The sequence below is a fragment of the Oncorhynchus gorbuscha genome, linkage group LG11, assembly GCF_021184085.1.
Source record: "Oncorhynchus gorbuscha isolate QuinsamMale2020 ecotype Even-year linkage group LG11, OgorEven_v1.0, whole genome shotgun sequence".
NCBI lineage: Eukaryota > Metazoa > Chordata > Actinopteri > Salmoniformes > Salmonidae > Oncorhynchus > Oncorhynchus gorbuscha.
The window spans coordinates 59,689,974-59,896,212 of NC_060183.1; the positions used below are offsets into that span (position 1 = coordinate 59,689,974).

Here is a 206,239-nt window from a genome sequence, read left to right on the forward strand (position 1 = left end):
GAGTCTGACACCGGGGGGCGCCACTGGGCGCAGGCCGAGGGGGGATACGAGGGACTCCTCCGTAGGGAGTGTGACATTAGTGGTACATTAACACACGGATTCCTTTCATTTATGCAAGAATGCAGATTCATTTCAAATGGACACATAGTCCCTCCCTCTGGGAGGTCTGGTTTGTAGGTCTGAAAAGTCTGGATAGGTAGCCACAATATGGTAATATGTCCACAATGCCCTCTGATAGGCTAGGTGGAATGGCTTATATCTACACAATTATTTTCAAGATCTACACAAGGTGCTTTAGGGATGGGAGCTAGAGCGTAGAATGTGAAATGGGCGTCCTTCACTAACTGACTGACTCTCGTACATTAGCTACTTCTGTTTTGTCCCCATTCATTGTGGTCAGCACAGCAGAACATGAATATACATGTGTCTGCCATCATCAGTGCCAATGGAACTGTATTCTGTTCCCACTGTGTTGACCACAAGTGGATAAAGAAGAACGAAGCAGAGAAGTCGTCCGGATAATCTTTCTCTCTTTTGAGCGTCTACCGCACTCGACCGTACTTCATGAACATTTTGACTCATCCACACACCGACATAGTTGACCTCAATTCGCTTTCTGACTCCCATACACCCACACCATGAATCCCAGTCAGTAAAGGTTAATTAAGCGTAAGCTTATGTCATGACCCTAGTTTGCCTATTGAAGCAATCAACACTTTTTTTAGTGCTAGACTTAGTGCTATATCTAGCAACTTAGATGGAGGAAAACGTTATGTTTCTGATGAACACTTACCTGAATGTCACCTGTGATATGTTTAAACCCCTTTTGGGTGACATGTGTTCCCTGTTCATTGAATGTTGTCTGTCGAGTCAGCCAGTCCTACGGGAGGGGGTGTCTCCTATGTTGTTTTTGCTGTGCTATGCTTTTGCTTTTGGATTCAGTCTTGTTTTGTCTAAAAACACTGTTGTCTTTGAATTGCAGCTACACCCTGTCTTTTTCTGTGCATCTGGGTTTTGTGTGTGTGTGTGCGTGTGTGTGTGTGTGTGTGTGTACAGTATGTGGGTGGTGCTGTGCAGTGGTGTGTTTAACCCTTCTTTTGGAGATGGCAAGGAAGGGGCAGAAGAGAGAAAGTGGCATGGGAGGCATGGCATGTGATGAGAAATGAGCGTGAAGCGCCCTCTGTTCCTCCACAGGTTCCACCCACACCATCACCCCCATCAAATTCTTAACGGACCTGCAGCACCCTGACTTCCGAGAGTCCACTAGGGTGTCCTTTGAGGAGCCAGACGCAGGCTCAGACGAGTGAGACAGACAGAGAGAGGGAGGGAGGGAGAGAGAAATCACACTCTGACAAAGTAAAGGCAGCCGCGCAAAGAAGCCCTTTCTGAACCCCCACAGCACAAGGGCTTTTTTCCCCTCCGTACTCCTCTTACTACACTCAGTACTGTTTAAACTCCGCCCCCCTATCCTCAGGGATGGCTGTCTGGTCCCTGGCTCACTGCATTTCCCAGTTACCTCAAGCTCCACCTCCTGCAGGCCAACACCCAATCACAGTGTGATACAGTGTGATACAGTGTGATTGGTGACCCCCACAGCCAATAGCGATTGGCCATGCCATGCTGCTGACCGATAGAATGGGCATGTGTTGCAGTATCTGTCTGTTGGGCCTTCAGGTAGTGAAGCCTGTGTGAGCTGGCCTTGCTACAGGCGTCCTGACCTCATCCCTGCTGCCCCTCTCCACCTCCACATCATCTCAGCTGGGTGGATTAAATCGCCCTCTCTGCCCTCAGGGCCCTCTCAGCCTGTTTCATACCCTACTTCCCAGATTTAATCTACCCCCCGAGATCCATCTTTTTCTACTTTATTATTACGATCTAATTCTTTTTTTTTATAATTAACACCTTCAAGACAATCAACTTGATTTAGTCGTTTCTTACAGGATAGGTCCTTGAGTTGATGTTGGATTTCAAGAAAGGATTCTCGTTCTTTTCGTTCTCTCTTTTTTTTCAACTTTCTCCCCCTCTCCTCCACTTCACGCTCTCTCAGTCCACCAGACATCACATGCATGCTTACATGGCCCACGAGTCATCTGCAGAGAACACCAATGTATGTCCCTACTGCTATCTCCACTCCCTCGGACACTGTGCTTCTCTGCAGACACTGACACTGGGAATGTAGCGATGTTCACTCGATATGCTTTAGCACCTAGAAAAGATGCGACACATCATAAAAAGACTTCACAATTGCCCCCCTCACTTTCTTTCGCATATAGCTCCATATTTCCCCCCTAGCAACACCATATGTTGCCCATACAGCATAGTCAACCAATAGTAGACCAATATGGGTTTTGGGACATAAAGACAGGAATATAAAAGCACATCATAGGTCTACTTTTCGAACACCAATATGATCAATTACCACATCACTGCCTAATTTTGGGATTTTGTTTAATTAAGTAAGTAAGATTTTCCCCACACTGTCAAAGATATTTTCCTGCACACTTTGTTAAAGGGATAGTGTGAGATTCTGACAATGAACTCATTTCTTTCTCCTTCCCCAGAGTCAAATGAACTAGTGGATAGAATTGTTATGTCTTTGTGTCCAGTATGAAGGAAGTTAGAGGTAGTTTCGCAAGCCAATGCTAACTAGTGTTAGCACAACGACTGGAAGTCAACAGGTACGCTAGCGGTATCCACAAGTTCATCTAACTCTGGGTAAGTAGAAAAACGGCTTAATTGCCAGTCTCGCACTGTCCCTTTAAAGTTGTCTCCTGAGTGAGTTTCCCTCAACACATTAGCAAAGGACATCCATTTCGTTCTTGCTTATCTGCTAAAGCTATATCCTTTTCAAACAACTTTTGGTTTCATGGTTTTGGTGTTTTCTTAATATCGATCACCGTGCAGTATGGACTCTTTACCACATACTGCCACATTCAACACTTCCAGAACAAAATGACCATTGTTTATTTACAAAAAAACAGTTTGTTTCTGTTATCTGGTATTTGGATATGTAGTGAGTGTTGGGGAGCAACATGTATCAAAGTGTTGTGTTTCTGGCCAGAGGCCTGCAAAGCTGTGTGTTTCAGACGCTGAGAAACAGGAGAGAACCAGGCAAGGCCAGTCCAAAGTTGATCTGTGACTAGTGCTCACCCCAACCCCACCCCACGCTCCCTTACACCCATGATGCCTGCATCCCCATGGTGACCCAACTTAAGATGGACTTGCCTCTTCCTCTCCTGTCTCTGTCTATGCCTATTGATGCTGGGATAAACTACTCCTGATTGGCTGTCATGCCACAGCTAGAAAGGCCTAACTGCCAGGGCCAATTAGATTTACTGAACTTTCATTGAATTCTACCTAGCAACAGGTAAACCTGTGCGTCTTCCTTGTTGAGCCAATATGACAGAAACATGCAGCTTTCCTTTAGAAACAAACCGATGAAGAATAACAATACTACTGATTAAACTGTTGAGTAGGTATGGGGAGTAAATCAAAACTTTGGTCCAGCGGTCTGCTTTATGAAGACCTTGGTTTGTCCAAGATGGAGGGTAAGCACACTCAACATCTTAGTGACAAAGTGATAAACTAGATGGACAAATGTTTGGTTGACTCCAATCCTATACCTCCTGAGTTATACTGTGTCCGAAATGTGTCTTCAGCTATGAAAAAGTCAGCTCATTCATATTTTGGTGGTGCTGTTGTGTTTAGCTTTCAATTTCACATTTTCATTCACAAGCATAAGCAAAATGACTTCCCTGATGTCATCCAATCAGAGAATGGTTGGACTGAAATCTGCTTTTCTTTTTTTTGCAGTGTTTTGACCAGGTTTTTCATATTGCTGATGTTTGCATGCACTGTGATAAAAGCTTCTTAGGTCACTTGCACAAGCTTACAGCTGGTTGGCTGCACTCTCCTATAGGTGTGGTCACAGGGTTCTACCACCAGTGCTTTCCAGCTCACAGAATCCTGCCTGCTCTGTGATGTCTGTGCATGTGCGTTTTTGGCAGGCAGTCCATTACCCCACCAATCTTCTTTCAATCTCTAAAATGTGTGAATAGCCCACACATCGTATGATAACCAATAATGATAACCAATACATTCTCCAAATGCTGACTATCGACTATGATTTCAAGTTTTTTGGTTGTACGTATATGTTTATCTTATTTCCAACATTTTTTTTTCTCAAGAATACAGTGGTTTCATCTAAGCATTCAGAGCAAGAGCTGAAAACACATTTTCCTAGCAGGCTTATGTTTGGGCAGCTCTAATATAATGCTCTGTCTGTGTGCTTCCTCTGCTGCGTATCTGTCCACCTCTCTAGGATCAACCCACGTCTTCACCCCCACCGCCCTCCTGGAACAGCTCAAGACCATGAACAAACCAGATGAGGAACCAGCAAGCTAAAACCACCCAGCCCCATCTATCTATCTCCTTTCCTCTACCCTACACATCCCCCAGTCATCCTCCCAGTCATCCTTCATGAATTGTGGAAACATCTCATCTTGCACGAGAAGAATAAGAGTATAAAACAATGATAGCATTGGTGAAAAAAATATATGTTGAAACAGAAATAAAATCATGTTGCAAGTATTCTCATGTTTTACAATGGATGCAAATAACAGAACTTATTTAAAAAATGTTTAAATATCAACTAAGGTCATTTGAAACTGAAAGTACCAAATGTAATATTGTATGCTATGAAACCTGCTAGAATGTGTAAAACGTAGAGGTTCTCTCTGTTTGTTCCCTCAGTTTATCTTATTGGTGTGATTTTTACTGGTAGTGGGTGGAGGAGGGATGCCTTACTGGAGTTGGTTGGCACGAGGAAAGTCAATGCAGTAAGATCATATCACTCAACATGCAATATAACTCATCCCAGTCCTATTAGGGGGAAGAGTCCTAGCTGGTCAAGACATTTGTATCAGTAGCATACAGGGATGGAACCTAAGGATTTTGGGCACTGACCAGCCAGGCTAGAAGACCGCAATTTTTACTAGTCCAAAATCTGTGCCATGCGATATTTGAAAATACAACATTTCACTAGCCGTTGGACTAGTTGGGCACATGTTCTACTAGCCCGGTCTGAAAAGTACTAGCCATAGGCTAGCAGGCTAACTTAATTTCCATCCCTGGTAGCATGCCTGAACATTGTGTGGACTGTTACTGTATATCCTTTAGTATGGCAATACTGAGAACAAGCAATCCAAGAGATCCTTCAGTGCTATATGTGAGGTAGACAGTAACAAACAGCCAAACTGACCCTAGGTCTGAGGATAGAGAAAAACAGGACTCTGTAAATAGCTACAGAATGGTAGAAGTATCCTTCCTCCAGCCATAAGACTGGAACTATTTACTCACCACATCCTTTTCCTTTTCTCTGGAGAGATTTCACGGTTGAGTGTCAAAAGGCCATTGCTTGCAGATGTTTAAAGAATAATCATAAAGGGCCGATTTGTATTTCAGTATTGTATCCTGTCACATTGTAAGTCTTATCATTGGTTAGTATCAAAATGTTTAACCGGGTCATGCACTGAGTAGTGTGTTGTGTATATGCCATATGTTGATGTTTTAGTGTCCCACTGTTGACTGGTGATGTTTCTGACTGTGAAGTAGTAAAAGATTTCCTTTAAAAAATGCCAATGTGAAGTCACGTGTTTGTGATGTTTTAGCTGTAGCTGTAGTGGTCAACAGGGAAAATAACTAATATCTATATTTTGTTTGTCCGTTTTATCTTCTGGTACATTTTAACTCTTCCAATGGTGAATGGCTTTGCAAAGAAAATGTAACCCCAATATTTCTATCATTTTATTTCTCCATTTTTCCTCTCTATTGCCTGGCAAAACAGATTGTATATTGATAGCACTATGCGTTTTCTGTTATGCCAACAATGAATTTAATTTTTTCTATTATCAGTTGCTGTTGTAAAGGTTTCACTGTCTATTCAATTAATTTATATCCAAGTTATTTGTCAGAGGGAAGAAATATTAATAAATGAAACATAAGTCTGTCCTAAACCGGTTTAACTTATTGGGATTCTATATTTGCAAGTGTTGAAGCACAAACAAAAGTATACTTCATGTGTACCAATGTACTAAGGCTGTCTAATAAATTGGCTTCCATTACAAGGACAAAAGACTCATCACATTCTTTAGTCCAGGTAGCCATTTGATTATCTGTTCAGGAGTCTTATGAATTGGGGGTAACAAACTGTTGAGAAGCCTTTTTGTCCTAGACTTGGCACTCCGGTACCGCTTGTCATGCGGTAGTAGGGAGAACAATCTATGACTGGAGTGGCTGGGGTCTTTATGTCCTAGACTTGGCACTCCGGTAACGCTTGTCATGCGGTAGTAGGGAGAACAATCTATGACTGGAGTGGCTGGGGTCTTTATGTCCTAGACTTGGCACTCCGGTAACGCTTGTCATGTGGTAGTAGGGAGAACAATCTATGACTGGGGTGGCTGGGGTCTTTTTGTCCTAGACTTGGCACTCCGGTACCGCTTGTCATGCGGTAGTAGGGAGAACAGTCTATGACTGGAGTGGCTGGGGTCTTTTTGTCCTAGACTTGGCACTCCGGTAACGCTTGTCATGCGGTAGTAGGGAGAACAATCTATGACTGGAGTGGCTGGGGTCTTTTTGTCCTAGACTTGGCACTCCGGTAACGCTTGTCATGCGGTAGTAGGGAGAACAATCTATGACTGGGGTGGCTGGGGTCTTTTTGTCCTAGACTTGGCACTCCGGTAACGCTTGTCATGCGGTAGTAGGGAGAACAATCTATGACTGGAGTGGCTGGGGTCTTTATGTCCTAGACTTGGCACTCCGGTAACGCTTGTCATGCAGTAGTAGGGAGAACAATCTATGACTGGAGTGGCTGGGGTCTTTATGTCCTAGACTTGGCACTCCGGTAACGCTTGTCATGCGGTAGTAGGGAGAACAATCTATGACTGGGGTGGCTGGGGTCTTTATGTCCTAGACTTGGCACTCCGGTAACGCTTGTCATGCGGTAGTAGGGAGAACAATCTATGACTGGGGTGGCTGGGGTCTTTTTGTCCTAGACTCTTTGACCATTTTTAGGGCCTTCCTCTAACACCGCCTGATGTAGAGGTCCTGGATGGCAGGAAGCTTAGCCCCAGTGATGTGCTGGGCCGTACGCACTACCCTCTGTAGTGCCTTGCGGTCGGAGGCCGAGCAGTTGCCGTACCAGGCAGTAATGCAACCCGTCTGGATGCTCTCGATGTTGCAGCTGTAGAACCTTTTGAGGATCTCAGGACCCATGCCAAATCTTTTTAGTTTCCTGAGGGGTAATAGGCTTTGTCGTGTCCTCTTCACGACTGTCTTGGTGTGTTTGGACCATTCTAGTTTGTTGTTGATGTGGATACCAAGGAACTTGAAGCTCTCAACCTGCTCCACTACAGACCTGTCGTGGAAAATGGGGGCGTGCTCGGTCCTCCTTTTCCTGTAGTCCGCAATAATCTCCTTAGTCTTGGTTACATTGAGGGATAGGTTGTTATTCTGGCACCACCTGGCCAGGTCTCTGACTTCCTCCCTATAGGCTGTCTCATCCTTGTCTGTGATTAGGCCTACCACTGTTGTGTCGTCTGCAAACTTAATGATGGTATTGAAGTCGTGCCTGGCCATGCATTCGTGGGTGAACAGGGAGTACAGGAGGGGACTGAGCATGCACACCTGGGGAGCTCCAGTGTTAATTTGCGACCTACCCTCACCATCTGGGGGCGGCCCGTCAGGAAGTCCAGGATCCAGTTGCAGAGGGTGTTCAGTCCCAGGATCCTTAGCTTAGTGATGAGCTTTGAGGGCACTATGGTGTAGAACGCTGAGCTGTAGTCAATTAATAGAATTCTCACGTAAGTGTTCCTTTTGTCCATGTGGGAAAGTGTGGAGTGTGGAGTGCAATAGAGATTGCATCATCTGTGGATCTGTTTGGGCGGTATGCAAATTGGAGTGGGTCTAGGGTTTCTGGGATAATGGTGTTAAAGGTATTTTTGTGGTACAACAGAGTTGTGTGGTGTCTCCACAACACGTGTGTAATTGTTTTTGAACAGAGAAACTCTGCATTGTATCAAAAGGGTTGTGTCAAATGCATAATATGTCAGGTGTACAACTTCAGTGTCTATGGGTCTCCGACAGTGTGACACCCAGGTGACTCATCCACACCTGCAGTTCATGGCCAAGAGTAACACGCTGGTTATAACCAACATCAGCCTTACTTAATAACAACTATTAGTACAACTTTGCAAACCATTAGAGACAGGTGCATACTGTAATGTACTCAGTATTACAAGAGAAATATAGAAAACGGTTTCAAGAATGTGACGCTATAAAGTGTTCTGTGTTCTGTCTTAACATCAACATTTATTTGGCTTCAAATCGGAACTACAACAAAAATCATTTGATAATCAATCACATTACAAAGGTACAACAGATACCAGAATCTAGATTTCCAAATCTCTATTTCTGAAATTCTAATAATGTGTATTTCAGATAAAATATTTTCCTGATGTGTACAAGTTTACACTACAGTAACACTGACACCAATTAGTAACCTTATTAACTAAATATTACACACAATACACAAATGATCAAGAACAAAATACAAAACAAATCATTTAGAATCAATAAATTAGGGTAAACAAATGGAAGAAATCAATGTGTGAATAGTTCATCTCCTCACCTGAAGATCCATACCAGTCATTGTTCAAATGTAACAAAAAAAATGTAAAAAGAATATTCCAGGTTTCAAAGCAAATTAAACAAACAATGAGCATATGTCCGTTATTTTGAAACGTTAATCATTCATATATAAATTATTCAGATTCTAGTGCATTTCATGAGTAAGAGATTAATTTGTGTTGTTTCTATATGATACTTGAGATTGCAATATTGGCACTCCACCTTTGATCTAAAGCTAAAAGGTACCCTGTAACCTGTATAAAGTAGAGTGTGTGTAGACCCTACCTTACTATCAGTGCCACTGGGTGACCATCAAATAGTTCCAAAGAAGCCAGAGGCTTAATGACTGGTTTGAGGTCCTAGTATCCGTATCCAGGCTTTATGTTACTCCACATAACACACTCTTACACCGAATATTAAGTGTACAGTACATAACGCCACATTTAGAGACATCTGTGTCCTCACAGTGGTTAGTCCAAAGACTTGCCTGGTTGTATTCATTAGTGCAAACCGTAACAAAATGTTTTGCAACGGAAAACGGAAACAAAGTGTTTCTTATTGGACAAATCCAGGAAGTTCCTCCCCGTTTCAGTCAGTTTTCTTCTGCTTGGTGCCTAATAAATACGACCCTGGTGTATTTCTGGTCTGATCCATCTGTGCATGCAGGACTTCTGGTGGAGAGCGCAGGTCAGCAGATGGAATGGCCAGATCCACCTCTGACCTGCTCACGACCCCTGAACCCAGAGGCCACACCCCCACTCAGAGACACATAGATGAACTGGGGGTGGGATTGAGCTGCCTTTATCACTGGGCTGGAGTAGTACCTGCAGGGAACAGGACAGATTCAGAACTACACTTACTTACTACTGCTCTTACTACATAGGGGGGAGAGAGTGGAATGTTAAACAATGATGTAATCACGACAGATACTTATGTGTGATTCAAATATTCACACTAATAAAACTATTAGAGGATTAATGCAAAACGTAAGCACCTCCAGGATTTTGCACCTGGAGGAGTTCCTCCACATAAGTGAGCTGATTACTCATGTTGTCACCACTTAAGTGGTGAGTTTGTGTGTGTGTGTCTCTGTCAAATCAAATCAAATGTATTTGTCACATACACATGGTTAGCAGATGTTAATGCGAGTGTAGCGAAATGCTTGTGCTTCTAGTTCCGACAATGCAGTAATAACCAAAAAGTAATCTAGCTAACAATTCCAAAATTGTGTGTGTGTGTGTGTGTGTGTGTGTGTGTGTGTGTGTGTGTGTGTGTGTGTGTGTGTGTGTGTGTGTGTGTGTGTGTGTGTGTGTGTGTGTGTGTGTGTGTGTGTGTGTGTGTGTGTGTGTGTGTGTGTGTGTGTGTGTGTGTGTGTGAGTGAGAGGCGTACTCACAGAACTGGTGGGCACACTGGTACACACTGGACCAGCGGCACACTGCCCAGCATGGAGGGGTTGGCACTACAAAGGACATGCCTCTCATATCTCTGTGGGGATGTGGCCGGGTGCCTCTGTCTCTCTCTCCGTCCTTCAGTCTGCAAGTCAGAAATCAACACAGGCTTGTTGTCAATTAAAATGACAAAGCGTTTACACACAACAGAAAACAGGAATTGAATCAAATCAAATACAATTGTATTTGTCACGCTTTGTAAACAACAGTTGCAGACTAACAGTGAAATGCTTACATACCGGCCATCCCTACAATGCAAAGAAAAGAGAAATAGTAGATTTTTTTTTTTTAACATATTTGCCACATTACAGCCTTATTCTAAAATGGATTAAACAAAATGTCTCTCAGCAATCTACACACAATACCAATAATGACAAAGGAAAAAAACATTTTTTATTTATTTTTGCTAATTTAATACTTTTTAAAACTGAAACATCACATTTACATAAGTACTCAGACCCTTTACTCAGTGCTTTGCTGAAGCACCTTTGGCAGTGATTACAGCCTCGAGGCTTATTGGGTATGACGCTACAAGTTTGGAACACCTGTATTTGGGGAGTTTCTCCCATTCTCCTCTGCAGATCCTCTCAGCTCTGTCAGGTTGGATGGGGAACATTGCTGCACAGCTATTTTCAGGTCTTTCCAGAGATGTTCGATCAGGTTCAAGTCCGGGCTCTAGCTGGGCCACTCAAGGACATCCTGCATTGTCTTAGCTGTGTGCTTAGGGGGTTGTCCTGTTGGAAGGTGACACTTCGCCCAAGTTCGAGGTCCTGAGCACTCTGGAGCAGATTTTCATCAAGGATCTCTCTGTACTTTGCACTGTTCATATTTCCCTATATCATCTTTCCATAGATCTTCCCCTAGATCCTGTTTCCCAGTCCCTGCCGCTGAAAAACATCCCCACAGCATGATGCTGCCACTCCATACCTCACCGTAGGGATGGTGCCAGGTTTCCTCCAGATGTGACACTTGGCATTCAGGCCAAAGATATCAATCTTAGTTTCATCAGACCAGAGAATCTTGTTACTCATGGTCTGAGAGATCTTTAGGTGCCTTTTGGCAATCTCCAAGCAGGCTGTCATGTGCCTTTTACTTCCGTCTGGCCTTGTGGGTGGAGTGCTGCAGAGATGTATGGGTTTCTGGAAGGTTCTCCCATCTCCAAAGATAAACTCTGGAGCTCTTTCAGAGTGACCATTGGTTTCTTGGTTACCTCCCTGACCATGGCTCTTCTCCCCCGATGGCTCAGTTTGGCCGGGAGGCCAGTTCTAGGAAAAGTCTTGATAGTTCCAAACTTGTTCCATTTAAGAATGATGGAGGCCACTGTGTTCCTGGTGACCTTCAATGCTGCAGACATTTTTTGGTACCCTTCCCTAGAGCTGTGCCTCGACACAATCCTGTTTCATAGCAAAGGGTCTGAATACTTATGTAAATAAGGTATTTCTGTTGTTTATTTTTTATACATTTGCAGAAGATTCTAAAAACCTGTTTTCACTTTGTCATTATGGGGTATTGTAGATTTATAAGGGAATAATTTATTTAGTCTATTTTAGAATAAGGCTAATTTAACAAAATATGGAAAAAGTCAAGGGGTCTGAATACTTTCCGAAAGCACTTGCTTGGGGGTAGAAGCTGTACAGGGCCTTGTTGGTTCCAGACTTGGTGCATTGATACCGCTTGCCGTGCAGTAGCAGAGAGAACAGTCGATGACTTGGGTGGCTGGAGTCTTTAAACATTTTTAGGGCCTTCTTCTGACACCGCCTGGTATAGAGGTCCTGGATGACTGGGAGCTCAGCCCCAGTAATGTACAGGGCCATACACTCTACCCTCTGTAGCGCCTTGTGGTCGGATGCCAAACAGTTGTCATACAAAGGGTTGATGCAGCCAGTCAAGATGCTCTCAATGGTGCCACTGTATAACGTTTTAAGGATCTTATGGCCCATGCCAAATCTTTTCAGCCTCCTGAGTTGGAAGAGGCATTGTCGTGCCCTCTTCACAACTGTGTTTATGTGTGTGGATCATGATAGTTCCTTAGTAATGTGAACCCTTAGGAACTTGAAGCTCTCAACCTGTTCCATAACAGCCCCGTTGATTTGGATGGAAGTGTACAAAGGCCCTCCATTTTGTTTAGTCCACGATCAGCTCCTTTGCCTTGCTGATGTTAAGGAAGAGGTTGTTATGCTGGCACCACACTGTCGGTGATCAGGCCTACCACCGTCGAGTCGTCTGCAAACCTAATGATGGTGTTGAAATCATGCGCAGTCACGCAGTCGTGGGTGAACAGGGAGTACAGCGTGGCGGTTGTGTTGTTGCCCTCCCTCACCACCTGGGGGCGACCCATCAGGAAGTCCAGGATCCAGTTGCAGAGAGAGGTGTTTAATCCTAGGATCCTTAGCTTAGTGATGAGCTTGGAGGGCACTATGGTGTTGAACGCTGAGCTGAAGTCAATGAACAGCATTCTCATGTAGGTGATCCTTTTGTGATGTTGGGAAAGGGAAGAGTGGAGAGCAATAGAGATTGCCTCATCTGTGGATTTGTTGGGGCGGTATGCGAATTGGAGTGGGTCCAGGGTGTCTGGGATGATGGTGTTGATGTGAGCCATGACCAGCCTTTCCAAGCATTTAATGGCTACAGATGTGGGTACTACAGTGTGTTCTTTAGCACAGTGACTATGGTGGTCTGCTTGAAACATGTAGGATTTACAGACTGGGTCAGGGAGAGGTTGAAAATGTCAGTGAAGACACTTTCCAGACGGTCAGCGCATGCTCTGAGTAGGATTTGATCTTAGTCCTGTATTGACACTTTGCCTGTTTGATGCTTTGTCAGAGGGCGTAGCAGGATTTAGTGTCCCGCTCATTGAAAGCTCTAGACTTTAGCTCAGTGTGGATGTTGCCTGTAATCCATAGCTTCTGGTTGGGATATGTAGAGTTGAAGTCAGAAGTTAACATTCACTTAGGTTGGAGTCATTTAAAACTTGTTTTTCAACCACTCCACAAATTTCTTGTTAACAAACTATAGTAAGTCGGTTAGGACATCTACTTTGTGCATGACACAAGTAATTTTTTCAACAATTGTTTACAGACCATTTCACTTTTAATTCACAGTACCACAATTCCAGTGGGTCAGAAGTTTACATACACTAAGTTGACTGTGCCTTTAAACAGCTTGGAAAATTCCAGAAAATGGTGTCATGGCTTTAGAAGCTTCTGATAGGCTAATTGACATAATTTGAGTCAATTGGAGGTGTACCTGTGGATGAATGTCAAGGTCTACCTTCAAACTCAGTGCCTCTTTGCTTGACATCATGGGAAAATCTAAAGAAATCAGCCAAGACCTCAGAAAAAAATGTGGACCTCCACTAGTCTGGTTCATCCTTGGGAGCAATTTCCAAACGCCTGAAGGAACCACGTTCATCTTTACAAGCAATAGTATACAAGTATAAACACCATGGGACCACGCAGCCATCATACCGCTCAGGAAGGAGACACGTTCTATCTCCTATAGGTGAATGTACTTTGGTGCGAAAAGTGCAAATCAATCCCAGAACAACAGCAAAGGACCTTGTGAAGATGCTGGAGGAAACAGGTACAAAAGTATCTATATCCACAGTAAAACGAGTCCTATATCGACATAACCTGAAATGCCTCTCAGCAAGGAAGAAGCCACTGCTCCAAAACCACCATAAAAAAACAGACTACGGTTTGCAACTGCACATGGGGACAACGATCGTACTTTTGTAGAAATGTCCTCTGGTCTGATGAAACTAAAATAGAACTGTTCGGCCATAATGACCATTGCTATGTTTGGAGGAAAAAGGGGGAGGCTTGCAAGCCAAAGAACACCATCCCAACAGTGAAGCACAGGGGTGGCAGCATCATGTTGTGGGGGGTTCTTTGCTGCAGGAGGGACTGGTGCACTTCACAAAATAGATGGCATCATGAGGAGGGAAAATTATGTGGATATATTGAAGCAACATCTCAAGACATCAGTTAAAGCTTGGTCGCAAATGGGTCTTTCAAATGGACAATGACCTCAAGCATATTTCCAAAGTTGTGGCAAAATGGCTCAAGGACAACAGGTATTGGAGTGGCCATCACAAAGCCCTTACCTCATTCCTATAGAACATTTGTGGGCAAAACTTTAAAAGCGTGTGCGAGAAAGGAGGCTTACAAACCTGACTCAGTTACACCAGCTCTGTCAGGAGGAATGCGTCAAAATTCACCCAACTTAGCCCCTCTTCCTCACACCATCGCTCCTTCGCTGAGCAGAACTGAGAGAGGAGAGGAATCCAAAGGAACTAGACAAAATCAATTAAAGAAGACAATGGGACCCTATTCCTTATATAGTATACTACTTTTGACCAGAGCCCTAAGGGACAGTAGAAATGGCAATTAACCTGTTTCAACAGTAACACGTGTATGATGAAATCTCATTAAAAACAAAAAACAAATGGCCAACCTAATGCAATGTGTTGAGCTGAGAGGGTGTGTGTGGTCATTCTGGGCTGAGGGGGAGCTCTGACAAGACTGGGAGGGTAGGTCTGTCTCAGACTGCCCCCTAGTCGCACTTTCAGTCTGCTCACTTCCACTTTTAGAGACTGGATGGCTTCACTGGGACACATGTGCACACACACACACACACACACACACACACACACACACACACACACACACACACACACACACACACACACACACACACACACACACACACACACACACACACACACACACACACACACACACACACACACACACACACACACACACACACACAGTAGAATGAGTACATATAAAGTGGGGATGCTCTGTCTACCTCACAACTCTGTTCAAACTCGATCAGTAATGGTACTTGTTCCAAATATTGTAGTTAGTAATATTGAAGTAATATCGACCACAAGTGTGTTATAGGTGTTAAAACGTATAATTGGCTCAGCTAACCAAACTGATTAGACATTCCAAGCCAAACCATATGTGAGTCAACAAGCAGGGTCCACTCATGCAGTGTCACACCATGCAAGAGTCAACATTGGGTATGTATTTACCCCCTGAGTCTCCACATTTACTAGCTTTCAAGTCTGAAAATAAATCAAATCACACATAATGTATAAATGACTTGATGTTGGCATTTCACTTGATGTATCAAATTCTACCTGCCCATGGAAGGCCACACATTAGAAACACCAGCCAACACTGAACGATCCAGATATTTAGAATAAATAGAAATATATAATATAATACGTAATAAATATATGGCTCTGGTAAGAACCAATGCAATAACCCCTTTTCCCAGATAGAAGCAAGACGCCAACCAGCCAACACTCTCAGCATAAAAGGAAATTAAAAATCAAACGTCTAATAATAATATATAATAATAATAATAATAATATAATTCCCCCTCCTAGATTCTGTTGGGAATTGGAAGAGCTGTCCCCATGACAGTTTAGATAGATAGATAGATAGATAGATAGATAGATAGATAGATAGATAGATAGATAGAGAGAGAGAGAGAGAGAGAGAGAGAGAGACTCCCTTGTGATTAGTCAACTGACCAGAGCTCAGGGCCCGAGGGGGATTGCCATGTTGATAGGGTGCAGTTGTGGAGTGGCTTGGCTGGTAGCAGTGCTGGGGATTGGGTGTTCAGGTGGAACGGTCACTCTGTCCCTTATCCTCCCCTGACACAGTGTGGACTGAGTAAAGATGGAGGAGAGAAGGAGGAGAGATGGTTTTAAAGGAGTGCAGGGGAGAGGTGGAGGATTAAATAAACGGACACTGATAAAGAAACAGCCAAACAGCTAGCGGCCTCCTTGCTTGATCTCAGGAGGGTACATGCTTCTGACACAGAGTAGACTGTGTAGTTACTAGACAGACAGATATTAGTGCTTCATTACACAATGTTTTCATGTGTTCTTAAGTAGGGTTAGAACCGGTTCAGGGAACAGAATCGAAAACCAGAAAATAACAAAATTATTTGAGGGATCTGAAGTGATCTATACTGTTCTAGAACAGAACCTTTCTTTAAAAAAAATGGGAATTGGTTTCAGGAATTTGTTTCCAGTCCCACAAACATCCTAACAAAGCGCCTATGCAAAGCCCTCACTCCGTCACTCAGAAACGTATTCCAGCTGGATATCTTTGCCACTGAGTGTGTGTGTGTGTGTGTGTGTGTGTGTGTGTGTGTGTGTGTGTGTGTGTGTGTGTGTGTGTGTGTGTGTGTGTGTGTGTGTGTGTGTGTGTGTGTGTGTGTGTGTGTGTGTGTAGGCTACCTGCCCCTCCACACTGAAGCATAGGTTACTGTAGCCTCTTGAGAATGTTACATAGATTACTGTAGCCTCCTGACAATGTTACGTAGATTACTGTAGCCTCTTGACAACGTTACATAGATTACTGTAGCCTCTTGACAACGTTACATAGATTACTGTAACCTCCTGACAACGTTACATAGATTACTGTAGCCTCTTGACAACGTTACGTAGGTTACTGTAGCCTCTTGACAACGTTTCATAGGTTACTGTAGCCTCTTGACAACGTTACATAGATTACTGTAGCCTCTTGACAACATTACATAGGTTACTGTAGCCTCCTGACAATGTTACATATGTTACTGTAGCCTCCTGACAATGTTACATATGTTACTGTAGCCTCCTGACAACATTACTTAGGTTACTGTAGCCTCCTGACAATGTTACATAGATTACTGTAGCCTCTTGACAATGTTACATAGATTACTGTAGCCTCCTGACAACGTTACATAGATTACTGTAGGCTCCTGACAATGTTACATAGATTACTGTAGCCTCTTGACAATGTTACATAGATTACTGTAGCCTCCTGACAACGTTACATAGATTACTGTAGGCTCCTGACAACGTTACATAGATTACTGTAGCCTCCTGACAACGTTACATAGATTACTGTAGCCTCTTGACAACGTTACATAGGTTACTGTAGCCTCTTGATAATGTTACATAGGTTACTGTAGCCTCTTGACAACGTTACATAGATTACAGTACCCTCCTGACAACGTTACATAGGTTACTGTAGCCTCTTGATAATGTTACATAGGTTACTGTAGCCTCTTGACAACGTTACATAGATTACTGTAGCCTCTTGACAACGTTACATAGGTTACTGTAGCCTCTTGATAATGTTACATAGGTTACTGTAGCCTCTTGACAACGTTACATAGATTACAGTACCCTCCTGACAACGTTACATAGGTTACTGTAGCCTCTTGAGAACGTTACATAGATTACTGTAACCTCCTGACAATGTTTATTTCTACTGCTCATCTGCACTACGGTCCAACGTTAAACCAACTCTGGAGTTCAAAGACATTCAAAGTTCCTTTATAGAAGCCCCTCCTCTGTAGGTATAATTCTGTGGGCCTAATTCAGATAATGCATGTCATAACAAGATGCCCAGCACTTCCTGGCAAACTTCCTCCATCCTCTCTCGCTCTCTCCTCACCCGCAAAATGTCAGTTGCATCTTGCTACCTACACTGTGACTTTCATTATGATTAAACTGCTGTTATGGCAAAATAAAATGTGCTCTTAATGGCTTTTCTACACAGATTCAATCGCTTACCTGCTCCATTGCAAGCTGCTCTATCCACACTGAGTGGTGAAGCAATTTTTAAAATATATATTTATACATTTTTTATCCCCTTTTCCCTCCAATTTCGATCTTGTCTCATCGCTGCAACTCCCCAACAGGCTCAGTAGAGGAGAAGGTCGAGTCATGAGTCCTCCAAAACATGACCGGCCAAACCGTGCTTCTTAACACCCACCCGCTTAGCCCAGAAGCCAGCTGCACCAACGTGTTGGAGGAAACACTGTTCAACTGATGACCGAAGTCAGCCTGCAGGCGCCCAGCCCACCACAAGGAGTGGCTAGAGCGTGATGAGCCAAGTAAAGCCCCCAAGGCCAAACCCTTCCCTAACCCGGATGACGCTGGGCCAATTGTGCGCCACTCTATGGGACTACCGGGCAATGCCTGGGAATGAATGAACCGGGGGCTGTAGTGACGCGTCAAGCACTGCGATGCAGTGCCTTAGACTGCTGCGCCACTCGGGAGCCCATGGTTAAGTAATTTAATGTTGAGCTAAATGTAAAATGTTGATTTCAGAGGTTTGAAAAGGAACACAAAGGCACAATATAAACCAGTACTTTTTCTTTGGTTTGAAACGGTTCAGAACTTTATTTTGTTGGTCGGAACAGTGAAACTGAACGAAAAAATTAATGGTTCAGTTCAGAACAACACCATTGGGAAACAATTTGGGTTTTAACCACTGGTTCTAAGTCACTTCCTGTAAGAACACATTTAGCAACATAACATAAATATGATGGTTATAGACAGAACAGCATGGACTCACTATGGTCATTGCCTTGTCCAAACTCACTGCTACCACTGCCACTGGTTCTCAGCCCAGGTCTGGGGGAAGCTGGATGCTGAGGCCCCCCCTCCCCTAGTTCTCCCTGAAGACTCTCGTACCCACCTTGTGGTGCTGAGAGGAGAGCCTCCACTGTGTTCCAGCGGAGGTCTTTGTGGGAGGGAGGAGGAGGGGAGAGGGGGTGTGTGTTGGGGCTTCCCTGAGTTCTGATCCTCTGGAACTGACAGGCTACACAGACTGGAGGGAGGAAGGGAACACAAAGACAGGAACACAAACTGATAAGACCCATAAGCTGTCTGTTTAAAAGTAATGGCACAGGAGTAGATGGCTTCCGTTTTACGGGTTCCTAACCAATTGTGCTATTGTGTGTGTTTTTCTGTGTTATTTGTAACTTATTTTGTACATAATGTTTCTGCCACCATCTCTTATGACCGAAAATAGCTTCTGAATATTAGGACAGTGATTACTCACCTCGTACTGGACAAAGATTTTTTCTTTACCGAGTGGGAAGCAAAGGATTTACTTCAGACACCGGACAAGGCCCAAATCCCCGTCATTCACTTGAAGAAGAGACAGAGATATCGGGAGCATAGGTTGGGTTGCCTTGTAAGGATTCGCCTTTACCATCAGTCCTATTAGCCAACGTACAATCATTGGATAATAAAATGGATGAGGTTCGATGAAGAATAATCTACCAACAGGACATTAAAAACTGTAATATCTTATGTTTCACAGAGTTGTGGCTGAACGACGACATGGATAACACACAGCTGGCTGGGTTTTCTGTGCATCGACAAGATAGAACAGCTGCCTCCGGTAAGACAAGGGGTGGCTGTCTGTGTCTATTTGTAAATAACAGCTGGTGCACGGAATCAAATGTTTAAGGTTTTGCTCGTCTGAGGTAGAGAATCTCATGATAAGCTGTAGACCACATTATTTACCAAGAGAGTTTTCTATATTTTTCGTAGCTGTCTATTTACCACCACAAACCGATGCTGGCACTAAGACCACAGTCAATGAGCTGTATACATTCTCAAGGCCAGACGGATTACCAGGACGTGTACTGACGTGTACGCACTGTGTCTTCACTGACATTTTCAACCTGCCCCTGACCGAGTCTGTAATGTTTCAAGCAGATCACTATAGCCCCTGCGCCCAAGAACACCAAAGCAACCTGCCTAAATGACTACCGATCCGTAGCACTCACGTCTGTAGCCATGAAGTGCTTTAAAAAGCTGGCCATGGCTCACATCAACACTCCAATTTGCATACCGCCCCAACATATCCACAGATGATGCAATCTCCATTGCACTCCAAACCGCCCTTTCCTACATGGATGAAAGGAACACCTACGTGAGAATTCTATTCATTGTCTACAGCTCAGCATTCTACACCATAGTGCCCTCAAAGAACCATGGGACTAAACACCTCCTTCTGCAACTGGATCCTGGACTACCTGACGGGCCACACCTAGACAAAACAATCCTCAACACAGGGGCCCCTCAGGGATGCGTGCCCAGTCCCCTCCTGTACTCCCTGTTCAACCATGACTGCATGGTCAAGCACTACTCCAACACCATTATTAAGTTTGCCGAAGACACAACAGTGGTAGGACAGCATTTAGGGAGGAGGTCAGAGACCTGGCAGTGCGGTGCCAGGATATCAATCTCTCCCTCAACCTGATCAAGACAAAGGAGATGATTGCGGACTACAGGAAAAGGATGGCTGAGCACGTGCCCATTCTCATCGACGGGGCTATACTGGAGCAGGTTGAGAGATTCAAGTTCCTTGGGGTCCACAACACCAATGAACTATCATGGTCCAAACGCATCAAGACAGTCGTGAAGAGGGCACGACAACGCCTATTCCCCCTCAGGAGAGTGAAAAGATTTGGCATGGGTCCTTAGATCTTCAAAATGTTCTACTGCTGCACCATCGAGAGCATCCTGGCTGGTTGCATCACCGCCTGGCATGGCAACTGCTCGGCCTCTGACCGCAAGGCACTACAAGGGGTTGTGCGTACAGCCCAGTACATCACTGGGGCCAAGCTTCCTTCCATCCAGGACCTCTATACCAGGCTGTGTTAGATGAATACCCTAAAAATTGCCAAAGACTCCAGCCACCCTATTCATAGACTGTTTTCTCTGTTACCACACGGAAAGTGGTACCGGAGCGCCATGTCTCGATCCAAAAGGTATCTTAATCAAATCAAATCAAATGTATTTATATAGCCCTTCCTACATCAGCTGATATCTCAAAGTGCTGTACAGAAACCCAGCCTAAAACCCCAAACAGCAAGCAATGCAGGTGTAGAAGCACCTTAAAAGGTTTTACACCCAAGACTCCTGAACAGCTAATTAAATGGCTACCTGGACTATTTGCATTGACCGCCCTTATGTACCCCCTCACATTGACTCTGTACTGGTACCCCCTGTATATAGCCTGGTTAATGTTATTTTATTGTTGCTCTTTAATTATTTCATATTTTTTTAACTTCATTTTATTTTTGTATGTACTTTCTTAACACTTATTTTTCTTAAAACTGCATTGTTGGTTAAGGGCCTGTAAATACGCATTTCACTGTAAGGTCTATTACACCTGTTGTATTCGGTGCACGTGACAAATACAATTTGATTTGATTTAGGCAACTATAATTAGGAATTAAACAGGGAAGGAGTTTAGATAGGCAACTAGCGATAATGTAAGGGCATGGTACAGAGCTGTGTGTGTGTGTGAGAGAGAGAGTGAGGAATGTGATGTGAGGTTCGGTGAGAATTACAGCCAAGTCACTGACTGGAGAGAGAGGGAAGGAGTAGGAGAGTAGCTCACCTCGCTGTGGCCATCTGGTGGAAGGGACTGGGTGCTGCAGGAGTCAGGTGACCGCTCTCAGAGCCCACATCTCGGATGAGATAATAATAATAATATCCTATCCTATCACACAGAGGGTTTGAGAGACAATTACTGCTGGTTTAGAAGATATTGCTGAATTGTCAAGATAAATGACCAACATTCTTATTATTCAACATTATTTTTCATATGCATAGACCTATACACTTTTTCCTCACTTACTAGCTCTGACTTTACTGATTGATAGCTACTTTGAGGAAAAATGTACTTACTATGCCTATGATATGTGGTTGTCCCACCTAGCTATGGATAAGAGTGTCACTTAAATTCAGATATTTGTTGGTTGAACATGCTTTGGAAACAAGTTAGATGCAATTACATTGTGTTTTTAGTCATGAACAGGAAATGAGTGGATAGTGTGCAAAAAGTAATGACATTTTTTATTTCACAACAGACACCAGGTAGGTGAATAAGCAGTCAAAAATGTAATGGAAGCTTGATCCAGTCTCTCAAGTAATTGACCTGAGATTACACTCTCCTGGTCCCAGGCTGCAGTTTGGAGCCCCTCCTCTCTGACGCAGTACTCTCCCCCAGACTGGTGAGCCTGCTGCCTCGAGACATCCTGACCTCTGACCTCTTGCTGTCACTGGCAGGCGAGCCATGAAATGCAGGGGATTGGCTGAGGTCTTTAGGGGAACAAAGAACTGATTTGCTGGTCCTTGGTCTTGCCAGTGGAATGAATGTAGCGTCCTTCTGACCTAGCATTGGCTATCTGAAAACACATAATAGTGAGTATTAAAAAAATAATACAATTTAGGAGCTGGTCAGAGTTTATGATCAGCATTTAGAGGCATTGATGTCCTGGGTCAAATTCATTAGTGCACAGTCTGCACACCGTAGCAAAAGGGTATGGAACGTAAAACGACAACAAGTTTAGATAGTCACTCTCTGTTTCAGCCAGTTTGCTTCCGTTTGGTTCAGTTTGGTTCCTAGTGAATACAACCCCGGTGCAGTGAGTTCAGACTCACCTCTGAGCTAGACATGTGTGGCCCTCCTCCCTCCTGGTCCCTGGGTGTGGTCCCTCTCTTGTCCCCTCACCGCCTGCATGTGTGGCTTCTTCTCCTGCATCAGGAAAGTCATGGTCTCCCTCTGTCAGATCCAGGTCTAGCAGTCTGGGCACCTCCCTGAAACTCTGGTAGCTGGAAGAGACAGAGGCTTTGGATGTGGGATTTACAAGAAAACTGATATTGACATTACTACTACATTGATCAATTGGCTGCTTTTGAATAGTTCTGTACTTCATATACAGACTAGACTTCTTACAAGGATTCACCCAAATTACAAAATGACATATTTCCTTACTCTGTAAGTGGTCTATGGACAAGGTAAGACAGCAATCCATGCTTTGGTTTTGTTTACCTCTGGCCACTGTCTCCAAATGGTAATTTTATCATTTTTTGTCCATAAACAAATGCAAGTCCATATCCCAAATGTTTTGTTTTTCCGAATCTCAAAGTGTCTAAAATTGATGGAGTCTTTTACTGGTACATCAGCAAGCTGAAGTCTCTCTCTACACGTTTGTGTTTGTGACCTAAAGGAAGGAGGAGAGGGACGGCAGTGCCTCCTCCTCTCCCATCCCTCCCTACACTCCCTCGCTCTCTCTGTTAGCCGAGCTAACCTCCACCCTCATCACCCCCCCAGACTCCCCAGGCAGAGGTAACACTGGACTCTGGAGAAAGAGAGAAAAACAGAGAGACAGCGAGAGAAAGAGAGAAAGAGAGAGTAAGCAAGACAGAGGTTAACACTCTTTGAAAGGCAGGCCTCCATTCTGTGAGATAGTATAGTATAGAATAGTGAATAATCTAATGTAGTTTATTCAGTAGCTGTGTTGTCATGGTACCTCAGGGCTCGCTGCCCCCTTCTGGCATGGAGTAGGGGGTGGGGTAAGGTGGTAGAGTGGGAGGGGCCTCTGAGTTGGGTCGGTTTCTGTTCAGTCTGCTCCACCTGCTCGTTGAGCTCCTCCAAGCGCATCCCACACTGGAATATACAGCCCTCGAACTCCCTATCTCACACACACACACACACACACACACACACACACACACACACACACACACACACACACACACACACACACACACACACACACACACACACACACACACACACACACACACACACACACACACACACACACACACACACACACACACACACAAAACACAACGCACACTTGAATGTTCTCATTCCTACCATATGGAACAGCATGTTCTAATAGACCCTTTCTATAACAGTTTAAACACAGTATTGTAGATATCCTGCAGTGTGGTCTTACCTACCTGGGTCAGAGGGGCTCAGCCACTCTCTGCAGTTGGACTCTGTGTTCATCTCATGCTGCTAGATAACCTCTTTCCAGAGAATCCTGCCCCTGGAGAAGCGAGGGGCAGAGAAGCTAAGGGATACATCACATCATTACTAATACAAAATGGTGGCTTTAGCACTGGGAGATGCTCCTCTATTTGCAAGACTCAAGGGAGATAAATATCAGAACAATACCTTGATCTGCTCAAACGGTTTGAGTTTCCCTCTCCTCAGGAGCTCTTCAAATGTCTGCACCTGGTGGAGGAATCTGTGAGTCTGCTTTGAGAGGGCCCTCTCCAACTCCAGGGCCCAGGCTTCTCGAGGAAGAGGATGCCGTTGAGGAGGGACGGACAGGGGAGATTCCGCCAGGTCCTTTAGTCTGGAGAGAAAATAGGTTTGCACTAAAGGACAATTGAAATGTGTGAATTGTTGAATTATGTATTTATTAGGATCCCCATTAGCTGTTGCTCATGCAGCAGCTACTCTTGCTTGGATCCACACATGAGAGGCAGAATCAGCTGTCAATGGAGTGTAAGAACATATTTCAACAAAGCAATATCTGTGTCCCAAATTTGATCTGTGTCCCCAATGTTAGCCTTTTACCCATAGGGCTCTTTTCAAAAGTGGTACACTATAAAGGGATTAGGGTGACATTTGGGATGCAGAGATCATTCAAAGATGACTGTTATTACCTTGGTGGGCAGCCTGTTCATTCAGGTGAATGGAGCCTGAGCTGAGCTCCGTCCTCTGAGCTTGGGGAAAGGTTAAGGTCATGCCTTTTTAACCTTCATGGAGCACACCTGATTAGACAACGTGACTGCAATTGGGAGGGTCAGAGTAGAAGCCCACCTGGAGAGAGAGACAAAACCATAGAGAGAAACAGGTGTCAAATCAATGAGATGTATGCCACCATAAACATAAATTAGGTAAACGATAGCCTAAATGTGTTTATAGTCATAAGCTGTTGGGACAGAGGCAGGGATATAAATAAAGACCTTGATAGTTATGCTATCTTGGAGGAGATATGCTTTTCAAAATAGAAAAGTCTGAAATCTATGTGGTGGCCCTAGCCTCTGTATATCTATGTGTATATATGTGTATCCATCACATCCTCCATTTTGTGGAGAGTTTTTATCACAACCCTTCTCAGTCTCAGGATGATAGAACTTTGATTAGAAAGAGTGGGTGTGTTAGTGATGGCTGTGGCTGAAGCTGACTGCCCCTCTCTGGTAAGCCCTTGAGACAGTAAATCACAGTGACCTCTGCTTGACCTCCCAAAGTGTCTGTGTAGCACCATCTCAACACAGCTGCCATGACTACCCAGTGCCCACCGAACAGAATGGGGAATAGGCTAACTGTCAGAAGCCATTTAATCATTTTCATACAAGCACATATTGGGCTGTGTTCGATAAAGGATTAGAATTGAATTGGCCTTCCCTGCATATCTACACTAGTATGTCTCCAGAAGGAGGAGGATAGAGATAGATGGCTGTCTGCTTGTGTGGGTAAGGAGAAGAGTATGAGGGGCTACGCTGATATGAAATAGTATTAAGAGTAGAGTGCTCTGCAGCTGGAGAAGGAATGTGGGACAGAGGACAGGAGGAAGGAATACTCCTCCTAGATCCACATTCGATACGATGTGTGTGAGCCTTAGTTTCCACTTCAAATCAATGACTAGGCTATAACCAACATTAAAGAGGCAAGATACTGTGAATGTCCAAGACTATGAAAACAAACTGTCACGACACTGTCCATCTGGAGAGGACTCCCCTACAGGGCTCTGAAATCAATTACGTCATTTCCTGTTTTCCTTGACTGTGTCATGAGGGCAAAATCAATGCATGTGATTGTTCTATTGTGAACCGCAGAGTCACTTGACTGTATCCCACATGACAGGATGGGTCAATTTAGTGTTGGTCTAGTATTGGGGTTAGAGAGAAATGAAGACCTACCAACCCAACTGCAAAAGCTAAGTGGTGTTGTTAACCGTCGAACCAAATAGTCAACTACACAAGCATCAGTTAAAGTTGTTCTAGTAATAATGCAGTGTGCTAGAATTTGTATCTTATTCTATAGCTTTTTGAGCTACATGAGAACCTAACATTCCTTGGGTTCTACCACCACAAACTCTGTTTGCTACTGTCTAATTATTTCATTTGACCTACAATACCAATGTGGCTCTTCAGAGGTGCTGAGAATAGTCCAACAACAACAGAGGCTGGTGTTTCTCTTCAGTAGGTAGTGTATTGTGCACGCAGGGTTCCCTCTGAAATAAACTGTGTACCAAATGGTATCCTATATCCTATAGTGCACTACTTTTGACCAGAGCCCTGAATGGGAATAGGGTGCATTTAGGATGTTTAAACAGGCTATAATCATACAGTCCACTGGAGTAATCATAATCATACAGTCCACTGGAGTAATCATAATCATACAGTCCACTGGAGTAATCATAATCATACAGTCCACTGGAGTAATCATAATCATACAGTCCACTGGAGTAATCATAATCGTACAGTCCACTGGAGTAATCATAATCATACAGTCCACTGGAGTAATCATAATCATACAGTCCACTGGAGTAATCATACGCATACAGTCCACTGGAGTAATCATAATCATACAGTCCACTGGAGTAATCATAATCATACAGTCCACTGGAGTAATCATAATCATACAGTCCACTGGAGTAATCATACTCATACAGTCTACTGGAGTAATCCTAATCGTACAGTCCACTGGAGTAATCATAATCGTACAGTCCACTGGAGTAATCATAATCATACAGCCCACTGGAGTAATCATAATCGTACAGGCCACTGGAGTAATCATAATCATACAGTACACTGGAGTAATCATAATCATACAGTCCACTGGAGTAATCATAATCATACGGTCCACTGGAGTAATCAGATTCGTACAGTCCACTGGAGTAATCATAATCGTACAGTCCACTGGAGTAATCATAATCGTACAGTCCACTGGAGTAATCATAATCGTACAGTCCACTGGAGTAATCATAATCATACAGTCCACTTGACTGGCTGCATCACTGTTTGGTATGGAAACTGCCTGGCATTCGACCGCAAGGCGCCGCAGCGGGTCATGCACACGGCCTAGTACATCACCCTTTTTGCACAATTTTTTTTGGGACTCTTTACTATCTGTTACTTTATTCACAGTTACAAGTGTATATCTACCTCAATTACCTCATACATCTGCACATCGACTCGGTACTCAGCATACTGCCTCAGCATACTTGGTCATCAGCCTGTTGTAGTCCTCCCAGAGAAAAGAGGGGGCAGGAAAGAGAGAGGAGGGAGGATAATAGTCAAGGCCGTGAGCTGGATAGAAAGTAGAGAAGCACTATTCTGAGCTAGACAATTGGAGCATCATTCAGTGAATTAGTGTCAGCGTGTGGAAGACATGGAAAGTTGTTTAGCCTTTGCGTCTGAGTATGTCAGAGTGCTTAGGAATCAGACTTAGTCTGAGTCTGTCAGAACGCTAAGGAATCAGAGTAAGTCTGAGTCGGTCAGAGTGCTTAGGAATCAGACTTAGTCTGAGTCTGTCAGAACGCTAAGGAATCAGAGTTAGTCTGAGTCTGTCAGAATGCTAAGGAATCAGAGTTAGTCTGAGCGTGTCAGAATGCTAAGGAATTAGAGTTAGTCTGAGCATATCAGAATGCTAAGGAATCAGAGTTAGTCTGAGCGTGTCAGAATGCTAAGGAATCAGAGTTAGTCTGAACGTGTGCCTGTGGTGTGGTCCTACTCTCTGTGTATGTACCTGCAGCTGCGGTACCAGAGTGCTGGCCTGTTGTGGGGATCTGAAGTCCTCTGGCACCATGGAGTTTAGGGGCCTGTGGGGTCCATTGGGGGGTGAGGGGGTCCGTCTGTACTGCTCAGCAGCAACTCTCTCACTATGTCAGCAGTGGACTTGAAAACCAGTGCGGGCTCCACTGACAGAGACCTCTTTCTGGGGGAGTTTTTGCTCTTGGGGGGTGGAGGGTGTAGCCGCTTATGGGGAAGCGGACCCTGGGCTCTACCTTGGAGAAGTCTGGGGTGGGTCCCTCTCCTGGGGTGGGGTGGGCTGTCTCATCTTCCTCGGAGAGTGAGAGGCGTGTTTCCAGTAGTTAGTGCCTGACTCATCCTATAGGCTCTCTTCAACCCCCTTGTTTCTCTATCTGAGTCGGTAAGATATCCCATGCTCAGGAAAGATGGCTGCTGGGTAAGGGGAGGTCCTAGGCTTGAGCTCCTCCCCCCCTGCCAATGAGGCCTGGGGGCATGGCTCATTTGGCTGCTGCGGGATTCCGGAAGGCTCTCTGTAAAGGTGGGTTCCTCCGGGAATGTCTCAGCTTCAATCCCGGGAGCATTAGCCAACTCCTCGGAGGAGAAGTGGAGGAGGTAAAGAAAGGTACAACCTCTGGGTGGGGAGGAGGGATACGTGGGGGATGGACTGAGCAGGTCAGGTGGGAAAAGGGAGGAGAAGTCTTCAGACACACTCTCTACCAATCGTGTCCTCCCTCTGTTGTCGCTCTCTACCAATCGTGTCCCCTCTCTGTTGTCACTCTCTACCAATCGTGTCCTCCCTCTGTTGTCACTCTCTACCAAACGTGTCCTCCCTCTGTTGTCACTCTCTACCAACCGTGTCCCCCCTCTGTTGTCACTCTCTACCAATTGTGTCCTCCCTCTTTTGTCACTCTCTACCAACCGTGTCCTCTCTCTGTTGTCACTCTCTACCAACCGTGTCCTCTCTCTGTTGTCACTCTCTACCAACCGTGTCCTCTCTCTGTTGTCACTCTCTACCAACCGTGTCCTCTCTCCGTTGTCACTCTCTACCAACCGTGTCCCCCCTCTGTTGTCACTCTCTACCAACCGTGTCCCCCCTCTGTTGTCACTCTCTACCAACCGTGTCCCCCCTCTGTTGTCACTCTCTACCAACCGTGTCCTCTCTCTGTTGTCACTCTCTACCAACCGTGTCCCCCCTCTGTTGTCACTCTCTACCAACCGTGTCCTCTCTCTGTTGTCACTCTCTACCAACCGTGTCCTCTCTCTGTTGTCACTCTCTACCAACCGTGTCCTCTCTCTGTTGTCACTCCCTACCAACCGTGTCCTCTCTCTGTTGTCACTCTCTACCAACCGTGTCCCCCCTCTGTTGTCACTCTCTACCAACCGTGTCCTCTCTCTGTTGTCACTCTCTACCAACCGTGTCCTCTCTCTGTTGTCACTCTCTACCAACCGTGTCCCCCCTCTGTTGTCACTCTCTACCAACCGTGTCCTCTCTCTGTTGTCACTCTCTACCAACCGTGTCCTCCCTCTGTTGTCACTCTCTACCAACCGTGTCCTCTCTCTGTTGTCACTCTCTACCAACCGTGTCCCCCCTCTGTTGTCACTCTCTACCAATCGTGTCCTCCCTCTGTTGTCACTCTCTACCAACCGTGTCCTCTCTTTGTTGTCACTCTCTACCAACCGTGTCCCCCTCTGTTGTCACTCTCTACCAACCGTGTCCTCTCTCTGTTGTCACTCTCTACCAACCGTGTCCCCCTCTGTTGTCACTCTCTACCAACCGTGTCCTCTCTCTGTTGTCACTCTCTACCAACCGTGTCCCCCCTCTGTTGTCACTCTCTACCAACCGTGTCCTCTCTCTGTTGTCACTCTCTACCAACCGTGTCCCCCCTCTGTTGTCACTCTCTACCAACCGTGTCCTCTCTCTGTTGTCACTCTCTACCAACCGTGTCCTCTCTCTGTTGTCACTCTCTACCAACCGTGTCCTCTCTCTGTTGTCACTCTCTACCAACCGTGTCCTCTCTCTGTTGTCACTCTCTACCAACCGTGTCCCCCCTCTGTTGTCACTCTCTACCAACCGTGTCCTCTCTCTGTTGTCACTCTCTACCAACCGTGTCCCCCCTCTGTTGTCACTCTCTACCAACCGTGTCCTCTCTCTGTTGTCACTCTACCAACCGTGTCCTCTCTCTGTTGTCACTCTCTACCAACCGTGTCCTCTCTCTGTTGTCACTCTCTAACAACCATGTCCTCTCTCTGTTGTCACTCTCTACCAACCGTGTCCTCTCTTTGTTGTCACTCTCTACCAACCGTGTCCCCCCTCTGTTGTCACTCTCTACCAACCGTGTCCTCTCTCTGTTGTCACTCTCTACCAACCGTGTCCCCCCTCTGTTGTCACTCTCTACCAACCATGTCCTCTCTCTGTTGTCACTCTCTACCAACCGTGTCCTCTCTCTGTTGTCACTCTCTACCAACCGTGTCCTCCCTCTGTTGTCACTCTCTACCAACCGTGTCCTCTCTCTGTTGTCACTCTCTACCAACCGTGTCCCCCCTCTGTTGTCACTCTCTACCAATCGTGTCCTCCCTCTGTTGTCACTCTCTACCAACCGTGTCCTCTCTTTGTTGTCACTCTCTACCAACCGTGTCCCCCCTCTGTTGTCACTCTCTACCAACCGTGTCCTCTCTCTGTTGTCACTCTCTACCAACCGTGTCCCCCCTCTGTTGTCACTCTCTACCAACCGTGTCCTCTCTCTGTTGTCACTCTCTACCAACCGTGTCCCCCCTCTGTTGTCACTCTCTACCAACCGTGTCCTCTCTCTGTTGTCACTCTCTACCAACCGTGTCCCCCCTCTGTTGTCACTCTCTACCAACCGTGTCCTCTCTCTGTTGTCACTCTCTACCAACCGTGTCCTCTCTCTGTTGTCACTCTCTACCAACCGTGTCCTCTCTCTGTTGTCACTCTCTACCAACCGTGTCCTCTCTCTGTTGTCACTCTCTACCAACCGTGTCCCCCCTCTGTTGTCACTCTCTACCAACCGTGTCCTCTCTCTGTTGTCACTCTCTACCAACCGTGTCCCCCCTCTGTTGTCACTCTCTACCAACCGTGTCCTCTCTCTGTTGTCACTCTCTACCAACCGTGTCCTCTCTCTGTTGTCACTCTCTACCAACCGTGTCCTCTCTCTGTTGTCACTCTCTACCAACCGTGTCCTCTCTCTGTTGTCACTCTCTACCAACCGTGTCCTCTCTCTGTTGTCACTCTCTACTAACCGTGTCCTCTCTCTGTTGTCGCTCTCTACCAACCGTGTCCTCTCTCTGTTGTCACTCTCTACCAACCGTGTCCTCTCTCTGTTGTCACTCTCTACTAACCGTGTCCTCTCTCTGTTGTCATCCTCTACCAATTGTGTCCTCTCTCTGTTGTCACTCTCTACTAACCGTGTCCTCTCTCTGTTGTCATCCTCTACCAATTGTGTCCTCCCTCTGTTGTCACTTTGTTGTCACTCCCTCTGGGTCCAAGGCTCCAGAGTACCAGGGCAGATCATCCTCTCCATTCTCCACTCCCTCTTCTTCTCCCTCCTCCTCTTCTTCCCCCAGACCCACATTATGCAAGGTGTTCTCCAGTCCTATAATCCCATTCTCATCCATCTGGCTGTGGAAGTCCTCTTCTTCCTCTTCTTTCCTGTCCCCACCTTCCTTCTCATCCCCATCCCACCAGTCCACGTCTGAGTCTATGGAGCTGTAGGGAGAGGGGTGTTGAGGAGCAGGGGTCCTCTCTCTCTCTGGTTCTCTCTCTCAAGTCTGACCTCTAGCCATAGGCTGCTCTGGTGCTCCTCTGAAGCCCACCTCCCACAGCCATAGCTCAGAATCTAGCCTTCTGGACCTGGCTGTAGGTCTGTTCTTATGGAAAGCTTTGTCATTGGGGCACTGGATACCCTGAAACCAAATGCAGTAATATTACAGGATTAGTGAGGGAAGCCTAACTCACTTTGCCCAGTCCAACAAATTTCAAATGCAAGCACACACATATTCACAGGTTGCATTATAAATGTCGCCCTTTCCCCTACATTGGGCACTACTTTTGACCAAGGACTTTAGGGAATAGGGTGCCATTTGGGATGCTCCCATAGACACACGGTAATGCTGCGTACGCACCAACATCTGGGGAAAGTCAAATGCAGCATTATACCACTGCATCCCTACTTCTCTGAAGACAGATGTGACTTCACTACACTGAAAACTGCAGGCCATCTTTGAGGCAGTAAGGCCGTCGTTCAATCATTTGATGCAGAACACAGAGCTAATGAACTGTGATTTAAAGAGCAAGGAAATGAACAGTCTGTCTTCATCCTCATACACAGCTGCTCTCTACTGTTAACATGGAAGCATCTTAATTAACAGACAATCACGTGTCACTCCTTCAGTATACCCAATATTTCATGCTTACGTAGGAGGGCTTTTTCTCTCTCTCTCTTTTAAACAATTTTTGGGGGTTAATGTTTGCTTTATTCAGAGACAGACTATAATATGGGGAGACAGATTAGAGAGAGACAAAGGGTGGGAACAGGGATTGAACCCCGGTCTCCCAAGTCTGTGTTTAGACCCCCAGACCATGTGGCCTGCACAAAAGAAGGGCTTTCATATAGGAGAGGGGAATGGGGATATTAATTCCTAAAGGTAATCTTAGAAGAAATAAAGATCCATGTTTCAGTTAAACTATGCAAATTATGAAGATCAATTGACTTATCAAATTTAATTGCTCAGTTTTGAGAGATATTGCATATAGCTATTTAGGCTAGCAATGGGAACACATCTGGGGTTTATATCAAGATAAAATATTTTTTGATGTCATGGAGTCTTTGACTGTCACCATAGCAACAGACAACACCAAACCCTGCCTTACTGAGCTCGGAGAACAACAGGCCTCAAAGCTGCACTTCTTACCTTCAGCCAATCAGCATTCACACAGCATTGACTCACGGACAACAAAAAAAGCATGGAGAGAAGACAAATGAGAAGTTTCTGGGGGTTTGAGTGGGAAGCAGCTATAGACTCATCTGTATGAGTGACACGTACCTCCTCACCATACTGGAGTGCACCTTCATGCACTTCAAAATACCTCACACAAGAATATAAACATTCTATACCTGTGAATGTGTTGTAGGACGAAGAATGGAACAGAATCTATTAGGATAACAAATCAGTTTTGCAAGACACAAAGACCCAGAAGTGTTTGAAGAATATATTGTTACAAACAATATGTCTAACAATAAGCAACATCCAAAAGTGTAGTTTTGAGATATGAATATTCAGATATTGTATGTTGAATAAATGTGAAAATGTGCATTTCAGAATCTTGACATACTCCATATTTGACATACACTATAATAGGGTCTTACAGGAGGCATGTATAGGTCTAAAAATAGCCTAAAATGGCCAATTTCATCAAGATTTTAAATAAAATGGTTTGTGATACCAATGTAAAAAGCATGTTAAAGCATCCTTCCTCTCAATGAAGTTGCTATGTGAGATTTGCCAGAACAATCTGAGACGCCAGCAGACTCATATAGCCCCTCTGGCCTCATTTCATACACACATGTATGGAGAATCTCTCTCCACAGAGGAGAAGAGGCAGCTGGGCTGACGCAGCATGAGACAACTGAGACAACTGGGAAAACACAAGCACTTCAGGCAGATAAACAACTTCGGGGCATTTTTCAATGCTAATTTCAGATCCGGGACATAGTTCATTAGTGAATATCAGACTTATTTTGATGTAGCCTAGATAGGATGCATACAAAATAAACAACTTATCTTAAGTAGGACTATAAATTGAAACTGTAGGATCATATCTTTGATACATAGATTAGGCTAGTCTGCACATCTTCACTCGTCAATAGAGCAATATAGCCATTCTGTTGATTGTAAAGCATAAAGAATGTGGACTCACCTGTTGCTTAAATCCAAGCGACGTGTCCATACAGCCCTGAAACCATACTCCAATATTTTATGTGGTCAGGCTGGGGTATTAAACCATGCGGGGTTTACCTACAGCTCACAGACAGACAGGGCTGATCTGTTGAGCACACCCACTAGTACCTCTCCACAAGAGCCCCACAGAGCCACACTGACATCTAGGCCACTCCTTGGAGTGCCAGGGGAGCTGTCTCTCTTTGAGACTGGGATGATGGGAGCTGCCAAGCTAGGCTAATTAACACCCCTGCCTGCTAGGCTCTCCGCGACGACAGACTCCCAGCCCTCCCTCCCAAAGCTGTCAGGACAGACATCAATGGAGCCAAAAGCAACACATTTCAGTTTTGTTAGGCTGAAGACGAGAATTCTGATGATTCTATGAATCTATTTGAAGCCTCAGGATATCACTCAAGCTGAGAGAGAGCCCAGTCCAGTGAATATTAGCTAAGATGACCTGCTAAATATCTAAGCAACATAGGCTAATCTTCTTACGAGGCAAGGGGGAGAGATAAGGATGTGCAGACAGTCACAGAGCAGAATTTGTTGGGTGCTCATGCTAGGAGAATGACAAACAGGCCTGGGCCTAGTGCTGTGAATAATGCTCAAAGTTTTAACTTAGCAAAACCAAAGTTAGGGGACCACAGTAGTTTAGGTGACTAATACCAGGTCAACTTATTACAAAATTCCCAAGTCTCCAAACTGCCTACCCACAAGATTTTCCATCCTGACAACATGCTATATCAGTTAGTCAAGGTTGATCAATGTTTAGTGAGCCGAGGACAACAGTCTCTCTGATGCAGTGAAATTAGGAGAAACATTACAGGGCGTCAGTGGTTCCTTGACTCCACTGGGGTAAAGCACACAGAGGCCGCCCAAGAGAGCCCATCAGACTTGTCAATTGTTCACACTTGTTTAGTAACATTGTAAAATGACTATGTAACAACAAAGTAATACATAGATACTACTAATGTACAGTATGACATTTTTACATAACATTTTAGGAATAGCTTTGCATAGCACAATGGAGTTGGGAGGTTTTATCACACACACACACACACACACACACACACACACACACACACACACACACACACACACACACACACACACACACACACACACACACACACACACACACACACACACACACACACACACACACACACACACACACACACACACACACACACACACACACACACACACACACACACACACACACACAAGAACGCTACAGATTCTAAACTTACCTTGTGCTTCTTAGGTTATATCATCCAAGGCAGTCGTAGCAGGAATTCAGAGAGACAGTGAAATTGCAGCATCGGCAGACTTAAGAGTAGCAGGCCCTAGTTGCCTTGAGAACTGCATACAAAAACAGACTCACGCCAATGTCACCAAGTGACCTTGCGGTGCATGGCAAAACATGACTTCACTCAATGCCACCTGAGTAAACAAAAAGACTTAGCTATAGCTAGGTTCAGTTTCAATTCAGTCACTGACCATAGCAAAGAGTATACATCTTTATTTTAAAACCTGTGCTATAATATCTACATCTATTCTGCCTATTTATCTATTCTTTCTCGGACATGAACACACTCTCCAAGTCGCTCCAAGTCCCGAAAAATCAGTATTTGAATTCCCATCACTCTCTATTTTAGATTTATAGTCATAACTTATTAAAAGTAGATTACCTGATCGTGGACAATAATGTAAATCTATCAGGAAAAAGGTGAAAGAGTATTGTTGGATAATTCTTCCGTTCTCGTGGCATGGCACCGATTTTCAAAGCTAAATGTTATCAAGAAACCAAACAACAGAGCGAAGTACCGATTGGTTCGCTAGGGGGCAGGACTTTCTGACTGATTTTTCCAGAAATAAAAATGTGCAGTAAATGCATATGAAAATGTAGACATAATAATATAAGTGCCCCTCCAGTGAGTCAGAGATCAAATGCTTCTCTCTATAGGCTCCCGGATAGATACAATCAGTATATTATAATAATTATCAGAATTATGTATCAACACCAATGATGTGTATGGGTTAATACATATCATTCATTGATTATGACTCAAATGATAAAGGGGGAAATAAAACTGTTCAGTAATCACTTCATCAACATGAGGTCGGCATTTTCTTATATTTTCAATGCAATGTATTATTGTTCCTCTAGATGGCACCCTTAGATGAATTACTGCAGAAACGTTCTGTGTCTGTTGTGTCTCTTATTCTACATATAAAACATTAGCAATTCTCCACATGAATGAAAACACCCATTATTCCCACACATTATGTGTATTAGTAAGGTTTGACTCGAAAAAGACTGCTGATCTAAGATCAGGACCCGTAATCATAAAGCATCTCAGAGTTGGAGAGCTGATCTAAGATCAGGACCCGTAATCATAAAGCATCTCAGAGTGGGACTGCTGATCTAAGATCAGGACCCGTAATCATAAAGCATCTCAGAGTGGGAGTGCTGATCTAAGATCAGGACCCGTAATCATAAAGCATCTCAGAGTAGGACTGCTGATCTAAGATCAGGACCCGTAATCATAAAGCATCTCAGAGTGGGACTGCTGATCTAAGATCAGGACCCATAATCATAAAGCATCTCAGAGTAGGATTGCTGATCTAAGATCAGGACCCATAATCATAAAGCATCTCAGAGTGGGACTGCTGATCTAAGATCTGGACCCATAATCATAAAGCATCTCAGAGTGGGACTGCTGATCTAAGATCAGGACCCGTAATCATAAAGCATCTCAGAGTGGGACTGCTGATCTAAGATCAGGACCCGTAATCATAAAGCATCTCAGAGTGGGACTGCTGATCTAAGATCAGGACCCATAATCATAAAGCATCTCAGAGTGGGAGTGCTGATCTAAGATCAGGACCCGTAATCATAAAGCATCTCAGAGTGGGGAGTGCTGATCTGGGATCAAGGCGTGGGACCGTATTCATAAAGCGTCTGTCTCAGAGTTGGAGAGCTGATCTAAGATCAGGACCCGTACTCATAAAGCGTCTGTCTCAGAGTTGGAGAGCTGATCTAAGATCAGGACCCGTACTCATAAAGCATAAAGCGTCTCAGAGTGGGGAGTGCTGATCTGGGATCAAGGCGTGGGACCGTATTCATAAAGCGTCTGTCTCAGAGTTGGAGAGCTGATCTAAGATCAGGACCCGTACTCATAAAGCGTCTGTCTCAGAGTTGGAGAGCTGATCTAAGATCAGGACCCGTACTCATAAAGCGTCTGTCTCAGAGTTGGGGAGCTGATCTAAGATCAGGACCCATACTCATAAAGCGTCTGTCTCAGAGTTGGAGAGCTGATCTAAGATCAGGACCCGTACTCATAAAGCTTTATCTTGGCCAGGTCGCAGTTTCAAATGAGAACTTGTTCTCAACTAGCCAACTTGGTTAAATAAAGGTGGAAAAAATAATAACAATTCAGAGTAGGAGTGCTGATCCTGGATCAGGTCATTCATGTCCATGCAATCTTAGTTACAGTTTTTCTCAGTCGCTTTGGTGCATTTTTCACATCATCCCTAACATGTGCAAAATAATAAGTGCATTTCTCAGAACAATTTGTACAAACTGCAATATACAATAGATATGTTTCCAAAGCTAGTCAGTCACTAAAATTCCTTAGTACATCTCTCAAAAGTAAATATTAATGCCAATGATCATGTCAGTGTCATCAGAATGATAAGTCATTGAGTCATTGTTCATGAACAAGGTCGTCAAAATGTTTAGGCATGTTGAGTCAATCACCACCTTCCGGAGACACCTGAAACCCCACCTCTTTAGGGAATACCTAGGATAGGATAAGTAATCCTTCTCACCCCCCCCCCCTTTGAGATTTGGATGCACTATTGTAAAGTGACTGTTCTACTGGATGTCATAAGGTGAATGCACCAATTTGTAAGTCGCTCTGGATAAGAGCGTCTGCTAAATGACTTAAATGTAATGTAAATGTAATGTAATGTAATGTTGTCAATGTAACTGTGTACTTTGACAGTATTACCTGATGTAAACTTAGGCTACAGTTTGGATGAGTTACTGTATTGAAAATGCACAAGGCTGCACTTCTATGGCATATATCAATTTCAACAGTACTATTTACATATTACTATATGTGGGTTATTGATTGAAAGAGACTGGACAACCCAAGGGGCACAATGGAAAAAAACCTAAATTATAAAGAAACACAGGAAACCACCCCTAAGGCACAACTTTACCCGCAGCACTGTTGTGCTGTCTCTACACATCCAGACGTTCCTGTCTGTCGGCCCACATATTCTCATCCACATCACACCGGATATTTTCCCTTCCAATGCAACGCCTTATCCATCCTCTGCAGGCGTCTACTGTGATGTCCTCACATGCTGCATCCATTGCAGCCAGCAGGGTCATCTGTGTGTGTGGCTGACGATCGTACACCTTCCACCTCCATGCTGAAAATAACTCCTCAATTGGGTTAAGGAATGTGAATAAGGTGGGAGGAATTCTATGAGCATCCTCGGGTGGGTCACAAACCATTGCCTTATGATGTTTGATCGATGGAAACTCACATTATCACAAATGACCACATACTTTGGCAAATCCTCTCTAAACATAACCCTCTCATCATCAGGGATGAGAGCCCTGTAGAGAGTCTCTAAAAAGTTGAGTAGATGCTGGGTGTTGTATGGCCCTATAAGGGGGATATGGGTTAGGACACCATGTTCCGAAATAGCAGCACACATGGTGATATTTCCTCTCCGTTGGCCTGGCAAATCCACAGTAGCTCTGTGACCGATGATATTCCGACCCCGCCTTCTGCATTTGGTCAGGTTGAAGCCAGCCTCATCCACGTATACAAAGTTGTGAGAGGGTTCACTTGATTCCAACTCCATTATACGCTATATCCCAGAACACACAGTTGAATTTGTTTTGGTAAGGAAGAGTGACATAAAATGTACATATATTACATGTTCCTTCTACAACAATGGAAATGTGTGCAGTTTATGCTTACTGTACTATGTATCACTATAAAATGTTGCTGTAAAGTAGTTACATAGATATATGTTTTACCTGTACATACTGGTACAGGTAGCTCCTTAACTCTGTCCTCATTCCTTTGGAATGGTACACGGTACAGCTGTTTCATACTCATCTGGTTTCTATGCAGCATCCTGTCGATGGTTGAGATGCTAACTGTATGGATGTTTTCAAAGACATCGTTGTCTTCTATAATGGTCCTTTGTATTTCCCTGAGTCTCATGGCATTGTTTACTCGGACCATGGTGCAAATAGCCTCCTCCTGTTGAGGTGTGAAAAGGCGTCCTCTGCCACCGGTTTGAGGTAATCTTGCAGTCCTATGTGGGGGAAAATGCAGTGATGCATCGCACACTTTCACATAGACAAAAACTATGCGAACACACATTTTACTGTAAAACATACAGGTGTGTGCATGTAAGGTGCTGTATGTATCTGTATAGAGTATATTTCTGTATGCTGTGAAATACAAGTGGGCTACTGTAATATGAAGCATTGTAGGAAGTATACAGTATACTGCTTATATACAGTAACAGTGCACTATACATTGGTGAACATACCTGTTCTCACGGTTGATCTCACAATATTCGGCTGCACCCTTCGACCCGCCTCAGTCATTGTAAGGCCATGATTGACAACATGGTCTACAATAGTGGCCCTTATGTCATCAGATATGCGCCTATGTCCTCTTCTGCCTCTTCCTCTGTTTTGCCTTCCACCACGCATCCTTGCTCCTCTTCTTCCTCCTCTTGGCTGTTGACCCTGTTAGTTTCCTGGTCCATCCATTATTGGAAAATTGCAAATCTGTGTTGTGGTCTGTCTATATATGCTTGACAATTGATTCTTCATGAGATGAACCTTTGAGCAATTTAGACAACTGGTTGATTGTTGGTTGAACTAACACTTTACATTCCTTCATGAGTAAGGGTCAATTTCACCTGTACGATTCATCAATTCACGTTTTTGTACAAAAGGTCTAATAGAAATGTGCAAAACTATGCTTGACAGTTTATGACAAACAGTTCAACAATTTTGCATGTAATGGCTTATGCAAGGAACTAATGCCTAGATGTTTTGAGGGGTAAGACTATTCAACAGAGAACCATCTACTGTATTTTGATCAACATGACATGAGCAATTGGTAATGTGGAAAAAAGCTGACACTTGTACATTATCAATTGCAATTTGTTTAAAGGAATAAAAAATTGCTTTTATGATTTGCACAAGTGACTAGATGATTTGGAATTTGTACAAGTAGTATCAAGAATTGCACATTTGATCTAAGAAATGCACCACAGCGACTGAGAAAAACTGTAATATAATATAGACACTGATCCTAAATAAGCACTAAAACTCTGAGACGTTTTATGAATATGTAATCTTGTTCATGGAGATCTAAAAGGCAAAACTGATCCTAGATTAGACCTCCTACTCCGAGACACTTGATACATACAGCCCCAGGAATATAAGAATAAAGCTGAGGCCCCAGACCGGCATCTTCCACTGGGTGTCAATGGTGCTGCTATGGTCCTCCCCAGGAAGGGCTGAGGTAGAGGAGCCGAATACTAATGCAGTCTACAGCCAGTGATGGGGTGTCTGTGGCTAGTGGGAAAGGTGTGCATGGTGCCAGTAACATCAAGCCCTGGTGTCTCCATCCTCCACACTTAAGAGGCAGAACGATGACAAACCCTTCCATGGCTGGTCGGCTGACACGAAAATTACTCAAAGAGCATGTATCTCCTCTGTGGGGATGTGTGTGTGTGTGCGTGTGTGCCTGTGTCAGAGAGAGAGTGGGGATGCCGTTTGTGTTGTTGTGAGTGTGTGTATTGAATGGGACGGACGGACGGACGGACGGACGGACGGACGGACGGACGGACGGACGGACGGACGGACGGACGGACGGACGGACAGACAAGAGGGAGAGGTAGGGAGAGAGAGAGAGTAAACAGACAAGAAAACAGATACAGAGATTTAATGACAGGGTAAATGTTGCAAAGTTCTTGTTACTTTCCAAAACATCTCAGATTTTCAAGACATCCTGTTTGAAAAAGTCACTGGAATTTTGCAACTAAAGGTATTGATGTTCATGTCATGTTTCTGTATCACTTGTTTGTGTATTGTTTGAGTATGGAACATTAGTAGCCTAGAATGTGTGTGTATGACTGCCTTTCTATTTTTTTGTTATTAGCCTACTGTGTTGTCATAAACTCTGCCTGAGCACAAAGGCTTAGCAGAAAAAGGCACAGACAGCCAGGCAGTTCTTGTGCAGTTACCTTTACTGTCAAATTAAACACACTTTCTGTATAAATAGCATGGCTGTGTTCAACACTTGTCATTAAACTGTACAAGATACAGGCAAATCAAGAACGTTGAAGGGAAGACACCAAAAACAACTTGTGCAGCTAATGGGGAGGCACACTCAGTGAGACAGAAATAAACAGTAGTGATTATCAGTAGACTCCAATAGGTTGTTATTAATATAACGTAAGATGCAGAGTGAACATTTTGCCTGCTGGGGGGCAAGGAGACCCGCAGCTCCGCTAAAAACATTGACAACTGTGTGCCGTTTTCAAGGGATTGTTAAATAAATGTATAAATACTTGGCTGTAATATTATATATTATATGCCAAGTGTCTGCTGGAGTGGTGTAAAGCTTACCGTTCTCGCCTGATAAATCACATTCCACCATCTGGCAGTCTGACGAACAAATCTAGGTTTTGTGGATGCTAGGAGAACGCTACCTGCCCGAATGCATAGTGCCAACTGTAAAGTTTGGTGGAGGAGGAATAATGGTCTGGGGCTTTTTTCATGGTTCAGGTTAGGCCCCTTAGTTCCAGTGAAGGAAAAACCTTAACACTGCAGCATACAATGACGTTCTAGATAATTCTGTGCTTCCAACTTTGTGACAACAGTTTGGGGAAGGCCCTTTCCTGTTTCAGCATGACATGACATGCCCTCGTGCACAAAGCAAGGTCCATACAGAAATGATTTGTTGAGATCAGTGTGGAAGAACTGACTGCTATACACAGAACCCTGACCTCAACCCCATCGAACACCTTCGGGATGAATTGGAACACTGACTGCAAGCCAGGCCTAATCGCCCAACATCAGGGCTTGACCTCAGTAATGCTCTTGTGGTTGAATGGAACCAAGTCCCCGCAGCAATGTTCCAACATGTACTGGAAAGCCTTCCCAGAACAGAGGAGGCTGTTATAGCAGCAAAGGGGGGACCAATTTCATAATAACCCCATGATTTTGGAATGAGATGTTGGTCTAGCAGGTGTCCACATAATTTTGGCCATGTAGTGAATGAGCAGAGGGGAGAGATACATTAGAATGACCAGTCTACGGCTGCATCCAAAATGACAACCTATTCCCTACACAGTGCATTTGGAAAGAATGTAGATCCCTCCCCCACATTTTGTTATGTTACATTCTTATTCTAAAATGGATTAAATACTGTTTTTTCCTCATCCATCTACACACAATACCCCATAATGACAAAGCGAAAACAGGTTTTAAGAAATGTGTGAAAATGTATAAAAAATAAATAACAGAAATACCTTATTTACATAAGTATTTAGACCCTTTGCTATGAGACCTGAAATTGAGCTCAGGTGCATCCGGTTTCCATTGATCATCCCTGAGATATTTCTACAACTTGATTGGAGTCCACCTGTGATAAATTAAATTGATTGGACATGATTTGGAAAGGCACACACCTGTCTATATAAAGGTCCCACAGTGGACAGTGAATGTCAGAGTTAAACCAAGTCATGAGATCGAAGGAATTGTCCGTAGAGCTCCGAGACAGGATTGTGTCGAGGAACAGATCTGGGGAAGGGTACCAAAAAATCTATTCAACATTGAAGGTCCCCAAGAACACAGTGGCCTCCATCATTCTTAAATGGAGGAAGTTTGGAACTGTCACGCCTTGGTCATTGTATTTTGTGTTTTCGTTATATATTTGGTCAGGCCAGGGTGTGACATGGGTTTATATATTGTATTTTCGTATTGGGGTTTGTAGTTATTGGGATTGCGGCTGAGTCGGGGTGTTGTATGGGCTTGGCTGCCTGAGGCGGTTCTCAATCAGAGTCAGGTGATTCTCGTTGTCTCTGATTGGGAACCGTATTTATGTAGCCTGGGTTTCGCTTTGTATTTCGTGGGTGATTATTCCTGACTCTGTGTAGTTTCACCAGATAGGCTGTAATTAGGTTTCACGTTCCGTTTGTTGTTTTGTATTTTGTATAGTTATTTCATGTGTCACTTTTTCCATTATAGTCATGAGTAACCACCACGCTGCATTTCGGTCCGACTCTCTTTCGACAAACGAAGAACGCCGTTACAGAATCACCCACCACACACGGACCGAGTGGCGTGGAAACAGGCAGCGACAGCTGGAGCAGCAAAAGGAGGATGAATTATTCGGTGAATGGACATGGGAAGACGTGTTGGATGGTAAAGGATGTTACACTTGGGAGGAGATACTGGCCGGAAGAGATCGCCTCCCATGGGAACAGGTGGAGGCACTAAGGAGAGCAGAGGCAGCCGGAGATAGGAGCCGACGATACGAGGGAACACTGTTGGCAAGGAAGCCCGAAAAGCAGCCCCCAAAAAATATTGGGGGGGGGGCTTAAATGGAGTATGGCTATGCCAGGTAGGAGACCTGCGCAAACTCCCTGTGCTTACCGGGGGGCTAGAGAGACCGGGCAGGCACCGTGTTATGCTATGGAGCGCACGGTGTTTCCAGTGTTGGTGCATAGCCCGGTGCGGCACATACCAGCCCTTCGTATTGGCCGGGCTAGAGTGGGCATCGAGCCAGGTAAGGTTGGGCAGGCTCAGTGCTCAAGAGCTCCAGTGCGCCTGCACGGTCCGGTCTATCCAGAGCCAACTCTCCTTGTTTATCGTGAGGAGCCAAGGAGGAGACCAGAACCAGAGCCGGTGTTCGAGCGAAGCAGAGACTGTGAAGGAGTTAATGGGGAAAGTGGAGGAGAGAGTAATGAGGGAGTTGCTAGCATGGTGCTATAGGTACGATATTCGTCCGACGGAGCGTGTCGGGGATTTAATGGCACCTGGGTCAGCGCTCCATGCTCATCCTGAGGTGCTTGTTAGTCGGCTGGTGAAAAATGTGCCAGCATCACGCACCAGGCCTCCTGTGTACCTACCTAGCCGTGCACGTCCTGCGCCAGTTCTGCTCTTAGGCTCTCCAGTACACCTTCGCGGTCCAGTCCATCCTGTGCCACCTTCACACATCAGTCCTCCGGTAGCAGCTCCCCGCACCAGGCTTCCTGTGCGTGTCCTCGATCCTGTAGCACCAGTTCCAGCACCACGCACCAGGCCGTCAGTGCGCCTCGCCTTTTCAGCACAGCCAGAGCCTTCCTTCCCTCCTGCACTACTGAAGTCTCCTGTCTGTTCAGCGCTATCAGAGCCTTCCTCCTCTACAGCGCTGTCGGAGCCTCCTGCCTGTTCGGAGCAGCCTGAGCTGCCAGTCTGCAGGGAGCTGTCAGTCTGCAAGGTGCTGTCAGTCTGCATGAAGCAACCAGAGCTGTCAGTCTGCATGAAGCAGCCAGAGCTGCCAGTCTGCAAAGAGCTGCCAGTCTGCAAGGAGCTGTCAGTCTGCAAGGAGCTGCCAGTCTGCAGGGTGCTGTCAGTCTGCAAGGAGCTGTCAGCCTGCATAGAGCAGCTAGATCCGCCAGTCAGCCATGATCTTCTAGATCTGCCAGTCAACCATATTCTTCCAGATCTGCCAGTCAACCAGATTCTTCCAGATCTGCCAGTCAACCAGTCTCTTCCAGATCTGCCAGTCAACCAGTCTCTTCCAGATCTGCCAGTCAACCAGTCTCTTCCAGATCTGCTAGTGAACCAGAATCTTCCAGATCCGCCAGCCAGCCAGGATCTACCGGAGCCTACTACCTACCTGAGCTTCATCTCAGTACTGGGCTTCCTCTCAGTACTGGGCTTCCTCTCAGTACTGGGCTTCCTCTCAGTACTGGGCTTCCCCTCAGTTCCGGGCTGCCCCTTAGTCCCGAGCTGCCCCTCAGTCCCGAGCTTCCCCTCAGTCCCGAGCTACCTCAGTCCCGAGCTGCCCCTCAGTCCCGAGCTGCCCCTCAGTCCCGAGCTTCCCCTCAGTCCCGAGCTACCTCAGTCCTGAGCTGCCCCTCAGTCCCGAGCTGCCCCTCAGTCCCGAGCTGCCCCTCAGTCCCGAGCTGTCCCTCAGTCCCGAGATGCCTCTCACCCCCCCCCTTAAGATTTAGATGCACTATTGTAAAGTGACTGTTCCACTGGATGTCATAAGGTGAATGCACCAATTTGTAAGTCGCTCTGGATAAGAGCGTCTGCTAAATGACTTAAATGTAATGTGAACTGCTCCTCAGTTCTGTAGGGTTCTGGGTGAGGACTATTAGGCCATGGTTGGCGGCGAGGGTGGATTATCCCAGGACGCGAAGGGGAGGAACTAGGACATTTATGGAGTGGGGTCCATGTCCCGAGCCGGAACCACCGCCATGGACAGACGCCCACCCGGACCCTCCCTATGGTTTTGAGGTGCGTCCGGGAGTCCGCACCTTAGGGGGGTTCTGTCACGCCTTGGTCATTGTATTTTGTGTTTTCGTTATATATTTAATATAATAATAATATAATATATGCCATTTAGCAGACGCTTTTATCCAAAGCGACTTACAGTCATGTGTGCATACATTCTAGGTATGGGTGGTCCCGGGGATTGAACCCACTACCTTGGCGTTACAAGCGCCATGCTCTACCAACTGAGCTACAGAAGGACCACATATATTTGGCCGGGCCAGGGTGTGACATGGGTTTATATATTGTATTTTCATATTGGGGTTTGTAGTTATTGGGATTGCGGTTGAGTAGGGGTGTTGTATGGGCTTGGCTGCCTGAGGCGGTTCTCAATCAGAGTCAGGTGATTCTCGTTGTCTCTGATTGGGAACCGTATTTAGGTAGCCTGGGTTTCGCTTTGTATTTCGTGGGTGATTGTTCCTGTCACTGTGTAGTTTCACCAGATAGGCTGTAATTAGGTTTCACGTTCCGTTTGTTGTTTTGTATTTTGTATAGTTATTTCATGTGTCACTTTTTCCATTATAGTCATGAGTAACCACCACGCTGCATTTCGGTCCGACTCTCTTTCGACAAACGAAGAACGCCGTTACAGGAACCACCAAGACTCTTCCTAGAGCTAGCCGCCCAGCCAAACTGAGCAATCGGGTGAAAAGGGCCTTGGTCAGGGAGGTGACCAAGAACCCGATGGTCACTCTGACAGAGCTCCAAAGTTCCTCTGTGGAGATGGGAGAACGTTCCAGAAGGACAACCATCTCTGCAGCACTCCAACAATCAGGATCAGGAGTGGCCAGATAATAGCTTTGCAGCGACGCTCCTCATCCAACCTGACAGAGCTTGAGAGGATCTGCAGAGAAGAATGGGAGAAACTTTCCAAATACAGGTGTGCCAAGCTTGTAGCATCATACCCAAGGAGACTCAAGGCTGTAATCGCTGCCAATGGTGCCTCAACAAAGTACTGAGTAAAGGGTCTGAATACTTATGTAAATGAGATATTTCCAAATTGCAAAAAATGTCTAAACCTGTATGTTTTGTCATTGTGTTATTGTGTGTAGATTGATGAGAGGAAAATACTATTTAATCAATTTTAGAATAAGGCTATAGCGTAACAAAATGTGGAAAAAGTCAAAGGGTCTGAATACTTTCTGAATGCACTGTATATAGTGCACTGATTTAGACCAGCACCTTACAGGCCCTGGTCGGAAGTAGTGCACTATATAGTGAGCAGGGTGCCATTTGGGACAGAGCCCACATCTGTGTTGTTTCCAAGTCCATGCCACAAGACAGGACACCTGCCTCTCCATCATATTCGCTGATTAATCACCCTGTCATTGGATTGGACTGATTCCTTTCATCATCTCTTCCCCTCTGAATTACTCTGTAATATGGGTTAAAGAGAAAGCCAGACTGTTATTAACATCAGATCCAGGGTCAGTAATAATAAGTAATCCCAATACATTTTTTAAAACTTTATTGAATTCCTCAAAGCCTGATATGACGTGGGGAGACAATTACGTTGGACGCTTGGGCATGGTTGAATGGCTTGGCATCAGAGTAGACAACTGACTGTAAGTCTATAATATAATCACATTTATGTGGTGTAGTTAATGTGTTACTAAGATTGTTTGGGACATTTCAAGACATGTTATCGGTGTTTGAAAGAGTCCCTGTGTGTGGAGTCATGCCTGAGTCAGTGTGTGTGGAGTCATGCCTGAGTCAGTGTGTGTGGAGTCATGCCTGAGTCAGTGTGTGTGGTGTAATGCCTGAGTCAGTGTGTGCAAAAAGAAAGTTCACTGTAGACATTACGCAATGTCTCAGAGCATGTTAGAAGCAGAAGGTGGATTGACCAGCAGTGTGTTAGTATTTGTTTGTGTGTGTGTGTGTGCCTTTCCCTCTCTCCTGCATCAGGTCAACCTGTGTAATGTGTGTGTGTATGTGTGTGTGCCTTTCCCTCCCCCTGCATCAGGTCAACCTCTTTTGCTCTCTGATCCTTGCTCTGCATTCTCTGCCCATCTCCAGTGCAACAACGTAGAAACAACGTTAGTCACAGTACACCTTCCTCTCATCCCTCTCTCCGAAGGGCTGTCTGTGTCATATGCACAGTGTAAAGACATGGCTCAGAGAACAAAGCCACCATTTCTGAAGCTATGCAATTCCTCCCAGATAGCAGTGTTTAATAGTGACTGCCTTGTGGATAGGAGTAGGAGACACTCACACACTCCCACACACACGCTGAATGTTAAGCATTTGAGGTGGCATTGGCAGGGAATAGGGCAGTCTTCTCATGATTGTGTCTCATACTCTAAGTATGCATACAGAATACTATTGCATCCCAAATGGCACACTATTCTCTATATAGGGGACTTAATTTTACCAGAGCCCTATCGGTCCTGGTCAAAAGTAGTGCACTATAGGAAAAGGGTGTCATTTGGGATGCTGCATAAATATACAATGACTGAAATGATGAAAAATCTCTATTATCTGAATGGGGTGAACAAAGCACTTGTATGTTAATGGACATCAAGAGAAACCTGACTTAAACTTGATGATTATTGTTGCTACATCAGTAACTTCTATCTGTCCCTTTCTCTGTCTGTCGTTCTCTCTATCTGTCCCTCTCTATCTGTCCCTTTCTGTCCCTCTATCTGTCCCTTTCTGTCTCTATCTGTCCCTTTCTCTGTCTGTCGTTCTCTCTATCTGTCCCTCTCTGTCTCTTTCTCTGTCTGTCATTCTCTCTATCTGTCCCTCTCTTGTCTCTCTCTGTCTGCCGTTCTCTCTGTCTCTCTCTCTCTCTCTCTGTCTGTCGTTCTCTCTGTCGTTCTCTCTATCTGTCTCTCTCTCTGTCTGTCGTTCTCTCTCTCTCTCTGTCTGTCGTTCTCTCCATCTGTCCCTCTCTATCTGTCTCTCTCTCTGTCTGTCGTTCTCTCCATCTGTCCCTCTCTATCTGTCCGCTATAATTCTAAAACTCCCCTGAATGGCACATGTACCGCTTCACTCTCTCTCCCCCCTCTCACCCCCTCTCCCTCCCAGAGAGGAAACAAATAATCCTCCACAACAACTACTGCACTTCTCAGTCTCTCTCTCTCGCTCGCTCTCTCTCTGTCTGTCGTTCTCTCTATCTGTCTCTCTCTCGCTCTCTCTCTGTCTGTCTCTCTGTGTCTCTCTGTCTCTCTCTCGCTCGCTCTCTCTCTGTCTGTCTCTCTGTGTCTCTCTGTCTCTCTCTCTGTGTCTCTCTCTGTGTCTCTCTGTTTCTCTCTGTGTCTCTCTGTCTCTCGCTCGCTCTCTCTCTTTCTGTCTGTCTCTGTGCCTCTCTGTCTCTCTCTGTGTCTCTCTGTCTCTCTCTGTGTCTCTCTGTCTCTCGCTCGCACTCTGTCTTTCTCTCTGTGTCTCTCTGTGTCTCTCCGTCTCTCTCTATTTCTCTTTTCCTCTTCCTGATTGCCATGACTTGCTCCTCATACCTGTTCAATTATTGGATAAAGTGCTTCTTCAAGTTCTTAGCATCAGCTCTCCATCAATCCACCGTGACTTCTGCCTGTTTGTGTGCTTGTGTGTTTGTGTGGTAAGATGGCATGCCTGTGTGTGTGTGTGTGCTGGGCCACATGTGTTCTGGGAGTGTGTATCGGAGAGAGCTTCTGCAGCAGTTTCCTTTCCCAAATGCCTCATTACTACCTCTTAGTAATTACTATGTGACGCAGGCCCCTGCAAGCCCCTTGTGTAAACACAAATAGTACGGCTGACTAGCACTGCTAGAGAGGGCAATTAAAACACAATCATCTCCATTACTCTTCACTTGGGGACACATTTGCAGAAAAGGGACTTAACAGTACACTTTGAAGAATTCTACTTTTTAAGCATGTAAGATAGGTTTCTATAATTCATAGATTATCTTTATGTATATATTGTATAGTATCTACATTTGTACATTTACAAAAACAAACTGTCATTGGAAAATGGTGTTTCCTCCTGCCTCTTCCATCTGCTGGATGGAAGGCTGGCTTGCGTCCCACCTTATTCCCTATTTAGTGCACTACTATTTACCAGGGCACATAGGGTTCTGGTCAAAGGTAGTGCGCTATATTGGAATAGGGTCCTATTTGCGACACAGCCTGTGTCTCTTGCGTGTGCTGGTAGTCTCTCAGACTGACGCAGGTTAGTAGACACTGACCGCTAACTGACCACTAACTGACCGCTTCAGGAGCATATCTTCTGCCAGAGCTCTAGTGCTGATGGCGTCATTGTCCAATTGTCCATTTGAGATCCACAGGATGAAGCCACTAGCCAACACATATAGAGTGACAGTACATGATTTTGCCATAAACACATACAATAAGGTGTCCAGAGAAATGACTGCTGCAGGGAGTATCCTAAAAACCAAGGTCACAAGGATGGTGAAAGTCCATGAAAATCAGAAATCATGGCAACTTCTCAACTTAGAGTGCAACTGTGTCCGTGTCTAGTTTTGGGGCTAAAGCTGGAGGATGTTGAGGATGGTGAGGCCAAGTGACCAGATAAAGGTTGGTAGATGAACCAATGTACAGAACAGTGTGTAGGACTATGCCGCTTTGCCCCCACAGCCACCCCCTATCCTCTCCAGCTCTGTAGCCCCTGTCCCTCCTCCCTCCATGATAAGAGTCTCTCTCTCCTTCTCTTCTTCCTTTACTTCCTCCTACAGTGCCACGTTGAACTCCGTGACCAGGAAGTCCACGTGTTCTGTCTCTTTGGTCTTGAAAGCCTCAGCAATGAGGCGCGCTGCGTCCCTGTGCTCCCGGCCCCTCAGGGAAACCCCGTTTACCTCCAGGATTACCTGACCCACCTGCAGCTGCCCGCAGTTGTGTGCCGAACCGCCCCTCTGAGAGAGAGAGAGAGAGAGAGAGAGAGAGAGAGAGAGAGAGAGAGAGAGAGAGAGAGAGAGAGAGAGAGAGAGAGAGAGAGAGACCTAGAAAATTTATTTGTGATAAAGAAAGCACAAACAGACGACAAACACTCGTTGGCACATCGTCACTGTTACAATTACTAATAAACCAGGAAGCAAAAGGACCTTTGCGTTACAGGTTGAGGATCATGTCAGAAATATTTATGCTATTTTCACAATCACAATTATCGGCAAAAAACTTGGTGGCATTGAGCGAAAGGTTCTGATGAATAAAAAAGTTGTGGGTGTGTAGAGGCTTGGCCCCTCACTGGCCAATCAAAACATGCTCAATGGCGAAATATGTGGTTGCTACAAGTTGTGTATTTATTGCCTTGGAATCAACTCCAATTCCGATGTTAGTCCGTTAGAGTTTGTTAAATGGCTTACTGAAACGTAATAACAAAATGTAGACCTGTTTTTGCTAAATTTGTTGACCCATTTGCAGTCCACATTGTTCTAACTAATTGTATGGCTTTAATAGCATTCACACTGATACAGGGGCTAGGCCTAATGTACATTGTATTATAGCTGAGCATGGACATGGCACTATATTGAAAATAAGCTTGATTAAATGAATTATTGATAAGGTGTAAAAATAGAACAAATAATTATAATCAAATACTAAACAAAACAACTTGTTTTAAATAGGCTATGTCACACTGCGGGCATATAGTATTAAAACAATGTAAACAGTGCAGCTGGATAAAGATCCACTATAAAGAGAAAGGGAGAATGTCCACTCACTGTCATACTGCTCCCGAATAGGCCTGTGTTTTCAGAACATAATCGGAACTATTTTACAGATCAGATCGTATTCACACATCTTCAGAAGTTGCATTCCAAGCGCACCACAGACGTTGTCACGATAAAACCAGGAAGGTGAATCATTCTATATTTGGTTATAATACAACTAAACGAAAAATAAGCAATCTATTCTTAAAAACCCCCAGCAATAAATAAATGTAAAATGTAATGAATGATATCATGACATCACCCATATTAAAAAGACACGCATTGCTGTTGAACCAACCTTCATTATAGTAGGCCTAAGGGAAGGCTTCGGTTTTCAACATATGAAATGGAAAACTAGCGATTTTTACAGGTTGCAGATAACTTCTAATTACGAGGTTCCCCGGTATCTTTCGTTTTATGATGGGCATGGACATGTAGCCTACATCATGGCAGGGGTTTAACGTACATCAACAAAGGGACCTGTATGGCTAAAATAATGTGGGCCTGCCTACAATGCATAGATAACAAGAGAACACAGCTTTGGTGATGATATTTTAATAAAGCTTTGGTGATATTTTAATACAGCTTTGGTGATGCTATTTTAATAAAGCTTTGGTGATGACATTTTAATAAAGCTTTGGTGATATTTTAATACAGCTTTGGTGATGATATTTTAATAAAGCTTTGGTGATATTTTAATACAGCTTTGGTGATGATATTTTAATAAAGCTTTGGTGATATTTTAATACAGCTTTGGTGATGATATTTTAATAAAGCTTTGGTGATATTTTAATACAGCTTTGGTGATGATATTTTAATAAAGCTTTGGTGATGACATTTTAAAAACGCTTTGGTGATGACATTTTAAAAACGCTTTGGTGATGATATTTTAATAAAGCTTTGGTGATGATATTTCAATAAAGCTTTGGTGATTATATTTTAATAAAGCTTTGGTGATGATATTTAAAATACGCTTTGGTGATGATATTTTATACAGCTTTCGTGGTGATATTTTAATAAAGCTTTGGTGAGGATATTTTAATAAAGTTTTGTTGATGATATTTAAAAAACGCTTTGGTGATGATATTTTAATAAAGCTTTGGTGATCATATTTTAATAAAGCTTTGGTGAGGATATTTTAATAAAGTTTTGTTGATGATATTTAAAAAAACGCTTTGGTGATGATATTTTAATAAAGCTTTGGTGATGATATTTTAATCAAGCTTTGGTGAGGATATTTTAATCAAGATTTGGTGATTAAGATTTACTTCCAAGCGGTCTCAGGAGGCAAACCCTTTATCAATAGTATTGACTACTCCGCGATTGCATTGGGCATCAAAAGCCTTCATTGAAATTGAAACCTCCCATGCCTGTCTGTCACTCGCTCGATTACCTGCCTCTCTCTCTCTCTCTCTCTCTCTCTCTCTCTCTCTCTCTCTCTCTCTCTCTCTCTCTCTCTCTCTCTCTCTCTCTCTCTCTCTCTCTCTCTCTCTCTCTTCCTCCCCTACCTCCCCTTCTCTGTCAACTTTCTCAGTCTAAATCCCCTTTATTATTATGTACCATCTTCTCTTCCATCTCTCTGTATATCTCTCTCCCCTTCCTAGCTCCCTATCTCCCTCCCTCCGTTGCTCTCTTTGATTTTGAATATGCTGATTTCACGGTCAGAGCCTTTGTCGCTCCCCTCGCAATCAGCGGCTCTTTTATTTTTCATTAGCATCTCACCAAAGCATATTTTGAGCGGGATGGCTTTCAGTGGTTCTCTGAACTCCACAGAACAGCACAGCTCCCTCCCCAGCCCTCCTCTCTCCTCACTCTTTAGGTTCATCAAAAGAGACACAAACAGACCTGAACAGAGCAGAGCTACAGCCAGGTCCGGTGGTATTACCTCAGTTCAGCCAACCCTTTATTTCACATAACAGTCACTGCTCTCAGTGGATGTACTCCTTCAGGTAAAGGGAGAGAATGGGATCAACTCTTATCGTCTTGATTAAACAAATGAAAGGGTGCTTGGAACCCAAAAAACACATTTAATGTACTCTTACAGTTAGACATTCATGTAAAGAACTTGCAAGGGTAAAGGGCAATATTTACCTGAGCTGGACTTGAACTAGCCACACCCACGGACGTCTAACCTTAGTCACGACATCACAGGGTTGATCTTTGACCCTATTGCTATGGATACTGTAATATTTAAATGTAAACCCCTAATTCTTTCCAGGGGTTTTTCGCAAGCATACCATTAAAACACGGAACATGCTGCATAAATAATGGTGCCGGGGGAGATGGCTGCCGTTTTACGGGCTCCTAACCAATTGTGCTATTGTGTGTGTTTTTTGTATTATTTGTAAATTATTTTGTACCTAATGTTGCTGCCACTGTCTCTTTTGACAGAAAAGAGGCTCTGAAAAGTCAGAAGAGCGATTGCTCACCTCATACTGGACAAAGATTTGTATTTAACAAGTCGGACGCAATGTCATTCGCATGAAGAAGAGACGCCGATATATAGGATCGGGGTGCCTTGTAAGAATCCAACAGCGAGTGGGTAATCCATCTCTACCATCAGTCCTATTAGCCAATGTGCAATCATTGGATAATAAAATGGATGAGCTCCGATCAAGACTAATCTACCAACAGGACATTAAAAACTGTAATATCTTATGTTTCACCGAGTCGTGGATGAACAACAACATGGATAACATACAGCTGGCTGGGTTTTCTGTGCATCGACAAGATAGAACAGCTGCCTCCGGTAAGTCGGTGTCTATTTGTTAATAACAGCTGATGCACAAACTCTAATATTAAGGAAGTCTCAAGGTTTTGCTCGACTGAGTATCTCATGATAAGCTGTGGACCACACTATTTACCAAGAGAGTTTTCATCTATATTTTTCGTAGCTGTCTAATACCACCACAACCCGATGCTGGCATTAAGACTGCACTCAACGAGCTGTATAAGGCCTTAAGCAAACAAAAAAATGCTCATCCAGAGGCGGTGCTCCTAGTGGCCGGGGACTTTAATGCAAGGAAACTTAAAATCTGTTTTACCTAGTTTCTACCAGCATGTGCAACCAGAGGGAAAAACTCTAGACCACCTTTACTCCATACACAGACACGAGTACAAAGCTCTCCCTCGCCCTCAATTTGGCAAATCTGACCATAACTATGTCCTCCTGATTCCTCTTACAAGCAAAAATTAAAGAAGGAAGTACCAGTGACTCGTTCATTACGGAAGTGGTCAGATGACGCAGATACTAAGCTACAGGACTGTTTTGCTAGCACAGACTGGAATATGTTCTGCCATTCTTCCGATGGCATTGAGGAGTACACCACATCAGTCACAGGTTTCATCAATAAGTGCATCGATGACCTCGTCCCCATAGTGACCGTACGTACATACATCAACCAGAAGCCATGGATTACAGGCAACATCCGCACAGAGCTAAATGATAGAGCTGCCGCATTCAAGGAGCGGGACTCTAATCAGGAAGCTTTTAAGAAATCCCGCTATGCAATCAGACGAACATCAGACAGGTAAAGCATCAATAATAAGATTGAATCCTACGTTCGCCGGAAGTGGCAGGGCTTGCAAACTATTACCGACTAAAAAGGGAAGCACAGCCGCGAGCTGCCCAGTGACACAAACCTACCAGATGAGCTAAATGACTTCTATGCACGCTTTGAGGAAAGCAACACTGAAGCATGCATGAGAGTACCAGCTGTACTTGATGACTGTGTGATCACGCTCTCCGTAGACAATGTGAGTAAGATGTTTAAACAGGTCAACATTCACAAAGCCGCAGGGCCAGACGGATTACCGGGACATGTACTCTGGGCATGCGCTGACCAACTGGCAAGTGTCTTCACTGATATTTTCAACCTGTCCCTGACCGAGTCTGTAATACCAACATGTTTCAAGCAGGCCACCATAGTCCCTGTGCCCATGAACACCAAGGTAACCTGTCTAAATGACTACCGACCCCTAGCATTCACATCTGTAGCCATGAAGTGGTTTGAAAGGCTGGTCATGGCTCAGTTGGTAGAGCATGGCGCTTGTAATGCCAGGGTAGTGGGTTCGATCCCCGGGACCACCCATACGTAGAATGTATGCACACATGACTGTAAGTCGCTTTGGATAAAAGCATCTGCTAAATGGCATATATTATTATTATTATATTATGGCTCACATCAACACCATTATCCCAGAAACCCTAGACCCACTCCAATTTGCTTACCGCCCCAACAGATCCACAGATGACGCAATCTCTATTGCACTCCACATTGCCCTTTTCCACATGGACAAAAGGAACACCTATATGAGAATGCTATTCATTGACTACAGCTCAGTGTTAAACACCATAGAGCCTTCAAAGCTCACCACTAAGGACCCTGGGACTAAATACCTCCCTCTGCAACTGGATCCTGGACTTCCTAGCGGGCCACCCCCGGTGGTAAGGGTAGGTAACAACACATCTGCCACACTGATGCTCAACATGGGGGCCCCCCAGGGGTTTATGCTCAGTCCCATCCTGTATTCCCTGTTCACCCATGACTGCATTGCCATGCATGACTCCAACACCTTCCTTAAGTTTGCTGATGACACAACAGTGGTAGGCCTGATCACTGGCAATGATGACACAGCCTATAGGGAGGAGGTCAGAGACCTGGCAGTGTGGTGCCAGGACAACAACCTTTCCCTCAACGTGATCAAGACAAAGGAGATGATCGTGGACTACATCGACGGGGCTGTAGTGGAGCAGGTTGAGAGCTTCAAGTTCCTTGGTGTCCACATCACGAATGAACTATCATGGTCCAAACACACCAAGACAGTCGTGAAGAGGGCATGACAACGCCTATTCCCCTCAGGAGAGTGAAAAGATTTGGCATGGGTCCTCAGACCCTCAAAAAGTTCCACAGCTGCATCATTGAGAGCATCTGGTTGCATCACCGCCTAGTATGGCGCATGTACGCGGCACATGTGACAAATAAAATGTATAATTGCTTAGCATTGTCTCATTGTCTCAGGCCCTCTGAGTGTCAGAGCCCTGCTATAGAGTCTATTCTGAAGGTTATAATCATCCCTGGTAAATCTGCCAGTCCTCTGGAGTGGAGGAACAATGGCATGGCAGCCAGGGATCTCAGTTTGAGTTCTCTTCCAGTGTGAAACCACAGACTGACAGAGGCTGTGTTGTGTAGCCATGTGTGGAAGAGGAGGCGGCACGGGCCAATGGCAGTGCAGAGTTGCAGAACACAGAGTACCATGGCTAGATCAATTCTGACAGGTGCAGGAGATTGTCTGGCAAGCTGTCATTTCGGAGATGACTTGAAAAGGGAGGGGTGAGAAGGGTGAGGGGCATGAGGGGTATTCTAGGCTGTTTGAGACCCACCTGTATGGTGACGATGCGTGGCAGGGGCTGGCGAGTGTTGGCACCTCCTTCGATGGCGATGCCCAGGGTGCTGGCACTTTTTGCCACCCTCACCAGTGTGGAGCTACGCTCCAAGAGACCCGGCTGCAGAGAGAGAGAGAGATAGAGAAGAGAGGGGGCATAATATAACTCACCTTTTTACTCAAATATTCACCCTGGAGACCCATTAACTCTTTTCTTTTGCACCTTTGTTACACATTGGTCCGCCCATAAAGGTAGGAACCAATCAACAATTTTCCCACCACCTAACCACTAATCAGCAATAAGCATAAAGGGACAGGCAGAGGAAACAAGAGACCTCTAGCGCAGTATGAGATGAGATGGAAGTGATTGAATAGATGAGAAATCAGTGAAAGGACAAAAATGTATCAATGAGCAAAGAAAGAAAAACTGTATGTGCATAAAGAAAGAATAAAACAGAAAGAAGTTAGGATTGAGAACAAGCTTCAGATAGAGTGAGCAGTGACAGAGGACAACCCAGCTCTGTTTGTCTGTTTCTCTTCTTGTAATCTCTCCCTTTCAGCTCCATCCATCCATTCATCCATCCATACATCTCCCTCTTTCTCTTTCTGTGTCGTCTTTATCCCCGCTGGTGTGTCCTCCTCACCGGTTTGGCGGTGCTGTCCCCACGTGCCCCCTTGGGGTCTCGTGGGGGGCGTGTGTGGGGACTGCTTTCCCTGCTGAGTCGCCCCGACTCGCTAATGTCCACCCCGCTGTCCTCACTCAGTGTCTGTCCACTGTCTGACAGATGGGACAGGGTGGCACCTTGAGGGGATGGGTGCAGAAGGTTAGAGACTGGCACAGGGACACACTCAGGCAGAAATACATACATCCATGATTACACATAAACATGCACTTCCTCTTATTTGTGTAACCAATCCTTCATGTCCAAATCTGGAGTCCAACTCTGGCTTTTCCTCCAACCTACTCCCTCCATGCCTCTTACCTCGTGACTGGGCAGGGACCGCACCTCGTTGACGTCAGACTCTGCATTGGGCCTGTGGACCACCACCATGACAAAGTGCTGTTTGTTGGAGCCAGAGGAGGCCTTGTCCGGGCTGTGTGGAAGGAGAGGGGGTGTGGATGGGGCAGGGAGTGGAGGGGGAGGGGGTAGATATGGGGAGGGAGCGGCAGGTTTGGTGGTCTTAATAGATGACTGGACTCTATGGAAGGGGCCTATGGCGTGCTTGTTGACCATGGAAAACTTGGAAGTTGCCATCTCCTTCTTATGGGGGACAGAGGGGTCCCTCTTATGGGGGACGGAGGGGTCCCTCTTATGGGGGACGGAGAAATCATTTTGTAGGGGGACCTTGGGTGAGGAGGGGGACCCTTGGTTCCCCCTCTGGTCCTTGGGTGGGTTATGGGCAGGGGCGGTGAAGTAGAGTCCAGAATAAGAGGATTCGGAGGAAGGGCGTTTTTTGACCTGGTCTCGTCTGCTGGGATGCCTCTGCAGCCCTGGGGGGGGTGGGGGGTTGAAGGTGGGGGGAGATTCGGATGTGGAATGCACCTCATCCTAAGATAAGAGGAGAACAAACAGATCACATTCCTTTCATCCCACAAAACACTCATATACTACAGCACATCTCTGGAATCTCCTCATTCCACACACACACACACACACACACACACTACCAATTATCACGCCTCAGAATTCAACACAACTCATTCAGTTAGGCTAGGATTCAGTTGAGACCCACAGCTAAACATGGTCTTTGTATAACCTCAGGTTACAGCTTCCCAGTCCGCTGTGTCCCCGGCAACAAGCTCTCCCCTCCAACCAAAACCAACTGAGAAATGAACAATGAAAACAGCAACAAGAGCGGGGAGAGAATGAATGAAGTGATTCATGGGTTTAAAAATAGCAAGAGAAAGCAATCAAAACCAACACAAATATGTTCTGGCTGAATGGAGTTGAGGTGTTTTTAAGACTCTTCAGGTCTTTGCTTTCTGTGTCCCACATTACATCGCCTTGGAACCAACACAGCCTCCTGTCGACATCGGTTACCGTTGCTCTGGTAACTGTGGTAGGTATTCTTGTTTGTGCTTGTGTGTTTCTGATTAGAGCTTTTACCTCAGGTGTCAGACAGAGAGCAAGTTCCTCCTTAGTAAGGAGGGAGGAGGAGGAGGAAGAGGAAGCGGAGGAAAAATATATGCCATAATATCCTCTAACTCTAAACAGACTCCTCCACAGGAAAGAAAGAAATAGGCTATAAGAGTTCAAACTGCATATCCGTTGCTTCCTCTTCTCGTCCCTCTTTCATTTCCAGCTTGTTGTTTTTCCCTCTCTCTCCCTCCATCCATCCCTCCAACCTCTGCTCTGTCCATCTTTATGAGGTTCTGGTTCTGGGCCTGACTGCGGGGCTCACCAGAGAGATGTCAGGCAGTACATTCAGACTCTCTTGAGACTCCTCCCCATTACTGTCCACCATACTGTCATTCTGAGAGAGAGAGAGAGAGAGAGAGAGAGAGAGAGAGAGAGAGAGAGAGAGAGAGAGAGAGAGAGAGAGAGAGAGGGAAAATAGGGGGGAGACGAGGGTAGAAAGAGAAGAGAGAGAGGAGGGAGAGAGCGAAAGACAGCGAGAGAGAGGGAGGTTACGTGAACAGCTGCTTATTTATCCTAAAGCAAATGTTGAGTCCAAATTGCATTTTGTAGGAGTTGTTTCATCTCTACGAGGGAGGAAAAATAACTCAATATCGTTCTAAATATACTAATCATTCTAAATAAATGTAAATCTACATTCTAATCTCAACGTTTGGAATGCAATACTACAGGTGGGTACTCGTCACACACACACAAACACAAATGCACACACAAACATTTCTCTATACACACTCACACACACTTTCAATCTCACTCTAACACACACACAAGCACTCACTCCATAATTTTCTAACCACTCACACATAATATGCACGTACATTTATATTGACTCTACACACCCACACACACCCACTCACATGCAAGCTACTGTTCTCTGTATTGGAATGGACTTTTTAAATATTTCCTGCATATAGTATGCTTACTTACTTACTTACTTACTTTATTGTCTATTTCATATTTCTTATTCTTATTTCTTGTGTGTTTTTTCTAGTAATACATTGTCATTTATGAATGCATTGTTGGGTTTTGAGTTTGCAAGAAAGGCATTTCACTGTACTTGTGCATTTGACATCAAAACTTAAAATCTGAAACTTGAACACACACCTCTAAATCTCTATATTACACCTTTCAATCTCAAAGTTAGGAATGCAATACTACAGTGGGTACTCAGCACTCACACAAGGTGCACAGAAACCCAAGATATCTGCATGGTGCAGGATGAACTGTTGTTCACTGTTGATTGTTTAGTGAGTTCAGACCCTTCATTAAACTCTGCCTGTGCCAAAACAAAAGCCCCATCATTTCAGTCTAATTAAACGCTCACTGACGGCACGGGGAGTACTTACGGGCAATTAATTTACTGCAATACAGGGGCACAACTTTCACTGGGGATGGCGGGGACATGACCAAATGACAAATTGCACTGTGATACCAAAATGCGGCATTGGTGTGCTTTAGGACCATGCGGACGCCTCAGAGTCCGCATGGCAATTTCAGCCAGCTGGATTTAGGACCGCGTGGACACCACAGAGCGTGCAGACAGGCTGTGTGAAGGCAAAGCTTCTGAAAGGCACAGTGCTGCTGTCTCGCTGTGTGTTACGCTTTTTCTCAGAGAAGTAAAAACAAGCAGAGCAGAAACTGGATACTCTTTATTTTTTATATATATTTTTTTTATTTATTTAACCTTTATTTAACCAGGCAAGTCAGTTAAAAACATATTCTTATTTTCAATGACGGCCTGGGAACAGTGGGTTAACTGTCTGTTCAGGGACAGAACGACTGATGTAGCTGGCAAGGTAACTGCTGTTTTAAATATTTATTCCCAGTGTTGAGCTAGTAGTGTAACGTTAGCTACAGTAATAATTCATCCCCCTCGAATGAAGTTCTGCCTGAAGAGAATGAACTAGCTAGCTAGTAGCAACAACAGCCAGTTCAGCTCTAGTCTCTAGCTATTTGTCAGGTAGCTGTATCTAACAGCTGTTGAGTGTATGAAATGTTTTATAGACTTTTTGTCCAGTTTAAACAGAAGTAAATTAACTTGGCTAGTTTTCATCAGTTGATGTACCATTGCCAAAAGTTGGTTAGCGTTAATAATGGGCTGACTACTGCCCCCTTTGGAGGAATTGCGTGCCCATAGTAAACAGAAAGAAAATCTGTCCAAAATTGTTAATATATGCATATAATAATTATAATTGAATAGAAAACACTCTAAAGCTTCTAAAACCGTTCAAATTATGTCTGTAATGTAAAGCAGAACTCTCAGGGCAGCCATTATCCCAAACTCTCTCTTGTCATCATGAAAGTTGGGCCAACTTTGACGTCATCGCCCCCACCCTTGCCAACCAGCTTCAGATCTGGGAACAGTTTCTATCTATTCAGTGCGATGTCTGCTTTCAGTGGGGCCTGTCATTGTGAGAATGCCTCCACTTTTGGCGGGCTGAAACCTTCAGGTCACGCGAAAATACATGCACTTTGATGCGCGAGTCGGGTCCAGAGCTCTCTTTCTTCCAGGGTTGACCAAACGATGTCTGTTTGTCTGTTCGAGCTAAGGATTGGTTTGCATGTTCAGAACATGCTAAAGCCTGATTCTGCACGTAGTTTGACCAGTTTCGTCGACATATAATATGTAATTTTGAAGTTTTGATGCGCATCCACTAGAATTTTGGCTGCATTTCAGACGGAATTTGTCGTGTTTGATAGCCCAAAGACACAGACTTGAAAACCAAACGCAGTTTTTGGTAAGTATGACTACTTCCACGGTTTATGATCGAAGAACATCAAAGGTAAGGGAATATTTATGTGGTTATTTTTGTGTTTCTGTGGAGTCCAACATAGAGGAGACATAATGCTAATGTGTGAGCGCCGTCTCATATTATAGCCTAGTGAACAAATTCTGTAACGTTAAAAATAAATGTAACACAGCGGTTGCATTAAGAAGAAGTGTATCTTTCTATCTATATGTAGAACATGTATATTTAGTCAAAGTTTATGATGTGTATTGCTTGTTATCTGATGTAATCTGCCGGAGCTATCATCATTTCTCCGGACATTTGAGTAGCATTTTTTGAACATTGCGTCATTGTAAACAGAGATTTATGGATATAAATAGCATATTATTGAAAAAAACATAAATGTACTGTGTAACATGTCCTATTACTGTCATCTGATGAAGATTTTCAAAAGGTTAGTGAATTATTTTTCTTTGAATCCTGCGTTTGTTGATTGCATATTTTGTTCAACTTGGCTATTCAAATTAGCTGTGTCTTTGGTGGTGGTTTGACATAAATATATGCTATGTTTTTGCCGTAACATTTTAGAAATCTGACTTGCTGGCTGGATGAACAAGGTGTTTATCTTTCATTTGAGCTATTGGACTTGTTAATGTGTGGAAGTTAAATATTTCTAAGAATATTTTTGCATTCCATGCGCCACCGTTCCAGCTGAACGTGGGAGGGGTCGTTTCCAAAAGGGAACCCTACCCCATCAACAGGTTTTAACTAACTAACTCAATAACTTTAGCTATTATTTTGCCTCAATCACACTAGACCTGAATCAAACAATGACACCAGTGGCCAATGATTAAAGTCTGATATTCTGAAGTTTTTTTCCAGCACAATGTGAGTTTTTATTCAGTTTAGCAATGTAAGGTTATTGATCTGCAAGTTTCCCTAGCTAATTCTCTACTTTTCACACTGACATGGTATAAGAAGTTGGTATAATACTATGCTCATCATGTCTTAGCAGGATCAGATGGTGACAGGTTCAGACAGCCAGGGAAGACCAGTCTGTGGCGGTGCTGAGGTGAGCTTTTGCAGATGCAACACTTTATTCTCTCTGTGCAGCAAACACTGGACAAGCCAGAAGCTTCAAAGATTGAAACAATTTTAAGACAGTCTGACAAACCTCAAATTTATTTCCAAATGGTATCAAAGGTTGATAAATTTAATCCCAGTAAAACTTCCCTGTTTTAGGTCAGTTAGGATCACCACTTTATTTTAAGAATGCGAAATGTCAGATTAATAGTAGGGAGAATTATTTATTTAAGTTTTTGTTTCTTTCATCACATTCCCAGTGGGTCACAAGTTTACATAGACTCAATCACTATTTGGTAGCATTGCTTTTAAATTGTTTGACTTGGGTCAAAAGTTTTGGGTAGCCTTCCACAAGCTTCCCACAATAAGGGGAATTTTGCCCATTCCTCCGGACAGAGCTGGTGTAACTGAGTCAGGTTTGTAGGCCTCCTTGCTCGCACATGCTTTTTCAGTTCTGCCCACAAATTTTCTATGGTATTGAGGTCAGGGCTTTGTGATGGCCACTCCAATACCTTGCCTTTGTTGTCCGTAAGCCATATTGACACAATTTTGGAAGTATGCTTGGGGTCATTGTCCATTTGGAAGACCCATTTGCGACCAAGGTTTAACTTCCTGACTGATGTCTTGAGATGTTGCTTCAATATATCCACATCGTTTTCCCCCTCATAATGCCATCTATTTGTGAAGTGCACCAGTCCCTCCTACAGAAAAGCACCCTCACAACATGATGCTGCCACTCCCGTGCTTCATGGTTGGGATGGTGTTCATCGGCTTCCAAGCCTCCCCCTTTTCCTCCAAACATAACAATTCATCATTATGGCAAAACAGCTCTATTTTTGTTTCATCAGACCAGAGGACATTTCTCCAAAATGTACGATATTTGTCCCCATGTGCAGTTGCAAGCCGCAGTCTGGCTTTTTTATGGTGGCTTTGGAGCAGTGGCTTCTTCCTTGCTTAGAGGCCTTTCAGGTTATGTCGATATAGGACTAATTTTACTGTGGATATAGATAATTTTGTACCTGTGTCCTCCAGCATCTTCACAAGGTCTTTTGCTGTTATTCTGGGATTGATTTGCAGTTTTTGCACACAAAGTACGTTCATCTCTAGGAGACAGAACGCGTCTCCTTCCTGAGCAGAATGACAGCTGCGTGGTCCTATGGTGGTTATACTTGCATACTATTGTTTGTACAGATGAACGTGGTACTTTCAGGCGTTTGGAAATTGCTCCCAAGGATGAACCAGACTTTTGGAGGTCTACTTTTTATTTTCAAAGTTCTTGCTGATATCTTTTGATCTCCCATGATTTCAAGCAGAGGCACTGAGTTTGAAGGTAGGCCTTGAAATACATCCACAGGTACACCTCCAATTGACTCAAATTCTGTCAATTAGCCTATCAGAAGCTTCTAAAGCCATGACATCATTTTCTGGAATTTTCCAAGCTGTTTAAAGGCACAGTCAACTTAGTGTATGTAAACTGACCCACTGGAAAAGTGATACAGTGAAATATAAGTGAAATAATCTGTCTGTAAACAATTGTTGGAAAACTTACTTGTGTCATGCAGAAAGTAGATGTCCTGACCGACTTGACAAAACTATAGTTTGTTCAGAAGAAATTTGTGGAGTGGTTGAAAAGCAAATTTTAATGACTCCAACCTAAGTGTATGTCATCTTCCGACTTCAACTGTATTTGCATGTTATGATTTTGTGAAGGCTGGCTGAATTCTGTTAGTGTGTTATTTTATCTCAGCATGTATATTGATTATCCCTTCTCCTTGTTTTTGTTTGCTTGGAAATGTTGATACTGAAGAACGTTTTCAGAAGAAACTGTGTAACTTAGCGGCTAAGAAATGCATTGCCATTATCCTCCCTCAATGTCTCAATGGATGACAGAATTATCAAGTTATCTATCACTAGATTTGATGTATTACGAGAGTAAAGGGATACTGTGTAACTTTTAAAAGGTCTGGGTGCCTTATATGGAATACTGTATGACAAAAGGGGTCAGGTTCAGACAGTCTAGCAGCCACAAATATATGTTTTTTTTCATGGCATACGAGACACCTGTCTGATTTATGCCTGTCTCAGTGGACTAATCCAATAAGAAGGCCACATGGTCTAAGAATATGGGGATTGTGGCTCAGATGCACAAGACACGTCTCTCTCCAGAATGTATTATCTCCCGCCATTTTGTGGGTATTTATTGTTTCATAACTTTATTGTGTGCATTGTTTGCTGTGTCTAATAATTCCCCATTACATAAGGAACCAGTTTGGACACACCTACTCATTCAAGATTTTTTTTTGTTTTTACTATTTTGTGAAGACATCAATACTATAAAATAACACGTATGGAATCATGTAGTAACCAAAAAAGTGTTAAACAAATCAAAATATATTTAATATTTGAGATTCTTCAATGTAGCAACCCTTTTGCCTTGATGACAGCTTTGCACACTCTTGGCATTCTCTCAACCAGCTCCACCTGGAATGCTTTTCCAACAGTCTTGAAGGAGTTCCCACATATGCTGAGCACTTGTTGGCTGCTCATCCCAAACCATCTCAATTGCTTTGAGGTCAGGGGATTGTGGAGGCCAGGTCATCTGATGCTGCACTCAATCACTCTCCTTCTTGGTCAAATAGCCCTTATACAGCCTGTAGGTGTGTTGGCTCAATGACCGGTTGAAAAACAAATGATAGTCCCACTAAGCGCCAGATGGGATGTCGTGTCGCTGCAGAATGCTGTGGTAGCCATGCTGGTTAAGTGTGCCTTGAATTCTAAATATATCACATACACTCACAAGTAATAGCCTAAATTTAATATGAATTCCCATAATTTCTCATCTGAAATGTGTGTTACTGTAGGTTACGGTATTTTCTGCATTCAATATATTATTACAGTTATTTACCGTTCTCCTTGTCAAATTGGACATGTGTTTAGCAGAACTCACAATCTATGATACACTTTTGAGAAATACGTTTTTGTTTATTTCATTCCATTTATGTTTGTCAATTTATTGGTCGTCTTTTGTTTGAAATGCTCCTGTCAATGTTGAGTGAGGACGCACACCTGATTACGCATTTAGTAGTAGAACTAGTCTACCTGGCCTGCACGCAAATATAGGCCTATAAATGTGCCCATTTTGGGATGTCTGATAGTATTTCTGATTGCCGTTACTCATCACCACTAATGAGCTGTGGAGCTTCTCAAAGTATTTTTTCTTCACCACAAACAACAAGTAAACAAAGTATGGTTTTAGAATCAATTGAGAATACCAATAGTTCCTCAATGTATTATAACAATATTTCCAGCTCTCTCCTTTTCGATAACCACTTGGCATGAAAGGGAAAAATGTAATGCTCTGATCCAATGGAAAAGTCATAAAATATCTGATTACTTCTTATCCCTTGCACAAATAGCCTACAGCGGTGTCTGTCCTGAGCTCACTGGTGCGCAAAACTCTGAGGATGCAGACTGGGTTCTGAGGATGCAGAGCCTGGGTTCGCGCCCAGGCTCTGTCGCAGCCGGCCGCGACCGGGAGGTCCATGGGGCAACGCACAATTAGCCTAGCGTCGTCCGGGATAGGGAGGGTTTGGCCGGTTGGGATATCCTTGTCTCAACATGCAATAGCGACTTCTGTGGTGGGCCGGGTGCAGTGCGCGCTGACCAGGTCGCTCGGCGTACGGTGTTTCCTCTGACACATTGGTGCAGTTGGCTTCCGGGTTGGATGCCTGCTGTGTTATTAAGAAGCAGTGTGGCTTGGTTGGGTTGTGTTTCAGAGGACGCATGGCTCTCGACCTTCATCTCTCCGAGCCCGTACAGGAGTTGTAGCGATGAGACAAGACAGTAACGACTAACAATTGGATACCACGAAATTGGGGAGAAAGAGGGTAAAACAAATGGTAAGATAAATTGGCACTCCAAATAAAAAAGATTGCAGATTACCGGCAACTTCAGGAGCGTAAAGGCAGAATCTGCAAAGGCCAGCAGCAGCATCAGGAACAGGTTTTTTTCTTCTGGTCAGGCTATCTTGCTCTCTGGCTCCCTCTTGAGTCATTTGTCTTAAATATTTAATAAAACAGCATGCTTAAAGCATCAGACAAGTTCAGTACATATACTCAAGATGATTTTATCAGAACACATAGGGTGTGTCTATATATAGAAAAATACAAGTTTTCAAATTTCAACTGATTGATTGTTCGAAAGAAAAGAGTACTCTTGGTAGTGTTTTTTTATGTCGTCGACAGCCCTAGTAGAAATGCAGGAAATGAGCTTTAAATGGCCCCAAAAATTCTGAGGGACCCCCAGACCCACCACCAGATTATATCCACCCCACTTCTGAAACCAAAGTTGCGCCCCAGCTGCAATAGTTGTTACTTAGTGTGTGTGTGTGTGTGTGTGTGTGTGTGTGTGTGTGTGTGTGTGTGTGTGTGTGTGTGTGTGTGTGTGTGTGTGTGTGTGTGTGTGTGTGTGTGTGTGTGTGTGTGTGTGTGTGTGTGTGTGTGTGTGTGTGTGTGTGTGTGTGTGTGTGTGTGTGTGACAGAGAGAGAGAGAGAGAGAGGTAGAGAGAGAGAGGTAGAGAGAGAGAGTGTTTGTGTGTGCACACATGTAATCAGCTGTAAGTGTGTCTGTGTTTGCATGTGTTTGGGTATGTGACTGTACACCATACTGTGTCTAGTTGATAAATCCACATTTTCTGATCCCCAACTAAAACCATCCCACCTCTCTAATCTCTCCAAAACAGCGGCATTCAACAGTGACTCCAAAACAAAAACAACTATAAGCAGGGGCACAGCCCAGACCCCCCCACCACCAGACACACACACACACACACACACACACACACACACACACACACACACACACACACACACACACACACACACACACACACACACACACACACACACACACACACACACACACACACACCTGGTCATACCATCCAGGGGCCATGCTGAGACAGAGATAGAGATGTGACTTGTGAGTGTGTGAAGGTCTGGCATGGTCCATCGTGTACTATGTATGGTAAGCCTGCTGCAGCTTTTCTCAACTGTCAGCTTGTTCTCTGAGTCAGAGAATATTGAGTGTGTGTGTGTGCATGTGTTTACGTGTGCCTCTGAGTGTGTGTGTGTTACGTCAACGTAAGTGTACGTAAGTCTCCTCCTCCAGGAGGAGACACATCAATAGTGGACAGGACAGGACAGCAGCAGCTAAGTATGTCTGTCTGAAATTACTCCTGTTGAAACAACAGCCACTACCAAGCACCAGCACACATTTTAGGACAGAAGACACTAGTGATGCACAGGTTGATTCATAACCCGCAGTACCCTCACTTATACAGTGGCTTGCACAAGTATTCACCCCCCCCCCCCCCCCTGGCACTTTTCCTATTTTGTTGCCTTACAACCTGGAATTAAAATATACATTTCTGAGGTTGTGTATCATTTGATTTACACAACATGCAAAATATTTTTTCTTGTGAAACAAACTAGAAATAAGACAAAAACAACAGAAAACTTGAGCGTGTATAACTATTCACCCAACCAAAGTCAATACTTTGAAGAGCCACCTTTTGCAGCAATTACAGCTGCAAGTCTCTTGGGGTACCTCTCGATCAGCATGGCACATCTAGACACTGGGATTTTTGCCCATTCTTCAAGGCAAAACTGCTCCAGCTCCTTCAAGTTGGATGGGTTCCGCTGATGTACAGCATTCTTTAAGTCATACCACAGATTCTCAATTGGATTGAGGTCTGGGCTTTGACTAGGCCATTCCAAGACATTTATATGTTTCCCCTTAAACCACTTGAGTTTTGCTTTAGCAGTATGGTTAGGGTCATTGTCCTGCTGGAAGGTGAACCTCCGTCCCACAGTCTCAAATCTCTGGAAGATTGAAACAGGTTTCCCTTAAGAATTTCCCTCCATCCATAATTCCTTTAATTCTGACCAGTTTCCCAGTCCCTGCCGATGGACAAACATCCCCACAGCATGATGCTGCCACCACCATTCTTCACTGTGGGGATGTTATTCTTGTGATGAGAGGTGTTGGGTTTTTGCCAGACATAGCATTTTCCTTGATGGCCAAAAAGCTCAATTTTAGTCTCATCTGACCAGACATGCCTTTTGGCAAACACCAAACGTGTTTGCTTATTTTTTTCTTTAAGCAATGGCTTTTTTCTGGCCACTCTTCCGTAAAGCCCAGCTCTGTGGAATGTATGGCTTAAACTGGTCCTATGGACATATACTCCCCTCTCCACTGTGGAGCTTTGCAGATCCTTCAGGGTTATCTTTGGTCTCTTTGTTGCCTCTCTGAACTTCTTGATGCACCCATCCCGTTAGCGGGATAATTTGTCAACATCCGCTGAATTGCAGAGCGCCAAATTCAAATTAAATTCCTAAAAATATCTTATTTTCATGAAATCACAAGTGCAACATAGCAAAACACAGCTTAGCTTGTTGTTAATCCACCTGGCGTGTCAGATTTCAAAAAAGCTTTTCGGCGAAAGTATACCAAGCGTATATGGAAGGAAATCTCTCTCAGCAGACAAAACATTACAAACAGCTAGCAGCCAAGTTGATTGGTCACGAAAGTCAGAAAAGCAATAAAATGAATCGCTTACCTTTGATGATCTTCGGATGTTTGCACTCACGAGACTCACAATGACACAATAAATGTTCCTTTTGTTCCGTAAAGATGATTTTTATATCCAAAATACCTCCATTTGGTTGGTGCATTATGTTCAGAAATCCACAAGCTTGAGCGGTCATGACCGGGCAGACAAAAATTCCAAATAGTATCCATAAAGTTCGTAGAAACATGTCAAACGTTTTTATAATTGAACCTCAGGTTGTTTGTACAATATACACTGCTCAAAAAAATAAAGGGAACACTTAATCAACACAATGTAACTCCAAGTCAATCACACTTCTGTGAAATCAAACTGTGAAATCAAACTGTCCACTTAGGAAGCAACACTGATTGACAATAAATTTCACATGCTGTTGTGCAAATGGAATAGACAACAGGTAGAAATTATAGGCAATTAGCAAGACAATAAAGGAATGGTTCTGCAGGTGGTGACCACAGACCACTTCTCAGTTCCTATGCTTCCTGGCTGATGTTTTGGTCACTTTTGAATGCTGGCGGTGCTTTCACTCTAGTGGTAGCATGAGACGGATTCTACAACCCACACAAGTGGCTTAGGTAGTGCAGCTCATCCAGGATGGCACATCAATGCCAGCTATGGCAGGAAGGTTTGCTGTGTCAGTCAGCGTAGTGTCCAGAGCATGGAGGCGCTACCAGAAGACAGGCCAGTACATCAGGAGACGTGGAGGAGGCCGTAGGTTGGCAACAACCCAGCATCAGGACCGCTACCTCTGCCTTTGTGCAAGGAGGAGCAGGAGGAGCACTGCCAGAGCCCTGCAAAATGACCTCCAGCAGGCCAAAAATGTGTATGTGTCTGCTCAAACGGTCAGAAACAGACTCCATGAAGGTGGTATGAGGGCCCGACGTCCACAGATGGGGGTTGTGCTTACAGCCCAACATCGTGCAGGACGTTTGACATTTGCCAGAGAACACCAAGATTGGCAAATTTACCACTGGTGCCCTGTGCTCTTCACAGATGAAAGCAGGTTCACACTGAGCACATGTGACAGACGTGACAGAGTCTGAAGACGCCTTGGAGAACGTTCTGCTGCCTGCAACATCCTCCAGCATGACCAGTTTGGCGGTGGGTCAGTCATGGTATGGGGTGGCATTTCTTTGGGGGGCCGCACAGCCCTCCATGTGCTCGCCAGAGGGAGCCTGACTGCCATTAGGTACCGAGATGAGATCCTCAGACCCCTTGTGAGACCATATGCTGGTGCGGTTGGCCCTGGGTTCCTCCTAATGCAAGACAATGATAGACCTCATGTGGCTGGAAGAGGAAGGCATTGATGCTATGGACTGGCCCGCCCGTTCCCCAGACCTGAATCCAATTTAGCACATCTGGGACATCATGTCTCACTCCATCCACCAACGCCACTTTGCACCACAGACTGTCTAGGCGTTGGCAGATGCTTTAGTCCAGGTTTGGGAGGATATCCCTCAGGAGACCATCCACCACCTCATCAGGAGCATGCCCAGGCGTTGTAGGGAGGTCATGCAGGCACATGGAGGCCACACACACAACTGAGCCTCATTTTGACTTGTTTTTAGGACATTACATCAAAGTTGGATCAGCCTGTAGTGTGGTTTTTCACTTTAATTTTGAGTGTGACTCCAATTCCAGACCTCCATGGGTTGATACATTTGATTTCCATTGATCATTTTTGTGTGATTTTGTTGTCAGCACATTCAACTATGTAAAGACAAAAGTATTTAAGAATATTTCATTCATTCAGATCAAGGATGTGTTATTTTAGTGTTCCCTTTATTTTTTTGAGCAGTGTATTATCGATAATATTTCAACCGGACTGTACCTTCTTCAATAGGAGAGCGAGATAAAATGTCTGCTCCAAACTGTTGCGCATGCAAATCGTTGCTGGCACCCAGCCATACAATGACGTGATCTTTCTCGCTCATTTTTCAAAACAAAAGCCTGAAACTATGTCTAAAGACTGTTCACAACAAATGGAAGCCATAGGAAAAGGAATATGGTTGATATCCCTTTAAATGTAGTGAAGGCAGGCAATGGAACAGAGAGCTTTCAGGAAAAACAGCACTTCCGGGTGGATTTTCCTCAGGTTTTCGCCTGCAATGTCAGTTCTGTTATACAATATTTTGACAGTTTTGGAAACTTTAAAGTGTTTTCTATCCTAATTATATGCATATTCTAGATTCTGGGCCTGAGAAATAGGCAGTTTCATTTGGGTACGTTTTTCATCCAAACATCAAAATACTGCCCCCTACACTCAACAGGTTAATGTCCTCATTGCCTGGTCTGTAAGTTTTGATGGGTGGCCCTCTCTTTGCAGGTTCGTCGTGGTGCCATATTCTTTCATTTTTTTAAATAATGGATTTCATGGTGCTCCGTGGGATGTTCAAAGTTTCAGATATTTTTTTATAACCCAAGCCTGGTCTGTTCTTCTCCAGAACTTTGTCCCTGACCTGTTTAGAGAGCTCCTTGGTCTTCATGGTGTCGCTTTCTTGGTGGTGCCCCTTGTTTATTGGTGTTGCAGACTCTGGGGCCTTTCAGAACAGGTGTCCATATACTGAGATCATGTGACAGATTGCACAAAGGTGGACTTTAAACTTTATGTGACTTCTGAAGATAATTGGTCGCACCAGATATTACTTTTCCATAATTTTTTTTAATTTCACTTCACCAATTTGGACAATTTTGTGTATGTCCATTACATGAAATCCAAATAAAAATCCATTAAATTACAGGTTGTAATGCAACAAAATGGATAAACGCCAAGGGGGATGAATACTTTTGCAAGGCACTGTATCTGCGGGGCGGGCGGGTTTAGTGTCATGATATATTTTGTGGATGAAGGGCAGCTGGGTGGCTTATCATTCTTGTCCAATTTCTAGGCTACGTTGAGGTTTACCGTTCATTATTTTTAAGCTATCTGGCATTATTAGTGTGGACTGTATGTGCACCAAATAGTCTACACGCCAAAGGCTTTAGGGAATGGGCAGAAACAATAAGGACAATCTCTTAGTTTAATTCAAAAAGAGAAAAGCTGCAGAATGGAGAGTTGAAAATAAAGAGAAGGGAAGGACATAGGAGTAATGTTTGGGAAAGATTTAGTGAGGTGTTAAAAGAGGGTGATGGCAGTGCTGGCTATGTTATTTGTGATTAGGGTAACCACATTTAAAATACCCAAGTGTGGCACAACAGGATGATTTTGCGTAACATTTGCAGGACAGCGTAGCCTACATGAATAAAATGATTTGGCATAACATTTGGTTATGTTATGTAGAATACTATTTAATCATTATGTGATTTTCCAAGACTTTGACTCATCTTTGATCTAACTTTAGCCTACTAAAGGAGCACCACAATGAGATAATAATGAGATGTGGAGGAGCTACTCTCAAAGCACTCCGGACTTCTGCTGTTGGCTGCACCGAATTGAACTGCACTCAGCATACTCTTTTTGCCTCACACAAAAGTTTGTGATGCACAAACGAGAGACGTGTGACCATTTTATGAAAATCTGGGAATATTCTGGGTGGTCTCGGTGAATGTAAAAACAGCTAGGAAGGGAGACTTTTCAAACGGGATTGAGTGAAGTAGCAGCAAATATTTTAAATGAGCACCCGATGAATATGGAGAGCCCCACAAGTTTGACGAAATGACCTTTCAGTCTGATAGGGCTATTTACTTAAGTTCTAGCTCTTCATCAGAAGCACATTTTTTATTTTTACCTGTTTTTTCACACCAATTTTGTGATATCCAATTGGAAGTTACAGTCTTGTCCCATCCCTGCAACTCCCGTACGGACTTGGGAGAGGCGAAGGTCGAGAGCCATGTGTCCTCCGAAACACGACCCTGCCAAGCCGCACTGCTTCTTGACACACTGCTCGCTTAACCCAAAAGCCAGCCGCATCAATGTGTCGGAAGAAACACAGTACAACTGCCGACCGAAGTCTCCCGGTCGCGGCCGGCTGTGACTCAGCCTGGGATTGAACCTGGATCTGAACCTGGATCTGATTTGAACCTTGAACCTGGATCTGTAGCTAGTTCTGCGATGCTGTGCCTGAGACTGCTCCGCAGTCTAGGGGAAGTAACATGTGAGGTAAATTAGATTTGAGGGTGAGGAGGAGGGGGAGGGGGGACTAGTCTTTCAGTTTTTGCGATGACCTGTACTGCCTGCGTCTGAGTGATTGAAGTGGGGAGAACAGGACATGGTTTGGGTGGCTGGGGTCCCTGATGATATTCTCGGCCTTCCTGCAAAACCCGGCAGAAAGTGTGCAACCAATGGTGCGTTCGGCTGCACATATTACACTCTGAAGAGCCTTGCGGTCCGCGGCGGTGGAGTTGCCGTACCAGACTGTGATGCAGCCTGACAGTACGTTCTCAATGGTGCACCTGTAGAACACTGTGAGGGCCCCTGTGGACAGGCCGCATTTCTTCAGCCTCCTGAGGTTGAAGACTCACTGGTTCTTCCTGAAGTCCACAATCGGCTCTTTTGTTTTGCTAATGTTGAGGAACAGGTTGTTTACCTGGCATCAGGCCGTCAGAGTGCCTACCTCCTCCTTGTAGGCTGTCTTGTCATTGTTGGTGATCAGACCTACTATTGGCGTGTCATCAGCGAACTTGATGGTGGAGTTGGAACTGTGTGAGGCCACGCAGTCGTGGGTATATAGGAAATACAGGAAAGGACTGAGGCGCACCCTTGTGGAGCACTTGTGTTGATAATTCGTGTCGAGGAGGTAATGTTGCCTACCTTCATCACCTGGGGGCTGCCCATCAGGATGTTTAGGACCCAGTTGCATAGGGAGGAGTTCTGACCCAGGGCTGTGAGCTTTGTGATGACCTTGTAGGGCACTATGGTATTGAAGGCCGAGCTGTAGTCAATGAACAGTATCCTCACATATGCATTTCTTTTGTCCGGGTGGGTAAGGACAGTGTGCAGTGCAATGGCAATTGTGTCGTCTGTGGATCTGTCAGGGCATTCATTCAGTTCAGTTATTTCCCTTTCTTGGGTACAGGGATGATAGTGGACATCTTCAAACAGTTGGGTATAGAGGACTGAGCTAGGAAGAGATGAAAAATGTTAGAGAACATGACAGCCAGCGGGTCTGCACATGCTCTGAGTGTACAGCTCAAGATGCCACTTGGGCCAGCAAACGTTAACACGTTTGAATAACTTATATACGTCCTCAGTGGAGACTGTGAGTGTGTAGCTCACGTTGTCACGGGGCTTTCCTCTGCAGCGCAGGGTCATTGTTCACGAATCTTGAGAAAAAGGTATTTAGCTCGTCCGGTATGGTGGCGTTGGTGACAGTGATGTGGCTGGCTTTCATTTTGTAATCCGTGATCGTTAGGAGCCCTGCCACACATGCCTTTTGTCTGACCCGCTGAATTGCTCCTCCACTTTGTCTCTATACTTGTGTTTCGACATCTTGATTGATCTGCGTAAGTCATATTTGTACTGTTTAACCAAATTATTGTCCCCAGTCACCTTGCCCTGTTCATAAGCAGCATCTCTCTCTTTCAGTTTTCCTACAAGGCTGCTATCAATCTACGGTTTTGATTTGGGTACGTTTTGAAAGATACTATCTTTATCACGTCATCTATGCATTTTTTTATGAATCCGGTGACTTTCGGCGTTTTCATTGAGATTATCTCCAGAGGCAACCTGGAACATATTCCAGTCCACGTGATCAAAGCAGTCTTGGAGCGTGAATTCCGATTGGTTGGACCAATGCTGTATAGACCTAACCACCGGAACTTCCCTCCAGTCTTTGTTTGTAGGTGGGGAGAAGCAAGATGGAGTCATGGTTGGATTTTCCAAAAGGAGGATGGGAGTGGGCCTTACACCCATATCGAAAAGGTGTGTAGCAGTTGTCAAGAGTTGAATTTCTGCAAGTTAGACAAAAAAATAATTATTTCCACCCCCATAAAATCGCTAAATAAATTGTTCTTAGGAAATCATGACAAAGATGTTAACATTTACATTTCAGTCAAAGAAGTAAAAACAATGGTTCTCTCAATGTGTTGGTAATAATTTGGGAGCACTGTTCTCAAATTACTTTTCTTAAAGTACCCTGGGAATGCGATCTCCAGTTTGTTCAGTGTCCAATGAAGATCTTTGAGAATCTTTTTGGTGTTGGTTTGGAGTGAGATGTACACAGCGATAATCCCAGTGAACTCCCTCGGAAGGTGAAAAGGATGACATTTTATGACCAAGTGTTCCAAGTTCGCGGAGCAGAAACCTTTAAGTTCCTGTATGTTTCCGCCGTCGCACCATGTGTTGTTGGTCAGAAATCAGAGCCCCCAACCCTTGCACTTTCCAGAGAGCTCCCGCTTCCTATCTGCTTGAAAAACTGTAAAACCCACTGGTTGTATATAATCCGTCTGGATGTCGGAGGAAAGCCAAGTCTCAGAAAAATAGAATATGTTGCAGGACCTGATGTCCCTCTTGAAGGGGATCATCGCGAGTTCATCAAGTTTTTTCATTAATGATTGAACATTAACGAGTAGTATGCTCGGTAATGGAGGGCGGGATGCCCAGTGTCTTATTCTCACTAAGACCTTGCCACGTCTGCCTCTCCGTAAGCATCTTCGCAACCTAAACTCTCCGATAGGACTCCCAAGCAGATCGGCTCCTTGCCGAAGAAGCTAGTCCATTGTTCTGCATTCTCAGGGAATTCGGGAAGGTAGGATGGATGATGAGTACCCATACACTTTTAGACGTCACTGCAGAATACCCACCACATGCATATGCACACATACTCAGCTGAGTTCTTACAAGACCTGAATTTATTATAATATTCAAGACATCAATAAAGCAGTAGAACAAATATCACAATATCGGAAGATAACCTCAACTAAAATAAATCAATGTAGGCTAAAGCAGAAAACATATGAGAATATATAGTCCTCCTTCCTATGTGAAAATATGAAGTACATATACAGATTAACTTCACAGTACAGAACAAGTTTATAAAGGAAAAATAAGTTCCTAACTTAGTTTTCAAAACCTCCCACAGTGACTCTCCCCATGTCAAGTCCATTTAACTCCTGACAGTCAATGTCTTGCTCAAAGCCACAAGCGGGCCTGTGGCTGTGACGTTTAGCATCCTTCTGGCTGTAGTGCTTATTTTTTTCCATTCTGAGTTAACTATAACCTGGGTGTCCTCTTGAGCCTTGTCTACAATGCTTACTGCCACTAAATGTGCCTTTGTTCGGGCATCTTCAAAGACCTTTTTTCCGAGGGCTCTTTGTTGTTGTTTTTTATGTTGGAGGCAGAGGATGTTATTGTCCATTCCACCCACTCTTTTGCTAGCTAGTTTAATCCACCCACTCTTTTGCTAGTTTAATCCACCCACTATTTTGCTAGTTTAATCCACCCACTCTTTTGCTAGTTTAATCCACCCACTCTTTTGCTAGTTTAATCCACCCACTCTTTTGCTAGCTAGTTTAATCCACCCACTCTTTTTGCTAGTTTAATCCACCCACTCTTTTTGCTAGTTTAATCCACCCACTCTTTTTGCTAGTTTAATCCACCCACTCTTTTGCTAGCTAGTTTAATTCACCCACTCTTTTTGCTAGTTTAATCCACCCACTCTTTTGCTAGCTAGTTTAATCCACCCACTCTTTTGCTAGCTAGTTTAATCCACCCACTCTTTTGCTAGCTAGTTTAATCCACCCACTCTTTTGCTAGTTTAATCCCCCCGCTCTTTTGCTAGTTTAATCCACTCACTCTTTTGCTAGCTAGTTTAATCCACCCAATCGTTTGCTAGCTAGTTTAATCCATCCAGTCTTTTGCTAGTTTAATCCATCCAGTCTTTTGTTAGTTTAATCCATCCAGTCTTTTGCTAGTTTAATCCAATCCAGTCTTTTGTTAGTTTAATCCATCCAGTCTTTTGCTAGTTTAATCTATCCAGTCTTTTGTTAGTTTAATCCATCCAGTCTTTTGCTAGTTTAATCCATCCAGTCTTTTGCTAGTTTAATCCATCCAGTCTTTTTGCTAGTTTAATCCATCCAGTCTTTTGCTAGTTTAATACATCCAGTCTTTTGCTAGTTTAATCCATCCAGTCTTTTGCTAGTTTAATCCATTCAGTCTTTTGTTAGTTTAATCCATCCAGTTTTTTGCTAGTTTAATACATCCAGTGTCACGTTCTGACCTTTATTTCCTGTGTTTTGTATTTAGTTAGTATGGTCAGGGCGTGAGTTGGGTGGGCAGTCTATGTTTGTTTTTCTAGATTTTGGGAATTTCTATGTTTCGGCCTAGTATGGTTCTCAATCAGAGGCAGGTGTCATTAGTTGTCTCTGATTGAGAATCATACTTAGGTAGCCTGGGTTTCACTGTGTGTTTGTGGGTGATTGTTCCTGTCTCTGTGTTTGCACCAGATAGGACTGTTTTTAGGTTTTCTCACGTTTGTTGTTTTTGTTAGTTATCTCATGTGTAGTTTCTTTATAAATTAAAGAACATGAATAACCACCATGCTGCTTTTTGGTCCGCTTCTCTTTCACCAGAAAACCCTTACAGAATCACCCACCACAACAGGACCAAGCGGCGTGGTGAAAGGCAGCAGGAGCAGAATCTGGACTACACAACTTGGGAGGAAATAGACAGGTGGGCGGTCGACCCAGGGAGAGTGCCGGAGCCCGCCTGGGATTTGATGGAGCAGTGCGCGGAAGGTTACAGGAGAATGAGGTTGGCGAAGCAAGCACGGCGGCGCGGACGGAAGCCCGAGAGTTAGCCCCAAATATTTCTTGGGGGGGGCACAGGGGGAGTGTGGCAGAGTCAGGAGTCAGACCTGAGCCAACTCCCCCCGCTTATCGTGAGGAGCCAAGGAGGAGCTCAGAACCAGAGCTGGTGTTGGAGGTGAGCGAAGCAGAGACTGTGAAGGAGTTAATGGGGAGATTGGAGGAGAGAGATATGAGGGAGTTGCTGTGTTGGTGCATGAGACACGGAATTCGCCCGACGGAGCGTGTCGAGGATTTGATGACACCTGGGTCCGCTCTCCATACTCGTCCTGAGGTGCGTGCTAGTCGGCTGGTGAAGATGGTGCCAGCCTCACGCACCAGGCCTCCTGTGCACCTCCCTAGCCTTGCATGTCCTGTGCCAGCTCAGTGCTACAGTGCGCCTAGCAGTGCTAACCGTGGCGGGCATGGTACTGGTCAGGCACCGTGCTATGCGGTGGAACGCACGGTGTCCCCAGTACGCGTGCTTAGCCCAGTACGCTACATCTCAGCTCCTCACATCTGCCAGGCTAGACTGAAGATCCAGCCAGGGCGGTTGGTGCCAGCCCTGCTCTCAAGATCTCCAGTACGCCTTCACGGTCCGGTCTATCCGTCACCACCTCCACACACCAGCCCTCCGGTGGCAGCTCCCCGCACCAGGCTTCCTGTGCGTGTCCTCGGCCTAGTACCACCAGTGCCAGCACCACGCATCAGGCCTACAGAGCCTTCCTCCTCTCCAGCATTGCCGGAGTCTCCCGCCTGTCCGGCGTCGCTGCCGGAGCCTCCCGCCTGTCCGGCGCCGCTGCCGGAGCATCCCGCCTGTCCGGCGCCGCTGCCGGAGCCTCCTGTGGCAGCTGTCCAGCGCCGCTGCCGCTGCCTCCTGTGGCAGCTCCACGCACCAGGCTGTCTCTCTGTCTCCTCCCTGCAGGTGCTCCCGCCTGTCCTGCGCTGCTGCCGGAGCGTCCCGCCTGTCCGGCGCCACTGCCGGAGCATCCCGCCTGTCCGGCGCCGCTGCCGGAGCCTCCCGCCTGTCCGGCGCCGCTGCCGGAGCCTCCCGCCTGTCCGGCGCCGCTGCCGGAGCGTCCCGCCTGTCCGGCGCCGCTGCCAGAGCCCCTCAGCCCAGAGGCGCCAGAGCCCCTCAGCCCAGAGGCACCAGAGCCCCTCAGCCCAGAGGCGCCAGAGCCCCTCTGTCCAGAGCTGCCCCTCTGTCCAGTGGGGTCATTGAGAGGGGTTGCCATGGTGAGAAAGCCACGGAGGCGGACAATAAGGCGGACTAAGACAATGGTGAAGTGGGGTCCGCGTCCCGCGCCAGAACCGCCACCGCGGACAGACGCCCACCCAGACCCTCCCCTATAGGTCAAGGTTTTGCGGCCGGAGTCCGCACCTTTGGGGGTACTGTCACGTTCTGACCTTTATTTCCTGTGTTTTGTATTTAGTTAGTATGGTCAGGGCGTGAGTTGGGTGGGCAGTCTATGTTTGTTTTTCTAGGTTTTGGGAATTTCTATTATTTCGGCCTAGTATGGTTCTCAATCAGAGGCAGGTGTCATTAGTTGTCTCTGATTGAGAATCATACTTAGGTAGCCTGGGTTTCACTGTGTGTTTGTGGGTGATTGTTCCTGTCTCTGTGTTTGCACCAGATAGGACTGTTTTTAGGTTTTCTCACTTTTGTTGTTTTTGTTAGTTATCTCATGTGTAGTTTCTTTATAAATTAAAGAACATGAATAACCACCATGCTGCTTTTTGGTCCGCTTCTCTTTCACCAGAAAACCCTTACATCCAGTCTTTTGCTAGAGTAATCCATCCAGTCTTTTGCTAGTTTAATCCATCCAGTCTTTTGTTAGTTTAATCCATCCAGTCTTTTGTTAGTTTAATCTATCCAGTCTTTTGTTAGTTTAATCTATCCAGTCTTTTGTTAGTTTAATCCATCCAGTCTTTTGTTAGTTTAATCCATCCAGTCTTTTGTTAGTTTAATCTATCCAGTCTTTTGCTAGTTTAATCCATCCAGTCTTTTGCTAGTTTAATCCATCCAGTCTTTTGTTAGTTTAATCCAATCCAATATTTTGCTAGTTTAATCCATCCAGTCTTTTGCTAGTTTAATCCATCCAGTCTTTTGCTAGTTTAATCCATCCAGTCTTTTGCTAGTTTAATCCATCCAGTCTTTTGCTAGTTTAATCCATCCAGTCTTTTGCTAGTTTAATCCATCCAGTCTTTTGCTAGTTTAATCCATCCAGTCTTTTGCTAGTTTAATCCATCCAGTCTTTTCTAGACCCAAGCTCCCTGCATTTTTTCATGTTGTACAGCCCAGCTTTGAATTTGCATGACATGCCAGGGGTTAATATGTTTGCTTGTTCTTGAACTGAGCCTCCGTCCGGTGGATGCAAAAGTACATTTTGATTCTGAAACAGGAGTGGAGAAATAGGATTAATTTCTTTCAGCATCTTGAGCAAATACGAATGTGCAGTTAGGGACCAGTTGGTAGACGTTCTATCTTTATCAGCATCATAAAAGCTGATAGTATTTCAACCATATAAAATATGCATCCAAGCTGAACTGAAATCATATCAGAAACATATTGCATCATTTTCACAGTCTTCTATTTCCTGACAACCGGTCAAACATATTTGGTCCCTAAAAGGTCTTTACTCCAGGAAGGAAGCAGAAACAGAGACAACTTTACAGATGTCAACTATATTGAAGCATTTATTTCATTCTAGCCATTTATGACATTATTCTGGTGAACAAGGGTTTATTTAGTCTTCCAGGGTAACATACAGCCTAGAAGCTTCATGTATCTAATTATAGACAATGTGACTAACAAATGAAGGTCGGGAATAGGAGAGTCACCAGGCCACTAGCACAAGCACACTGCATGACAATGTGTGTGTATGCACTGTGAATAGGGAAACACACACACATGCATGCAAGCACACACCCACATGCAGGCTCATGTACACCGAATACACACACACACACACACACACACACACACACACACACACACACACACACACACACACACACACACACACACACACACACACACACACACACACACACACACACACACACACACACACACACACACACACACACACACACACACATAGACATTTTCAAAAAGACAGTCACACTTGGATATAACTACAAGACACAAACCAGCAGAGGAGATTACTTGCATTGGCTTTATGCAACCTGATAAGTGAATGCGGACTAAAGCACTCCAAACAGTATTGACTTCAAACATAAAAGCAGAACATCACTGCCAACTGATGCAAAAGAAGAGTATTGGCAACAACTTCTACCTCCATCATATCTATCAACCACAGCAGTCTTTCCTGTGGGGTTGAAAAGGGAGGGGGAGTCTGGGTTAAACGGAAGAACTTCCTAGATAAATAAGTCTCTTTCATCTGTAGTGGAGGATTTACACACTTTCCAACTCAGCAGGGACACAATGCTCTTATCCCTGTCTACGCCCCAAATGGCACTCTATTCCCTATTTAGTGCACTACTTTTGACCAGGATCCTTATGGCTCTTGTCAAAAGTAGTGCGCTATATAGGGAATAGAGTGGTATTTGGTATGTAGCCCCTCTGTCCTCCCAATCCCCTCTCCTTGCCCAATGCAGGGCTGGTCATTCTGAGGAACGTCGTCCTTAACGGCTCTATCCTCTACAACTCATCAAACAGGGACAACTTCCAAGAGGTCTGCTTCGAGGCATCAGTGACAACTGGGAAAGATGAATGACTCAGACTTTCACAAAAAGTCATACAGACAGGTAGGCAGACAAGACAGACAGACAGACATAGAGATAGAGAGTGAGAGAGACAGACGAACAGAGAGTGGGTCCACTCCAACCCAGTCGCCTTACCCGTGCAGAACTGAGGGTGGTGGAGGTCATGTTGCTCGTTGACGAGGAGGCCAGGGTATCTGGGTAGGAGACCATAGAGATGGAGTCAGAGTGGAGAGCGGCCGCACAGGCACTCCCCTGCCGAGCCTCCAAAGCCTGGATCTTGTGGCGCAGCACCATCCCATCGAAACGCTCCAGATCCTGGGGAGTTACCAGGCCACGCACCTCTGATAGCAGGGCGAACTGAGAGGAAGGGTGGGGAAGGGGAGGGAGACAGTGTTCAAGAGTTATATGGAGCTATAACAGGCATCAGTCTAAAACATGCAATAGGAGACTATGGGGAATGCAGAATGTAACTGAAGAACATTGTGAAGCACTTTGTAAATTGTGAATTCAATACTTTTGATAAATCATTGCTTTATATGAGGTGGAGGGCTATGGCATAGACAGAAAGACAAGCAGCTTTATAAGATAATGGGTAAAAACAGAACATCGTCTGAACATCCACAAAAGCCTTAACATAAATCATCGAAAGTCTCACAAAACTTGTCATCCAAGTGATGGATGTACAGAGAAAAGGCAAATAATCACCATAAGCACTACGAAGTGAGAGAACACAAGAACCCAATACATAATGCACCTCACACCAACTAATACACACACACACGCACACACACACATGCACACACACACACACACACACACACACACACACACACACACACACACACACACACACACACACACACACACACACACACACACACACACACACACACACACACACACACACACACACACACACACACACACACACACACACGCACACACACACACACACGCACGCACGCACGCACGCACGCACGCACGCACACACACACATCCTCCTCCCACATCTCCCCATACACACAGTTTCACTCCTCACCTTGGCATGTGTGTTGAGCAGTTCAAATAGGGCCAAGACCAGCTGCTCCACCCCTATGTGTCCGTCTCGGTACTCCTCCACGTAGTAGCCCATGGTCTGCCTCTCTGTCTCTGTCAGCAGGTGGCGGGCCTGTTCCTCCAGCATGGCTCTGCTCTGGTTCACCGGGCTGGACAGGGTCACCTGGGAGCCAGCCATACCCTTATAGAACACCATCTGGAGGGGGAGAGGGGGGGAGAAAGAAGGGACAAGGGAAAGGGGGTAAGGAGGAGGGTTGAAAAAGCAAGAGGAAAATGTGTGTGTGTGTGTGTGTGTGTGTGTGTGTGTGTGTGTGTGTGTGTGTGTGTGTGTGTGTGTGTGTGTGTGTGTGTGTGTGTGTGTGTGTGTGTGTGTGTGTGTGTGTGTGTGTGAGGAGGAGGGTCAGAAGGTGGTTAGAAGTTGGTGACAGAGGTGAGGGGGAGGAGTGTGTCGGGAAGGAAATTATAAATGAGAAACAAAGGGACAGAAAAAGAACAGAGAGAGAGAGAGAGAAATCATATGTACATGTACATGCCCATGCATTAGCCATTCCTCATCATTCATCCATCCAACCCACAGCTGGCATGGAGGGCCCTAAGGCTCTTGGCTCTCATCACAAACACAGAACCACGGCCCACTGTGTGACAGCCCTTTTCTGTGCCAGCTCAGCCAATCCAAACAATTTACAGAGTGATGGCATCACGGCACTTGAGAAACAGATGAGAATTGTACTCTGCGTTCACACACACACACACACACACACACACACACACACACACACACACACACACACACACACACACACACACACACACACACACACACACACACACACACACACACACACACACACACACACACACACACACACACACACACACACACACACACACACACGCTCTCTCCTCACTCTTCCATGCCCTCTCTTTCTCCCGCTCTGTGCTCCTCTCTTTCTTTCTCTCTTTATCTCCTCGCTAGCAGCTTTCCTTGAATTAGCTCCATATTTAAAGACACTTCAAAGTCACCAGCCACGAGGCTGTTTAATAGAGAAGGAGAAAAAGAAAGCGAGATAGAGAGAAAGAGCTAGAGGTAGAGAAAGCGACAGAGAGAGGCGGTACGGAAGGAAAGAAAGAGAGAGGAGGGAAGGAGAGCGAGAGGAGCACCACAACCTCCTCACCTCAGCCTCCTCATCCTAAACTCTTAAACACTCTCATTAGTCTGTGTTAGCCATCAGGTCTGGGGAACGAGGTGTTGCAGCCTGCGCCAAACATAAGTCCCTACCCCAAGGTGAATCTGCACACTAATCAACTCTATTACAGGACCTACAACATGCATTTAGATGAAGAATCCTACGGACATGGGTACATTTATGTATCCCAAATAGCACCCTATTCCCTATAGAGCCTTGGTCAAAAGTAGTGCACTATATAGGGAATAGGGTGTCAATTGAGATGCTCTCTGAGAGTATAGTTCAAAGGTGTAAGAAAAACCAATCCCCATTGCCAATCCATGTGATAGGTGTTAGGACACTGCTGGTGCTAACGATAATTAATGACTTAATTCAGATAAATTAATTAGAGCACTAAAGTATGCTCTCTAGAGATTAGCTTCTGAGACCCGGGGTCTAGCCTGTAGCTCATGTTAAAATCTCTAAAAGTCTAGATCATTTAGCTATTTGATTTTGAATTTTCGGACCCCTGTAGGTATCCCCCTCAAAAATGTATTATAAGGAAGGAATAAAGCTTGGAAGTGTCTGTCGCTGTCCTATTTTTGGCACAGGTATTTAACCCCTTTTTATTTGTTGGCACAAAACTACCGTCTTACCTCCATTCATTTTTTTAACCTGTACCAGGTTACCTTTAGACGAGTCCAATGACACTTGTGGGGGTCGTAGCATGTTTGTGAGAGTCTCATCTTTTCATAGCATGGTTATATTAGTTAGTAGGCCAAACGTTTTCATGAGAAGACCAATTTTCGGGATGTCTGCTTGTTATGCTGGTGAATGAGGACCCAAAAGCGACTTAACGAAAACAGAGTCTTTATTCCAGTATAAGACAAAAGTAATAATCCTGGATATAACAAGGAGAAAACAAAACAGGAAAAACTTAAATCCACTCGTAGTAGCGAGGACTGCCTGGAGACTCGACCATAGACTGCAGGTTGCTTCGGGAAGGCACCGGCCGTAGCAGACCTAGACACCTGCTCACACGCAGCATCTGAAGAAGGTAAAACACGACAGGGCGAGACAAGGACACAGAACAGCGGACATCATACAAGGATCCGACAAGGACAGAAGCGGAAAACAAGGGGAGAAATAGGGGCTCTAATCAGAGGGCAAAATAGGGGACAGGTGTAAAAAGAGTAAATGAGTGAGTTAGGAGAATGAGGAACAGCTGGGAGCAGGAACGGAACGATAGAGAGAAGAGAGAGAGGGAGGGGGAGAGAGAGGGATAGAAAGAGGGAACGAACCTAATAAGACCAGCAGGGGGAAACGAACAGAAGGGAAAGCACAACGACAAGACAATATATGACAAAACATGACACTGCTGGTCTGACAAACACCGCTGTAGCTCTGCCACTTTACACCGCAGGTGCAGAAGGCCGATGTAGGCAGATGTGGTGGGTGGAGACGCAGCCCATGCAAAAAGATATCTCTAACTGAAACTGCCATTTTTATGAGGATTTTTTTATGATGTTAATAAGATAGACGCATGGGCACATGAAAAGAGTCTTATTTAAACTAAGACCCATTTATAGTCCTATCCACTATTACAATGGCCAGTGTGTTGCTGGATTCTGTCTGTGCCTGCATCTTAAATGGAACACAGCCTGGGTCTTTGGCAATTCTAAGTGTGCACTCTGCCAGATAAGATGACTGTACACTTTATCAAAGGCACCAACTACAAGCACCACTGACCACATTCCAATCAATACACAGAGAAAGGGATAGGATCAAAACAAAACAAGACAAGACAAAGAGATGGACACCACACAAGACAAGAGAGATATGCTCTCATCTCCTCACTGCTTACGGGTCAAATTCACACCACACTGCACTGTCTGGCACTCTGTTGTAAATCAATGTTAAAGATCAGTGTAGATCAATCCACTTTGATAGTAGGATCAAAGTTCCTACATACTAAACCTTCATGACACTTCTACGAAAAGTACTGGATGGGGGAAAGCAATATACCGGTAGTGGAGTCCTGTGTCCACCAAATTAATTTGACCTTTCACCTGGCAGATCAGTGAGAACTAAGAAATGGACCTCCAATCAGTGAGAACTAAGAAAAAAGGGTTCCAAATGGGTTCTTCGGCTGTCCCCATAGTAGAATCCATTTTGGTTCCAGGTAGAACACTTTTTGGATCGTCTGGGGAAAGGGTTCCACATGGAACCCAGTAGGGTTCTACCTGGAACCAAAAAGGGTTCTTTAAAGGGTTCTCCTATGGGGACAGCCGAAGAACCCTTTAAGGTTCTAGATAGCACTTTTTTTCTAAAAGTGTAACATTAGAACACAGGAATTATTCATCATTAGGAAACCAGTGTGAAGGATGCATCATTAGGAAACCAGTGTGAAGGATGCATCATTAAGAAACCCATGTGAAGGATGTATCATTAAGAAACCCGTGTGAAGGATGCATCATTGAGAAACCAGTGTGAAGGATGCATCATTAAGAAACCCGTGTGAAGAATGCATCATTAAGAAACCCGTGTGAAGGATGCATCATTAGGAAACCAGTGTGAAGGATGCATCATTAAGAAACCCGTGTGAAGGATGTATCATTAAGAAACCAGTGTGAAGAATGCATTATTAGGAAACCAGTGTGAAGGATGCATCATTAGGAAACCAGTGTGAAGGATGCATTATTATGAAACCAGTGTGAAGGATGCTGTCACGACTTCCGCCGAAGTTGGCTCCCCTGCCTGTTTGGGCGGTGCTCGGCGGTCGTCGTTACCGTCCTACTAGCCGCGACCGATCCCTTTTTCGGTTGTCTGTTGGTTTTGTCTTATTAGTTTCACCTGTGTGTATTTTGGTTTAATTAGCTTCCCTATATGTAGTAGTTTGACCCGCCCTTGTTTTGTGCAGGATTGTTTTTTGTTACTCTGTTGGTTGTGGTTTCATGTTTGTATTCTCCGGACTGTTTGGTCCTGTGTTTGGGCTGGTCTGTTTTATGCGCCCTGTATGTTGGCGTGACCGTTTTTTGCCGGAGAATACATTACGATTTACCGAACCCTGCTCTCTGCGCCTGACTCCAACCCACCACTCCTAGTAGGCTGTGACAGAATCCCGCACCACTACATGGAATCAGCAGGAGCAGCCGCATCTCCTCTCCCATCGATGGAGGAAAGGGTCCTCCATCATACCAGCGTTCTCCATAGGATTGGTTCAGCCATGGACCAAATGATGGAGAAGATGGATCGATGGGAGAGGATTGGCCTTCCCACCTCATCTCCAGCACCCCCTCCGCCAGCACCTCTTGTTTCTCCTTCCGCATCTGGCTCCGGGGCTCTTCGGCGTGACCGGTTTCCTTCTACAACTGGAACTGTACCTGGCTACCGTGCATCCTGCTCCCTCCGGAGACGAGAGTGTGAGCGCCCGCGTCTCCTGTTTGACTGGGCGAGCTCTCGAGTGGGCCAACGCAGTGTGGAATCGTCCGGACTCGGCGAGGGATCATTACCCCCAGGTGAACGGCTGTTCCACCTGCGTCAGGAGCCGAGGAGCGCACAGGACTTTGTCCTGGGGTTCAGGACCTTGGCCGCAGGAGCAGGGTAGAACGACAGGGCCCTGATAGATCATTTCCGATGCAGTCTCAGGGAGGACGTCCGCAGGAAGCTGGCATGTCGGGACACCACCCTCACACTGGATGAACTCATTGACATGGCTATCCGTCTCGACAACCTGCTGGCTGCCCGCGGGCGTTCGGATCAGGTCCTGTCGTTTCCACTTCCCAGCCCTTCTGCCCCTATCCCTATGGGGTTAGGAGGGGTGGCTTCGGGGGGGACCGGAGGAGGAGTGTCTTCCTGCACCAGTTGTGGTCGGCGAGGGCACATGGCCGACCGGTGCTGGAGGAACTCGTCTGGGAGTCGGGAGGGCAGGCGGAGCACTACTCGATCACCCCAGGTGAGTAAGCACCAGACTCACCCAGAGCTTCCTGTCGGTCATATGTATGTGTTAACTTCTTTCCCTGGCATAAGGCGCTAGTCGATTCAGGTCCATCTGGGAATTTCATGGATCGTGGGCTCGCGTTAAGGCTAGTGATTCCCCTGGTGTCGTTAGACCTACCTTTCCCCGTGCACTCCTTAGATAGCCGACAATTAGGGTCAGGAGTAGTTAGGGAGGCTACGGTGCCGCTGGACATGGTAACGCAGGGGGGTCATAAGGAGCAAATTAGTCTGTTCCTTATAGATTCACCTGCGTTTCCAGTGGTGTTGGGCATTCCCTGGCTAGCTCAACACAACCCGGTGATTTCCTGGCGACAGGGGGCTCTTGAGGGGTGGTCAGAGGAGTGTTCAGGCAGGTGTATAGGAGTTGCCGTTGGTGCGACTACGGTGGAGAGTTCCGACCAGGTTTCCACCGTGCGCATTCCCTCTGAATATGCCGATTTGGCTATCGCCTTCAGTAAAAAGAGGGCGACCCAATTACCACCCCATCGTCGAGAGGACTGCGCGATAAACCTTCTGGAGAACGCTGCTCTTCCTAGGAGTCACGTGTATCCATTGTCCCAGGAGGAGACAGTAGCGATGGTAACATATGTTGCTGAATCGCTGGGACAGGGGTACATTCGGCCCTCCGCATCACCCGTCTCCTCAAGCTTTTTTTTTGTGAAGAAGAAGGATGGAGGTCTGCGTCCGTGCATTGATTATAGAGGTCTAAATTCCATCACAGTGGGGTTTAGTTACCCACTACCTCTCATCGCTACGGTGGTGGAATCATTTCACGGGCCGCGTTTCTTCACAAAACTGGACCTGAGGAGTGAGTATAATCTGGTACATATCCGGGGAGGAGATGAGTGGAAAACCACATTTAGTACTACATCTGGTCATTATGAGTACCGCGTCATGCCATATGGGTTGAAGAATGCTCCAGCCGTCTTTCAATCCTTCGTAGATGAGATTCTCCGAGACCTGCTCGGGCAGGGAGTGGTAGTGTACATCGATTACATCTTGATATGTTCTGCCACATGCGCGGCGCATGTGTCTCTGGTGCGTAAGGTACTTGGCCGACTGCTGGGGCATGACCTGTATTGCAAGGCGGAGAAATGTGAGTTTTTCAAACAGACCGTTTCCTTCCTGGGTTATCGTATTTCCACCTCCGGGGTGGTGATGGAGGATGACCGCGTTACAGCCGTGCGTAATTGGCCGCCCCCGACCACGGTGAAAGAAGTGCAGTGGTTTTTAGGGTTTGCCATTTACTACCGGAGGTTTATCCGGGGTTTTGGTCAGGTGGCTGCTCCCATCACCTCACTGCTGAAGGGAGGACCGGTGCACTTGCGTTGGTCAGCAGAGGTGGGCAGAGCTTTCAGTCATTTGAAGGAGCTGTTTACCAATGCGCCCGTGTTGGCGCATCCGGACCCCTCTTTAGCTTTCATAGTGGAGGTGATACGCATCCGAGGCGGGGGTCGGGGCCGTGCTGTCCCAGCGCTTGGGCGTGCCACCCAAGCTTCCCCCTTGTGCCTTCTTTTCGAGGAAGCACGGCCCGGCGGAGCGAAACTATGACATTGTGGAGACATAGGCTTGAGGGGGCGAAACACCCTTTTCTCATCTGGACTGACCATCGTAATCTCGAGCATATCCGGGCAGCGAGGAGACTAAATCCACGTCAGGCTAGATGGGCCATGTTTTTCACCAGGTTTCGGGTTTACCATCTCATACCGGCCAGGCTCCCAAAACACCAAAGCCGACGCGCTGTCCCGCCTCTATGATACCGAGGAGCGGCCTGTTGAGTCAACTCCCATCATTCCGCCTTCATGTCTCGTGGCACCGGTAGTATGGGAGGTGGATGCGGAGATAGAGAGGGCCTCACGGTTAGAGCCGCCCAGTGTGAAGGATGCATCATTAAGAAACCAGTGTGAAGGATGCATCATCAGGAAACCCGTGTGAAGGATGCATCATTAAGAAACCAGTGTGAAGGATGCATCATTAAGAAACCAGTGTGAAGGATGCATCATCAGGAAACCAGTGTGAAGGATGCATCATTAGGAAACCAGTGTGAAGGATGCATCATTAGGAAACCAATGTGAAGGATGCATCATTAAGAAACCTGTGTGAAGGATGCATCATTAGGAAACCAGTGTGAAGGATGCATCATTAGGAAACCAATGTGAAGGATGCATCATTAAGAAACCTGTGTGAAGGATGCATCATTAGGAAACCAGTGTGAAGGATGCATCATTAGGAAACCAGTGTGTTTCCTAGCCTAGCGACTAGCCAGTCTGTCACAGTACGAAGTGTGTGAGGGCACACACAGCCACCACCTTGCCACCAGTCCCTAGTGAGAATTACAAATATCTCTGTTTCCTCCTCTCTCTCTTTCTCTCTGTTTTTAGAGAAAAGGATAACATTATCTTCCACAGGGGAAAGAAAACAAGACAAGGTCGCAGCTCAGGTACTGAGAAAGACAGAGGTAGAGGATGAGGAGGAAGAGTAGTGGAGTGATTTCACCAGAGTAAGAAAGATGAGGTGAGCAAGATTGGTTGTGAGTGACCTTGGAAGACCTATATCCAGGTATTAAACCCATCCCTACAGAGAGTGGGACCCAGCAGACACATATGTAGTGGAATGGCATCAGGCCCAGGGAAACATATTCCTTAGTCTAGCCTCGTTAAACCACACTATATGTTTCCACCTCTTCCAATTTCACCAAATGTCGACGAGAAGCCGAAACAGTTGATCTACAGTAAAAGCCTCTAAAAATGATATTTTTTTTTTATTGCGGCTGACAGTCTACAGCTAGAGCTAGGCAGTTATCACATTCATAACACTAGGCATTTGAGCTGTTAGGATGCCAGTTGTGGATTAAATGACATCCATCTTTCCCACAGCATGCTGCCTGCTGATTGAATCACATTACCGGACCGCAATGCTCCTTAATCAGATGAAGAAATTAATTAACAATAGTTTCATAACAATAACCATCAAGCTAATGTACTGGACTGGAGAGTCTCAGACCCTCTGCTGAACCATGCAGAAGCAAACTCTTCTGCATCCCAAATGGCACCATATTCCTTATGTAGAACACTACTTTTGATCAGGGACCATAGGGCTCTGGTCAAAAGTAGTGCACTATTTAGTGAATAAGGTGTTACTTGGAACACATCCCATCTCACTCTTCATCCACCTACACACATCACTGACCACCACAGACAGCCTGGTCTCATAGACTGGACGTAACATAGTAAATGTGGGATGCTCAAATTAGTATGATATGTTACGTTTGGTATAGTTGCATAAGACAGAAGGCTACTTATTGCAAAAATGTAGGGTGTTTAGTCTGGGTGGATGGGTAGGCATATAACGCAAACATCTAGCAACCCAAAGGTTGCTCATTTGAATTTCATCATGGACAACTTTAGCATTTTAGCTAATTAGTTACTTTGCAACAAAAAATACAAATGATATTGTCATATACACTGGATAGGTGAGGTGAAAGGGTAGCCATAGTAGTAGAGTGCTCCTGGAGCAAATGCCTTGCTCAAGGGCACATCAGCAGGTTTTTCACCTTGTTGGCTTGGGTATTCAAACCAGTGACCTTTTGGTTACAGGCCAAACGCCCTTCCATTAACCCTAACCCATTAACCTTTATCCTAACCTTAACCTATAACCCTAACCCCTAGCCTAGCTAACATTAGCCACCTAGATAATGTTAGCCACAGCAAATTGAATTCTTAACATACAGTAGCAAATGTATGATGTGGCCAGGATGTACTTTTACTATGTTACATCTACCCCTGAGTCTGGGTTGCCACAGAAGTAAATCGACCTCCAGCATAGAGCAATTAAGCCGTAGATTCAACTTCAGGGGAGGGATGAGCTCTTACCTAGCTATATAGAGAGGCAACGTATCTGTGTGACTGTCTATGGAGGAGCAGTGAGGGAAAGGGCCATCAGAGGCTGGAGCCCCTGGAGCCACACAATGTTTACATCCTGGTACTAAACACACAGGGACTTGTGACAGCTATTGAATCCTGGGGGATGGTGGGGGTGGGGGGTGGGGGGTCTGGGAGTGGGTGTGTGTTTGTGTGTGTCCCACTATTCCACGAAAATGGAACAATTCATTGAGCCCCCCTCTCCACTGATTGTGTGAGGTTCTCCGATCGATGGAAACAGAGAGAATAGCGTTTAAATGTGTATCCACCTCTATAATCTCATTGTGAAACCAGATTTATTTGTTATTCTTTAGACAAGGTTTCTTTGGGGGGGAAAGCTATTAGCCAATAATAGCCCTGTCAAAATCAATTAGAGTCTATGCATAGCCACTGATTGGGCTATCTCTTCCATTCACCATTAAAAAATGAAAGTAGTCGTATGTTAGATCCTTTGCTATGAGACGTGTGTTGTGCTGAACCAGTGCTGAACACATAAATTTTTACTCAATGTCATGGTGCAAGTGGGGTCACGTCACAAACTATTTCATTCTGCCATGCGACCAACTCATAATTAATTAGCTTATCGGCCCATTCTGGCCTTTGGCTGTGATTAAAAAGAGTACGACTGCTGTGATGGACTAAATCAAGATGAAGGACAGAGAATGGCTAGCAGCGGTGTCTTGTTAAATATAATCATCTGGCTGTATCTTCACAGCTGAAATGAGTTGGGAGCTGAGAACAGTTGATACTGTGCGAGTGTTCCTCTCTGTTCATATTGAACATTTTTGAAGCTGTTGCACAGTGTATTAAGAGCGTCTTCCCAGCTGACTCAGCCAACAACTCTCAGGCTGCAGCTCTATTCTGCCTTGCATCTATTACAGCCAGCTCTGGGGCTTGGCAGCTCGCTTGGGTAAACTTTAAAGACTTTTTGAAATGCTTCCTTTGCCAGAATTGCTACTAACTCTCCTTTTATTCTCTTTCTCTCATTCCCTCTCTCTCCCTCTCTCTGTGGAGAGTTCCCTGTTTTTGTTAACTTTAAAAGAAAGATTTTTCAAATGCATTTCGGAACTATTGTAATTCTCAATGGATGTAAAAACAGACTTTGTTCCTTGCTGTTCGAGGTGAAGAAAAAAATATTTTGAGAAGCTCCACAGGTCATTAGTGGTGGTGCGTTAAGCCAATCAGAAATACTATCAGATCTCCAAGTGGGCACATTTATATGCCTACATTTGCGCAGGCCAGGTAGCCTACAGGACTACTTCTATGCATGCGGGTCCTGACTCAGCATTAACAGGAGCACTCCAAACAAAAGACAATGACTAAATTGACAAATCTCGTAAATGGAAGGAAATAAACCAAAATGTGTTTGTCACAAGTTGTAGCATAGGTTGTGCACTCTGCTAACAATGTGCCCACTCCAACAATGAGAACAGGAAGACTGGAATAATAATATTGAATGCATTCAAATAAATTACTGTCACCAAAGTAACAAACATTGTAGATTAGAAATTATAGGAATTTACGGTAAATGTACTACTGGTGATATACCGTGCATTCAGGAAAGTATTCAGACCCCTTGACTTTTTCCACATGATGTTACATTACAGCCTTATCCTAAAATTGATTAAATCGTTTTCCCCCCTAATCAATCTACACACAATACCCCATAATGACAAATCAAAAACTATTTTTTTGAAATTTTTGCAAATGTATTTTTTTAAACAACCTGAAATATCACATTTACATAAGTATTCAGACCCTTTACTCAGTACTTTGTTGAAGCACCTCTGGCAGCTATAACAGGCTTGAGTCTTCTTGGGTATGACGCTACAAGCTTGACACACCTGTATTAGGGGAGTCTCTCCCATTTTTCTCTGCAGATCCTCTCAAGCTCTGTCAGGTTGGATGTGGAGTGTCACTGCACGGCTATCTCCAGACATGTATGATCGGGTTCAGGTCTGGGCTCTGGTTGGGCCACTCAAGGACTTTCAGAGATGTGCCCTTCTCCCCCGATTGCTCAGTTTGGCCAGGCGGCCAATCTTGGTGGTTCCAAACTTCTTCCATTTAAGAGTAATGGAGGCCACTGTGTTCTTGGGGACCTTCAATGCTGCAGAAATGTTTTGGTACCCTTTCCCAGATCGGTGTCTCGACACAATCCTGTCTCAGAGCTCCAAGAACAATTCCTTCGACCTCATGGCTTGGTTTTTGCTCTGACATGCTGTAACGGTTTTCTTGAGTTGAAGGAGAGGCGGACCAAAATGCAGCGTGGTTACTTGTAGACATTTTTAATAAAGATGACAACACGAACAGTATACAAAAACAATAACCGTGAAAAAACCTAAACAGCCTATCTGGTGCAAACAAACACAGAGACAGGAACACTCACCCACAAAACCCAACACCTAACAGGCTACCTAAATATGGTTCCCAATCAGAGACAATGACTAACAGCTCCCTCTGATTGAAAACCATATCAGGCCAAACACAGAAACAGACAAACAAGACACACAACATAGAATGCTCACTCAGATCACACCCTGACCAAACAAAACATACAAACATACAAAGCATACTATGGTCAGGGTGTGAGACATGCACTGTCAACTGTGGGACCTTATATAGACAGGTGTGTGCCTTGGCTATGGAAGCCACACACAAGCTTAAGATCACCATGCATAATACCAAGCTTCGGCTAGAGTGGTGTAAAGCTTGGCGACATTGGAGTCTAGAGCAGTGGAAACGCATTCTCTGGGCAGCTGGTGGAGCTGGCAGTCCGAATCTGGGTTTGGCGGATGCCTGGAAAACGCTACCTGCCCCAATACATAGTGCCAACTATAAAGTTTGGTGAAGGAGGAATATTTGTCTGGGGCTTTTTTTCACTGTTCAGGCTAGGCCCCTTATTTCTAGTGAAGGGAAATCTTAATGCTACAGCATACAATGACATTCTAGACGATTCTGTGCTTCCAACTTTGTGGCAACAGTTTGGGGAAGGCTTTCCTGTTTCAGCATGACAATGCCCCCATGCACAAAGCGAAGTCCATAAAGAAATGGTTTGTCAAGATCGTTGTGGATGAACTTGACTGGTCTGCACAGAGCCCTGACCTCAACCCCATCGAACACCTTTGAGATGAATTGAAACGCAGACTGTAAGCCAGGCCTAATCGCCCAACATCAGTACTCGACCTCACTAATGCTCTTGTGGCTGAATGGAAGCAAGTCCCTGCAAGTTCCAACACCTACAGTAGTGAAAAGCCTTCCCAGAAGAGTAGAGGCTGTTACAGCAGCAAAGGAGGGGACCAACTCCATATTAATGCCCATGATTTTGGAATAAGATGTCGACGAGCAGGTGTCCACATACTTTTGGTCATGTAGTGTATTTATTCCAGGCCAGTTTAAATTCCATCTAACTTTGTAATAAAATAAATGGCCTGCTCTCCAACTTTATTTGGAATGGAAATACCTCAAGAATCTAATTGACTGTTTTACACTTCCCCTATCAAGCTGGAGGTGTTAGACTGCCTCATATGAAGATGTATTACTGGGCTGCAAAACTGCATTCACTTTAACAATGGACAGCAGACTATCCTTGTGCATCAAGGAGTATCAAAGCCAGAAATGTAACATCTTGCGATACCTTATGATCTCAAATATATTCACTACTTCGGGTCCAAGGTGTTGAGTTATAGAACAGACAATCCATTGATTCTCAATTACATTCATATTTGGGAAAATGTACATCAATTCATGCGGTGGAAAGAACCATTATCACACCCCTATTTGGAATAACCCCATCTTACCTCCAAGTCCTGGTTCCAAAGTGGCAGCATGAATTTTGAGCATGTGTACTATGATGGCTCTCTTCTGTCATTCGATCATTTACATGAAAGATTTGGATTATCCAAGGCCGATCTCTTTAAGTTCTTACAACTCAGAAATTCAATCATATTCAATCGCTTCAACAGAATCTAGATGAATCAAAGGCGTCTAGCATAGAACAAATACTGAAAGACGCAGCTACGCCAAAGAAGTTAATTGCCAAGTTATATCAAGGGCTGATTGAAAGTACCTGATAGTTCAGAACCTATGAGGAAAAGATAGGAGACAGATCTAAAGGAAGGAATTCTTCTCTAAAGGAGAACCATTGGTCACAGATATGTGAAAAATGCTTACACCTACAACCTAAACGACTGCAATTTAAGATAATTCATAGGACTTACTACACTCCTGTCAGAAAGCATGTAATACTTATTTGACAGAATTTGTAAACCATACAGTATGTGGACCATCTCAAAGAATGTATACTGTATGATTGTGGCCAAGTTCGGGCATGTTATTGTATGTTCTGTATTGTTGTATACGTGTCTTGTTTCTGTGTTTTATTGTTTCTGTTTGTGAATGTCAGTTTAATTTGGATACATTTAAAAAAAATGTTTTATTGTTTTATAAACCAATTCAGTAATCCTCACAAAATCTCATCAGGTTGATGAGTAATTTGTTTGGATTGTTTATAGGGATCTAGGAAATCAAAGGAAATACACCCAGTGATGCCTTTTTCAAGAGATAGTAGCCTCTCCTCTCCTCTCCTCTCCTCTCCTCTCCTCTCCTCTCCTCTCCTCTCCTCTCCTCTCCTCTCCTCTCCTCTCCTCTCCTCTCCTCTCCTCTCCTCTCCTCTCCTCTCCTCTCCTCTCCTCTCCTCTCCTCTCCTCTCCTCTATTTTCCTTTCTCCTTCTTCTAAGCGATTATAAAGGACTGTCCTGTCCCAGTATCTGGCTGCTCATGCAGGGTATCACTTTAATGGAAGGGTCTTTTTGTGCATATTAACATAAAGGGATTGCACAGCAGCTCATAAAGCTCATTGATCCGCTAAGTCACCTTGTGAAGGAACGTGTTCGTCCTACAAGATCACTCTGGCACAAGCACTCGGGTGCGCACACACATATACACACACAATTCAGTCCCATTCAAAATCTTATTTTAACTAACCATCTAACCCTAACCTGTACCCTTGCCCTAAACCACACACACGCACACACGCACACACACACACACACACACACACACACACACACACACACACACACACACACACACACACACACACACACACACACACACACACACACACACACACACACACACACACACACACACACACACACACACACACACACACACACACACACACACACACACACACACACACACACACACACACACACACACACACACGCACAAACACAATTTGGGGCTAAAGACACATAGTTCTCTACAAAGATAGCTGTACAAGAGCTCTACAAAGTGAGATGACTGACTTTGCACACTCAAGGATTGTGTCATGCTTTGTCAGTGTAGACACAGTAACACCTTTTTGGAAGTCTACCCAATGCCCCGCTCCTCTACATCTCCCTGTGGACCCAAAGACACGACCTAGCTATGTCAATGGCGAGGAGCAGCACTTCAAGAGATGTGTAAACGATGGTGATCTCTACCTGTCTCTTCCTCCCTCTTCTTTCCTTGCTGTCCTTCTTTTTGGCATATTTTGTCTCTCCCAACTCTCCACCTGTCTCCTTTCCTTCTAAAAAAAACCTTCCGCTGCACTGAAGACAGGGCCAAAGTCAAAACCAAAGACAAAATGAGCATCAGTGAGAGAAGACCTTGTAACTAAAGACTCTCTCTACAGTACAAGCATACTGGGACATCATCTTCAGATAAAGCAATGTGGGCTAGGTCTACATGAGGGTGCTAATTTAAAAAGCTCACAAGAGCTCTGACCGATACATAAAGCTTATCAAAGAACAGTTATACTATCAAGAGCAGTGTTTAAAAAAAATGTATTTCACCTTTATTTAACCAGGTAGGCCAGTTGAGAACAAGTTCTCATATAAAACTGCGACCTGGCCAAGATAAAGCAAAGCAGTGCGACAAAAAACAACAACACAGAGTTACTTACATGTGGGATAAACAAACATACAGTCAATAACACAATAGGAAATTCTATATACAGTGTGTGCAAATGGGGTAAGGCAATAAATAGGCCAAAGTAGCAAAGTAATTACAATTTAGCAAAATAACATTGGGGTGATAGACGTGCAGATGATGATGTGCAAGTAGAAATACTGGTGTGCAAAAGAGCAAAAAAAAGTAAACAAAAACAATATGAGGATGAGGTAGGTAGTTGGATGGGCTATTTACAGATGGGCTATTTACAGATGGGCAGTGTACAGCTGCAGTGATCAGTAAGCTGCTCTGATAGCTGATGATTAAAGTTAGTGAGGAAGATATAAGTCTCCAACTTCAGTGATTTTTGCAATCCGTTCCAGTCATTGGCAGCAGAGAACTGGAAGGAAAGGAGGTGTTGGCTCTGGGGATGACCAGTGAGATATACCTGCTGGAGCGCGTGCTACGGTGGGTGTTGCTATGCTGACCAGTGAGCTGAGATAAGTCGGAGCTTTACCGAGCAATGACTTATAGATGACCTGGAGCCAGTGGGTTTGGCGATTAATATGTGGCAAGGGCCAGCCGACGAGAGCATACAGGTCGCAGTGGTGGGTGGTACATGGGGCTTTGGTGACAAAAAGGATGGCACTGTGATCAAAACGGATGGCACTAGGGTGGCAGGGTAGCCTAGTGGTTAGAGCGTTAGACTAGTCACCGGAAGTTTGCAAGTTCAAATCCCTGAGCTGATAAGGTACAAATCTGTCATTCTGCCCTGAACAGGCAGTTAACCCACTGTTCCTCGGGCGTCATTGAAAATAAGAATTTGTTCTTTAACTGACTTGCCTAGTTAAATAAAGGTAATATAAAATAAGTAAAACTGCTCCAGTTTGCTGAGTAGAGTGTTGGAGCCTATTTTGTAAATGACATCGCCGAATTCGAGGATCAGTAGGATAGTCAGTTTTACGAGGGTATGTTTGGCAGCGTGAGTGAAGGAGGGTTTGTTGCGCAATAGGAAGCCAATTCTATATTTAATTTTGGATTGGAGATGCTTAATATGAGTCTGCCAGGACAGTTTACAGTCTAGCCAGACACCTAGGTATTTGTAATTGTAATCAGAACCGTCCAGAGTAGTGATGCTAGTTGGGTGGGCGGGTGCGGGCAGCGATTGGGTGAAGAGCATGCATTTAGTTTTACAAGCATTTAAGAGCAGTTGGAGGTCATGGAAGGAGTGTTGTATGGCATTGAAGCTCGTTTGGGGGTTTGTTAACACAGTGTCAAAAGAAGGGCCAGATGTATACAGAATGGTATTATCTGCATAGAGGTGGATCAAGGAATCACCCGCAGCAAGAGCGACATCATTGAGATATACGAAGAAAATAGTCTGCCCGAGAATTGAACCCTGTGGTACACCCATAGAGACTGCCAGAGGTCTGGACAAGGCAGACCTCAGGCAAGGCAGTTATTTCAGTCATTTGAGAAATCAAAGCTGTTGAGTCTGCCGATAAGAATACGGTGATAAACAGAGTCAGAAGCCTTGGCCAGATCGATGAAGACGGCTGCACAGTGCTGTCTTTTATTGATGATGGTTATGATACCGTTTAGACCTTGGGCATGGCTGAGGTGCACCCGTTACCAGCTCAGAAGCCGGATTGCACAGCGGTGAAGGAACGGTGGGATTCGAAATGGTCAGTGATCTTTGTTATCTTGGCATTCAAAGACTTTAGAAAGGCAGAGCAGGATGGATATAGGTCTGTAACAGTTTGGGTCTAGAGTGTCACCCCCTTTGAAGAGGGGGATAACCGCGGCAGCTTTCCAATCTTTAGGAATCTCGGACCATACGAAAGAGAGGTTGAACAGATGAGTAATATGGGTTGCAACAACGGATAGTTTTAGAAAGAGAGGGTCCAGATTATCTAGCCCAGCTAATTTGTACGGGTCCAGGTTTTGCAGCTCTTTCAGAACATCAGCTATCTGGATTTGGGTGAAGGAGAAGCTGGGGAGGCTTTGGCAAGTAGCTGTGGGGGGTGCAGAGCTGTTGGTCAGGGTTGGGGTAGCCAGGAGGAAATTCTCGATTATCGTGGATTTATCGGTGGTGACAGTGTTTCCTAGCCTCAGTGCAGTGGGCAGCTGGGAGGTGCTGCTCTTATTCTTCATGGGCTTTACAGTGTCCCAGAACTTTTTGGAGTTAGAGCAACCAGATGCAAATGTCTGTTTGAAAAAGCTAGCCTTTTCTTTACAAACTAGCAGTGTGTATTGGTTCCTTACTTCCCTGAAAAGTCGCATATCACAGGGACTATTCGATGCCAGTGCAGTACGCCACAGGATGTTTTTGTGCTGGTCGAAGGCAGTCAGATCTGGAGTGAACCAAGGGCTATATCTGTTCTTAGTTCTTTTTGAAAGGGGCATGCTTATTTAATATGGTGAGGAAATTACTTTTAAAGAACAACCAGGCATCCTCTACTGACGGGATGAGGTCAATATCCTTCCAGGATACCCGGGCCAGGTCAATTAGAAAGGCCTGCTTGCAGAAGTGTATTAGGGAGTGTTTGACAGTGATGAGGGGTGGTCATTTGACCGCAGACCCATAACAGATGCAGGCAATGAGGCAGTGATTGCTGAGATCCTGATTGAAAAGAGCAGAGGTGTATTTGGAGGGCAAGTTGGTCAGGATAATATCTATGAGGGTGCCCATGTTTACGGATTTAGGGTTGTACCTGGTGGGTTCCTTGATAATTTGTGTGAGATTGAGGGCATCTAGTTTAGATTGTAGGACGGCCAGGGTGTTAAGCATATCCCAGTTTAGGTCACCTAACAGAACAAACTCTGAAGATAGATGGGGGGCAATCAATTCACATATGGTGTCCAGGGCACAGCTGGGGGCTGAGGGGGGTCTGTAAGAAGTGGCAACAGAGAGAGACTTATTTCTGGAGAGATTCATTTTTAAAATTAGAAGCTCGAACTGTGCGGGGATAGACCTAGGAAGTATGACAGAACTTTGCAGGCTATCTCTGCAGTAGATTGCAACTCCTCCCCCTTTGGCAGTTCTATCTTGACGAAAAATGTTGTAGTTGGGGATGGAAATTTCAGATTTTTTGGTGGCCTTCCTAAAACAGGATTCAGACACGGTAAGGACATCAGGGTTGGTGGAGTGTGCTAAAGCAGTGAGTAAAACAAACTTAGGGAGGAGGCTTCTGATGTTAACATGCATGAAACCAAGGCTTTTGCAGAAGTCAACAGAAGTCAACAGAAGTCAACAAATGAGAGTGCCTGGGGACACACAGGGCCTGGGTTAACCTCTACATCACCCGATGCACAGAGGAGGAATAGGATGAGGAACTATCAGAACTGGTCATCTCGTATGTTGGGAACAGAGAATAAAAGGAGCAGATTTCTGTGCGTGGTAGGAAAGATTTCGGTCATAATGTACAGACAATGGGTATGGTAGGGTGCAGGTACAGTGGAGGTAAACCTAGGCATTGAGTGACGATAAGAGAGGTTGCATCTCTGGAGGCACTAGTTATGCTAGGCGAGGACACCGCATGTGTGGGAGGTGGGACAAAATAACTATCTAAGGCATGTTTTGTTGGGACTAGGGGCACCGCAGTCAAATAAAACAATGATAACTACCCTAAACAACAGTATACAAGGCATTTCGACGTTAGAGAGAGACATTAAGCGAGGCAGAAAGCAATCATAGGTGTTGATTGGGAGAGCTAGCTAAGACAACAATGGGTCGACAACAACAGCTAAACAGCTAAGAAAACAACAACAGGTAAAAAGGCGATGAATGGGCAGAGAGGGTCAGTTAACTACATACAGGGCCTGAGTTCAAGGCTGGGGCTGACAGATAAACAAAATAAACAAAATGGAGTATTGTGATTAATGAACAGTGCAGCAGGCATCAGCTATGTAGCAAAGTGATCATAGGGTCGAGTGAACAGCAATAGGTGAAACAGGGAAGCCGTTAGATAGTCGTTACTACGCTAGCTGGGAGTTGCGCCTGGCTTGAGGCTAACTGGTGCTAGCTTTGGGACAAGGGCGTCACCGTCGGCAGACCAGTCGTGATGGATCGGCGGGGCTCCGTGTCGACAAAGGGTCCAGGCAAAAGAGGTGTTGTTGCTGGCGTAAGTTTAAGTTGGTTTCCTAGCAGGGATATGCGCCTGGCTTGAGGCTAACTGGTGCTAGCTTCGGGACAAGGGCGTTAGTCACTATAGCCACTCCAGTGCGTCGGGTGCAAAGGTCCAGAGCTTATGGCAGGAATCCGGTGATGTAGTGGCTTCTAGTCGTGTTAGGGAAGAGTCCGGGAGGCATCAGCTGTGTTGCTAAGTGATCATAGGGTCCACTGAGCAAGCCGGGAGATGGGCCTGGCTCAAGGCTAGCTTCGAGGCTGGGCCACTCGGTAGCAGCTAGCTCGCTGCGATGATCCAGAGTAATGGTCCAGAGCTTACGGCAGGAATCCGGTGATGTAGTGGAGAAAAGCAGTCCAATATGCTCAGGGTTGATATCGCGCTGTGCAGACTGGCAGGTATTATCCAGGCTAAAAGAGGCTGGTGTCTGAGCTAAAGGTAAAGGCCGCTAGCAGTGGCTAACCATGACTAAATAGCTAGTAGCTAATTAGCTGGTTAGCTGCTGATAGCTAGCTTCTGATAGGGGTTCTAGCTATAAGGTCTAAAAATAGCAGATCCTTATCACATTGGGTGAGGCGTGTTGCCGGAAGGTATATTTAATTTAAAAATGGGAAAAGATATTTAAATACATTTAAATATATACAACAACAAAAAATAACAAAAAAAGAACATTTACACGGGACAACAACAAACATGTCCGCATTGGCTACGCTATCTTGTGCGGGTTCCTTCTTTTTTTCTCAAGTGGGTGAAGTAAAATACCCTCATTTTTCTTCATGATGACCACAAAATGGGGTATAATATATTATAAAATGGGTAGTTTGGGTCCTGGATACTGATTGGCTGAAAGGTGTGGTATCAGACATTCAGACATCAGACATTATAAACTTGTTGGTTCGAGCCCTGAATGCTGATTGGCTGACAGCCGTGGTATATCAGACCGTATACCGCAAGTATGACAAAACATCTATTTATACTGCTCTAATTATGCTGGTAACCAGTTTATCATAGCAATAAGGCACCTCAGGGGTTTCTGGTATATGGCCGAAATACCACGGCTAAGGCCTGTATCCAGGAACTCTGCGTTGCATCGTGCTTAAGAACAGCCCTTAGCCGTGGTATGTTGGCCATATACCACACCCCCAGGCCTTATTGCTTACATTTAACACAGGTATGATGCAAAAATGCTTGTTTACTGTTCTATTAGTGTTAAACACCAGTTTATAATGGAAATAAAGCACCTCAGGGGTTTGTGATCTAAGGCTAATATATCACGGCTAATGGATGTACTGTATCTAGGCTGTACTCCGCTTTGCGTTGTGTCTAAGAACAGTCGTTAGCCATTGTATATTGACCAATGTACCGCACCCCCCCAGGCCTTATTGCTTAAATATGAGTTTATATTACAAGTAAAAGTACAATCTCTGCATGTTCCTGTAAAGTTTAACTCAGGTCCAGGGCATTGTGTGTGGTTTACTGACGTTGACAAGTATCCACAAGATGCAGTTAAGGCCTTGCACCAGAGCTATGTAAAGTTCAGCTCCATCTCCTCAGGCCAAGTTCTCTGTAATTGTCAATAACAGCAAACCAAACAGCATGAGTCCTGTGGGACAGTATTTTGTTCTGACCTAAGCCTGGCCTCTCGCCCTGCTGATGCCCTCACACCCAATAACACCGGTGGCGACCGCATGACATGGACGAAATGCCAGCGTCCCTCTGCTTCTCTACATGCTGGCATGATGCAGCGCTGTCACAGATGTGGATACAGATGACGAGTTGCAGAGAGCAGATATGATCACAGCACATACAAATGCAAATAGAGACATACACACACAGTCTTTTACAGCTAACCTTGTGGGGACACACAATTCAGTCCCATTTAAAATCCTATTTTCCCTAACCCTAAACCTAACCCTAACCCATACTCTTACACTAACCTTAACCCATACGCTAACCTGTTAGGGATCCCAAGTAGCGCAACGGTCTAAGGCATTGCATCACGTGCTAGAGGCGTCCCTACAGACACAGGTTCGATCTCAGGCTGTATCACAACCGGCCATGATCGGGAGTCCCATAGGGTGGCACACAATTGGCCCAGCGTCGTCCGGGTTAGGGGAGGGTTTGGCAGGAGTAGGCCATCATTGTAAGTAAGAATTAGTTCTTAACTAGTTAAATAAAAGTTAAATAACCTGAACCCTAAAACTAACCCTAGCTCTTAACCATGACACTTAACGTAATTCTAATTCTAACATTAACCCTAAACCACCTCGAAATAGCATTTTACCTTGTGGGGACTAACAAAATGTCCCCAGTTGGTCAAATTTTTGTTCATTTACTATTCTTGTGGGGACTTCTGGCCACCATGAGAATAGTTAAACATGTCCACTGGCAGGCCAGGACACACCTATAAGACTGATGATGTCATAGACAGATCTCTGTGTGGAGGATGGCCTTACCCTTCCCGATGCTCCTTGGTCCATGGACAAGCTGCAGGATAAACAGATAAACAGAACATATTATTACACTGTCCTCATGACAGCTCCCTCCAGACACACACGTATCACTGGTAGCATGTTGTCATTACCTCTCCGCTCTGGCAATATGTGGACACACACACACAAGCAGGCAGACCGCCAGATATTAGAGTGATGTACTGTCCTGGTATAAAAACAGCTACGTTGCAGTTATTTTTTTCTCTCTGTGGTGTGTGACCAGCTCTCCAAAGCTCTCTTAATCAGGCGTACTGCATTACAGCTAATGGCACTGAGCTGGAGCAGAACACCACACTCACGTATCTCACTGCCCCGGAGTGACACTAAATAAACTGGCACGCCTGGAAAAGCATTTGAAATGGAAATGTATGGAAGCCTTGTATGTGGGTCATTCATCTAATCAACTGCACACATGCATACAGATTACATCTACAGAGCAGACAGAACAGATGAAGAAGTATCTATCCTCACAATGGGGAGAAGGCCAATATCTCTGTCTTTATGAGAGTAATTCTAGCTTCTCGTAGCAATCTAAGCAGCCAACAAACATAATTACTGATTCAAAGCATGTCGTTGGAGTCAGTAAAGGGAGAGGTGTGGTAAAATCAAAGATGCCCTCTTGAAATGACACATTAAATCAGGCGCAAATTCAATTACCGAGCTTTACTTTTAAACACCATCACCATCTCCCTCACCATCTCCCACCCCTCCCTCACCATCTCTCACCCCTCCCTCATCCTCAACCCACCCCCTCCCTCATCACCTCCCTCATCCCAAACCTCACTCTCCCTCACCCTCTCCCACCCCTTCCCTCTCCCTCCCCCTCTCTCTCTCTTACCCAGCCACACTGCCGCTGGCAGAGCTCTCAGCGATTTGGGAGCTGGCAATCCACTTGGTCTCCCCCACTACTGTCCTGGCATGTGGCAAGCGCCCCACGTCCTTCACAGTCATTATCAGGTGGCGCGATGACTTGAGCACGCGCACCGCCTCGTCGTGGGGGATACCCAGGAAGCTGCACCCGTTCACCTCCAGGATCTGGTCGCCCACCTGGGGTGCGGGGAGGGCACAGAGAGGAAGGAATGGTGGGCGGATTGGCATGGGCATGGGCAGACACTGGGTCACAGTACATAAGTGAAAGGTCACACAGTAGGGGCCAGAGAGGTAGAGATGAGGTAGAGTACAGACGAGAGTGAAAGTAAAAAACACAGTTGAGGTTAGATTGGTAGATTGATCCGTGCTGAGTTCTAGTGGGAGGTAGATCCTGTTTAGATGTGAGGTCACAGGGTCAGAGGTATTTCTTACTCCTGGTAAGACTGAGAGGTACTCCCTCTATTGAGAGGGCTTCTAGACGCTAATGCAGACAACTCTGTCTATGGATGTGTATCTCCATCTGTAGGGCTCCATAACCATAACCCTAGATCTTTCTGCACTCCCCTTGTGGACTCTTACAGTATCTTACCTCGGACCTTAGCAATATGGATCACTTGGCTGACCTCTGATCATCTACAATAATATTATGTGTTAACTGATATAGCACTGTGAACTGTATAGATAAATCACATATGCAGCAGCTAGTGACAGACTACATTAAAACAGAGATCAGACAGACTGGCCTTTCAGGGATGGCTAACACTGACCTTTATAAAGTTAGCTAGCTGCAACAAGACCAGGGCCTGTATTCATTAAATGTATCACTAACACAGAGAGGCTGCTGCCTACATACAGACTTGAAAGAATTGGCAACTCTAATAAATGGATCACTAGTCACTTAATACAGTGCCTTGCGAAAGTATTCGGCCCTCTTGAACTTTGTGACCTTTTGCCACATTTCAGGCTTCAAACATAAAGATATAAAACTGTATTTTTTTGTGAAGAATCAACAACAAGTGGGACACAATCATGAAGTGGAACGACATTTATTGGATATTTCAAAAATTTTAAACAAATCAAAAACTAAAAATTGGGCTGCAAAATTATTCAGCCCCTTTACTTTCAGTGCAGCAAACTCTCTCCAGGAGTTCAGTGAGGATCTCTGAATGATCCAATGTTGACCTAAATGACTAATGATGATAAATACAATCCACCTGTGTGTAATCAAGTCTCCGTATAAATGCACCTGCACTGTGATAGTCTCAGAGGTCCGTTAAAGCGCAGAGAGCATCATGAAGAACAAGGAACACACCAGGCAGGTCCGAGATACTGTTGTGAAGAATTTTAAAGCCGGAGTTGGATACAAAAACATTTTCCAAGCTTTAAACATCCCAAGGAGCACTGTGCAAGCGATAATATTGAAATGGAAGGAGTATCAGACCACTGCAAATCTACCAAGACCTGGCCGATCAGAGATGCAGCCAAGAGGCCCATGATCACTCTAGATGAACTGCAGAGATCTACAGCTGAGGTGGGAGACTCTGTCAATTGGACAACAATCAGTTGTATATTGCACAAATCTGGCCTTTATGGAAGAGTGGCAAGAAGAAAGCCATTTCTTAAAGACATCCATAAAAAGTGTTGTTTAAAGTTTGCCACAAGCCACCTGGGAGACACACCAAACATGTGGAAGAAGGTGCTCTGGTCAGATGAAACCAAAATGGAACTTCTTGGCAACAATGCAAAACGTTATGTTTGGCGTAAAAGCAACACAGCTCATCACCCTGAACACACCATACCCACTGTCAAACATGGTGGTGGCAGCATCATGGTTTGGGCCTGCTTTTCTTCAGCAGGGACAGGGAAGATGGTTAAAATTGATGGGAAGATGGATGGAGCCAAATACAGGACCATTCTGGAAGAAAACCTGAAAAGACCTGAGACTGGGATGGAGATTTGTCTTCCAACAAGACAATGATCCAAAACATAAAGCAAAATCTACAATGGAATGGTTCAAAAATAAACATATCCAGGTGTTAGAATGGCCAAGTCAAAGTCCAGACCTGAATCCAATCGAGAATCAGTGGAAAGAACTGAAAACTGCTGTTCACAAATGCTCTCCATCCAACCTCACTGAGCTCGAGCTGTTTTGCAAGGAGGAATGGGAACAAAATGTCAGTCTCTCGATGTGCAAAACTGATAGAGACATTACCCCAAGCGACTTACAGCTGTAATCGCAGCAAAAGGTGGCGCTACAAAGTATTAACTTAAGGGGGCTGAATAATTTTGCACGCCCAATTTTTCAGTTTTTCATTTGTTAAAAAAGTTTGAAATATCCAATAAATGTCATTCCACTTCATGATTGTGTCCCACTTGTTGTTGAATCTTCACAAAAAAAATACAGTTTTATATCTTTATGTTTGAAGCCTGAAATGTGGCAAAAGGTCGCAAAGTTCAAGGGGACCGAATACTTTCGCAAGGCACTGTAAATGCCACTTTAATAATGATGTTTACATATTTGTATTACTCCCACATACTGTATTTTATACCTTGTATTGAATCTTGCCTATGCCGCTTGGTCACTGCTCATCCATATATTTATGTGTCACACCCTGATCTGTTTCACCTGCCTTTGTGATTGTCTTCACCCCCCTCCAGGTGTCGCCCATCTTCCCATTTATCCCCTGTGTATTTATATCTGTGTTCTCTGTTTGTCTGTTGCCAGTTTGTTTTGTTCATTCAGACCGACCAGCGTTTTCCCCCTTGCTCCTGTCCTGTCTATAGTGCCTGTTTCCTAGTTTTCCCAGTTTTGACCTTCCTGCTTAACCTGACCCTGAGCCTGCCTGCCATCCTGTACCTTTACATGCCCGTGTTCGATTTAATAAACCTTTGTTACTTCGACATTGTCTGCACCTGGGTCTTACCTTCAAACCTGAAATTATGTACATATTCTTATTCCATCCCTTTACTATTTGTATGTATTAGGTAGTTGTTGTGGAATTGTTCAATAACTTGTTGATATTGCTGCACTGTCAGAACTAGAAGCACAAGCATTTCGCTACACTCGCAATAACATCTGCTAACCATGTGTATGTGACAAATAACATTTTATTTTATTTGCGAAGGAGTGCTGATCTAGGATCAGTTTAGACTTTTAGAACATAATGCATAAGATTATATGGACAGGGGGACCTGATCCTAGATGGGCACTTCTACTCTGAGATGCTTTATGAATATGGGCCCAGTACTGTTCCTGCCAGAGATTAAGCCAATTTCATCCCCATTCTTTCAAAGCATGTCGTTGGGGTCAATAAATGGAGCGGTGTGGTAAAATCAAAGACTGAAAAATACTGTGATGCCCTCACACATTAAATCAGGCGCTTGTGCACCCCCACACCCCCTCACACCCTCCTTCACCATTAGTTTTGCATTTAGAGTTTAATTTGGTGTTTAGAAATTCATCATTATTTCCAGATGTCAGCTGTTCTCACATGGGTTGTTATATTTTATTTCACTGAGCTTAGTCAACCAAATCGCACCAACAACAACTTCAGTAATCCCTCCAAAGATATTTAGTATAGTCAGTGACTGGTATTGAGGTATTATGGGAGTGAGAGTCCCTTGACATTTGTTCTCTCTATTTCTCTCATACACTCACACGCACACACACCCAGAAGAGTCTCTGATCATGCTGAGTCACCACAGAGGCGCCAACTGACAGTGATGGTGTGCTGCATCTCCTGCTGTTGTCATAAAGTTGGCACTGACGCCATTCCCCCCCATCCCTCCTTCCTTATTATAATTTCATTAGGGGCTTAGAGAAGCTGGCAAAGAAAGTACTGCTACCTCATAGCACATGCGCACGAGTGCATACACATGCACACACACAGATCAATGCGCTGCGTCAAATCCAAGTGTGGGCAAGCCGCCAGGGAGCATCCTGGGTAATTAACCAGCAGCGACGCTGGCTGGACCAATGATAATTATATTTACAAATGAGAGGCCAATCAATGTGGAGATGAATAATAAGCGACTGTGTTTTCTGGAAATTCGACTCAGGCTACAGATGAGTACAACTGGATCGATGAAACACAGCCCATTGTTTTCCCCACACACCTTTCTATCGCAACTCTCACATTGCCATTGATTCCTCATCTCGCTCTATGTCTTCATTGTTCTCTTTCTTTCTCTCTGTCTCACTTTCTCAGCTTGTGTGCCAACACCTTCACAAGAAAGCAACAACTCGAAGCACAACTACAGAAACAGCCTTGGAAGCCAATCAGATCCCAACCAGATCTACAGTTCAGGGGGGAATGGAGCCTGTAAAGCTTTTGGGGTACTGCAGTGGTGGCTATTGGACTGAATGGAAAGGTATCAAACACACACCATTTCTTTATTACATTGTAGCCACTACAATGAAATGTTCCTCCTATATCTCCACCCACCATCCACCACTAGATAACTGTTATATCACAGTGGCTCTCTAACCAATACACAAACAGTATGAACTAAATCAGGATTTTGATGAAGGCATGGCATGTTAGGTGAATCAGATGGGAGAGAGAGTTGAAAGCTGACCAGAGCTGATCTCATAGCTGTAAGAAAAGGTTGAGCTACAATATAAAAAACACACCCAACACAGTGACTCTGTGGGGTTAGAGAGCACATGTCTCAGGTGAGGAAAGCTGAACAGACATCCTATTAGATCCCCTTTTAAGTGTCTTTTTTCCCTACACTGTGTGTATGTCACAAAAGGCACGCTATTCCCTATATAGTGCACTACTTTTGACCAGGGCTGACCATTAGTGCACTATAGAAGCAACAGTGTTGCTTTTGGAGAGCATCCTGTATTTGTTTGATCTGGCCCACTGTCTTGAATGCCATTGACATTACACTGGTTGGGGTGGGTCAGTAATGTACTATGTGGCGAAGGGCAGCGGTATTCAAACATTTTCAGCAGTGACCCAATTTTTTACGCCAGATCTTCTGGGGACGCCACTTTTTCTTGTGACAGCAGCCCACCCCAAACCTTTTGACACAACCTTAACATCTTTACAATTACATTTTTAAATCAACAAATGACCTTCAAAATAAATGTGTAAAAGAAATGTTGGTAAAAAAAACAATATATGTATATATACAGTAAAACTCAGTTTTTGACAATTCCTGACATTTAATCAGAGTAAAAATTCCCTGTCTTAGGTCAGTTAGGATCACCACTTTATTTTAAGAATGTGAAAGGTCAAACTAATAGTAGAGAGAATGATTTATTTCAGCTTTTATTTATTTAATCACATTCCCAGAAGTTTAAGTACACTCAATTAGTATTTGGTAACATTGCCTTTAAATTGTTTAACTTGGGTCAAACGTTTCGGGTAGCCTTCCACAAGCTTCCCACAATAAGTTGGGTGAATTTTGACCCATTCCTCCGGACAAAGCTGGTGTAACTGAGTCAGGTTTGTAGGCCTCCTTGCTCACGTTTTTCATTTCAGCCCACAAATTCTCTATAGTATTGAGGTCAGGGAGTTGTGATGGCCACTCCAATACCTTGACTTTGTTGTCCTTAACCCATTTTGCCACAACTTTGGAAGTATGCTAGGGGTCATTGTCCATTTGGAAGACCCATTTGCGACCAAGCTTGAACTTCCTGACTAATGTCTTGAGATGTTGCTTCAATATATCCGGATAATTTTCCTCCCTCATGATGCCATCTATTTTGTGAAGTGCACTAGTCCCTCCTGCAGCAAAGAACCCTCACAACATGATTCTGCCACCCCCGTCCTTCACGGTTGGGATGGTGTTCTTCGGCTTTGCAGCCTCCCCCTTTTTCCTCCAAACATAACAATGGTCATTATGACCAAACAGTTCTATTTTTGTTTCATCAGACCAGAGGACATTTCACCAAAAAGTATGATCTTTGCCCCCATGTGCAGTTGCAAACCGTAGTCTGGCTTTTTTATGGCAGTTTTGGAGCAGTTGCTTCTTCCTTGCTGAGCAGCCTTTCACGTTATGTCGATATAGGACTCGTTTTACTGTGGATTTGTACCTGCATCTTCACAAGTTCCTTTGCTTCTAAAGCCATGACATAATTTTCTGGAATTTTCCAAGCAGTTTAAAGGCACAGTCAACTTAGTGTATGTAAATGTCTGACCCACTGGAATTGTGATAATCTGTCTGTAAACAATTGTTGGAAAAATGACTTGTGTCATGCACAAAGTAGATGTCCTAACCGACTTGCCCAAACTATAGTTTGTTAACAAGAAATTTGTGAAGTGGTTGAGAAACGGGATTCAATGACTCCAACCGAAGTAAACTTCTGACTTCAACTGTATAATAGACAGGGCCTTCAGAAGGTATTCTTACCTCTTTGATTTATTCTACATTTTATTGTGTTACAGCTTGAATTCAAAAAGGATTAAATACATTATTTTTATCACCCATCTACACACAATACCGCATGAAGCAAATGTATTGAAAATGAAATACCGAAATAACTCATTTACATAAGTGAGTCAATACTTTATCGAAGCACCTTTGCCAGCAATTTCAGTTTTGAGTCTTTCTGGGTCTCTAAGAACATTCCATACCTGGATTGTGCAACATTTGCCAATTATTCTATTCAGAATTCTTCAAGCTCAGTCAAATTGGATGTTGATCATTGCTAAACAACCATTTTCAGGTCTTGCCATAGATTTTCAAGTAGATTTAAGAAGAAAATGTTACTCGTCACTCAGGAACATTCACTGTCTTTTTGGTAAGCAACTCCAGTGTAGATTTGGCTTTGTGTTTTAGGTTGTTGTCCTGCTAAAAAGTGAATTAATCTCCACATCTGTCAGGATTTGGCCAGGGTTGTTCCGGTTTTTGGTCACTAGATGCCCCCATTGTGCCTTTTGACCTTTTGTTTTCCCTTGATCCCCATTATTATTTGCACCTGTGCCTCGTTTCCCCTGATTGTATTTAAACCCTTTGTTTGCCTCAGTTCTTTGCTCTGTGGTTGTATGTTAGCACCCAGCCCTAGTACTCTGTGAACTCTTGTTGATCCCGGTGGACTCGCTTGTGGAATTCTGTTTTTTTGTTCTTGTTTGTTTGTTTTTGAGTATCTTTCGAGGCTTTTTGTGCTTAACCTTCCACCTTGTGGATTTACCTTTTTGTCTTGGAGGATTACCTTTGTTCTTGTGGAATTCCTTTTGAGGTTGTGGAGTTACATGTTTTCCTGAAGAACTTCACTTTTTACTTCATTAAATACACCGTCTCAAGTACTGCTGTGTCTGCCTCATCTTCTGGGTTCTGCCGACTATTCGTGGCTCAGTTGGTTTAGTGACTGTTTCTCACTCCGGAGACCCGGGTTCGTAACTGGGTCCTGACACCGTCTGGTGGAAAGCAGACTGAACTAGGTTTTCCTCTAGGAATTTGACTGTGCTTAGCTCGATTCCATTTTTTAAAATCCTGGCAAACACCCATCCTGAACATGATTTTTGAATGACTACACTACCGGTCCAAAGTTTTAGAACACCTACTCATTCAAGAGTTTATTTAACAGGCACACCTGTTAATTGAAATGCATTTCAGGTGACTACCTCATGATGCTGGTTGAGAGAATGCCAAGAGTGTGCAAAGCTGTCATCAAGGCAAATGGTGGCTATTTGAAGAATCTCAATATAAAATATATTTTGATTTGTGTAACACTTTTTGGGTTAGTTCAATACTCCATGTGTTATTTCATAGTGTCGATGTCTTCAGTATTATTCTACAATGTAGAACATAGTAAAAATAAAGAAAAACCCTTGAATGAGTAGGTGTTCTAAAACTTTAGTAGATGGGTAAAAATGAATTAGAAGACATTGAATATCCCTTTGAGCATGGTGAATTTATTAATTACACTTTGGATGGTGTATCAATACACTCAGTCACTACAAAGATAAAGTTACTGGGGAGGAAGGAACATTTCCCCTTGAGGCCAATGGTGGCTTTAAAACAGTTAGAGTTTAATGGCTTTGATAGGGGCAAACTGAGGATGGATCAACAACATTGTAGTTAGTCCACAATACTTACCTAAATTACAAAGTGAAAAGAAGGAAGCCTGTACAGAATATAACATATTCCAAAACATGCATCCTGTTTGCAACAAGGCAATAAAGTAATTCTGCAAAAAATGTGGTCAGGCAATTACCTTTTTGTCCTGAATACAAAGTGTTATGTTTGGAGAAAATCCAATCCAATACGTTACTGAGTACCACTTTCCATATTTTTAAGCATAGTGGTAACTGCATCATGTTATGGGTATGTTTATAATCGTTAAGCAGTATTATTACAAACGGAGTGAGTCCATGCAACTTATTATGTGACACATTTTTACTGCTGAACTTGCCATTGACTCAAGATATTTCAGCTTTTCATTGTGTATTAATTTATAAATATTGGAAAAACATAATTGCACTTTGACATTATGGGGTATTGTGTGTAGGCCAGTGACAGAAAATCTCAATTTAATCCATTTTAAATTCAAGTTGTAAATTACAACAAAATGTGGAAAAAGTCAAGGGGTGTGAATATTTTCTGAAGGCATGGTAAATTTAACATTTTGGCAAGCCCACTGTAGTTCCGGTGTCGCGAATTCCGCAGAAGTCGGCCCTCTCCCTGTTCGGGCGGCATTTGGCGGTCGACGTCACCTGCTTTCTAGCCATCGCCGCTCCATTTTTCATTTATCCATTTGTTTTGTCTTGTCCCCTGCACACCTGGTTTTCATTCCCCAATCACACTACATGTATTTATTTCTCTGTTCCCCCTCATATCTTTGTGTGAGATTGTTTTGTGTTATGTGTCTGTGTTGAAGCGCTTTATTATTATTTATTCTGTGTTTTATTTCACAGGCTATGTTATTGTGTTTATACTATATTATTGTGACTGTTTGCGCGTTTGCACTTTTGCATTGGCTGGAGGTTTTTACACAGTGCGTCCGTCTGTTGGTTTATCCTGCCTCAATAAAGTGTGCGCCTGTTCAGAACTCTCTGTTCTCTGGTACCTGACACCGCTCCCAGTACGCACGCCATTGACATCCGGGTCATGACCCCGACTTTGAATACCACTGGTGTAAGGCGAAGATTGCTTTACTGTGAGATGGGAGAAGGGGATGAGGAGATGTGAGATGAAATGATCCCAAGACAGTGATCCCTATACAGTCAGACACGCTCTATTCCCATCTTTTGGATTGAAGTGTCTTCACTTCATTGTGCCTCTCTGGGCCTCAGTGTTGCGGTCTTTTTTCGGTATCAACTCGCTCTTTTTATGTCTCTTTTACTGTATCTCTCTCTCTCATTGCCTTCATCTGTTTCTCCCTCTCTATCTCCTTCTCTCATCCCTCTACAGTACAGTAGAAGGGTCCAGGCTGTGACAGAGAAGTGTTTGGCATTTGGCCACCCACCTCTGTTCCTCTACACTCGGACAGCCGTGACATTTCGCTCTCGTCTGTTCTCCACTGAAGGGAAAAGAAGAATAGGGAAAAGATTAGATATAGACTGGCGCCGTGCCCATTTGTCCAACTCTGCTCTATGAAATGCAGCATTTGTCTTTTAAAACAGGATTCCCTAAGTGAAGAAAGGCAGCATTTGTCTTTTAAAACAGGATTCCCTAAGTGAAGGAAGGCAGCAGGGGGGTTGGGGAAATAGGGAGGTGTATGTCTGTTCCAAAAAGAGAGAGAGAGGGATGCCTAGATTGTGCCAGAAAAGACAACTGAGATGTCAGACTTTTACTGGATGGTGTTAAACTTTTATAAAGTCTCTCTCTCTCTCTCTCTATCTCTCTGTGTCTCTCTCTCTCTCTCACTCTCTCTGACACCACTCTCCTCCCTCTATCTTCTGTCCCTCCTCATTATAATTCCATTTGAGGGCTCAGTAGTGCTGAGCGATTACAGCTTTTTGAAGTATTACAAAATAATCACGTTTTTCGATTTCAGGTTTTTATAAAATATATTTACATTAAATGCACTATGCATTATGTGATTTGAATTATTTCCATGATAGTAGTGACTGCTCATTACTGCTTATCACTAGATTACCTTAATTTATTCACATTACTTTACTTTAATACACTATTTCAGTTATTGTGTATGTTACATTTGTTTTACGCCTATATAGAGCTACTGCCTATGCTGTCTGACAAAATCACTATTTTAGTCATTCATTAAGTGCTTTGAGAGGCTGATTATGGCATGCCTATATCTCCATGCCATAAGACTACTAAATGGCTAACAAAATGGTTACAGGACTATCTGAAAGTAAAGAAGGCATACTTTTATGGCTGCTGAATACCAATTATCAATCGTTGACCATGTATTTTCAGGTAGATACCTCACGAAGCAACTGCTCTCTATCCCTCTCGATCGCGCGTTCTTCTGCCCTCTTGTCTCGGTCTCAGAATGGACAAATAGGTGTGCTTTGGATTATGGTAATTGTAGTTAATTACTATGTTTTCTGAGCTAAATTATGTAGAATATTGGCCTGTTGGAAACTACAACTCCTTACTACATCGCACAGTTCGGGCTTGATCTGATTTATCTGTAGAGATTTATCAGTCAATTAGATGTTTAAAAAACGGAAAATAACTAACAAATTTCTGTTAAGTATTCAGCACTAGGGCTCAGAGAAGCTGGCATGGGAAGTAAGTACGGCTTCACACACACACACACACACACACACACACACACACACACACACACACACACACACACACACACACACACACACACACACACACACACACACACACACACACACACACACACACACACACACACACACACACACACACACACACACAATGTGTTGAGTTTGATCAGAGCGTGGCCAAGCCGTCAGGGAGCATCCTGAGTAATTAACCAGCAGCGACGCTGGACCAATGACAATGTTATTTACAAACGAGAGGCTAAGTTTCAATGTCACAAACACAAGTACAGTGAAATGCCTTTCTGGCGAGCTCTAACCTCAACAATGCAGTAATCAATAACAATGTAATACTAAAAATAACAAGGTAGAACAAAAACACACAAGATATAAAAATAAGAACAACACAAAGTAAGTGGGCATACTATATACAGGGTCAGTTCCAGTACCATATATATATAATGTGCCGGAATACTGGATCGATAGAGGTAGATATGTACAGGGGTAAGGTGACTAGGCGACAGGATATGATAAACAGAGTAATAGCAGCGTATCTGATGATTGTATGTGAGTGGGTGTGTGTAGAGTTAGTATACATTTATGTGCATATGTGTGTGTGATAAAGTGATGTGATGGAGTGTTTGTGTGTTGGAGTGTCAGTGTGCATAATGTGAAGGGCCCTGTAAGTGTGCCTAGAGACAGTGAAAAAATAACAATAAAATACAAAGGTCAACTCAGATAGTGGTGTAAAGATTGCCGCCATTAGACTCTGGAGCAGTGGAAATGCGTTCTTTGGAGTGATGACTCAAGCATCGCCAACTGGCAATCTAAGGGACAAATCGGGGTTTGGTTAATGTCAGGGGAATGCTATTTAACCCGATGCATAGTGGCAGCTGTAAAATTTGGTGGAGGAGGAATAATGTCTGAGGCTGTATTTCATGATTTGGCCTGGGACCCTTAGCCTTCCCAGAAGAGTGGATGCTGTTATAGCAGCAAAGGAGGGACCAACTCCATATTAATGCCCATGATTTTGGAATGAGATTGTCAAACAGCTCCTGACTCTCCACCAAGGTCGGCGCAGCGTGACGGACTATGCCATCCAGTTCCGCACGGTGGCAGCAGCGAGTGGCTGGAACAACGAGGCGCTCATGGTGTGCTTTCTGAAAGGCCTTTCCGACACTATCAAAGATGAACTGGCCACTCGGGAACCACCGGACAATCTCGAGTCCCTGATCAAGTTGGCCCCACGCATTGACCAGCGTCTGAGAGAGAGAGAACTCAACCGTAGACCTCTAGCCCCTATCAGTCCCAGCTCCGAGTCCCCACCTTTATCCTCGCTGGCTCCACCGGAACCCATGCAGATTGGACGCATCTCCCAGGCTGAGAGAGACCGCCGGATGAGGGAGCGACGCTGTCTATATTGCGGCAAACCGGGCCATTTCCGTTCCACGTGTCCCGGGCTCCAGGGAAACGCTCTGTCCCATACAGACCGGGGGGAACTATAACGGGAACATAACCTCCTCCCGTCCGTCCAACTCCCGTCTGCTCATTCCAGTCACCCTTTCCTGGGACAACCACAAGCTTCACCTTCAAGCCTTGGTAGACTCTGGAGCCGCAGGTAACTTCATGGATGGTGTCTGGGCGAAGGAGAATGGCGTTCCCTCTGAACCTCTAAGTGACCCCATGAGGGTTACTACATTGGATGGAAGCCCTTTGGGATCTGGACTTGTCACTCATGTCACTACCTCCTTGCGACTTTCAGTTTCACAACACCAGGAATTGATGAACTTTCATTTGATCTCCTGTTCCGAGTTCCCTCTCGTCCTTGGATACCCCTGGCTTCACAGACATAACCCTCACATCAACTAGTCTGTGGGCACTATCAAGCTGTGGGGTCCTACGTGCCAAGCTACTTGTATTTTCCCAAATTCCCCGAGTTCTACTCCAGAGTCTTTAGAATCCATCGACCTGACCCAAGTTCCCGAGTGTTACCATGACCTCAAACTGGTATTTAGCAAACAGAGGGCCACCATGCTACCACCCCATAGACCTTATGATTGCCCCATCGAACTGTTTCCGGGCACTTGCCCTCCCAGGGGTCGGATCTTTTCCCTATCTCCACCCGAACGAGCTGCTATGGATACCTACATCAAGGACGCTCTGGAAGCAGGCCTCATGCATCCATCCACCTCCCCGGCGGGAGCAGGGTTTTTCTTTGTGGCCAAGAAAGACGGTGGATTACGTCCTTGCATCGACTACTGGGGACTCAATGCCATAACCGTCCGTAACCGTTACCCGCTACCCCTTATGGCCACAGCCTTCGGGCTGCTCCAGGAAGCAGTTGTTTTCACTAAGCTTGACCTGCGGAACGCATACCATCTTGTGCGGATCAGACCTGGTGACGAGTGGAAGACCGCTTTCAACACGCCTACTGGTCACTATGAATACTTGGTGATGCCCTTCGGCCTGACCAACGCCCCAGCGGTGTTCCAAGCGCTCATAAACGATGTGCTTAGGGATATGCTTAATATATTTGTGTTCGTTTACTTGGATGACATCCTCATCTTTTCGAGCTCTCTTCAAGAACACACTAAGCATGTCAGACAAGTACTCAAATGCCTCCTAGACAGCCATCTGTACGTTAAGCCGGAAAAATGTGAATTCCATTCATCCCGAGTACAATTCCTGGGATTTGTAGTGGAACCCGGTCGAGTCCAAATGGACCCCAGGAAGGTAGGGGCGGTGGCGGATTGGCCCACCCCCAAATCCGTTAAGGAAGTTCAGCGTTTCCTGGGCTTCACTAACTTTTACCGCAAGTTCATCAAGAACTTCAGCTTGGTGGCAGCCCCTCTCTCAGCTTTAACCAAGGGTGGCAATGCAAGGTTTTTGTGGGGAAGAGAAGCTGAGACGGCCTTCCAAGGACTCAAGCAGCGCATCCTCTCTGCTCCCATCCTGATACTACCGACTACGGATGAACCGTTTGTGGTGGAGGTAGACGCCTCAGAGGTTGGTGTTGGAGCTGTCCTGTCTCAGAGGGGTGAAGACAAGAAGCTTCATCCATGCGCTTTCTTCTCACACCCGCTTACCCCGGCTGAGAGGAACTACGATTTGGGGGATCGTGAACTCCTAGCGGTTAAGATGGCATTGAAGGAATGGAGACACTGGCTCGAGGGGGCTTCTCACCCGTTTCAAGTGCTTACGGACCACAAAAATCTGGAGTATATCCAGCAGGCGAAGCGGTTGAACTCTAGACAAGCTAGATGGTCTCTTTTCTTCAATCGATTCCAGTTTATCCTCACCTATCGGCCCGGGTCGAAGAATCTCAAATCGGATGCCCTGTCCCGAGTCTACGCTCCTGCCATTCGAGATGACACGGACATGCCTGTCCTTCCTGCTGCTAAGATCGTGGCTCCGATCTCGTGGCAAGTTGAGGATACCGTGAGACGAGCTCAAGCTATTGAACCGGACCCGAAAGGAGGTCCTGACAATCGGTTGTTTGTCCCCAAGGCAGTGAGGACAGGTCCTTCTGTGGGGGCACTCCTCTCGCCTCACCTGTCACCCGGGCGTAGGTCGCACCTTGGAGTTCATCCAGCATAAGTTCTGGTGGCCTACCATAAGAGAAGACGTTGCCACTTTCGTCAATGCCTGCCCCGTGTGCTGCCAGGGCAAATCTTCTCACCTCCGCCCGCAAGGACTCCTTCACCCTTTACCTGTTCCCCACAGACCCTGGTCCCATATCTTGTTGGACTTCATTACTGGCCTTCCTCCATCCCATGGCAATACTACTATCCTAGTCATTATCGACAGGTTTTCAAAGGCGGCCAGGTTCGTCCCTCTGACTAAGTTACGTTCTGCCAATGAAACGGCTGAGTTGGTAATTAATCATGTGTTCCGAGTCTTCGGCATTCCTATGGTTTCTGACAGAGGTCCCCAGTTCGCCTCTAGGTTTTGGAAGGCCTTCTGCCAACTCATGGGGGCTTCTGCCAGTCTATCTTCAGGGTACCATCCGGAGTCCAACGGCCAAACTGAAAGGATGAATCAAGAGCTGGAAACCACCCTCCGATGTATGACTCGTAACAACCCGTCCACATGGTCGTCCTTCATTGTTTGGGCCGAATACGCGCACAACACCTTGCGCTCCTCCTCCACTGGTATGTCCCCGCACGAGTGTCAGTTTGGCTATGCCCCTCCATTGTTCCCGGACCAGGAGGCAGAAGTCAGAGTGCCTTCAGCCTTGAAGTTCGTCAGACGCTGTCGGCTTATGTGGAGGAAGACCCGTCTTAATCTTATGCGTTCCTCACAGAGGTACCAACAACAAGCCAACAGACGTCGCCGTCCCGGGCCTACCCTACACCCCGGCCAGAGAGTCTGGCTCTCCACAAGAGACTTACCACTACGGGTGGAGTCTCGCAAGCTGTCCCAAAAATACATCAGTCCCTTTAAGGTTGCCAGGAGAGTTAACCCAGTTTCTTATCGCCTACACTTACCCAGATCCCTTAAGATTAATCCCACATTTCACATTTCCTTATTAAAACCTGTTGTTTTTTCTCCCCTTGTCCCGGCAGACAGACCTCCCCCTCCGCCTCGTGTCATTGGAGGCCAGCCGGCTTATACCGTCCATCGGATACTGGATTCCCGCCGGGTGCAGCGGTCCTGGCAGTATCTGGTGGACTGGTAAGGCTACGGTCCCGAGGAGCGCTCCTGGGTTCCTGCCAAAGACATACTGGACCCTGACCTCATTCGTCAGTTCAGGGCCCTCCACCCTGAGAGAGCTGGTAGGAACGTCAGGAGCCGTTCCTAGGGGGGGGGGAATTCATTCAGGATTTGGCCAGGGTTGTTCCGGTTTTTGGTCACTAGATGCCCCCATTGTGCCTTTTGACCTTTTGTTTTCCCTTGATCCCCATTATTATTTGCACCTGTGCCTCGTTTCCCCTGATTGTATTTAAACCCTTTGTTTTCCTCTGTTCTTTGCTCTGTGTTTGTATGTTAGCACCCAGCCCTAGTACTCTGAGAACTCTTGTTGATCCCAGTGGACTCTCTTGTGGAATTCTGTTTTTTTGTTCTTGTTTGTTTGTTTTTTGAGTATTTTTTGAGGCTTTTTGTGCTTTACCTTCCACCTTGTGGATTTACCTTTTTGTCTTGGAGGATTACCTTTGTTCTTGTGGAATTCCTTTTGAGGTTGTGGAGTTACATGTTTTCCTGAAGAACTTCACTTTTTACTTCATTAAATACACCGTCTCAAGTACTGCTGTGTCTGCCTCATCTTCTGGGTTCTGCCGACTATTCGTGGCTCAGTTGGTTAAGTGACTGTTTCTCACTCCGGAGACCCGGGTTCGTAACCGGGTCCTGACAGAGATGTTCAACAAGCAGGTGTCCACATACATTTTATCCAAACTCCTCAAGAGTGCCTGCATAGCCAGGCTCTAAAACATAATTTGGTTCTAGTCCCTCCTCTCCCATCTCCTCATTGGATTTTAGGAGCAATTACTGTACCCAGGTGGGTGATGAAAGATGAACTGATGTCCACACTCCAGTCCAGTTGGTGGCGGTAATGCACCTTACAGTTGGCTGCCAACAGCCATATAAAGTCCACAGAAGAAGAAGAAGCAGACTGAAGGAGGAGAGATCACTAGAAAGAAACAAGGTTTCCGCTTTTATCTGTGGATTAATTGTCGGAGTAGAGAACACATGATTGTGTAAAATGGGTTCTGCAAAGATCCAAGAATAATAACAAATAACCACCTATTATTTATTACTGTCACGTTCTGACCTTTATTTCCTTTGTCTTGTCATTATTTAGAATGGTCAGGGCGTGAATTGGGATGGCAGTCAATGTTTGTTTTTATCTGTTTTGGGGTATTTCTATGTTTCGGCCTAGTATGGTTCTCAATCAGAGGCAGGTGTCATTAGTTGTCTCTGTTTGAGAATCATACTTAGGTAGCCTGGGTTTCACTGTGTGTTTGTGGTTGAATGTTCCTGTCTGTGTTACTTTGCACCAGTATTAGGCTGTTTCGGTTTTCGTGTTACGTTTATTGTTTTTGTATTTGATTTGTGTTTACATTGTTTCATTAAACATGAATCTCAATAGCCAAGCCGCATTTTGGTCTGACTCTCCTTCAAGTCAAGAGAACCGTGACAATATCCCTTGACAAATTAGCTAGCAACAACAAGCTAGTTAGCTAAATGTCCATAAATGTGTCATGTGTGTTTCAACCTGTCCCCAAATTAATATAGTTGTTTCAGAGTTCGTTTTGATATTTCAACCTGCGTGTCCTGATCACGTCTGGTGGGGATAGACAAACTCAACATGTGCATGATGGCACACATGGATGCACACCTGGAGCAGGTTTGGTCATCATGTTAGAGTTCCTGGGAACAGGAATGATGATGGTCATCATAAAACATGTGGGGATTACAGACTGGGACAAGGAGAGGTTGAAAATTCCCGTGAATATACCTACCAGCTGTTCTGCGCATGCTCTGAGAATGCACCCTGAAATACCATTGGGCCCCGCGGCCTTGTGGGTATTGACCTGATTAAAGACTTCACTCACGTCGGCCTTGGAGAGCGAGATTTCCAAATCTTCTGGATCTGCAGCGAACCTCACACCCGGCTCAATGTTATTGTCAAAGCGTGCCGAAAATGCATTGATTTCGTCTGGTAGAGAGACATCGTTGGGTTTTCGGTTGGCTCTTCCTTTCTAATCCGTAATGGACTGTAGCCCCTGCCACATGCGCCGGGTGTCGGAGCCTGTGTAATATGATTCCACCTTATTCCTAGATTGTCATTTGATGAGTCTGGTAAGGTCATAGCGGGACTTATTATACATGTTCCTGACCTCAGCCGTAGCCTCAGGATTGTTTGCAATAGCTCTGTGTGTGGTGGCCCTGTCCTTTAGTTCAGCACCAACCTCAGTGTTCATCCAGGTCTTTTGATTGGGGAAGCAGAGAACCTTCACCGTGGGGACAACGTCCCCGATGAATTTCCAAATGAAGTCAGTGACGGAGGTGGTTAGCTCGTCGGTGTTATCCGCAGTCCTGAAAGTCCTGAAACATATTCCAATCAGCGCTAGCAAAGCAGTCCTGTAGCATAATCTCTGATTCTGGAGACCATTTCTCAACAGAGCGAGTCACGGGTAATTCCTGTTTGAGCTTCTGCTTGTAAACAGGAAGCAGGTGTACAGAGTCATGATTTGATTTGCCGAATGGAGGATGAGGGAGGGCCTTGTATTCCAATTGGCTCCTTCCTCCCCTCTCCTCCCCCTGTAACTATTCCCTAGGTCATTGCTGTAATGAATATGTGTTCTCGGTCAACTTACCTAGTAAAATGAGGGTTATATAAAATTTAAATAAATAAAAATGGTATTCTTGCTTGTGGGTAGAATAACAGTGGTCTAGGACTTTATCGGCCCTAGCGGCGACGGAGACGTGTTGATGGAAGTTGGTCATCACGTGTCTTAATAACACGGAATTAAAATCACTGGCAACCGGAAAAGCAGCGTCTGGATGTAAGTTTTCCTGCTTGGTTAACTTGTACAGTTTGTTAAGTGCCAGCTTGTTATTTTACTTGTCCTGGGGTTGAATGTATAGAACAGTCACTATAATAGCTGAAAACTCACTCGGGAGGTAAGAGTTGGCATTTAACCATCAGGTATTCCGACACTTCCACCACGCTCAAGTCAGCACACCAGTTATTGTTGATGAACAGGCAAACCTCCTCCCCCCTCGATTTCCTCGACTCCACTGTCGGCACAGTGAATGGAGAATCCATCGAGTTGGAGAGCCATGGGGGGTATCTTGTCCGAGAGCCATGTTTCAGAAAAATAAAGAATATTGCAGTTTCGACAGTCCCATTGGTAGTTAATATGCGATCGGAGATCATCCATTTTATTATCAAGTGACCAATAGAATGGAGTAAAGAGGTGTCCGGGTCTCCCTTCTCCTTAAACTTACCAGGATCTCCCCTCGCCTTAATCTTACCAGGATCTCCCCTCGCCTTAATCTTACCAGGATCTCCCCTAGCCTTAATCTTACCAGGATCTCCTCTCGCCTTAATCTTACCAGGATCTCCCCTCGCCTTAATCTTACCAGGATCTCCCCTAGCCTTAATCTTACCAGGATCTCCCCTCGCCTTAATCTTACCAGGATCTCCCCTCTTGCCTCTGTAATGTCAGTGTTTCCATTTGGGTAGCCCAAAAATTGGGTTGAAATTACAAAAAGAGCTCAGGGAAGATGAGTTGAGGTCGATGCCGGAATTGAGGTAATTAACTGCCGATCTGATGTTCAAAAGTTCTTGAATGCAGATATATTGAGATTTTTTTTTTAAATAAACGATAAAAGAATCACAAAATATCCATCCAGTACGGTGCCATCTTTCGGCCAATTAATGTGGAGATGAATAATAAGCGACTGTGTTTTCTGAAATATGACCAAGGCTACAAATGAGTACAACTGGATCGATAGCCATGAAACACAGCCCATCGATTCCTCATCTCTCTCCATGTCTTTCTTGTTCTCTTTCTTTCTCTTTGTCTCACTTTCTCAGCTTAGTAAACTCCCAATGCCTTCCATTCTTCTTGCTAACATGCAATCGTTAGAAAATAAAATTGATGACCTACTATTAAGATTATACTACCAAAGGGTAGATAAAAACTGTAACATCTTCACCAAGACGTGGCTGAACGAAGAAACAGACAATATAGAGCTTCCGTGCACCAGCAGAACAGAGACGCTGCCTCTGGTAAGACGAGGGGTGGGGGTATGTGTATTTCTGTCAATAACAGCTGGTGTGCAATGTCTAATATTAAAGACGTCTTGAGGTATTGCTCGCCTGAGGTAGAGAACCTTACGATAAGCTGTTGTCCACACTATCTACAAAGCGAGTTCTCATCTGTATTATTCGTAGCCATCTATTTACCACCACAAAGCGAAGCTGGCACTAAGACCATCCTCAACCAACTCTATGAGGTCATAAGCAAAGAAGAAAATGCTCACCCTGAAGTGGCACTCCTAGTGGCCGGGGACTTTAATGCAGGCAAACTTAAATCAGTTTTACAAAACTTTTACCAGCATGTCTATTAGCTATTTGTTTGTTACCTACAGTTGAAGTCGGAAGTATAGATACACTTAAGTTGGAGTCCACTAATTTCTTGTTAACAAACTATAGTTTTGGCAAGTCGGTTAGGACATCTACTTTGTGCATGACACTATTAATTTTTCCAACAATTGTTTAAAGACAGATTATTTAACTTATAATTCACTGTATCACAATTCCAGTGGGTTTAAAGTTTAAATACACTAAGTTGACTGTGCCTTTAAACAGCTTGGAAAATTCCAGAAAATGATGTCATGGCTTTAGGAGCTTCTGATGGGCTAATTGACACCATTTTAGTCAATTGGAGGTGTATCTGTGGATGTATTTCAAGGCCTACCTTCAAACTCAGTGCCTCTTTGCTTGACATCATGGGAAAATCAAAAGAAATCAGCCAAGACCTCAGAGCAATTTGGAGCAATTTCCAAACCCCTGAAGGTACCACGTTCATCTGTACAAACAATAGTAAACAAGTATAAACACCATGGGACCAAGCAGTCGTCATACCGCTCAGGAAGGAGACGCATTCTGTCTCCTAGAGATGAACATACTTCGGTGTGAAAAGTGCAAATCAATCCCAGAACAACAGCAAAGGACCTTATGAAGATGCTGGAGGAAACAGGTACAAAAGTATCTATATCCACAGTAAAACGAGTCCTATATCGACATAACCTGAAAGGCTCCTCAGCAAGGTTGAAGCCACTGCTCCAAAACCGCCATACAAAAGCCAGACTACGGTTTGCAACTGCACATGGGGACAAAGATCGTACTTTTGTAACTGCACATGGGGACAAAGATTGTACTTCTTGGTGAAATTTTCTCTGGTCTGATGAAACAAAAATAGAACTGTGTCGTGGAATTATCAGAATTTGTTGGTAACATTTGTAAGATGTTTAATATTCATCAAATGTGTGTAAGTTACTTCTCATAAGAATGTATTTTGTTGTACTATAGTGGTGGCCATTGGCAGCTATATGTTCTATGTCAGGACTAAGTTGCATGGGCCACATGAGAGGGGAGAGGTCAAAGTGTCATCATGTGTAAACATATCTTTTACTCCCTACCTTTCCCAGTGGGGAAAGGAGGGGTTGCAGCGTCTGGAATCATTCTATGCTCCCTCTTATGTTGTTTCTATCTTAACCTATAGCCTCACCCTCCTATCCGTGAGTTTGTCCAGGAGTTTGTATTTAGAGTGGGTTGTATATAAATGAAAATTTGATATATGCAAGTTGATATGGAGGATTTGGTTTATGGTTCTGGGGTTTGGGGAAGGAGACAAAGCTGAACGATAAATTATGTCTATGCTGTCTGACTATGTGTGTCTTTGATATTAAAGGAACTCAGTTGCATTGTAAGGGGGCTCTCAGAGAATCCACTGGGAGACACTGGATTATCTGAGAGTCACAGGATTGTGATAAGAGCTCATATAATTAAAGATGGACTTTTATAACTATCTCTGACGTGTGTGTGTGGTTTGCTCCCATGATTTGGTAAATAGAGGAAATTTCCACGACAACTGTTTGGCCATAATGACCATCGTTATGTTTGGAGGAAAAAGGGGTAGGCTGCAAAGCCGAAGAACACCATCCCAACCATGAAGCACGGGGGTGGCAGCATCATGTTGTGAGGGTTCTTTGCTGCAGGAGGGACTAGTGCACTTCACAAAATAGATGGCTTCATGAGGGAGGAGAATTACGTGGGTAAATTGAAGCAACATCTCAAGACATCAGTCAGGAAGTCAAAGCTTGGTCGCAAATGGGTCTTCCAAATGGACAATGACCCCAAGCATTCTTCCAAAGTTGTGGCAAAATGGCTTAAGGACAACAAAGTCAAGATATTGGAGTGGCCATCACAACTCCCTGACCTCAATCCTATAGACAATTTGTGGGCAGAACTAAAAAAGCGTGTGTGAGCAAGGAGGCCTACAAACCTGACTCAGTTACACCAGCTCTGTCAGGAGGAATGAGCCAAAATTCACCCAAATTATTGTGGGAAGCTTGTGGAAGGCTACCTGAAACGTTTGACCCAACTTAAACAAATTAAATGCAATGCTACCAAATACTATTTGAGTGTATGTAAACTTCTGACCCACTGGGAATGTGATGAAAGAAATACAAGCTGAAATAACTATTATTCTGACATTTCATATTCTTAAAATAAAGTGGTGATCCTAACTGACCTAAGGCAGGGAATTTTTACTAGGATTAAATGTCAGGAATGGTGAAAAACTGAGTTTAAATGTATTTGGCTAAGGTGTATGTAAACGTACGACTTCAACTGTAAGTATTCACACCCCAAAGTAAATACTTTTTAGGAGCACCTTTGGCAGCAATTACAGCTGTCTTTCTGGGTAAATTGCTAAGATTTTCCACACCTGGATTGTGCAACATTTGCAACATTTTTCAAACACTGTCAAATTGATTATTGATCATTGCTAGACAACCGTTTTCAGGTCTTGCCAAAGATTTTCAAGTAGATTTGAGTCAAAACTGTAACTCGGCCATTCAGGAACACTCACTGTGTTCTTGGTAAGCAACTTCAGTGTAGATTTAGCCTTGTGTTTTCGGTTATTGTCCTGCTAAAAGGTGAATTAATCTCCCTGTCTGGTGTAAAGCAGACTGCATCACATTTTCCTCTAAGATTTTGTCTGTGCTTAGCTCCATTATGTTTATTTTTTTATCCTGAAAAACACTCCAATCCTTACCGATAACAGGCATACCCATAACATGATGCAGCCACCACTATGCTTGAAAATATGGAGAGTGGTACTCGGTAATTTGTTATATTGGACTTGCTCCAAACATAACACTTTGTATTCAGGACAGAAAGGTAATTGCTTTGCCAAATGTTTTGCAGTATTACTTTATTGCCTTTTTGCAAACAGGATGTATGTTTTGGAATATTTGTATTCTGTACAGGCTTCATTCTTTTCACTCTGTTAATTAGTTTTATATTGTGGAGTAAATACAATGTTGTTAATCCATCCTCAGTTTTCTCCTATTACAAACAGGCCTTTAAACTCTGTTGGCCTCATGATGAAATCCCTGAGTGGTTTCCTTCCTCTCCAGCAACTGAGTTAGGAAGGAAGACTGTATCTTTGTAGTAACTGGGTGTATTGATACACCATACATTTTTTACCCATGTACCAATAGGTGCCCTTCTTTGCGAGGCATTGGAAAACCTCCATGGTCTTTGTGGTTGAATCTGTGTTTGAAATTCACTGCTCGACTGAGGGACCTTGCAGTACATATAATTGTATGTGTGGGGTACAAGGATGAGTTAGTCGTTCAAAGATCATGTTAAACACTATTATTGCACACAGAGTCCATGCAACTTAGTATGTGACTTGTTAAGCACATTTTTACTCCTAAACATATTTACAGTAGGCGTGCCATAACAAAGGGGTTGAATACTTATCGACTCAAGACATTTCAGCTTTTCATTTTAAAATATTTTGGAGAAAAGAAAAGAAAAACATAATTCCACTAAAATTATTGGCTATAGTGTGTAGGCCAGTGACAAAACATCTCATTGTAATCCATTTTAAATTCAGGCTGTAACCCAACAAAATGTGGAAAAAGTCAAGGGGTGTGAATTGTTTCTGAAGGCACTATCAGCAAAATTGTATTTACACATAACATACATTTGTATTCAAAGCAACTTAGTCATGCGGGCATACATTTTACATATGGGTGGTCCTGGGAATCGAATCCAATACCCTGAAGTTACAAGAGCCATGCTCTACCAACTGAGCTACAAAGGACCACAAAGGACTTTCTGTGTATGCATTCTTGTTGACTCACAGATGAACAAAAGTGTTTTGATTGATTACTGCTAGTGATAAAGTGGCGTTCTACAAACTAAAATGGTTCCAACAGGGCTTTTGCTCCCTTGCACACAGTGCTTTATATTTGGATGGATTAAGGAACAAAATTTCAATTTGGTTGTTGGGAGGCTTTCCATCCGTCGTGATAATTGATAGTTCTGCTGAATGGTCGGAAAACAAATGAGTGTGTTCAGCTTGGCTCTCAGTCCGACTCCGCACTCTGTTTTAGTACACTAGTTCCTCTTAAATGGCCTCTATGGAAGTCTATAGCATTGTTTGTGTGACTCATCTAAGGAAATGTTTAATTTAGTGGTTTATGTTGAGTCAGCCTTTGTTGATCATGTTGAATCTCTTTTGTCTAATTTGTTAAGTAGTGGTGATCTCCTTTGTATGATCGACAGTGCATTTGTTCAATTCAGTTTAACACCATCCAGTAAAAGTCTGACATCTCAGTTGTCTTTTCTCAGGACCCTGGCACGATCTAGGCATCCCTCTCTCTCTCTTTTTGGAACGGACATACATCTCCCTATTTCAATCCACAAGATGGGATTAGAGAGTGTCTGACTGTATAGGGATCACTGTCTTGGGATCATTTCATCTCACATCTCCTCATCCCCCTCTCACAGTAAAGCAATGAGTAAACCTACACCGTACAGTACATCACTGTCCCACTCCCACCACTGTATAATCAATGGGATTCATGACAGTGGGCCAGATAAAACAAATACAGGATGCGTCCCAAAATGGCACACTATTCCCTATACAGTGCACTAGTACTACAGTGCCTTGCGAAAGTATTCGGCCCCCTTGAACTTTGCGACCTTTTGCCACATTTCAGGCTTCAAACATAAAGATATAAAACTGTATTTTTTTATGAAGAATCAACAACAAGTGGGACACAATCATGAAGTTGAACGACATTTATTGGATATTTCAAACTTTTTTAACAAATCAAAAACGGAAAAATTGGGTGTGCAAAATTATTCAGCCCCCTTAAGTTAATACTTTGTAGCGTCACCTTTTGCTGCGATTACAGCTGTAAGTCGCTTGGGGTATGTCTCTATCAGTTTTGCACATCGAGAGACTGAAATATTTTCCCATTCCTCCTTGCAAAACAGCTCGAGCTCAGTGAGGTTGGATGGAGAGCATTTGTGAACAGCAGTTTTCAGTTCTTTCCACAGATTCTCGATTGGATTCAGGTCTGGACTTTGACTTGGCCATTCTAACACCTGGATATGTTTATTTTTGAACCATTCCTTTGTAGATTTTGCTTTATGTTTTGGATCATTGTCTTGTTGGAAGACAAATCTCCGTCCCAGTCTCAGGTCTTTTGCAGACTCCATCAGGTTTTCTTCCAGAATGGTCCTGTATTTGGCTCCATCCATCTTCCCATCAATTTTAACCATCTTCCCTGTCCCTGCTGAAGAAAAGCAGGCCCAAACCATGATGCTGCCACCACCATGTTTGACTGTGGGGATGGTGGTTTCAGGGTGATGAGCTGTGTTGCTTTTCACGCCAAACATAACGTTTTGCATTGTGGCGAAAAAGTTCCAATGGTGGAACAAACTGCCCCCCAATGGTGGAACAAACTCCCTCACGACGCCAGGACAGCGGAGTCAATCACCACCTTCCGGAGACACCTGAAACCCCACCTCTTTAAGGAATACCTAGGATAGGTTAAGTAATCCCTCTCACCCCACCCCCCCTAAGTTTTAGATGCACTATTGTTAAGTGACTGTCCCACTGGATGTCATAAGGTGAATGCATCAATTTGTAAGTCGCTCTGGATAAGAGCGTCTGCTAAATGACTTAAAATGTAAATGTAAATGTTTCATCTGACCAGAGCACCTTCTTCCACATGTTTGGTGTGTCTCCCAGGTGGCTTGTGGCAAACTCTAAACGACACTTTTTATGGATATCTTTAAGAAATGGCTTTCTTCTTGCCACTCTTCCATAAAGTCCAGATTTGTGCAATATACGACTGATTGTTGTCCAATGGACAGAGTCTCCCACCTCAGCTGTAGATCTCTGCAGTTCATCCAGAGTGATCATGGGCCTCTTGGCTGCATCTCTGATCAGTCTTCTCCTTGTATGAGCTGAAAGTTTAGAGGGACGGCCAGGTCTTGGTAGATTTGCAGTGGTCTAATACTCCTTCCATTTCAATATTATCGCTTGCACAGTGCTCCTTGGGATGTTTAAAGCTTGGGAAATCTTTTTGTATCCAACTCCGGCTTTAAACTTCTTCACAACAGTATCTCGGACCTGCCTGGTGTGTTCCTTGTTCTTCATGATGCTCTCTGCGCTTTTAACGGACCTCTGAGACTATCACAGTGCAGGTGCATTTATACGGAGACTTGATTACACACAGGTGGATTGTATTTATCATAATTAGTCATTTAGGTCAACATTGGATCATTCAGAGATCCTCACTGAACTTCTGGAGAGAGTTTGCTGCACTGAAAGTAAAGGGGCTGAATAATTTTGCACGCCCAATTTTTCAGTTTTTGATTTGTTAAAAAAGTTTGAAATATCCAATAAATGTCGTTCCACTTCATGATTGTGTCCCACTTGTTGTTGATCCTTCACCAAAATATACAGTTTTATATCTTTATGTTTGAAGCCTGAAATGTGGCAAAAGGTCGCAAAGTTCAAGGGGGCCGAATACTTTCGCAAGGCACTGTATATAGTGCACTACTTTTGACCAAAGCTCTATAGTCCCTGGGCAGCACTGGTTAAATGTAGTGCACTATATAGGGAATAGTGTGCTTTTTGTGACATACGCACAGTGTATGGAAGAAAGACACTTAAAAGGGGATCTAATAGGATGTCTGTTCAGCTCTCCTCACCTGAGACATGTGCTCTCTAACCCCACAGAGATACTGTATTGGGTGTGTTTTTTATATTGTAGCTCAACCTTTTCTTACTGCTATGAGATCAGCTCTGGTCAGCTTTCAACTCTCTCTCCCATCTGATTCACTTAACATGCCATGCCTTCATCAAAATCCTGATTTAGATCATACAGGTTGTGTATTGGTCAGAGAGCCACTGTGATATACCATTAATCCAGTGGTGGGTGGAGATATAGAAGGAAAATCTAATTGAATGGCTTTCCATTCAGTCCATTCCAGCCATTAAAACGAGTTGTCCTCCTATATCTCCACCCACCAATTTTCCAAGCTGTTTAAAGGCACAGTCAACTTAGTGTATGTAAACTTCTGAGCCACTGGAATTGTGATACAATTAATTATAAGTGAAATAATCTGTCTGTAAACAATTGTTGGAAAAATGACTTGTGTCATGCACAAAGTAGATGCCCTAACCAACTTGCCAAAACTATAGTTTGTTAATTAACAAGAAATTTGTGGAGTGGTTGAAAAACAAGTTTTTATGACTCCAACCTAAGTGTATGTTAACTTCTGTCTTCAACTGTATATAAAGGAGATATTTCTGTATTTCATTTCCAAAACATAAAAAAAAATGTTTAAAACATGTTTGCATTATGGGATAATGTGTGTAAATGGGTGAGACATTTTTTATCCATTTTGAATTCAGGCTGTACAATGTGGAATAAGTCGAGGGGTATGAATACTTTCTGAAGGCACTCTAGTCTCCACTCTGGTTGGTGTTAGTAGTCAACTGCACTGAGACATTGTTGTCCATAATAGTTTGTCTGCACATACAATGTTCATCAGAGGCGTTAAACCCATATGTCCTGTTAAAAACAGTATGTTGTTGTTGTTTCTCAGTGTTACCTCCAGCCACATAGCAGTTTTATGAAGTTGGCTTTAGCTTGACCAGATAGGTTCAGAGTAGCTACTTTGTTTAACTACCTTAGCTGGCATGCCTGCTGGTCATGTTGGTAGCCTTTAAAAAAGCAAGCAAAAACTAAATGTACTGAATAAGACTCTTTTACCCAGATTTTTACAGAAAAGCATATGTAGTTTCTTTAAAAAAAAGAATCACCAGTCAGGAGGATACAGACAGCTCACGAGGTATGCAGACAGCTTAGGTATGCAGAAAAAGCTGTTTCAGGTGTTCGAAAAATGCGAACCACCTCCCAGCCATCCTCGCATACTTTGTGCCTCTTTAGAGTTTTGGGGTGTTTGATGCCCCTGGAGTTCATTAAACGACAGCCTTAGTGTCAGCAGGAGTTGTTTCATCCGCAGTTCTGACACTGTGTTATTGATGCTGGTGCGCTTGGCATGACCTTTCTCAAGACATTGAATTCAATTAGACTGAAGCAGCCCGGTGTCATGAAAAGGGCAAACGACTGTCAGTAGCCTTTTCCACCATGGAGAAAGCTGTCTCTGGGCAGAGCACTTTACCAGCAAAGACCCATACTGTGTCCCAAATGGAACCCTATTCCCTATTTAGTGCACTACTTTAAACCAGAGCCCATGGGGAATTGGGTGCCATTTGGGAAACTAGCTAGCTGTTATAAACACCCCAACACTTTACAACAACACTTACAACACTTACAAGGCCTCTGGCGTGTAGAGCCATAAGGCTGGAGAGTAAAGCCATAAGGAAGCTTTTACAAACCCCAGTCATTTGGTGTGCAGAGAGAAAGAGAGAGAGAGACAGACTGAGACAGTGCTGCCACCATGGCTGGTTGGGATGTTTTTATACAAGCCTGGCAGGGATTGAACTGAGCAAATCCATCATCTCAATGCTAGATGACACACAGTAACCGTACAGACATCCCCTGGTTAATATGACTACAGTTAGAAGGACTTTCATTCCCGTCGGGGGCTGTGGACACTGTGTACAATAATATTCCAAAGTATATTTTAGAATTTAGACATAAATGGATTGAAGGCCCCTCCAGAGTGCATTACAGAGCTATAATCAATTGTTCATTTACATAGGGATAACAACAGGAATAAACCCACAAGATGACTTACATACTCAATGATGCAGAGTCACATCCCAACAGAGATTTAAAGACACCCTATGTGTCCCAAATGGCACCCTATTCCCTATTTGGTGCACTACTTTTGACCAGGGCCCATGGCACTGTGAAGTTTAATGTATCATTATTTAAAAGTTCGCCCCATAAGCTTTTACAACAAATAACAACCATCATTGCTAGCTGTAAGCATCTCTGACTGACCCCATCTTGGTGAATGAGGTGCTACTTCTGAACATGACCAGTGGGTCGTAGCTGTGTGTTACCCTGTTAGTGTTACCTTCCATGCTATCCCACTGTCCTAGGGCTCTATTTTCTGCTGGTGGTAAGGAGGCACAAGTGTCAAAAGCACGTTAGTTTGCAATTTCATTGTGTGAAAACTGGTGCACTGGCATTTTCTAGCCCTAACACCAGGTTCGGCAATTTACTTGTCCAACATCAGCTGAGGTTGGAGGGGTGGCTTTATTTGAGGCGTGTCCTTAAAAACACACGCCAAGGTGACAATTACATGCAGCGCTAATGGGACATTTTAAGATCCACACAAACATGTTGTTAAAGGTAACACAGTTGATAATGTCATGGATTTAGAGAGCAGAAGTGTAGCCTATCCAGCCAGTGTCCATGGATGAGAGATGTGCATTTTCTGTTTATGAATCTCGTTTTTAGAAACATAAAAACTTTGGTTTTCCCCCCATTTAGTTTAATTTGATTAAAAGCCAAGCTAGGCTTACCCTCCACTTAATCAATGCTGGTTTAGCATAAAGGGGTTTTAAATGGTCTACTGAGGGTGCTTTGAAATAATTTGGAGGTTTTTGCCCTCATGATTATTTACTCCTGTCCTGTGAGCACCCCGGTGGCCCTTAAATTAAAATGAGGAAACCCTGGTGTCCATCGAGTCAACTGTCAGTTGGGCCTGGGCTTTGATCTGTGGCCCTCCAGGCTGCAATTAACCATCCATCACAATTCACATACCTGCATACTTCATTTCGATTGTTTGAGTAGGCTATCCACACTCTTGGAATTTTTTTCTCCCTTATAGAACCAAAAAAGGTTCTATTGCTTGCTTCATATATGGTACCCCAAAAAGTTATATGCAGAACCCTTTTATAGGATTTGAACAGAACCCATGAGGTTCTTCTTCACTGAACCAAAATGGTTCCATATAGAACTCTGCATGGTGCCATTTATGAATGATTTAATAAACAGTAAAGTTATGGACAAAAGAATACCAGCATAGTTTTTAGAAAGTGTCATTATGTGCATAGTTTGGAAATATGCACTGGTAGCCAGAGAGGCATCTCTTTGTTTGAATGACATGCCCAGATGACTATAGCCCCGTCGCGCTCACTTCGGTCATCATGAAGTGCTTTGAGAGGCTGATCATGGCCCACATCAAGGCTGGCATGCCAGGCACACTGGACCCACTCCAACGTGCATACTGCTCCAACACAACAGATTCATGGAAGATGCCATTTCCACCTCTATTCACACGGTCGTAACACATCTGGACAAGAGGATTACCTATGTGAGAATGCTGTTCATTGACTACAGTTCCGCACCACCCTCTGCACATGAATCCTGGACTTCCTGACGGGCAGACACCTCTTCCACACTGACTCTTAACACAGGGCACCCCAGTCCTCTGCTGCACTCCCTGTTCACACATGACTGCATGGCTTTGCACGCCATCAACGCCATCATCATGTTTGCTGTCGACACCACGGTTGTGGGCCTGATAACCAACAACCACAAGTCAGCTTATAGGGAGGAAGTGAACTAGCATTGTGGTGTCATGACAATATCAGCTAAACAAAGGAATTCATTTTTGACTTCAGGAAGCAGAGTAGGGAACATGCCCTGATCCACATCAATGGGGCTGTAGTAGAGAGATTCATGAGTTCAAATCGAATCAAATCAAATCAAATATTTGTTACATACACATGGTTAGCATATGTTAATGTGAGTGTAGCGAAATGCTTGTGCTTCTAGTTCCGATAATGCAGCAATAACCAACAAGTAATCTAACTAACAATTCTTAAACTACTGTCTTATACACAGTGTAAGGGCATAAAGAATATGTACATAAGGGTATATGAATGAGTGATGGTACAGAGCAGCATAGGCAAGATACAGTAGATGGTATCGAGTACAGTATATACATATGAGATGAGTATGTAAACAAAGTGGCATAGTTAAAGTGGCTAGTGATACATGTATTACATAAGGATGCAGTCGGTGATATAGAGTACAGTATATACGTATGCATATGAGATGAATAATGTAGGGTAAGTAACATTATATAAGGTAGCATTGTTTAAAGTGGCTAGTGATATATTTACATCATTTCCCATCAATTCCCATTATTAAAGTGGCCGGAGTTGTGTCAGTGTGTTGGCAGCAGCCACTCAATGTTAGTGGTGGCTGTTTAACAATCTGATGGCCTTGAGATAGAAGCTGTTTTTCAGTCTCTCGATCCCAGCTTTGATGCACCTGTACTGACCTCGCCTTCTGGATGATAGCGGGGTGAACAGGCAGTGGCTCGGGTGGTTGTTGTCCTTGATGATCTTTATGGCCTTCCTGTAACATCGGGTGGTGTAGGTGTCCTGGAGGGCAGGTAGTTTGCCCCCGGTGATGCGTTGTGCAGACCTCACTACCCTCTGGAGAGCCTTATGGTTGAGGGCAGAGCAGTTGCCGTACCAGGCGGTGATACAGCCCACCAGGATGCTCTCGATTGTGCATCTGTAGAAGTTTGTGAGTGCTTTTGGTGACAAGCCGAATTTCTTCAGCCTCCTGAGGTTGAAGAGGCGCTGCTGCGCCTTCTTCACGATGCTGTCTGTGTGAGTGGACCAATTCAGTTTGTCTGTGATGTGTATGCCGAGGAACTTAAAACTTGCTACCCTCTCCACTACTGTTCCATCGATGTGGATAGGGGGGTGTTCCCTCTGCTGTTTCCTGAAGTCCACAATCATCTCCTTAGTTTTGTTGACGTTGAGTGTGAGGTTATTTTCCTGACACCACACTCCGAGGGCCCTCACCTCCTCCCTGTAGGCCGTCTCGTCGTTGTTGGTAATCAAGCCTACCACTGTTGTATCGTCCGCAAACTTGATGATTGATTTGGAGGCGTGCGTGCCCACGCAGTCGTGGGTGAACAGGGAGTACAGGAGAGGGCTCAGAACGCACCCTTGTGGGGCCCCAGTGTTGAGGATCAGCGGGGGGGAGATGTTGTTGCCTACCCTCACCACCTGGGGGCGGCCCGTCAGGAAGTCCAGTACCCAGTTGCACAGGGCGGGGTCGAGACCCAGGGTCCCGAGCTTGATGACGAGCTTGGAGGGTACTATGGTGTTGAATGCCGAGCTGTAGTTGATGAACAGCATTCTCACATAGGTATTCCTCTTGTCCAGATGGGTTAGGGCAGTGTGCAGTGTGGTTGAGATTGCATCGTCTGTGGACCTATTTGGGCGGTAAGCAAATTGGAGTGGGTCTAGGGTGTCAGGTAGGGTGGAGATGATATGGTCCTTGACTAGTCTCTCAAAGCACTTCATGATGACGGAAGTGAGTGCTACGGGGCGGTAATCGTTTAGCTCAGTTACCTTAGCTTTCTTGGGAACAGGAACAATGGTGGCCCTCTTGAAGCATGTGGGAACAGCAGACTGGGATAGGGATTGATTGAATATGTCCGTAAACACACCAGACAGCTGGACTCCTGTGGCGGACCGGGGCAGTGTACACTGACATGGTCGCCAGGTCCTCTCTCAGCTAACCCTTGTGCACTCGAGGAGTTAACTAGTGTGTCTTCTTTTACTAATTCAGAAATGATTATGCTGGGTGACCTAAATTATAATTGGAAATTGCAGGCTTTAGACAATCTAAAATGTGTGTAATGATCTCAACCAAACTCAGCTGGTGACTAAGCCTACACAGTTCAACCCCAAAGATCCTTCAAAGTTAACTCTGATTGATTTTATTTTACCGAATACACCAAAGAAATATGCTTCTACTGGTGTCTTTGCCCAAGACATTAGTGACCTTTGCCCAGTTGTTTGTGGTAGAGATGTGAGAATACAAGAAAATTTAAGCCTTGTATCATCACAACGCGGAACTTTAAAAACTTCAGTGAAAAGGCTTTTTTTCATGATCTTTATTTTAGTGACCTTGATTGTGTTTCAGCTATCTGTTTTCCTGATATAGCTTCGAGCCTTTTTGATGTGGTCTTCAATACTATTATGGATAATCGTGCACCATTAAAAAAATGAAGTGTTAAAGGTAGATTGAATGCCTAGTACCCTCCGGAATTATCAGATGTCATTCATAAAAGGGATGACGCTTGGGTCACTGCCAGGAACACAGGCTTAGGCCCGGACTGGTAAGATTTTAAGCAACTGAGGAAACATTGTGTAAAACAAATCAGAAAGGCTAAATCTGAATATTATGTAACAGCGTTTTCGGATTGTAATGGGAATCTGGCTAAATTCTGGAAAACTGTCAAATCCCTGAAGGGTTCTACTTCCTCCTCTGCCACAACACATTAATTCAGACACTGGCTTCATTACGGGAAAAAAATACATTATTGATGTATTTAATCACCATTTTATACCAGCGAGCTCTGTCTTTGAAATAACATCTAAGCCTATTCACAATGATATTGGGCTCAACCCTGATAGTGGAAACTTACTGAATTTTCAGGGAAATCATAGCCAAAGATGTTCTTTTAGGCTATTTACAGAGAAATAAGACCTGGATGCTTTGTTGGCAATAAACAACATGAAATCAACAGAGGCCGACCAATTGGATCCTGGTCTGCTTAAGTGTGCATCGCCCATCATTGTTGGCTCCATAACACACATTTTTTATTTGCAGTTTTTTTATGGTAGGGAAGATAGATGTGTTTGCTTTCTACTAAATCTATTGGTAAGTCATGCATTTAACAAACCTCAAAGTGCTTTTCTTAGGAGCGAATGGTCTGCCTGCAGGCAGCAGGAAGACAGACTGCACGCAGGCAGCTCGAGATCATTTGATTGACAGTTCTGGTTGCCTTGTGAAGTGTTTCGATGTTTTCAGCGAGAGCACAAATGCCATTGAGGTTGGCGTTTGAATGCCGTCAGCTGCCACAGTAGACAGGACTTGTCGCCTGAGTCAAATGATTTAAACGTTTGCCATCTGCCGTGCTGTTATATTTCTACCGCATGTTGATTTTCACTGATTGTTTACTGAACTCACCATAGCAATTCATACCGTCAATACTGGCTTGCTTTTGCCATCACCCTCTTTCTTGCTTTCTTGTCCCTCTATGCCGACTGGTATGATGTTTTTTAGTTCTGCTTCAGAAGTGGCATTACTTTACAGACAAGATAAATGCCAGTTCAGTGGAGCTTCAAAACTATCTTTAGAGAAGGTGTTGTGGTGCCATTTAAAAAGCCGTAGTGTCTTTCAGACAAACAAACATGCCGTATCTGAAAGGGGTACAAGAGTCTGCGGAGCTCCTCCTTTTCCTCACCACTCTATAGAGCGCTAACACACAGCTAGAAAAATGAAATATTTCACCGGATGTATAAATGTGAAGCATCCGGTTGACGTTTCCACTCATACCAGGTCGCAATTGTAAATGAGAACTTGTTCTCAACTTGCCTACCTGGTTAAATAAAGGTGAAATAAAATAAATATAAAAAAATACCAAATATGGTGATGAGAGGAAGCCCAGTGGGAGAAGACGGTGCGAGATGGATTTTGGCCGACATTCTGCAAATTGTCTCATCGATAAATAATTTTATTTACATACAGTTTTCTGTTTCCAAAACTATATAGAATCTGTAACAAACCATTTGAACTGTGTTTTGTTGATTTTACCTTTTGCCAAAGTCTGTAAGTGGTTGTTTTGTTTGTATTCAGATTTGGTTAGAATTATACAGTCTTTTAAGACCTTATCAATAACCTACTAAATTGTATCTTGCTTATTAACTATGTTTGGCATGTCTATCCCTAGCCTCTATATCAATGTGAATGCCGTAGTTTAACTCTGTATTTCGATATTGAAGCAATGCAATTAGAACAATATGGACTGCAAACATGTTCAACATATTTTGCAAATGGGGCAGGCTATTTAACAGACTAGGCTATAATGGACTAACATTCCAATTGGAATTGATGACAACGCAATACATAAAATGCCTTAAATACACAACTTGAAGCAACCAGGTATTTAACCATGGAGAACATTCAGATTGGTCAGAGAGGGAGCAAGCCTCGACACACCCACAACTTGTTTGTTCAGAAAAACCCAGCCCTTTCACGCCACCTCCAGCGACTGCAAACCATAATTGTGGTAGCAAAAATATTTCTGACACACCTCCAAACCTACAGAGCTACCGCTATTCACTTAGCTTACCCATTCCATTAGATTTGTTCAAATAGAGGCCCTTGTCTGCATCCCACATGGCACCCTTTTCCCTATGTAGTACACTACCTTTACCAGGGCCCATAGGGCTCTCGTCAAAGGTAGTGTTAAGGGGTGTCAAACTCATTTTCCCCCGGGGGCCGCAAAAAGGTCTTCAACGAGGTCCGGAGGGCCATGTCCGTTCCATAGAGGGGCAAGGGAGGAGATGGACGCCCCCTGGCCTGCCTGCTACGCCTGTAATAACCCCATCAATCAAAGTGTCAGCCTAGCTGGCTCCAGCTGGGAGCTGGGTCTCCCACCCCACTGTCCCTCATAACAGTACACAGGGGGCCATTACAGAGCACACGGCTGGAACATTACAGAAAAACACCAAAATTGACAAAACTATACACTGGAATAGACTATTGTAAAACTTTAATTAATAGCATGGGCTTTTATTTTCTGAAATGTGTGCCATTGGCCAGCTGTTAAAAGGGACAGGCGGCTATTTGAGACTCAGCATTTAATTGAAGTTTTACGGTAATAACGCACATTAAGGTTGCAGCATACTGTATGGATGCATGTTGAATCCATTGTGTGTGGGAGTGTGTGCGTGTCCGTGTTTTGACCTATGCTCCCTGAAAGTCGTCAAAAGCGTGTGTCTCGGCACCAGGATACCAGGTGTCCATTGAAGCGTTGTTCATTCTCCCCCCTGTCAAAAAAAGGTATGGGCCCAACACATCAGAGACGGGGCTATATTTAGATCCTGCTCCAATGCCTCCCCTTTCCTTTTCCTCATGGCCTAAAGTGAAATGTCTACATGCTGCTCACTCGAACAGAGGACATAACTGGTCCATAGCCATGTCCCCATTTCAATATATTTAGATGACAACATTGCCTTCCCTATCAAATCACATCAAACCACCATGCATCAAAACTCAGAGATGTAAAAAATAAAAATAAATTACTAGTTGAAGATTTCTAAAAAAACAGAACCAAAACAATCCCCTCCACTCAACAAGCACACACAGGCAAAGTGTCTTTAAGATGACAATGAAGCATAAGGAGAAAGCAAGAGAGAGATGGAGTGAGGGAGGGAGATGGACAGAGGTAAAAAGCCAAGAGTTTGGAACACAGCAAAGAGAGGTGGATGGAGAGAAAGAAACAGACATCTTTTCCCTTGAAGCCCCTCTCGAATGTAATGATGATGTTGAGCCTTTGAGCCTCCTTCTCCATCTTTGTCTACCTCTGTCTTTCGCCCTCCCCCGCCCTCTCTCCTGCTCTCGCTTTCTCTCACCCTAAATTTCCCTTGGGAGGTCTTGTCAGTCGCTACTAACACGGAGGATCAACATCCTGCCATGAGTGTGAGCCATTGATGGGAGTCTGATCCTTCAGCAGTGGCCACATTTCAACTGTCTTTCCTGTCCCTTAATGACCTAATGTGTGATAAACTAGAGAGAGAGAGAGAGAGAGAGAGAGAAAGAGAGAGAGAGAGAGAGAGAGAGAGAGAGAGAGAGAGAGAGAGAGAGAGAGAGAGAGAGAGAGAGAGAGAGAGAGAGAGAGAGAGAGAGAGAGAGAGAGAGAGAGAGAATGACAGTTCTGGTGACCTCCTTAATTAACATGCCTGTCTTATCAGACATATTGTGAATGTTTGTATGTGTGTGTGAGTGCTAGCTGGGTTGGTGGTATTCTCAGAAGCTCGCACTAGCTAAGGAAATATGTCGCAAGAGGTTCAAAAGAAGGGCACTATGTAGGGAAAAGGTGCCATTTGGGATGCAAGCCATGTCGGTGGTTACCTTAAGTCCACCACACTCTGCGGCAGAACCCCGGTCCACTCCGGTGATGTAGATCCCCAAGGCATACTCTGCCCCACCCCGGATCATCAGACCTAGTGAACGGCCATCGTCCAATACCAGGTTCACCTGACAGAGAAGTGGAGGGAGGGGGAGAGAGAGATTTGACAGATAAAAAGCATTCAAAAAGCATCCAGCATTGTCTAAGATTCTGAATGCCCTGTCTTTTTTTACAACAAATTGAGCAGCTATTTGTAAGTGAGTTATTGTTGGCTAAGAAGAGTGAAGTGGATTAATTTGTTGAGACAATAAAACATTATGATTTATGTGAAATCCCTGAACAGCTGAATCTGGAAACGCCCAACACTAAATTACACTCTTAAATGCTAAACTAAGCCGTTTCAGAGGCCAGTGGAAATGTGAATGCTCAGTCTGAGTGGGCACCTGTGTGTGTGTTCAGTGACCTGTCACCCTAACAACCAACCAACTGTAGGATTAAACCATGCACGTCACAGCAGACCCTACAGATCTAGAGTGCTGGTATATGTGTATTTGTGTGTTTGCGCGTGTCTACATATGTATGCAAACAGGCTCACCTTCTTCTCATCTCCCTCCTGCAGTATCTGCATGGTGCTGCGTCGTTGGCTGTCGGTGTGTCTCAGGGTGGCACTGCGGTGCTCTGGGAGGTCAGGGGGAGGGGGGACACTGTGACCCTGAGGGTCCACCCAGGTGTACACATGGTTAGTGACATAACCCCCTGGGATACGCCCCACCGACTGCACCGACAGGGACAGCTTCTTACTGCCCTTCAACACCTAGAGAGAGGAGAGGAGAGGCGATGAGAAGGTAGATGAGTGGAGAGGGGGGAGTAGGGGAGGAGAAGAGAGCAGGGAAAAGAGATCAATATTTCACAAATCATCCAAATCATCTATTCATACATGAGCAAGCACTTCAAAGCACGAAGTACATACAGATCATTTTGGCAATCAATCATACATTCACACATGCAAGCATGCACCTGTACACACACACACACACACACACACACACACACACACACACACACACACACACACACACACACACACACACACACACACACACACACACACACACACACACACACACACACACACACACACACACACACACACACACACACACACACACACACGATAGGCTGAGACAAAACACTCTGGGTTGTGACTCATTGATTTCTGATAGTCTGCTGTAACTGCAATCATGTTTGTGCAATGTGTTGCGTTGAATGCATCCATGTGTGAAAAAATCATACTATTCCTTTGTTGTACTGTCAAACAGTCAGATTCTAAAAAAGCCTGTCTTCCAGACTGTTCTCCTAGCGCTGTAAGCATCAAGCATCTCAGAGTAGGAGTGCTGATCTCGGATCAGGTCCCCACTGTCCATGTAATCTTATTCATAAATAAACAACTTATAAAGCCCAACACATACAAATAATATAAATAACTTATAAAGCCCCACATATACAAATAATATAAATAACCTATAAAGCCCCACACATACAAATAATATAAATAACTTATAAAGCCCCACATATACAAATAATATAAATAACCTATAAAGCCCATCACATACAAATAATATAAATAACTTATAAAGCCCCACACATACAAATAACCTATAAAGCCCCACACATACAAATAATATAAACAACCTATAAAGCCCCACACATACAAATAATATAAACAACCTATAAAGCCCCACACATACAAATAATATAAATAACCTAGAAAGCCCCACATATACAAATAAAATAAATAACCTAGAAAGCCCCACATATACAAATAATATAAATAACCTATAAAGCCCCACATATACAAATAAAATAAATAACCTAGAAAGCCCCACACATACAATAATATAAATAACCTATAAAGCCCCACATATACAAATAATATAAATAACCTATAAAGCCCCACACATACAAATAATATAAATAACCTATAAAGCCCCACATATACAAATAATATAAATAACCTATAAAGCCCCACATATACAAATAATATAAATAACTTATAAAGCCCCACACATACAAATAACCTATAAAGCCCCACACATACAAATAATATAAACAACCTATAAAGCCCCACACATACAAATAATATAAACAACCTATAAAGCCCCACACATACAAATAATATAAATAACCTAGAAAGCCCCACATATACAAATAAAATAAATAACCTAGAAAGCCCCACATATACAAATAATATAAATAACCTATAAAGCCCCACATATACAAATAATATAAATAACCTATAAAGCCCCACATATACAAATAAAATAAATAACCTAGAAAGCCCCACACATACAATAATATAAATAACATATAAAGCCCAACACATACAAATAATATAAATAACCTAGAAAGCCCCACATATACAAATAAAATAAATAACCTAGAAAGCCCCACATATACAAATAATATAAATAACCTATAAAGCCCCACATATACAAATAAAATAAATAACCTAGAAAGCCCCACACATACAATAATATAAATAACCTATAAAGCCCCACATATACAAATAAAATAAATAACCTAGAAAGCCCCACACATACAATAATATAAATAACATATAAATCCCAACACATACAAATAATATAAATAACCTATAAAGCCCCACACATACAATAATATAAACAACTTATAAAGCACAACACATACAAATAATATAAACAACCTATAAAGCACAACACATACAATAATATAAACAACTTATAAAGCACAACACATACAATAATATAAACAACTTATAAAGCACAACACATACAATAATATAAACAACTTATAAAGCACAACACATACAATAATATAAACAACTTATAAAGCACAACACATACAATAATATAAACAACTTATAAAGCACAACACATACAATAATATAAACAACTTATAAAGCACAACACATACAATAATATAAACAACCTATAAAGCACAACACATACAATAATATAAACAACTTATAAAGCACAACACATACAAATAATATAAACAACCTATAAAGCACAACACATACAATAATATAAACAACTTATAAAGCACAACACATACAATAATATAAACAACTTATAAAGCCCAACATATACAATAATATAAACAACTTATAAAGCACAACACATACAAATAATATAAATAACCTATAAAGCCCCACACATACAATAATATAAATAACCTATAAAGCCCCACACATACAATAATATAAATAACTTATAAAGCCCCACATATACAAATAATATAAATAACCTATAAAGCCCCACACATACAATAATATAAATAACCTATAAAGCCCCACACATACAATAATATAAATAACTTATTAAGCCCAACACATACAATAATATAAATAACCTATAAAGCCCCACACATACAATAATATAAGCAACTTATAAAGCACAACACATACAATAATATAAATAAACTATAAAGCCCCACACATACAATAATATAAATAACTTATAAAGCACAACACATACAATAATATAAATAACCTATAAAGCCCCACACATACAATAATATAAATAACCTATAAAGCCCCACACATACAATAATATAAATAACTTATAAAGCCCAACACATACAATAATATAAATAAACTATAAAGCACAACACATACAATAATATAAACAACTTATAAAGCACAACACATACTGTACAAGTAATTGAAGCCTATGGGGAAAGGGTGGTATGGGGAGGTTTTTCTCTGGTCGCCGAGAGACGGGGCAGGATGGTGCATGTAAAAGTATCTTGCTTGTTTATGAGGGTGGGGGGCTTATGGGATAAGTGGTGGGGGTGGGCAGATAGAGATATGGGGGGACTGACAACTACCTGTGTTGATAGGCGGGGTGGGAAGGGGTGGAAACATTTGTTTATCTTTCTTTAAATGTCCATTTTATTCATACAAAATCCTGTGTGATCAATATGATCATTTCTTTGTATGTATTTCTTTTGTTTTTCTTTTGAGTGTCAGCCCACGGGTACATGTTATGTAAACTGAATATATGCATTTAAATGAATACTGGACCTGTTACCCACCCCAACAAAAAAATGCCATTACAAATTAAAGCATCTTTATTGTTAAAACAAACACATTTCAGACACAGCCTTCATCAGGGTTTGACACCTGGCTCAGAGCACTAGTTACACTAGTTACAGTTACAGTTCACATTACAATCACAGATGCATAATGAAAGTGCCATTACAAACACTTCTAAATGGATCAATCTCACCTAATAATCTTGGGACCCACATCTTATGTCAGCTAGCTGGCTACCTCCATTCTGTCATCAGAGATTACACCTGAAAAGCCTATTGTGGCACTAACATCATCAGTATTCTAGAGAAGGAGATGCAGATAAAGGAACAGACTTCATATTCTAGTGAGTCTGACAGTAAGGGACTAGATGTGCGTCTTTGCCAAGCAGCCTCTGAGTCTGTACTGCTGTGATTTATGTGATCCAACAGGCTCTCTCCCTCTGGTACGTGCCACCTTGCCGGGCCCAGAAACGTTCCTTTGCATTTAGGGGAAAGAGAATAGGAAGCCGGAAAATTAACTGTTTAGATTAAATGGAAACTGAAAGGGCAGATACAGTTTGGTAGAATAGTAAGGAAGGAAAGGGGGATGTGAGGAGAGGCAGAAGTGGGGAAGGTCGAAGGGAGAGAGAGGGAAAAGGAGAAGAGGGGGGTAACAACAGTAATTTAGAGCAGAGCTTCTCTACAGTGGCAGCAGCAGCGGCCCTAATGTGGTGTGTCCCAGCAGGAAAGTACGGACTGGGACGGAGCCTGATGGAGTTCATCGGTAAGGCCCACACCAACGACACATAATGGGTGGTAATGGGAAATAAAGGGAAATCAGAATAAATGGTAAAGCCAAGTAATATACAGTGGCAATCAGGCAAGACCGTACAAAACAAGTTCCCTAATGAAAATCCAGACACACCCATATATGCTACAGGACCAGTACTATGCATGCGTGTGTGTGTGTGTGTGTGCGTGTCTCAGATAAAAGGGTTGTGGTAGGGACAGTTGAAGACCCACATTGAGCCTCTAGAAGGACCAATGGATTTATGCCACCCAGAGAAAAGGCTCTTTCCTTGTATCCTGGTAAAACTGTTTTTTTAATGGGGCTACGTGGACGTCTTGGCTCCTATAGTGGAAACGCTCAAGGCTAATTGTTCCCGGTAATTGGCGGCGCTTGGCCGGTTTATTTAACTGGCACGCACACATGAATGCACACACATTGACACACGTGCACACACACTGCCACTCCCTGTGTATTTACCACTGTGTCCGAAGGGAATTATAAAACATCTGAGAGATGAACAGGGACGAGGGAAACAGCTCAGTGCTCAGTGAGAAAGAGAGGAATGTGTGTGTGTGTGTGTGTGTGTGTGTGTGTGTGTGTGTGTGTGTGTGTGTGTGTGTGTGTGTGTGTGTGTGTGTGTGTGTGTGTGTGTGTGTGTGTGTGTGTGTGTGTGTGTGTGCGTGCGTGCGTGCGTGCGTGCGTGCGTGCGTGCGTGCGTGCGTGCGTGCGTGTGTGGTAACGTTAGCATCGACAGGGGAACAGAAACACAGACGTACTAAACAGAGCATGTGTAAACATTAGCTTAACAAAAGAGGGCCAATTAGGGGATCATAAGACGTAATTGGGTCTTTGCTGGCAGTGGCATGTGTTTAGAATGTTCAGAATGTGATTATATGACTACAAAGTTAACAAATGAGAGGGGGAAAAACAGTTGGGCCAGAAAGGACAATTGCATTGGTTTGGTATGTTGTATTTATTTAAAAGCAGCAGCTACTCTTCCTGAGGTCCACATGAAACATGACATAATACATAGTACTGAACATTATTAGTCAAGGACTGAACGGCATACATTTACAACGTCACACATAGCCTACATATCAGTACATACACATTATATTTAGGTCTAATACATAGCACAGTGCAAATTACAATACATGATGAATAAAATGGCTGTCTCTTCACAGTCCTCTTTGTGAAGTAAGCTGTTATTTTATGTTTTTTTAAACTTGTTTTATTGCTAGCTTGAGTTACAGAGAGTTCCCTGTAGTCATGGCTCTATTTAATACTATGCGTTTTCCAGCCTCTGTTCTGGACCTGGGGACTGAAAACAACAGGTCGCATGTATTTGCATACCGATGAGTGTCCGAACTGTGCCAGCTGCTTGATCAGACAGTTCGGTACCTTCAACACATCAATACCTCACACAAAGGCCAATAGTGATGCAATCAATCCTCCTCAACTTTGAGCCAGGAGAGATTGAAATGCATGGTACTGACACTTTCCCTCCACATCTAACTGTGATACGTGTTGCTTTGTTCTAGACCAACTGTCGTTCTTTGCCGCACATGACCACACAGCTGGGCAGTAGTCCAGGTGTGACAAAACTAGGGCCTGTAGGACCTGTCTTGTCGACTGAGATGTCAAGAAGGCAGAGCAACGCCCTATCATGGACAGACCTCTTGTCACGAACCTCGCCGAAGATGGTGCCTCTTCCTGTTCGGGCGGTGCTCGGCGGTCGTAGTCGCCGGCCTATTAGCTGCCACCGATTCCCTTTCCGTTTGTTTTTGGTTATTGGGTAATTGGGTACACCTGTTCTGTATTAGGGTTTGTTTGTAGGTTATTTAAGGGCACTATGCCCGCTGGGTATTTGTGTGGGCTTGTTTCTTGTTACTCTGTGTTGGATGGTGTTATTTGTTCGTGTCTTTATTCTCCGGACTATATTTGTCCTGTTGTTTGGACTGGTAAACTTGTATACGCCCTGTGTGTTGGCGTGACCGTTTTTGTTGCTCTGGTGAATAAATTTGACAAAGGACTGAACCCTGCTCTCTGCGCCTGATTCCACCCACCACTCCTAGTTTATCGTAACACCTCTTCCCATTTTAGTAACCATATGTTTTGACCATGAAAGCTTGCTATCTAGGGTTAAACCGAGCAGTTTAGTCTCCTCAACTTGCTCAATAGCCACATAATTCAATAATAGATCTAAATGAGGTTTAGCGTTGAGAGAGGGATTTGTCGGAAATATTATGCTTTTAAGTTGAGATATTTAGCACCAGCGTATTGCTAGTTACTATTGATAGTTTCTTGATGGGTGCCTATCAGTAACCGAAAGAAGCAGTATCATAAATGCTTCAAGTGCGGCGTCCAGATGTTCCTCATTACACACATCAGACCAACAAATATATTTCACATCTTCGACATAGGAATCATATCAAAACCTCTTGTATGAGCATTTATACACAATTTTAGGTGCAATTTTTGGAACTATGCAATTATGATCACTACATCCAATGGGTGTGGATCCTGCTTTAGAGCAGATTTCTCCAACATTCGTAAAGTTTTTTGATCAATAAATGTGGCTGATTTATTTCCAGTTATTTTTGTAAATACCCTGGTAGGATAACTAATGACTTGAACCAGATCGCAGTCACTGGTTACAGCTTGGAGCTTCTTTTTCAGTGGGCAGTTTGATGACAACCAGTCAATATTTAGGTCACCCAGAAAATATACCTCCCTTTGATATCACATACATTTTCCAACATTTCACTTATATAGTCCAAATACTGACTTTTAGCACTTGGTGGTCTATTGCAACTTCCTACGAGAATAAGCTTCAGGTGAGGCAGATAGCCATATTAGTTGTATCACAATATCACAATTCCAGTGGGTCAGAAGTTTAGATACACTAAGTTGACTGTGCCTTTAAACAGCTTGGAAAATTCCAGAGAATTATGTCATGGCTTTAGAAGCTTCTGATAGGCTAATTGGCATCATTTGAGTCAATTGGAGGTGTACCTATGGATGTATTTCAAGGCCTACCTTCAAGCTCAGTGACTCTTTGCTTCACATCATGGGAAAATCAAAAGAAATCAGCCAAGACCTCAGAATTTTTTTTGTAGACCTCCACAAGTCTGGTTCATCCTTGGAAGCAATTGTCAAACACCTGAAGGTACCACATTCATCTGTACAAACAATAGTACGCAAGTATAAACAGCATGGGACCACGCAGTTGTCATACCGCTCAGGAAGGAGACACGTTCTGCCTCCTAGAAATGAACGTACATTGGTACAAAAAGTGAAAATCAATCCCAGTATAACAGCAAAGGTCGTGAAGATTTTGAAGGAAACAGATACAAAAGTATCTATATCCACAGTAAAACGAGTCCTATATTGACATAACCTGAAAGGCCGCTCAGCAAGGAAGAAGCCACTACTCCAAAACTGCCATAAAAAAAGCCAGACTATGGTTTGCAACTGCACATGGGGACAAATATCATGCTTTTTGGAGAAATGTCCTCTGGTCTGATGAAACAAAAATAGAACTGTTTGGCCATAATGACCATTGTTATGTTTGGAGGAAAAAGGGGGAGGCTTGCAAGCCGAAGAACACCATCCCAACCGTGAAGCACGGGGGTGGCAGCATCATGTTGTGGGGGTGCTTTGCTGCAGGAGGGACTGGTGCACTTCACACAATAGATGGCATCATGAGGCAGGACATTTTTTGGGGATATATTGAAGCAACATCTCAAGACATCAGTCAGGAAGTTAAAGCTTGGCCACAAATGGGTCTTCCAAATGGACAATGACCCCAAGCATTCTAACCAACTTGCCAAAACTATAGTTTGTTAACAAGACATTTGTGGAGTGGTTGAAAAACAAGTTTTTATGACTCCAACCTAAGTGTATGTTAACTTCTGACTTCAACTGTAGATGGCCGATATCAAGACTACTGGCGAGCAGCTAGCTTAATGAGCCGGGCTACATCAGTTGTTATGAGACTCCAAGGCTGCTTAAGTGGCACTTTAAAGGCCAAAGAGACAGAATGTAGTGAACTAAAAGAGAACTGCTGGGCTGCTTCCCACATAGTACATAGTGCACTTCTTTTGGCCAGGGCCCGATAGTTAATAGGTTGCCATTTGTGAGGCACCCCTGAAGTGCTATGAATCACCTTCACTGCTGCGTAAAAATTACCACAGCAATCTGTTTTGCCATGGATCCCAAAAACTATTAATTAAACACTAGCCAAATGGATGAGTTCCTTTTCTTAGAAATGTGAGTGCAGATTTGGGGCCTCAGGTGGGCCCGGTGCCTAGCGGTTTCTCCTATCATCAGCAACAGCGGATCAATTACAGTTCATATTCTCATAGACACATTAATGTACTGCCACACTTTAACAATGCGCTCTCCACCTCCCCCCGCCGGCATTGGAAAGGCATCTGAAATATAAAATGCAATGCTTTCAGAGTAATTATCAGCACTTTGCTCCAAACGCAGGAAAGTAAGAACAATTTGATTCATTCTGCCATTAGTTCCACCCTATAACTGTCTCATTCCAGGAAATGCAAATCTACAATTTTTACAAATAAGCTGCTTATGAGGTGAAATGTTGATGATGGCCAGTCTATTCTCTCATTAGACATACACTACATACTTAACCTGGACACTATCATATATTTCTAATTTCTCCTCCCTCATTGCAAGAATTGGCATTTCTGGAAAAGACAGAATATTATATGATCCATTGCTGGTGTTTAACTTACCATGTATGAATGGTACAGTATATGAATGACGTATCAAAGGTATATGAATGGTATATTGATGGTGTATGAATGGCCTAATACATGGAATTTTCATACAGCGCTAAATGCTGTCATGACTTGGCCTCCTGGATGGAGATCAAAGGTGCCACCTAACAAAAGATTTCAAGACAACCCCCCCCCCACTCCTGGGGGAGTTAGCCAGTTTTATTATGGTCATAAATACCTTGCAGGAACTCTCTCCCGCTCTGCAGAAATGGAAGTTAAAAACCCCTTCGTTACAACAGAAAGTGATTTTGCAGTACTGTAACATCAAAAGGTTGGACATTGAAACAATATTTCTAAAGTAAATATTGTGGGAAATGGTTGGTGGGACTTAAACAATAATCATATCAAATCAGTTGTTGTTATGCGATATCATTAAGGACAGTATAACTAAACAACTATATCTCTGAAAGTGTATGCATTTAAAGTGTCAGGTTTACACCTAAATGTTGTAAAACTTATGAGTAAATATTAAACTATTTGTGAGAAGATTAAATGTGATTTTAGCCTCCTAAATGAGACAATGGTTTTTCATATAGACTTTTGTCAAGTCAGTAACCACGTCCACGTGAGCACAGACATTGTGGCAATGGGATGGAACCGCCCTCCAAGGCAAGGGCTTAAAGGACTTGCTGATGAATTAATATATTATACCAGAGAATGTGAGGATCATCCAGATGTTGAAATGGTTGGAATCTCTACAGACCAGACAGCGTGGCGTGGTGGCTACACGGCTGAGAAATGGTTTAAAACTTAAGACCAGTATACGTGCAGCGCAAGCTGAATACATTACAAAATGGTTTGAAGACTACAATACCAAATAATGTCGAGACCCTCTGAAACTCATTCCTCTCGAAGTAGAAGACTACACAGGAACATTCAGTCTGAAGCTGTTTATGCACTGTTAGCCTAGCCTCTTTGGGCTAGGGGGCAGTATTTTGACGTCCGAATGAAAAGCGTACCCAAAATAAACTGCCTGTTACTCAGGCCCAGAAGCTAGGATATGCATATAATTGGTAGATTTCAATAGAAAATACTCTAGTTTCTAAAACTGTTAAAATAATGTCTGTGAGTATAACATAACTGAAATGGCAGGCAAAACCCAGAGGACAAACCATCCCCCAAAAAAAACATTTTCAGCCTACCACTATTTTCAATGACTGTCACTTTTATTATAAGGCAAAATCCTCCCAGATTGCAGTTCGTAGGGCTTCCACTAGGTTTTTGTAAAAATGAGGTAGAAGTTGTAGTTCTTCTATGTGGCTCTCATTTTGGCTGTAGTGTTTCCATGTCTTTATCTCTGGTAAAGACAATAACGATCCTCCGTCTTGAATTTTATCGTTTATTTACTTATTAGGGTACCTAAGGTTTGATTATAAACATTGTTTGACTTGTTTAGATAAGTTTATTAGTAACGTTTGGTATTCATTTTATATGCATTTTGATGGAGGGAAACCGGTGGATTATTGACTGAAGCACGCCAGCTAAACTGAGTTTTTATGAATATAAAGAAAGACTTTAGCGAACAAAATGACCATTTGTGATGTAACCAGGACCTTTTGGAGTGCCAATAGAAGATCTTCAAAGGTAAGGCATTTATTATATTGCTATTTCTGACTTTCGTGTCGCAACTGCCTGGTTGAAAAATTATTTTCATGCATTTGTATGCGGGGCACTGTCCTCAGATAATCGCATGGTGTGCTTTCGCCGTAAAGCCTTTTTGAAAGCTGACACTGCGGCTGGATAAACAAGAAGTTAAGCATTATTTTGGTGTTTTACACGTATATTGTCATGAATGTTAAATATTTATAATACTGTAGTTTGAATTTCGCGCTCTGCAATTTCACCAGATGTTGACGAGGTGTCCCGCTAGTAGCACGTCTATCCGTAACAGGCTAGGAAACTCAACCGAAGACGAGAGACAAAGAACAGTTTCCTCTCACCACTATACAGTCATGGCCAAAAGTTTTGAGAATTACAAAAATATTAATTTTCACCAAGGCTGCTGCCTCAGTGTGTATGATGGCAATTTGTATATACTCCAGAATGTTATCAAGAGTGATTTGATGAATGGCAATTAATTGCAAAATCCCTATTTGCCATGCAAATGAACTGAACCCCCCCCCAAAAAAAACATTCCTCTGCATTTCAGCCCTGCCACAAAAGGACCAGCTGACATCATGTCAGTGATTCTGTCATTAACACAGGTGTGAGTGTTGACGAGGACAAGGCTGGAGATCAGTCTGTCATGATGATTGATTTTGAATAACAGACTGGAAGCTTCAAAAGGAGGGTGGTGCTTGGAATCATTGTTCTTCTAAATCAACCATTTATCGGATCATCAAGAACTTCAAGGAGAGCGGTTCAATTGTTGTGAAGAAGGCTTCAGGGCACCCAAGAAAGTCCAGCAAGCACCGGGACCTTCTCCTAAAGTTGATTCAGCTGCAGGATTGGGGCACCACCAGTACAGAGCTTGCTCAGGAATGGCAGCAGGCAGGTGTGAGTGCATTTGCACGCACAGTGAAGCAAAGACTTTTGGAGGATGGCCTGGTGTTAAGAAGGGCAGCAAAGAAGCCACTTCTCTCCAGGAAAAACATCAGGGACAGACTTATATTCTGCAAGAGGTACAGGGATTGGACTGCTGAGGACTGGAGTAAAGTCATTTTCTCTGATGAATCCCCTTTCCGATTGTTTGGGTCATCTGAAAAAAATCTTGTCCCGAAGAAGCCAAGGGAGTGGGCTCACTCACAATTTTGCCTAAGAACACAGCGATGAATAAAGAATGGTACCAACACATCCTCCGAAAGCAACATCTAACATCTAATGCTATTGTGTGGATATCTTAGAATAGACAGTTGAAAATGCTGTTCAGAAAGTAAAATGGTTCCATCAGGTAAAGTCAGTGTGATGTTGATATTGTGCAGCTGCCTGCCTGCCAGCCATACAGAGAGAACATAGGAAAACACACCCTCTGCTTGTTTAGCAACCTACTAACCATCAACCATCTATTCAGGCCGACCACAGCCTGTAGGGTTTCTCCGGATCCAAACACACTGAAAGATAACAATAACACACACACACACACACACACACACACACACACACACACACACACACACACACACACACACACACACACACACACACACACACACACACACACACACACACACACACACACACACACACACACACCACTTTGATCTGAACTGTAATATTGGCTTAATCACATGATACACATAAACCAATAGCACAACAAACTATTTCCAATATGACCTAATCCAAGCCGCTGAACAATTAAATAACCAAATACCTATTAAAATATCTCTATATTTACACATGCTGTTAAAGCACTACTGAATCTGTACGATAATGTAAATGTCATACGGGTGTCATTGCATTCAGATAATGTTGCACTAGAGATGCAGGGAGATGCACGCCCAATTTTTCAGTTTTTGGATTTGTTAAAAAAGTTTGACATATCCAATAAATGTCGTTACACTTCATGATTGTGTCCCACTTGTTGTTGATTCTTCACAAAAAATACAGTTTTATATCTTTATGTTTGAAGCCTGAAATGTGGCAAAAGGTCGCAAAGGTCAAGGGGGCCGAATACTTTCGCAAGGCACTGTACAGACAGACAGACAGATAGGTATACCAAAGGCCACATAATAAGTGAATCCACACGGTTGACTGACGGGATATTGAAAGCCTCGGCCTCATCCCCAGACTCATCCATCTTTTCCCACATATCTATCTATCCACCCCTCCCCCTCTCCCGCTGGACTCCCAGAGAATGGAGAGTGGTTTTGTGATTAAAGAGTGAGCGTTCAGTGTTCAGTCCAAACCACATCCCTGCAGGGAGAAGAGATGAGAGGCAGGTGAACGTTGGCTTGACATGCAGGCAATGAACAACAGATAACATTCCACAGGAAACCACGGGAAAATGACAAACAAGTCAAATTGAGGCCTTAGACAATACTCTCTGCTGAGCAAACTATTACACAGGAGAAAGGGCTGAGGTAACGAACATAGCTCTGAGGCTTCCATATAGAATACAGTGGGATGTGAACTGTGCTATAGGGAACTCTTAAAAGCTCTATATCGCCCCTCCACCCTGCCAGTTAAAAGCCATTTACGGCTTTTATTTCCTGTCCGTTTATGAATATATTGAAGATATTGATGGGGTTGTCATGGGCTTGCTGGCCCAACAGTGCTGCACTCAGAATTCTGCTGTCAGCAATTAAATAAATCACAGCATCTCAGAACAGAACTGAAGTTACTGTAGTACTGGAGAAGGATAGGACTCTTACTCCCTGAAACTAGACAGGCCGGTCTGTGATGAGAGACTATGTCCCGACCCCTGAACTATAGCCTGAAGATGATTGGTTTCGATGGTTTTCTGCTGTATGTTACAGTGTTTCCATTTGGCCCATCAGGCTGGTGTTGCATCAGAGTCTTCTGGGCTGCCACGGTGCTGTCAGACAGTGCTGCTGGCGCACTGAGATGATGCATTATCCCATGAGTGGCTCTTCGCTGCCACAAGCGACTGTTTTTCATAGTTTCAGTGCTCAGTTATGCGGAAAATGTACTCCCAAGAGCCAGGGTGAGTCCACTTCCAAAGGGGGAAGTATCAACACACACTCATTCATACATTCACTGACATTGCTTCAAATACACCCACTTTTAGCCAAACAAACAAACAAACAAACAAAAAAAACAAAAACACACACACACACACACACACACACACACACACACACACACACACACACACACACACACACACACACACACACACACACACACACACACACACACACACACACACACACACACACACACACACACACACACGGGCAATAGGCTACACGGACTCCCACACCATCATATAAACAATCTGATATACATCTGACAGTACATCTGATCTCACATCAGCAGTGACGATGAGCCGGGCAGCTTTTCATTACATACGACAACCTTATGACATTGTATGTACCTCTCATATAACAGTGTATCAATTCCAATGATCTCTATCATTACTTCACTGGCACAGCATTCAGGAAGGGTTGTGTCAAGATCTGATTCCTGTGCCAGACATTGTGTGTCAGTGATAAGGGTGTGACAGAGGTGGAAAGTACCCTGATGCTGTCATCAGACACTCCTCCACCCACCAGGTCAGAACCAGGAACAGGGGAGACAGGCACATCTGGGGCTGCCAGTGCCAGCAGTCCTTTGGCAAGGAGGGGACGAGGAGAATACAGAAACATCTTACCTGATAAATAGAGGCACAGAAAAAGAGATTTTAAGCTAAAACCAAACGGGTTCATTGTCATGTACTACGAACACCAGCGACCATGTATCAAGCATCTCAGAGTAGGATTGCTGATCTAGGACCAGATTTCTCCTCTCCACGAAATGTTATTCATTGTGATTGAAAAGACAACTGATTCTAAATCAGCACTCCTACTCTGACACATAGTTGGTATACACTCTACACTGTACATCCCTGTCGTTGGTATACACTCTACATCTCTGTAGTTGGTATACACTCTACACTGTACATCCCTGTCGTTGGTATACACTCTACATCTCTGTAGTTAGTATACACTCTACATCTCTGTAGTTGGTATACACTCTACACTGTACATCCCTGTCGTTGGTATACACTCTACATCTCTGTAGTTGGTATACACTCTACACTGTACATCCCTGTAGTTGGTATACACTCTACATCTCTGTAGTTGGTATACACTCTACACTCTACATCTCTGTAGTTGGTATACACTCTACATCTCTGTAGTTGGTATACACTCTACATCTCTGTAGTTGGTATACACTCTACATCTCTGTAGTTGGTATACACTCTACATCTCTGTAGTTGGTATACACTCTACATCTCTGTAGTTGGTATACACTCTACATCTCTGTAGTTGGTATACACTCTACACTCTACATCCCTGTAGTTGGTATACACTCTACATCTCTGTAGTTGGTATACACTCTACACTCTACATCCCTGTAGTTGGTATACACTCTACATCTCTGTAGTTGGTATACACTCTACATCTCTGTAGTTGGTATACACTCTACACTGTACATCTCTGTAGTTGGTATACACTCTACATCTCTGTAGTTGGTATACACTCTACACTCTACATCCCTGTAGTTGGTATACACTCTACATCTCTGTAGTTGGTATACACTCTACACTCTACATCCCTGTAGTTGGTATACACTCTACATCTCTGTAGTTGGTATACACTCTACATCTCTGTAGTTGGTATACACTCTACATCTCTGTAGTTGGTATACACTCTACACTGTACATCTCTGTAGTTGGTATACACTCTACATCTCTGTAGTTGGTATACACTCTACACTCTACATCCCTGTAGTTGGTATACACTCTACATCGCTGTAGTTGGTATACACTCTACACTCTACATCTCTGTAGTTGGTATACACTCTACACTCTACATCCCTGTAGTTGGTATACACTCTACATCTCTGTAGTTGGTATACACTCTACACTCTACATCTCTGTAGTTGGTATACACTCTACATCTCTGTAGTTGGTATACACTCTACATCTCTGTAGTTGGTATACACTCTACATCTCTGTAGTTGGTATACACTCTACATCTCTGTAGTTGGTATACACTCTACACTCTACATCTCTGTAGTTGGTATACACTCTACATCTCTGTAGTTGGTATACACTCTACACTCTACATCCCTGTAGTTGGTATACACTCTACATCTCTGTAGTTGGTATACACTCTACATCTCTGTACACTCTAGTTGGTATACACTCTACATCTCTGTAGTTGGTATACACTCTACACTCTACATCTCTGTAGTTAGTATACACTCTACATCTCTGTAGTTGGTATACACTCTACACTCTACATCTCTGTAGTTAGTATACACTCTACATCTCTGTAGTTGGTATACACTCTACACTCTACATCCCTGTAGTTGGTATACACTCTACATCTCTGTAGTTGGTATACACTCTACACTCTACATCCCTGTAGTTGGTATACACTCTACACTCTACATCTCTGTAGTTAGTATACACTCTACATCTCTGTAGTTGGTATACACTCTACACTCTACATCTCTGTAGTTAGTATACACTCTACATCTCTGTAGTTGGTATACACTCTACACTCTACATCTCTGTAGTTGGTATACACTCTACACTCTACATCTCTGTAGTTGGTATACACTCTACACTCTACATCTCTGTAGTTGGTATACACTCTACACTCTACATCTCTGTAGTTGGTATACACTCTACACTCTACATCCCTGTAGTTGGTATACACTCTGCACCCCGGTAGTTGGAATACAACTCTACATCTCTGTAGTTGGTATACACTCTACACTCTACATCCCTGTAGTTGGTATACACTCTACATCTCTGTAGTTGGTATACACTCTACACTCTACATCCCTGTAGTTGGTATACACTCTACACTCTACATCTCTGTAGTTAGTATACACTCTACATCTCTGTAGTTGGTATACACTCTACACTCTACATCTCTGTAGTTAGTATACACTCTACATCTCTGTAGTTGGTATACACTCTACACTCTACATCTCTGTAGTTGGTATACACTCTACATCTCTGTAGTTGGTATACACTCTACACTCTACATCTCTGTAGTTGGTATACACTCTACACTCTACATCTCTGTAGTTGGTATACACTCTACACTCTACATCCCTGTAGTTGGTATACACTCTGCACCCCGGTAGTTGGAATACAACTCTACATCTCTGTAGTTGGTATACACTCTACACTCTACATCCCTGTAGTTGGTATACACTCTACATCTCTGTAGTTGGTATACACTCTACACTCTACATCTCTGTAGTTGGTATACACTCTACACTCTACATCTCTGTAGTTAGTATACACTCTACATCTCTGTAGTTGGTATACACTCTACACTCTACATCTCTGTAGTTGGTATACACTCTACACTCTACATCTCTGTAGTTGGTATACACTCTACACTCTACATCTCTGTAGTTGGTATACACTCTACACTCTACATCTCTGTAGTTGGTATACACTCTACATCTCTGTAGTTGGTATACATCCATCTGTAGTTGGTATACACTCTACATCTCTGTAGTTGGTATACACTCTACACTCTACATCCCTGTAGTTGGTATACACTCTACATCTCTGTAGTTGGTATACACTCTACATCTCTGTAGTTGGTATACACTCTACATCTCTGTAGTTGGTATACACTCTACACTCTACATCTCTGTAGTTAGTATACACTCTACATCTCTGTAGTTGGTATACACTCTACACTCTACATCCCTGTAGTTGGTATACACTCTACATCTCTGTAGTTGGTATACACTCTACACTCTACATCCCTGTAGTTGGTATACACTCTACACTCTACATCTCTGTAGTTAGTATACACTCTACATCTCTGTAGTTGGTATACACTCTACACTCTACATCTCTGTAGTTAGTATACACTCTACATCTCTGTAGTTGGTATACACTCTACACTCTACATCTCTGTAGTTGGTATACACTCTACACTCTACATCTCTGTAGTTGGTATACACTCTACACTCTACATCCCTGTAGTTGGTATACACTCTACACTCTACATCCCTGTAGTTGGTATACACTCTACACTCTACATCTCTGTAGTTGGTATACACTCTACACTCTACATCCCTGTAGTTGGTATACACTCTGCACCCCGGTAGTTGGAATACAACTCTACATCCCTGTAGTTGGTATACACTCTAGATCGTCTAGTTGAATTAGCCCAGATTCAAGCCTTATGCACAGAAATCATTTTGTCCACATGCTGGTTTTTGGTTCAAATCGCACTTAGAGAAGGCTAATAAACAGCGATTTCACTTAGGAGTGGAGCACACTCAGAAAACATTTCATACATTGATTCTGTCAGTAGCTAGACCATAATGACGATGAAGAGTCCAAGTCCTTCATTATTCTCAGGTAGCATACGCTAATAGCTTTCATTAAAGTTCATTAACAGGTCTGTTGAATTTTTGTAGACGTTGGGATTGCCACAAGCTATTTCTTCCAATGTACTAACGACATACCTCAAATGCATATATAATCTATAATTGAAATACAATTAATTGTGTATGTGATAGTTATTCATGATAATGTGCTTGCATGACTGAGTGTCCAAAATAATGTGTTCAATTATTATATATTGCGGTGCACTTTTGAGTCCAGACTGCCTCATATAATGAGACATTGTAGAACCCAAACATCCCCTGTCTACACCAACTCATTGCACTAGGAAACAGACCAGTTATGTCCCAAATTGCACCCTATCCCCTACATAGAGCACTAATTCTGGTCAAAAGTACTGCACTATTAGGGAATAGATTGCCATCTGGGATGTACCAATACGCACTTCTATACAAAGACCATTCATTAAACAGGCCTCACAGTCACTGAGGGCCTTTGAAAAGGAGATGAGAGCCGGTGTACCTGGCGATGAGACCCAAACAGACATGTGAGCATGTCACCCAATATCTCCACATCACACCCAACCAAATCACCGATACTGTCTGCAGCATCAGCACAATTACACTGCAAGTAATCTGCTAAAGTTAAGTCTGAACACACACACACACATACACACACACACACACACACACACAAAGATACACATACTAGGACATGTAGTCATACACAAAAACGACCCCAATGCCAATACACACACAAAGAACACACACTACAATGCACTTTCCTCCAAAGCTTAATCAGTAGCACTTTAACATCTACATTCAGTTACACAAGGTAATCTCTTAAAGTTGTGTTTAACACTCACACACACACACATACATTCCACCCCCCCCCCCCCACCCCCAGACGCACACACACACACACACACACACAAAATACACACACACCCCACAAACTACTCCCAGCATCACAAAAGCTAATTGCGGTGAGTCACCTCTAGATCAATCCAGCTCTCAATGTGTTCCTCTCAATCCTCACAGAAGAGGGGTTTAAAAAACTGAAAGTGGACTTTTTTGTCGTCTTAGCGCCACTATTACACCTCTCCTTCCCCTGGCAGGCAGACAGGCAGTACTGGCTGTTTTCTGTATTGAAGCCTCTGGTCCTGAGACTAGCATCATAGTGGCCTTCATGATAGGTATAATAGCTACAGAGGCACTGCCTGCTTAGCCATCACACACATACACACATCATGCTTGTCACATGCACACCGGAAGTTCGTCTGCACACATGCACACATGCACACGCACAGTTTTCCTGTATATCTGAAGCTGATTTTAAATACACAGCATACACACACCCACATGCACAAAACAACAGCAACCAACCAAATGCACTACCCTTTCCGACACTGCCATAACATTTATATTCTAAATTGAATTTCACAGCAGTATATTTGTTAATGCTTCAAATAGTCTGCTGTTTACAAAACAATACAGGAGAAAAATGTGAAATGGGAGATGGTATTTCTCCTCCTGTGAACCCTGCCACAGACACAGCATCTCAACAGGCAGAACACAAACTAACATGACAACCCAGATGAAGCAGGCTGCTCCGTTTGATCACTGTCTATCAGCAGAGTTGCTGCAGTATTTCTCATTGCCTTCTCTCTCTGCATTGTTAAATCGAAACAAATGACATTTCCTCTTTCACGCAGCTATAGGCTTTCTCTCTTTTTGGTCCCAGAGTGCAGTGATTAGCTGGTCTGTTCTGTTCTGGTGCACTGGGCTGTAATGGACCTACTGTTACTGTACAGGGCACTGAATGGAGTGGGGCTGCTAGCTACCAGACATGGACTGGGAGTGGAAGAGTCATGCATAGTTGGAGATAGAGGAGTAAGAGAAAAAGAGGGAGTGCGAGAGACAGACGGGCAGACAAACGAATGGACAGACTGGTTTATGGTGTTTGTGATTGGAGGTCTGGGAGACGAGGCAGCCATCTGCAGCATTTAAAGGAGCGTTGATCTGCGTTAAACTGCCTTTCTAGGGTGATGAGAAAGCAGAGGAAAGAAAACACACACAGCTGCATATCAGAGGACTACAAAATGTTAGATCCCTGGGATCTACAAGGATTTTTCATCCCTTTCAACATTTGTCTCTTTTCTATTCATGCATTTCAAAAGAAGGATACACTCATGGACTCCAGAGTGGCTCAGTGGTCTAAGGCACTACATCGCAGTGCTAGCTGTGCCATGAGAGATCCTGGTTCGAGTCCAGGCTCTGTCGCAGCTGTCCACGACCGGGAGATCCATTGGGCGGCGCACAATTGTCCAAGCGTCTTCTGGGTTAGGGAAGGGTTTGGCTGGCAGGGATGTCCTTGTCCCATTGTGCTCTAGTGACTTTGTGCTCTTGTCACATACACATGGTTAGCAGATGTTAATGCAAGTGTAGCGAAATGCTTATGCTTCTAGTTCCGACAATGCAGTAATAACCAACGAGTATTCTAACCTAACAATTCCAAAACTACTCCCTTATACACACAAGTAAAGGGATAAAGAATATGTACATAATGATATATGAATGAGTGATGGTACAGAATGGCATAGGCAAGATGCAGTAGATGGTATTGAGTACAGTATATAGATATGAGATGAGTAATGTAGGGTATGTAAACAAAGTGGCATAGTTTAAAGTGGCTAGTGATACATGTATTACATAAAGATGCAGTAGATGATAGCGTACAGTATATACATATGAGATGAGTAATGTAGGGTATGTAAACATTATATTAAGTGGCATTGTTTAAAGTGGCTAGTCATATATTTGACATCAATTTCCATAAATTCCCATTATTAAAGTGGCTGGAGTTTAGTCAGTGTGTTGGCAGCAGCCACTCAATGTTAGTGGTGGCTGTTTAACAGTCTGATGGCCTTGAGATAGAAGCTCCTTTTCAGTCTCTCTGTCCCTGGTTTGATGCACCTGTACTGACCTCGCCTTCTGGATGATAGCGGGGTGAACAGGCAGTGGCCCGGGTGGTTGTTGTCCTTGATGATCTTTATGGCCTTCCTGTGACATCGGGTGGTGTAGGTGTCCTGGAGGGCAGGTAGTTTGCCCCCGGTGATGCATTGTGCAGACCTCACTACCCTCTGGAGAGCCTTACGGTTGTGGGCGGAGCAGTTGCCGTACCAGGCGGTGATACAGCCCGACAGGATGCTCTCGATTGTGCATCTGTAGAAGTTTGTGAGTGCTTTTGGCGACATGACAAATTTCTTCAGCCTCCTGAGGTTGAAGAGGCGCTGCTGCGCCTTCTTCACGATGCTGTCTGTGTGGGTGGACCAATTCAGTTTATCCGTGATGTGTACGCAGAGGAACTTAAAACTTACTACCCTCTCCACTACTGTCCCATCGATGTGGATAGGGGGGTGCTCCCTCTGCTGTTTCCTGAAGTCCACAATCATCTCCTTTGTTTTGTTGACGTTGAGTGTGAGGTTGTTTTCCTGACACCACACTCCGAGGGCCCTCACCTTCTCCCTGTAGGCCGTCTCGTTGTTGTTGTTAATCAAGCCTACCACTGTAGTGTCGTCCGCAAACTTGATGATTGAGTTGGAGGCGTTCATGGCCACGCAGTCGTGGGTGAACAGGGAGTACAGGAGAGGGCTCAGAACGCACCCTTGTGGGGCCCCAGTGTTGAGGATCAGTGAGGTGGAGATGTTGTTACCTACCCTCACCACCTGGGGGCGGCCCGTCAGGAAGTCCAGTACCCAGTTGCACAGGGCAGGGTCGAGACCCAGGGTCTCGAGCTTGATGACGAGTTTGGAGGGTACTATGGTGTTAAATGCTGAGCTGTAGTCGATGAACAGCATTCTCACATAGGTATTCCTCTTGTCCAGATGGGTTAGGGCAGTGTGCAGTGTGGTTGAGATGGCATCGTCTATGGGCCTATTTGGGCGGTAAGCAAATTGGAGTGGGTCTAGGGTGTCAGGTAGGGTGGAGGTGATATGGTCCTTGACTAGTCTCACAAAGCACTTCATGATGACGGAAGTGAGTGCTATGGGGCGGTAGTCATTTAGCTCAGTTACCTTAGCTTTCTTGGGAACAGGGACAATGGTGGCCTTCTTAAAGCATGTGGGAACAGCAGACTGGGATAGGGATTGATTAAATATGTCCGTAAACACACCAGACAGCTGGACTCCTGTGGCGGACCGGGGCAGTGTACACTGACATGGTCGCCAGGTGTACAGTGTTTCCTCCGACACATTGGTGAGGCTGGCTTCTGTGTTAAGCAGGCATTGTGTCAGGAAGCAGTGTTGATTCGTTGGGTTGTGTTTTCAAGGGACGCATGGCTCTCGACCTCTCATGGCTCTCGCCACTCCCGAAAGGCATTTCACTGTACTTGTGCACGTGACAATAACAACTTGAAACTTGAGATCACCTGACAGTCACAGAGCCACTTCACCAACAACCTCTAGAGAGAAAATCTGCTCACTTCCGCTGAACCTCAACATTACTTGAAGACTACTTCGTTGCTATAACTACAAATGTGGAGACCACTGGCCCTTTCAGTTAGTAAATCAATATCAGTTTAGAGGCTATTTTGCTCTCTCTCTCTCTGCTGGTTTTATGACACATGGACTCAGGGAGAGTTGAGGTGGTGCCATTACTCAAGACCTCCCAGCTGATTTCCTCTTCAGCTGAATGGAGGCAAATGGAGGCAGATTGTGGAGGCACAACACAGTGTTCTTAGAGAGGGAAAGGAAACGCTTTGGTTATGTTCCAAAATGCAGCCTATTCTCTAGAGTGCACTACTCTTGACCAGGGCCCATTGGGAATACCGTGCCAGGCATTGATCTAACACACAAAGTGTTGAAAAACAAGTGCTAGCATCATCATGCCACAGACAATGCTCCACATGATGTTTGATTGACTATATGACAACGAGGTTTCTGTGTGTGTGCCTACTACCAGTGATCATCAATTAATGATGTGTTTACCATGCTCCAGTGACTGGTGCCTGTAGAGGAACCAATAAAAAGCCTTGTTAGGTTGAGCTCTACAGGGACTACAGGGGCTCGGTGTTGGGCTATTTAGAGAGCAGGGTTGAGAGGAGAGGGCCCCTATCGCCCCTCCTTATCCATTACCTAAATGCCTACTACTATACCTTTTGGCAAAATATCGTCGGATACACATATTACTCAAATGCATACTTGCGTACTTGCTAGGTCTCGACCGCTGCCTCTGGAGCGTAGACATGAACCTTTTACTGCAGTGGGCTAAACCAGGGTCACACAGAGTTCATCTTAAACAAATCTACTTTGAAACAAAAGAATACACCTCACACACATGCTTATGGGCTTACAAAAAAAGACACCTCTACCATGTCAGAGTTGAAATGTATTACATTTTCAGTTTGAATCTCAATATTACACTTTATATACTTCACAGATGACTGAAACACCTGATCTGCTACATAAAAAAAAAACATGTGGCCACTACCTCATTTGATTGCAGGAAAGGGCTTACAACCAGTAGATAGAGAGAGCGCTGACATTCCAAAGGAATGTCACTGTTAAGAACATTTTGTTCTCAATGTTCATAAACTGAACTTCAATTAACTACTCAGTCTGTAACCCAGAATTTGTAAGATACTGGTTGAAATGAAAACAGACAGAGGACCAGCCTACAATAGCCAAATGTTTATTACACGAGAACGTTCTGAAGTCCACAATACAAAGACATCCATTTTATAGCGGTGCACATACTTCCACACAAACATTAGGTATCCTGCGCACACACGGTCCTACTACCCAGCCGACAAAGATTAGAGGAGGCCGTGAGAATCACTCCCCGTTCTCCCTCAAGCTAGGGAGACCCCTCAAGATAGGGAGACCCCTCAAGATAGGGAGACCCCTCAAGATAAGGAGACCCCTCAAGATAGGGAGACCCCTCAAGATAGGGAGACCCCTCAAGATAGGGAGACCCCTCAAGATAGGGAGACCCCTCAAGATAAGGAGACCCCTCAAGATAGGGAGACCCCTCAAGATAGGGAGACCCCTCAAGATAGGGAGACCCCTCAAGATAGGGAGACCCCTCAAGATAGGGAGACCCCTCAAGATAGGGAGACCATGGGAAGTACTTCCCGTTCTTTCCCCGATCTCCCAGAAGCCCTAGCCAGGTCGGCACCGAATGCTGCTACGACAGTCTGTGTTTAAGATACTGTAGAGACATATTTGTACAGATATATTGTTTGACTGACTAAAACTACACCCATCATTAATTAATTATGATTCATACAATTATATGGTTTCAGGGTGGCGTATTCTAATCATTCATTTAAACCTATAAATTCCATCAACAGTCACGTATTCCTATGGAAAACTCCCGATGGTGCATAAAGCCAGAAGAATTTACATTTAAAGAGTGCCATATTGGTGAAAAAGAAAATCACTAAGGATCAAGTGGCAGTAACTAGCAAAGGAACATGTTCAATCTAGCCGTCTTCATCCTGCCTGAGAGAGTTAACCCAGCGCTGCGAGATGACGTCGGCGTCAATACCGGAAGCCTTGGACATAAACAGTCCAGAACCCACCTATGTTGAGAACACGCAAACAGATGTTACCTGCATTAACATTAATAAAAACATCTCGCTACATCCTATATTGTCTCTCGTGTTTTTAGTTTTTTTTGTGATTTTTGTGTATGGACCTCAGTTAACGATAGTATGTTCTCATGCATCCTCTAATATTAAACTAGTCCTAATACTCTTATGTACCTAATTCCTTGTCATTTAGAACTCAATGGCTCTTTCCTGCAAATTGTTGCTGTATAGATCATTTGGATAAAATGTATTACCGTCCTTTTCGTATAATGTCTGGCGAAAATAATAGCAATCTGGTCCAGTTTTGTCTAGTAGCTTAATATACCATTTGTCTACTCAGCTAACTTAATGCATCATGTTCATTTGATCTATTTATACAGTAAACACTTTTGAAAAGAACAATACTCAGCAAATGACATGTCTACAACGGGATTCCTGCAATGCCATGCAATGTGGAGTATAGAGCTAATAGACAACAGTGCTTTAACCACGCAAAATTGGATGATAAAAGATTGAGACGAAGAACACTGACATATGCATAATTCAATAGTCTTTATTACAATATTCTGTCTGTAACGAAAGGTTACAATAAAAATCATTTTAAAGGCAGATGTGTGTGTCTGTCTGTGTGTCTGTGTGTCTGTGTGTGTGGGGGGGTTACATTATTGTATTGCCAATGTTTGCCTATTTAAATGTATGTGCGGCAGAGTGTGTGTGAGTGTGTTTGAGAGAGCAAGAGAAAGAGAGAGAGCATGTGTGTTACAGCTGAGAAGGGGGCCAGAGAACAGTATATTTTCAGTCCCAGGTGGATGGCATTCAGAGAGATTGCAGAGTGGCAGTGAGATGAACACCATCCCTCAGAAATGGCTGTGGGTGACTGTGTTTAATGTCTGTGTGCTTTATTGTTGCTCCCCCCAATCCCCTGAAACAGACTGTCATCACATTGCTGACCCAGATCCATGCCCTGTTGATCTTCACTGGATGAGCATTCCTCCAATGCACGCGTTGAATGATACAGGACTAGAGGACCTTCCTCGAGGAAACTCTGCATGCCGACTCTGCATGTCTCTTCAAACCAGCTCCACACTTTTAAACCTTCCTAAATCACAGTCCCCTGCATGCACGACCAGGATGTCAGGAGCAGGAAACCACTCCGACACATGCCTCCTTGTCCAAACCAGGATGCTGTGGCATTCAGCCTGAGGTCACTCCCTAAAGTTTCGATAGCCCTTGGTTCAGTTCAGTGCACTAGACTGGAACCCACAATCCAAATCCTTTTCACTGTAATGAAAGTTTTTGCGTTCACTTCACTTGCCTCTTTCTTGGGTACATTGTATATAAATCCTTTTTTGGGCATGAAATGGTCCTAAAATAATGCCCTCATCCTATCACAGCTTGTCATGAAAACGTAAGGACCAAATGAAGTTATAGCTAAATCGAACCGGTATGCCCATAACCTGCATAATAATGAAATAACCTGATGCTAGCCTACTGTTAAACCTTTGCAGCAGAAGGTTCATTTGAAAGCTCAGCGTTACCTAGAACCTAGCCAGGTCAACATTGGAAAACAAAACGGACAGCAAGTATTAACTATGATAAATCAGAATAACAAAAAAAAAAATGAGTGATGAGTGATGAGTGATTTGATTTGAGTGATGAGTGATTTGATTTGAGTGATGAGTGATTTGATTTGAGTGATGAGTGATTTGATTTGAGTTGATGAGTTGATTTGATTTGAGTGATGAGTGCTTTGATTTGAGTGATGAGTGATTTGATTTGAGTGATGAGTGATTTGATTTGAGTGATGATTAGTACAGTTAAATACAGAACATGTCGGCATGCTGACTCTCTTTGTTTTGAGTTGGTGTGTGTAGGAGTGTGTGTGTAAAGGTTTCAAAGAGCAGGTTTGAAATAGAGAGTCAGACAGAGAGATAGAGAGAGACTGTAAGAGTTTTTTTCCTTCTCCTAATTATGTCTACATCATACTGTCAAATCAAATCAAATGTTATTTGTCACATGCGCCGAATACAACGGGTGTCGACCTTACAGTGAAACGCTGACTTACAAGCCCTTAAACAACAATGCAGTTTTAAGAAAATAGAGTTAAGAAAATATTTATTAAGTAAACTAAAGTAAAAAATAAAATAAATAAGTAACATAAAATAACAATAACGAGGCTATATACAGGGGGTACCGGTACTGAGTCAATGTGGAGGCTATATACATGGGGTACCGGTACTGAGTCAATGTGGAGGCTATATACAGGGGGTACCGGTACTGAGTCAATGTGTGGGGGTAAAGGTTAATCACGATAGCATGGTTAGATTATCAAACATGTTAGCAACCAAGTTTATATAGCCAACAATGAATAAGTCCATGTTGTCACGACTCCTACCGAAGGTGGCGCCCCTTCCTGTTCGGGTGGCGGTCGGCGGTCGTCGTCACCGGCCTTCTAGCTGCCACTGATCCTTTTTCCCCCTTGTCTGTTTATTAGTTACAGCTGTGTTTATTAATTAGGTTTATTGGTCTGGCTATATTATCCAGCCGGCCCGCCTACTGGGTGTGCGGGATTATTCTCTGTGTACATTTGTACACGACTGTAGGTCACGGTTGTCCGTGGATGTGTGTATTTTCTGGACTGTTTAGTTCCACGTATTTTGGGGCATTTGTTTGGGTTGGTGTCGGTTTCACCTGTGTGGTGAATTAAAAGTATCGCTACCCTGAACTCTCTGTTTCCTGTGCCTGACTTCTTCCTCCGCTACACCCCGGGCATTACACATGTGGGGAGAAATGGAGGGATATGTTGCATGTGACAATGGCTCACAGGCGTATTGTCAAACATCCATAAAGTCTCTATCATAGAGAAATAACAGTATATAATATGTTCAAAACAACTTAATGTTACTTTCATTATAGAGATCTGTGACTTCCTCCCAAATGGCACTCTATGAGTGCAGAAGATCCCTGGTTAAAAGTAGTGCAGTAGGGAATAGGGTGTCATTTGGAACTTATCCTGTCTGTATGATGTGTATCAATCAGTCCAGGATGTGGAGTATCTCTCTGTAAACAATTCCCTGAGGTGTGGGCCAGGGTTCAGGGTGTAGGTCACTGATAGTCAATACAGTCAATATCGCAGTAGGAGAAACAAACCCCTCCCTGCCCTCTGTTGTCTCCTGCCCCCATGTTGAGCTATTAAGAGCAACCACCAGCATGTTAGAGTCGATTCCAACTACGAGATATGAAGGATAGTCTGAGGAGAGGGGTGGCAAAAGAGAATTCTACTTTTCAATTCACATTACGTTCTTGGTTTAACTTTCGCTGTGGCTGGCAACACAACATTATTGGCCCGCAGTTCAAATTGAACGTAAATATCATGGTAGCCCCTAGCCAGTAAGCAAACTATTCAACAATGGCAAACTATTGAATAATGCAACCAAACCATATTACACTCTTGAAAAATTCAACAATTCACAAGCATGTACAGTATGTGCAGACAATTAAAGGGTTAGTTTCTTGTCTGTAGGCTACACTCATTACGTTTTAACTTCAAGACAAAAGCACAGAGTTGTGGCCTCCCGAGTGGGGCAGCAGTCTAAGGCGCTGTGTCACAGCTGGCCGTGACCGGGAGACCCATGAGGCAGCGCACAATTGTCCCAGGGTCGTTCGAGTTAGGGGAGGGTTTGGCCGGCCGGGATATCATTGTCCCATCGTACTCTAGCGACTCCTTGTGGCGGGCTGGGCACCTGCAAGCTGAACACGGGTGCCTGCAAGCTGACTTCAGTCGCCAGTTGTACGGTGTTTCCTCTGATACATTGGTGCGACTTGCTTCCGGGTTAAGAGAGCAGTGTGTCAAGAAGCAGTGCAGCTTGGCAGGGTCGTATTTCGGAGGACGCATGACTATCAACCTTTGCCTCTCACGAGTCCGTATGGGAGTTGCAGCGATGGGACAAGACTGTAACCACAAATTTGGATATCACAAAAATAGGTCAAAGTCAAAAATAACAACAAAATACTAACATCCACTGCCATGCTTCAAAGACTTCCTGGCTCCTGCCGCCGTGTCATGTTTTGTCATTGGTTATCATGTCTTGTCTCTGTGCTTCCCTTCTATTCGTTTCCCTCTGCTGGTCTTATTAGGTTCTTTCCCTCTTTCTATCCCTCTCTTCCCCTCCCTCTCTCCCTCTCTCGCTCTCTCTCTCTATCGTTCCGTTCCTGCTCCCAGCTGTTCCTCATTCTCCTAACTACCTCATTTACTCTTTTCACACCTGTCCCCTATTTTGCCCTTTGATTAGAGCCCCTATTTCTCCCTCTGTTTTCCGCTTCTGTCCTTGTCGGATCCTTGTATGATGTTCGCTGTTCTGTGTCCTTGTCTCGCCCTGTCGTGTTTTACCTTCTTCAGATGCTGCGTGTGAGCAGGTGTCTAGGTCTGCTACGGCCGGTGCCTTCCCGAAGCAACCTGCAGTCTATGGTCGAGTCTCCAGTCAGTCCTCTCTACTGACGAGTGGATTTCAGTTTTCCTGTTTTGTTTTCACCTTGATATATCCAGGAGTATCACTTTTGTCAAATACTGGAATAAAGACTCTGTTTTCGTTAAGTCGCTTTTGGGTCCTCATTCACCTGCATAACACGCCGACTCTATCCTATGGTTGTTCAATTTCTCTGGTTGTCTCCCACTCTATCCTATGGTTGTTCTATTTCTATGGTTGTCTCCCAATCTATCCTACAGTTGTTCTACTTTTATGGTTGTCACCCACTCTATCTTATGGTTGTTCTATTTCTCTAGTTGTCTCCTACTCTATCCTATGGTTGTTCTATTTCTCTGGTTGTCTCCCACTCTATCCTATAGAGAATTAGTTAATGCTGGTCCACAGTGCAGAGCCAGTGAGAAAATAGACTACTCTGACAACAGCTAGAATGAAGCATGGGTTTCAAGGGCTATTATGCTCCAACAGCAGCACACGGCTCTCATCATGCAGACACACTGAAGTGGCGTGGGTTGAAATTTGCGTTCTCCTACATGGTTTGTGTACGTGTTTGTTTGTGTGAGCGTGTGTGTCATGTACAGTAGACGACAGAAGTGGATATTTATAGGGAGAGGAAGAGGGTGAAAGCAGAGAGAGAACACCACTACTGACTTCAGATCAGGTTCTCTTCTCACCTCGTCCCACAATGAAAGCAAGCAGAGTACTAAAGAGGACCAAAGACTTAGGCCCTGTTTCGAATACTATGGAAATGCATCCTTTCCTTGATGTACAGTAAGCACAGATCTATATATGATTTATAGCTTTGAGAGGCTAGTTAAGGATCATATCACCTCCACCTTCCCCGACACCCTAGACCCACTACAATTTGCAAACTTCCCCGGGACTTCCGAGTGGCGCAGCGGTCTAAGGCACTCCATCTCAGGGCTAGAGGCATCACTACAGACCCTGGTTCGATCCCGGGCTATATCACAACCGGCCGTGATCGTGAGTCCAATAGGGCGGCGCACAATTGGAGTAGCGTTGTCCGGGTTAGGGGAAGGTTTGGCCGGGGTAGAAATTCATTATAAAATAAGAATTTGTTCTTAACTGACTTGCCTAGTTAAATAAAAAAGGAACTGATCCACGGATGATGTAATCGCCATCACTGCACACAGCCCTACCCCATCTGGACAAGAGGAACACCTACGTAAGAATGCTGTTCATTGACTACAGCTCAGCCTTCAACACCATAGTGCCCTCCAAGGTCATCACTACGCTTGGGGCCCTGGGTCTTGAACCCCACTCTGTGCAACTGGGTCATAGACGTCCTAATGGGCTGACCCCAGGTCGCGAAGGGAGGCAACAACACCACCGCTATGCTGATCCTTAACATGTTCCCCCTCATGTACTCCCTGTTCACCATTGACTGCGTGGCCACGCACGTCTCCAACTCAGTCATCAAGTTTCCAGACGGCACAACATTTGTAGGCCTGATTACCAACAACAACAAGGAGACAGCCTACAGCAGGGGTCTCCAACATTTTCTAGCATGAGATCTATGCATTTTTTCTATCATTCAAATAGGCACATTCTTCTCTTCTCCGCTCGCTCCCCTGCAACTCTTCCCCAGGTCCTTGGTGTACAAGAGAAAGTAGTGCATGATGTTTTCTGTCAATATACCTGCTAAAATAATGGTTCATAAACAACTCTAACAGCGGCCCTATAAAATATTTTCTATAGAGATTTTTTTTCCCCAAAATGTTTCCTGATTCTGTTTTCTCAAATGTATTATTTCTGGATTTAGATTGTTATTTTTTACTCTCAACATTTCAATTGTTCATTGAGAATGTTTTTATTGGATGTTCTGAGTCCATGTCAATGCTTAAAACCCTCAGAAGACCATTCTCTTTTAGGTATGGAAAAAAAATATATATATATATTGGGGTGTAATTTCCCTTTAATTGCACATCTGACCCTTTGTGCATCTAGCAACTAAGGAATGTGCTGTCTAATGTGTGCTGCTGCTGCTCATTCTATGGCCAGGTTTGCAAATAACAAATTATAGATACAAATTATATACTTACTCATGATATGCTTCTGCCAGGTAAGCCTAAATTGCAGTTAACATTTAACTGAGAAGGTTATGGGGAAAGTATTTCTGTCAACCCACAAAGTTACCGTAACAACTGGCTACACACGGACGGAGTGACAGACAAACTTGCGCACCACACAGACAGGGACAATATTGCTTGGAAATTCATTGGCAGATATTGTGTTAGGTTTGGCTTTTTAAGCAATTGTGGCAAACCAGGGGTGGGATAATGTCAATGTTGCGTTGATTAGATAGTAGCAGGGAGCTTGCGGTATCTGAAACTTGTGACATTTGTTTATGATAATCTGTGTGGAAAACATTAACAATTGCATGTACTTTCAGAATTGTTTGGCGAGCTACTCATATGTGGCCTGAAAGCTACTGGTAGTTGGTGGTAGACCTGTTGGAGATCCCTGGCCTACAGGGAGGAGGTGAGGGCCCTGGTGGAGTGGTCCCAGGAAAATAATCTCTCCTTCAACGTCAACAAAACCTTAGGAGCTGATCGTGGACTTCAGGAGACAACGCGTCCCCATCCACATCGACGGGGCCACAGTGGAGAGGGTGAAAATCTTCATGTTCCTCGAGGTGCACATCATTGACAACATGAAATGGCCCATCCACACAGACAGTGTGGTTAAGATGCAACTGCACCTCTTCAACCTCAGGAAACCTCAGAAATTCGCCTAGGCCCCTAAGACCCTCACAAACTTCTGCAGATGCACCATTGAGAGCATCCTGTTGGGCTGTATCACCACCCCTGGCATGGCAATTGCACTGTCCGCAACTGTCTGGGCTCTCCAGAGGGTGGTGCGGTCAGCCCAACGCATCATCGGAGGCACAATGCCTGCCCTCCAGGACATCTACAGCACTTGGTGTCACAGGAAGGTAAAGATCATCAAGGACCTCAGCAACCCAATGCCACAGCCTGTTCACCCCGCTACCACCTAGAAGGCAGAGACAGTACAGGTGCACCAAAGCTGGGACCGAGAGACTTCTATCTCCAGGCCATTAGACTGTTAAATAGTCACCATCCTGCCCTGAACTTAAACACCATTATTAGCCGGCAACCACCCGGTACTCTACCCTGCACCTTAGAGGCTGCTGCCCTATGTACATAGTCATTGAACACATGTCATTTTAATAATGTTTACATACTGATTTACCCATATCATATGTATGTACTGTATTCTAGTCAAGGCTTGTCCTATATTGCAACTGCTGTACACACCTTTTCTATTAATTTTCTGTCCATACTGTCTATATACATTATCATATACACACACACGCACGCATGCACGCACACACACACACACACTCACACACATATATATATATATACATATATGATCATGTATATAGACAGTATGAACATATATATTCTGGACTCTGACATCGCTCATCCTGATATTTCTTAATAAAAAAATGTGATATTTGTATTGTTCGGTTGGGTATTACTGCACTGTTGGCGCTAGAAACATAAGCATTTTGCTGCACCTGCGATAACATCTGCAAAATGTGTACGTGACCAATAACATTTTATTTTATTTATACATGATTGGATAGAGTGTAAGCATGGTTACCACCCTGATACTTTCACGAATCCAACAAATTCGAGGAAGGAAGGATTTCTGAAGTATTCGAACAGGGCCTGCGAGGAAAAGCCTCATCCCCTTCACCCCCTTCCTCTGCTTAAATCTTGTGGCAACATATCACGTGGCCCCCTCCCCGTAAACCCCAACAGCATATTGTAACTCAATCAGCTCAATCTACTTTTACATCACATCAACTAAATCAAATGACAACAAACAGCATTGCCCTCAAAAACATCAGTATTAACTCTGTCAGTTCACTTGAACAACTGCTTCTTTAAACCTAATAGTGGACTTCTGTACAGTGAACAAATGAACACTATGCGTGCCTCCTAACAAAGGGTTAAGCTGATTAGCCTGAGAATATTGTGGAAGCGGTGAAGTGTCTGTGTATCTAGTCCACATCATATGACTCTTTAATGCAGCCCTGCCTGCCCTGCCCTGACCTGACCTGACCTGACCTGCCCTGACCTGACCTGCCCTGACCTGACCTGACTTGCCCTGACCTGACTTGCCCTGACCTGCACAACAGTCTCAGACTTACCATTGAGCTAGCATCATGAATTAAAGCTGAACGTATCTTTTCATACACTAATAGAACCTGGCTGTGGAGTTGTGGAGCCAGAAAAAGCTAAAGAAAAATAGAGAGATAGAAGAGAGGGCTCTACACCCCAACACGAGCACTCTGGTCTCTTGGCACGTCGAGCAGCTCCCACACAGCCCAGTCCAAGCTCTTCTCTGTCCTGAAGCTAGGAAAACAGAGTCCCTGCCCATCTTACGAAAACATCTGAAAACACCCCCCCACCCCCCCCCACACACACACACACACACTTACTAGCTCTGACTTTGCTGATAGCTACTTTATTGAGGAAAAATGTACTTACTATGACTGTGATATGTGGTTGTCCCACCTAGCTATCTTAAGATAAATACACTAACCGTAAGTCGCTCTGGTTAAGAGCATCTGCTAAATGACTAAAATGTAGGTTAGGGGGTACTGGAGCCAGATAAAGAGAGAGATGGAGAGGTAGAAAGGTGGAAGAGATGGAGGTACAAATGAACAGGCTGATCCGAGTAGCTCCTAATCCCCTTTAATTAACTCCAAAATCCTCGGCCGTTTCATCAAAGACAGCCAGGGGGAAGAGAAAATATTACAGATTGCGTGGGATGTCATTTTAAAATCCTCCCTCCTCTTCTCCATCTCCTCCCCCACTATGTGTGTGTGTGTGTGTGTGTGTGTGTGATTGTTCCACAGGTCCTTCAGTGTTTCCGCCACGCTGTTCTGAGTGCCTATTAACCAGACGCCACGACACTCCACATGGCAAGCCAAGCCCTCCCAGAATGCACGGGGGCACAGCTTTTGTTACGGCGAGTTCCGTTATCCTAGCAACCAGACAGACACTCCCGCCTCTGTTGTATGTCCACTTAGGAATTGATTTTCTCAGTGCCACTGCCTACAAATAAACAGTATTGTGACAGCTTGGTTTACATGGAGATATGCTGTCACTCAGACAAAGACAGTTTATCTAGTCTATACAGTGGCAAGAATAAGTATGTGAACCCTTTGGAATTACCTGGATTTCTGCATAAATTGGTCATAAAATTTGATCTGACTTTCATCTAAGTCACAACAAAAGACAAACAGTCTGCTTAAACTAATAACACATAAATTATGTTATTTATCTTGTCTATATTGAGTACATCATTTAGACATTCACAGTAGAGGTTGGAAAAAGTATGTGAACCCCTAGGCTAATGACTTCTCCAAAAGCTAATTGGAGTCAGGAGTCAGCTAAACTAGAGTCCAATCAATGAGACGAGATTGGATATGTTGTTTAGAGCTGCCCTGCCCTATAAAAAACAATCACAAAGTTTGAGTTTGCTATTCACAAGAAGCATTGCCTGATGTGAACCATGCCTCCAACATAACAGATCTCAGAAGACCTAAGATTAAGAATTGATGTTCATCAGTCCACGATAAGACAAATAGTTTATAAATGGAAAAAGTTCAGCACTGTTGCTACTCTCCCTATGAGTGGCCGTCCTGCAAAGATGACTGCAAGAGCACAATGCAGAATGCTAAATTAGGTTAAGAAGAATCCTAGTGTCAGCTAAAGACTTACAGAAATCTCTGGAACATGCTAACATCTCTGACAAGTCTACGATACATAAAACACTAAACAAGAATGGTGTTCATGGGAGGACACCACGGAAGAAGCCACCGCTGTCCAAAGAAAACATTGCTGCATGTATGAAGATTGCAAAAGAGCACCTGGATGTTCCACAGCGCTACTGGCAAAATATTCTTGGTACTTATTAAACTAAAGTTGAGTTGTTTGGAAGGAACACACAACACTATGTGTGGAGAAAAAAGGCACAGCACACCATCATCAAAACGTCATCCCAACTGTAAAGTATGGTGGAGGAAGCATCATGGTTTGGGGCTGCTTTGATGCCTCTGGGCCTGGACAGCTTGCTATCATCAACGGAAAAATGATTTCTCAAATTTATTTGCAGGAGAATGTAAGGCTATCTGTCCGCCAATTTCATCTCAACAGAAGTTTGGGGATGCAACAGGAGAACGACCCAAAACACAGAAGTAAATCAACAACAGGATGGCTTCAACAGAATAAAGTCTTCCTTCTGGAGTGGCCCCGTCAGGGTCCTGACCTCAACCCAATTGAGATGCTGTGGCATGACCTCAAGAGACCGGTTCACACCAGACATCCCAAGAATATTGCTGAACTGAAACCGTTTGTAAAGAGGAATGTTCCAAAATTCCTCCTGAACGTTGTGCAGGTCTGATCCGCAACTACAGGAAAAATTGGGTTGACGTTATTGCTGCCAAAGGAGGGTCAAACAGGTATTAAATCCAAGGATTCACACGCTTTTTCCAGTATGCACTGTAAATGTTTACACAATATTTTCAATAAAGACATGAAAACGTATAATTGTTTGTTTGTTAATAGTTTAAACACACTGTGTTTGTCTATTGTTGTGACTTAGACAAATATCAGATCAAATTTTATGACCAATTTATGCAGAAATCCAGATAATTCCAAAGGGTTCACATACTTTTTCTTGCCACTGTATGTGTGAGCTGTGCAGTGAAGCTAGACTAAACTAGATAAATATAGTCACTGAAATTGCCAACTGACATTTTGACAGATGCTTTCCAAATTAACATTTGAATTCTTCTAAGAATAGGCCATGTTGGTGTGTGGTGAAGTAGGCTTAGAGCCAAACCAGTGGCTGGGATCTCAGAGGGAGGGGGAGAGAGGGAGGGAGGTCACTTGTCTGTGAGAAATAGATTCAGGAGTGGCTCCCTAAATTAACTGTCACCACTAATCTCCTGGCCAACTCCAACACCCCTCTCCCATTACCTACCTTACCCCTTTCCATCAATCTGCTCTCATCCCTCATCCCGCTCTCATCAGCACTCTGTCACACCGCCTGCAACCCTCCTTCTGAATCATCCTCCTCTCCTCCCATCGAGTGTGTGTATGCTCCCTCCACCCCCCCCCTCTCCCTTTGCATCTCATCCATCACTTCCTCCTTAGCTTATTGTCGGCTTTGTAATGTTTATGTGTGAATGGTGTGTCTGTGAGTCACTTGTCTAGCCCCTCTTACATGTGTGTTTATGCTTATGTGAGTGTGTATGTTAGTCTGTCTGTGTCGTGCCAGGTTTGGGGATACAGTAATTCAGTCATATCAGGAAGTAAATTGAAATTCTAATTCTAATTTTCCCTCATATCTTCTCTATAAGAAAAACATATCGTGTTCAGGGCCATCCAGGCAACGGTGTTATAGAAGGCAGATGGAGAGATCAACATCTGTCGAGGTAAAAATGCAAAATGCCATGCAAGCCTCCCAGACTAATATATCTGCTATGTGTCGTGTTCGTCATTCCATCTTTCTCCTTGAGGCATCATTTACAGGACCCCAGAAGCCGGTACGACCACCCACACACGCCGACCGCCTACTCCCCTGCTCTCCAGCTGTCTGCGGTCCCCCAGGATCCTTCTCAATGGAAACAAACTCTATGACAGATAACAACCTATCCAGAACATTCTAAAGGTTAGCTGCGTACATCGGACCAAGTTAGAGAAAAGCATTTGGATGAAATAATATGCCTGCGGTATAGTAGGCATAACTGAGAAATACTGAGAGATGTTTTTCAGCCTTTTAGAACTTAGAGAAATGTCATAGGTTGCATCCCAAATGGAACCCTATTCCCTATACAGTGCACTACTTTTCACCAGAGCCCTATGGGCACACACACATAGGGAATGGAGGGACATTTGGGATAGATCCAACTCCTCTATTTGGCATTTGGTCAAAGTGCCACTCAATGGAGAGTCCCTATTTCACCTTTCACCTTGAGTTGAAACAACAGTCCACAAGTGTTTCTCTTACCTTCTACAGAGTGGTTCTGAGCTGAGAGGAAGACTGACACAGAGGTGAGCAGCCTTATATCTACATTGATCCACAGCTTCTATCATTAAATAACAAGTACTGTGATTCTGGGGATGTGTTTGTGTGTGTGTGTGTGTGTGTGTGTGTGTGTGTGTGTGTGTGTGTGTGTGTGTGTGTGTGTGTGTGTGTGTGTGTGTGTGTGTGTGTGTGTGTGTGTGTGTGTGTGTGTGTGTGTGTGTGTGTGTGTGTGTGTGTGTGTGTGTGTGTGTGTGTGTGTGTGTGTGTGTGTGTGTGTGTGTGTGGCGGGCTATGGTTAAGGGGGTGGGGGGCGGTGATGGGTTTAATTGCATCGTGGGAGAAGCCAATGAATGGAATGAGGCGAACTGAGCACTTATCATAAAGCTCTATGGGAGCAATTACTTCCTCCACGCCTCCACTCCCCCTTAGAGACAGAAAGAATGCGCCCCAAAAGACACCCTATTCCCTATATAGTTCACTAGTTTTGACCAAAGCCCAAGTGTGGACAGGGTGTCATTTGGGGTGCAGACAGAAAGTGAAAAAACTGCCCTGGAGGTTCAGCCTCAATCACAACTGGAGTCTCCACAGTGGGCAGTTCAGACGGAAGTTACTCAAACTAAGTGGTAGAGATTAGAGAGATTATTTTTATGCTCCAAAAAGAATAATGACTAGATTGAGAGAAGACAGATTCCTTCTAGCCCCACATTGTGCATGTGGGTTGTATGTGAGCTCTGGCTATGTTCCAAAATGTACCCTATTCCCTTTATAGTGCACTACTTTTGACCAGATCCCTAGTGCACTATATCGGGAATAGTGTGCCATTGAGATGCAGTCTGTGTCAGGTCTGGGCTATAGGGTCTAGTTTTTCCCCCATGTCTTTTTTCAGCAGCGGAGACAAAGTTTGTGTCTGGGGGAGGGGTGTGGTAGTGGGCTTGGCCACCAGCACCATCTCTGACCACACATTTTGGAGGACCTACTCTTGGCCACAGAGACAACATTTAGCTGTTTTAAAGCTAATACCTTGATATTATCCACATCTTCACAAGGCTTATGCTGTGTTCTCATGCTATCTGAGTGACTCAAACATTATAACAAAATCATTTGGAGTCCCATGCCATTTTTGGAATTTTAGTATTTAGGTGATTGTTAGTTCTCAAAGATGGTCTTATTTAAAAACATATATAGCTCCCTTTTCTTGTCTACATACTTTAAATCTGATTTGACTAAAAGTGCCGGCAAATCCCCTTTTGTGAAGTGGAGCCTCTAGGGAGCGGTTTGTCTCCCCAATGCTCAACCTGTCCTTAACCTGCCTGTCCACACTGAACTTCAGAACATGTCATACACTGCTGATGAAGCAAAACACCCATACACACACAAACACACCCACAGAGACCTCCACACATTCACACAGGCATTACCTAAGTTACAGTGGTGTAAAGTACTTAAGTAAAAATACGTTAAACTACTACTTTTTGGGGTATCTGTACTTTACTATCTATATTTTAGACTTTTACATCACTACATTCCGAATCAAAACAATGTACTTTTTACTCCATACATTTTCCCTGACACCAAAAAGTACTGGTTAGAATTTGAATGCTTAGCAGGACAGGACAATGGTCCAATTCACACACTTGTCAAGATAGCATCCCTGGTCATCCCTACTGCCTCTGATCTGGCAGATTCACTAAACACACATGCGTCATATGTAAATTATATCTGAGTGTTGGAGTGTGCCCCTGGCTATCTGTAAATAACAAAAACAAAAGGATTAAGATATTATTTATACTTTTAATTTTGATACTTAAGTATATTTTAGCAATTGCATTTACTTTTGATACTTAAGTATATTTAAAACCAAATACTATTAGACTTTTACTCAATTAGTATTTTACTGGGTGACTTTCACTTTTACTTGTCATTTTCTATTAATGCATATTTACTATTACTCAAGTATGACAATTGGGTACTTTTTCCACCTCTGCTAATTTAGAACACAGCTGTGCAAGAAACAAAACACCTCTACATCCTCCAGTCACTAAGCCCCTCAGGCCTACAGTATAGTCACCACATGGGCACCACAAGGGCACTGCGTTCATCCACCTCTGGCCTGCTCGCCTCCCTACCACTGAGGAAGTACTGTTCCCGCTCAGCCCAGTCAAAACTGTTCGCTGCTCTGGCCCCCCAATGGTGGAACAAACTCCCTCACGACGCCAGGACAGCGGAGTCAATCACCACCTTCCGGAGACACCTGAAACCCCACCTCTTTAAGGAATACCTAGGATAGGATAAGTAATCCTTCTCACCCCCCCACCCTTTAAGATTTAGATGCACTATTGTAAAGTGACTGTTCTACTGGATGTCATAAGGTGAATGCACCAATTTGTAAGTCGCTCTGGATAAGAGCGTCTGCTAAATGACTTAAATGTAAAATGTAAATGTACATGCCCACACGCCAGCACAAACACGAAGAGAGACTATATTCTCGCCCCACCTACTCTCCATTTTGGTTCCAGGTAGAGCCCTTTTGGGTCCAGGTAGAACCATTTTGGGTTCCATCTAGAACCCTTTCCACAAAGGGTTCAACATGGAACCCAAAAGGGTTCTACATGGAACCCAAAAAGGATTCTTCATAGGATTCTCCTATGGGGACAGCCAAAAAAGCCTTTTAGGTTCTACATTTTTTTCTAAGAGTGTAGTCGTCATGTCTGTGATTGATCGAGAGTCTTTCATAAAGAAATAATGTTACAGATTATCTGCTTTGATGCAGCAGCACTGAGGAATAGATAATAATAGAATAGCAGTGGGACAAAGCCAGCTCAATCACTCATCTAACTGTTCCTCTCAATCTCTGTGTTCACCGGTCTCTGTGGAACCATCTGTTTCATAATCAAGTACATGCAGATTCAGGAAACAATCGCAATGAAAAATAATCTGTCTTGAAACCGATTCAATTATCCAGCATGGTGGTGGGGTTGGCTGCTGGTTAAGTCTTAGAACATGGCTCCTCATATCACCTCAAACTCTTCTAATCCACCCATCTCGCTCTGCTACAACTCATAATGAAACACTATGCCCTATGCTGACCTGTCCTTAATCTCTGGTGAATTACTCTCCCCATATTTCTCCTAGGTGGTGTCATGACGTTGGCCTGGGGAGTAGGTTTATGACAGTCATAAATATCTCTTCCCCCCTTTTCCTCTCTCTACCCTACTGAGGTTACATTTGCAAAACCCTTGGTTAACATAGAGATTCTGGGAATATCAGAAGGTGGGGGGAAATTCACTATATTCTGGTAATCCGACCAATTGAACATATGCGGTGGTACTTAATGAATGTAATGTCAGTTCGGATGTCATCTGAGACATTCTCATCAATGATAAGATGACATAAACTCTACAGTGGAAAGTCTACACATCAGAGTTATCGGATTCACATGGAATTGTTGTTCAATTTAAATGTTTGAATATGAAATTATTCGTGATGGGATGAAATGTGATTTTAGCTTCTAAAATGTGAGATTTGGGTTTTCATAAGATATGGCTCTGCTCAATCAGTGGCCCACCCCTGTAAAGGGACATGGGCGATAAAACTTTTCAAACACGCCCTCCTCATGGAAGCCCTTGACGACAATATAACTTCCTGTTCCGATGATGTGAGGACGACGGTCCTGTCAGAATGGTTCAGATAATAATTACAGAATGAAGCCAACATCAGCGTGAGCTTTGGTTGCAAATGGTATGAACTTTGAACTCTTATTCACTACAGAAATGATACCTCCTAGCCGTTGAGTTAGCAACAGCAGATGCAAACGAGGGTTAGGAAGGAACAGACAGAGTATCCCGTCTATCACACAACGACGTTACTACAACGTATCCAATTGACCATCAGAGACATTCTTCAAAGGACTCGGTTGGGCCTTCCATCTACGACCAACCTACTGAAGCGTAGCTCAGAGTAAATATTTATTGCATTTTCCTTTTCCAAATGGGCCGTAATTTAGAATGCATAAGATACTGTATTTACGATAGCACAGCTTCTTCCCTTTGTTCCTCAGTCTTCCCGCTCTTTCACTCAAACCCAGCCCTTTTCTTTTTTTTGTAACAAGCTGTCATATCTGTTCCGCCCGCTAGGGACGTTTTCCTTTATGGCGTAATGTGTAATCAAGTTATGATTTAAATATGTGTATGTGTAATTCTGTGTGATTAGTTAGGTATTTAGTAAATAAATAATTAAACCCAATTTTGGATTGCTGATTCAAATTGTTATCCAGGGTTCGTGCAGATAACCAAGAATGTACAACTTTCAGATGAGACTGAATTAAGCTGAATTAAGGTGATGATTAATATTGACTGCTATTGATGTAAAATATTACTAGGTATTTAAGAGTTTATTCGGAAGATAACAGCTCTATGAATATTATTTTGTGGTGCCCGACTCTCTAGTTAATTACATTTACATGATTAGCTCAATTAGGTGATATTAATTACGGAGAAATTATTTTATAGAATAGCATGTCATATCACTTAATCCGGCATAGCCAAAGACACGACAGTGGTGTCCTAAACGGCACCCTATTCCCTATATAGTGCACTACATTTGACCAGAGCTCGACCAGGGCTCTGGTCAAAAGTAGCTCACTATATAGGGAATATGGTGATATTTGGGATGCAACCTTACTCTTGTGTACCAATCTCTCTGACTCGGTCCTCTAGTGTCTGATAGGCTGATCGTCCCAGATAGGGGACATGTTAGTAATATTGGATCCAGTCCACTTCAGAACCTATTAGGAGAAGGAGATGTTAATCCGTGTCTATGGCGTCCCAATCATCCTTCAGTTTCCCATCGCTCTCCAGTGCTTTAAAAAAAATGGGCATTAATGTATGTTCTAATTTTAAAAGTAAATTGCTTTTTCATTGGACCAAAATTGGTGATAGGAAAACCGTAACTGTAAATGTGCTTCCTTGATGTAATAAAATTAGGAATTCAAAACAGTAGGAGGAAAATAATGTGCCCAATATTGGCCCCAATAGGAGTCCATTACTTCAGGTTACCAGAATGGCATTGTTGTGGAAATTCTTACACAGGGCCACTCATAGTCAATCTCAAATGAATCATTGTTTATTTGGCAGCGCCCTGGAGAGGGGCCAACCAACTCAATGCATCATAGCAAACATGTCAATCAGGAGCTCTCCCTGGGGAGACCCAGTAGTTGTCTTATATACGGCTATACTCAGACAAGTTATATTTGCATGATTTAGCATAATTAATGAATCATTACCGGTTTGTACTATTCATGTGACGACCAATACTGTTTCATAACATGTGACAGACCAACACCTCACAAGGTTTCTCCTCTCTAAGCTGAGACCTTGAAACTGAGATATCTTTCGTTTGTTCACAAAACACGTTAATTTGTTCTCAAAACACGATCTGTCCATACTGCCAAATTGCAGCTACTTATAGGTGGGATTTGTACAGTCAGCCATTTGCATGGGCACAGAATTTGGTTATTAGAACCGCACATAAACAGAACACAGAAATTAGTCATAGCACAAACATAAACATTTCCCTTACAGCAAAATAGACAACTACATTTGGAGGACAATGAAACATAAGAAGCCAACAACGTTTCAGTGCAAACAAAAAGTATTCAGACTCCTTGACTTTTTCCACATTTTGATTAGGGATGCACGATATATCGGTGAGCATTTCGGAATTGGCCGATATTAGCTTAAAATGGCAACATTGGCATCGGCCCGATGTCTAGTTTAAAGCCGATGTGCAAAACCGATGTCATTACGTACCTATATAACGTAGGTAGAGGACGCAATGACGCCACGGGGTCTGTCATGTCATTTTACTAAGGAGTCGCTTCCATCTGGCCACTCTAACATAAAGATTGGTGGAGTGCTGCAGAGTTGGCTGTCCTTCTGAAAGGTTCTCCCATCTCTACAGAGGAACTCTAGAGCTCTGTCAGAGTGGCCATTGGGTTCTTTGTCAGTTCCCTGGCCCTCCCCATGAATCCTCAATTTGGCCGGGTGGCCAGCTCTAGCAAAAGTATTGGTGATTCCAAACTTCTTTATTTTAAGAATGATGGAGGCCACTGTGTTATTGGGACCTTCAATGCTGCAGAAATGTTTTGGTACCCTTCCCCATATCTTGCCTCAAAACAATCCGGTCTCGGGACTCATGGCTTGGTTTTTTCTCTGACATGCACTGTCATCTGTGGGACCTTATATAGACATGTGTGTGCCTTTCCAAATCATGTCCAATCAAATGAATTTACCACATGTGGACACCAATCAAATTGTAGAAACATCTCAAGGATGATTATTGGAATCAGGATGCAATAGAAACAGGATGTAAAGGGAAACCAGCCGCAGGCTACCCAGTGACGCGAGCCTACCAGATGGGCTAAATGCCTTTAATGCTCGCTTCGAGGCAAGCAACACTGAAGCATGCATGAGAGTAACTGCTGTTCGAGACGACTGTGTGATCATGCTCTCTTTAGCCAATGTGAGAAAGACCATTAAACAGGTCAACATTCAAAAGGCCACAGGACGGATTACCAGGACCTGTGCTCAGAGCATGCGCGGACCAACTGGCAAGTGTCTTCACTGATATTTTAATACCTACATGTTTCAAGCAGACCATCATTTACATTTAGCATTTTTTTACTTTGGTTTATGGTTGGTTGTTGGTTAAGGGCTTCTAAGTAAGCATTTCATGGTAATGTTTACACCTATGGAAAAATAGAAGGGGTCTGAATACTTTCCGAATGCACTGTATGTACTGTATCATTGTGGCCAAAATGTCACCCTATTCCTTATGTAATGGAGCATAAGGCTCTTGTCAAAGGGTAGTGCATTATATGGACTAGGGTGCCAGTTCGGAAGCCAACAGAGGGACCATATATCTGGCTTTAATGGCTATGCTGTGGCTGTGACCCGGTGCTCTGAATGACACCTGGGTCAGTTGTGTGACTGTCATGATCTAACACAGATTCCCACATACATGCAAACATGCATGCATGCATGCAAGCACACATATGCACGACATTGCACGCCCATATGTAAACACATACCCACAGTCCAGATCCGATCGGACTCTCCAGTGGCCATGCAGAGGTCGGGTCACCGATATGTGTGTGAAGCAGGGTGGGGGTCAATTTGAATTGAAGTTAGTCAATTCCGCGAAGTAAACAAAAATTCCCATAATTAATCAAATGGAAACTATTTTAATTGATTTCTCAATAAACCGAGAAGTGGAAGCTACTTATTTCAAATGTTTTTTCTTCCATTTGAATTAACCCCAACCCTGGTGTGAAGGTCTGTGGACATGGTAAGCTAGGTGCAGCTAGACAACGGTTGCAAAAGTACAGTAACTTTCCCAAAATTGCTAGGTATTCCAGAAGTGTTCACACTGGAATTTGTGTGACCCTACACCAGACTGGTTTGCACATTATGGATTGGCCCTGTAGCGCTTGTCCCGTGCCAGAGCATTGATTAGAGTGTGTGACAACAACGACACAGACTCAAAACCGGAAGGGCAATGTAGCACAAATGACAACAGATGCTATTAAATGTTGTGTGGGGAATACACACCCAGATTACACAGAGACAAACCCACTGGATCAATTATCAATACTAGAGCAAGCCAGCAGCTATTGGCAGTCTCTAATATAGTCTAGAGCTGAAAGGTTCTGGCTGGGAGTGTTGTGTGGTTAAGAGCTGACACTGTTCCAGGAGCAATATGAAAAATACAAATCACAGAGGACAAATTCATCCAATGACCCCCAAAGCTTAATGGTTTGTACTCTCTCTATCACTTTCTTTCTCTTTCCCTCTTTTATAGACACGGATAATGAGGTAAGGGTTAGCTCTTGTTCAATAATTCAGACCCAGGTAACCCTGAGCAGAGGACACAGCCAATCAGACCTCCAAGGAGAGGGGACTAGGCACCCAGGCTCTCCCGTACGCTTTGAATTGATACTTTCCCAGATCACTCATTATCAATGCAAATGCAAACAGCTAGCAGTGGTACACAGAGCTCTTCAGCACAGTACAAGAAGGGCACATGTTCACTGTGTCTCTGTCTCTTTGCCTGCTCAAATGTGTGTGTGTGTGTGTGTGTGTGTGTGTGTGTGTGTGTGTGTGTGTGTGTGTGTGTGTGTGTGTGTGTGTGTGTGTGTGTGTGTGTGTGTGTGTGTGTGTGTGTGTGTGTGTGTGTGTGTGTGTGTGTGTGTGTGTGTGTGTGTGTGTGTGTGTGTGTGTGTGTGTGTGTGTGTGTGTGTGTCCAGGGTCATGTGATGTGGGAGAGAGGAGGCTCGAGGCTGACGTGTATCAGATGACCCAGAGAGAGACAGAGCTCCTCCCAGGGGAACTTGGGGATAACTTCATTATCTGGATAATATATATATATCCCTACATACATTAGTAGGATCTTAATTTGACAGCAAGAAAATAATCCTGCTGCAACAGGAAATGTAAATTATTGTGTGGATTATAATAAATTGACAATTTTGTAGGGGTTGATCCATTTTTAGTTAGGGGCAAATCAAGTCTAACATTTGAAGGTGGAAATTAATAACTTTAGAAGTGTTATTCAAACCTTAAATACATTTCCTAAAACAACAGGGTGATCAAATTATAATCCTACATCTGTAGGGCACTGACCTATGAACCCTGGTCAAAAGTAGTGCACTATATAGGGAATAGGGTGCCACTTGGGATGCATACAAAGACAACGTTTTCATACTATCATGCTCTGTAGATATATCCTTGTTGTAGCTATAGGACAAATCATTATCTATTGACACCATTACACAGTTTGATGACTGGATTAGTAGAATCGAATAGACCAATTAGCGCACTATGTCATGCCAGACTCAACAATGCATGCAGTTGAACATAGGTCTTCCTTTTGTCCAGGTGGGAAAGGACAGTGTGGAGTGCAATAGAGATTGCATCATTTGTGGATCTGTGCGGTTTGCAAATTGGAGTGGGTCTAGGGTTTATGGGAGAATGGTGTTGATATGAGTGATAATTTCATGGCTACAGACATGAGTGCTACAGGTTGGTAGTCATTTAGGCAGGTTACCTTAGTGTTCTTGTGCACAGGGACTATGGTGGTCTGCTTGAAATACGTTGGTATTACAGACTCGGTCAGGGAGAGGTTAAAAATGTCAGTGAAGACACTTACCAGTTTGTCTGCGCATGCTTTTAGTACACGTCCTGTTAATCCATCTGGCCCAGCGGCCTTGTGAATGTTGACTTGTTTAAAGGTCTTACTTACATTGGCTGCGGAGAGCGTGATCACACAGTCATCCGAAACAGCTGACGCTCCTGCATGTTTCAGTGTTACTTGTCTCGAAGCGAGCGTAGAAGTTATTTAGCTTGTCTGGTAGGTTTGTGTCACAGCTCCTGCATGTTTCAATGTTACTTGTCTCGAAGCGAGCATAGAAGTTATTTAGCTTGTCTAGTAGGTTTGTGTCACTGGACAGCTCTCGGCTGTGCTTCCCTTTGTAGTTGTAATAGTTTGCAGGACCTGCCACATCGGGCGAGCTATTTGATAGTTCGTCGGAGGGCATAGTGGGATTTCTTATAAGCTTCCGGGGTTAGAGTCCCGCTCATTGAAAGTGGCAGCTCTACCCTTTAGCTCAGTGCGAATGTTACCTGTTGGGGTATGTACGTACAGTCACTGTGGGGACGACGTCCTCGATGCACTTATAACTATCTAACTACCTCAGCTGGCATGCCTGCTGGCAATGTTGGTAGACTTTAAATTGACTAAATAAGACATTAATTTCCATCTTTTACACCGATTTTAGCAGAGATGCAGAGAAGCATATTTAGTTTCCCCCCCAAGAAGATGGAAACAGGCACCTCGAGGTATGCAAAAAATAAACACTTTTTTAATAGAATTAAGCACAATGATTATGGCTTGAGATTGCAGGAAATTTAATTTTGCAAGTGTTTTGAAAAATTCTAAATTCTCCAACTTGCTGACGGGGAATAAAGGAAAAATAATAAGCAATATATTGTAATAACTTGATGTTCCTAAACGGACTTCCTACAGTCACTGACATTCAATGGGCATCGCACATTGCGTCCAAAACTTTTCAGAGAAGCTGCATGGACAAAAATAATGTCCAATGTAAAGAAAAAACTGCTGCTCGTGATATTTTAATAAAACACTGGTTAGGCTACTGATTAGGCTACTGTGCGCCTCCGCTGGCAAAATCGAAGCCATAACCAATTGCATTACCGCTTTAACCAGCTTTCTGTGAGTCTTAAAAATCGCCAGTAGCGCTGCTTGAAATTGGCACATTTAGCACTCGTGTTTTAAAGACACACCCAGAGTTGGAAAATACCAGAGCGCTGGCTTTTACAAGTCAAATTTTCCAAAGAGTGTACATTCGACACTAGTAACGCATTAACGCCAGCCGAAAATAGAGACCTGGGTCCTGTAACTAGGGCCCTGGGGCTTTTTCTGTTCATGTCTTGTGGTTAGGAACACTTCTGGTCCTGAATATGAGTATACCACAGTGAAACATCAGAGAACTTTCCAGGAAGTCATATCCCTTAACATTCTTCCATTCCTATACCATTCTGCAACTCTATCAAATCCCCCCTCTTTCTATCTCTCTCTCTTCCTACACTGGAGGGAAATTGTTAGCTGGCGGCACACATTAGGCTGTGAGCAGCAGCAGTGACTGTGTGTGTGAGAGAGTGAGAGGGAGAGAGAGAAAGAGGGAGATACTGTATGTTTGTTTGAACTTCTCAAACCAAAATGATTTTCTCTCTGCATGTTTCAGTGTGATACTCTTGAAAAGCCCCTGATGCGCTCCTCTTTCTTCCTCTCTCATCCTCAGAGAGAAAAAAACAGATCATCAACACACCAGCCAATGTGGTCTTCCTTTCCTCTGCAGGATAACTAAGGCACAAGTGTGTGTGTGTGTGTGTGTGTGTGTGTGTGTGTGTGTGTGTGTGTGTGTGTGTGTGTGTGTGTGTGTGTGTGTGTGTGTGTGTGTGTGTGTGTGTGTGTGTGTGTGTGTGTGTGTGTGTGTGTGTGTGTGTGTGTGTGTGTGTGTGTGTGTGTGTGTGTGTGTGTGTGTGTGTGCGTGCGTGCGTGTGTGTGTGTCAGCACGCCTGTATAAATCCCAATCCTATATCAAACAAACACCTGCCAAAAGCCACTGAACTAAAAAATGGGCCCTGGTCAGATGTAGTGCACTAAATAGGAAATAGGGTTCCATTTGGGATGCAGATGAAGTATTAAAGCTGCAAGTTCCAGACCAGCGTTCCCTTTGTCTGAGTTTAGCCCTAAATTCTCATGGTGTCAACTAAACCATGTACCACCCAGACAACTTAACTGCCACTTTAATCGTGCTCCTAATACAGTCTCCATTGAAATCAATGTCAGTACTGTAAAAGTGAACCGACCCGGACACTAACAGAATGAGTGATATTTCTGCACATATCTGACCACAGCTCTGGGCAGTGAATATAGGATATTATTGGCTAGTTAAGCAACACTCTGCCAGCAGAGAACAAGTGAGAACAGGTGATGGATTCGAGACATGTTGGTCATGAACCAAACCTTCCCTGCAGTCCATTGTAAAATAATTACACAGACACAATGGAGTCCCTTTAGCAGGGTAGGTGTGGAAGACCCCAGGAGAGACTGGGGTGAACACAAACAGTGCTTTGAGACAGACAGGGGGTGAAAAAAGTTGACAGAGAAAAGCCCAGTCTGACAGTGTTCTTTTTGTGTGTGTGTGGGTGAGTGTGAGTGCGTACGTGACCGATATATGCCCAGGGAGAATGTATACTAAGCATAACGCAGCAGCATAAAAGGGGGAAAAAACATATCATATCAACAAAGACAGTACCATTGCCAGAAAGAGACACTGTGTTTTCTGTTCATGATAATGAAATATAGAAAGATGAGTTTGAGTATGAGCGCCAACAAAAACATGAGAAAGAGTGGAAGGATGATGGCTTAAAGATTGTGTGAAGGATAGCCTCATCTTCTCCCCTGGCTGTCAAGGCATACATTGTGGTCAGTGAGACGGATGTGACTTTTCTGCATCCCAAATGCCACCCTATTCCCAATAGAGCCATGGTCAAAAGTAGTGCACTACATAGGGAATAGGGTACCATTTGGGATGAAATCTTCATTCTACTCTCCTTGTTCTTCATCTACGCCGGTAAACATTTCAATATTAATCACACCGGAGCACAGTCAATCTGAGGCAAGAGGAATTAGTCTCCGCTTGCATAATTAAAGCATTTGATAAATAATTCACTTCATAATTAAAAAAGGGAATGGAATCAAGAGAAAACAGCAGACCCCACCTGGCCTCAGCACTTAGTACAGGCCTCTGTTTTCTTTCTGAGCCATCTGTGTGGAGAGGACATTACAAATCAGACCCCCTTGTCATTACAAACGTGGGTTGACCCTACTTTTAAACAACAAATGGTGAGCCAAAAAACCCTGGCCCAGACCACAACTATTTCGGGCAGAAAACATAGGGGTGTCACGGCTGTTTGAAGGAGAGGACCAAGGTGCAGCGTGGTGAGCGTACATGATCTTTTAATGGTCAAAAATGACGCCGACAAAACAATAAACAATACAAAAACAAACCGTGAAGCTCAAAGGCAAAGTGTCATAAACAAAGTCAACTTCCCATCAAGACAGGTGGGAAAAAAGGCACCTAAGTATGGTTCCCAATCAGAGACAACGATAGACAGCTGTCCCTGATTGAGCACCATACCCGGTCAAAACGTAAGAGATAGAAAATCATAGAAACACAACACATAGAAATGCCCACCCCAACGCACGCCGTGACCAAACCAAAATAGAGAGCTAAAAAGGATCTCCAATGTCAGGGCGTGACAAGGGGTTGTTGAGCTGCAGCCAAAGTTTATTTTGGTAAATCATTATCTGTTGCCCAAGAGACTGCAATTTGTTGCAAAGGTCCACCGTTTAAAGTGCTTAAAATGTTTAAGTTACCTGTCTAAAACACCCCTCTCCCATGTGGAGAATACATCGAGCAGAAGTGTAAAGATAAACAGCACTGAGCTCTGTTAATCAGGATAGGAGTCCCGCTAGTGGTGAAACTTGTGCGCAATTCAAATAAATAAATCATAAATATTATGGATTTTAAACATTTAGGTACATAGAAGTTTCTTATATCGGCTGAAAGCTTAAATTCCTGTTAATCTAAAAGCACTGTACGATTTACTGTACAGTGGGGCAAAAAAGTATTTAGTCATCCACCAATTGTGCATGTTCTCCCACTGAAAAAGATGAGACAGGCCTGTAATTTTCATCATAGGTACACTTCAACTATGACAGACAAAATGAGAAAAAAAATCCAGAAAATCACATTGTAGGATTTTTAATGAATTTATTTGCAAATTATGGTGGAAAATAAGTATTTGGTCAATAATAAAAGTTTATCTCAATACTTTGTTATATACCCTTTGTTGGAAATGACAGAGGTCAAACGTTTACTGTAAGTCTTCACAAGGTTTTCTGGCCCATTCCCCCATGCAGATCTCCTCTAGAGCAGTGATGTTTTGGGGCTGTTGCTGGGCAACATGGACTTTCAACTCCCTCCAAAGATTTTCTATGGTGTTGAGATCTGGAGACTGGCTAGGCCACTCCAGGACCTTGAAATGCTTCTTACGAAGCCACTCCTTCGTTGCCCGGGCGGTGTGTTTGGGATAATTGTCATGCTGAAAGACCCAGCCACGTTTCATCTTCAATGCCCTGTGCTGATGGAAGGAGGTTTTCACTCAAAATCTCACGATACATGACCCGATTCATTCTTTCCTTTACACGGATCAGTCGTCCTGGTCCCTTTGCAGAAAAACAGCCCCAAAGCATGATGTTTCCACCCCCATGCTTCACATTAGGTATGGTGTTCTTTGGATGCAACTCAGCATTCTTTGTCCTCCAAATATGATGAGTTGAGTTTTTACCAAAAAGTTATATTTTGGTTTCATCTGACCATATGACATTCTCCCAATGTTCTTCTGGATCATCCAAATGCTCTCTAGCAAACTTCAGACGGGCCTGGACATGTACTGGCTTAATCAGGGGGACATGTCTGGCACTGCAGGATTTGAGTCCCTGGCGGCATAGTGTGTTACTGATGGTAGGCTTTGTTACTTTGGTCCCGGCTCTCTGCAGGTCATTCATTAGGTCCCCCTGTATGGTTCTGGGATTTTTGCTCACCGTTCTTGTGATCATTTTAACCCCACGGGGTGAGATCGTGCGTGGAGCCCCAGATTGAGGGAGATTATCAGTGGTCTTGTATGTCTTCCATTTCCTAATAATTGCTCCCACAGTTGATTTCTTCAAACCAAGCTGCTTACCTATTACAGATTCAGTCTTCCCAGCCTGATGCAGGTCTACAATTTTGTTTCTGGTGTCCTTTGACAGCTCTTTGGTCTTGGCCATAGTGGAGTTTGGAGTGTGACTGTTGTGGACAGGTGTCTTTTATACTGATAACAAGTTCAAACAGGTGCCATTAATACAGGTAACGAGTGTAGAACAGAGGAGCCTCTTAAAGAAGAAGTTACAGGTCTGTGAGAGCCAGAAATCTTGCTTGTTTGTAGGTGACCAAATACTTATTTTCCACCATAATTTGCAAACTAATTCATTAAAAATCCTACAATGTTATTTTCTGGATTTTTTTTCTCATTTCGTCTGTCATAGTTGAAGTGTAAAATTACAGGCCTCTCTCATCGTTTTAAGTGGGAGAACTTGCACAATTGGTGGCTGACTAAATACTTTTTTGCCCCACTGTAGCTATGACAGCGAAAAATGCCATGCGATTGCCTGAGGATGGCAACCCACATCAAAATATTTTTCCACCGGCACAGGTTTCATACATTCACATATAATTATAAAATATTCACTTACTTTTTAAAAATCTTCCTTTGATTTGTCATCCAAAGGGTCCCAGCTATAACATGTTGTGTCATTTTGTTAGATAAAATCCTTCTTTATATCCCAAAAAGTCTGTTTAGTTGGCGCCATCGATTTGAGTAATCCACTTGTTCAATTTACAGAGAAAGGAATACAAAAATCTACCCTTAAACTTTGTTTCAACAAGTCAAAATCTGATTCTATTTACTCCTCAGATACCCTAAAATGTAATCAAACAATAATATTTATTTCAAAAGTAGTATGTTCAATAGGAAACTGATTTTAGCAGGTGCGTGATGTCTTCATGGCGCGTGCAAACACAAATTTCCAAGACTGTGTCCCTTTACTAAAACTGGTATTTCTTATTCGTTTTTGAAGTTACAAGCCTGAAACCTTGAACATAGACTGCTGACACCCTGTGGAAGCCATATGAATTCCAATGAGCTAATTTTCAAAATGACCTTTCTCTTGCCTTTCTAAGAGGATGATCTCTCTCTCAAAAACATTCTGGTTGGTTTATCTTTGTATTTTCTCCTACCATATCTAGTGTGTATTCTCCTACATTATTTTAACATTTCCACAAACTTCAAAGTGTTATCTTTCCAATGGTATCAATTATATGCATATCCTGGCTTCAGGGCCTGAGCTACAGACGGTGGAGAAAGAAAGAGGCCTAGCCCTAAGAAGTTTTAAGCTATAACCACTCAGTATGACCCTATAGTGTAGCCTGAGCTATGAGGAATAGTCAACAGAAGTACTCTAAAAGTCTCATAAGAAATACATAGTCAACATGTTGCTCTTTGAACCTCTGGACACAGAAAGAAGAAGGAAGAGAAATACAGGAGTGCTTCCCCCAGCCATCCACACACAGGCAGCTCAGACAGCAGCACAAGTCCTAGTGGAGTTTGTTTTTCAGCTGCAAGAAACATTAGCATATCATGCTCAGTGACTGGTATGAACTCAATTTACCGAGTCAGATAGCTACCTGTTCATTCCTAAACAGCAAAAGAGTGAGCTGCCTTTGGACCCTCTGCCTAGTCCTCTTCCCAATCTCTCTTCTTCTGGCCATTCCTCTGCTGGGCACCACACCACCTCAGACCTCAGCCCAACCCAGAGAGCCTGCACTCAATTCTCTCCATATTGTAATCCTCAAGGAGCTGTCAGCCTTGCAGGGACCAGCTGCCCATCACAAGCTGTGTTGGCACCAAGAGAGGGAGAGGGAGAAAAGAGAGAGGGAGAAAAGAGAGAGAGAGAGAGAGAGAGAGAGAGAGAGAGAGGGAGAGAGGGAGAGAGGGAGAGACTGTAGAGAGGGAGAGACTAGCAAAACCAAAGGGAAGGTAATTTAATCTCCTGCCTCCTCTGTTTCACAGACTCAGAGACTCAGATCAATCTGATTAAGCGGTAGGTAGACAGACGTCTCTCTCTGCATCTCTCTGCTGCAACCGATTGGACGTGGCCCCAGGAGGGCAAGATTTATGACCCTGTTCCCGTCACGGTGCTGGTCCTCGCCGCCAAGCATGTCATGGAAAAGATTATCCTAAAAAAGCTCTAAGTGCTGACTGTGGGGCACACCCTGGCACAGGATCCAGGAAGAAGAGCCAAGACAGGCTCTTAGGAGACTGGTCAGCTAAAGAGCTTCAGGGGAAGTTTCAAACAAAGTGGAGCATAGGAGAGCTGGTAGAGGTAGGATGTACAGTGGGAGTAAACATATTGTAAACGAGCAATGCTTCTGTAAATCTATGAAGTTCTGCTTGAAAGTATTTCCTCTGTCTGTCTGTCTGTCTGTCTGTCTGTCTGTCTGTCTGTCTGTCTGTCTGTCTGTCTGTCTGTCTGTCTGTCTGTCTGTCTGTCTGTCTGTCTGTCTGTCTGTCTGTCTGTCTGTCTGTCTGTCTGTCTGTCTGTCTGTCTGTCTGTCTGTCTGTCTGTCTGTCTGTCTGTCTGTCTGTCTGTCTGTCTGTCTGTCTGTCTGTCTGTCTGTCTGTCTGTCTGTCTGGCTGTCTGTCAAAGAGAGGAGAGGGAGAGAGAGAGCGAGAGGGAGAAAGAGGCCACCGTAGGCCACAAAATGAGGTGGAAACCGGGTTACACTTCCTAATCTCCTGCCAAATGTATGACCATATTAGAGACATATATTTGCCTCAGACTACACAGACCCACAAAGAAAATTAAAAACAAATCAAATTTTGTTAAACTCCCATATATTTTGGGTGAAATACCACAGTGTGTCAACACAGCAGCAAGATGTGTGACCTGTTGCCACCCACAAGAAAATGGCAACCAGTGAAGAACAAACACCACTGTAAATACAACCCATATTTATGTTTATTTATTTTCACTTTTGTACTTTAACCATTTGAATATCATTAAAAACACTGTACATAGCCATAATATAACATTTGAAATGTCTCTATTCCTTTACAACTTTTGTTAGTGTAATGTTTACTGTTTATTTTTGATTGTTTATTTAACTTTTGTTTATTATCTATTTCACCTGCCCTTTGAATTGGAGACCGAGACAGAGAGAGACCGAGAGAGAGTTACCATAGAGGACTTACGATTCAGCACCATGGACAGCACAACTAGCACCATTCGCCGCGGTAGATGCGATCCATACTATTCAACACCATGGACAGCGCTCAACACCTCATCAACACGGTACTCTTGTTTTATCAGACATATCTAATGGATAAATTACTATATAAATATGCTCTTATCTTATCAGTTAATAAGTCTATTATATAGCCGTTTTGAGGCAAAGATTCAAAGACATTTGTTTACCAACAACCTTTTCGGTACAATTTCAATTGACACAAAAAAATACTACTGATTATGGGAGACATGAGTCGACCATGGACAGCCTAGTTGACAGTGTTCAATTACAAGGTTCCGGTGCTACACCAGGCGGCACAATAACCGGCCTGTGACTACAAGTCAACCGCTACAGGGCTTACATGAACCAATTCCTCTCGATAAACGAAAGTTATAAATCATTGCCTGTTTGCTCCAGGGGTAATTTCAGCCACCGTGGCCAAATACATGATTAACCACGGATAGGGGGCCTGATTACATCAGGGAGATGGGGATTTGGGGTCAGAGGCGCAGGCCCGTGTAAACGACGCACATCAATCTGCCATTGGCACATTTGGAGCCACTGGCTCCGGATCCATGCGTTGGTTGCATGGCCTTGGCTTGCCCATGGGTGCATTATATTTCTCTACGTGTAGGCTCGTGACCCTGGCGACTGGTGAGGGTAGTTACTTCTTGTAGGCCTGTGTATTAACTCTATACTGTGCTATCTTAAGTGCCATACATTGCTTGGCTGAAACGTGACAGCCAATAAACAAACACACACACACACACACACTTACCTTCACCGCTTCAGCGTGCGTGACTTTATCGAACACTGTGCTGTTGACTTTCATAATCTGATCGCCAATCCTCAGTCCCTCTTTCTCGGCCAGGGATCCTGGCTCCACCAGAGACACATAGATTCCGACCCCGTGCTCTGAGCCGCCGCGGATACTGAAACCCAAGCCCTCGTTGCTCTTGTGCCGTTTCAGGGTCACCTGTCGGACCTCTCCTGGAGGCTCGTGCAAGAAGCTTCTCCCGAGCAGCGGTACGAGGGGAGCTGTCCCATCACTGCAGGTGCTGAAACTATCCGGGGAGCTGCGCAGCGCAACCTGAGATCCGGGGGGAGTTGGACTCGCACTGGAACCTTCGCCCACCGCTTCGGCGCTCCCATTTCTGGCAAGTAAATCCGATTTCAAGTAAAGGCCCTCCGAGGTGTACTGGTCAAACAAAAGCTGGTCAGAGCGTGGAATGACCAGCCGTAGCATGGGCAGAAGTTGGCGTTTGCTGGGCGCATTGAGAATGACTTTGAGGGTTTGAACCAGGTCGTAGACATTACGCTTGGAGTGGTACACGTTGAGGCAGTGAATGAATTGCTCCCGCTCCAAGTCGTTAAGCAGCAGGTTGAGAGCGTTGTGCAGCTTCTTGACGTTGGCTGACAGCGTGCGGGCACTCGAGGCCACAGAGTTGGCCGAGGAGGAGTTGAGCGACATGTGCTCTAGATCCGTGCTCATCCTAGACGTGTGACTGGGTCACAGAGCCACGCTGGAGCAGGGAGACATGAGTCATTAGGCCGAGAGCGCTGGGCTGTGCTCCTTTAAAACGGAGCCTGGCATAGCGTTTTGTGCAGGACGTCCACTCCACTAATATACATATTGGCTAGGTCTGAGGCTGAGGACTGTCTAACACAACCGGCTGAATTACAACAGTCTTTGATCGCATCCTCGAGCAATAACTAAAACAACGTTTCAATGTTAGAATTTCAAACACAAATTCTATAACATTTTTATACGATTTTCAGTTTAATAATAGCCTATGATATGAACTTCAGTACTCCGTTTGGCTAATCAACAGTCAAAAAGGCACATGAAATAGACTAAAGCACATAGAAGAAACATTTCATAGCCTTGGTCTTGTTTGCGTGTATTAAGGTCGCGAGCTGCTTCTCAGGTATCCACATATATCACCTCGTCAACAGGCACAAGAAGCTCGAGCGCCAAAAGAATACGGCTACTACAAATTAATATCAAGTGATAAACGTACTACTATATGAACACAATATTCGGAAAATAATACCCAAGACGTTCCAAGACAATATGAACTTCGGAGACCGAAGTTCATATTGTGGAGTTGTTTTATCCCTTGCAAATATATCCAGCCGGAGCTTTAAACGTGTTCCAAATAACGCAAAGATAATTAAGCCATTTTCAAGTAAAGTTAATGTTTCCCCTGGTAGCTTTTGGTTTATATAACTATTTACTTGATTCCAGCCGTGCGTTGACAGTCGGCAGTTGTCTCCGCAAGATTCCCGACCAGCTGCTAAATGCTGCTGTACTGTCTGGGGTCTCGCTCCCTCCCTCCAATCGCTTGTCAGAAGGAAATGACGCAGCCGATCGTGTGGAACGAATACGTTGCTTGGTAACCAACAACACACCCTCGTGGGAACCACCAAGTGCAGCAATAACTCTAATTTGCAAAAACCTGCGTGGGGTTATTTTTAGTTTGATTGAAAATGTTAACATTCGAAGCTCACTACAGAATCACGCAACCGTTATGCACGCACACTCAGGTGCATGCATAATAATAAGGACGAAAATATACATGGCATCAATATCCAGTGAGTGAGAAAATTCTGCTTCAATTGGCTTTACCACAGAGATCATATGTAATTATATAGCCTTTAGTACACAGACAATGTTTTCCATTCCCCTGTGAATAGACCTATTCCAAAAGTCTAAGAATGACACAGTTTAACACTTGCCAAGGTAAACATTTTAACCAAGAACCCCCAAAAACGGTGATAGTAGAGAGATAACAATATTACTAATTATAGTCAGAGATTGTTATCATTGAGTGGGTAGCATGGCAGGTGGCACACATCTACACATGACTTATCTCACTGGAAACATGATATCACATCTAGCAGTCTAATTGTAGGCTATCTGTGATACTGGATTATCATTGGTCAGAATTATCCTGCCAGTCCACTGTGTCCACTGACGGATTGATGGATGGGAGTTAAATAGTAAATAAACACAGAAGTGAACCACATGACAGAAGAGCAAGGCAATGTTCAGTAGCCAAGCGTTGCAGATAGAAATATCACAAAGAGCCAAGGTTGGGAAGTAACGGATTACAAAACAGTAAGGATAATCCCTTACTTTACCAGCAAAAATATTGCAATCAAATTACCAATACTTTTGAAAAACTAGATGATTACTTCTAGGATTGCTTTTAAATTCAGAAAGTGTGTTTGCGAAAACAAAATCTTTGACACTTCTCAGAAGTTGACATACTCAATTAGTATTTGGTAGCATTGCCTTTCAATTGTTTAATTTGGGTCAAACATTTCATGCAGCCTTCCACAAGCTTCCCACAATAAATTGGTTGAAATTTGACCCATTCCTCTGGACAGAGCTGGTGTAACTGAGGCAGGTTTGTAGCCCTCCATGCTCGCACACGATTTTTCAGTTTTGCCCACACATTTTCTATAGGATTGAGGTCAGGGCTTTGTGATGGCCACTCCAATACCTTGACTTTGTTGTCCTTAAGCCATTTTGCCACAACTTTGGAAGAATGCTTGGGGTCATTGTCCATTTGGAAGACCCATTTGCGACCAAGCTTTAACTTCCTGACTGATGTCTTGAGATGTTAAATCAATATATCCACATAATTTTCCTCCCTCATGAAGCCATCTGTTTTGGGAAGTGCACCAGTCCCTCCTTCAGCAAAGCACCCACACATACATTTACATTTAAGCAGACGCTCTTATCCAGAGCGACTTACAAATTGGTGCATTCACCTTATGACATCCAGTGGAACAGCCACTTTACAATAGTGCATCTAAATCTTTTAGGGGGGGGGAGAAGGATTACTTATCCTATCCTAGGTATTCCTTAAAGAGGTGGGGTTTCAGGTGTCTCCGGAAGGTGGTGATTGACTCCGCTGTCCTGGCGTCGTGAGGGAGTTTGTTCCACCATTGGGGGGCCAGAGCAGCGAACAGTTTTGACTGGGCAGAGCGGGAACTGTACTTCCTCAGTGGTGTAGGGCCTGATCAGAGCCTGGAGGTACTGAGGTACCTCCTGCTGCCACCTCCGTGCTTCACGGTTGGGATGGTTTTCTTCGGCTTGCAAGCCTCCCCTTTTCCCTCCAAATGTAAGGATGGTCATTATGGCCAAACAGTTCTATTTTTGTTTCATCAGACCAGACGACATTTCTCCAAAAAGTACGATCTTTGTCCTCATGTGCAGTTGCAAACCATAGTCTGGCTTTTTTTGTCGGTTTTGGAGCAGTGGCTTCTTCCTTGCTGAGTGGCCTTTCAGGTTATGTCGATGTAGGACTCGTTTTACTGTGGATATAGATACTTTTGTACCTGTTTCCTCCAGCATCTTCACAATGTCCTTTGCTGTTATTCTGGGATTGACTTGCACTTTTCTCACCAAAGTACGTTCATTTCTAGGAGACAGAACACGTCTCATTCCTGAGCGGTATGAAGGTTGCCTGGTCCCATGGTGTTTATACCTGTGTACTATTGTTTTACAGATGAATGTGGTACCTTCAGGCGTTTGGAAATTGCTCCCAAGGATGAACCAGACTTGTGGAGGTATAAAATTTTCTTTCTGAGGTCTTGGCTGATTTCTTTTGATTTTATAATTATGTCAAGCAAAGAAGCATTGAGTTTGAGGGTAGGTCTTGAAATACATCCACAGGTACATCTCCAATTGACTCAAATTATGTCAATTAGCCTATCAGAAGCTTCTAAAGCCATTATATAATTTTCTGGAATTTTCCAAGCTGTTTAAAGGCACAGTCAACTTAGTGTATGTAATCTTCTGACCCACTGGAATTGTGATACAGGGAATCATAAGTGAAATAATCTGTCTGTAAACAATTGTTGTAAAAATTACTTGTCATGCTCAAAGTAGATGTCCTAACCGACTTGCCAAAACTATAGTTTGTTAACAAGACATTTGTGGAGTGGTTGAAAAACAAGTTTTAATGACTCCAACCTAAGTGTATGTAAACTTCTGACTTCAACTGTATATATGTAACGAATCCCGCCGAAGATGGTGACTCTTCCTGTTCGGGCAGAGCTCGGAGGTCGTCGTCGCCGGCCTACTGGTTGCCACCGATCCCCTTTTCTGTTTCATTTAGTTGTGTCTGATTTGTTGCACCTGTTTGGTGTTTAGGTTTGGTTGTGGGCTATTTAAACCCAGTCGGCCCGCCGGCTTTCGTGCGGGTTTGGTTTTCTCTTTATGGTGTTTGATTATTCCTGTGGTTTCTTTTTTCCGATCAGTTTCGTCCTGTTTGTTTGGACTGGGACTTTATGCGCCCTTGTGTGCGTGGCGTGACCGTCTCTCTGGTTTTGTTGGAAGATTAAAGATCCACATCTTTTTGAACTACCCTGCTCTCTGCGCCTGACTCCTGCACTCACTACTTATTGAAGCCGTGACAATATATTAGATACATATGCATTGATTCTTGAGGAATATAACTTGTAAATGCCTCATGAGCTTAGTTCAACTGTCACACTCCATGAGAACACAAAATATAAGCTTGTTTTACTCCAATGTTTGTAAACAGTGTAAATGTAAACAAACACTGTATAGCCTCATAACGTGGTTAAAACAATACTTTTTATATCATGGATGGTCAATCATAGCATACATAGCTCTGTCTATTAATCTGAGAGTGGTTCAATTTCTCTTGGCACATCCCTCAGCTTTTACCAAAACAGAGGCGGGGTGCCCATTTTGTTATTGTTTCATCTGTGGATTTTCCCTTTAAAGAGCTGCATATTATCAAGATATCAAAGTGTCACCAACAAAAAGGTAAACAATAGACCTATAGCAAATGCAGCATATGACATTCATTTTTCACATGTACTGTAAATAGAACTTTTCAGTAGTGCTCAAAGCATGCCATTTCATGAGCGCAGCATTTTTTTTCATCTCCAATCAATAAGCCCATTCAGTCCTCCATAAACAAGAGTAGGGCTGGCTAATAAGTCCTTTGTTTTGGGGTCACGCTTACGTAAAACAATTTGGATAATTTATACTTCCTTATTTCCAAGTCCTCTTCTTTAAGATCGAGGAGTATAACATTTATTGGAATGACTGGAATTCTGATAGACTTTGGTTTTTAATGTAAAGACATAATTGAATCGTATTATTATATGTAGTAGAAAGCGATGGGTTAGAAGAATCCTACATAACCAACCGATAAAGTAAAATTGAACATCCATATATGACCAGCTATGTAAACTTCAACATTGTTTTATCCTGCAATAGCTGTTGTTCAAATGGTTACATACATGTTTGTCTTCTTCTAATTAATGCCTCTTAAGGGGAAAGTCATCTAAAATGAATGGAATGTAAATCAGATTCCATTACTGAGTTTGGGTAATCCAAAAGTTATGTTACTGATTACAATTTTGTACAGGTAACTAGTAACTGTAACAGATTACTTTTAGAAAGTAACCTATCCAACCCTGCAAAGAGCTGACGTAATTCTACATGTCAGACTCAGAGGCATGTTTGTTCTAAATCATTATTCTTTTTTGAATGTTCCACAATGCTGTACCCTGCTGAACGTGTCCCGGTTTGCCAGTTTCCCAGAGGAATCTTTTTAAAACAATGTCAATTGAATTGTGCTTTACACCATGCACAATGCATCACGCCATTAGTATGTTAAACCAGTCGATGTCTGCGTCACTGTGGAAATCTAATCAGAATAATACAAAAATCCCCATCAAAATATGTCTGTTTAAGCTAGAGATATTCTAAATCAAATAGCTAATTGATCCTTGGTATGACCATCTTAAAACAATTCCATATATTAGCTTAGTAGTACACCCCCCCCCCTTTCCAAAGGTTCCCTATGATATCTGTTTATGACACAGAAGCACAGGCATGTTCAATTATGCTAATCTGAGAGACATCCAGGGGGCTCTGTGAGATGCGGTCCAATCATCTCTGTAAAGGATAACCTCTGAAGAATAATGAGGAATGGAGTCCTTGTCTTCAGTGAGCTGAGCTGTGGGTATGGGAGAAAAGTAGAGGGAGAGAGGGAGAGAGATGGGGGAGTGATTTATAGGACTAATTAAAGGAGTTAGGGGGCAATCGCCAAGGGAAAGCAAAAGTAAACACTATTATAAAGCAGAGCATCCTCAATCGGACGGAGATAGAGTGACAAAAAAGCTACATTCCACTACAATATGCACAGTAGAGAGAGAGAGGCAATTAACTGACTCTCTTCCTTCACAGCACCAGCACAGCTTCGGCTATCAGCTTGATTTTCAATTTCTACTGCAGACTGTTGCAGCTCCTCATTGCGATTGCAGAAACAGACAAATCCTAATCCTTATAGTTCATAGTGGCAGACAATTAAAGTATAATTGAGGCACCGACCACTGTATGCCATCACCAACAGAGCCATCTGAATGATCTTAGGTGTGTGTGTGTGTGTGTGTGTGTGTGTGTGTGTGTGTGTGTGTGTGTGTGTGTGTGTGTGTGTGTGTGTGTGTGTGTGTGTGTGTGTGTGTGTGTGTGTGTGTGTGTGTGTGTGTGTGTGTGTGTGTGTGTGTGTGTGTGTGTGTGTGTGTGTGTGTGTGTGTGTGTGTGTGTGTGTGTGAGAGAGAGATGCAGTAAGGAGAGAACATTCAGCACCTTGAACAGTGTTTGTGTGTGTGTTTCAAGTGTTTTACCTATCAGCGGTTGTGAATGACATAGATAATGAAAAATTATACGATGAGTAAACACATCTGAATTATCACTTGAACTGTTCCCGATTATTTTAATCATTTTGTACAGATAAAGAGACTTAAGCACTTTATATAATAGGCTTAGCTGAATCTGACTCAGTCCTATCCCGTCATCGGTTTTGTGCAAATGGAAACTGTTTATGCCCTCCACACTGCTGGAATGGACTCAATCAAACATCAGAAACTTGAAAAACAAAACAAAATCCATATAAACTGAACAAAAATCAAAACGCAACATAAAACAATTTCAAAAATTTTGCTGAGTTACAGCTCATATAAGGAAATCAGTCAATTGAAATAAATAATTAACTTCTCTTGGGTAGGTAGCAACATTCTAAATTTTGGATGAAAAGCATGCCCAAATTAAACGGCCTGCTACTCGGGCCCAGAAGATATGATATGCATGTAACTGGTAGATTTGGATAGAAAACACTCTAAAGTTTCCAAAACTGTTAAAATAGTGTCTGTGAGTATAACAGAACTGATTTGGCAGGTGAAATCCTGAGAAAAATCCATTCAGGTAGTATTTTTTTTGTTGGCTTTGTAGTTTTCTATTCAATGCCATTACAGTATCCATTGACTTAGGACTCAATTTGCAGTTCCTATGCCTTCCACTAGATGTCAACAGTATTTAGAAATTGTTTCAGGCTTGTATTCTTATGAATGAGGGAATAAGACCAGTCTGAATGAGTGGACCCTGACGTGTCACAGAGCTTTTTCATGCGCAATCCCAAGAGAGTGGATTTCTTGTTTACCTTTTATATTGGCGACGTTATTGTCCGGTTGAAATATTATAGTTCATTTAGGCTAAAAAACCTGAAGGTTGAATATAAACATCGTCTGACATGTTTCTATGAACTTTATGGAAACCATTTAGATTTTTTTGTCTGCCTGTTTTGACTGTGTTTGAGCCTGTGGATTACTGAAGAAAAAGCGCAAACAAAACAGAGGTTTTTGGATATAAAGAGACTTTATCGAACAAAAGGAACATTTATTGAGTAAATTAATGTCTTCTGAGTGCAACCATATGAAGACCATCAAAGGTAAGGGATTAATTTTATGTCTATTTCTGAGTTTTGTAATGCTTCTGCTTGGCTGGTTACTGTTTGTAATAATTTGTCAACTGGGCTATGTTCTCAAATAAACGTAAGGTATGCTTTCGCCATAAAGCATTTTTTAAATCTGACACCGAGGTTGGATTCACAAGAAGTTAATCTTTAAACCTATGTAAAATATGGTTTGTTTTCTGGATTTTTTTAATGAGTATTTCTGTATTAGAATTTGGCGCTCTGCAATCTCACTGGATGTTGGCCAGATGGGACGCTAGCATTCCACATACCCTAGGTTTTAAGCCCTAATCTATGGATTTCATATGACTGGGCAGGTGACTGACGATCCCGCAGGTGAAGAAGCCGGATGTGGATGTCCTGGGCTGGGCTGGCGTGGTTACACATGGTCTGCAGTTGTAAGTCCGGTTGGATGTACTGCCAAATTTTCTAAAACGACCTTGGAGGCTGCTTATGGTAGAGAAATTAACATCATCTGGCAACAGCTCTGGTGGAGATTCCTTCAGTCAGCATGCCAATTGCACATTCCCTCAAAACTTGAGACATCTGTGGCATTGTGTTGTGTGAAAAAACTGCACATTTTGTGGCCTTTTATTGTCCCCCATCACAAGGTGCACCTATGTAACGACCATGCTGTTTAATCAGCTTGTTGATATGCCACACCTGTCAGGTGGATGGATTATTTTGGCAAAAGACAAATGCTCACTAACAGGGATGTAAATAAATTTGTGG

At 43.8% G+C, this 206,239-nt stretch overlaps 2 protein-coding genes and 1 long non-coding RNA gene across 4 annotated transcripts in view; 1 reads left to right on the plus strand and 2 right to left on the minus strand.

Moving 5' to 3' along the window:
* LOC124049042 (syntaxin-binding protein 1) overlaps window positions 1-4,532 on the plus strand; it is a 52,558-nt gene extending 48,026 nt beyond the window's left edge. Inside the window, exons 19-20 of one of the 2 annotated variants that reach the window (XM_046370337.1) lie at window positions 1,195-1,356; window positions 4,322-4,532. In XM_046370337.1, coding sequence (XP_046226293.1) covers window positions 1,195-1,307 — 113 coding nt within the window. In that variant the 3' untranslated portion in view covers window positions 1,308-1,356; window positions 4,322-4,532. The remainder of the gene's footprint in view (window positions 1-1,194; window positions 1,357-4,321) is intronic. The other variant, XM_046370338.1, reaches the window with a different exon arrangement.
* A 16,821-nt stretch (window positions 4,533-21,353) lies between these two features.
* Window positions 21,354-22,780, minus strand: LOC124048016. Its single transcript, XR_006841164.1, has 3 exons — window positions 22,400-22,780; window positions 21,894-22,143; window positions 21,354-21,455 (listed from the first exon to the last, which is right to left on the minus strand). It is a non-coding gene; the product is annotated as an uncharacterized LOC124048016 (long non-coding RNA).
* A 25,608-nt stretch (window positions 22,781-48,388) lies between these two features.
* Window positions 48,389-198,982, minus strand: LOC124047691 (whirlin-like). The gene is made up of 12 exons (XM_046367999.1): window positions 197,479-198,982; window positions 141,951-142,169; window positions 141,358-141,483; window positions 104,676-104,884; window positions 103,802-103,832; window positions 82,180-82,392; window positions 81,276-81,497; window positions 58,516-58,587; window positions 57,096-57,662; window positions 56,757-56,960; window positions 56,111-56,233; window positions 48,389-49,932 (listed from the first exon to the last, which is right to left on the minus strand). Exons 1-12 carry the CDS (start codon window positions 198,190-198,192, stop codon window positions 49,750-49,752), a joined length of 2,883 nt encoding a protein of 960 aa, XP_046223955.1. The 5' UTR covers window positions 198,193-198,982; the 3' UTR covers window positions 48,389-49,749.
* Between the last annotated feature and the right edge of the window lie 7,257 nt (window positions 198,983-206,239).

Coding starts and splice junctions, on each gene's coding strand:
- LOC124047691 (XM_046367999.1), bottom strand. CDS start 198,192: ATGAGCACGGATCTAGAGCACATGTCGCTCAACTCCTCCTCGGCCAAC. Junction 142,170..197,478: donor CGCACGCTGAAGCGGTGAAG/GTAAGTGTGTGT, acceptor TCCTCTCTCTAG/GTGTTGAAGGGCAGTAAGAA. Junction 141,484..141,950: donor AGGAGGGAGATGAGAAGAAG/GTGAGCCTGTTT, acceptor CTTCTCTGTCAG/GTGAACCTGGTATTGGACGA.